General features: G+C 53.0%; 14 protein-coding genes, 2 long non-coding RNA genes and 3 other non-coding genes across 34 annotated transcripts; 8 read left to right on the top strand and 11 right to left on the bottom strand.

The window, feature by feature from the left end:
- Window positions 1-39,424: 39,424 nt before the first annotated feature.
- LOC131556272 (uncharacterized) lies at window positions 39,425-41,973 on the bottom strand. Its single transcript, XR_009274589.1, has 4 exons — window positions 41,915-41,973; window positions 41,165-41,240; window positions 40,738-41,047; window positions 39,425-40,397 (listed from the first exon to the last, which is right to left on the bottom strand). It is a non-coding gene; the product is annotated as an uncharacterized LOC131556272 (long non-coding RNA).
- A 5,909-nt stretch (window positions 41,974-47,882) lies between these two features.
- LOC131556162 (uncharacterized) lies at window positions 47,883-54,088 on the bottom strand. Of its 2 annotated transcripts, XR_009274576.1 has the most exons (7): window positions 54,038-54,088; window positions 53,442-53,506; window positions 52,757-52,820; window positions 50,677-50,752; window positions 50,250-50,559; window positions 48,486-49,908; window positions 47,883-48,257 (listed from the first exon to the last, which is right to left on the bottom strand). It is a non-coding gene; the product is annotated as an uncharacterized LOC131556162 (long non-coding RNA). The 2 variants fall into 2 exon arrangements; XR_009274575.1 differs by having other exon boundaries at window positions 47,883-49,908.
- Window positions 54,089-54,498: 410 nt separating this feature from the next.
- On the bottom strand, window positions 54,499-72,530 carry LOC131555506 (uncharacterized). Its single transcript, XM_058801543.1, is given in 5 exon segments — window positions 54,499-54,602; window positions 66,222-67,838; window positions 67,841-68,920; window positions 69,476-71,384; window positions 71,795-72,530. Coding segments are annotated over 4 exon segments (3,867 nt in total). The 5' UTR covers window positions 70,542-71,384; window positions 71,795-72,530.
- A 939-nt stretch (window positions 72,531-73,469) lies between these two features.
- Window positions 73,470-86,439, bottom strand: GPN1 (GPN-loop GTPase 1). Of its 2 annotated transcripts, XM_058801173.1 has the most exons (15): window positions 86,176-86,439; window positions 85,798-85,891; window positions 85,052-85,091; window positions 83,868-83,934; window positions 83,125-83,162; window positions 82,521-82,599; window positions 82,326-82,420; window positions 80,635-80,680; window positions 78,515-78,661; window positions 76,452-76,534; window positions 75,872-75,911; window positions 75,073-75,163; window positions 74,635-74,745; window positions 73,936-74,045; window positions 73,470-73,833 (listed from the first exon to the last, which is right to left on the bottom strand). In XM_058801173.1, the coding sequence occupies exons 1-14, from the start codon at window positions 86,266-86,268 to the stop codon at window positions 73,954-73,956; spliced, it is 1,116 nt and encodes a 371-aa protein (XP_058657156.1). In that variant the 5' UTR covers window positions 86,269-86,439; the 3' UTR covers window positions 73,470-73,833; window positions 73,936-73,953. The 2 variants fall into 2 exon arrangements, with proteins under 2 accessions (XP_058657156.1, XP_058657155.1); XM_058801172.1 differs by having other exon boundaries at window positions 73,470-74,045.
- ZNF512 (zinc finger protein 512) lies at window positions 86,358-107,163 on the top strand. 3 transcript variants are annotated; one of them, XM_058801169.1, is made up of 14 exons: window positions 86,363-86,563; window positions 88,944-89,002; window positions 90,348-90,547; window positions 92,256-92,345; window positions 95,767-95,850; window positions 97,089-97,213; window positions 97,587-97,673; window positions 99,367-99,465; window positions 99,866-100,033; window positions 100,634-100,825; window positions 101,483-101,584; window positions 103,125-103,187; window positions 103,795-103,893; window positions 104,352-107,163. In XM_058801169.1, exons 1-14 carry the CDS (start codon window positions 86,534-86,536, stop codon window positions 104,670-104,672), a joined length of 1,719 nt encoding a protein of 572 aa, XP_058657152.1. In that variant the 5' UTR covers window positions 86,363-86,533; the 3' UTR covers window positions 104,673-107,163. The 3 variants fall into 3 exon arrangements, with proteins under 3 accessions (XP_058657153.1, XP_058657152.1, XP_058657154.1); XM_058801171.1 differs by lacking the exon at window positions 86,363-86,563 and adding an exon at window positions 87,787-87,955; XM_058801170.1 differs by lacking the exon at window positions 92,256-92,345 and having other exon boundaries at window positions 86,358-86,563.
- Window positions 107,164-118,841: 11,678 nt separating this feature from the next.
- FNDC4 (fibronectin type III domain containing 4) lies at window positions 118,842-129,835 on the top strand. 2 transcript variants are annotated; one of them, XM_058800874.1, is made up of 6 exons: window positions 118,842-118,965; window positions 124,601-124,716; window positions 125,215-125,419; window positions 126,255-126,344; window positions 127,549-127,682; window positions 128,630-129,835. In XM_058800874.1, the coding sequence occupies exons 1-6, from the start codon at window positions 118,893-118,895 to the stop codon at window positions 128,660-128,662; spliced, it is 651 nt and encodes a 216-aa protein (XP_058656857.1). In that variant the 5' UTR covers window positions 118,842-118,892; the 3' UTR covers window positions 128,663-129,835. The 2 variants fall into 2 exon arrangements, with proteins under 2 accessions (XP_058656857.1, XP_058656854.1); XM_058800871.1 differs by having other exon boundaries at window positions 128,627-129,835.
- Window positions 129,836-131,911: 2,076 nt separating this feature from the next.
- Window positions 131,912-138,561, bottom strand: LOC131555132 (low density lipoprotein receptor adapter protein 1-like). The gene is made up of 9 exons (XM_058800870.1): window positions 138,477-138,561; window positions 136,719-136,861; window positions 136,111-136,223; window positions 135,155-135,269; window positions 134,770-134,842; window positions 134,298-134,410; window positions 133,348-133,397; window positions 132,386-132,423; window positions 131,912-132,223 (listed from the first exon to the last, which is right to left on the bottom strand). The coding sequence occupies exons 1-9, from the start codon at window positions 138,559-138,561 to the stop codon at window positions 132,066-132,068; spliced, it is 888 nt and encodes a 295-aa protein (XP_058656853.1). The 3' UTR covers window positions 131,912-132,065.
- Window positions 138,562-138,907: 346 nt separating this feature from the next.
- IFT172 (intraflagellar transport 172) lies at window positions 138,908-177,127 on the top strand. Of its 2 annotated transcripts, none has more exons than XM_058800869.1 (48): window positions 138,908-139,019; window positions 139,536-139,679; window positions 139,794-139,906; window positions 140,383-140,422; window positions 142,974-143,039; window positions 143,425-143,504; window positions 144,721-144,808; window positions 145,641-145,855; window positions 145,950-146,073; window positions 147,288-147,383; window positions 147,974-148,135; window positions 149,895-149,948; window positions 150,461-150,564; window positions 151,185-151,270; window positions 151,851-151,963; window positions 154,453-154,554; window positions 154,872-155,008; window positions 155,802-155,909; window positions 156,419-156,503; window positions 156,808-156,900; window positions 157,215-157,292; window positions 157,664-157,912; window positions 159,580-159,658; window positions 160,045-160,165; window positions 160,501-160,645; window positions 160,718-160,807; window positions 161,204-161,301; window positions 161,529-161,664; window positions 163,011-163,127; window positions 164,039-164,181; window positions 164,624-164,717; window positions 164,935-164,999; window positions 165,124-165,304; window positions 165,801-165,910; window positions 166,328-166,457; window positions 167,015-167,113; window positions 167,467-167,576; window positions 168,068-168,131; window positions 168,714-168,800; window positions 169,879-169,995; window positions 170,445-170,555; window positions 171,468-171,587; window positions 173,122-173,217; window positions 174,227-174,286; window positions 174,837-174,935; window positions 175,806-175,959; window positions 176,636-176,724; window positions 177,038-177,127. In XM_058800869.1, the coding sequence occupies exons 1-48, from the start codon at window positions 138,981-138,983 to the stop codon at window positions 177,125-177,127; spliced, it is 5,181 nt and encodes a 1,726-aa protein (XP_058656852.1). In that variant the 5' UTR covers window positions 138,908-138,980. The 2 variants fall into 2 exon arrangements, with proteins under 2 accessions (XP_058656852.1, XP_058656851.1); XM_058800868.1 differs by having other exon boundaries at window positions 154,387-154,554.
- A 382-nt stretch (window positions 177,128-177,509) lies between these two features.
- KRTCAP3 (keratinocyte associated protein 3) lies at window positions 177,510-179,652 on the bottom strand. Its single transcript, XM_058801216.1, has 6 exons — window positions 179,443-179,652; window positions 179,307-179,366; window positions 178,608-178,808; window positions 178,287-178,421; window positions 177,928-178,019; window positions 177,510-177,796 (listed from the first exon to the last, which is right to left on the bottom strand). Exons 1-5 carry the CDS (start codon window positions 179,650-179,652, stop codon window positions 177,936-177,938), a joined length of 690 nt encoding a protein of 229 aa, XP_058657199.1. The 3' UTR covers window positions 177,510-177,796; window positions 177,928-177,935.
- A 240-nt stretch (window positions 179,653-179,892) lies between these two features.
- NRBP1 (nuclear receptor binding protein 1) lies at window positions 179,893-213,581 on the bottom strand. Of its 2 annotated transcripts, XM_058801213.1 has the most exons (19): window positions 213,505-213,581; window positions 213,111-213,330; window positions 199,116-199,238; window positions 198,645-198,746; window positions 198,473-198,562; window positions 197,898-197,938; window positions 196,792-196,886; window positions 193,091-193,114; window positions 185,395-185,478; window positions 185,081-185,139; window positions 183,821-183,919; window positions 183,615-183,747; window positions 183,272-183,374; window positions 181,642-181,692; window positions 181,416-181,551; window positions 181,267-181,320; window positions 180,862-180,925; window positions 180,725-180,780; window positions 179,893-180,552 (listed from the first exon to the last, which is right to left on the bottom strand). In XM_058801213.1, the coding sequence occupies exons 2-19, from the start codon at window positions 213,312-213,314 to the stop codon at window positions 180,454-180,456; spliced, it is 1,617 nt and encodes a 538-aa protein (XP_058657196.1). In that variant the 5' UTR covers window positions 213,315-213,330; window positions 213,505-213,581; the 3' UTR covers window positions 179,893-180,453. The 2 variants fall into 2 exon arrangements, with proteins under 2 accessions (XP_058657196.1, XP_058657197.1); XM_058801214.1 differs by lacking the exon at window positions 193,091-193,114.
- Window positions 213,582-213,887: 306 nt separating this feature from the next.
- On the top strand, window positions 213,888-229,850 carry PPM1G (protein phosphatase, Mg2+/Mn2+ dependent 1G). 3 transcript variants are annotated; one of them, XM_058801609.1, is made up of 10 exons: window positions 213,888-214,304; window positions 218,879-218,948; window positions 223,715-223,800; window positions 224,083-224,215; window positions 225,494-225,963; window positions 226,382-226,519; window positions 227,250-227,484; window positions 228,493-228,622; window positions 228,748-228,850; window positions 229,187-229,850. In XM_058801609.1, the coding sequence occupies exons 1-10, from the start codon at window positions 214,185-214,187 to the stop codon at window positions 229,379-229,381; spliced, it is 1,680 nt and encodes a 559-aa protein (XP_058657592.1). In that variant the 5' UTR covers window positions 213,888-214,184; the 3' UTR covers window positions 229,382-229,850. The 3 variants fall into 3 exon arrangements, with proteins under 3 accessions (XP_058657592.1, XP_058657593.1, XP_058657594.1); XM_058801611.1 differs by lacking the exon at window positions 213,888-214,304 and adding an exon at window positions 214,311-214,570; XM_058801610.1 differs by lacking the exon at window positions 226,382-226,519.
- A 2,514-nt stretch (window positions 229,851-232,364) lies between these two features.
- Window positions 232,365-237,893, bottom strand: LOC131556093 (E3 ubiquitin-protein ligase RNF19B-like). Of its 2 annotated transcripts, XM_058802506.1 has the most exons (10): window positions 237,691-237,822; window positions 237,337-237,424; window positions 236,062-236,636; window positions 235,501-235,676; window positions 234,782-234,932; window positions 234,288-234,450; window positions 233,305-233,419; window positions 233,100-233,234; window positions 232,816-233,008; window positions 232,365-232,700 (listed from the first exon to the last, which is right to left on the bottom strand). In XM_058802506.1, exons 3-10 carry the CDS (start codon window positions 236,487-236,489, stop codon window positions 232,541-232,543), a joined length of 1,521 nt encoding a protein of 506 aa, XP_058658489.1. In that variant the 5' UTR covers window positions 236,490-236,636; window positions 237,337-237,424; window positions 237,691-237,822; the 3' UTR covers window positions 232,365-232,540. The 2 variants fall into 2 exon arrangements, with proteins under 2 accessions (XP_058658489.1, XP_058658490.1); XM_058802507.1 differs by lacking the exon at window positions 233,100-233,234 and having other exon boundaries at window positions 237,337-237,893.
- A 246-nt stretch (window positions 237,894-238,139) lies between these two features.
- Window positions 238,140-242,545, top strand: ZNF513 (zinc finger protein 513). Of its 2 annotated transcripts, none has more exons than XM_058801117.1 (3): window positions 238,140-238,240; window positions 240,595-241,188; window positions 241,446-242,545. In XM_058801117.1, exons 1-3 carry the CDS (start codon window positions 238,201-238,203, stop codon window positions 242,195-242,197), a joined length of 1,386 nt encoding a protein of 461 aa, XP_058657100.1. In that variant the 5' UTR covers window positions 238,140-238,200; the 3' UTR covers window positions 242,198-242,545. The 2 variants fall into 2 exon arrangements, with proteins under 2 accessions (XP_058657100.1, XP_058657102.1); XM_058801119.1 differs by having other exon boundaries at window positions 238,186-238,414.
- On the bottom strand, window positions 242,514-249,006 carry SNX17 (sorting nexin 17). The gene is made up of 15 exons (XM_058801116.1): window positions 248,851-249,006; window positions 247,035-247,109; window positions 246,783-246,900; window positions 246,408-246,472; window positions 246,187-246,297; window positions 245,733-245,823; window positions 245,477-245,564; window positions 245,118-245,187; window positions 244,929-245,021; window positions 244,612-244,815; window positions 244,194-244,316; window positions 244,001-244,078; window positions 243,751-243,825; window positions 243,428-243,469; window positions 242,514-243,339 (listed from the first exon to the last, which is right to left on the bottom strand). The coding sequence occupies exons 1-15, from the start codon at window positions 248,911-248,913 to the stop codon at window positions 243,220-243,222; spliced, it is 1,416 nt and encodes a 471-aa protein (XP_058657099.1). The 5' UTR covers window positions 248,914-249,006; the 3' UTR covers window positions 242,514-243,219.
- Window positions 249,007-249,126: 120 nt separating this feature from the next.
- Window positions 249,127-255,099, top strand: EIF2B4 (eukaryotic translation initiation factor 2B subunit delta). Of its 5 annotated transcripts, none has more exons than XM_058802175.1 (13): window positions 249,127-249,330; window positions 249,403-249,446; window positions 249,554-249,662; window positions 250,073-250,282; window positions 250,479-250,561; window positions 250,745-250,836; window positions 251,174-251,288; window positions 251,557-251,633; window positions 251,822-251,924; window positions 252,108-252,235; window positions 253,440-253,620; window positions 254,479-254,659; window positions 254,859-255,099. In XM_058802175.1, exons 1-13 carry the CDS (start codon window positions 249,315-249,317, stop codon window positions 255,056-255,058), a joined length of 1,539 nt encoding a protein of 512 aa, XP_058658158.1. In that variant the 5' UTR covers window positions 249,127-249,314; the 3' UTR covers window positions 255,059-255,099. The 5 variants fall into 5 exon arrangements, with proteins under 5 accessions (XP_058658158.1, XP_058658157.1, XP_058658156.1 ...); XM_058802174.1 differs by having other exon boundaries at window positions 249,164-249,330; window positions 249,554-249,692; XM_058802173.1 differs by having other exon boundaries at window positions 249,307-249,446.
- Window positions 255,100-256,677: 1,578 nt separating this feature from the next.
- Window positions 256,678-256,841, bottom strand: LOC131556391 (U1 spliceosomal RNA). Its single transcript, XR_009274627.1, has one exon. It is a non-coding gene; the product is annotated as a U1 spliceosomal RNA (small nuclear RNA).
- Window positions 256,842-259,043: 2,202 nt separating this feature from the next.
- On the top strand, window positions 259,044-259,207 carry LOC131556389 (U1 spliceosomal RNA). The gene has a single exon (XR_009274626.1). It is a non-coding gene; the product is annotated as a U1 spliceosomal RNA (small nuclear RNA).
- A 1,420-nt stretch (window positions 259,208-260,627) lies between these two features.
- LOC131556388 (U1 spliceosomal RNA) lies at window positions 260,628-260,791 on the bottom strand. The gene has a single exon (XR_009274625.1). It is a non-coding gene; the product is annotated as a U1 spliceosomal RNA (small nuclear RNA).
- Window positions 260,792-261,110: 319 nt separating this feature from the next.
- On the top strand, window positions 261,111-271,008 carry GTF3C2 (general transcription factor IIIC subunit 2). Its single transcript, XM_058802202.1, has 18 exons — window positions 261,111-261,291; window positions 261,397-261,712; window positions 262,477-262,768; window positions 263,204-263,298; window positions 263,589-263,666; window positions 263,912-264,010; window positions 264,872-265,099; window positions 265,314-265,425; window positions 265,513-265,630; window positions 267,351-267,382; window positions 267,562-267,691; window positions 268,170-268,314; window positions 268,559-268,720; window positions 269,160-269,247; window positions 269,354-269,482; window positions 269,654-269,785; window positions 270,358-270,465; window positions 270,573-271,008. The coding sequence occupies exons 1-18, from the start codon at window positions 261,159-261,161 to the stop codon at window positions 270,774-270,776; spliced, it is 2,601 nt and encodes an 866-aa protein (XP_058658185.1). The 5' UTR covers window positions 261,111-261,158; the 3' UTR covers window positions 270,777-271,008.
- Window positions 271,009-275,403: the final 4,395 nt, after the last annotated feature.

Raw genomic sequence — 275,403 nt, 5'->3', positions numbered from 1 at the left:
CAAAACACACACAGAAACCTCTAGGCAAGGAAAATGGCTGCAAGGACTGAGAGGATGCAAAATGAGATGACCAAGGTGAGACTGATGGTGAGCTGATCAGGCTCAGAGATCCCTGGAAAAAGAAGATGCTAAACTCAATGATTCAGTCCAAGAACTGCAAAGATGAATGCCCAGGAGCCCTAGAGTCACAATGCTCTACCTGAGCTCACATTCTCACAAGTCCTAATCAGCCATAATGGAACCTTACAGGGTGCAGTTGTCCAGACAGCTGACAACAAGACCTGAAAAGACATCTGACGGGATGCTTCTAAAAACAGATGCAATTCTGATGCCTGTCTGGGCTCCCGGGTCAAGAGTTCCGTGGCACGGGTGCCAGGGCAAAGAACGCTCAGATCACGGATGCTAGGAAAGGTTTCTGAGAGGCCCCTCAGAGGGCTAAGATAACAGACATGACATATCCACATAACACACAACACACAAAAGACAAGTGACACGAGACACACCGGGACTGCTCTGCCCTGCTGCCCAGCTCAGCACCGTAACCAAAACTGAGACTTTGCTTTTATGAAGCCTAAGGGGCCACATCTTGCCTACCCTCATCTCCAGAGCCAATTCAAACCCCCCACCCTGGGAGTCTGACCTAGCACCCCACTTTCATCCCCTCTGTGGTTCATAGCCCTCTACTTATCTCTCAGACATCTGGTGATGCTGGTCCGTATCGGGTGCGAAGGAAGGCCGCCTCACCGGCTGGGGAGTTCCTGCTGCCACCGGGCTGTTGTCTCTCAGACAGCTAGATTAAAGAAAACCAAACATCGGTGCCTGATCTTGGCACCGCATCGGCCAAAACCCACAAGCCTGCTACTCACCATTCTCCTAACAATGGCCGATCTCCTGGAGTCACACACGTCAGCCATGCTCAGACACCGATGCCAGCATCGCAGAGTACACCTGCATGAAGAGGACAGGAGATGATGTGGGATTGCTGAAAACTGAGTGGACCCTCGCTCCTCATCCCTACTTGCCCGACTCACCGCAATTCCTCGGCGGTTCCCGACAGCTACCCAGAAGACAGGGCTGACGAGGGCAGCAAAACCGGTCCGTCTTCTGGTGGGGGATGGCAGCTTGATGTGCTCAGAGTGGCTTGACTAAGACACAAAAACCAGAATGGAGACTTAGACTTGCCCCAGGAACTGAGACCTCAGCAACAATGAAGGCTACTGGCCACTGCTCACCTTGCCTTCTTGAACTTGACTGCTGAGATCCAGCTATGCTTCCTAAAAATAAAGACAAAGAACAGACCTGTAACAGGGTCACACTTGCCACACACCCTGCACAGACAAATGGTGACTGACCTGATTTCGGGAACCCCCTCACACACGATAGGGTGCGCAGCCATGGATGCAATGCACCTGCACCTGAAAGAAAGTAAGAACATAGGTCAAACACCAGCAGTATAACTCAAAAGCTGCAAAAACCTTCTATCAACCTAGGAATATCATCTAGAGTCCAACTACACCCAACATTACAAATTCCAAGTCCCCAGGATTGGTCCTATTCCACCAGGCTAGGCAACAGGGCAGAGCAGCTCCGCTACCAATGTGTGCAGACACCCGTGACACAGGACAGACGGGACAGGACAAACAATGGGCACAACAAACGGACAGAAATCTCTTGGCAAGGAAAATGGCTGCAAGGACGGAGAGAATGCAAAAGGAGGTGACCGAGCTGACAGCAATGGTGAGCTGATGAGGCTCAAAGAGCCCTGGAAGAAGAAGATGCAAACTGAATGACTTATTCCAAGAACAGCACAGATGGATGCCTAAGAATCCTACAGTCAGAATCCTCTACCTAACCTCATATAATCACAAGTCCTAATCCACCACAATGGATCCAGGTGGGGCACAGCTGTCCGCACAGCTCACAACAAGACCTAAAAAGACATCAGATGGGATGCTTCCAAAGAGGGAAGAGAGTCTGATGCCTGTCTGAGCTCCCAGATCAGAAGTTCTATGGCCTGCGTGCCAGACCAGGGAATGCAGAGATCACAGATGCAAAGAATGATGCCAGGGTTTCTGACAGGACCCTCAAAGGGCTAAGGTACGAGACATGAGATACACAAACAACACACGAGGCACAACAGACAAGTGACCCAAGACACACCGGGACTGCTCTGCCATGCACACCTCAGCACCGTGATCAAAAGTGAGTTGGCTTTTATGAGGCCTAAGGGGCCACTTCATGAACACCCCCCACCTACAAAGCGGACTCAAAAACCCCTCCCGGTAATTCCCAAACCGGCACCCTGCTTTCATCCCCTCTGCGGGTCACATCCCTCTACTTATCTGAGACATCGGGGTATGCTGGTCCCTGTCAGGTGCAATAAAAAGCCACCTCGTTGGCTGGGAAGGTCCTGCTGGCACCGGGCTGGTGTCTCTCAGACATGTATTAAAGAAAACAAAACGTCACTGCCTGACCGTGGCACCCCATTGCCCAAAACCCCACCAGTCTGCTACTCACCATGCTCCTAGGAATGCCCGGCGGCTCAGGCTACACACTTCGCGCACGCTCAGAGACCGAGGCCATAGTCACAGGGGACACCTGGATTAAGAGAGAATAAGGTGATTTGGCACAGCTGAAACCTGAGCAAACCCTCGCTCCTCCTCCCTACTTCCACCGCTCACCAAAACATCTCGGCAGTTGCCGAAGGCCACGCAGATAGCGCCATTAAATAGAGGAGTTCAGGCCTTCATCACCGGGTCCTATAACACATGCGCAGGACTCGCATCTGCAGGAAACCCAGTGCATCGGCCGGATGGCGACAGGGGCTTGGCATGCTCCGAGTAGATTGCCTAAAGCACACCAATGAGAATGGAAACTTAGAACTGCATCAACAATTGAGAGCTGAACAATAACAACTACTTCTCTCTACTGCTCACCTTGACTGCTGGTATCCAGATTGACTTCCTAAAAAGAAAAACAAAGAACAGAGCTGTAACAGAGTCATCGGAACACTTCCGCTGCAGAGACAAATGATGCCTCACCTGCTTGTGGGAATCCCCTCACCCTGGATGGGGCCCTCAGGCACTGATTTAATCCATCTGAATCTGAAAAAAGTTAGGATAAGAGTCAAACTGCTGCAGGATAACTGATGAGCTCCAGACATCCTGTGTCCATCTACAAATCCCATCTAGGATCAAACTACACCCCACATTACACATCCCAAGCCCTCAGGACTTGTCCTATCGCACCAGGCTATGCAACAGGGCAGAGCAGCTCCGGCCCAAATGTGTGCTGACACCCGTGACACGGCACAGACAGGACGTGACAAACAAAGGGTACAACCCACAGGCAAAAATCTCTTGGCAAGGAAAATGGCTGCAAGGACTGAGAAAATGCAAAAGGAGATGACTGACTTGAAACTGAAGGTCAGCTGCTGATACTCAGAGAACCCTGGAAGAAGAAGCAGCTAACTCAATGATTTATTGCAAGAACAGCAAAGAGGGATGCCTAGAAATCTTATGGTCAGAATCCTCTACCTAACCTCATATTATTACAAGTCCTAATCCACCACAATGGATCCAGGTGGGGCATAGCTGTCCATACAGCTCAGAACAAGACCTAAAAAGAGACCACATGGAATGCTTCCAAAGAGAGAAGAGAGTCTGATGCCTGTCTGAGCTCCCCAGTCAGAAGTCCTATGGCCTGCGTGCCAGCCCAAGGAATGCACAGATCACAGATGCTACCAATGATGCCAAGGCTTCCGACAGGCCTGCCTAAAGTAAAAGACATGGCATACAAAAACAACACATAATGCACAACAGACAAGTGACCCGAGACACACCGAGACTGCTCTGCCCTGCGCACTTCAGCACTGTGACCAAATGTGAGACTTGGCTTTCATGGGGCCAAAGAAGCCGTTTAATGAACGCCCCACACCTCCAAACTGGACTCAAAAACCCCTCCCGGTAATTCCCAAACCAGCACCCCACTGTCATCCCCTCCCCAGGTCGCAGCCCTCTACTTATCTCTCAGACATCAGGGGATGCTGGTCCCTGTCAGGTGCAAAGAAAGGCCACCTCGTCAGCGGGGAAGGTCCTGCTGGCACCGCACTGGTGTCTCTCAGACACCTATAATTAAGAGAACCAAACATCAGTGCCTGATCTTAGCACCGCATGGGCGAAGAATTATGTGGGCCAGATACCTGCCAGGCAGCTACTTGCCCTCTCCTGAGTGTGCCTGGCTCCTTCAGGCTCCAGCTTCATCCCAATTCCCAGGCGGTGGCCTTCATTAGTGGTGGCACCTGGCTTAGAGAAAGGCAAAGTTAAACGGCATTCCTGTGAGTGCAGTGGAGGACCTTGTATGCTGTAAGACATGGGAACGCCTATGTTAGGCTTCTGAGAAGCCTTGTGTGGGGGGGGCCCTCAAATAAACACCCTTTCTCACCTGCTGCCTGCAAACCCCCTCCCAAGAACTCCTAAACTGGATACCTGCTCTCTCTCCCTCTCCCAGTCACAATCCTCAACTCACCTGAAGCCTCAATCTCAAACATCATCCTTGACACTGGGCAGATCCCTCTTGTGGCATGATGAATCTCCTGAAAAATCATTATACCTAAGAGCTGAGCACTACCAACTACTTCTCTCCGCTGCTCACCTTGGCTGCTGGTATCCAGATTGACTTCCTAAAAAGAAAGACAAAACACAGAGCTGTAACAGAGTCACCATACACACTTCTGCTGCAGAGACAAATGGGGCCTTACCTCCTTGGGGGAATCCCCTCACCTGGGATGGGGCCCTCTGGCACAGATTTAAGCCATCTGAACCTGAAAAAAAAAAAATTAGGACAAGAGTCAAAAAGTTGCATGATAACTGAAGAGCTCCAGAGATCCTATGTCCATCTACAAATCCCATCTAGAGTCCAGGTACACCCCACATTACACATACCAAGTCTCCAAGACTTCTACTATCGTACCAGGCTATGCAGCAGGGCAGAGCAGCCCCATCCCAAAAGTGTGCAGACACCCGTGACACAGGACAGACCAGACGTGACAAACAAAGGACACGACACAGACAGAAATCTCTTAGCAAGGAAAACAGCTGCAAGGACTGAGAGAATGCAAAACAAGATGACGGAGCTGAAACCGATGGTGAGCTGATGAGGCTCAGAGAACCCTGGAGGAAGAGGATGCTAAACTGAATTCTTTCTTCCAAGAACTGCAAAGATGGATGCCTAGGAATCCTACAATCAGAAGCCTCTACCTAACTTCGTATTATTACAAAGTCCTAATCCACCATAATGGATCCTGGTGGGGCATAGCTGTCCATACAGCTGAGAACAAGACCTGAAAAGACAACTGACTGGATGCTTCCAAACAGAGAACTTTTGACTGGGGAGCTCAGACAGGTATCAGAATTGCATCTATGGCCTGGGTGCCAGGCCAAGGAATGCAGAGATGACAGATGCTACCAATGATGCCAGGGTTTCTGACAGGACCCTCAAAGGGCTAAGGAAAAAGACATGAGATACACAAGCAACACATAATGCACAATAGACAAGTGACACGAGACACACCGGGACTGCTCTGCCCTCCTGCACACCTCAGCACTGTGATCAAAAGTGAGACTTGGCTTTTACGGGGCCTAAGGGGCCACTTCATGGACACCCCCAGCTCCAAGGGGACTCCAAAACCCCTCCCAGTAATTCCCAAACCAGCACTCTGCTTTCATCCCCTCTGTGGGTCATGGCCCTCTACTTATCTCTCAGACATCAGGGGATGCTGGTCTCAGGTGCAAAGAAAGGCCACCTCGTCAGCTGGGAAGGTCCTGCTGTGACCACACTGGTGTCTCTCAGACAGCTGTATTATAGACAAAACTAAACATCAGTGCCTGATCTTGGCACCACATCACCCAAAACCCCACCAGTGTGCTACTCACAGTGCTCCTAAGAAGGCCCGGCACCTCCTACTCCTAACCCTGACCCTCGGCCAGGGATGCAAGGCATCTGCACCTGAAAGAAAGTTAGAACATATGTCAAACACCTCCAGGACAACTCGCAAGCTGCAAACACCTTATGCCAACCTAGGAATAGCATCTACAGCCCAAGTACACCCCACATTACAAATTCCAACTTCCCAGGCTTGTCCTACTGCAGCATGCCACGCGGCAGGGCAGAACAGCTCCAGCACAAATATGTGCAGACACCTGTGACACAGAACGTGACAAACAGGGGGACATGAAACACGACACATCATGCTTGTGGTGAGGGGATTGAGGGGGGAAGGGAAAAGGGACCCCAAAGACACACTAGGGAACACGGCACACCGGACAACGTGACACAGACCGGAGCTGTTCTGCACTGCCCGCCTAAAAGCTGCCATCAAAAGTAAAGCCTCTCCCTTTAGCTATCCTAAGAGGCCCTTGCAGAAGATTGCTTTTCCATCTGGTAATTTTTAAATCTGGCCTAAGAACTCCCAACCTGCTACTCTCTCATCATCCTATCTCCAAGCTATAGCCCCCAACTTATCTTTTGTTTGATTGGTGATGTGGATCCACATTGCACCTGAAATGAGTCTGCCTTGGACGGGCCTCGTGGTGGCCTGTTAGCTTCTGGGTCAGCTACAATGAAAAAAACCAAAACCAAAGTATGAGTCCAGAGTTATGTGGGCCAAATCCCACCAAGGCAGCTACTTGCCCTCTCCTGAGTGTGCCTGGCGCCTTCAGGCTCCAGCTTCACCCTGATTACAAGGCTGTGGCCTTTATTAGCAGTGGCACCTGGGTTAGAGAAAGGCAAAATTGAATAGCATTCCTATGAGTGCAGTAGATAACCTTGTGTGCTGTAGGACATGGGAATACCTCTGCTAGGCTTCTGAGAAGCCTTAGGGGGGGTCCTCAAATAAACATCCTTTTCCACCCTGCTACCTTCAAACTCCCCCCACCCACAATAATTCCTAACTGTATACCTGCTCACCCTCCCTCTCCTAATCACAATCCTCAACTCACCTGAAGCCTCTGTCTCAAACATCATCCTTGACACTGGGCAGATCCCTCTTGTGACATGACGAATCTGCTGAAAAAAGCATGGTACTTGACACAACCAGGAATCTCTGGAAGCTGCACTCCTTCTAAAAAAAAATACAAAACAAAACAATACCTAAACCAGAAATTACAAATGCACTTTACCACCCCTAAACACAAAACCCAAAATCGTGAACCTAAATGCGCCTTCTATTCCACGCTGTTTACTTCACAGAATCTTCAAAGCTTCAGTTCTTTAGATGCCCAGAAACACCCGCTGAAAAGAAGCTGAGATAAGCTGAAAGAGCCTCTTCACTGAAATGAGAGGAGAGCTCTTACCCCAGCACATCCCAGAGAGGGAATGAAGCCCCTCAGCCAAGGCTGGGGTTAATATACCCCGATTGTGCCCGCCTCTCGTTCCCATGGCACCTGGGAAAAGGGAGGGGGCGACTCCCACCAGGTATAAAAGCCCTCAGAGCAGCTGCCGCTGTTTCGCCCCTCAGACTTGAATTGAAGGGGAGTGAAGGGCTTGTTATAGAAAAACACTCTTCAGAAAAATAACAGCGCTTTCTTTTTTACAACAACGACTTGGAGCACAAGTGAGGAAAACTGGTAAGAAATAAAACTTTCTGTTTAGGCAGCATAACTAGATAAATTGGGTAATTGGCTGTTAACTTACGTAACTATTCCTTAGTAACTACGTAACTAGTGGCTACTAAGTAGTATTTCCCATGTGATTAAACTGGGTGGAGAAGAATACTAATGATATGAATAGTCTAAGTCTCCTTGGGACCTCCAATTTTGGCCATCTACCTTATAAGTAAAAATAAGAAAGATAAAAGCCTCCCAGGCAGTGTTAGGGTTAAGTGCATGCCAGGCTCATCCTTCTCTGAGATACTTGGTCCTACAGCACAGAAAGAAGTGCCCTGAAATGTAGTTTTAAACCCTTAAAATGCTGAAAAAGGCAGAGCTTCCTTCAAGTGACCTCCTTAAAAAGAGGAAATGGGGCAGTTATCTCTACTGAAGGTAATGCAATAACAAATACCTAGTTTCTGCTATTTAATTTGCTCTCCTTAAGTATTGGGAAAAGAGGGGCTTTCCACACTTTAAAATCTCTCCAGTGATGAAAAGAGAAGGATTTTTCCCTCAGTTCAAACCCTTAGGATGGAGGGATAGCTGGGCTTCTCCCTCAATTTGGGCCTCAGGACAACAAAAAGGGGGTGGCTACTCTTACTTCAAACCCATAAGAAACATTGTCAAGATTTTCCCCTTTTTTTTAAACTGCCAAATAATAGAGAATGGGGACTCACTGTCAATTAACGCCCCTAACAGCATAGAAAAGGCAGGGATTCTTTCAACTGAGACCATTACAATTGCAGGGGAATCCAAGTCCCTACCAGTTTGAACACAAAAAGTAATGGAAAAGGAAGCTTTTCCCCTTTTCCCTAAACCCTTTTTCTCCTAATAACCCTTCTCCTTTCTGGGAGTGCTCTGGAGGGTCTGGGGCTTTGGAGAGGGACTGACACAGTAAAAGGGGACAGTTGCAAGCCCTCTCCTGGAACCCCACATGCTGCCTGGTCTGCTCAGATGCTGCCCCTTGGCAAAAGGGCTCTTCCCTTGGCGTTTTCCCAAAGTGATGCTCTGTGCCCGGGTGGGTCCGGCTGCTCCCTAGTCCGTGCTGGATGCTCTGACCATAGTTCATGGAGGGACACTTGGGATACCCCTGTTAGCCCCTCTGGCCGAGCAGCTCCCTGTGCACCTGTGCCCGGGTAACCCTCTGAAAGCAGCTGGTCACACGGGGCGCTGCTAGACCTTGGACTGGGGGTGGAGGTGAAGAAAGGTCCTGTGAGGAGCTCCTTCCCCTACACAGCCCTTCTTCTGCCCCTTAAACCATGGGGTGCCAGACTTTCCTTTCGAAGGAAATTAACAGCCTTTCCTCTCTGTGTGCCCATGCCTGAAACTGCGATTCGGCCTCCAAAACTGCAGAGAACAATTTCTCACAGCCCGCAGCTGCCGACACCGAGAACTCTCGCTGCCCTTGCAGTGCCACGTGCCTCCTGTGGACGGACGTCGACACGCAGCAGGGGTGAGTTTGGTTTTACAGGGAAGACGGCCGGCACAGGATTTCTCCAGGAGCAAAGATGCCCCCACTGAGAACTCGGGCTGCCCGGGCAGTGCCAAGCACCTCCTAGTGCAAACTGGCGTCAGGAAACTCAGGGAGTGAGTTTTTCTGTGCAGAAATTCTCCCAGACCAAACCTGAGAGCATCTAACCCTAACCACAACAACTTAACTAGGTCTAAAACTTACAACCTTTGGACTGGCAGTGTGGGACCCGACCCGCTGTGACACCGCTGGCCCCTTTCTAAAGCATTCCACTGCAGTCCTAAAACTCTGCCTTTTCAGAGGGTGTTTCCTCTGACCCTGACCATAATCTCGAAGATATGCTAAAGAATCATAGAATGGGTTGGAAAAAGCCCCAACAATACCCTGAAAAGTCCCTTCCAAAATCTTCTAAATACCTTTAAAAGTCCTAGAAAAAAAAACTCAAAAAGACGTGCTGAGTCTCCGAACTCCACCTCTTGCTGTCTAGCCCACAGACGTCACCCCTACCTTTTTGCAGTGGGTCTGTTGGTCTCTGAGGGTTCTGTCACTGACCCGGTGTGTGAAGGCTGCTGTCTGGTCTCGCTGTTAGGGTTGCTGTGTTGTGCTGCTGCTCTTGGGGGAAAAGGCTGTTTTTAGGGGGGCTGGTTAGGCTGAGGTTAGGGCTGTCTCGGTCTGGCCGCCTGGCCCGCGGCCGCTCCGCCGGCCGTGCCGGGGGAGGGAGGGGTCCTGCCGTGCGCACCGTGGTCACCGCACGGAGCGGGGTCCCGTCTGTCCTCGCTCTGCTCGGCTCCCTCCGCTGCAGCCGGCGTCAGTCCCGGCTTTGTCTCTGCCGGATCAGCCGCCGTGAGCCACGCGGGAGCCATGCACGCTCCAGCTCGGTCTGCACTGGAACGGTCCCTCCGCCGATCCCGGCTGCAGATCCCGCCTCTGGAGGACCGAAACCTGAGCTGTGCCCAGTTCCCCCGTCCCGCCCTGAGCTCCGTTCCCTTGGTAACCACAGCTCCGGCTGCTCAGGGGAACTTTCTAAAGGAATCACCTTCTCGAAACACTACAAGTTCAGTTAAAAGAAAGCCCTCTCCTGCTTCTTCCTAAAAATACGGGAAAAAAGCTATAGAGGATAAAAATAAAAAAAGAATGGGATAAAGGAATTGGTCTATTTCCATTAAAAGAAGTTCCCATAGGAGGGGGCGGACCAGGTAAGCAACACTCAGCCCCCCATGTGTGGAGAGATTTATTAACAATTGGTTAGCTGAGAAAGGCCATGCTGAAATAATGCCGCTGGTTAAGCTGAAAGAGAAAAGCCAGCAGTCAGCAAGCTAAAAGGAAAGGTCAGCAGTGACCTTGCTGCAACATGTGATTAACCATTTATGCATTTTTGGGGAAGATGATACCCCCCCTGCAATGAAACATCATCCGAGGTCAGGTCAGGAAAATACTAAGGAAACAGAGGTCTGGGTTAAGTATAAGAACCCGAGTACAGGACTATGGGAAAAACCTGCAAAAGTATTATATTGGGGTCGGGGGTATCTTTGTGTTTCCTCACCTACAGGGCCTTTGTGGGTGCCTGCTAAGTGGACTAAACCTGTTTTTGATGCAGCCTCTGGTGGATCGCCTCACGGAGGAGGACAGGGAGCGACTGGGGAAGAAACTGCTTCTAGTCCTACAACCACTACTGTTTCAATTGAAGGGGTACTCGGAAGCGTTAGACAGAGCACTGACACGTCACTATCGGACGGCCCAGGAGCTGATTGGTTTTATTGACTCATTATCAACTTTTCATTTAACGAATCCAGCGAAACTACATTGCCTTGACTGTCACAATCCACATTGTGCTGCCTGGATAGCTCTACGTTGTGGGGGTTGTGAAAGAACTTTTTGGATAGAACAATCACTATTGTGGGATTTGTGGTGTCATACTTGTGAACAAGAGCACACGTGGGGTAAAAGTTGGCAAGATGAATTAAGGAGACAAACAGGGCAAAACGCATATATAGCTTTAAATCTTTATGAGTCTCCTGAACAGAAAATTCTTGCTTATTATCGATGGGAAGTACAATGTATTGTGAATAGAATTAAGGTTCAAAGTAAATCACGTATAGTTTCTATAAGGTGTAGGAAATTAGTGCCTTTAACACAGCATTCAATTGTAGGACCCTTCAAAGGGGATCCTGATAGAGCATTAGATTGCTGCATTGACAAATTGCAAGTGGCAGGACCAGTGAGATCAGGAGCAGCAAGATTAAAGACAGATAAGAAAAAGAAGGCAAAAGGGGAAGGGTCTCATTTGAATAAGGGTATCAGTGATTGCTAATCAATTTTCTATGATTAGAACACTTTTACAGTTGTGGGACCCTCGGGAAGATATAGTTGTTGAGGAGGATAACGAACAAGAACTATGATTACGAAGTAAGATACGTCTTGTGTTAAAGAGAGACCTTGAGCTGTTAGCCTCATACAGTAAAAAGGCAGAAGAGGCTTTGCGATCACCGCCATTGAATTGGTTGCTTTGGATTGAAGAACCACAATTTCATACTGGTCCTTACTTATATTCACTTCCTTGTTATGTTTGCAAAAGGGATAATGATAAATGCTATGCATGGGTAGCTTTGCATTGTGCAGATTGTAATCAGGTTTATTGGTATTCACAGAGGTCAGTGGATTATTTATGGTGTAACCCTTGTTCTGAAAAGTGGATTCGAAATTATTTCTGGATTAGAGCTCTTGAACAAAGTACTGGCCTGCCAGGACGGACAGGATTACAGCTTTTTGAGAGTGCAGAACAAGTGATATCTTAGGTGGAAGTTGCAGGAAAACCTTAGAGTATTTGAAATTACTAAAGCTTCACGCATCATAGCAGCTCGCTGTAAAGCTGATTTGCCTTCAAACTTACCTCATGCTATACCTGTGAGCAAGGATGCTGACTTAGAATTAGATCAGTATATTCAAAAATTAACTCAGCCTTACAATAGACAATCTAACAAACCAGGGAAAAGACAGCGAAGAAAGGAAAAACAACGCAAGCTGAAGGAAGAAAGGGAGAAGCAAAGCAAGCAGAAAGAAAAATGAGGTTTGTTCTTGTTATACTGCTCAATGCTGTAGCAAGTGAAGCAGTAGGAATAACACACTTTAGTCAACCAAGGGAAAATTTATGGGTGACACTTGCTAATCAAACTAACCAATCATCACTTTGTCTTAGTCTTGGAGGAGTTACTAACCCATTTCGAACATGCCTGATGGGACTTCCGGTGTGGTCTCCTGGAGAATTTTGCAGTTTGATAAACAGCCAAACCTTATGTATGTCTAACATGTCAAACATCACATTGCCAGTACAACAAGGGTATACTGCAGGTCAGAGTGATGGCTATCGTCAATGCTTACTAATCCAATCACTTAACACCTCTTTGCATTCTCCTCCTGAGGAATTGGATCTTTTTGGAAGCACAAATGCCAGTATGTCTAACACTACAGCTGGTGGATGGTTTAGCTTCAGACTTTTGGGTGCTCAGAATTTAAACCAACCTAAAGAAACATGGGCTACCCTAGATTCATCCCTGAATGTGAGTGAATTCTCTCCACAGCATTACAGTCAATGTAACAGCACAAATATTACAGCACCAATGAAATTACCCACAGGAATATTTTTGATTTGTGGAGACAGGGCGTGGAATGGTATACCAGCTAAACCACAGGGTGGACCCTGTTATTTGGGAAAATTGTCACTGTTTCACCCTAATGTGTCCTTGCTAATGCAGTTGAATCAAAATTCAAACAGGAAAAAACGTAGCATACATGACTTAGACTGCAGCAAGATAGGAGATCCACGGTTTTGGGGCATATTCAAACAGGTGGTAGTTTCAACTATCTTGCCAGGAGGATCTGCCAATAAAGCTATGAATTTAGCAAAACAATTAGGATGCTGGGCAAGGGATGAGCTGAACAAGACATCACAAATTCTAGACATGTTAACTGCAGATGTGCAAAGTGTTAACCATGCTGTTTTGCAGAATAGAGCTGCTGTAGATTTTTTGCTCTTAGCACAAGGGCATGGATGTGAAGAGTTTGAGGGAATGTGTTGCATGAATCTGTCTGATCATTTGGTGTCCATTCACTCTAAGATAAAAGAATTGCAACAGGGACTTCACAAACTTAAGGAAGAAGACGGTTTAGGAATTGACGAATGGCTTAAAGGCCTAGGACTTGGACCGTGGCTGAGGAACCTTGTGATCTATGCTATAGGCCTGCTGGGTGTAATCTTACTGTTTTTGCTTATTTTGCCTTGTATCTTTAACTGTATTCAAAACATGCTTAGCCGTACAATAGCAAAAACATGGCAAACTAATCTCCTTGCGCAAGAAGAAAACGGGGGAAATGTGGAGAGATTTATTAATAATTGGTTAGCTGAGAAAGGCCACGCTGAAATAATGCCGCTGGTTAAGCTGAAAGAGAAAAGCCAGCAGTCAGCAAGCTAAAAGGAAAGGTCAGCAGTGACCTTGCTGCAACATGAGGAAAGGGAGTAGAGATATTCCTGAATATATCCTGAGAATATGTAGAAAGTATCAAAAGTAGAACCATAGGAATGTAGAAGTAGGCGTAGATGCTGATATGTAAGCTGACCAATCCTGAGCTCAACTTTTGCAATATGTATGAAGCTTATTATTAACTGTATTTAACCCGCCGTACTAATCAATAAAATTGGGCCTGTGATGATCAAACGGATGTCTGGGTCTCCTTCTGTCGACACCCATGTTCCTTGCTGCGATTTCTGGAGCCATTTGGGACCCTAAAACCAGACTGACTTTACGGTGGTGGCAGCTTGGGTCAGCGAGGCATCCTGCGCAGTGCAGAATTTTAGCAGGCTGATGGCCACTGGGCCCTGAACGTGAACACCAGCCCTTTTCTAAGGTAAGCCTGACTCAGCAGCCCAGGTTCCTGATGGGAGATAGCAGGAGACACGTGCCGAGGCCAAAGCAGCTGGAGTTGGGATAGGTGCCAACTGGGTCTGGGAGGCAGATTGGGAAATGCAGAATTTCAGAAGGCAAACAACTGGCCACTCCGGGCCACAGGCCCCTGAACACCAGTGCTGACCCTTTTCCCAGGTAAAGAAAACTCAGCAACCCCGGTTCCTGATTTCAAATTGCTGGAGGCGCTTGGGAGTCTGAAACCAGCTCAACTCGGCACAGGTGGCAACTTGGATGTGGGAGGCATCCTGCGCAATGGGGAATTTCAGGACCTAGCCGTCCACTAAGGGCCCCCTGCCCCTGAACATGAAGGCCAGCCCTTTTCTCAAGAAAGCGTACCTCGGACACCCTGGTTCCTGATGGCAGGTAGCAGGAGACACGTGGCGAGGCAAAAGCAGCTGGAGTTGGAACTGGTGCCAGCTTGGGTCTGGGAGGCACATTTGGCAATGCAGAAATATCACCAGGCAGCCAGCCAGTCCAGGCGAGGCCTCCTGAACACCAATGCCAGCCCTTTCCCAGAAGAAGAAAACTCAGCAGCCATGGCTCCTGATGGGAGATTGCTGGAGCCATTTGAGACCCTCAAACCTGCCTGACTTTGCAGTGGTGGCAGCTTGGGTCCGGGAGGCATCCTGTGCAATGCAGAATTTCAGATGGCAGACAGCCGGCCCCTCTGAGCCACAGGCTCCTGAACACTAGTGCTGACCCTTTTCCCAGATAAGCAAAACTCAGCAGCCCAAGTTCCTGGTAGCAGATTGCTTGAGGCGCTTGGGAATCTCAAACGAGATCAACTAGGCACAGATGGCAGCTTGGGGCTGGGAGGCATCCTGCACGATGCAGAATTTCACCAGACAGCGGACCACTACGGGCCACTAAGGGCCCTGGACACCAATGCTGCCCTTTACACAGGTAAGTATAACTCACCAGCTCAGTGTCCTGATGGCAGATTGCTAGAGCCACTTGAGACTCTGAAACCAGCCTGACTTTACAGTGTTGACACTAAGGGCCCCTGGGCCCTGGACACCAATGCTGCCTTTTAGACAGGTAAGTGTAACTCACCAGCTCAGGTTCCGAGGGCAGAGTGCTACAGCCACTTGGGACTCTCAAACCAGCCTGACTTTTACGGTGGTGGCAGCTTGAGTCTGGGAGGCATCCTGCGCAATGTTAAATTTCAGCAGACAGCTGGCCGCTCCGGGCCCCAAGCTCCCGAACGCTAATGCTGACCCTTTCCCCAGACAAGCAAAACTCAGCCCCCCAGGTTGCTTGTTGCAGATTGGTGGAGGCACTTGGGACTCTCAAATGAGCTCGACTCGGCTGAGGTGGCAGCTTCGGACTGGGAGGCATCCTGACCAAAGCGGAACTTCAGCAGCCAGATGGCCGGCCACTCCGGGCCACAGGCTCCTGAACACTAGTGCTGTCCCTTTTCCCACGTAAGCAAAACTCAGCCGCCCAAGTTCCTGGTGGCATATTGTTCAAGGCGCTTGGGACTCTCAAACAAGATCAACTAGGCACAGGTGGCAGCTTGGGGCTGGGAGGCATCCAGACCAATGCAGAATTTCAGGACACAGCAGGCCACTATGGGCCACTAAGGGCCCTGTGCACCAATGCCACCCTTTCCACAGGTAAATATAACTCAGCAGCACAGTTTCCTGATGGCAGATTGCTGGAGCCACTTGGGACTCTCAAATCAGCCTGACTTTATGCTGGTGGCAGCTGGGGTCTGGGAGGCATCCTGCACAATGCAGAATTTCAGAAGGCAAACACACAGCCACTCCGGGCCACATGCTCCTGAAAACTAATGCTGATCCTTTCCCCAGGCAAGCAAAACTCAGCCCCCCAGGTTCCTTGTTGCAGATAGCTGGAGGCGCCCGGGACTCTCAAACCTGCCTGACTTTACAGAGGTGGCAGCTTGGGTCTTGGAGGCATCCTGCACAATGCGGAATTTCTGCAGGCAGCCGTCCCCTAAGGGCCCTTGGGCCTGAAGACCAAGGCTAGTCCTTTAAAAAGGTAAGTGTAACTCAGCGGCCCAGGTTCCTGATGGCAGGTAGCAGGGGACACGTGCCGAGTACAAAGCAGCAGGAGTTTGAACTGGTGCCAGCTTGGGTCTGGGAGGCATCCTGCGCAATACAGAATTTCAGCAGGCAGCCAGCCACTCCAGGCGAGGCCTCCTGAACAAAAATGCCAGCCCTTTCCCAGAAGAAGAAAACTCAGCATGCCAGGTTCCTGATAGAAGATTGCTGGAGCCATTTGGGACCCTCAAACCAGCCTGACTTTGCAGTGGTGGCAGCTTGGGTCCGGAAGGCCTCCTGCGCAATGCAGAGTTTCAGCAGAGAGCCGGCCGCTCCGGGCCACAGGTTCCTGAACGCTAGTGCTGACCTTTTTACCAGGTAAGCAAAACTCAGCCACCCAGATTCCTTGTTGCAGATTGCTCAACTCAGCTGAGGTGGCAGCTTGGTTCTGAGAGGCATCCTGCACCAATGCAGACTTACAGATGGCAGACAGCCAGCCCCTCTTGGCCAGAGGCTCCTAAACACTAGTGCTGTCCCTTTTCCCAGGTAAGTAAAACTCAGCAGCCCAAGTTCCTGGTGGCATATTGCTCGAGGCGCTTGGGACTCTCAAACGAGCTCAACTCGGCTGAGGTGCCAGCTTGGATCCGGGAGCCATCCTGCGCAATGGAGAATTTCAGCAGGCGGCCGGCCACGAAGGGCCCCTGGGCTCTGAACAGAAATGCTGCCCTTGACACAGGTAAGTGTAACTCACCAGCTCAGGTTCGTGATGGAAGATTGCTGGGGCCATTTGGGACCCTCAAACCAGCCAGACACTGCGGTGGTGGCAGCTTGGGTCGGGGAGGCATCCTGCGCAATGCAGAATTTGAGCAGGCGGCTGGCCAGTAAGGGCCCCTGGGCCCTGGACACCAATGCTGCCCATGACACAGGGAAGTGTAACTCAGCAGCTGAGGTTCCTGATGACAGACGGCAGGAGACATGTGGCGAGGCAAAAGCAGCTGGAGTTGGAACTGGTGCCAGCTTGGGTCTGGGAGGCACATTTGGCAATGCAGAAATATCACCAGGCAGCCAGTCAGTCCAGGCGAGGCCTCCTGAACACCAATGCCAGCCCTTTCCCAGAAGAGGAAAGCTCAGCAGCCATGGCTCCTGATGGGAGATTGCTGGAGCCATTTGGGACCCTCAAACCAGCCTGACTTTGCACTGGTGGCAGCTTGGGTCCGCGAGGCATCCTGCGCAATGGAGAACTCCAGCAGGCAGACGGCCGGCTGCTCGGGCCACAGGCCCCTGAACATTAGGGCTGACCTTTTTCCCAGGTAAGCAAAACTCAGCAGCCCAAGTTCTTGGTGGCATATTGCTTGAGGCGCTTGGGACTCTCAAACGAGCTCGACTCGGCTGAGGTGGCAGCTTGGGTCTGGGAGGCATCCTGCGGAATTTCACCAGACAGCCTGCCACGAAGGGCCCCTATGTCCTGAACACCAATGCTGCCCTTTCCCAGAAGAAGAAAACTCAGCAGCCCAGGTTCCTGATGGGAGATTGCTGGACGCATTTGGGGACCCTCAAACCAGCCTGACTCTGCGGTGCTGGCAGCTTGGGTCTGGGAGGCATCCTGCGCAATGCAGAATTTCAGCAGGCAGACGGCCGCCCCCTTTTTGCCAGAGGCTCCTGAACATTAGTGCTGATGCTTTCCCCAGGTAAGCACAAGACTCAGCCCCCCAGATTCCTTGTTGCAGATTGCTTGAGTCGGCTGAGGTGGCAGCTTGGGTCTGGGAGGCATCCTCTAACCCAGTAAGAACCAAAAAAAACCTCAACCCTTTCTTTTAAAAAATATTTAAATATATATATCTTTATGTTTTCATATTTACATTCACATTAATATTCATTATAAATATAAACGTATATTGCTTACTTATACATTTATCTTTATCAATGTCAATTTATAAATAAATTTTTATTCTACATTACATCCACTCCAAGCACTTATTTATCTATTTTATACATATTTTTATATATTGATTATATATTCCCCTGTCAAGATTTTTACTTCTGTAACACTTAGATTTTATTTTAATTAACATCTGCCTCTACTTAAATAAAAGCCAAAAACATTCCTTTCCTTTGAAATATATTTACATATTTTTATATTTATATTCCTATTTATAATTTATAGTGCCGTATAATGTTATTTATATTCTATATTACAAATCTGCATTTTACTTACTTATGTTTATATTTAAATTTATATTCATAGTTTAGCAATTTCTCTTTATATAATTATTATATATTTCTACCTTAAGATTCACATTTTTATAAGACTTATGGTATTTAAAATAAAACTTCTGCCTCTATAAAAACCGAGGACACCCCTTGATTTAAACAATAGTTAAAATTCTATTCACACCTACCTTTAAAATTTTTATTTATTATATTTATAGATATATATTAGAGAGAATACCTTTTATTATAATAATAGATGTATTATTTTTATATTACATATTTCTTTTACTTGTATTTATTAATATTAAATATTTATAAATATCGGTATATAAATTATATATTTGTATATCTGGATTTCTACTTTTATATTGTTTCTATTTATATTATTTATTAAAAAAAAAACAGCCTATAACCTAAAAAAAACGAAAAAAACCTCCAATTTATTTTAACCTATTTTATATTTACATTCTATGTTTATATATCTTTCTTAATATATATAAATTATACTCCACTCTATAATGTTACAATTATATACCATATATTATACTTCTATGTATGTATCTATTATCTATATTTATGTCTACCACTCTAATTTCATATTTATTTTTCAATTTATATTTATTTCTATTTTCAAGTACATGTTAGACCATATAGGTTCATTAACCCGAAACATCAGAACCACAACAATACTGTACCTTTGTCAGCACCTGTACGCAGCCTGCGCTCATCCCATTGCAGCACATCAAAACAAAACCTATTTCTATTACTAACGGAACAAACATCCCACAACATTGAACCCTAATAAAAACTCCAATAAACCTAACTGTAAATAAATTTTACATCCCACTATAAGCAGCCCAAAGCCTCCACACATTCTCCTCATAAACTTCCTCCTAAACCAATATCTCAAACACCCAAAAAACTCAAATACACCTTGAAAATGACACAACTACTAATAAAAACAAACACCCATTAAAAATTAAATCAAACCAACTCACTACACTCAAAAGTGTACAACTGACCCAAAACAGTACTAACAAAAAAAAGCTCTACGTTTATGCACAAATAATAACCGATAATCTGGAAAAGTTATTTGAAAAAATTTTACAAATTAAGTAAAAGCATGAAAATAAAAAAATCTAAACTATTAAAATATTAAAAAATATCACTAACTAAATTTAAAAAATATTGCCTATAAAAACCCACCATATAAATGCCCCTCTCCCCAACAATACAACTAAAAACACCTAACGAACCAGAAAGAAATCAGAACTTAGGAACACCAAAACCATAGTGTTCAAGAAGTCACACCACATCCCTTATCATACACCAACTACAAACAACAGAAAACAATACAGTGAATTCTTAAAAACCACCTTAAAACCACTACATTGAAAAACATTTCAAAAATTAAAAACTGCATCTAACAAAAGCCATCTAATAAATTCACACCCAAAATTCCAGCAGCCCAGCTGGCCCTACCAAAGCTGTATGTTGATACATACATTAAACAAAACCAAAATGCCACTCATACCTATCAGAAGTCTATGAAAGAAACCTCTTGAAATTAATCCTAGCTCAAATACAAACCAAGCCATCCAGAAAGTCAGCTTCACTCAAAAAACAACTTACACAGAGTTAATAATACCAAGAAATACAACAACACACCATATGTCACCAATGAATATAATAGTGAAGGAAAAAAAATACTCCAGGTTTTTTTTCTTTTTTTTATTTAAAGTAACTTCTTTTATTAGCTAGAACAAAAGCTTTTGCCAAGACTGTAACAACAACTTCTTTTTCTTCTTCTCCTTCTGAAATATCCCTTCTCACTCCCAAATTCCTCACAACTTCTGAGTTTAAATCCAAGCAAAAAGCAAAATTCGTGCACTCGTGCGTTCGATGCTCCTGCCAGATTCTCTGTTTCCCTCCACATCTCCTTACACTTTCAGTCTTCTCGCTGTCCTGCCGTGATGAGTTTGTCGGAAGAATTGGTAAAGAGAGGATTTCCCTGCCTCCCTCCCCAGAGCTGGTTTCCTTAGTGCATTTCACTCAATCCCAAGCCGGCAATGATGCACGCTCACCTGAAGCAGGGAAATAAATCTCTAAATGTCACTAAATACATAAAATGTACATAAATAAAAATACATAAATGTCACTACATACATAACAGCGCATCCCCATTGTTCCAACACACAGCAGCCCCTGCGGCCAAGGTCAGAACTCTCTGCCCCCCGAGGACACGGCAACCAGCAGGGCCCTTTCTCCCACTGTCCAGCACGGACGTGCGAAGCCAGAGAGGAGTTTACAGAGACCGGGAGGCAGCGGGACGGGGCGGGCGCCCGGCCCGACCTTCCAAAGCTGGCGGCAGCGAGGGCGGGGAGCGCCACGGCCCCGCTCCGCCGCCTGCCCGCCGCCCCGGGGCCGCCCCGCCGGGATTGTCCGGCCCGCGGTCGCTCCCAGCGCCTGGAGCGGGGCGAGCGCGGCCTCGGGGGCTGCCGCCCTGTTCCGACGCCGCTCGCCCGCCCCCGCCCGCTGCCCCGGCCCACGGAGCGCTGCGACCGCACCTCCGCTGCCCGCCGAAACCGGCGCCGCCCGGCCGCCCCCGCCGCTCTTCTCGGCCATCGCATCCCTTTGCATGACCGAATGTCCTTCACCCGCCCCCGCCATTTACAGACCCCGGCCCGACCGCCGCTGGCTCCCGCCCCTCGCCCTTCCCTCGCTCGGCAGCCGCGTCCTTGCCCCGCCCCCGGCACTCAGCGGCGAGGGGCAGGGCGCTGGCTCGGGGGGGTGCGATCCCGCTCTGTGGCCACAGGGGGAGGAGATTTATCGGGGTGTGCGATTTCCCCGCCCATTTCGCCGCCATCTTGAGAAGGTCAAAGAAAGTCCGCGACATTTGCCACGCGCCCTTCCCAAGACGGAGGCCGAGGAGGACCCTCGGAAGAAATAGGGGTTCACGCAGATGCCTCTCAGCAACCCGCCTAAATACACCCGCCCACGGCGCCGCTGACCACATAGTCCGTGTCTTATACACTTAAAATGCCACATAAAAATCTATCGGGGACGCCATGGCGTCGGTGTTTCATGCAGGCAGCCGATTAGACCGACGCGGGCCCTCGACTTCCCCGCCCTCCTCTCTGCCATGTTGAGAAGGTCAAGGAAAAGTCCGCGATATCCGCGACTCGCCCCTCCCAACATGGCGGCCTCTCGGCTGCCGGTAGCGACAGAGCTGCAGAACCGCGCTCTGCCCACAAGGCGGCAGCACTGCCGCCCGCCCCAGCCCGGGGCCGCAGCAAGGTGGCAAAAAAGAACACGGCCGACCCCTACCAAAACCTGCTCTGAAATAAATGCCAAAAACCTGCCTCTTACCCCACCAGAACCAAACAAGCCCCCTTGATTTAAAGTCATGTTGAAATAAAATTTTCAATTCTATTTTTCGTATTTATATTCACATGCATATCTATAGTGGACATCGATGTGGCATGTAATTTATATAATATATTCTGTCTATTTCTATTACTTATATTTACTTATATTTTGTGCTTTTATAAATATCTTTCCACATTGATTGTAGATTTCTATGTTTAAATTACATTTCTATCATGCTTTCATTATTTAAAATAAAAGTCCCATCCTAACTAAATAAATACAAAACAGCTCTATTCTTTGAAACTGTATTGAAATATTTTTATATTTATAGCTAGCATTACTACATTCACATTTATAGTTATAGTTTATATTTAAGTATTATATTACTCATTATGTATAATATGTACCCTATTCAAATACTAGAGATAAATTATTTTTTAAATTACGTACCATATCTACTGCTACAACTTTTTCTTATATTTTTAATTTTTATATTAACCTTTAGCTATTTATGATCTATTTCTATTCTTAGATTTCTACCTTTATATTATTTGTATTTATAATTTTTATACTAAAACACCTGCTTTTGCCACATAAAAAAAAAAACCTCCCCTTTATTTTAAACTACTTAGAAAAACCTAGAGTACATCAATATGGTGTAACATATAACAAACGATAGATATGATAGATGTAAAATTGATATAAATATTGTAGTGCATTATATGAAATAAACATAAATCAATATGATCCATAATACAAGTAATACTGTATATATATTCTATTTATGTCATTTCATATTTTAAACAATTTAACAATTCTTTATATATCTGCATATACTTGAAAAACATTTCTATATTTATACTTTGGTTGCGATTTTTTTCTGGGTGGTTTCTGAGTCTTTTCTTGCCCTTCTTGGAATTTTTTCCTGGGTTATTTCTTGTCCATCTTGGGGTTTTTTTCCAAGTTTTTTCTTGCCAATCTGGGATTATTTTCTGGGGTTTTTTTCTCATTTCTTTCTTGCCCATCCTGGGCTTTTTCTGGGTTTTTTTCTTGTCCATCATGGGGTTTTTTTCTGGTTTTTTCCTGCTCATCTTCGTCTGTTTCTCTGGGTTTTAAGCCAACATAGGTACATACCATGTCAGTTCATGCAATACAACCCGGCTGGGGATTTTTTATTCTAAATTTAACAAGGAGTCACAAAACCTGGAAAGCAAAAGTCACACACACAAGGTTAAATCCAGTCAGCATGCACTCACACACGCAGAGACGAGCAGACACAGACAGACACAGCCACGTGCTCCCACACACGCTCACACAATCTTGCCACTTACACGCTCACTGCGGCCCTTACTCGAGATGCTGAAGAACGTGCTGTGACACATCTTGTGGCTGCCGCTCCTTGAGGTAAAAAGGCAGATCCTGGGGAAATCAGCAGCCTCGGGGACCTGCGAGACGACAGGAAGTGTCAACGAGTGCCTATCTGACAGCTAGGACTTGTCCCCACTCTGGACTGATAAATTTTCTACCCAAAATCCAATAAAAGACAGATGTATAGGTACATACAACATAAGCCACCATAGGCAGATACAATACAAGCCAGGACTTGCAAAAATTCTCTGGAACATGAATTCTTGAGCCCTATTCCCTTTCAGAAGAAGGAATCTACACAACTACTGCAGTCATCTGAGGAGGTGCATCTGAAAAAAAAGTTAGGGCAAGAGTCAAACTGTTGCATGATAACTGAAGAGCTCCAGATATCCTGTGTCCATCTACAAATCCCACCTAGAGTCCAACTACACCCCACATTACACATTCCAAATCCCCGGGCCCTCTCCTATTGCACCAGGCTATGCGGCAGGGCAGAGCAGCCCCGTCCCAAATGTGTGCTGACACCCGTGACACAGGACAAGACGTGACAAACAATGGGCACAAGACACAGACACAAATCTCTTGGCAAGGAAAATGGCTGCAAGGACTGAGAGAATGCAAAAGGAGATGACCGAGCTGAGAGCGATGGTGAGCTGATGAGGCTCAGAGAACACTGAAGGAAGAAGATGATAACTGAATGATTAATTCCAAGAACAGCAAAGATGGATGCCTAGGAGTCCTACTGTCAGAATGCTGCACCTAAACTCACATTCTTACAAGTCCTAATTTCCCACAATGGATCCAGGTGGGGCATAGCTGTCCCTACAGCTCAGAACAAGACCTGACAAGGCACCTGACTGGATGCTTCCAAAGAGAGCACTTTTGACTGGGGATCTCAGACAGGTATCAGAATCGCATCTATGGCCTGGGTGCCAGGCCAGACAATGCAGAGATCACGGATGCTACCAATGATGCCAAGGTTTCTGACAGGCCCCCCTAAGGTAAAACACATGGGATACACAAACAACACATAATGCACAACAGACAAGTGACACCAGACACACCGGGACTGCTCTGCCCTGCGCGCCGCAGCACTGGGATCAAAAGTGAGACTTGGATTTATGGGGCCTAAGGGGCCACCTCATGAACACCCCCCACCTCCAAAGCTGAATCAAAAACCCCTCTCAGTAATTCCTGAAACAGCACCATGCCTTCATCCCCTCTGTGGGTCACAGCCCTCTACTTATCTCTCAGACATCTGGGGATGTAGGTCTCTGGTGCAACGAAAGGCTACCTCGTCACCTGGGAAGGCCCGCTGGCACCGGGGCAGGGGTCCTTCAGACAGCTGTATTAAAGAAAACCAAACATCAGTGCCTGACCTTGGCACCGCATCGGCCAAAACCCCACCACTCTGCTACTCACCGCGCTCCTAAGAAGGCCCGGCACCTCCTAACCCTGACCCTCTGCCACACATGGAATGCATCTGCACCTGAAAGAAAGTTAGAACATATGTCAAACACCACCAGGGTAACTCACAAGCTGCAAACACCTTATGTCAATATAGGAATAGCATCTAGAGCCCAAGTACAGCCCACATTACAAATTCCCACTCCCTATGGTTTCTCCTACTGCAGCAGGCCATGCGGCAGGGCAGAACAGCTCCGGCACAAACGTGTGCACACACCCGTGACACAGAACGTGACAAACAGGGGGACATGAAACACGACACATCATGCTTGTGGTGAGAGCCTCGAGGGGAAAAGGCAAAAGGGACCCCAAAGACACAGTAGGGAACACAGTACACTGGACAACACGACACAGACCGGAGCTGTTCTGCACTGCCCGCCTGAAAGCTGCCATCAAAAGTAGAGCCTCTCCCTTTAGCTCTCCTAAGAGGCACTTGCAGAAGATTGCTTTTCCTCCTGCCAATTTTTACATCTGGCGCAAGAACTCCCAACCTGATACTCTCCCATCTCCAGGCTGTGGCCCCCGACTTATCTTTTGGATGATCGGTGAGGGGAATCCACGTTGCACCTGAAATGAGTCTGCCTTGGAGGGCTCTGTGATGGCCTGTGAGCCTCTCGGTCAGCTGCAATAAAGAAAACCAAAACCAAAGTGTGAGTCCAGAGTTTGTGGGCCAAATCCCACCAAGGCAGCTACTTGCCCTCTCCTGAGTGTGCCTGGCTCCTTCAGGCTCCAGCTTCATCCTGATTCCAAGGCTGTGGCCTTCATTAGGAGTGGCACCTGGCTTAGAGAAAGGCAAAGTTAAATGGCACTCCTGTGAGTGCAGTGGATCACCTTGTATGCTGTAAGCCATGGGAATGCCTCTGCTAGGCTTCTGAACAGCCTTGTGTGGGGGGTCCTCAAATAAATAAATAAACACCCTTACTCACCCTGCTGCCTGCAAACCCCCTCCCAAGAACTCCTAACTGGATACCTGATCACCCTCCCTCTCCCAGTCACCATCCTCAACTCGCCTGAAGCCTCAATCTCAAACATCATCCTTGACACTGGGCAGACCCCTCTTGTGACACGATGAATCTGCTGAGAAATTGTTGAGCTTGAGAGCTGAACAATAACAACCACTACTCTCCACTGCTCACCTTGGCTGCTGGTATCCAGATTTACTTCCTAAAAAGAACGACAAAGAACAGAGCTGTAACACAGTCACCACATACACTTCTGTTGCAGAGACAAATGGGGCCTCACCTGCTCGGGGGAATAACCTCACACGGCATGGGGCCCTCTGGCACAGATTTAATCCATCTCAATCTGAAAAAAAATTTAGGACAAGAGTCACACTGTTGCAGGATAACTGATGACCTCCAGATATCCTGTGTCCATCTACAAATCCCACCTAGAGTCCAACTACACCCCACATTACAAATTCCAAGTCCTGGGACTTCTCCTATTGCACCAGCCTGTGCAGCAGGGCAGAGCAGCTGTGGCACAAATGTGTGCTGAGATCTGTGACACACGACAGACAACGGGGACACAACAGGAACAGAAATCTCTTAGCAAGGAAAATGGCTGCAAGGACTGAGAAAATGCAAAAGGAGATGACCGACCTGAGACCGATGGTGAGCTGATGAGGCTCAGAGAACCCTGAAGGAAGAAGATCATAACTGAATGATTAATTCCAAGAACAGCAAAGATGGATGCCTAGGAATCCTACAGTCAGAATGCTGCACCTAACCTCATATTATTGCAAGTCCTAATCCACCACAATGGATCCAGGTGGTGCACAGCTGTCCATACAGCTCAGAACAAGACCTGACAAGACGTCGGACTGGATGCTTCCAAAGAGAGAAGAGAGTCTGATGCCTGTCTGAGCTCCCGAGTCAAAAGTTCTGTGGCTTGGGTGCCAGACCAGGGAATGCAGAGATCACAGAGGCTAACAATGATGCCAGGGGTACTGACAGGGCCCTCAAAGGCCTAAGCTAAAAGACAGGAGATACACAAACAACACACAACGCACAACAGAGAAGTGACACGAGACACACCGGGACTGCTCTGCCCTGCGCTCCTCAGCACTGTGATCAAAAGTGAGACTTTGTATTTATGGGGCCTAACGAGCCATTTAATGAACACCCCCCCCTCCAAACTGGACTCAAAAACCCCTCCCAGTAATTCCCAAAACAGCACCATGCCTTCATCCCCTCTGTGGGTCACAGCCCTCTACTTATCTCTCAGATATCTGGGGATGCTGGTCCCTGTCAGGTGCAAACAAAGGCCACCTCATCACCTGGGAAGGTCCTGCTGGCACCGGGCTGGGGTCTCTCAAACAGCTAGAGAAAAGAGAACCAAACATCAGTGCCTGATCTTGGCACTGCATCGGCCAAATCCCCACCACTCAGCTACTCACCGCGCTCCTAAGAAGGCCCGGCACCTCCTAACCCTGACCCTCTGCCACACATGGAATGCATCTGCACCTGAAAGAAAGTTAGAACATATGTCAAACACCACCAGGGTAACTCAAAAGCTGCAAACACCTTATGTCAATCTAGAAAAAGCATCTAGAGCCCAAGTACAGCCCACATTACAAATTTCAACGCCCCAAGGCTTGTCCTATTGCAGCAGGCCATGCGGCAGGGCAGAACAGCTCCAGCACAAATACCTGCACACACCCGTGACACAGAACGTGACAAACAGGGGGACATGAAACACGACACATCATGCTTGTGGTGAGGGCCTCGAGGGGAGAAGGCAAAAGGGACCCCAAAGACACACCAGGGAACACAGAACACGGGACAACACGACACAGACCGGAGCTGTTCTGCACTGCCCGCCTGAAAGCTGCCATCAAAAGTAGAGCCTCTCCCTTTAGCTCTCCTAACAGGCCCTTGCAGAAGATTGCTTTTCCCACTGCCAATTTTTACATCTGGCGCAAGAACTCCCAACCTGATACTCTCCCATCTCCAGGCTGTGGCCCCCGACTTATCTTTTGGATGATCGGTGATGGGAATCCACGTTGCACCTGAAATGAGTCTGCCTTGGAGGGCTCGGTGATGGCCTGTGAGCCTCTCGGTCAGCTGCAATAAAGAAAACCAAAACCAAAGTATGAGTCCAGAGTTATGTGGGCCAAATCCCACCAAGGCAGCTACTTGCCCTCTCCTGAGTGTGCCTGGCTCCTTCAGGCTCCAGCTTCATCCTGATTCCAAGGCTGTGGCCTTCATTAGGGGTGGCACCTGCGTTAGAGAAAGGCAAAGGTAAATGGCATTCCTGTGAGTGCAGTGGATGACCTTGTGTGCTCTAAGACATGGCATTGCCTCTGCTAGACTTCTGAACAGCCTTGTGGGGGGGAGGCCTCAAATAAACAAATAAAGACCCTTTCTCACCCTGCTGCCTGCAAACCCCCTCCCAAGAACTACTAACTGGATACCTGATCACCCTCCCTCTCCCAGTCACTATCCTCAACTCACCTGAAGCCTCAATCTCAAACATCATCCTTGACACTGGGCAGACCCCTCTTGTGACACGATGAATCTGCTGAAAAATTGTTGTGCTTGGGAGCCGAGCAATAACAACCACTTCTCTCCGCTGCTCACCTTGGCTGCTGGCATCCAGATTGACTTCCTAAAAGAAAGACAAAAAACAGAGCTGTAACACAGTCACCACATACACTACTGCTGCAGAGACAAATGGGGCCTCACCTGCTCGGGGGAATAACATCACACGGCATGGGGCCCTCTGGCACAGATTTAATCCATCTCAATCTGAAAAAAAATTTAGGACAAGAGTCACACTGTTGCAGGATAACTGATGAGCTCCAGATATCCTGTGTCCATCTACAAATCCCATCTAGAGTCCAACAACACCCCACAATACACATTCCAAGTCACCAAGACTTCTCCTATCGCGCCAGGCTATGCGGCAGGGCAGAGCAGCCCCGTCCCAAATGTGTGCTGACACCCGTGACACAGGACAGGACGTGACAAACAATGGGCACAAGACACAGACACAAATCTCTTGGCAAGGAAAATGGCTGCAAGGACTGAGAGAATGCAAAAGGAGATGACCGAGCTGAGACCGATGGTGAGCTGATGAGGCTCAGAGAACACTGAAGGAAGAAGATGATAACTGAATGATTAATTCCAAGAACAGCAAAGACGGATGCCTAGGAATCCTACAGTCAAAATCCTCTACCTAACCTCGTAAAATTACAAGTCCTAATCCACCATAATGGATCCAGGTGGGGCACAGCTGCCCATACAGCTCAGAACAAGACCTGACACAACATCTGACTGGATGCTTCCAAAGAGAGAAGAGAGTCTGATGCCTGTCTGAGCTCCCGAGTCAAAAGTTCTATGGCCTCGGCGCCATGTCTAGGAATGCAGAGATCACAGAGGCTAACAATGATGCCAGGGGTACTGACAGAGCCCTCAAAGGCCTAAGCTAAAAGACAGGAGATACACAAACAACACACAATGCACAACAGACAAGTGACACGATACATACCAGGACTGCTCTGCCCTGCACACCTCAGCACTGGGATCAAAAGTGAGACTTGGCTTTCATGGGGCCTAACGAGCCATTAAATGAACACCCCCCCGCCAAACTGGACTCAAAAACCCCTCCCAGTAATTCCTGAAACAGCACCATGCCTTCATCCCCTCTGTGGGTCACAGCCCTCTACTTATCTCTCAGATATCTGGGGATGCTGGTCCCTGTCAGGTGCAAACAAAGGCCACCTCATCACCTGGGAAGGTCCTGCTGGCACAGGGCTGGGGTCTCTCAGACAGCTAGAGTAAAGAGAACCAAACATCAGTGCCTGATCTTGGCACTGCATCGGCCAAAACCCCACCACACAGCAACTCACAGTGCTCCTAAGAAGGCCCGGCACCTCCTAACCCTGACCCTCTGCCACACGTGGAATGCATCTGCACCTGAAAGAAAGTTAGAACATATGTCAAACACCACCAGGGTAACTCAAAAGCTGCAAACACCTTATGTCAATCTAGGAACAGCATCTACAGCCCAAGTACAGCCCACATTACAAATTTCAACTCCCCAGGTTTGTCCTATTGCAGCAGGCCATGCGGCAGGGCAGAACAGCTCCGGCACAAACGTGTGCACACACCCGTGACACAGAACGTGACAAACAGGGGGACATGAAACACGACACATCATGCTTGTGGGGAGGGCCTCGAGGGGAGAAGGCAAAAGGGACCCCAAAGACACACTAGGGAACACAGAACACGGGACAACACGACACAGACCGGAGCTGTTCTGCACTGCCCGCCTGAAAGCTGCCATCAAAAGTAGAGCCTCTCCCTTTAGCTCTCCTAACAGGCCCTTGCAGAAGATTGCTTTTTCCTCTGCTCATTTTTGAATCTGCCCCAAGAACTCCCAACCTACTACTCCGTCATCTCCAGGCCGTGGCCCCCAACTTATCTTTTGGATGATCGGTGAGGGGAATCCACGTTGCACCTGAAATGAGTCTGCCTTGGAGGGCTCTGTGACGGCCTGTGAGCCTCTCGGTCAGCTGCAATAAAGAAAACCAAAACCAAAGTGTGAGTCCACAGATTGTGGGCCAAATCCCACCAAGGCAGCTACTTGCCCTTTCCTGAGTGTGCCTGGCTCCTTCAGGCTCCAGCTTCATCCTGATTCCAAGGCTGTGGCCTTCATTAGGAGTGGCACCTGGCTTAGAGAAAGGCAAAGTTAAATGGCATTCCTCTGAGTGCAGTGGATCACTTTGTATGCTGTAAGCCATGGGAATGCCTCTGCTAGGCTTCTGAACAGCCTTGTGGGGAGGGGGGGGCCCAAATAAACAAATAAAGACCCTTTCTCACCCTGCTGCCTGCAAACCCCCTCCCAAGAACTCCTAATTGGATACCTGATCACCCTCCCTCTCCCAGTCACAATCCTCAACTCACCTGAAGCCTCAGTCTCAAACATCATCCTTGACACTGGGCAGAACTCTGTTGTGACACGATGAATCTGCTGAGAAATTGTTGTGCTTGAGAGCTGAGCAATAACAACCACTTCTCTCCACTGCTCACCTTGGCTGCTGGTATCCAGATTTACTTCCTAAAAAGAAAGACAAAGAACAGTGCTGTAACACAGTCACCATACACACTTCTGCTGCAGAGACAAATGGGGACTCACCTGCTCGGGACAATCCCCTCACCTGGCATGGGGCCCTCTGGCGCAGATTTAATCCATCTGAATCTTGAAAAAAAAGTTAGGACAAGAGTCACACTGTTGCAGGATAACTGATGAGCTCCAGATATCCTGTGTCCATCTACAAATCCCATCTAGAGTCCAACTACACCCCACATTACACGTTACAAGGCCCGGGGCCCTCTCCTATCGCACCAGGCTATGCGGCAGGGCAGAGCAGCCCCGTCCCAAATGTGTGCTGACACCCGTGACACAGGACAGACAGGACAGGACAGGAGAGACAACGGGGACACAACAGGAACAGAAAACTCTTGGCAAGGAAAAGGGCTGCAAGGACTGAGAGAATGCAAAAGGAGATGACTGAGCTGAGACCGATGGTGAGCTGATGAGGCTCAGAGAACCCTGGAGGAAGAAGATGATAACTGAATGATTAATTCCAAGAACAGCAAAGATGGATGCCTAGGAATCCTACAGTCAGAATGCTGCACCTAACCTCATATTATTGCAAGTCCTAATCCCCCACAATGGATCCAGGTGGGGCATAGCTGTCCGTACAGCTAGGAAGAAGACCTGACAAGAAATCTGCCTGGATGCTTCCAAAGAGAGAACTTTTGACTGGGGATCTCAGACAGGTATCAGAATCGCATCTATGGCCTGGGTGCCAGGCCAGACAATGCAGAGATCACAGATACTAACGATGATGCCAGGGTTTCTGACAGGCCCCCCTAAGGTAAAAGACATGGGATACACAAACAACACATAATGCACAACACACAAGTGACACGAGACACACCAGGACTGCTCTGCCCTGCACACCTCAGCACTGGGATCAAAAGTGAGCCTTGGCTTTCATGGGGCCTAAGGGGCCATTTAATGAACACCCCCCCCTCCAAACTGGACTCAAAAACCCCTCCCAGTAATTCCCAAACCAGCACCATACCTTCATCCCCTCTGTGGGTCACAGCCCTCTACTTATCTCTCAGACATCTGGGGATGCTGGTCCCTGTCAGGTGCAAACAAAGGCCACCTCCTCACCTGGGAAGGTCCTGCTGGCACCGGGCTGGGGTCTCTCAGACAGCTAGAGTAAAGAGAACCAAACATCAGTGCCTGATCTTGGCACTGCATCGGCCAAAACCCCACCACTCTGCTACTCACCGCGCTCCTAAGAAGGCCCGGCACCTCCTAACTCTGACCCTCTGCCACACGTGGAATGCATCTGCACCTGAAAGAAAGTTAGAACATATGTCAAACACTACCAGGGTAACTCACAAGCTGCAAACACCTTATGTCAATCTAGGAATAGCATCTGGAGCCCAAGTACAGCCCTCATTACAAATTCCCACTCCCTATGTTTTGTCCTACTGCAGCAGGCCATGCGGCAGGGCAGAACAGCTCCGGCACAAATACCTGCACACACCCGTGACACAGAACGTGACAAACAGGGGGACATGAAACACGACACATCATGCTTGTGGGGAGGGCCTCGAGGGGAGAAGGCAAAAGGGACCCCAAAGACACACCAGGGAACACAGAACACGGGACAACACGACACAGACCGGAGCTGTTCTGCACTGCCCGCCTGAAAGATGCCATCAAAAGTAGAGCCTCTCCCTTTAGCTCTCCTAACAGGCCCTTGCAGAAGATTGCTTTTCCCACTGCCAATTTTTACATCTGGCGCAAGAACTCCCAACCTGATACTCTCCCATCTCCAGGCTGTGGCCCCCGACTTATCTTTTGGATGATCGGTGATGGGAATCCACGTTGCACCTGAAATGAGTCTGCCTTGGAGGGCTCTGTGATGGCCTGTGAGCCTCTCGGTCAGCTGCAATAAAGAAAACCAAAACCAAAGTGTGAGTCCACAGATTGTGGGCCAAATCCCACCAAGGCAGCTACTTGCCCTTTCCTGAGTGTGCCTGGCTCCTTCAGGCTCCAGCTTCATCCTGATTCCAAGGCTGTGGCCTTCATTAGGAGTGGCACCTGGCTTAGAGAAAGGCAAAGTTAAATGGCACTCCTGTGAGTGCAGTGGATCACCTTGTATGCTGTAAGCCATGGGAATGCCTCTGCTAGGCTTCTGAACAGCCTTGTGTGGGGGGTCCTCAAATAAATAAATAAACACCCTTACTCACCCTGCTGCCTGCAAACCCCCTCCCAAGAACTCCTAACTGGATACCTGCTCACCCTCCCTCTCCCAGTCACTATCCTCAACTCACCTGAAGCCTCAATCTCAAACATCATCCTTGACACTGGGCAGACCCCTCTTGTGACACGATGAATCTGCTGAAAAATTGTTGTGCTTGAGAGCTGAGCAATAACAACCACTTCTCCCCGCTGCTCACCTTGGCTGCTGGTATCCAGATTGACTCCCTAAAAGAAAGACAAAGACCAGAGCTGTAACACAGTCACCACATACACTACTGCTGTAGAGACAAATGGGGCCTCACCTGCTCGGGGGATTAACATCACACGGCATGGGGCCCTCTGGCACAGATTTAATCCATCTCAATCTGAAAAAAAAGTTAGGACAAGAGTCAAACTGTTGCAGGATAACTGATGAGCTCCAGATATCCTGTGTCCATCTACAAATCCCATCTAGAGTCCAACAACACCCCACAATACACATTCCAAGTCACCAAGACTTCTCCTATCGCGCCAGGCTATGCGGCAGGGCTGAGCAGCCCCGTCCCAAATGTGTGCTGACACCCGTGACACAGGACAGGACGTGACAAACAATGGGCACAAGACACAGACACAAATCTCTTGGCAAGGAAAATGGCTGCAAGGACTGAGAGAATGCAAAAGGAGATGACCGAGCTGAGACCGATGGTGAGCTGATGAGGCTCAGAGAACACTGAAGGAAGAAGATGATAACTGAATGATTAATTCCAAGAACAGCAAAGACGGATGCCTAGGAATCCTACAGTCAAAATCCTCTACCTAACCTCGTAAAATTACAAGTCCTAATCCACCATAATGGATCCAGGTGGGGCACAGCTGCCCATACAGCTCAGAACAAGACCTGACACAACATCTGACTGGATGCTTCCAAAGAGAGAAGAGAGTTTGATGCCTGTCTGAGCTCCCGATTCAAAAGTTCTATGGCCTCGGCGCCATGTCTAGGAATGCAGAGATCACAGAGGCTAACAATGATGCCAGGGGTACTGACAGGGCCCCCTAAGTGAAAGACATGGGATACACAAACAACACATAATGCACAATAGACAAGTGACACCAGACACACCGGGACTGCTCTGCCCTGCTGCACACCTCAGCACTGTGATCAAAAGTGAGACCTGGCTTTTATGGGGCCTAAGGGGCCACTTCATGAACACACCACCCCCCCCCCCCCCAAAATTTGGACTCAAAAACCCCTCCCAGTAATTCCCAAAACAGCACCATGCCTTCATCCCCTCTGTTGGTCACAGCCCTCTACTTATCTCTCAGACATCTGGGGATGCTGGTCCCTGTCAGGTGCAAACAAAGGCCACCTCATCACCTGGGAAGGTCCTGCTGGCACCGGGCTGGTGTCTCTCTGACAGCGAGAAAAAAGAGAACCAAACATCAGTGCCTGATCTTGGCACTGCATCGGCCAAAACCCCACCACTCTGCTACTCACCGCGCTCCTAAGAAGGCCCGGCACCTCCTAACCCTGACCCTCTGCCACACATGGAATGCATCTGCACCTGAAAGAAAATTAGAACATATGTCAAACACCACCAGGGTAACTCAAAAGCTGCAAACACCTTATGTCAATCTAGAAACAGCATCTACAGCCCAAGTACAGCCCACATTACAAATTTCAACTCCCCAAGGCTTGTCCTATTGCAGCAGGCCATGCGGCAGGGCAGAACAGCTGCGGCACAAATACCTGCACACACCCGTGACACAGAACGTGACAAACAGGGGGACATGAAACACGACACATCATGCTTGTTGTGAGGGGATTGAGGGGAGAAGGCAAAAGGGACCCCAAAGACACACCAGGGAACACAGAACACGGGACAACACGACACAGACCGGAGCTGTTCTGCACTGCCCGCCTGAAAGCTGCCATCAAAAGTAGAGCCTCTCCCTTTAGCTCTCCTAACAGGCCCTTGCAGAAGATTGCTTTTCCTCCTGCCAATTTTCAAATCTACCCCAAGAACTCCCAACCTGATACTCTCCCATCTCCAGGCCAAGGCCCCCGACTTATCTTTTGGATGATCGGTGATGGGAATCCACGTTGCACCTGAAATGAGTCTGCCTCGGAAGGCCTCGTGATGGCCTGTGAGCCTCTTGGTCAGCTGCAATAAAGAAAACCAAAACCAAAGTGTGAGTCCAGAGTTATGTGCGCCAAATCCCTGCAAGTCAGCTACTTGCCCTCTCCTGAGTGTGCCTGGCTCCTTCAGGCTCCAGCTTCATCCTGATTCCAAGGCTGTGGCCTTCATTAGGGGTGGCACCTAGAGAAAGGCAAAGCTAAATGGCATTCCTGTGATTGCAGTGGATCACCTTGTGTGCTCTAAGACATGGCAATGCCTCTGCTAGACTTCTGAACAACCTTGTGTGGGGGAGCCCTCAAATAAACAAATAAACACCCTTTCTCACCCTGCTGCCTGCAAACCCCCTCCCAAGAACTCCTAACTGGATACCTGATCACCCTCCCTCTCCCAGTCACAATCCTCAACTCACCTGAAGCCCCAATCTCAAACATCATCTTGGACACTGGGCAGATCCCTCTTGTGACATGATCGACCTGCTGAAAAAAATGTTGTGCTTGATACAGCTTGGAATTTCAGGGAGTTGCATTCCGCAATTTAAAAAGAAAATCCCAAAAAAAAAAAAAAAAGAAAAAAAGAAACAAACAAAACCCCACAAAAACAATAAAACCCAAAACAACTAACGCCCCACAGAAACAAAAAAAAAACACAGAAAACATCAAAAAATCCAAAAAGCCAACGAAAACCAACCTAAAACCCCCCAAAAAACCCCAAAAATTCCACCAAAAGAAATCCAACCAAAAAAACAATCAGAACAAAACTAAAAATTACAAAAGCCCCTTACCACTCCTAAACACAAAACCCAAAATCACAAACCTAAATACTCCCTGTATTCCATGTTGTTTTCTTCACAGAATCTTCCAAGCCTCTGTGCTTTAGATGCCCAGAAACACCCGCTGAAACGAAGCTGAGACGGGCTAAAAAAGCCTCTTCACTGAAATGAGGACAGCTCTTACCCCAGTACATCCCAGAGAAGGAATAAAGCCCCTCGGCCACGGCTGGGGTTAATATACCCGATTGTGCCCGCCTCTCGTTCCCATGGCACCCAGGAAAAGGGAGGGGGCAAATCCCACCAAGCCCTCAGGGCAGCTGCAGCTGTTTGGCTCCTCTGACTCACATTCAAGGGCAGTAAAGAGCTTGTTATAGAAGAAAACTCTTCAGAAAAGTAACAGCGCTTTCTTTTTTGCAACAACTACTTGGAGCAGAAGAACAGAAAACTGGTAAGATATAAAACTTTGTGGTAAGGTTACATAGCTAGATCAATTGGGTAATTGGGTAATTTGCTGTTACCTTACATAATTATTCTGTGTTTAACAAAAGCCATCTAATAAATTCACACCCAAAACTCCAGCAGCCCAGCTGGCCCTACCAAATCTCTATGTTTATGCATACAGTAAACAAAACCAAAATCCCAGTAATACCTATCAGAAGTCTATGAAAGAAACCTATTGAAATTGATCCTACCTCAAATACAAAACAACCCATGCAAAGTTAGCTTGACTCAAAAATCAATTTACACAGAGCTAATAACACCAGGAAATAAAACAACACACCATATACCACCAAAGAATATAATAGTGAAGAAAAAAGAAACCACTTTTTTTTTTTTTTTTTAATTTAAACTAACTTCTTTTATTAGCTAGAACAAAAGCTTTTCCCAGGACTGTAACAACTTCTTCTCCTTCTTCTCCTTCTGAAATGTCCCTTCTCCTTCCCAAATTCCTTACAACTTCTGAGTTTACATCCAAGCAAAAAGCAAAATTCGTGCACTTGTGTGTTCGATGCTTCTGTCAGATTCTCTGTTTCTCTCCACATCTTCTTACACTTTCAGTCCTCACGCTGTCCTGCCGTGACGAGTTTGACGGAAGAATTGGTAAACGTTAAGAGAGGATTTCCCTGCCTCCCTCCCCAGAGCTGGTTTCCTTAGTGCATTTCACTCAATCCCAAGCCGGCAATGATGCACGCTCACCTCAAGCGTGCAAGGCTCACAGCTGCTCGGCTAAACGCGGCTGTAATCGGCTAAACTCGGCCATTGTCATCTGCATTCGGCTGGACTCGACCCTTCGGCACGGCTCGGCTTCATTCGGCCGAACTCGGACCCGCTCAGTGCGCTCGGCGCGACTCGGCTCGCTTCGGCCGAACTCGGCGCGGCTCGGCTTCATTCGGCCGAACTCGGAGCCGCTCAGTGCGCTCGGCGCGACTCGGCTCGCTTCGGCCGAACTCGGAGCCGATCAGTGCGCTCGGCGCGCCTCGGCTCGCTTCGGCCGAACTCGGAGCCGATCAGTGCGCTCGGCGCGGCTCGGCTCTCTTCGGCCGAACTCGGAGCCGCTCAGTGCGCTCGGCGCGGCTCGGCTCTCTTCGGCCGAACTCGGAGCCGCTCAGTGCGCTCGGCGCGGCTCGGCTCTCTTCGGCCGAACTCGGAGCCGCTCAGTGCGCTCGGCGCGACTCGGCTCGCTTCGGCCGAACTCGGAGCCTCTCCGTGCGCTCGGCGCGGCTCGGCGCGACTCGGCTCGCTTCGGCCGAACTCGGAGCCGCTCACTGCGCTCGGCGCGGCTCGGCTCTCTTCGGCCGAACTCGGAGCCGCTCAGTGCGCTCGGCGCGACTCGGCTCGCTTCGGCCGAACTCGGAGCCTCTCCGTGCGCTCGGCGCGGCTCGGCGCGGCCCGGCTCGCTTCGGCCGAACTCGGAGCCGCTCTCTGCGCTCGGCGCGGCCCGGCTCGCTTCGGCCGAACTCGGAGCCGCTCTCTGCGCTCGGCGCGGCTCGGCTCGCTTCGGCCCAACTCGGAGCCGCTCTCTGTGCGTTCGGCGCGGGTCGGCTCGGCTCGGCTCTCTGAGGGCGGGCAAGCGGCGCCGTCTCACGTTAAACTCGCCCGACTCGGGGCTCTCCTGCTGCCGCGTCCCGCGGGCGGCTCGGCCATCGCACGGACACGATCGGGAGCGCGGCGTGGCACAGCACATTGGGCTGTGACCGCACTCGCGCTAATTAGCGCGCACGAGAGCAGCGGGCTCGGTTCGGCTGAGCTCGGCTCCGTTCAGGCAGCCTCGCAAGCCTGGCCTCGGTTCGCTCGAGGCCGTCAGGTTCGGCCGGTCTCGCCTGGGTTCGGCTGAGCTCGTTCCATTCGGCCGAAGGAGGCGTCGTTCGTTCGTGTTTTTACAAATATCTTTCTATATTGACTGTATATTTCTATATTTAGTTTTATACTTCTATAATACTTTCATTATTCCAAATAAAAACCCCGTCTCTAACCAAATAAATAAAAAAAACCCTTCTTTTAAAGGATATTGAAATGTTTTTTATTTATACTTTGTATAATTATACATTCATATTTTAATTTATCGTTTCTTTGGATGTATTACATTAATAATGATATAAAATTTTAAAATAGATTTAAATTATTATTTAAATTATGTATAATATCTACTGCTACAACTATTTTTTTCTTATATTTTTACTTTTTATATTTATCTGTATGTATTTATTATATATTTCTAAACTTAGATTTCTACCTTTATATTATTTGTATTTATAATTTTTACAATCAAAACCCTGCCTATTGACCAATAAAGAAAACCCGCTTTAAGTATTTTAAAAATATTTTCATGTTTATAATTTTCGTATTTATATTTATAATTTATAATTACATGAGAACACACCTGCTCCTGCACCCCAGTGGGGCTCCCTCTCCTGAGGACCGTGGGGTGCCCCAACGGCATCAGAGCCCCGAGTCTTCACCCCCTTCTCCTCTATTTAGAAACTACACTGGAACTTTTTTCTGGAAACAAAGACATTACCTAAATCCTCTCCCCGTGTCCCAGACAGATGGATATTCAGTTATTAGTTGGCTGGGCAGCAGTTTCTTAAATAGAATGATAAACAAGATGTGAACATTTTAGCTACAAGCAAATAGGCAAATCTGAACAAGGTACTGATGGCCAGCCACTGAAGTTATTTTGAAGGAATTTTTTAAACAATAAAATACTGATACCACAAAAATAAAGCAAAAAGCTAACTACTGGCTAAGAAAAAATTACCTTTTGACAGCAACAACATTCCAACCACACAGGCTTTTTCCCGATGTCATACCTTATAACTACCTCTCTTGGGAATTCTCATCATGTATCCCAAAAGGAATAAATACCTCAGAGCGTCCTAAAGCAAAAAGTAGCACACATGAGCTCCTCACACTCCCAGGAGGCCAGCACAGCGTGCACTGAGTCTGCAACAAATTCTGCTCACTGAGGGTCTGCACACAAAGGTTCAACTGATGAACTGAACTGATTGTAAAGGGAGGTTTTCTAAGCACTGAAGCACAACAAAGAACAAGCAACAACAATTCTTAAAAAAATCTGCAAGTTTTATTTAGCATATATGCGACTGATTTCCACCCTGTGGTTTCTCACTTGGATTCGTCTGTAGGTTCAGGAAGATGACAATGCACACTCTGCCTTCCCTGAGCCCCCCACAGCAGCTGAGCGCTGCTCCGTGTGCTCAGATCATCAGGAGCTGGATTACACGTGCCCGCATGGACTGGAACTGCTCTGCTGCAGATTCAGGAGACGATGGCAGAGAGGGGCTGGCGGGGGCGTCGTCCCAATTCCATTTCTGTGTGACAAGAAGCGGTTTCTTCCCAACAGCTGCGACAATCCCCAGCTCGCTTCCGTGGTGAGTACCGATGGCACGCAAATGGCAGCCCGAGGAAATCGTCTTCTGGGCTCTAAGTGGTTGGGACAGGGTCTGATTTTCTGTTTTGTACTTGTATGATGATCAGTACAACAGGGCTCTGATGGATGACATGGCAACACAGAATTAAAAACCCCTCGATAGGATTACATCGACTTCTAGGAAAAGACAAAAGCTTAGGACCCTTCTGAAATCTACTTTTAATCCAAAGCACGGGGATTGTCAGCATGCTGCACCTTCCAGCTTTTCAAAGCAGCTTACCTCTGAAGACCAGGAAACATTGATTTCTACAGAAACAATGGGCAACCCCCAGGCTAACCTCAGCACCACGGTTTAATAGGGGACCTGCCAGCGTGCCAGTCCAGCTTCAAGTGTGCTTTACTTCAGTCTAACATCCCCACAAAATTCTTCTCACATCTTCCAACCCTGAAATCTTATCTTCCCCTAAAGCTTCTCTCCATTAGCAATTTCCAAGTAACATGCTATTTTTACAACATTCAAAAACGTCACGCTGGACTGTGCTACAGAGTAATCTGCAAATATAAGCTTAGCAAAGTTTGAATTGACTTGTCCAGAGAAAAAACCTACAAGTGAACACCTACACCTGCCTACAAAGAGCTAACAAGCCCCTGGCAGCTGCCAGCATCAAAGCACAGCGGATGTTTCTAATACAGGGTAAGGATAACAAGATCACCTTCTGTTCTCTCCAGCTTCTTTTCCCTGCAGTCCTATTTTGCTTCTTATGATGTTTTTAGTCTCTGCATCTTCTTGGACAGCACCGAGCCCGACGACAAGGAGACGAGAGTCTTTCCCTGCCGGACGGAGAGAACCAGGAAAACAGTTAAAATAAGAACAGGGCAGTTTGAAATTCATACTTGCAACGAGAAGCAGCGCCTAACCAACAGAACAAAGGTAAACAAAGCATGATACCTCCCTGGGGACAGAAGACTTATAAACTCTCCAGGATTTACAATTCTAGCGACCAACCCCTTCAGGACAGCAGCCAAGTGTCCCATGGGGTGGTGCTGCACCAAAGAACCATCTGAGAGGTTCCAAAGAGTGAAATGCACAATATTTTGCAAAGACAAAAAATCTTGCAAAATAACAAAAATACAATAGATGTAAACTACAGGGGAAGAGTACAAGTGTTACCTTTGGGAGCTGGAACCATCCAGGTGAGCACCTGATAACTGGATCCTCACCAGAGTTTGAACCCTTCAGGACACAGAAGGGTTTTCCCCAGGAATTTCACAGACTGAGTTTGGACAGAAGCGCGCTCGCCGGATCCTCAGAAACGTCGCCCATTCTCCAGGTGTCTGGAGAGAACTGCAAATGGCTCTCACGTAGTTTGAGCTAGTTCTGTAAGGTCTCAGGGGGAATTTCACCAGATGCAACCAAATTGGGCAACTCCCAGTGGGACAGAAGGAACCCAAAGCTTGGGTAAGCAGAGCTGCAGCAAATACTGAGGAAACAAACAAAACAGCATCAAAAATAATAAACCATCCTTCTTTTTTCTCTTGCTTTTGTTTTTTTCTTATTCAAATCAGCACAGCAATTAAAGAGAAGGTGAAAAACTCACCATTACTGAACATTTCATCATCTGTAAGCTGAGCATCCTTAGCATAGAGGACTCCAAAGTTAAAATTCACCGATCCCTGGGAAATAAAACCAAATATCGTATGATAAACAGTCAAACAGCAGACATAAAAATTTGTTTCCTCTAAGGACTTTCAGGTACGTATGTATCTTTGCATTACACATGAGAACATACACTTTATACCATTACCTAATACATAATAATTTACCTTTAAATTTCGATAGTATAGCATGAATTTTTTACTTAAATTGGTGATCTATGATTATTCAGTTGGTGCCTAAAGGTATTTCTGCTGTCACGTTCAAAAAAACATGAATTTTTTTTTTACTGTAATGAGCAATTGATTTCAAAGTCATCACAAGCCCACCAAAACACAAAGCTGGGTTCACTGGACGGCTCTGTGAGCTAGAAGTAGTTAGGCTTCTACTTCCCTCTTGTTCTTCCAGAACCAATAAATCCTGTCAACAAAACCAGGATCTTTAGCCCACTGCTGTGAAAGATTCTACAAGGATGATGCTTTGATTTGTGTTTAGAAGTTTTGATTTGAAATGGCCAGGTCAAGTAGTATTACATTACTATTATTATTATGTCTATTATTAATTTTACTAGTACTACTACTATTATTATCACCTGCTACTGGAAGAAACAAACCAGTAGTACCTATACTTAATTACTTTTATTACCAGAAAATAATAAAGAAAAAGAACCAAACCAAAACAAGTCACTTCCTACCTTTTATATCAAGGGATGAAAACTTTCTCTTGGGCTCTTCTCCAATTTATCAAGACTCACAGCACTGAAAGGCAAACAAAACAGTGCTTTATAGAAGGGCAAGTGCACGTTTCAAGGCGGAGCCACCAACTGATTGCAGTGACACCAGTTACAACATGAATCATTCCCAGAGCCTCTGTTAAATGGAATGTTCAGTGGAACTGCCATATCTTTCCCAAAACACTAACTTCCAACACTTCCTAAACGTATTTGGTATTTTAAAACAATAGAAGTTAGTGAGACTCTGTGTGGAGGTCAGGTTTAAATTTATTTCCTTCTAAAGCACAGAGCTCTGTTCCATCACCCTTCCCTTCGGCTCTACGCTGCATCATGGTGAGCATTTGAGGAGGGCTCTAGAACCAATTCTATTTCTCTCTTTTTCTAGCTCTCTCTATTCTTAAATAATTCGAGACAAGTCCAATGAAAAATGACAAGTTCAGCATCAAAGTCACACTTTTTCCCTTTGTCTGCTCAAGAACTGGCTCTAAATCCACTTATTGCTGCCTTCAACGATTAAGACTTGCAAAACCATTTTTACATGTTTTACAGCTTTATCATAAAACCCACAGAACGCAAGCTCTCAATTACAGGAAAAGGGAATTCACAGGCAAATATCTAAAGGGATCACTTACTTGGAAATACATACCTTGACAGAGATCGCACTGAGAACGTTTCTGTGGGACTCTAAGGGAGACATATTTTCTGAGTACCCTGGAAACAAGAAAAGCTAGGATATATTACAGGACATCCCCACTTTTTCTACATATTCAAATAGGATTTTAAATAAAAACTACTCAGTTCAAAAAAAAAAAAGGAAGAAAACCACGGTGATTTTACTCAGCTATATTTACTCCTGATTTAGAGAAAAAAAAAAGTCACGGGTGCTGCAAAGAAAAAAAAAGTGAACCATAAACGCCTACAGTAGAATTTTAAAACAAGTGCTTGGATAAGAGAATCTTATGGAACGGGAAGTAGAGAAAAAGTGAAACCACTATCAGACCTGCCTATTTTCTCACCATTGTACAAGAAAATCCTAAAAGCAGTGTAAAGTCACTGCCTAAAACCGGTCATGGGATGTAACCAAGAACAATTTAGGCATTTGCTAATCTAGACAGAAACCTTTTCTGGACGCAAGTGTCAAATCACAAGTTTCGTCTTTCAGAAGCTCGACAATGCTGGAAAGCATTTTCCCTGGGGCTCGGGAGGGCAGGGGCGGAAACGGGGGTGAGTTTGCAGCTCGCACCTGTGCCATCCGAGGGGTACAGCCCGCCGGCTCCCCGCGCTGGGCATTCTCCCGGCCATCTCGGGCTTCGCCGCTCAGCGCCGCTCCGTCCGTTTCCACGGCGGAAAGAGCCACGAGCACTAACGCGGGCAGCAGCCCCGTCACGCCGCCGATATCGCAGCGCTCCCTGCTCGCAACGCCCGACACGCGGCGGAGCCGCCTCCGCCCGCAGCACCGGCAGCAGCCCGAGGGAGACGGCTGCGGCTCGGGGGCTCCTCCGGCGCCTCCGCCAGCCCGAGGGCGGCCGCCCCACCGGGACCGCGGGAGCGCCCGGCGCCGCTCGCCCGGGGCGGCTCCTGCACCTCCCGGCCCGCGGCAGCAAAGCACCGCCTCGCCCTCCGCCATCGGCGGGCGGCAGCGCCCCCGGCACCGCTGAGTGAGGCCGACGAACCGGGCGGACGCTCCTTCCGCGCTCCTCAGCTCCACGCGGGCGCCCACACGGAGGCTTCGCCCCTCCAGCGTCGCCGTCCCGCGCGGGAGAGGCGCCGCCAGCTGCCCGCGCACAGCCCCGCGCGGCCGCCTGGCACGCCAGCCACTCATGGGCCGCGTCAGCCGTTGCGTCACACGCCGCGCCGGCAGCACGGCCTGCCGGGAGTTGTAGTCTCGGGCTCACAGCCACGGCTCCGTCCCCCGCCACCGGGAGCTGCAGTCCCTCCCGGGCATCAAACGGCTCCTTCGCCCCAGGGCGGGGAAGGACCCGAGGCAGCACCGCTCCTCCCGAATGCCCTCTCTTTTTCCCTCCAACTCTTTTTTCTTTTTTCACTCTGGTTTTCAACCCTTCCCTTCCCTCTTGCTCTCCTGCTTCCTTTCCTTTCCTTTCCCTTTTCCTTTCTTGTATTTCTGATCTTGGTTTATCTTTCTAGCTTTAGAATAAAACAGCAGCAGTAGAAACTGTCAGGATACCTGGGAGTAAAAAAAAAAAAAAACTCCAAAACGAAAATGATTTAAAGAAAACGATTTATTCCCTGGGAGCCTGAAATTTTCTACTGCTGCACGTGACATAGAGCTTTTAATCCCTTCTTATAGATAGTTGATATTTGATACTTACTTTATACAGCGCCCCCTGCCGTGTGCACCGGCGCACTGCAGGCAGAGCGCTGCGGCGGCGTTCGGTTCTGTTTAATGAAACTCGGCTGAATTCGGCTTGGTTCGGCTCTTGGTCTAAACTCGTTTCGGTTCGGCTCTTCGGCCGAACTCGGCACGATTGGGCTAAACTCGGTCATATTCGGCACATTGTCTAAATGCGCCCAGTGTCGGCTACACTCGGCTATCATCGGCTCTTGGTGTAAACTCGGCTCTTTTCGGCCACACTCGGCTCTTCGGTTCAAGTCGGCTGTTTTCGGCTCCACTGGGCTCCTCGGGGAAACTCGGCTCTTTTCGGCCACACTCGACTCTTCGGCTCTTCGGAACTATTCGGCCCGGCTCGGCTCCCTCAGGGCGGGAAAGCGGCCGTGACAGGACCCCGGCACAGCGAGGCGTTTAACCCACATGCCTGTCACAAACCCGCCAAAATACGCTCGCCCGCGGCGCCGCTGAGACCACAGCGCCTTTCGGGTACATCTAAAACGCCACAAAAAATCCCACTGGGGCCGCGCCGGCTTCGGTCTTACACGCAGGCAGCCCTGAAGACGGACTGCGGCCTTCAATTTACGCGCCATTTCTGCCCCCATCTCGAGAAGGTCAGCCAAAAGTCCGCGACACCCGCGACTCGCCACTCCCAAGGTGGCGGCCCCTCGCTGCAGGGCTGCAGTACCGCGCTCTGCCCACAAGGCGGCAGCACTGCCGCCCGCCCCAGCCGGGGGCGCAGCGCGCCTCGGGGCTGCGGGCAGCGAAGGCGGCAAAAAACAACAGGGGCGACCCCCGACGAAAACTGCTCTGAAATAAATGCCCCAAAACAACCGGGAAGAGGGACAAAAAACCGTCTGCCTCTAATCTAATAGGATAAAAGACAAAACAAAACAAAACACAAAAAAAACAAACAAAAAAAAAAAAAAAACCAAAACCAAACCAATTTCTTTTAAGAAATATTTAAATATTTTTAAAAATATTTTTTCATATTAATAGTCACATTTCTATTTACAATGTATATTGATATACACTGTCCATTTATACATTTCTTTTTATAAATACATTTCTATTCCATATTGCATATATCCCTACAACTTAAATTTATTTGTATATTTTTATAAATATTTTTACATAATAAGTATATATTTCTTTTACGATTTTTACTTCTGTAACACTTGGATTATTCAAAATAAAACCCCTGCCTCTACCCACATTAAAGCCAAAAAGAACCTCAGTCTTCTCAACTGTATTTAAATATTTTTTTAAATTCTATTTCTCAGGTTCATATTCACTTTTACATTTAAAACGTATACTTATGTATACTGTTATTTGAATTCTTCATTACATCTCTTCCTATTATTTGTATTTATTTATATTTTGTGTTTATATATATATTTATATCTTGATTGTATATCTCAATATTTAGAAATATATAACAATAATATCTACATTCATATTATTTAAAATAAAAACCCTGCCTCTAACCAAGAAGAATAAAAAAAACCCCAACCCTTTCTTTTAAACAATATTTAAATAGATTTTATCCTCATGTTCAATTTTTATATTCATATTTGTATTTATAATGTATATTAATGTATATTGCTTACTTATACATTTATCTTTACCAATGTCAATCTATAAGTAAGTTTATATTCTATATTACATCCGATGCGAGTAGGTATTTATATTTTTTATATATTTTTATTCATATTTTTTATATTGATTAAATATTTCTGCTTCAAGATTTTTACTTCTGGAACACTTATAATATTCAAACTAAAAACCCTGCCTCTACTTAAATGAAAGCCAAAACATTCCCTTCCTCTTAAACTATATTTACATATTTTCATATTTATATTCCCATTTATAATCTATATTGCCACATAATGTTATTTATATTCTATACTACACCTCTTCATATTACTTACATATATTTATATTTAAATTTATAGTCATAGTTTAGCAATTTCTCTTTAGATATTTATTATATATTTCTATCTTAAGATCCACATTTCTATATTACTTATATTATTTAAAATAAAACTCCTGCCTTTAACCAAATAAAAACCAAGGACAGCCCTTTATTTAAACCAGATTTAAAATGCAGGAAGCAAATTTATTTTTCAAAATTATAATGATATTTATATGGATATTTTTATTTATTTTATTCATAGATATTATATATATTAGAGAGAATACCTTCTAATATAATCATAGATATATAGTTTCTGTATTATATATTTTTTACTTATATTTATTTAAATTAAATATGTATATTTGTATTTCTATATATATTTGTATATCTGAATTTATATTTCATTTCTATCATTTATTTAAAAACCCCAGCCTATAACCTAATAAAACCCCCCAATTTAACTCTATTTAAATATTTTTATATTTACAATCTATATTTATATATCTTTGTGTGTATATATATATATATATAAAATAGATTATCATTTACCGATGTGATAATATGTTCCAATTATATCCCATGTATTATAGTTTTATGTATGTATCTGTTATCTGTATTTATGTTTACCACTCTAATTTTAGATTTATTTTTAAATGTATATTTATTTCTATTTTCATCCCTATATTAAACCATAGAGGTTCACTAACCCGACGCACCGGAGCCACAGCGATACCGTACCTTTGTCAGCGCCAGCACGCAGCACACGCCCGTCCCGTCGCAGCACATCAAACCAAACCTGTTTCTATCACGAACGGAACAAACATCCCACTACGTCACTGAACCCTAATAAAAACTCAAATAAACCTAACTGTAAATCAATTTTAAATCCCACTATAAAGTAGCCCAAAACCTCCGCACATGCTCATCATAAACTTCCTCCTAAACCAGTATCTCAAAAACCCCAAAAAAACTCAAATACACCTTGAAAATGACACAACTGCTAATAAAAACAAACACCCATTAAAAATTAAATCAAACCAACTCACTAGACTCAAAACTGTACAACTGACCCTGAACATTACTAAAAAGAGTCCCCAAAGCTCTACCTTTATGCTAATGCACAAATAACAACCTATAATCTATACAAGTTATTTGAAAAAATGAAAAAAAAATAATTAAAACCATGAAAATAAAAAACCTAAACTATTAAAATACTAAAAAATATCACTACCTAAATTAAAAAACGTATTGCCTATAAAAACCAACCATATAAATGCCCCTGTCCCAAAAAATAAAAACAAAAAAAACTATCGAACCAGAAAGAAATCACAACTTAGGAACACCAAAACCATAGCGTTCAAGAAGTCACACCACATCCCTTATCATACACCAACTACAAACAACAGAAAACAATACAATGAATTCTTAAAAACCACCTTACAACCACTACATTGGAAAACATTTCAAAAATTAAAAACTGCATCTAACAAAAGCCATCTAATAAATTCACACCCAAAACTCCAGCAGCCCAGCTGGCCCTACCAAAGCTCTATGTTTATACATACAGTAAACAAAACCAAAATCCCGGTAATACCCTTCAGAAATCTATGAAAGAATCCTATTGAAATTAATCCTGCCTCAAATACAAACCAACCCAGCCAGAAAGTCAGCTTCACTCAGAAAACAATTTACACAGAGTTAATAATACCAAGAAATAAAACAACACACCATATACCACCAATGAATATCATAGCGAAGTAAAAAACAAACACTACATTTTTTCCTTTTTGTTTTTTAAACTAACTTCTTTTATTAGCTAGAACAAAAGCTTTTGCCAGGACTGTAACAACAACAACTTTTTTTTCTTCTCCTTGTGAAATGTCCCTTCCCACTCCCAAATTCCTTTCAACTCCTGAGTTTAGATCCAAGCAAAAAAGCAAAATTCGTGCACTCGTGCGTCCGATGCTCCTGTCAGGTTCTCTCTTTCCCTCCACATCTTCTCACACTTTCAGTCCTCACGCTGTCCCGCCGTGATGAGTCTGACAGAAGAATTGGCACAAGTTGACAGAGCATTTCCCTCCCTCCCTGCTTCTGCTTTCCTCAGCGCGTTTCAATCCATCCCAGGCCTGCAACGATGCACGCTCACCCCAAAGCTCACAGCAAGCACGCAGCAGCTCAGGCTCGCTCGGCTCTGGGGCTCTGTGCCTTGGATAGCCGAGGAAACTTCTGATGTGCCTCCGTTCCAATAAACTGGAATGCAAACTCACCCCCATCTCAGAGCCTCAGTGACCTCGGCCAGCGCCTTCCTCACTTCCCTGGGCCACAATGACTTGCAGGCACAAGGATGCAACGCAGCTTTTTGTCTTTTCTCTTGAGTGCCAACGGGTCAAATATGTAGGCTTTGACATCACTAATTACCCTCTCTTTGAACTCTCCCAAGGACACTTCTAAAGAAAAGACAGAAGACTGCTGGTACATCCACGTGGGATCAGGAGCAAAGCAGCGAGGATCCGAGGCCAGGGGAGCGGCCGGGCAGTGCCACGTCCCTGCCACCCTGTGACGAGGCACACGGCCGCAGAGCCCCAGAGCCCGCAGGCCCTGCAGCTGCCACACGGATGGACCTGGTTCCCTCCCCGGGTGCCCAGGGGGAAACCTGAGGGCAGGCGTCCTCCCCGAGGGTGCACCCGGAGCCCCGGGCAGGGACGGAGTCGCCGGCTGCTCTCTGGGGACGAGACCCTCCCTGCAGGCGACGCTGCCTCGTCCTCTCCCTCCCCGTGGGACAGGGACCTCCAGGCTCTGCGACCAGCCTCCTTCCGTCAGCGTCCCGGTGCTGTGTCACAGCCACAGGGGTCAATTCGTGGTGAGTACCGATGGCACGCAAATGGCAGCCCGAGGAAATCGTCTTCTGGGCTCTAAGTGGTTGGGACAGGGTCTGATTTTCTGTTTTGTATCTGTATGATGATTAGTACAACAGGGCTCTGATGGATGACGTGGCAACACAGAATTAAAAACCCCTCGATAGGATTACATCGACTTCTAGGAAAAGACAAAAGCTTAGGACCCTTCTGAAATCTACTTTTAATCCAAAGCACGGGGATTGTCAGCATGCTGCACCTTCCAGCTTTCCAAAGCAGCTTGCCTCTGAAGACCAGGAAACATTGATTTCTACAGAAACAATGGGCAACCCCCAGGCTAACCTCAGCACTACTGTTTAATAGGGGACCTGCCAGCGTGCCAGTCCAGCTTCAAGTGTGCTTTACTTCAGTCTAACATCCCCACAAAATTCTTCTCACATCTTCCAACCCTGAAATCTTATCTTCCCCTAAAGCTTCTCTCCATTAGCAATTTCCAAGTAACATGCTATTTTTACAACATTCAAAAACGTCACGCTGGACTGTGCTACAGAGTAATCTGCAAATATAAGCTTAGCAAAGTTTGAATTGACTTGTCCAGAGAAAAAACCTACAAGTGAACACCTACACCTGCCTACAAAGAGCTAACAAGCCCCTGGCAGCTGCCAGCATCAAAGCACAGCGGATGTTTCTAATACAGGGTAAGGATAACAATATCGCCTTCTGTTCTCTCCAGCTTCTTTTCCCTGCAGTCGTATTTTGCTTCTTATCATTTTTTTAGTCTCTGCATCTTCTTGGACAGCACCGAGCCCGACGACAAGGAGACGAGAGTCTTTCCCTGCCGGACGGAGAGAACCAGGAAAACAGTTAAAATAAGAACAGGGCAGTTTGAAATTCATACTTGCAACGAGAAGCAGCGCCTAACCAACAGAACAAAAGTAAACAAAGCATGATACCTCCCTGGGGACAGAAGACTCATGAACTCTCCAGGATTTACAATTCTAGCGACCAACCCCTTCAGGACAGCAGCCAAGTGTCCCATGGGGTGGTGCTGCACCAAAGAACCATCTGAGAGGTTCCAAAGAGTGAAATGCACAATATTTTGCAAAGACAAAAAAATCTTGCAAAATAGCAAAAATACAATAGATGTAAACTACAGGGCAAGAGTACAAGTGTTACCTTTGGGAGCTGGAACCATCCAGGTGAGCACCTGATAACTGGATCCTCACCAGAGTTTGAACCCTTCAGGACACAGAAGGCTTTTCCCCAGGAATTTCACAGACTGAGTTTTGATAGAAGCACGCTCGCCGGATCCTCAGAAACGTCGCCCATTCTCCAGGTGTCTGGAGAGAACTGCAAATGGCTCTCACGTAGTTTGAGCTAGTTCTGTAAGGTCTCAGGGGGAATTTCACCAGATGCAACCAAATTGGGCAACTCCCAGTGGGACAGAAGGAACCCAAAGCTTGGGTAAGCAGAGCTGCAGCAAATACTGAGGAAACAAACAAAACAGCATCAAAAATAATAAACCATCCTTCTTTTTTCTCTTGCTTTTGTTTTTTTCTTATTCAGATCAGCACAGCAATTAAAGAGAAGGTGAAAAACTCACCATTACTGAACATTTCATCATCTGTAAGCTGAGCATCCTTAGCATAGAGGACTCCAAAGTTAAAATTCACCGATCCCTGGGAAATAAAACCAAATATCGTACGATAAACAGTCAAACAGCAGACATAAAAATTTGTTTCCTCTAAGGACTTTCAGGTACGTATGTATCTTTGCATTACACATGAGAACATACACTTTATACCATCACCTAATACATAATAATTTACCTTTAAATTTTGATAGTATAGCATGAATTTTTTACTTAAATTGGTGATCTATTATTATTCAGTTGGTGCCTGTTATGGTTTGGGCCTGGCAAAGCCAGAGCCCCCATGAGTACACCTTCTCCCCGGTGTCTGCTGTGAGATGTGACCAGGAATAAGCAAAAGCAGGCTCCAAACTTAAACATAAAGAAAATTTTATTAACTAAGCTACACACAAACAATTACTAAACTACACACAAAAGAGGAAAGAAAGAGGAAAAAAAAACACGAGGAAAATGAAAACCTCACAAAAAACACTCTCCCCCTCCTTTCCCCCCTAAATTCCCAATACAATACATCCTCCAAAATCACCAATTCTAGGTCCAACACCACCCTTTAGATTGCTCAAACTTTCAACTCCTCAAGAGGAGAGGGAGTCCTTCCATGTGTCATGGTGGCCTCTTTCGTCCTTGTTCTGGTGCTCTCACCACCGAACAGGGATCAGGGCTGCTTCCAGGGTTGTCTTTTTTTTAAGGATGCTTTGTCCAGTTCCAGAAAAACACAGTATCTCACCTTCTCACCTTTGGGACATCCGTCCCCCCCATATTTTATATACCCCCTGAGGCCAAGGGGTACCCACACTGAATCTTCTCTGGCACTGGGACATTTCTCCCCCTGGACTCAGTCTCTGTATCTCACAGAAACATGGCTCTGTCCATGGCTACACAAAAGAGTCCAGCATAAAATGCCACTCCATCTTCTCCCTTCTTTCAACATCTCTCACTCTCTCTCTCTCTGGTCCAGGCCTTCATCACTCACTCATTTCCTTCGTCCTCCTCCACTGTTATCACACGTCTAGGAAGGGTTAATGTTCTGTAGGGTTTTCATTGTCCAAAAGGGGTTAAAAACTCCTCCAGGCGGCTGGACTCCTGGCTGCCCCCCCCCCATCTCCTCAGCTGGGCTGCCTGCTGCCAGCACATATTTACTGAATTTCAAGGTAACGACACAGGCTGCACTCTCTCTCTCTCTGTCTCCGGGGGGGGGGGGGGGGGGGGGAAGGCTGTCCGATGTCTCTTGGGGCTCTTCCTCCACCCTTCCATCTTCCAGGGCCTCCTCACTCCCATCTCTGTCCAGGCCCAGGCCTACCGCATGGCTGCCCCTCCCCCACCCAGCGGCAGCAGCTGGACGGGGGAGAGCTCCAACCTCGGGGGAGAGCTCCAACCTCGGTCCCTCGAAGTCCCAAGAGAGCCTCCCAGGGCCGAAGCTCTGCTTTTAACCCCTGGGTGTTCTTGGAGGTGTGTCCTAAAACCCACTGGCTACCACAGGTGCCAATATCAAAATCTAAGCACCCATTGGTTTGACCACAACATCCCAGAATTCCCCCTTCTTTCTGGTCAAACCACCACAGTGACTAAAGGTATTTCTGCTGTCACGTTCAAAAAAACATGAATTTTTTTTTTACTGTAATGAGCAATTGATTTCAAAGTCATCACAAGCCCACCAAAACACAAAGCTGGGTTCACTGGACGGCTCTGTGAGCTAGAAGTAGTTAGGCTTCTACTTCCCTCTTGTTCTTCCAGAACCAATAAATCCTGTCAACAAAACCAGGATCTTTAGCCCGCTGCTGTGAAAGATTCTACAAGGATGATGGTTTGATTTGTGTTTAGAAGTTTTGATTTGAAATGGCCAGGTCAATGGATAAAGACAGTTTAAGCAGTATTACATTACTATTATGTCTATTATTATTTTTACTAGTACTACTACTATTATTATCACCTGCTACTGGAAGAAACAAACCAGTAGTACCTATACGTAATTACTTTTATTTCCAGAAAATAATAAAGAAAAAGAACCAAGCCAAAAAAAATCACTTCCTACCTTTTATATCAAGGGATGAAAACTTTCTCTTGGGCTCTTCTCCAATTAATCAAGACTCATAGCACTGAAAGGCAAACAAAACAGTGCTTTATAGAAGGGCAAGTGCACGTTTCAAGGCTGAGCCACCAACTGATTGCAGTGACACCAGTTACAACATGAATCATTCCCAGAGCCTCTGTTCAATGGAATGTTCTGTGGAACTGCCATTTCTTTCCCAAAATACTAACTTCCAACACTTCCTAAACGTATTTGGTATTTTCAAACCACAGAAGTTAGTGAGACTCTGTGTGGAGGTCAGGTTTAAATTTATTTCCTTCTAAAGCACAGAGCTCTGTTCCATCACCCTTCCCTTCGGCTCTACGCTGCATCATGGTGAGCTTTTGAGGAGGGCTCAATAACCAATTCTATTTCTCTCTTTTTCTAGCTCTCTCTATTCTTAAATAATTCCAGACAAGTCCAATGAAAAATGACAAGATCAGCATCAAAGTCACACTTTTTCCCTTTGTCTGCTCAACAACAGGCTCTAAATCCACTTATTGCTGCCTTCAACGGTTAAGACTTGCAAAACCATTTTTACATGTTTTACAGCTTTATCATAAAACCCACAGAACGCAAGCTCTCAATTACAGGAAAAGGGAATTCACAGGCAAATATCTAAAGGGATCACTTACTTGGAAATACATACCTTGATAGAGATCGCACTGAGAACGTTTCTGTGGGACTCTAAGGGAGACATATTTTCTGAGTACCCTGGAAACAAGAAAAGCTAGGATATATTACAGGACATCCCCACTTTTTCTACATATTCAAATAGGATTTTAAATAAAAACTACTCAGTTCAAAAAAAAAAAAGGAAGAAAACCACGGTGATTTTACTCAGCTATATTTACTCCTGATTTAGAGAAAAAAAAAAGTCACGGGTGCTGCAAAGAAAAAAAAAGTGAACCATAAACGCCGACAGTAGAATTTTAAAACAAGTGCTTGGATAAGAGAATCTTATGGAACGTGAAGCAGAAAAAAGTGAAACCACTATCAGACCTGCCTCTTTTCTCACCATTGTACAAGAAAATCCTAAAAGCAGTATAAAGTCACTGCCTAAAACCGTTCATGGGATGTAACCAAGAACAATTTAGGCATTTGCTAATCTAGACAGAAACCTTTTCTGGACGCAAGTGTCAAATCACAAGTTTTGTCTTTCAGAAGCTCGACAATGCTGGAAAGCATTTTCCCTGGGGCTCGGGAGGGCAGGGGCGGAAGCGGGGATGAGTTTGCAGCACGCACCTGGGCCATCCGAAGGGTACAGCCCGCCGGCTCCCCGCGCTGGGCATTCTCCCGGCCATCTCGGGCTTTACCGCTCAGCGCCGCTCCGTCCGTTTCCACGGCGGAAAGAGCCACGAGCACTAACGCGGGCAGCAGCCCCGTCACGCCGCCGATGTCGCAGCGCTCCCTGCTCGCAACGCCCGACACGCGGCGGAGCCGCCTCCGCCCGCAGCACCGGCAGCAGCCCGAGGGAGACGGCTGCGGCTCGGGGGCTCCTCCGGCGCCTCCGCCAGCCCGAGGGCGGCCGCCCCACCGGGACCGCGGGAGCGCCCGGCGCCGCTCGCCCGCGGCGGCTCCCGCAGCTCCCGGCCCGCGGCAGCAAAGCACCGCCTCGCCCTCCGCCATCGGCGGGCGGCAGCGCCCCCGCCCCCGGCACCGCTGAGTGAGGCCGACGAACCGGGCGGACGCTCCTTCCGCGCTCCTCAGCTCCACGCGGGCGCCCACACGGAGGCTTCGCCCCTCCAGCGTCGCCGTCCCGCGCGGGAGAGGCGCCGCCAGCTGCCCGCGCACAGCCCCGCGCGGCCGCCTGGCACGCCAGCCACTCATGGGCCGCGTCAGCCGTTGCGTCACACGCCGCGCCGGCAGCACGGCCTGCCGGGAGTTGTAGTCTCGGGCTCACAGCCACGGCTCCGTCCCCCGCCACCGGGAGCTGCAGTCCCTCCCGGGCATCAAACGGCTCCTTCGCCCCAGGGCGGGGAAGGACCCGAGGCAGCACCGCTCCTCCCGAATGCCCTCTCTTTTTCCCTCCAACTCTTTTTTCTTTTTTCACTCTGGTTTTCAACCCTTCCCTTCCCTCTTGCTCTCCTGCTTCCTTTCCTTTCCTTTCCTATCCCTTTCCCTTTCTTCTATTTCTGATTTTGGTTTATCTTTCTAGCTTTAGAATAAAACAGCAGCAGTAGAAACTGTCAGGATACCTGGGAGTAAAAAAAAAAAACTCCAAAACGAAAATGATTTAAAGAAAACGATTTATTCCCTGGGAGCCTGAAATTTTCTACTGCTGCACGTGACATGAAGCTTTTAATCCCTTCTTATAGATAGTTGATATTTGATACTTACTTTATACAGCGCCCCCTGCCGTGTGCAACGGCGCACTGCAGCCCCAGCGCTCCCTGTCGTCTGTCCCGGCGCACTGCAGGCACAGCGCCTCCTGCCGTCTGCACAGGCGCACTGCAGGCAGAGCGCTGCGGCGGCGTTCGGTTCTGTTTAATGAAACTCGGCTGAATTCGGCTTGGTTCGGCTCTTGGTCTAAACTCGTTTCAGTTCGGCTCTTCGGCCGAACTCGTCACGATTGGGCTAAACTCGGTCATATTCGGCACATTGTCTAAATGCGCCCAGTGTCGGCTACACTCGGCTATCATCGGCTCTTGGTGTAAACTCGGCTTTTTTCGGCCACACTCGGCTCTTCGGTTCAAGTCGGCTGTTTTCGGCTCCACTGGGCTCCTCGGGGAAACTCGGCTCTTTTCGGCCACACTCGGCTCTTCCGTGAAACTCGGCTGTTTCCGGCCACACTCGGCTCTTCGGAACTATTCGGCCCGGCTCGGCTCCCTCAGGGCGGGAAAGCGGCCGTGACAGGACCCCGGCACAGCGAGGCGTTTAACCCACATGCCTGTCACAAACCCGCCAAAATACGCTCGCCCGCGGCGCCGCTGAGACCACAGCGCCTTTCGGGTACATCTAAAACGCCACAAAAAATCCCACTGGGGCCGCGCCGGCTTCGGTCTTACACGCAGGCAGCCCTGAAGACGGACTGCGGCCTTCAATTTACGCGCCATTTCTGCCCCCATCTCGAGAAGGTCAACCAAAAGTCCGCGACACCCGCGACTCGCCGCTCCCAAGATGGCGGCCCCTCGGTGCAGGGCTGCAGTACCGCGCTCTGCCCACAAGGCGGCAGCACTGCCGCCCGCCCCAGCCGGGGCCGCAGCGCGCCTCGGGGCTGCGGGCAGCGAAGGCGGCAAAAAACAACAGGGGCGACCCCCGACGAAAACTGCTCTGAAATAAATGCCAAAAACCCGCCTCTTACCCGACATGACCCAAACAAGCCCCGTTGTTTGAAATTATATTTAAATACATTTGATATTTCTATTTTTCGTATTTATATTCACATGCATATTTATAGTGGACATGGATGCAGTATGTCATTTATACACTATATTATGTCTATTCCTTATACTATATTATGTCTATTCCTACTAATAATATTTATTTATCTTTTGTGGTTCTATAAATATCTTTATGTATTGATTCTATATTTATATTTTTAAAATTCTATTTCTATAACACTTTTATTATTTAAAATTAAAATCCCTTTCTAACTCAATACATACAAAAAAACCCTTTCTTTTACACTATATTGAAATATTTTTATATTTATAGCTTGCATGACTATATTCAAATTTATATTTATAGTTTATATCGATGCATTACATTAATAACTATATATAATATGCACCTTATTCAAAACTATACGGGAATTATTTTTTAAATTATTTACCATATCTACTGCTACAACTTCTTTTTCCTTATATTTCTAATTTTTATATAAATCTTTAATGTGTTTACTATATATTTCTATACTTCTATTTCTGCCTTTATATTATTTCTATTTGTAATTTTTATACTAAAACCCCTGCTTTGGCAAAGAAAAAGCAAAACCATTCATTATTTTAAAGTACCTAAATTTTTTAAAATATTTATATGTATCATAATATACAACAAATGATAGATATATATAGATAGATAGATCACATCCGTATTTATATCTATTTTATATCCATTTCCTATAATATTTTAATAAGATATATACAGTATTACTTGTATTATATATTGTATCAATTTATGTTATTTTACATTTACAATTTATTATTAAAATTTTTATATATCTGCATATAGTTGCAATATATTTATATTATTGTATTTTTGTTTGGGTCGTATTTACATTTATATTCTCTATTCATATATCTATAAACATATATAATACTCTACTAAAATTAGAATAACTTATTGAAACATATAATGACTTAAGTTACATGTTAAATTTTAAAAATTGACCGAATATATAAAAATAAAATTGGCTCATTCCCATTGCTACACATCTACTTCTTTTGTTTCAATAGAGTTAGAGTCATAATTGTATATTTAAAATCCAATTCCTAAATGAAATGACAGAACAAACAGCACCAAATTCCCACCAATATCTTCCAAAAACATCAAGAAATCTCCAACAGCCAAACAAGTGTCAGCGAAAAAACAAAGAACACTCTTTACAATAACAATTCTCATCACGACAGAAAAATGGAACCAAAATAAAAGAAAATCCTATAGAAACACACACAGCAAATTACAAAAAGTACTTAAAAAAAGTCAAACCAATCTACTAAACTCAAGACAGTGCCACTCATCCTGAACGTTACTAAAAAAATAAAAAAACCAAATTCTACAAAATTCTACCTCTACACTAACTCAAAGAATAAACAATCCTCTGTAAAAATAACGTTAAAACCTGCACTAATTAAAAAAACGGAAAAACATCTCAACCACTAAAAACTAAGAAATTAACTACCCAAATAAATAAATACTTTAAAAACCCACCATATAAATACCCATGTTCCCAAAAAAACCCCTGATAAACAATACTCAAATACATTAAAAGACAACAACAACAACAAAAGAAAATAAAGAAACCAACAACAAGAATAATACCAAAAACCAAGTAAACTTAAATCTGCAACAAAAAAATTATTCCCAACAGAATAAACCCATAGTGCCTCAAGCTATCAAAATAAAAATACCACCTAGAAACAAACACAAAGACTAAAGACAAACGTAACCATAAACAATGTCCCCCAAATTACCCGTAACCATAAAACATACACTACAATCGAACAAACCAAACAAATAAAAGCCCTGGAAGACGATAAACACACATGCAATTATCGAGATTAAAAACCCGCGGCTATGAACGACACGACGCTACCCCAAGCCCCCCAAAACAAACACTACACACTCACGCTAATAAAAGCCGCCGCAACAGAATTAAAATGCGAACCGCTGCTTCGCGCTACGACCCGTAAAAACCATTGCGCGCTCTTCTAAACATAATACCCAGGAAAAAAAAAAAAATCCGACTACAAAACCCAATCCAAAACAAACCTTTACCATCGCTACCGGCACCGAGAACCGTGCCGCTCGGGAAGAACACCGCATCCCTTAGCGTACGCCCGCTGCAAACCGAACCCAGCCACGTAATCAACGCCTCCAAAGCGCCTCCGAGCCGCGGCACCGCCGAGCTTTGAGCGGCCGAACCCCGCGCTCGCTGCCGGCCCCGGACGGAGCGCGGCTCCCGGCAGGGAAGCGGCTCCTGCGGCGGCTGCTCCGGCACGCGGGGCCGGCACCGGGCCCGGGGCTCCCGGCGGCGCCCCGGCCCCGCGCCCGGAGCGGACGGAGCGGCCGGCACCGCCCGGGCCGGCGCAGCAGCGCCCGCGCCGCCTCCGCCGCCCTCGGCCGGCCCGGCCCGGCTCCCCTCGGCTCGCACCGGCGCGGCTCCGCCACCGCCGCCCTCGGCCGGCCCGGCCGCGCCGAATCCCCCGTGCGCCCCGGCAGCCGCCCGGGCCGTGCCGGCAGCGCTCCCGAGCGGGAACGTTCCGGGCCGGGCCGCGGGCACGACGAGCGCCCTCCGATGCAGCGGCACAGCCCCATTGCAGCCCTGCAAACGCTGCCGGAGCTGCGGCTCCCCGCAAGCCAACCCCGAAACCGACGCCGCAGACGGGGCGCACCTCACTCCAACAAGGGCAAAGAAATGTGTTCTCCCCTCCAATTTCACCCCCTACGACAGCAGAAAAGAAGGGGCGCTCCTCAAATGAAAGCCTTCGACTGATGGCAAAGGGCGATTTCGACCTCCGTTCAAACCCTTCAAAAGGAGGGACACCAGGGCTGCCTCCTCCATTTAAACCCGAGGGTGATGAAAATGTGGTGGCTGCCTTCAAATCAAACCCATAACACCACAAGAATACTTTTCCCATTCCCCTTAGAATAGAACGCAGGGATTCCCTGTCACCTGCGGGATACCCCTAACAGCCTGGAAAAGGCAGCTTTTCCCGCAATCAACACCCTTAAAACCACAAGTCAAGAGGGATCCCCTCAGTTCAAACGCAGACAATAAAAGAAGAGGAGCTGCTTCCTTCTCCGTAATTCGTTTTGTCTTCATAAGCTCCATTTTTGTTCCTGGGGAACCGGGGAGGGACTGGCAAGATGAAATTGCAAAGGGGAAGGAGAAAATTCCCCGCTCCAAACCCACACGGGCTCACCTGTTCGGCTGCTGCTCCCCGGCACAAAGATTCGTCCCTCGGCGCCTCCTTTAAGCGATGCTCCGCGTACCCAAACGCGGATCCAGGTGTCCCCCCGACCCTGTGAGAAGCTCCCGCAGCCCTTCCACGAGACAGCGCCGGGAGCGCCCCATAAACCCCTCCACTCAGCAGCTCCGTGCAAAAGGGAGCCGAGGCAAAGCCTCCCCCTAAAACAGTCCGGCCCCGGCAGGAGGCGGCCCCTCCTCATCCTCACACTCGCACCTGGGCTGCTCCGAGCCCCCATCATCCTCACACTCACACCTGGGCTGCTCCGAGCCTCATCATCCTCACACTCACACCTGGCGCCCATGCCGCTCTCCAACAGCGCCTCTCCCTGTCCAGTACACAGCCCGCTTCTCACAGACACAGAGCAAACAGAAATCTGCTACGGGTGTATTTTTATATATATATTTATATATTTGTGATATATTTCCGTACTTATATTTATATTTCTATAATATTTATAGTATTTAAAATAAAAACCCTGCCTCTAACCAAAATTGAAAAATACCTTTATTTAAATGGTGTTTAAATATTTTATATTTATATTTTTATAATTATATTAACTTTTTCATTTTTAGTTTATATTGATATATTTATATATAATATATATAAGAACATAGTAATATACTACAATAATCCTTATATATTATAACTAGTTCTAATACTTATATTTGTTTATATTTTATATTTTTATAGATATCTTTATGTATTTATCATATATTTCTATATTTAGATTTCTATCTTTATATTATTTATAATTATATTTTTATAATAAAATCCCAGCCTATAAAAAGACAAAAAAACACCTTTATTTTGAACTATATTTAAATATTTTACATTTTTCATATATTTTATCAATTTCTTTTTTTACATTTCAGATACAGAAATGTAATTTACTTAGGGTCATTGAATTTTTCTTGCATCTTGGTAATTTTCCATTATCTGCAAAATTATCTGAATTTGCAGCATAATTAATCTGAGATATTTATACCAATCTTCACACTCATAGTTTCAGCCCCACCCACAATAGCTATTTGCTTATAATCCTTTCCATTCTCAATCATTCTTCTTCAGGCTATTCACCAGAGTCAGAAATGTTTTATTTTGTTCATATTTTGGAGCTGCTTCTAAAAAGAAAACTGGGAGCAGCTCTCCAACTTCTCAAGGGGAAAAAGACAAACGAAGGGCAGAGGTGGCAACTGATAGTCCCAGGGTCTGAAACCTTGGGAAGCACAGTTTAGGTTCCTGGCAGCTAAAACAGTTTAATGTTGGTCGTGCTGCAAGCCCTGCGCAGACGTTTAAACCTGTGTGATTTACTGTCCAGTATCTTTCTAACTTGTTAGAAGGTTTAATTTGGGAATTCAATTTGGGCCCATTCACTATAAAATCTTGCAAAGGCTGAAGGATTGGTATGGTGACTGCCCTCAGCAAAGGTTATTCGTTCATATTTTGTCAAATTTCCCACAGCTGCAGGCAGGAAAGGCAAGGGTTAGGGCTAGGAATTCTGCAAGCAAGAATTCCTTGTTACTGTTGATTTATTGTGTGTGTGTCAGTGAACCAGGGCTGGGACAAGGATGTGTCCCTTACAGAGCTGCCACTGGAGCTGTTGTCCCTTGGAGCCATTCTGAAGGTCTGATTCTATCACATTTTGAGGCTATATCCAGAGTTCAGTTAGTAGCTGGGTCTCACTCAGGTGCAAGCAGCCAGGGGAGGGTCCTTACCTGTGCAGCCCAATGGCCCTGCTCAGCCTGGCTGCAGCTGCTGCTGGCACAGACTGGCACTGGGGCAGCTGTTCCAGGGCACTGGAGATCACTGAGGGTGGTGGTGGTGGCACAAGGCATGTAGGAACCTGTGGACAGGTGTCCAAACAGAAAGTTTGTTAACACCACCCTAAATCTGTCCTTCTGTCACGCTGGGATTCCTTAGGATTTGCTGGGTTTTCTCATGTGGTCAGTAAGGAAACAAAAGGTCAAAGCAGGGGCATTAAAAATCCTGATGGTGCTGAGTGAGAGGGCGGGAGGAGCTGCCATCCTGCCTGGAGCAGCATCCAGCTCTGCAGGCGCTGCCACATTGCCCTGGAGGCGTGAGCAGGGCTGGGAAGGGAGCAGAGCCTGACACCCCCTCGCACTGCCAGCTTTGGCCAGTGCCACACCTGATCCTGACCCGGTACGGAACGGATTGCTTGGGAAGGGAGGAGCTCTGCATCATCCACAGAGGTGCCTGGATCAGGGCATCCCACCCCCGGGAGAGCTGGAGCACATCTCACCTGCAGGAGGGATGGAGCACATCTCACCCCTGGGGGAGATGGAGCACATCTCACCCCTGGGAGATGGAGCACATCTCATTCCCAGGAGATGGAGCACATCTCACCTGCAGGAGGGATGGAGCACATCTCACCCCTGGGAGATGGAGCACATCTCACCCCTGGGAGATGGAGCACATCTCACCCACAGGAGAAGGAGCACATCTCACCCCTGGGAGATGGAGCACATCTCATTCCCAGGAGATGGAGCACATCTCACCTGCAGGAGGGATGGAGCACATCTCACCCCTGGGAGATGGAGCACATCTCACCCACAGGAGAAGGAGCACATCTCACCCCTGGGAGATGGAGCACATCTCACCCACAGGAGAAGGAGCACATCTCACCCCTGGGAGATGGAGCACATCTCACCCCTGGGAGATGGAGCACATCTCACCCACAGGAGGGATGGAGCACATCTCACCCCCGGGAGAGCTCATCAGCTGCTTGTTAAATGGTGAAATGACTCAAACAGGACAACCTGTCTCATAGCACCTTGGTTTGGTGCCACAGGATGAACGCTCCAGGCTGACAATGAACATCTTACTGCGAGAGTGAGACCTGGAAAGATAAGCTGGATTTCTCACTGACAGGCACCTCACTTTAATGTAAAAGCTACAAAAGTCACACCAAACTTTCCCAAAGCAGAAATGTTCTGTTCATCCCCTGTAAATGTGTGGAGTTTCTCTCCAGAGAAGTGAGCCTGCATTGCAGTTACTCCTCTGGACAGTGAGTGAAAGGACTCTGGGTACAACAATGGCATTTGGTGCCAAATTCCACTTGACCCCTAATCAATAATCTTTCTTTTGCTAGCTTTAAAATATGTAGATTACATAAAAGTGATATGCACTTTTATGTAATCTACTAGTAGTTCTTCCTTGTTTATACTGTGTAGTAAAGACCTTTTGTCTGTTATCTCCTGTCTGTTCAATAAATAACTGATTTTATGAATTGCCTTGATTTGCCATCCTTAGAACTTGCGGGCCAGAGCGCTTTCTTGAATTTAAGAGGTTGCCAAAAATCTGAGGCTAAGGCAGAGCTTGCCTGAAGCTCCCACTTGTTTCATGACATTTTTGGCATAGTTGAAGACAGGATGGCAAACAATTTAGAGAAACAGACAAAAGGCTTGGCCGATTACCTGCAAAGGCACAGTTTTCATATTGAAACTGATGAGCTTTGGCCAGTAGATAACTGGTACAAGTGCGAGAAAATGTAGGAGAAAATAGATGAAAAATGGGGACTGCTGAAAGATAAAAGGGAGAAAGTATTATTTGTAATGCACTGGCACTATGTTTAAAGTTTGCACGGCAATGGAGGGAACAGATGATAAAATGGTAATAAGAGAAATGAAATAAAGGAAATAAATTGAATTGGTATTGTAAAATTGTCTCTACGATACCAAAATGATAAATTGAAACAAGAGTTAAAAGGATCCAAGGGAAAGACAAAAACCTGGGAAGAAAATTTAAAATTGACAATACTAAAAAAACCCCAGAGATTATCATATCCCAGGAGATGGATTTTGGAATGTTTTATGGAATTGTCTGAGTGGCTCTTACCTCTTATATTTATATTGTCTGTTCATGACAGGTCCAGCCTCTGCTTCAACTTAGTGCCACTCTAAGCCCTCAGTCTGCAGGGAAATCAATGTTTTGGGAAGTTCTTACAGCTCTATTTAGTGCTTAAGGGTTAGGATGATTTTCTGGGAGCAGGCTGTCCGACCAGACCTGTTTCCTTCCCTCTCCCTCTCAGAGTGTCCCTTGGGAAGCTGAAGTGAGACAGGACCTGTAAAATGTGACTGTCTGTGTCCTCCAGGGTGATGCCGAATTTGCCCCAAAAGGCGAGAACAACTGCTTAAGAGACTCAGCCTAAGTCAGATAAGCAGGAGGTATTTTATTACGACGCGTCGGAGAAATCACGAAATGGATTTCTAAATTATGCACCGCAAAAGCGGGTTTTTATACAATTTTAAACAAGGATTACATCATTTATTACATGCATATTCATAGGCAGGCGGAGTCTTCTGGGAATTCTTGGTCTTCCTCAGTTAAATTTTAAGCTTTTCCTAATTTGGTCTTCTTCCTGTTATCCTTGGCATGTTTTTCCATGACTTAGCTGAAGTAACTGTTATACTTGGCTTGATCCTAACGGGTTGGCAGGTCACTTTAACTTATTGGCTTCCACTTCTTCTTCTTCAAATATTCTAATTCCAAAGTTTCTTCTGTGAGTGTATTTTAGATTACCTATCCAAATATTGTGAGTGTATTTTTACATTGCCTTACCTAAGTATCTGATCAAAGATCTTCCTGAAAGTGTATTTTAGGTTATTTATTAACTGCTGCAATTCCCTTAATATATTTTTGAGTGTCTTTAATTCTTTTATTTTTCAGAAGCTATTAACCATTATAATAAATGGCTTCATTTCCCCCCTTTTCTTATTACTTACGAATTCTTTCGTCAAATTCTAACCCTGTAGGGCGCTGATATGCTCGTACCATAGCCCAGATCATTTGGGTTCTTCTCATTATAATTCTCAGTCTCCACCACATGCAAATATTTGTAAGAGTTAATAGTAACAGAACTATGATTATTATTAGCGTTGGGTGCACCAGATAGTTAAAGACTTGTGTAGCTGTTGGGGAGTATCCTACAAAGATATCCCACCAATGATGCTGGCCTACTTGTTCTACTTTAGTCAGGACATTCTGTATTTTTCTGAATTATGTTCTACCTGCCATACCATTCGTTTGGTTGTTTGATTTACCTTTTGTATTAATTCCCTTACTTTAGGATGTGTGAGCATTGCTTTAAGGACTTCGACGTCCATCCCTATTTGTAATTTCGGTATCTCTTGATATAGGTCAAAATCTGCATTAATTAGCTGTTGAGTAGTTATTGGGACAGTATAATGAAAGTCACAACCTACTATCTTGGTGAAGTTGCATACACAAAAGTTAGTATTGTTAGTCTTTTCTTGGCAATTATCTATGGTGACGTTATCGCAAGCTGTCCTCACACAAGCGCACCCATTCCCTATATAATAAACTTGTGATCGTGTTCTATTATGCGGAAGCATTTCAAAGGTACATACACTATTTTCAGCATCTAAACATAGATCTTCCGCTTCTACTACAGCGTTTTCACAGACATAGCCTAATTGTCCTCTAGGAATACATGCTTCTGTGCTAACCGATTGCCACCTATTTTTGGTATTATCATAACTAGCCCAGACATTATGGTCTATGGGCTTGACAATAACATCTTGATGTATTGTCCCTAGAGTGAGGATAGGAAAGATAGCTCTTTCCTCTGCTGCACTAATGGTGAGGACATAGGCTTCAATGTGTTCTTGTTGAGGCTCATAAGTGAAATTTACTAATTGCCACCAGGCTTGGTGGTCCTTCTCAAATTGTGTAGTATGATTGTCCTTTAGTATTGTTTCTCTTATCTCTTGAGGTAATATACCTGACGTTCCTTCTCTCATTATTCCTGCCGCTACTGATTGTACCCATTGTTGTGTCTGAGGGCACTGGATAGCTAGTGCAATTTCTCTGCTAAGTTCCCCTGTATAGTTAGCGAACTTCAAAAAATCCTCTTCAGTATGGTTTGCTACCATGGTTAGTAATTTTACTACAAGTGATTATGTTTCTGCTAATGTGAGCATGGATGAACTGAGGGGCATTTTTAGCTTTCCTAAGTTCGACGTGACGGTACTTAATTTATTCACTAATACTTCTTGATCTATCGTGTTTAATATACCAAATCCAGTGCCAATCCATCCACCTAGATCTCTTTGTGCTCTTCTATGATGAGACCTTGTTGCTAGCCATGCATTCCATCCCTTAAGGCTTTGCTGTATCAATGGTTGGCAACCCTTTTGCAAATACGTAATATCGGTGTGAAGGTTAGTGCCCTATCACCACAGTAGCATTCTTATCAAACTGTTTCCCCACCGTAATTACATAATCATAAATATACTGATTACCGATTTGGTCTATAGCGTCCCCATTTACAACTTGCATAGCATAAGGTCTACCATACAAAATTTCAAATGGGCTTAACTTTTCTTTTGATCTTGGTTTGACTCTCAGCCTAAGCAGAGCAATAGGCAAAGCCTGATACCACTGCAAATTAGTCTCCTGGCATATTTTGGCAATTTGCTGTTTGATGAGATGATTCATCTTTTCCACTTGCCCACTGGCCTGTGGACGATAAGGTGTGTGTAGTTGCCATTTGATTTGTAATGCTTTGCTTATTGCTCTCACCACTTTTGCACAGAAGTGTGTACCTCTATCCGAAGAAATGCTCTTTGGTACCCCAAACCGTGGAATAATTTCATTCAACAGTACTTTAGTCACTTCTCTTTCCTTATTTGTCCTACAAGGGAATGCTTCAGGCCACCCAGAAAATGTATCAGTTATTACCAACAAATACCGAAACCCCCCTTTTCTTGGGAGTTCAGAAAAATCAATTTGCCATACTTCACCTGGGAATTTACCTCGATTTATGGCTCCTTGATGTACTTTGGTTCCTGTGTTCGGGTTATTTTTCAGACACCGCTCGCACTGGGACGTAACGTGTTTTACAGTAGTAAATAATTTCGGTCCTGCTATTCTGGTCTGCAAATATTGGTAAAGCGAATCTAGGCCCCAATGGGCCTTCTCATGTTCTGCCTTCACAAACTGCCACATCACGTTTCCTGGTATCACTAACTGTCCTGTTTCTAATCGACCCCAACCATTTTCTAGTATTTTGCCCTTATTCCTTTGAATCCATCTATGATCTGACTCTTGGTAATCTGGCTGGATATTGATATCCAGCTCCCCTGGTATTAGGGCCGCTATTTCCGCTTCCCTATTTCTTGTGGCCGCCAATTTAGCTTCTGTGTCTGCCTTCCTGTTCCCTATCTCTGGTATAGTGTTACCTTTCAGATGTCCCTTACAATGCATTATGGCCACTTGTGCTGGGAGTTGGACCGCCTCTAGCAATCGCAGAATCTCTTCTGCATGTTTGACTGTTTTTCCTTGTGTAGTCAATAGTCCTCTTTCTTTCCAGATGGCCCCATGAGCATGTACAACAGAGAAGGCATATTTAGAGTCTGTCCATATATTAATTTGCATGTTTTCTGCCAATTCCAAGGCTCGGGTCAGAGCTATCAGCTCTGCCTTTTGAGCTGAAGTCCCTGCAGGCAAGGGGTTTGACTCAATTACCCTTTCTGTAGTGGTGACTGCATAGCCAGCCATTCTTACTCCTTGCTTCACGAAGCTGCTGCCATCTGAGAACCAGTTGTCCGCACCTTCGAGCGGCTCTTCTTTGAGATCTGGGCGACTGGAATAGACGGCTTCAATTGTTTCCAGGCAGTCGTGTTCGATGGGTTCTGCTAGGGCTCTCCCTTCCAGAAATGAAGCTGGGTTCACAATGTTAGTTACCTGAATGGTTACGTCATCTGATTCAGCCAAGATGGCCTGGTATTTTAGGAATCTGGATGGGGACAACCAATGGTTGCCTTTCTGTTCCAGCACGGCTGACACAGTGTGAGATACTAACACAGTCATCTTTTGGCCCAGTGTGAGCTTTCTGGCCTCTTCTATGTTAATTATCACTGCAGCCACTGCCCTCAGACAGCCTGGCCATCCTTTACTTACTTCATCCAGTCGCTTGGAGAAGTAGGCCACAGCTCTCTTGTGTGTTCCCAACTGCTGTGCCAGGACTCCTAGGGCCATCCCTTGTCGTTCATGGGAGAACAGCCAGAATGGTTTTGATACATCTGGGAGACCTAAAGCCGGTGCCCTCATTAGCTCCAGCTTCAACTTCTTGAAGGCCTCTTCTGCCTCGGGAGTCCAAACTAGAACATCCTTAGTTTCTTTCAACAAATCGTACAGTGGTTTAGCGAGTATCCCGTACTGGTAGATCCACAGCCGACACCAACCTGTCATTCCCAGAAAGGCGCGCAGGTCTCTCACCGTCTCTGGTTTGGGCATTTGACAGATGGCCTCTTTCCTAGCTGCTCCCAGGGATCGCTGTCCTCTGGAGACTTCGTATCCCAGGTACACTACTTCTTTTTGCACCAGCTGTGCTTTCTGTTGAGAGACTCGGTATCCACTTAAACCCAGGAAATCAACAAGGAAATAGTCCATTCAATGCATTCTTCCTCTGTCACTGTTGCTATTAAAAGGTCATCTACGTATTGCAGAAGGGTGCCATCTCCCAGCGGCCTTTCCCACTGTTCTAATTCTTTGGCTAATTGATTCCCAAAAATCGTAGGGGAGTTTGTCCATCCTTGGGGCAATACCGTCCAGGTAAGTTGGGTCTTTCTTCCTTTATCTACAGATTCCCATTCAAAGGCAAAAATCTTTTGACTCTCGGGAGCTAAGGGAAGGCAGAAAAATGCATCTTTCAAGTCTAATACAGTGAACCAGGTCAAATTATCCTTGAGTCTAGTTAAAAGCGTGTATGGATTAGCAACTAAAGGATGTAATATCTTGGTTATTTCGTTTACTGCTCTCAAGTCCTGAACTAGTCTGTAAGCTCCATTAGGTTTCTTTACTGGCAAGATTGGTGTATTAAAATCCGATTCACATTCTACCAATAACCCCAGTTCCAAAAACCTTTTGATTATGGGCTCAATCCCCTTCCTGTCTTCTATTCTCAAAGGGTATTGTTTTCTTACCACCGGTCTTGCCCCATCTTTAAGTTCAACAACAATCGGTGCTGCTTGTTTTGATTTTCCAGGTATATCAGTAGCCCATACTAATGGGTATGCCTCGCTCAGGACTCGCTCAAAATTGTGATTCTCAGGTTTAGGTTTCACACAACTGATTGTTAGGCTTAGGGCTGTAATCAGTTGTTCTTCTTTTACTTGAAATTCAAATCTGTCCTTTTTGAACTTTATTATAGCTCCCAAGTTTTCTAATAAGTCTCTCCCTAGTAGAGGTTTTGGCGAATTTGGCAAATACAGAAACTGGTGTATTCCCATTTGTTTCCCAATTTTGTATTTGATAGGTTTCAAAAAGTAAGCCTTTTCTGGTTGGCCTGTTGCTCCCACAACTTGTACAAATTCATCACTTTTAGGTACCAATTCTTGATTTAAAACTGAAAAGGTTGCTCCCGTATCAATCAAAAAGTCCAATTCCTTTTTACCTTCCCCTAGCTCCATTTTAACCAGTGGGTCTGCTAGGGTATGGCCCACCGGTCCCCCTCATTCACTTTCTTGCTGTGTGGTGGTAGTGGTGACCATTAGCCTTCTCTTTAACTGGGGGCATTCCTGTTTCCAGTGTCCCGTCTGTAGGCAGTATGCACATTGATCTGGCCCTACTCTAGCTGGGTGGGGTTGGAACCTTCCTCCCCCTCTCACCGGGTAGCCTCTACCCCTACCCCTGGTTCCAGGTTCCGAGTAACCTGTCTTCTGAGCTGCCACTGCCACAGCCACTACTCGAGCTATCCTCCTGTCCTCCCTTTTCTTCTCCTCAACTTCTCTATTATTATATACCTTCCATGCCTCATTCAACAAGGCCTCCAGGTTTTTATTTTCTGGATGTTCAAGCTTTTGCAATTTCTTTCTGATGTCTGGGTTACTCTGTCCCATCATTAATCCTAACAGGTGTTGTTTCCCTTCTTCCGTTGCTGGGTCCAGGGGTGTGTATTGTCTCATGGCTGCCCTAAGTCTATCCAAAAACTCTGACGGGGTCTCATCCTTTCCCTGCCTAATGTCATATAACATCAACCAATTGATAGCCTTAGGGATCGCATTACGCAAGCCCATCGCTATCAGCTTTCTGTACTGTACCAATCGTCGATAGTGCTCTTCGTTGCCCGGATCCCATTCTGGTTTACTGCTGGGGAAATTATCTTCTAGTCTCCCTGATAATACTTGAGCATGTCGTTTTCCTGTTTCCAATACGAGTTCCCTTTCTGTATCTGTCAATTCTGACAACATCACCTCTATATCTTCCCAATCAATATCTAAATTCTTTGCCATTAATTCAAACCTCTTCGCTACTCCCTCTGGATTCCTCCTGAAGTTCCTTGCCTCATCCCTCCAATTGTTCAGATCACTTGTGGAGAACGGTACCTTTACCCTGGTCCTTTCTCCTACCATTGGCATAAGTTGTCGGAGAGGAGCTATTGTATGGTTCCGTTCCTCTTCTTGCTTTGCTTCCCTCCGTGCCACAGATCTGGTATAATACGAATGACTAGTCCCTTCCCCAGGATCTTCCTGTGCCTCAATGTCTTCCCTATTCTTTCTCTTCTCTTTTCTCTTTCCCTTTCCCTGTTCTTCATCTTCACCTTCTATTTCTGTTAACTCTTTTCCTACTACCCCCCTGGCATGGTTTACACAGTCCAGCCGCGCCTCGCTCTGCATCTGTCGCCTTTCTTCCCGCATCTGCCGGCGCCTATCCTGTTCCGGGCTACTGTCCTCATCTTCTGTTCCCCTTCCATCTCTCTTATCCTCTATCTGAATTATTATATTCAGCTTCTGTGAGTTGTTCTCTGCCTCCCTTTCGCATGTCTCAGTGTCATTCTTCTCACTATACCTTAGCTTAGAGACGTTGCCTCCCAGTGAGTTATCCCCAGTCCTCGGTGTGCTAGTTTCTATTCTACAGGTACCTGATTTCCCAAAACCTCCACTTCTGGGTGTACTACCATCCCCATATGGACTTAGTTCGGGGAGGCTGCGTGTCTCCCCTCGACTCTCTGTTCCATGTGGGCTGCCTTCTTCCCTCTCAACTTCTAATCTGGGTGGGTTGTCAGCATCCCTGTAGCTTCCCGACCCCTGTGGACTATCTGGTCCCTGCGGGCTGCTTTCCCTCTTGTCCATCCCCGATTTTAATGGACTATCCTCCTCCCAAGTGTTATCTAGTTTCTGAGGACTGTGCCCAAACTTAGATTTCCACCATCATTCCAGCTCCTTTAAGGGGCTAGGATCCCCTTGTTCCTCCTTTGGCCTGGGAAGAGGCCCTTCCCGTCCTGGGGCGAATGGATGGTATTCCCACAGGCTTATTTCGCTCTCCTTTCCACTATCCCTTGGGGTCCTGAGGTGCTACATTTACCCCGCACTCTTTTTGCCACTCCGGTTTATTTCTTAGGGTAAAGAACATGTCAGCATACATCACTTCGTCCCATTTGTTAAGTCGGCGAAGGAAAAGCATCAATTGCAAAATAGTATTATAATTAGTTGTTCCCTCCGGCGGCCATTTCTCATTGTCATCTAACTTGTACAACGGCCACCACTGCGTACAATATTTAAGGAGTGTCTTTTTACTTATGTTTCCCCCCGGGATCCCTCCCAAGTCCTTCCAGTGTTTTAGGATACATCCTAAGGGGGTTTTCATATTTACGTCCTTACTCTGTTGACTTCCCATAGTTATTCCCTGTGTTGGTTTAACACTTCACACACAATTTTCAGTCGCTTTTGTCCTGGCTTCTCGCGTCGCAGCGATGCTGCATCTTATTCACTCTCAACCATACACGCGCACCTTTATAAAGGAATTCCTACCTTATGGTCTATATCAGAACAGACTGTTACCGGGTTTGGTCACGCGAGGTCACCTACAGACCGTGAGACACCGGTTAGCCAGATTCGTGCAATCGCAACCGTAGACAGTGTAACAATTGCAGGAGGTCACAATTTTCTTCCGGATATCTATCAACTTATTCTCTTCTAAAAATTATAGAGAGAGCAGCAAAATATTTTTTTTTGTAAGATTTTGCAACAAACACATAGAACAGACACAAAAGATCACCGGCTGACAGACCTCTTCAGATAGCAGTTTCAGTTCTTAACCCTTAATTCACAGTATTACAACATCAAGCACAATGTTAAAACAGTTTCCCATACAGACCAAAAAATACCAAGATAAACAAACACTTCTTTCAGCAGGACTTTTGTCCTTTTCTTTACAAAAACAATGCCGGGAATCTCCTGGCAAACCAATGCTAGCAACAACCCTGGCAAACCAATGCTAGCAACCCAATGGGATTCGTTACCGGGGCGTCCCCCAGCTTTCCCTTCGGGCGGTCACGTCTGACCCCCGTTTCCTTACCAATAAAACCAATAAACAATTAAAATACCTCTTAATTGAAGCAGGAGATGCAGGGAACCCTCCGTCCACCAAGGCGCCAGTCCAGGGGGGGTCTCTTCTTGACAAAAATTCGTCAGGGGCGCCCAGAGAATCCCGACCCCGGACCCGGCCCGGGAGGACCTCAGGGCCCGGATCTCCTGTCTGGTCCCATCTGGGTCGCCAGAAAATGATGCCGAATTTGCCCCAAAAGGCGAGAACAACTGCTTAAGAGACTCAGCCTAAGTCAGATAAGCAGGAGGTATTTTATTACGACGCGTCGGAGAAATCACGAAATGGATTTCTAAATTATGCACCGCAAAAGCGGGTTTTTATACAATTTTAAACAAGGATTACATCATTTATTACATGCATATTCATAGGCAGGCGGAGTCTTCTGGGAATTCTTGGTCTTCCTCAGTTAAATTTTAAGCTTTTCCTAATTTGGTCTTCTTCCTGTTATCCTTGGCATGTTTTTCCATGACTTAGCTGAAGTAACTGTTATACTTGGCTTGATCCTAACGGGTTGGCAGGTCACTTTAACTTATTGGCTTCCACTTCTTCTTCTTCAAATATTCTAATTCCAAAGTTTCTTCTGTGAGTGTATTTTAGATTACCTATCCAAATATTGTGAGTGTATTTTTACATTGCCTTACCTAAGTATCTGATCAAAGATCTTCCTGAAAGTGTATTTTAGGTTATTTATTAACTGCTGCAATTCCCTTAATATATTTTTGAGTGTCTTTAATTCTTTTATTTCTCAGAAGCTATTAACCATTATAATAAATGGCTTCAAGGGGCTGGACTGTTTGCTAGCAGTGCTGATGGAGTGTGAGGTGCTGAAGACTGAAAAGCCCTTCTTTTCCCCTGAATCCCAGGACACTGTGCCCACAGGAGCTCCTCTCTTGGTGGCACTTTAGGGATGCTCCCCAGGGCAGCAGGCAGAGGAACCTGTGATGGGTCAGCATGGGCACAGTCAGGACTCACTGACACAGCTGGAGGTGTTGGGACGAGGTCACCCCTGGGCTACGGTCACAGGTTAGGGCAGAGTGGTTCCTTGTGAACATTCCATAGGACCATACACAGAATTGTTCCTTGGTAACATTCCCATAGGACCATACACAGAATTCCACCAGGGACACAGTGGCCACAGTTCAGAACTTGGTGAAATTGAAGTAAAGTTGAAGGGTTTATCCACTAAGAGAAGCAGTGATTTATAAATTAAAGCAGAGTGGTTATTCCACACTAGCCATTTGGGATTGGTGCTAGCCAACCTGTGCCAGACTTGCACTCAGAGACCTACCCAGTGAGGCCACCCCTTTGTGTGGAGGAGAAAACCCCAGAGATTCAGGGTCCAGACTGCTAAACTGCAAGTGCCTACCATGAAAAGTAAGTATTAGCCAGTCTCTAAGCACTTGTGTGTATTCCAGGTCAACACCCATCTATGGAAATGCCTCTGCTTTAAGTAACCTAGGGATAGATGCAGCCAGTACATAACCATGTGCACTTCTGTTCTCAGCCAAATCAAGCCAGAGACTTTTTATTACTTTCCTGGGAACTTTCTTTGCTCAGGATTTTCCTGGGAGGAATCTGTACCACGTCTGTACAATGTAATGAAGAAGCATTTGCTGCACATCCATACAGATGGGCTGCAAGGACAGGGAAAAAATCTCACTTTAGAACAGTGCTTAAAATGAAATTCCCGTCTGTTATTATCACACATTTGTTAGTACATAAAATATATTTAACAGAAACCAAACCATCAAACAGTGAGCAGATTGATAAAGTTCAGTACAGCATCACTTGTGCCCTGGCTGCAGCAGACACCTGGCTGCACACGTGAATGGAACACGTTCTAGGGACCAGTTAGTGCTGCAGATACTAATGCTGCCTGCCAGAGCTCACAATCTAAGCTCTCAACAGACAGATCTGAAGAATCTGGAGGAAAAGAAACTGCTATCCGATTCCCTCAGCTTCAGGAAGCCACAGTGCAGATGGCAAACTGTGCAGTCAGTTGGCTCCGAGATCTTTAACTCACATGACCAACAGTTACTGCAGAAAGAGAAATAAAAATCTATCAGAGGAAGCAAGTTCACAAATAAAAGTCTTCACTCATGGCTCCGTGCAAGTTTCTTTATGCTGTTCCTCCCAAACCTTCTGTCTGTGAAGGTCTCATTCATTCAGGTTGCTTTTTCTCTGGCATTTCATCCGCATGTCTTGCATGAAGTTTCTGAAGGCTGGTTCTTCATGACTCTCCTCAGTCACTGGGGGAAGAAATGACAGTTCAGCACTATTCTACCTCTGTTACTGACAAAAGGGAGTCAGGATAGTCATAATTAACACAAAACATCCGTTGGACCTTCACCTACACTACAGGGCAAAGGAAAGAAGTGATCCGAAACACCAACGGAAAAGAATGAAGATTAAATCTGTGAGCTATAGAAGAGAAAAATCACCCTCTAAGAACTTAGAAGATTGCTCCAAGACCATAGTCACAGCAAAAGCCACAGCCAGGGCAGAAACTGTAAGGTGAAGGAGATGATAGAACAGCTGGGCATGAGTCAGGTTCAGAGGTCACTGCATGCCTCAAGCCTAAGGAGCTCTCTGGTTTATGTGGGCCATACACCTATTAATTACTTACACAGAAAACTTACAATTGAACTCTCCCAGAGGCTGGAGAGTGATAGCACTGACCAAACACTGCAGCTGGGTTTCTGCTATGGATTCTGACACGTGTATTTAGGTGACTGAGTGTGTGCTTGTTTTCTAGGCTCTCTTTACAGTCCACCCAGGTAATGAAATGCAGAGGGCATTTCCTAACAGAATGGGCAGTTTCAGGCCTCATTCCCTTACCTTCATGGTCAATGTCGTCGGTATCACTGTCCCTCTCTTCTTCCTCTTCATCGAGAGTTCCTCGTGTGAGGATTAGCTCAGAGGGACCCATTGCAGAAGCATCACCAGATCCTTGAAGGGAAAAGAAATGGTTGTACACAAACCAGCTTGCTAAAGGTAAGGTATTGTTAACAGTGACAACTTTTATCTGCACATAAACACAGCAATTAACACCTACTCTGGGTCATGGATCCCAAAGACACAGGACAGACTCCATCATCACGTACAGCTCAGCTCTCCCATATTCTAATCTGTTTCATCTCTTCTACAGCCCCTCATTATTTTTAGTGTCTGTTGCCTTAGCTGCACAGCAGGGTTTCCTGCATGCCTGTGACTGACAGGAATACCTAAACTCTTCAGAAAACTCCTGCAGTGAACTGGATCTTCCTGGTGAGGTACCTGCCAGGGTGCTGCTCTGCATGCACACACTGCCCATGTCCTTCCACAAGTGCTCCAGCTGCTCTTTCTTCTGTTTCTCCTGAGCTTCCTCCTGTAGATCAAGTGTTACATGTGGATTCTGAGAACATTTTAAATATCAGTAGGAAAATAACCTCCCCCAAACCCAGCATCTGCCCCCCAGCCAGAGTGCAAGTCACTCAGCAGATCTCACATCACAACTAAGGTTACACAGAACTTTTGACAAACACAGACAGCACCCTCCAGTATGGCAGACTCGTAGAACATTTTCAGAAACATCAGGAAGCCAAACTCAGTGCAGCTGTGCCTGCAGAGAACTGTCCTTTGGACAGCCAGGACTCAAATGAGCAGAGCTACTGATTCTGGCACTGCAGATCAGTCTCTGTTACTGCTTAAGTCAAACCAGTACACTTCACTGGCACAGGAAGATACAAGAAAGCCTCAACAAATCACTTGAGAATTTATTTTCAAGAACTCTCTATCCTTCTGAATGGAAGATACAAAACTATTTCCCAATCATTTTCTCACAATTAGCTTAAATACTAGCACTAAAGCAGCAAACAATATGTGCTTTATAAAACATCTTTATTCTTGTAAAGATATGCTCCACCACATCTAGGGGAAAAAAGCAGAGAGCAGACTTCTTCAGGACAGGGGTTTTTCCCACACTGAGTATGACTACTAAATGAAATGTTAGACTCCCTCAGCATAAAGGCACTTGTGTGCATTAAAGTGACCTCAAGACACTCTGTCCAGGCACACAACAGCCAAAACCACTTACCAGTGTTTTTCTCAGGCGCTCATATTCTGGACGATACTCTCTGAAAAGACACAGTGCATTCAGTCTGAACCAACACATGATTTATATTAAATAAGGATCATCTCAGAGGCTTCCTTCTACCCCAAAAAAAGTTTTCTCGAGGCTTTCATGTTTGAGAGACATTTCAGAAGGACTAACAGTATTTTTTACCCAGATTTGGATTCTGAAACCAATGGATGCAAAATAAGTGAACATACTTCACTGAAACAGCAAGAGTTCAAACCTTGATCGCTGTACAGAATTAGAGAAAAAATATTCCTTCACATATTTAATGGCACAGATAGCTTTTGCTCTTTCACAGAACAGCAAACACAAAAATTCATCTCTGAATATTTCCTTTACACTGCCACTTTCTATGCTGATGCTTGAAATTTATCAGAAACCCTAAACTACCTTGGCTAAGGAAGGTGCAGAGTCCTTCAAACGAAAGGAGCTGCAGATCAGAACCTTCAGGAAATGTTCCCTGAAGTGTTCTCCTCAAACCAAAGGAGCTGCAGATCAGACCCTTCAGGAAGTGCTCATGGGCTGACTGTGGCCTTACCGCTCGTATTCATCCACAGCTTTAGAAAGCTGGGTAAAAAACTCCTCCAGTCCTGTGCCAAGCACTGCAGAAACACCGACCACCTGCAAGAGAAACCACACACAACTAGAGAAACTGAACCACTCTCTAACAAAAAACCACAAAAACTAACAAATTATTATCAGTCTAAACCCAACAATAGCTATTTAATCATGAGCGGCACAAGAATGTGCAGTACCACTTCTGCTTCTCTCCATCCTGCTTTCAAATTCCTTGCCCGCTTGCTGCTCATGTTTGTTGCCTCTGTCTTTTGGGTGGTGCTGGTTTTCTGTTTGGTGAGTTGTTGCAGTATTTTTGGGGGGTGTTTCTTTGGGGAAGGGAGTTTGATTTTTTTTGACAAGTTGGGCGTTTCAAGAGAAAGTCAGGTCTTTCTGTGACTTACTTGTTGACTGTTAATAATCCAATCTGCACCTAGGTTATAAGTAGTTAGTGTGTATCAGTGTACTAGAAGTAGCAAAATCAACAACTGACCCATATAATACTTTGTATTTAGCCACATCACACTTGGCCACGCAGTCCAACCCCAGAGTGTGGGGTGGAGAATTCAATCAGTTACTGCAGCAATACATTGAACATGCACAACTCCTTCCTAACTTGGGCTTGTCTATCATTACACATCTGGCCATTTGTTCTGTCTGTGGTAAATCAATTATCTAAAACCACATTTCATTAGCACTATTACTAGCCAGAATCGACCATCTTCTAACAAAAATTCTTCCTCTTTTTTGAAAGCAAGACAGTCTCAACTACTCCCTAACAAATGGAAGACTTTTTGCAATACAGCCTTGCACTTGGTCATTAATACAGCAAACGTGAGACAGCTCTCCAAAGGAGTTTAAGTATTACTATTTGCTGACATATGTTAATATTTCTACTTCCCCTGCACTGAAGTACAAGCTGCAGTCTATGCTACAATCACCACATGACCTGCTCTCCAGTCATGCAGAGAAAGAGGACCTAATTAACAAATAAGGAACACTTTAATTCTGTATATGGCACCACTACAATGCTCTCTGTATTTTGTTCCACATAGAACATGTACATTACGTCTGGCTACATTATTATTATTGTTGTTGTTGTTATTGTTATCTTTGTGAATAGAATCACTTATTTTCATTGTCTTTCTTTAAACACCCATAAAGCCAAGAAAGGTTGCTTTTTCTTTAGTAAAAGCTAATGACAAACACAATTAGCTGAAACCTTTTGCACAGACTATGGGAACAGTAACAGCCTACAATGCACAGGGTTTCCTGAGGAACTGGATTCCTTTGTCTTCTCAAAACCTGGTTAAGTGAGAAAAAAAACCCAACTTCTTTTTGGCCAAGCAAGTATGGGGGCGCAGGGGGGAGAGGGTGTTTGGGTTTGAGATTCTTTCCATTCTTCCTGTGTACTAAATCACTCAACTGCACGAGACACTTTCTAAACAAGGAAAATTACCTCAGACAGGAAATGCTGCAACAAAGAATGCTGCCTCTCACCAGCCTATCTTGGCTTTCTTCTCATGATTAATCACAATATTGAATTATTCAGGGCTGCCACTCAGCATGACAAGTTACTGCAGTAACTGTGTTCAAATCAGGAAATCCTAACATGGCTCATCAACAGACTACAGCTCAAAAGAGCCGTGCAAAGACCCTTTACAGAAGCACAGAATGGGCAGGATTGGGTGACACCTCTGGAGATAATCTAGTACAACTTCTCTGCCCAAAAAGCAGAATTACCTAGAACAGGTTGCCTCATAACTTGGTCTGTCTCCAAGGTTGGAGACTTCACAATTTCTCTGCACTGTCTGTTCCAGTGCTCAATCAGTAAAAATGAAGTCATTTTCTCCTCCTCTGCTCAAACACAGTTTCCTGTATTTCACTTTGTGTCTATTGCCTCTTTTCCTTTCCCTGAGCAGCAGTGAACAGTCTGCCTTTTGACTTCCTCACACTCTACTCCCACCTTACATCAAAAACACTATTCTTGAGCTTTCTCATCTCCAGGCTTTGATGAGAGGTAATAAACAAAACCAAGATTCTTACCTTCAGGGAGCTGTAAAATTCATCCAATACTAAACTCATGGAACGAGTCAGGTTACTGACATAGGAGGTCTCTTGGTTCAGGGCATCCTGAAAAGTCTCAAAGTCCTGCATCCATTCCACTGCGAAACTGTGGTCGATTATGTCAGTCTGGAAGGAGAAGGGAAAATGTTCACCAGTAATAATCTTAGCCATAGGCTGTTAAGTGGACAAATATTAAAAAGCCCATGTTAAGCTTATTTTCAAAATGTTAATATTTTCAAAATACTCAGCCCTGGTCTGGAGTTTCGCAAGTTCTGTTTTTATCAAATGAATATCTGGAGAGAAGACAAACAACTGCTCAGGTTTAAGAAGGCAATGACTGTTAAAGGGAACAATCACAGATCTAAAGCCTTCTACGACTTACTGCAAAGGAGCATTCAAACACTGCACATTCTACAATAAAGCTTACAGTGTAAATGGCAGACTGTATGACTGAGGCCAGGCAGGAGCAGCCCCACTGAAATCCCAAGCTTTCCTGATTGCCTGGGAGCTGGGGGAGCAGGTGGGCAGCAGCCCAGTGATGGGGGCTCTGTAAGTGCCAGCTGTGCTCCGACCCAAGGAGCTTACAACCCAAACTCAGTGCACAACAATAGACACAAACAGGTGAGATGGCCCCAGAATTCTACATGGACTCGTGTGCAAACAGTCTATTCAAAAGTTTCATCAACACCTTGCCTCAGGCATATCCACCCTCAGCACAATCTGAGGTGCCTAAAACTCTGGTATGCTTCATTTCCCTGCACCAATAGGAAGGAGAAAGATGAAGTATTGCCTAGCATTACTCACAAGATTCAAGACAGAACTGAATCCCCCAAGGGCCAAAGCCTGAGTACTTCAAATTCTATAAATAAAATAAAATAACCTCTACAAATTGTTTTTTTTTTCCCTTTGCACATCTTAAAATTCTAAAATCTGCACATCTATAAGTTGCCCAGGATTCTTCCATTCTAATCAAGAGTCAATTAAAAAAAACTAAACTTAATTACATTTTGTTAAAAATCCTTAAAATGCTGTTGCCTTTACTCTTTAGCAAAGGCAAACATTAAATTAAAATGAGGTTTGAAGTTATGAATCCTATGCCTCAGGCCTACCTTTCCTAATGATCAAGCCCAACTTTCAGTCTTTCAAAACATGTATTTTCTTAAGAGAGAATGATTTTCCTACCTTGTGCCTTTTTCTATGGAAAAAAAACCCCAAAATCTTAGAAGCTTATCTAAAATTACTGTCTAAAGTTAGAGAGAAAACAGATACAAAACCTTGCTCAGTAAGTAAGCAGGTCCCAAAAGAGGGTTTGGGTCACTGGGCAGAAGGTGGAGCTGGGGCACAGCAGACACTAAAATGGCACAGGAAAGGCACAGCTGTGGGAGCTGTGTGTGTGTGTGTGTGTGTGTGTGTGTGTGTGTGCAGAGAGCCTGTGTGTGTGTGTGTGTGTGTGTGTGTGTCTGTCTGTGTGTGTGCAGAGAGCCTGCCGTGCTGGGGATACAAACACAAGTACCGATGATGTCTGTGGGTAGCAGCACCCACACCAACAACCTACCGGGATCCTTTCAATATCTGAAATGATTGTGTTTGATTATGTTTTGAGCCGTTAAACTCAGAAGCACTCCTTTAAAAGTGCCCTACATGGCAGTGGATGTGTATCTCTAGACTGGCTTCTGCCTCCCAGCAAACACTGGATCAAACAAACGCCTTCTGCTGAGTTTTGCCTGGTGCAATACGTGGGACTCCTTCCTCAACCCACCCATGTGGGTCACAAGCCTGCTGCTGACAGTAACAAAGCCAAATTCCATGTGCAAAGAGGGTGTGTAAGAGCACCCTCTTACCTTACAGGGTTAAGTGTCCCTATAGCCCAGGCCTGAGGTCCCAAACGTGCTTCAAAGTGATGGTGCTCTGTTTTGGGTGCAACTGCCCATCCCTGGTTATACTTGTGCCTCTCTTAGATTTGGTTGTCAGCCTGCAGCCCCCTCCCAGTCTCTCTTTTCTAGAAAAACCCATTATTGTGATAAAACAAAGACACCACACCAAAGAAGCTGAGCAGAACAATGTCCCACTAGGAAATGGAAATCAGAGCTTTGACTTACTTTGTTCATAACCACGATGAAAGGTAGCTTTGTCTTGTACAGGATACTGGGCAGGGAGACACAAAATGAAAGTTTAACATCAATTTAAAACCCACTAGAATAGAAAGCATGTTAAGCATAAGGCAGACAAGACTTATGCAAGACTGAATACATTTGACATCAAAAGAAAATTATTTTCCTCTGCAGCAATCAGAATGTAATTTTCACCCAGGTCCTGCTTACCATCTTTGAACAAATAGGCTTCCCCAAGATGTAAGCACACATCTGTGAGACAGAAAACCTCTGACACACACAGTTGATTTTGGTTACCATTTTCTATGTCTCTCAGATCCCAGTTTTTAATTACATTTGCATTTTGCATTTGACTCAGACCTCAGGTTCTGAGAGATCGTGAACTGAGCAATGAATTCAAATAACACAGGACATCTAAAAAGAAAAACTACCTCAACAGAAGAGCTCACACACTTATTATACTGTATACGTGTTCACCTTTTGCTCAAACTAACGTCAGAAAATGCAGCATGCAGCAAGACATATTTTGCACACTATTATAGTGACACAGCTCCTGATCTTGATACAAAGATTGCAAGGGTTTTTGAAAACCTTTTACCAACATTTACCATGAATTATGACAGCTCTAGTTATGATGATCATTCTATAGATATTTAGTCCCTGATTTAACATGAAAGAAAAGAGATATATTAATGTATGAGAAAGAATACAATAAACCAAGATCTCGTTGCTATGCTGAACTCAAAACAAATCTTGAAAAATCTCTTGAAGTATCAATAACATTAAAAAACAGAATAAGAAAATATGTGTTTACAAGAAGAAACTTAAGCTAGACTATCTCGGTACATCTTAGATAAATGTGTTTATAAGCAACAGGCAATGTTAAACTTTTGTAACCAGCATTCACCACACTGAGGTCTCACAGATTATTTAATGCCTTCAGCGGGAGTTTTGAGCCAATGACCTCCATATGTCCATTGGCACCTAATTTATTCTGCTTTTTTAATGAGAAAATCACAAAGAGAATAACCAAGGCAATAGATGGAGTGGATCTGAGACACCCTGGCCTGCACCAGTAGCAGCATGGGCAGCAGGGTGAGTAAGGTAAGTCTCCCTTTTCCCTCTGTTGTCATCCCACCTGGAGCTCTGCATCCAGCTCTGGAAACCAGGGTACAACAAAGACATGGAGCAGTACCGTGGGCCCACAGGAGGCCATGGAGACCATCAGAGCAAACTCCTATGCAGGCAGGCCAGAGAGTTGGGATTGTTCAGCCTGGGAAAGGCTTCAGGGAAGCTTTATTGCAGCTTTGCAGTATACAAAGAGGTTTATAAGAAAAATGGAGAGTGAGTCTTTACCAAGGCTTCTAGGGACAGGACAAGGAATGATGATTTTCAGCTGAAAGAGACACACTGACAAAATTTTTCATGATGACAGCAGAGAGATATTGGAGCACACTGCACAGGAAGCTGTGGTTCCCCATCCCTGGAAGTGTCCAAGGCCAGGCTGGATGGACCAACGTGGTCCAGTGGAAGGTGTCCCTGCCCATGGAAGAGAGCATGGACTAGAGGGCCTTTGAAGGTCCCTTTGAACCCAAACTATTCCATGATTCCCCTCAAAAGTAACTATTAAAGAGAGACAGCAATTGAAGCAGATGGGCTGCATTTCCAGCCTTTCTTACCTGCAGGCATAGAGCATGTTGGACATGAAGGTGATGGGGTTGGTACTGCGAGAGGTGTCCATCACATAGACAACAACGGAAGGGAAAGAGGAGGCCTGGGAACACCAAGTCAGAGACAGTTTGATTAGAAACTCACTGCTCAACAGCCAGGTCATTCACACAGCTTCATTGTCCAGCCATGCCAAAAGCACTTACCAAAGCCTCCGTTATGATGGTTCCTGATGCTGACCAAGTGAATACCTCAATTTGCCCTGGTGTGTCAATAATAACATACCTGGTAAGAAGTTACCCCCAAACAACAATAAGGAAAAATTAGTTAAGCACAAGGTCCTGTTCTGACTAGATTATTACCAGCATACAATAGCAACTGACATGATTATTCTATAACAGATGAGAAAAGCTTCTCCCAAACAGTAATGAGATTTATGGGCATGCCTGAAAATCTCCTGTGTGAATTTTGTAACTAAGAAGCATGTAATCTCATGAGTTGAAGGCATCAATTTGCCAGACAGTTAGTAGTGCAAAATCTTTAAAAAATTAATACATTGCTGTGTATTTGAACAGTGTGTGAGAGAAAACAATAGTCTAATGGAAGACAAGAAAAGCAGGACTGTGATAAGCAGGCTTTATTTTTATGTATGTAAAGAAAATCTAGTTTATCCATTCTATGCCCTTTTCCACATAAAATTTGTAACAAGGCTGAAAAAACCAACTAGAAAGCATTCAGAGAAGCTTTTTAGAATTTTGCAATTTTCCCACAACGATCCCAGAAAAGCACAACTCAGTAGAATGTACTCACTTAGATGCATTTTGCCTTTTTTCAATAAACTTCATCACCTGATTGAAAAAGCAGAAGTACATTTTGTATTTCACAATAGGAAACTTTCACCTTCATTTCACAGCAGAAACTACATTAACTTGCACAGCTGCAGGTGAATATGAAAAGGTTAAAGTCTTTATGCTTTTCAGAGTGTGAAAATGCCTTAATAAGGAGGGGTGAAAAATGCTCAGATCCTGCATATGTCAAAGACAATCTTGATTTTGTGTGTGTTCTAGTACTTGACTAAAGGCAGTTGTTCTGTGCCTCTTCACCAAGAGATCATCTCAGTATCTGACACCAGCCCCCAGCCCAGAGCTGATTCAGTGAGTGGTATGATTTAGGAGGGCTGTTTTATCAAATGGCCCCAGGAAAATTTAATGGGTTTCCAGAAGTGAGCTGCCCTACTCCTAAACCAGAGCATCCACATGAAAGATTTTATAGGAAACACGCTGCAACAATAGTCCTATACAAACACTGAAGGATGTTCTGAACCTGTGGCCTCTTCATTTTACTTTAAAACAAGCTGAAATCCTGAAATCTCTCACATGAAAGCTAATGTGCTCTGACAGCATTGTAGAACACAGAGTTCAAACCTTGAGAATAACTGCCCAGAAATATGAGAAAGCTCACCAAACACAGTGCAGTGCCCCTGAGACTGGACACACACAAAACCCCTACATCCAGCACACATCATGGAGCAGCACACAGAAACCACCTCGCACCTGGTCAAACCTTGTGGCAAAGAGATTCAGAGAGGTCACTATGCCGCCGTTTGGGCCCAGCCCATATCTGATGCTCCATTCAGGAAAGCAGATGGTTACACAGAGCCCAGAGGTCATCTCTGTCACCTCTGACAACAGATGCACTCTGGATACCTTGGGATTGAGGGACAACATCCCCAATACATGATTGATACACGTCTATAAGTCACTCAGCAGGGTAACAAATGCTCTGTTACCCAAACATGTGCCATTGGCAGAAGGAAGAGGGGCTGCGTGGCTGCTCCTTGCCATTTGTGCTTTAACTGCACAAGAACCAGCATTGACTCATAACACACTGTTTTCTCTATCACTGCCCTCAACATCCACACATCCTCCTCAGGCCCTTATTAACAAGGCACAGCAACTCAGTGTTGGATAACAGATGCAGTGAAGCAAATAATGCACTTACATATTAATTTGAAACTTATATTTAGGATGTTCTGCTGGTAACCCCAAATCAAACAACAGCCAAAATCAAGAATCCTATCCCCCTTTATTCTTGTCTAAAATATTAAATTTAAGAGTCATACCTGCAAGTCAAAACCAAAGACTGTGTATTGTCTCCATCTGCACAAACTACTACATAAGAGACCAAGGATTTCCATGGGCCTCTGGAAGTGCAGCCACTTTAGCACAATGTTACTGCACTACAGTCAGCAGCACTGTGAGCAAGAGCAAACACTCCTGTGTCTCTGAGATTCAGAGAGACAACACTGCTTTGGTTATGGCCAAATGGAGAAATCGTTTTCTCCATCTACTACAGGCAAGTAGGAATTTTCATATTTGTTTATGACAAATAAAATTAGACTAGTTAAAATATGGGGAAAAGGCTGCTGGCTTCCCCAAAAACAAAATAAAACAAAACAAAAGGGCAGAGTCCCTGTTGCTTGTAAAAATTTACTGTTAGGTAAAATCATTTTTAGCACAGGAGTAAATCACCTAAGTGTCAAATCTTGTAGAACCCACATCCCTAATATCACGTGCAAGAAATACACAGTCAAAGCCTCTTGATCTTAATGCAACACTCTGCATTACTGCAATCCCCCCCAAACACTTCCTGCCCCTTTACCACAGTGTTCATGCAGCAGATTATTTTCAAAAACCTGAAATTTCAAATATCATTATTCAGACAAAAGAAAGGATACTGCTTCATGACCTCTTTGTACTTCACGGTGTCCCTGATATCTAGGGGAGAAAGAAAGACATGTAAGCAGTTTTCCACTCCCCAGCTGGTCACCATCAGCTAACAAAGTACATCCACCACAGCTCCATCTGTTTTCCTGGAGATCCAGCACTGGAACAGACACTCCTGCCATTCCTCTGACAGCAGTAAAACAACTCGTGCACCCATAGTGTCTTGCTTATCTTTGGGAAGGCTGACTGGCATCCTTCACAGAGGGTAGGAGACAGGATTGTCACAAAACTAAGGACTAGTATGTTTTTTGGAACAGCTAAAAGTAAGATCTGTTCCTACTGCTAAAATGTTTTCTCTAAAATTCATGTCTTTTAAAGCTCTTTGTTGACAGCATATTTGTATGTAGAGATCAAATCTGCTAATCCTTTCATTACTGACAAAAAAAAGCCTCCAGAACCCAAACACCTCCAATCAGACCAGATGACATAAAAAACGTACAAACGCATTGGAAAAATAGCTTTGGTTCTAAAAATACCCATATTAATCACTGTTTGGAGAAAAGACCTATAATTTTAACAAATAGTCCTCAAGTCCTTTTGTTAGACCTTGGGCTCTCTTAAGGGAACACAAGCAGCCCAGCTTGTATTCTCTCACGTATTCGCTCCCGGAACACATGAATGACTCTCCGCGAACGGGCTCGGGCTCTGTTGAAGGCCCCGCTCCCTCCCGGCGGATCCCCGGTCCCGCAGCGCTCACCGATGTTGGCGGGGAAGGGCAGGCTGTGCACGGCAGGGTCCAGGTTGATCACGTACGGAGGGCAGCGCTGCCCGTGCAGGTGGGCGGCCAGGCGCTGCGGAGACACGGGGAGGCGTCAGCCCCGGGGGGACGGCCAGCCCCGCTGGGCACGGGCAGATCCGGGGGAACGGTGAGGCGTCAGCCCCGCTGGGCACGGGCAGCCCTCGTGGGCATGGCCAGCCCCGCTGGGCACGGGCAGCCCCGCCGGGCACGGTCAGCCCCGGGGGCACGGGGAGGCGTCAGCCCCGCTGGGCGCGGGCAGCCCCGCTGGGCACGGGCAGCCCCCCACGGGCAGCCGACGACTCCCCGCGACCCCTCGCGACCCCCGCCGCCTCTCACCTGCACGAAGGTGGTTTTTCCGGAGCCGGCCATGCCCAGCACCAGCACGCACACCGGAGCGGCTCCCGCCGGAGCTCCCGCCGCCGCCGCCATGTTCCCAGAGCCCCCTTGTCCTTCCGGAGCGGGCGCGGCCGCGGCCCCGACGTGACGCGCGCGGGCCCGGTTGTGGCCCCGCTGCCGCCTGGACGCTCCGCGGGCCCGCGCGGCCTCCCGGCGCTGCTCGGCCTGGCACGGCTCCGGGCGCGCCACACCAGCAGCAGCAGCGCGGCGGGGCTGGGGCGCTGCCAGGGCCGGCCGGGAGCGGCGGGCGGGACCGCGCGGGCGGGCGTGACGCTGACGTGGCGGCGACACGGGCACCATGCGGGGCGGTAGTAGCGGCGGAGGCTCGGTGAGTGCCCGCGGTCTACTCAGCGATGCTACCGGCGGCTGCCCCGGAGAGCCTGGCTGCTCCGCGGGTCACTGCGAGATGGGTTCCGACGTCGGGATAGCGGGGGCGAGCCGGCTTCCCGGCCAGCCGGTGGGGCCGTGCGGCCTGTCCGGCGCCGTGAGCGGCTCTGCGCGGGCGAAGAGCGGGAGCGCTCCGGACTCCCGGGGAGCAGCGGCTGGAGCCGCCCCTCTGCGCCCGAAGCCGAGGCCTGGGGCCGGGCCCGGGCTCGGCTGTGTTCGGCCCGAGGCGGGCTGGGGCCCTGAGCGGGCACTGCTGGGGCCGGGGCTGCGCTTCGCCCGAAATGCCTTCGCTGCAGGAGGAGCTGGCTGATGGAGTGCGCGGGCAGGAACAGGGAGTTCCCCAGAGGATACCGAGCCCTCCCGCTCCTCGCAGGACGGTCGGGCCCTGAGGATGCCCGGTGTCCCCACTGGCACCTCCATCACCTCCAGTTTCCGTGCCAGCTCTCGCCGCGGGGAGTTGCGGTGCTGTGCTTGGGCACCGTCCTGCCGCCTGGATGCTGTCTCCAGCCCGCGCTCCGGGTCACCGGCATGGCCCGCAGAGCGCGGGCAGACAGAATCCACCGCTCCCCGCCCTTTCAGGCTCTGTTTCACTTTTTCTCACCCGTGCAAGGAACATGACTTTTCTGTTTTCTTTATGTCCAGCCGTTTGGCATTCCTACATACATTAGGTCTCTGGTTTCTAAGTAGGAAGTGTATAAATGAAAAAACACGCAGAACTTAAACACCAGATTCTATAGATGTTTCCTTCATAATTGCTGTTATTAACTTCTCTGAGAGGAAAGCCTGACAGATAATTTTCACTCTCCTTTTTTATTGCAGATCCTTAACTGCCACTGAAGTTCTTCATAGTAATCTTCACTCTTATGCAAAATTTTTTAGTTATGAAAACCCCATGAATCTTGATATACATGCCATGTTTGTAATTTTTTCTAATCCTAGATTAAGCCAGTGAATTGCGGCAGACTCTGCCTGCCTGTTTATTCGTTTTTATCATTATAACTTCATAGCTTCTGGCTGCTTGTCCACTCGTGTAGAAATTTCCCAGGCAATGCTGTTGACGCAGCTGTTTGGGTGTAAATAATGCAAATACAAACATCCAATTGACTTCACTTCCAAGGAGGCAAGATTTGATTGTGAAGTCTTTGATCAAGCAGTTGTGAATTTTCCCCTGCTGCTTCCCTAACGTTTCCATGAGGAGACTCTGGGGCTGGACCCATAGGCACAGTTTAATCATTCGTGTATTGATATTAGTACCTGCTTCTGAAATTCTTAACTGGTGCTTGGGGCGACTCATGTTTGATAGTGTGAATCACAGCTTCTATAAAGAAGATAGGTAATTAGCCATAATTTCTTTTTTTGTCTGTTTTCTTTTTTTTTCTGTAATTTTCTGTTTTGTTTCATTGGATTTTTTTGTTTTTTCAGGGTGGTTTTTTTTTGGTTTTGTTTTGGCTGTTGGTTTTTTTGTGGGTTTTTTTGGTTCTTCCAGTTCCTTAGCCAGTTTCTGTTTATGACAAAATACTACCTTTGTTCCCTGGGTTACAGTTTTGGTATTCTTCATGCTTCCACTGGGCAGTGATTTTTATTCTCTAGTCTGTATAACTATTGGTTTTTTCCTGAGTTTTCTAGTGAAGAATGGCATTCAGTCATTAGCATTTGGAAGAAGGTGGTGGTAAGTGTTTGTCCATGCACTAGGAGCAGCTTACAACAAATGGCATGTTCAGCTGACTTGTACACATACTTTTACAAAGATGTGTTAAATTGCATGTCTTAATAGCATAGCAATGGATAAGTGACAAAAAAAAATCTTTGTTAAATAAGAAAAAGAATTCTTTGATGTGGATAACGTGAACATCTGGGGGGCTGATGTGGTATAATAAAACGAGATAAAAAGGAGGGCATGAAGGAGACCAGAAACAAGGTTCTTGGCAGGGTAAATGGAAGAATTACTTCATTAAGGAAAAACAAGTACTGTGTAAAAGCTAGCAAATGAGTATCTAAAATATTTGTCATCAAGTGATAAAGTATAGGAAGAAAAAATATATGGGTGAATGTACTGGAGACAAAGAACACTCCGCCATTGCAGGTGAAAGATTTCATATGGGATGTGTGGAGGGGCTCATCCCTGATTTGATTCCAGTCCAGTTCTGCTGGAGTTGGAAAGGTTAAGCTCTTCTAGTTGCAGAAAACGGTGATTTGTTTTTCAAAGGGTGGTGAATGCACATCCTCAAAGTGATGTGCAGGTGGTTGTACTTGGCTGCATAGTGAAACATGCTAAAAGAAAACAAATGATGCTGCTAATGTGAATTGTTCTGCCTTTTTAGGACACCAGGACTGGACATCACAGACAGCAGAAGCTCAAGAAGTCCTTAGGAAATAAAAAGTATGTGAATGGGTTTTGTCTAGTTTGATTGAAGGCAAGAAAAAAGCTGAGAATATTCTGAATTTTAAGAGTTGCAACAATTTTAATTAATGTGTTGAGATTCTCAGCTGACTTCACTTACTGGTTTGTAGGAAAAGTGCCTTTCTGGCACTTCAGTGTGTATTAGCTTTCATTTATTTTTTTAAACGATTTTAGCATTGTGAAGATAAATATTTTGAGTCTAAAACCAAATGGTGCTCCGAAATGTATGCATTTTGGGTGTGATTGCAGCTTAAAGACTTTAATTTGAGCAAGCCTCTCCCCATGCTTCTGCAGTACCTCCTGAAACATAGTATGTAATGACCTGACCTGGTGCCCTCAGCATCTCCCCTTATCAATTCCTGGATTGATGTGTTGAAGGTGAGCTCCACAGCTCAGAGTATGGGCAGAATGGCCATCACAGTCATTACCCACTCGTCCCCCCCTTATCAGTTCCTAGATTTATGTGTTAAAGGTGAGCTCCACAGCTCAGAGTATGGGCACAGTGGCCATCACAGTCATCACTCACTCGAGTGATCTACTTATTTCAGTTGGGAATTGCAGTAGCAATGGGAGACATTGCAAACTGTTTGTGTTCCCTTTGTTTCTCCTTCGTGTAAGTGGTATTTGCCCAGAGAATAGATACTCTGTGTTTCTTGGACACCTCATTCAGTTTCCTGTCATGTACAGGAATGTAGATGTTCAGGCATTTCAAGGCCTGAGAGAAATACTTTGGAGCAGCGAAGCAAAGTTCCCTCTGATCTCTAGGAAAAAATTTCAGTGCTGCTGATTAGTCTAAAGTGTCTTAATGTAGTGTGATTTGTAGGTTGGAAGTTGTCTTAATTGCTGAAAGCCTCGCTAGTTAAAATTCTTACTGGCACAAAATCTTTATTGAGTAGTGCCACCCCTGATTCTGGGAGTAGAGGCTGAAGGAGATCTTGCCCTTTCTGGGATGGAAAATGTCTCTTTTATAATGATGGGCTACAGAAATATTCTTATATTCCAGGGATAAATGCATATTTTAAAATTAAGATTCACTTACTCCTGCTTCTGAAGTTGAAAGTTTGAGGTAGGAGGAATATTTTTTCTGTTCCTCTTGAGATCTCACTAATGTCATTATCAAAAAGATGTACTGAAAACCAGCACTGAGGACAGTGTTTTATCTTGCTGGCACTTTACAGGTCCCAAAACTCAGGAGATTCAGTGAATTGTGATATTAATTTTTAGAATACTTGGGAAGATGAGAAGGATGTTGTCTGTCAAGTTTATTGTGATTATGCACTAGTATGCATCCATACACGCAGGAATTTGACTGGATGTTTTCCAGGTCTAAGCCAGCTGAGGAGGTGGAAGCTGCTGTGGTGGGAGTGAACAGTGACTCTGAGGACACAGTCACCACCATCTCCCCGGCCTCCCCAGTGAACGGGAGCGCCGAGCCCAGGAGCAAGCGCACCATTCGCAGGCCTGCTTACTGGCTGGAAATGAGAGGGATGAAAAACAGCGTGAGCAAATCTTCAGAAAAAAAAGGTAATTATCACTGGTGGTCCAAGGCAAAACTGGTTTTCTCTCTGGTTTTTCAGTGAGAAATTCGTGTGCTCATGAAAGGCATGCTGCAATTCAGCCAAAAATTACAAGCTTGCTGGTGCTGCTCGTGTATTAGAAAAAATGAACTTTTGCCACTGCACAAATACCAGTACAGTTCTCTGATATTATACAGTTCCTTTTGAGTCCCTTGTCTATGAAAGTAATCATTCTGTGCCTGAACTCAGTTCTATCTGTAGAAGAGGAAGAGTTACACCAATCATACCAGAAATAAGCTTGAAGAGCTTTAAAAATAGAACCATCAACACTAAAGATGTGGCAAAGGGGACCATTCAGTAGTATTTGGGATTAGATACAGCTTTTGTGGTTGGTAGATTATTATTTTTCAAGGATGTCTTCATTTTCTCACATTTGTCAGTTAAAATTTTCTGATTTGAAATGGGTCTGGTTTGGGTTGTTGCAGGAACATTCAGATTTCCTGGCCTAGGAGCTGTTTTCCATACTTCTTGTGTGGCAGAGAGTCAAAACTTCAATCTTCTTTAATGCACTTCCTTCTTACCTCTAAGTCAGGATCTGTATTTTATTCTGTTGCGGGGAGAGGCAAATTTGGTAGCTTGATAGAAGTGAGATTGCTGTAGCTGCACAGCCCAGGTGCAGTCACTAGCCAGACTGAGTATTCCTGTGGGACCAACACAGACCTACAGCAGACATGGGCGGGAGCCACGCAGACCAGCATGCACACAAACAGCACCAGCAGCCTCCATCCTTGTACGCTCCATCTGCTCAGTGCCTGACCTTTGGATCCCAGGTTCCTCAGTTGCTGGGCCAGGGATGCACTGGCCCCTGTAGAGCCATGCCAGGGGCAGGTGAAGACCTCCTTACAGACAGGCTCGTACTCACAGACCCTACTTGCTGTCAGACATGACAAGATTTGTATACTGACCAGTCGCCTATTTACAAGCAGGTGTTCTTTGCTATCCTCTTACACCTCTATTTTCCCACACTTGATCAACTCCAAACTGGGTAATTCTGTCCCTTTCCCTCCCTTTGATACCACTCCTGATCATCCTAGTCCTGTGTAATCCTGAATTGTTCTCCACTCAGATCCCAGGTGCTGCATAACCCCAGGCAGTAACACCACGCTCTCCCTTCTCACTGTCCCCCTCCCAAAGGGGGCTGCAGAGAGGGGTTCCCACTGACTTATCCTTGTGGGTCTCCTGGAACAGGCTCAGGAGGAAGCTATCTGTTTCTTTAAGTCCCTAATTGATGTTCCCTGCCTACCATTGTGCTTCTGTGCTCATCTGTATTCGTGGAGACAAGATTTTGATAAGCTTGGAAAGGGCAGGCACGATTTGAGTTTCTGTATGCTCCTTTTTGTGTGAGTGCAGGTGAGGTTTCCATCACATAACCTAGTGCTTTCTGCCTCTTTTCCTGAGGATTATTTTTCCAGGCCCTGCTGCGGCACTGTTTCTTCCATACCTGCTGTATCACAGTACTGTGGGCCATGGGCTGCTTCAATGTTGCTGAGTGAGAAGGTGGTGTGCAGTTCACTGGTGCCCAGGTGCCTCACAAGAACTACTTTTTTTTGGTTGTTTTTTAATAAGTTTTGAATACAAGATGAGGCAGCAGTAGACTCAAGGCTGTTATCCAGACTGAATACTGAGACTGAAGCATATCTGTTCTTACTTATCAGGAGAAGTACTGTTGAAAGGCAAGAGGAAATCTGAGCAAAGGGAAGGCAAAGATGTTAAAGACTCTCCCAAGAAGAAGCAGAAGATTTCGGGTAATACAAATAACTTGTAATTCCTAATTAGATACTAATTAGGTGCTTTGACTTGCCTGCCCAAGTGACATCTTCTGGAGTCTTCAAACTCTGTTTTTGATTCTGAGTGTTTTGTTCTAGGAAGCGATTGACTAGTGTCTGCTTCATCAGTGGGAGGTGGTCTAATTTCAGTCTGTCTTAGAAGTCCAACAAAGGGAGCGAGGAAGGAAATGATGGGAAGTATAGGCCAGTCTGCATATTTCAGTTTCTCAAAGGATTACAGATTAAATAATCTGACACATTGCTTGTGAACATCTGGAGATTGGGTAGCTGATAACAGCAGTATGGGTTTGTTAAGAGGAACTCATACCAAACTTTTTTATTGCCACAAAGACCAAGGGGAGAAATGTGTGACACCAGAGGCCTTTCATTCCTCTAGAAGGTTTGTCAGTCAGTGGTTAGGTGCAAAGGAAGGTGTGCAAGTGGTGAAAGCAGGAGCAGGTGACACAGAAAGCCAGCCTGGAGTTCAATCTGGCAAGGGATGTGAACAGCAATAAGAAAGGATTCTACAAGTATATGAACAGCAAAGGGGAGACCAGGGAAGCTGTGGGTGCACTGCTCCTTAGAGCAGGGGAGCTTAAACTGGATTTACCCAATCATTTTTCTGTAGTCTTGGTTAGGTGGAAAGGTCTGAGAAGACTGGAGGTTAGCCTGGGTTACACCCATCTGCAGGAAGGCTCAGAAGGAGGATCTGGGAAACCACAGACACATTTGTGGCTCTGGCCTTGGTGCCATGGAAGGTCATGGAGCACATTATCTGGGGTGCTGTCATGGGGCATCTGCAGGACAGCATGGTGATCAGGCCAGGCAGAATGGCAGGTACTGCCTGACTCACCTGATGTTCTTGGATGACAAGGTGATGGATGAGAGAAGGGCTGTGGGGATGTTATTTACCTGGACTTTAGTGGAGCCTTTTGTCACCATTTCCCACATCATTCTTCGGGAGAAACTGGATGCTCATGACTTGGACAGGTGCTCTCTTGGCTGGGTGGAAAATTGGCTGGATGGCTGGGCCCAGAGAGCCATGGGGCAAGGGGTGACATCCATCTGGGGCTGGTCACCAGTTGTCTTCCCCAGGCCCAGTACTTGGCCAGTCCAGTTTAATATCTTTATTGATGGTCTAGATGAGGGGACTGAGTGCACCTTCAGTAAATTTGAGGATGACACCAAGTGGATTAGGATGTGGATCTGCTGGAGAGCAGGAAGGCTCTGCAGAGGAAACAGGACAGGCTGGAATGATGGGCCAACGCTAACAGTGTGAGAGCCAACAAGGCCAAGTGCCAGGCCCTGCCCTGGGGTCACTGTAACCCCATGAAGCACTCCAGGCTGGGGCAGAGGGGCTGAAAAAAGCCCTGTGAGTGTTGGTCAAGTGTGGCTCAACACAAGCCCAGTGGGCAAGAGGCAGCCACTGGCCCCTGGCCTGTGCCAGGTCTCAGTGGCAGCAGGGCCAGGGCAGTGCCCGTCCCCTGTGCTGGCACTGCTGGGGCACCTCCAGTGCTGGGGGCAGCTCTGGGCCCCTCCTGCCAGGAGAGACCTGGAGGGGCTGGAGCGTGTCCAGGGAAGGGAATGGAGCTGGGAAGGGAATGGAGCCCCAGGAGGGGCTGAGGGAGCTGGGAAGGGAATGGAGCCCCAGGAGAGGCTGAGGGAGCTGGGAAGGGAATGGAGCCCCAGGAGAGGCTGAGGGAGCTGGGAAGGGAATGGAGCCCCAGGAGAGGCTGAGGGAGCTGGGAAGGGGCTCAGCCTGGAGAAAAGGAGGCTCAGGGGGGCCCTTGTGGCTCTGCACAAGTCCCTGGCAGGAGGAGACAGGCTCTGCTTCCATGGAAGTGACAGGACAAGGGGAAATGGCCTCAAATTGCACCAGGCTTAGATGTGATACTGGGAGCAATGTTTTGCCCCAGAAGGACTGTCCAGCCTTGGCACAGCTGCCCAGAGCAGTGATGCAGTGCCCATCCCTGGAGGGGTTTGAAAGGCATGTGGATGTGGCACTTGGGGACATGGGTTAGCAGTGGCCTTGGCAGCACTAGGGGAACTGTTGGACTTGATGATCTTTGAGGGCTTTTCCAACCTAAACAATTTAAGATTCTAAGTCCTGGAGGGCCTGATGGGGTGCACTGAGTGCTGAGAGCTGGCTGATGTCATTGTGAGGCCACTCTTGATTATCTTTGAAAGGTGATGGCGACTGGCAGAGGTTCCTGGAGGCTGGAAGAGACAAAATACCAATTGTATCTTCAAGGACAGAAAGAAGGAAGATCTAGGGAACTACTGGCCAGTCTACCTCACCTCAATCCTTGGGAAGCTGATGGAGAGAATCATCCTGGGAAGCATTTCCAAACACATGAAGGACAAGATGGGGATTTGGAGTAATCAGCATGGATTCATGCAGGGCCAGTCATGCTTAAATCAGCTTGACAGCCTTCTACAATGAGGTCACTAGCCCGGTGAAATAGAAGTGTAGAAAGATGGTTCATGGAGTGTCCCTGTATTCAACTCTGGCTGTTGTTTCTGTCACCAAGGGTGGAAGTATGTAGACAGCACATAGCTGAAAGTGACAGCAAGTGTACTGGAGAAAAGGCTAAAAGTGAAAGTGGTCTCAACAACAATTAAAGAAGAAAGAGAAACAATTTAAAAATAGAACAGAGAACAGTGTAAAATTAAAGATGATATTGTTTGGGAGGAAACACTGTCACAGCTGAAAAACAACAAGCAGCCTCCCAGGAGCCAGTGCTGCAGAAGAGGATTCAAGATCCATAGCAGATCAAAAGCTCACTGGGGACTAGCAGTGTCAGAGTGGTTTTTTGAGAAGGCAGATGTTGGACTGAGAGCTTTGAGGAGGAATGTAGACTCTGTGAAGTAATTAGACGTTTGAAGTAATTCTTTTGCTCTAATGCAGGGCCACCATGGAGTGCTGTTTCCAGGAACAGGCACTGAGGTTCAGGAAATCTGTGTGACAGCTGAAGAGGACAGGGAGATGAGAGCAAACAGCATAACCCATGCTGAAACAATAAGAGTGTTTTAGTCTAAAGAAGACTGGAATGAGTAGAGCAATGAGACTCCCATGGTTATCATCAGATGGACTCAGTCAAACTGCACAAAGGATGTGTCAGTGTGGAGAGTTCACATCCCCTGAGCTTGGAGTGGGAACAACCATAGAACTCACAAGTGTTTGAGTGGGACTAATGCCTGCCACTAGAAATAGATCTTGAAAGGGAGTAGGAAACGTAACCTTGACATTGCTTTAAAAAAAAAAAAAAATTGAACATTTCTGAATAACTTTGAGACAGCAGACTTAAATAGCAGCCTTCTAGCAAAAAAAATCTGGTTTTTATTGTAAGAAAGCTAGCAGAACTGACTATTTTGGCTTGTCTTGTTTGTGTTATAACAGGGAAAAACCAACAAACTGGAACAAAACAAAACTCCAGAACGAAACACCACAGTGTTCGGAAAGAGCCAGAAACCTATGACGCAGGTAAGAAGAGGCAGTAGCTAGGAGTTGCTCTTGAAGCAGATAAAAGATAAATGTGATTCTAGGATTTGAATCTGAGCAGAGCTGTGCTTCTGGTGTTTCCATTCAGCAGTTCCCTGTACTGTTGGCAGGGAGGAGCTGGCTGCTGGCCTGGCACTGTGTCAGTACTGCACAGTAGGACTGAAAGGACTGCACACTGCCTGAGTGTAGCCCCACGTGCTTTGGCTATTGCAGAGTGTAACAGTGAAAGAGGAATCACTTTTTGAACTGAAAAAAAGCCTGTTAGAATAGTTGCATTATTAAACGCATTAAAACATTTATCGTTTTTACTCAGCAGAATATGTTTGCAGGAAAAACTCCATAGCTGTTGCTGCCAGATCACCTATCCTGGGAGCCAGAGACCCAAGCAATCTGTCCTAGAAAAATAAAATTAACCTTGATTCAGTGAGTGGAATAACTTGGTGTTTGTAAATTACAGCACTCATTAAACACCCCAGTTTTCTACCAAGTGCTGTTTGATTCACAAACTTTTCCCCAGGAGAGGGACAGCCTGGGCCTGTTATTATTGGGAAAAGAGGAGAGGATGTGGATCTTGTTATGGTAAGAATTCAGGCAGATGGCTGCTAAACCGCTTTCTTCCCAGAACCCATTTCAGTAATAATTCTTGTGGATTATGCCAGACTTCTGCTTGGGATTTCATAGAGAGGCCAGAAACTGAAAACCATGCCACACAGGGTGCTTTTCCCTGGCTGCTGAGTAACTTGCCCTGGTGGTCTGTGGCTGCTTTTACTGTGAAAACACTTTGGCCAAAAGAAAAAAAGAAAAGTTTGCTAAACTTTTGCTAACTCAGCATGCTAAACTAATTGTGTGACAGAAATTAGCAGAGGGAAATGTGCTGGCCCTCAGGATTAGGCCTTCTACTACTGGTCAGGTAGAAGAGCACACCTTACAAGGGAATGGTAGATCCAAGGGTGTTTGTAAAATGGTCCTTGACAGTGAGTGCTGTGTGCCTTGTGACAGATCCAAGGGTGTTTGTAAAATGGTCCTTGACAGTGAGTGCTGTGTGCCTTGTGACCGTCCATCCCTGGAGCTGTAAAGGAGCGGCACGTGTTGAGGTGCAGCTGGACACAGGTTTGGGAGCGTGTGACCTGTTTCTTTTTAGGGTTCACTGCGCACATCAAAGGAGGAAAAAGGAAAAATGTTGTGTTAGCACTTTTGTTCTAAACGTTGTGTTTTGACAGGTAGCATGGAAGAGCAGTGGTCTCTAGAGATTCAGGACAAAGGCCGAGTTACCTGTCCCACGTGCCGGGCTGTGGTGAGGAAGACTGTAGAAGGGCTGAAGAAACATATGCTGAATTGCAGGAAGGTAAGAACACAAGAGATGAGCAATCGTCTCTTTACTCCTCTTCAGCTTACTGATAGAAATACCTGCCTGTTTTGTGTTGCATTTAAAACCAGTTTCATCTCATCACTGTGTCCCTTAACAAGAGTCCCTTATGTATCTGTAAGAACAGTGATTGGTGCTTCTTGCCCAGCCTTTTGCAGGAGGTTTGGGTAGTGAACAAAGGTGTGGTTATTTCATTGTTCCACTAGATTTTAGACTCCGTAAAATCAGTTCTTTGAAGAGAGTTACCAGGCCCAAATAAATTGTTCTGCTCTCCTGCTCCTTTCCCCCAAAGAGTTATCCACTGCTTTGGTTAATTTACAGTTAAATGTACCACATCCTTGTTTGTTTCTAGGAAATGTTCACGTGTCAGCACTGCGGGAAGCAGCTGAAGTCTTCAGCAGGGATGAAATACCACGTCATGGCAGACCATAACAATCAGGTAACACAGCTGCTGTGCATCTGAAACTGCTGCAGGCAGAACAGGCTTTGGTCCTTTCCTCCAACACACAGACACAGGCAGAGCAGGCTTTGGTCCTTCCTGCTACACACAGACACAGAACATGGAGTGCTTTTTTCCATTGTTCTAGCTGCTCAAATCTAGTTGAACTGTTATTTTTCCAGTGAGACTTGACATGTGAAAAACAGTGGAATGTTACCAGAGATGCTAGGCATGCAACATCATAGAATGAGGGATCAATTTCTGTTTAGGAAACAAGTCACACATAAAAGGCATTCCCAATCAGAAGGAAAAATATTAGGCTGCAATTTTCAGTCCTTTGCTACAAAGGTGGAAGTTTTTCTTCATCCAGAGCAGACTAGATTTGAGGTAAAATAGCAGAAGCAGCAATTAGTTCTCATCTCTGTTTACTTTAAAAATAGTAGTCTAACACTAGATTAGTACTAATACTACAATCTGCTTTTCCTCTTTGCTCTTACTTTGAAGAAGGCAATGTCTCCTGTTGTAGCTGTGAAGAATTAGAACTTTTGAAAAGGTCATTTGGAAGTTTGTGTAAAGTTCAGATAATTCACTCTGAATTTTTTGCACGATTCCCAGTACTGCAGTTTCTGAACCTACAGCTGTATTAGTAAATGATGCGGGCCAGGGATCATGTTCTGGTCCTGAGGGTTAGGTCTGTCACTGAATTCTATCTTTTTACTCAATCTAGGTGTACTATTAGGTAAGGTAGGAAATAATATACAGTAACCATCAGAGAGAGAATAAGAGACTTGAGCTGTAGTTCTGCACAGATGAGTGATTGTTACAAGCAGTCTGCTTCACCTTAGTCAGCCTGAGTGGAAACAGTAGGACTATTAAATGTTTAAGATGCATAATTTTCTGTCAGTTTACTCCTTTTAAAGATAATTCCTCTTTGGTTTAACCTCAGTCAGCAGCCAAGCTCCCTGCTGCCCTTCACTCTCTCTCTCACCTACAGGATGGGGGAGAGAATCAAAGTGAGAAAACTCATGTGCTGGGATAAAGACAGCTCAATAGATAAAGCACACAGGCAAAGCAAAACAAGGAACTCATTCACCACTTTGGTAGGAAGGTCCAGGCATCTCCAGGACCACAGGGCTTCATCACACATAGTGGTAGCTTGGTACAGCAAATGCCATCATTTTGAATGTCTGCCCCTTCCTCCTCCTTCCCTCAGCTTTACATGCTGAGCATGGTGGTGCAGTATCCTCGTGGTCAGTTGGGGTTGGCAGTGTGCTCTGCAGTATCCTCATGGTCAGTTGGGGTTGGCAGTGTGTTCTGCAGTATCCTCGTGGTCAGTTGGGGTTGGCAGTGTGTTCTGCAGTATCCTCGTGGTCAGTTGGTCAGTTGGGGTAGGCAGTGTGCTCTGCAGTATCCTCAGGGGCTGCTCAGCAACAGCAAAACCATCTCTGAGCTCTCAGCAGTTCTCAGCACAGGTCCAAAACACAGCCCCACACCAGCTGCCACCCCAGCAAAACCAGCACAGATACAGAAAGTCAGCATTATAGTAAATACATGTCTGTAAAATCATTAAGTTGCAGAGATTTAATTATTTTAGAAGCTTTCCTGCCCCAGTGTGAGTAGTGAATTCCCTGTGAGGAGAACTGTGAATGCTGAGCATCCCGTGTTTTTCATTCATCTTTCTGCTGTGCTTTAGCCAATTATGAAGGAGGGAGAAGAAGTGGATGAGCAGCTTGAGCGAGAGCGCCTTCGGAAAGTTCTGAAGCGAATGGGAAAACTGAAGTGTGCAAGGGAGGTAAGCTGCATTGTGCAGAGTGTCAGTTAATCAGCAGTGTCAATTAATCAGCAGTGTTGTATGCATAGACATGAAATGTGAGTGTGCTGTTGAGTGTGCTGTGGTGCTGGCCAGAGCAAGATTTGCTTCAAGACCCCAGCTGTGCTTTTAAGGCAGAGTAGCATAGAGTCTTAGAATGGTTTGGGTTAAAAGAGACCTTTAATGGTCACTTCAATGCCAATTCTTTGTTGCAGATGTTGTCTGTCCGAATAGACAAACATTAAAGTTTTTACCTGCCTGTCTCTGCTCTGTCAGGATGAGTGCCAGTACTTTGGTCAGCAAACTGTGGATCCTGTTCACACTGGGGGTGGAATCCCTTGAAGAACGGTTTTCTTCCATGTATTTTCCTTTTGTTTGACAGGGCTGCACAGGCAGCTTCACCAGCATAATGGGATACCTATATCATATTAAAAAATGTGGGAAGGCTGCTTCTGAGCTGGAGAAAATGGCTATGAAGTGCCATCACTGTGGGAAAGCCTACAGATCAAAGGCAGGACTTGTCTACCACCTGCGATCGAAGCATGGGCCAGTGAGTGCACCAGCAGGAGTATCGGGGACTGGGGTGGGACTTTAGCCACTCAGGCTTGAGACAAGTGTAGGCTTTTGTCTACTCCTTTGTCGGGTAATTACAGACCACAAATGTTTGTATTTTTCCTGCCCCTGGATTATTTTGTCTTTGATAGTTTCCTTCTAGCAGTAGCTGTTGCTTCTGTATGACTAGGATGAAGTTTCTAATAGTAAATCAGCATGGCAGCAGAAAATGACCTGACTTTGGCTCCATGAAAGAGTGATGCTAACATAACTTGTGACATGCTTTCCTGGACTCACCATTGGAGCAGAACAGGCAGCCTTGTTGTCCATGAGGGTTTTACAGTGAATGATGGAATACCTTTCAAGACTAGCAACTGCATGAAGCTCTCTGCTTGAGCCTCACTGCTGTGATCCCTGTGAGCAGTTCTGGGGGTCTGTCTGACCAATGGGATGCACTTCTGTCCCGTGTCTGTGACAGTAAACCATAGCTGATGCAGCCTGTTTATGAGGAGTTTGGCAAAACATTTATTCCCTGTATTTAGTGTAACTGAAATAGGAAGCAGTGAAAGAGACTCACCTTTTTGGGCCTTCATTGCAGGTCACCTTCCTCCATGAGGAGAGAACAGAGAACCTGAAAGAAATGAAACGGGAGCAAAACAGCGCAGGCAGAGTGCAGAGGAGATCTGCAAAGGTGGCAATCTACTATCTCCATGAGCTGGCAGGAGAGGAGCTGGCCAAAGAGTGGCCCAAAAGAAAAGTTCTGCAGGACTTGATTCCTGATGACCGGAAGGTACAAAGCCTTAAAAATGCTACATAGGGTTCAAGTTTATACCTGCACATCTAATGCGTGTTGTACTGGCTCCTATGCCGTGTTTGTGGCACATGGAGAGCAGTGTGTTGTGTGGGGCCTGGCTTCTGCTCTCTCTCTCTCTCTCTCTCTCTCCCCCAGTATTTCTGTAGCAGCAGTTGTGTGGGGCAGTGTTTGTTCAGGCAGGCTGTGATCACTGTAGAGTCCTGTTGCTGGAATTCCCAGGGGGCACAAGGAACAGGGGCTGTCATGGATCGCTCCTGCCATGCTGTAAGGCCCCAGCAATCCTTCCAGTCTCTGATATTTGCTGTGCTGTTTCACAGTGCTTTAGACTTCAGAGTTTCCAGTAGTGTCCTTTAGGCTGTGAGTGAAAGCCAGAGGAAAACGATGGATCTCAGCAGGGTAAGGACATTTAGAGCAATCGCTGTAGTCAAGGCAATGGGAAGTTTCAGATTCTGATATTGTGGGGTTTTCCAGATTCACTTATGTTTCTAGAGCATTGGTGAGACAAGAGAACATTGATTATTGGGAGTTTGCCCGTTAGGGTAGGAGAAGAGATAGCACTTCTGTCTCGGCCTAGAGGAGGAAATTCTGCACAGGCAGCATTCCTTCCAGCTCTCGATTCCATCTTTGTCTCAGCTGAAATACACTCGTCCTGGACTGCCCACGTTCAGTCAAGATGTGCTGTGCAAATGGAAAACGGAGATAAAGATGTACCGAAGAGTCCACTGCCCAAATCAGGTAATCTTTAACTGTTTCTGAAGCCCCAGAGGGGATAGATTTCAATTCTGTATGAGCCAGCAGCTTCCCACAACCCTGGAACTGCAGTTGGTCTCTCTGTGGGAGACAAATCCTGCTCCATCTCAGTATGGTTGTTTAGTGTAATCAAGGCCCTGTTGAGTCTTGGGGATGTCTGGGGATGCTCCTTTTGTCTTTTGCATCAAAGTGCCCTGGGTTGATCCTTTTGGGAATGTGTGTGAATACCTGAGAGCCAGTAACTTGGTGTCAGGCTGGTACAGTTTTCTCATCCAGGTGGGCAGTTGGTCCATTTGGAGGTTTGAATAGTGGAAAATGACAGGCCTCTGCCTTTCTATCTAAATCTATTCACAGAAGGAAGGAGTAGAGTTGGAAATACAAGAGTGAAGAGACTTTGTGTGGGACAGCACTTCAGTTTTCTTCATTGTACTAGACCAGCTTTAAGGTCTTTTCAACCTGGCCTTGAGCATTTCCAGGCATGGGGCAGCCACAGCTTCTCTGGACAACCTGTGCCAGGGCCTCAGCCCCCTGACAGGGAAGGATTCCTTCCCAGTATCCCAGCCAGTCCTGCCCTCTGGCAGTGGGGAGCCATTGCCCCTTGTCCTGTCATTCCAGATCCTTGTCCAAAGTCCCTCTCTGGCTCTCTTGGACCCCTTGCACTGGAAAGCTTTGTTGTAAGGCATTGTGAAAAACTGTCACCAGTCAGATCCAGTGGGAACAAATGGCCCCACTGGTGGAGGTGGTGGACATCTCCATGTGGTGGTTGCTGTCAGAGAGCCAAGGGTCAGTGGCAGCTGCCCTCTGGGTTTGGTGTACCTGTGGTGCCTTCCCTGTGCCCTCCCCTCCCCTATACCCAGCACTTTCTCCCCAGTATTCAGCATCATTTAGCATGATCATTTAAAATTATAGCATCATTTTCAAGGTCAGAATTGCAGCCCTGTTGTCTGTGGAGAGTCTGCAGAGAGCAGCTGTGCAGTCACCACCAGTGACCCAGCAGCATGTCCTGCTCCTGCCCCCTGTTCTGGGCCCTGGGCTGGGGGCTGAGCACAGTGTGGTACCCCAGCACTGACGCCTGGAGCTGCCCATGGGCCAGGCCTCTGAAGCTGCTGAGATCAGCCTGTGGGGTGCTGTGCTCCTGCTCTGTGCCAGAGACATGAGCAGTGCAGGAGAAGTGTCTTGTACCTGCTCTGTGTGCTCTGCTTGAAATTGTTCTCCGTTGCACTTTAGGCAGAAAGCAAACTGTCATTGTAGTTAGGCTGTTGATAGAGTAGGAGAGTAACTGTTGCAGGAGTCTCTTTTTTATGTCCAAGTGTGCTCAGAAACTGGAAATATAAATACTAAGGTTACTCTTCTAATGGTCTTTTTGCCAGAAGCTTTCTGGCAGTGGAGGATTGGTATCTGCCTCCCTCTACCTCTCTTTTGCACTTTTGGGATTGGCCTCCAGACATAATAATGCTGTATTGTCCAGGAAGGAATGATTTCTTGCTAGCATGTAGTTCACATTTGTTTTTTTTTACTTTTTCAGGGTTGTGAATCTGTGTATGGCAGTGTCTCAGGACTCAAGTCTCACCTTGGCACATGTACCTTGGTTGGTAGCCTTCCTCTTCATAGCCCCACTCTCCATGTCCCTCAAGCTCTTATCCTGCCACCTGCTGATCTGAGATCCTCACAAGTTCATGGATTCATGGAATGGTTTGGGTCGGAGGGGCTCTTACGGATCACCTCATTCCAGCCCCCAGTTTGGGTGCTCCCCTGTGTGCTAAGGGTGTTGCCATTGTAAACAATGCCTGAGAGCAGGAGAAGGCCCCTTGCTGGCACTCCTTGTACTTACACAGGAGAAAGCACCTTGCTGGCATTCCTTGTAATGACACAGGAGAAAGAAAGCCCCTTCCTGCATTCCTTGTAATGGCACAGCAGTTCCACCCGTAGGCTCACAGCTTCAAGAGCAGCTTTTCCAGGTGCCCTGCTGGAGACCTTGTGGCATCTCAGAGAGCAGTTCTGTGCCTTGTGGGCACAGCTGCTCACTCATGGCAGTGCTGCTGTGGCTAAAACTGTCTGCTATGCTTGAGAGCTTCTAGTTTTTATTGCTGAATTCTATCTGAGCAAGATGTAAATGAAATCTATAGGGTTATCAGCCTCCTGCTCCAGCAACTCTTGATGGAATTTTGTTTGTTTTTGTTTTGTTTTGATGCCAGGGAGACTTTGTGGCTGGTAAATACAAGTGTCTCCTGTGTGAGAAGGAGTTCACTTCAGAGAGTGGGGTCAAATATCACATCAACTCTGTGCACGCTGAGGTAAGGCAGGCAGAGGGAACCTCAAACTCAGGATGCTGGAGGTGGGGAGAGTGTCTTAAGAAGAAAATGCTCGATGTGTGCCATGTTTTACTTTTTCCTTTACTTTTGACCCTGTTGGGAACAGGGTCATTAAACTTAGCTGGTCTATGTGTTAGTCTGGGGAGTAAATGTTGTGTCGTGTCACATGCCTTGTCCCAAGCTGCTGCTGCTTTGTTCAGCTCTGCAGCATTTCCTGTGCCTTAACTAAGCAAATGTCAAATTAAATCTGAATCCTCTGAGACACAGTGACACCTAAGGAGGCACATCAAAGAACAGAGTGTTGTTAGGCAGTTGTCTTTCCAGATCTTACCTTTCAGGGAAACCTTGTCCCACAAGGCAGCTATGTTGTAAGCCCTGATAGGCTTTATTTGGTATTTCCACCACGATCAGTACCAACCTGTTGCTTTCTGAACCTGCAGGACTGGTTTGATGTGAATACCACGACCACCAAAAGCTTTCAGAAGCTAATCAAAATTCGCCAAAGGGAAGAGCAGAAGAAGCAGCGGAAGAAACGTCCTTTGAGCAGGGGCAGAAAGAAGCGAGCCGGCAGCCTGGCTGCCAAGAAGCTCCCTGCTGTTGGAGCTGATAAAACGAGGAGTAAGAGAGGTCGCCCGCCACGAGCACACAACGAGAGCACGGGCAGTGAGGAAGGGGCACCCCAAGTTGCACAGAAAGCTGAAGTTCCAAAAACCAGCCGCAAGCGAGGCCGAAGTAAATCCCTAGAAGACGAAAAGGAGTAATCCTAAAGCTTTTCAGCTACAAGCCCCACTTCTGTCAGGCTCATAACCCACAGCACTAATATAAGCAGCTGAATGTCTTTGGGACTGTGACTCAGTTCTGCAGGGGACTTTGATACTGAAACATCTGGTCAGTTGTGAGGAGTTCAAGCCAAAGCTGCGGTGCAGTGGCTGCTTCTGCCAGTGGAGTTCCTTTAGACAGTGGCACTCACAGTGTGATTCCTGCTCTGGTTGCAGCCTCAGTTTGGTCATACTAGTTGCTTGTATAGTGGTTTCCAGTACAGCAAGTGTCTGTTTTGTCATCTTCCTCTGATGTGTGAGATCAGGGTTGTTTTTTACAGTTCTTCTCAAAAGGGACTGACTAGCACAATGTTTGGGTCTCTTCAGTGGGGAAATCCTTTCTTGCACAGAATGCACCCACACTGAACATGAGAACAGTGCTGTGCAGAATGCAAAGACTGCCTTGCCCTGTCACTCTCCTGTCTGTTGTCAGCAAGGCTGCTACAAAAGAGACCTTCTCAGTGCTTGCTGTATCCTGTTGCACAAAGCTCTATTTCATACCCCAGCGTTTCAGCTCAGCACCAGACAGCACCAGACTTGGAAGGGATGAAAGGTCATTATTACCCTTGTCAGGAACCCAGTGTTCCTCCTGCATCTGTCTCCTGTAATGTTGGACATTAAACGTGTGTAGAAAGTCTTCCAGTGCTGCAAAAGCTGAATGCTCTCAAGCCTTTGGAGATTCACCAGCCTTTTAGAGACCTTGGTACCTGATGTGCTGAGGTGGCCTTTGTGTGCCCATTGAAGCTGTTCCATGCTCACCTGGGAGACACACTGCAATTCAGTGCATCCCTCCATGAGCAGCCTGCTGGTGCTGGGACCAGGCTCCACGAGGCTGCCTTGCCAGCATGGGTTCCTTATCATGCCAGTGCTCCCACAGTGTCTTTTCCCCCTGCTCTGCAGATACCCCTTCACTGTCTTACATAACCAGTTTCTTTTCAACACTGCCTCTCTGTGCAAATGAGGCATAATAGCAGTGGCTTCCCTGTGTAGAAAAGGTTAAAAGAAGAGGGGTCACCATTTTAAGTCATGTTGTTGGCATTGTCTCTGGACCATAAGGAATAATATCTTTCTGTCTCTATAAATCATAGAATGTGAAGGGATTGGAATGGACCTTAAAGATCATTTAGTGTCACCCCCTGAGCAGGGACACGTCTCACTAGAGCAGGGGGCTCCAGGCCTTACCCAGCCTGGCTTTGAGCAGTGCCAGGGCTGGGGCATCCACAGCCTCCCTGGGCAGTGTCTGAATGCAGCAGATGTCACAGAAGCTGGCAGGAAGCAGCAGCACAGGCAGTCCTGGTTTTTAAAGAATGAGTTCTCCAGACTCTGTCATCCGAAGACCCACCATACCAGAAAATTGCAGAATTTGCACTGTGGGACAAAGTTGCTGGTGCTGAGATTGCCAGGGAAGGCCTGGCAGTGTGTGGGGAGCAGGCAGGTTTGTAGCTGTGTGTCAGTACCAGCACAATCCCATTGTTCTGACAGCAGGGGATAATGCAGGGCCAAGGGGGTCTCCAGAGCTGCCTTTGGAACAGGTTGTGCTGCGTTTGCAGGTGCTGTGCTGAAAGCAGACGTGGAGACTGTGCAGGGGTGGAGAGTCTGCAGTGAGATGGGCAAGAGCAGAAGACAACAAAATAAAATGTCACCAGTGCGAGAATGTGGTTTCTTGTCTGTTTGCTGTGTGGTGTTCTTGGTGCCATCCCTCCTCCCCCAGCACAGCCCAGCTGCTGCAGGGCTGTCTGTCCTGCTGCATGTTTGTCCTGCTGCAGGGCTGTCCCACCTGCAGGGCTGTCTGTCCCACCTGCAGGGCTGTCTGTCCTACCTGTAGGGCTGTCCCACCTGCAGGGCTGTCTGTCCTACCTGTAGGGCTGTCCCACCTGCAGGGCTGTCTGTCCTACCTGCAGGGTTGCCCTACATGCTTTGGTGCTGTTCAGCTGTCTTTGTGGTTTCTCTTCAGAACTCCACAGTGCTGTACTTGGAGCAAACGTTCACTGCATTCCCACTGAGTACAATAAAGCCAGGAATTAAAGAAGGTTTTTCATAGTGATTTTCAGTCTGGAGTCCTGGTTCCTGTCATTTATGAGTTACTGACTAGACCTGCTCTCTAGACATGGATACTTTGTGAGCACTTGGGTTTTGTAGTTACTTCAGTAGCATGGCACATGGAAAAAAGCATTCTCCAAGGATCCATCCGTGTCAACAGCGCAACAGCAGATTGTTTGTGGGACTGGCTCAAGCTGGTGTGAGCTGGTGGCACTGCTGCCAGTGCACAGTTTGTGAGGAGAGAGATCTGTCCTGGAGCTCCTGCATGCTGCTGCAGTGGGGCCAGGGCAGCTGTGCTGCTGTGCTCCTGCATGCTGCTGCAGTGGGGCCAGGGCAGCATTGCTGCATGCTGCAGTGGGGCCAGGGCAGCTGTGCTCCTGCATGCTGCTGCAGTGGGGCCAGGGCAGCTGTGCTGCTCTGCTCTGAGGGCAGGGGATCCAGCAGAGAGGCAGAACCGCCTCCCTCACCTCACCTGCTGCAGAGGCAGCCCCGGGCCCTGGTGGTTCCCGGGCTGGCAGTGCACAGCCAGGTTGTGTTAGCCCGGTTTTGTTACCCCTTGTCCCCGGGCTGCTCTCCATCCGTGGATTCCCCAGGTTTCTCTGGCTGCCGTCCCTCTCCTCCAGAAGATGAATTGCACCAACAGCTCAGATGGGCAGCAGGCCCTGGAGGAGCGCTGCCCCCTGCCCACAAACTGCTCCTTGCCGTTACCAATTTACTGAGCAAGTTCGTGTTAGGAGGAGGTCCGGTTCTGAAGGAACCAGAAGTAACAAAAGAGACCAGCTGGTCACTCAGTACTTGTTGCAGTGGTTCATTGTACTAAAAATGCTGTGTCTTCTCATTGGCACTTGTTTTATTTCAGCCTCTGTATCCCACACTGTTGAGTCCTGGTAGCAGAAGTAGCTTTAGGGTAGCAGAAATTTCTTCCTGCATATTTGATTTGTAGTCATCATTAACTCCACACATAATTTGCTGTATGAGCTAAAGAGGCTTGCTAGTGTCAGTCTAAACAGCTTTTTCTTTTTTTCTGTGGTGCGTTGTTCTTTGCTGACATGTTATGTGTCAATTGGTGCATTTTTCACTTTTGAAGTCCAGGGGGATGAACCAGGAACCAGTTGGGGTGTTCTGTAACAGTCTTGTTTATGTAAGATAGGAGAATGACCTTGCTCTGCTCTCACCTACTTCTTCTTGTCCTCAACTCCCTCACTACACTGTTAATATTCACTTTTACCCTCTTAAGCACATTTTTCAGTTGTTCTGCAAATGCCTCTGAGAACTCATTTCTTTTGTTTCTAGAAACTCAACGGGCTTTAAGGCCAGACAGCACACGATGAACATATTCTGAAACATTGTGGTGTATTTCACAGAACTACTCTAGCAGATACCTTAATAACTATGTTTTGTACAGTAACTTTTCCAGAAAGCTTGGGTTTAATATGCAGATTCTCTTTGCAATTGTTATGTAATTTCATTAACATTCTTGATAAAGATGTCAAATAGCTGCAGAGTATGGGATTCTCTAGGACAAATCCTTATTTACAATTATTTAATATCAAGCATTTAATGATTCCGCCAATGCTTGTATAACATGTGGGGCCAAAAACAAGGCCTTAGAGAAATTTATGATGTCAACAGCTACTTTTACCAAAATGGACTTGTAATTAATTAAAGAATAATATTTACAGAAAACTCTTCTCTGTGAAACCACATTGGCTGGGTCTTACTTATGATGCCCTTGGATGTCAGTTGTTGGTGTGTCTGGGAGACAGACTAAGTTGTGCTTACACTCATCACACAGTTTGTCTTTTTTTAAATATTGGCACACTTTAGTTTTGCTTTGGGGGCCTGGAGGGATTTTTTTGGAGGAGGAGAGAGAATATATTTTGGTTTGGGAGTTGTTCTGTTTTGGTTTTTCTTAATCCTTAAGGATTTCCCCATTGTTCCAAGATTTGTTAAATGTCGTTAATAATTCAGTAATTTTCATGAGATGACTTACCATCCTTCCTGCAAGTTATGCAATGCAGTAGCTTTAAGATTTAAGCTCATTTAATAATGTTGCAAAAAAATTGAGCTGTTCTGTAGAGAGGAAACTGTCACGGGGTGCACTTCCCACAGAGATAGCCGGTGCAGTTTGTCATTCCTGCCTGCATGGAACAGTGTGCTGCTGAGTGTGGCACACACAGATATCCAGTGCAGTTTGTCATTCCAGCCTGCGTGGAACAGTGTGCTGCTGAGTGTGGCACACACAGATATCCAGTGCAGTTTGTCATTCCTGCCTGCGTGGAACAGTCTGCTGCTGAGTGTGGTGTGTGAGGATGAAATCATTGCAGTCGTGCACTCAGCTCTCTCACTGTCAGCCTGGGGTGCATCCCATTAGTTCAACATTTCTCCATTGGTGAGGACTCCACACCTGTGCCAGGCCAGCTCTTCCTCTGCTTCACTGTCCTTGGAGTGACATTACCTATGAATCAAATGTGTCCCTGTGCCACTGCAGTGTTTGGGAGCAGAGCCATGGCCTGGGAGCAGCTTCTGGAGTGGCATTACCTGTAGATCAGATGCTTCCCTGTGCCGCTGCAGGTGTTTGGCAGCAGAGCCATGGCCGGGAGCAGCCTGGTCCTCGGGGCTTGCTGGGTGACCTGCCCTTGCTGGCCAGTGGAGGGTTAATGTCATCCTGGGGTGCTGTGGGACTGTTGCGGGTCATGAAACCAGCACTAAACATGACATTATTTCTCCAAGTGTTGCTTGGCTCTGAGAGCCAGCTGCTTTCAGAATTAAGTAGGTCAATCTTCTCATTAAAATATAGAGGAATGAGAGTGAGATTGGAGGGGCGGTGGCTATATTGGACAGCTCTGCTGAGACATTAATTAGCACAGTGTCCTCTTTTATACCTGCTGGATTGGGTCCAAAAACCCATCTGAGTTAGGCTCAAAGGTCTTCTAAATTGGAGGCTTCTGTTCTCAAAGAGTGCAGTTGCATTTCAGAAGCAAGCCTCTGTCTTTTTTCGGAGCAGGTAACGAAAGCCAGGCAGTTATTCGGACACTGGACCATGACCAGAACCAGAGACGGGGTCCCAGTGATTCCTGGGGAGGCAGACCCAAAGTAAAGCTTAGGAAAATCACAGCAAGTCCTGTCAGCTTTTTATCCAGTTCCTCCCCATGGCCAAGGAGGCTCTTGGTCCTCTGTGCCCCTGCAGCGTGGGCTGGTCCCTCGGCTGTCCCTGGGCACAGCCCAGGCAGGCAGAGCTGCCCCGGGCAGGACGGGTGGCACCCGTGGTGCCAGGGGGTGGTGGCCAGGACGGGTGGCACCTGTGGTGCCAGGGGGTGGTGGCCAGGACGGGTGGCACCCGTGGTGCTGTTTTTGTGGGCAGCTCCTTCACGTCACCTGAGCCCAGCCCGTGCTCAGTAAGGGCTGCAGGAAGGAGGAGGGCTCACATGCAGGGGAAGGATGTGAATGGGAGACAGACTTTGTCTGGTTCAGGTACTTGGTAAAGAGGTAAACCTCAAAGAAGATGTTTCCACACATGGAATCCTGGAACACTTGGGGTTGGAAGGTTTAAATGTCAACTTCAAATGTCACCTTTAAATATCAACCAGGCCAAGGCCCTGCCATGAGCAAGATTGTCTTCTACTAGATCAGGTTGCTCAGAACCCCATCCAACCTGACCTTGAATGCTTCCAGGGATGGGATGTTGCATACAGGTAAAGACAGTATAAAACAAAGACTTTATAAAATATCGTTTAGGCCCTACTAGTCTAGCTAAGCTAGCAGTTAGCTTGTAACTTCCCATATAAAAAATCATAAGAATGAAAGCAGTTAGCACAACAAACTATTCTAGTAAGAAAACTGTCTGCACCTGTAATAAACAAGAAATCTGTCCCATAAAAATCAAAAAACAAAATATGTGAACTAACCAAATATAGAGAGATTTAACAAACATACACCCCAGTCATTTACCAACCAATAAACTAAATATCAGTATATTGTTAGTCAATTAAGTCTAACATGGTACCTTCTAATATTTCCTACAAATATAAGCTTTGTAAATAGAGAATGGGCTTTTTCTGCATGAAGAAACTGGATCCTTCTGTTCCCAGACTGAGCCCCCCCAGCTCTCCCAGGCCTGCAGCAGCTCCGTGGCCTCCTCTGGTCCCACCCCAGCAGCTCCAGGTCCTGCCTGTGCTGGCAGCCTCAGAGCTGAATATCTTCAATCGGATTGTGCTGCAGCTGCAGCTGGAATTTCCAAAAACATTTGACAAGGCCCTGGACCTCTTTAAAAAGCAAGGCTGCCATGCATTGAGCAGGATGGTTGTCTTGTTAAGGGCCAGAGGAAGCATTTGGATGAGACATTTGGCATTTTCAGGGGAGTGAGGACACTGGGGGAACCCTACAGGGATCCACATAAACACTGGACTGTTCAAAATCTTTCCCTCATGGCACAGGAAGTAAACGGGCAGGGACTAAGGTCAGGTTTGAGGATTACATGGAGCAGTAAAAAAGAAAAGGTAACCATGAAGAAGGGCTAAAGCATCTTAGAATACTGAGTGGCTGGGAGATGAAATGGCAGATGAAATTCAGTATTACAAAATGAAAAGGGCCCAAATAGCATCTATATATTGTCCTTGCAGCCCCCCAAAGATGGTTTGCATTGGTGATCAAAATGGGGATATCCTGAAAGCCTACAGGATCTTACTGCTGATCTCCTTCCTCATCAAAACATCTTGCCATGCTACACCAAACACCATCATTCAGGACAGACTGCAGCCACCCTGGCCCTGGCCCCGGCCCCGGAGCTGCTGCAGAGCACAGGCAGAGCAGGAGGGCACCTCCACGGGCAGAGCAGGAGGGCACCTCCACAGGCAGAGCAGGGAGGGCACCTCCACAGGCAGAGCAGGAGGGAACCTCCACAGGCAGAGCAGGAGGGCACCTCCACGGGCAGAGCAGGGAGGGCACCTCCAGCCCCGTGCCCTGGCTCCACCTGCTGCCCCAGCCCCTGCCTGCTGCAGGGACAGGGCACACCCTGGCACAGGGGCTGGCTCAGAGCTCTGGGGCTGCTCTGCACCCGGGTGGGTGGCTGGGTCCAGTCTCTCCTGTCCCTGGCCACCTCCATCACCAGCCCCTGAGGCAAGGATTGCCCCGAGCAGCCCTTGAGCAGGACAGGGAGGTTCTGTGGCACCACACCCCTGCCAGGCCTGGTGCACACAGTGGCTCTCAGTCACAGGGGCTCCCAGTGCCCTGTGTCACTGTGCCAGTGCCCTGTGTCACTGTGCCCATGCCGTATCACTGTGCCAGTGCCCCGTGTCACTGTGCCAGTGCTGTGTCACTGTGCCACTGCCCCATGTCACTGTGTCAGTGCCCTGTGTCACTGTGTCAGTGCTGTGTCACTGTGCCACTGCCCCGTGTCACTGTGTCAGTGCCCCGTGTCACTGTGTCAGTGCTGTGTCACTGTGCCACTGCCCCATATCACTGTGTCAGTGCCCCGTGTCACTGTGTCAGTGCCCTGTGTCACTGTGCTAGTGCTGTGTCACTGTGTCAGTGCCCCGTGTCACTGTGCCACTGCCCCATGTCACTGTGCAGTGCCCTGTGTCACTGTGCCAGTGCTGTGTCACTGTGTCACTGCCCCGTGTCACTGTGCCAGTGCCCCGTGTCACTGTGTCAGTGCCCCGTGTCACTGTGCCAGTGCCTTGTCTCGCTGTCCCATGTCCCCGTCCCATGCCATGGAGGCACAGGCATCGCCCAGGGTTGCCCTCCTGCCCCCTTGGCTCTGCCCCAGGCTCGTGGAGCCCTGCACAGCAGGGCAGGTGGGCTCAGCACTGCATTGAGTACAAACAGGGGGCACAGCCAGGCTGGCTGCCAAGCACACGGTCTCCCCTTTCTCCAGAACCTCATCTCTGCTCCCAAATTACGGGAACAGTCAGCACAAGACAACACAAGGAGCAGATCCCAGTGCCAGTGATGCAGCTGGCAAATTACTTTGGCGCTGTCAGAAGCAATGCCAGGGAGAGGGTGTCAGGAGAATGGCAGCAAGAAAGAGGTGGAGGAGTGGCCGGAAATGAAATCCACATTCTGCAGTCTCATCCTGAGAGGACAATCAGCCCTGGACCCATGTGGGCCAAGCCAGCAGGGACTGAAGCTCTGCCCCTGACGTGGAACAGGCCATGCCAGCCTCTGCAGCAGCCACGGAGATGCTTGGCAGCTGTCAGGCATTGAAAGAGAAGCTGTCAGCACATCCCCCTCAGTTTCATAGTTTCTAGGCTAAACAACTCAGCCTAATTTAGGCTTTCACCATAAGCTGCTTTGCCCAAAACTCCCTCTTAAGGAAATTGTATTGGGTTTGCATGGCAGGGTTTTGGTAGAGGAGGGGGTTACAGGGATGGCTTCTGTGAGAAGCTTCTAGAAGCTTCCTCCACGTCCAGCAGAGCCAAAGCCAGCTGACCCCAAGACAGACCTGCTGTGTGCCAAGGGAGAGCCCATCAGCAGTGGTGGCAGTGCCTCTGGGATTTAAGAAAGGAAAAACTGTGCACAGCAGCAGCCAGAGAGAGGAGCCAGGGTATGTGAGAGCAGCAGCCCTGCAGTGCCCCAGGCCATGCAGCAGGAATGAGAGAAGGTGCCCCAGGCTCTGGATTCCCCTGCAGCCCATGGGGTCCAGGGGTAGCAGGGACCCACCCAGAGCCCAAAAAGATCCAGTCAGGAGCAGAGACCCACCTGCAGCCCATGGAGGAGCCCATGGGAGAGCGGAGGAAGAGTGTGAGGACCCTCCCCCTGAGAAGGAAGCAGTGCCAGAGACATGCTGCGATGAATTGATCCCATTCCCTGTCCCACTGCACTGCTAAGGGGCAGGAGGGAGAGAAATGGGGAGTGAAGCTAAGCTGGGCAAGACAGGAGGGTTAATGAGAATGTGGTTTTATTATTTGGTTTTATTCCTCATTGCCCTACTTTGGCTTGATTGGTAATATATTAAAGTAATTTCCCAAAATTGAGTCTGTTTTGCCCATGACAGTAACTGGTGAGTGAACTCTCCCTGTCCTTATCCCAATCCATGAGTGTATCATTATACTTTCTCTTCCCTGCCCAGCTGAGGGGGAGAGTGATGGGGCAGCTTTGATGGGCACTGGTGTCCAGGCAGGGTCAGCCCAGCTTTGATGGGCACTGGTGTCCAGGCAGGGTCAGCTTTGATGGGCACTGGTACCCAGGCAGGGTCACCTTTGATGGGCACTGGTGTCCAGGCAGGGTCAGCTTTGATGGGCACTGGTACCCAGGCAGGGTCAGCTTTGATGGGCACTGGTGTCCAGGCAGGGTCAGCTTTGATGGGCACTGGTACCCAGGCAGGGTCAGCTTTGATGGGCACTGGTGTCCAGGCAGGGTCAGCCCAGGGAGCTTCCCAGGCAGTGCCAGGTGAGTTTTCTCCCCCCTATAGCCCCAGCCCCTGACTGGACACTGAACCCAGAGGAGATCCCAGTACTAACAGGCAGGGAATGGGGCACGGAGCCAGAGCAGGGTCCTTGCAGGCTGTGCGTCCATTGCAGAGAGCCACAACCCCCCCGTTTGTATGGCAGCTGCTCACTGCAGAGCAGCCCTTGCCTTGGCAGAGGCTCAGTGTTTGCCCAGTGCTCCATTCTCTTGATGAAGAGGGCTAAGTGCCTCACATTCAGCGCTTTGTGCTTTTATCTGAGCAATAACAAATAAACTTTTTCCTAGGGGTGGGCTTTAACAGAGCTGCTCATCGACTTTAATCAGTTGTGTGCTCACTGACCATGACACTGCTGAGTGCTTTTGCTGTTGACAGACCTGTCAGATCACTTGGCTTTTCACCTTCACCAGGCTTTGGTGGCTTCATGTGCTGTAAATGAACTGGGAAAAGGCTGAGTAGTAACACTATTATGAATACATTGGCACACAGGAAACCCACATCTCAAACACCATATGCTGTCTAGTTGTCCCATACTAAAAGGGTAAAAAAGAAATTATCAGTTGTGAAAGATGACCGGGGTCTGCTGTGCTGCAAATGGTGCAGTGCAGATAGACAGCAAACTAATATTACTTGTTTCTTACAATAGAAGCTAGGAAGCACCAGAATAAGTAATTGGGCATCTGGTCTGAATGAAACAGAATAAATTACTTTTCACAGTGCACATAATTACACAGCAAAACTCTTGACTTCACAATACCCTGTGATAATAGAACGTATAAATGTCTGTTCTTGGGCAGTACTGAATTCCCCAAATCCAATTATGCAGCAGATGGTAAAAAGATGCCATCATAGGATATATAAACAAAGACAAAAGGAGGATCAGGAGTTATTAATGATCAGTGCGTATTAATGATTAGCAGATTGACTTTCCACATTTAATGAAGTTCATGAAGTGTTTATGAAGTGCTGATATCTATAGACTGGTGACAGGTCTGATCCTGTTCCTTGGCTGAGGACCATAGGGCACTTCCCTGCAGCAGCTTTATAGAAAATGTCTGTGGTTTGCTCTCCATTGTAATTATCCTCACAGGGAATCAGTGTGTTCATTCCCACTTCCATGGGAGAGAAATGGAGGACACAGCAGACAGCACACAGACTTGGCAAAGTGAGTGGGAATGAACCCTCACAGCAACTCTGGACATTTCCTTTCAGTGAACATGGAGACAGCAGCAAGGCAGCCCTGGAGAGAGGGAGGACAGGGTGGGCAGGCATGGGGCTGGTTGGGAGACAGGGTCTGGGGATGCAGGGGCAGGTCTGGCATCCACACCCTGCCCAGACCTCCTCCAGCCCAGGCAGGCACTGTTTGGGGGGCAATGCCCAGCAGGACAAGGCCAGGCAGGCACTGTTTGGGGGGCAATGCCCAGCAGGACAAGGCCACTGAGCCACTGTTTGGGGGGCAATGCCCAGCAGGACAAGGCCACTGAGCCACTGTTTGAGGGGCAATGCCCAGGCGGGACAAGGCCAGGCAGGCATTGTTTGTTTGAGGGGCAATGCTCAGCAGGACAAGGCCAGGCAGGCACTGTTTGGGGGGCAATGCCCAGCAGGACAAGGCCACCTGAGTCACAGCCACAGTTGCCAGTGACTCCCATAGGTACAGCTGGTTCACAATTGTCCATGGAAGGCTGTGGGGCAGGAAAAAAGGGCAGCCAGAATGTGGGGAAAGAGTTGCAGGAGTTTTGTGTCCCAGGAGGGGAACAGTCACAGAGCTCCAGGACCCCCCGATCAGGACCCAGATATTGCAGGTCACGTCGTGCTTTCCTAAATCTGTGAACACTCATCTCACACCAGTTAGCAGCTAACTAGAGGTTAGATTAGGGACAAAAACCCACACATCTCTTGTGGGTTTCATTTTATCAATAACATTTATACAGTACGAAGTATGGGCCAGATTCTGCACAGGCAGAATCAATCCGAACCTTTCCCAGCTGCAGACGTCAATTGCTGATGTGCTGGGAGTCCTGGCTGGTGTGTTCCTCTGGTGGGCAGAGGAAGGTGACAGCAGGGTGGTGTGATCCAGGTACAGGGGGCTCCGGCATCATGGGCAGGACGTTCTCCTGCTGCCAGCACCACCCCCAGAACCTCGGATTTGCTAGGGGCAGGCTGGGACTCCAGAGCCTGGAGGCCAGGCTATAGAGGTGAGGCTGAGATCTTGAGGCTGCTGCTGGATTTCCCCACTGAATTCTAAGTACAAGGCACTGCAAGGCATATAATACAATTTAGATGCATTAGTTCCTGATTTGTGATTGCAAATTGAATTTTGCCTGGCCAAAATCCCAAATACCCAAGTGATAATTAAATGTGTGTGGAGAATTTGCACTCTCAGTATTTATTATTTATAGACTGAACCCACAAATGCAAATGTCATCACTGCTCCCAAAGCAGACCATGCAGCCTGTGCACAGACAATCCGGAATTCCCAGGATTGTCCTAAGTGCCACAGCATGTCCTTTTCCATGGCCAGCACTGATCCAGAAGGTGTGTGAAGCCTGGAAATGCCAGCCAGCCAACAGTGATGCCTTGGGCGATCAGACACAAAATTCCCCAATCACAGCATAATTCTCACCCTGCACAAGCCATTGGGCTGCACCCTGGAGCACAGGAAAAGGACATAGAGCCTGAACCACTTTTAAGTAGTTTGGGGGGAAGGATGCAAAATAAACTGTCCCACAGTGATAATGGGCACCTGTTTCTGCTATCAAAAAAAATGGCATTGCTCACTGATACCTAACAGTGACAGCACTGAGCTTTCCAAATAACCTGTCTGAGCACTCCTGCACAGGCCAGAGCAGTGCTGGGCAAGCCAGGGATCCTTGCCTGGTGGCAAAGACAGGCAATGGAGCAGTCAACATTAACACCACAGCAAGCTCTGCAATAACCAAGTGCTTCTCACAGCAACCAAGTGAGAAGGGACCTTGCAGAGACCACATAACTGGCAAACTGTTCCTGTAAAACCACGTGCAGTCACAGTTTTACAGTTGCCAGCTCTACCCTTGGCTCGCCTGAAGTTCCTTCCCCATAATGCAGACAGAGGGAGAAGAAGCTTTGGAACAGGGCTCTGCTGGGAAAGCAGGATCAGGCTCACCCTCCTCCTCACCACTGTGGACTGCAGCACCAATGAAGCTCAGCACAGGAAAGAGGCAGTCCTGATCTGCCAAGAGCATCTGAAAAGCAGCATTGAACAACCCAGATGGGACCATTTTGATCACTTCACCTGCCATGCAGCTGCAGATAACGTAAATTCTGACAAGCTTCAGTTTTCACTTAGCTGGAACTTGCCTTTTGCACACAGGCACTGCAGATTAAATCCTTCACATGGCAACATCACTACCCTGGTCTTCCACAGCTCTCCCCAAAGTACAGACCAATTCTCCTGTAACTAGGAAAGGCCTTTTCAAGTGACCAGGTAAAGACTTTTAGGGGCCCCAGAGCACAGAACAATGGATGTCTGTGCCCATGTCTGCACACATGCCCGCACTGATGTACTTCTGCTGTGGGCTGATCCCATCCAGGGCATGGTCTAAACTGCCATCGGGGTCCAGCTATGCTACACAACAGGACAATGCAGCTGCAGCCAAGGACACCAGCTGGACGGAGAGGAGTTCCTCAGCAGTTCCCAAGTCTGCCCGAAACCACAGCTAGGCTGAGGCACTTTAGCAGCCCTTGGAACCATTAATTCCATCTTGGCTTGACTCCTCCTTCCAGTCTGCATTGCTCACAAAAAGTAGTAGGTTAGTGCTGCAAGGTAATGGAGGATGATTTGGGTTCATTTCCTTATTTCTGTACTGCTTCATTGGGCACACCCAGTGCTGCCTTTCCTGGGGGTGGGGCAGCCCCCATGCCTGTGTCCTCAGGCACACGGAGAGGAGGACCCCGGAGGGTCAGAGCGCCCGCAGGTGCAGAGGAGCTGTGGGAGAGTGCCGGGGGCACCAGCCCGAATGTCGGCATCTGCCGGTGGCCAGCAGCGGCGACACCGGTGCTGCTCGCTGCCCACGCCAGGACACGTGTGCTGTGAGCCCGCTGTGGAGCCTCCCGTGCTGGGGATGCCGGCGGTGCAGCACGGAAGGAGCTGGCACCGGGGCTGCCGGCGGTGCAGCACGGGAGGAGCTGGCACCGGGGGTTACCGGCGGTGCAGCACGGGGGGAGCTGGCACCGGGGGTTACCGGCGGTGCAGCACGGGGGGAGCTGGCACCGGGGATGCTGGCGGCGCAGCACGGGAGGAGCTGGCACCGGGGCTGCCGGCGGTGCAGCACGGGAGGAGCTGGCACCGGGGCTGCCGGCGGTGCAGCACGGGGAGAGCGGACGCTCGGGGCTGCCGGGGGTGCAGCCTGTGGCGGGGCGTTGGGGGTTACCGGAGAACGATACCGACAGCGGCGCTGGCGGTTCCGGGGCTCCGCTGATAGGGCGGGGGCGGTACCGGCGGTGCCGGGGTACGCCGGGGGGCTGGGGGCGGTGCCGGCCGCTCCGGGACACGGCCGAGAGGCGGCGCCGGAGCCGCCGCGGTGCCGGAGCCGCTGCGGTGCCGCTCGGGGGCGGGCCGGGCCCGGCGGCCGTTCCGCCCCCCCGTGCTGCGGCCGGGGCTCGGCCCCGCTCCGTCCCGCGGTGCAGGGAGCCGGGCCGGTGCCAGGGCCGCGCCCGGCCGGGCCGCAGCCCCCGCCGCCATGGCCCGCGTCTCGGCGATGATCAGCCCGGTGCTGGTGCTCTTCGGCTGCGACCTGTGCTTCGTGCGAGCCAGTAAGTACGGCCGGGCCGGGAGGGCACCGGGGCTGCCGGGCGGGGACAGCATGCCGGGCGGGGACACCGTGCCGGACACCCCGGGGGCTGCGGTCATCGCCGCACGCCCCCGCCGGCCTCTCTGCATTCCCGGCGTGGCCTTTGCCGCGATCCCCGAGGGCTCCTCGGGCGCCCCGCGGCCTCCGAGTCCCCTCCCCGGGGCACGGCCGCTGCCGCGCTGCCCTTCCCGGGGCTCCCGGGGCTGGAAACGGAAGCTCTGCCCCGAGGGAGCTCCTGCCCCGGGCACGGACACTCCGGGCTGCGGCGGGCTGGGGCCGGCCGGGTGGCGGGGATCCTGTCCCTTGCTGCCCGTGTTTGCTGGAACATCGAGCTCCGCGCACCCGAGGTACCGCTGTCCTTGTGTCCTTTGACTCGCCGGGGTGGCCTCTGTCAGCAGCCGCTTCCTGCTGTCTGTTTGCCCCTCGACAGGTCGCTGAGATATCAAATGGAATTGCGAGTACCGGACGTGTTCTGCTACATTCTGCCGTGTTGCAAAACACGTACTGACGGATTCAGGAAGAGATGCAGTCAGGGGTGTTAAAAAGGGGCCACTTATTTTTAGATGTGCAGTCTGGTGCTTACTCCCTGCTGCAGCAGTAAGTTGGGCAAACATCTGGGTGCCCTTGAGCGGCAGCCCCAAGGGCATGGGCCGGGGGGCAGGGTGGCCCTCTCTCCGGATCACAGCAGGATGGCGAGGGCACCGGTGGAGACATGCCCCATCCCTCATGCCTCTGCAGCACCACTTGTGCCAGCATCCCTCGGGAAGGGTATCTGTCCGGCCCCTTTGCTGACCCATGGAGCTGGGATGCATGGCATATCTGGTCCCATGTCCAGCTGCCCACCACCCATCCCTCCCAGTGGCCTCTGGCCATCCCTATCCAGCACAGGCTGCAGTGCTGCTAGCTCCTGTGCACAGCCCAGCTCTTCCCACCCCTTCATCAGGCCCAAAAGGAGCATGCTGCTGTACAGACAACACAAATCCTGTGCCAGGCCTTAAGTTAGTGACTGTGCTTTCTGTGGGGGTCCCCCTTTTGTAATATGGCTTCAATAAAAAGTGAAGCTGGATCATTTATCAGTGATGTAGAATTATTAGCCATTAATGCATTGAGATAAACAGTGGCACACTTTTCCCAGAGAGCCCAGCAGCATCTTGACTTTATAGCCAGGATGTGTTGGCTTCAGAGAGCATGCTTTTTGGTGCCCTTGCATTCACAGACCTTTATGGCAACAGCTTTGGCACAAAACTGCTCTGATCTCAGCTGCAGAACAGGCTAAACAGTATTAGATGCAATGTGGGGATTATACACAAAGCTTTGTCCTTTGGAGGCCCTAAAACAGCTTTGAGGTGTCATCTTGAATTTCATAGAATCCTGGGATGGTGTGGTTTGGTAGGGACCTTAAAGCCCGTCTCATTCCACCCCCTTGGTATGGGCAATAGCAGCTTCCACTACACCGAGGTGCTCCAAGCCCCATCCAGCCTGGCCTTGAGGACTTTCAGGGATCCAGGGGCAGCCGCAGCTTCTCTGGACAGCCTGTGCCAGGATCTCACCACCCTCACAGGGAACAATTTCTTTCCAATATCCCATCTAACCCTGGCCTCTGTCAGTGAAAAGCCATCCCCTTCTTGTCCTGTCACTTTGTCCAAAGTCCCTCTCCAGTTCTCTTGGAGCCCCTTTAGGCACTGGAAAGTGCTCCAATATCTTACCAGAGCATTCTCTCCGGGGTGAAAAACCTCAGTTCTCCCAGTCTCTCTCCAGAGCGGAGGTGATTTGGATTAGACATTGCTCTGTGTATCTAGGGTGAACTTCCCACGTTTTGACTTCTGAGGCTTCTTGTCTTATCTCTTCCTGACGGATGTGCAAATCCCGTGTGCTCAGAAGTGTATTTTCTGCAGTTCATTCAGCATCAAACTGATCAAGGCACGCTGGTTGTTGTAATGCAGAGCTGTAGCCTGGACACCAGATGTCCTGTCACACAGGCCCTGCTGGCCTGGGTGTGCACCAGGTGTGCTCAGGTGCGTGGGGTGTGGTGCATTGACAAGCCATGTGCGTGGTGGCTCCGCTATGCCCCCGAGTCCTCTCACCCTTCTGCTGCTGGTGAGTGACAGTCCCTGCACAGGGCCTGTGCAAACTCTGGCTAAATACAGCTGGAGCACTTGTCGCACCCATGTGGACTCGGCAGAATGGCTTGTGGATTGGTGCAGTACCGTTGTTCTCAAATCTTCAAGTGACTCAGTCCCTGGGCAGCAGCCCCAGTTTGAAAACCTCATCTGGGACAGGCTGAACACTTCACAGAAGCCTAGAAAATTCTTGAGCAGAGCTGGACAGCTGTGACAAACTCCATCCACAAACTCCTATGTCGCAGAGATGTCAGACCCCATCTTTAATTTCCTCACGTACACTTAGAGGTTGGTAGTCAAACTGCCCCCGTCACGGATATTCAGGACTTTTAAAATGTGTTTAAAAAAAAAACCAACCACCTACACCTAATTCATTACTATGGATGTATCCTGTGAAGCACAATGTCCTGTTCTTGTCCCGAGGCCAGCTGGCAGGGTCTGCTCATATCCATAGTATTAAACTCACAAGTTCCAAAGAGGGAAGCACATCCGTGCTACTGGTGAGGAATGGTTTTCTGGCTTGTCCATGCCCAAGAGTGCTTTGGGCACATACTGGCTGGTGCAGACCAAATCAGATCTTGGACCAGTCTCCACCCCTGGATTCTTGGGCTGTTCTGACCCCGTTATGTCTGCTAGCACAAACCTAGCTAGCAACCTAACTAGTGGTAACCTGGGACAAGTGTTGTTATTCTTGCAGAGAAGCAGAAATGTGCAGCCCCCCATAGAGCCCCCCTTGGAAATGCCTGTGTCTGGGACACAGCCCAGGCAGGGGGCAGCTGTTTGCACGCTGACAGGGTGCTCCTGAACTCAGCTGTGGGCTGAGCAGCTGACCCGACCTCAGCCTGACCCCAAAATCCAGACAATGATGGAAAATGGCCCAGCGAGAAAGAACCTAGGGGTGCTGGTTGACAGCAGTTAAACGTGATCTGGTCAAGAAAGCTGAGAGCATCCTCCTTGTGGCAACAATAGTGTGGCAGCAGGAGCAGGGCAGTGACTTTCCCCCCGTGCTGGACACTGCTGAGGCACCTCAAATCCTGGCCACTCACATCAAGAAAGACATTGAGGGTCTGGAGCGTGTCCAGGGAGGGGAACAGAGCTGGGGAAGGGACTGAGGCACAGGTCTCGTGGGTGGCTGAGGGAGCTGGGGGAACTCAAACTGGATAAAAGGAGGTTCAAGGGGGGGCCTTCTCATTCTCTGTAACTCCTTGACAGGATGGTGGAGACAGGGGGGAGGTTAGGCTGTGCTTCCAGAAAACAGGAACAGGACAAGGGGAAATGGCCTCAAGCTGTGCCAGGGCAGGTTCAGATTGGATATTGGGAACAATTCCTTCACTGAAAGAGTCGTTAAGCACTGGATAGGCAGTCCAGGACAGTGGTGGATTCATCGCCCCTGGAAGTGTTCAAGAAATGACACTTTGCAATATGGTTTTGTGGGCATGGGGTGATGCAGTCAAAGGTTGGAGTTGATGATCTTGGAGGTCTTTTCCGACCACAGTGATTCTCTAATTTAATCTACAGGAAGCTCAGCTCCTGTGCTGACAGAGTATCTACACCAGGCAATGGACAAGGCTGGGTCTGCAGCTTTGTTCAGCCCGTTCTGCTGTTGGCTCGTAGGCAAGCAAGGTGTGCATGCAGACAAGGCTTAGAGATTCCCTCCCTCTCATAGGTTATGTAGAGATTTCCTCCCTCTCATAGGTTAGTGATGAAGCAGATCCCCACGGGCAAAACTCTATACAGACACACTCTTTGTGGGATAAAGAATGTTTGAGTGTATCTTTGAATCCTTTCCAGTTTTCCAGACTCGTTTTCTGAAGGAGATAATCAGAACACTGTGGTGTCCTTATCTTTGGCAACCCTCTCTTCTGGTGGTGTGTCAAACTTCTGGAGACACACTGAGTCCCAAGGTCTCTCTTAGAACACGTTTTCTGGGCTCTCTTTTCTGTTTTAATTGCCCCTGGCAGACCACAAGCCTGAATTTCTCAGAGTGGGAACCAAGCCTTTCTCTGGTTTGATCCAAAGCTGGGTATATTCAGATGTGAATGAATGTACTTAAACAGCTGGCCTGCAAAAATTGCCTTTTTTGCAGTCACTGTAACTGGGGTTTTTGCTGGTGTCACAGTTGTCCTTTCTCTTGTTCTCAGGTGCCCCCTGGAACTCTTTTTCTATATAAATCACAGCACTGACCCTGTAGCCCTAGCTGCTATGCAGGCAGCTTGTAGAAGGGCACTGACTTGGATGTGGGGAGTTGGAACACACAAACAGCAGCTTCAGTGTCTTTCATGTGCTCCTGTGTCTAACTTCCAGACAAAGCTTGGCTTTGTGTGCAGGACTGTGTGGGATCCTGTTGTGCTCTCAGTGCTGTGAAATCTCAAAGTGGCCATGGTGCAGACCATGGGTCAGTCAGGTCAGCTTGCCATAGAACAGCAATGGCCAAGCATTGCTGCCAGCTTTGCAGCCAATGGTCCTGCACTGCTGGTGATGCCTATTATTGGGATTTTATATTTTTCATGTCTTTGTGGCTATGTAGATTGTTAATGCATGGTTGTAGCTTCTAGTACTTTTCCTATCTTTCTTCCCCACATTTAAGAACAATAAGCTAACCTTATAAATACATTCCTAAAAATATTGTTTAGTCTTATTCCAAGAAGAGAGATAGCTACAAGGACGTTGTGTTTTTCAACCACAATCTGGACCAGGCATAACAAAAGTGGGGCAAGAGAAACTTCTGGACTCCTTCCAGTGAGGCAGGACCCCAGGAATTACTACCTAACCAACTAACCTTTTAATTGGACAGTATATGATAAGTATACTAATTGACTAACCTTACAAAAATTGTAGCATTACTATACCACGTGCGATTTTCACAACACTGTGTGCCTGAAAGCCTTTAAGTAAAGGTTTGCTTATATATTCACTCTTAAAGTTGTTGGGAAGATCTATTTTCCAGGCATTACTGGGACAGCCAGCTCTGCCTTTGGCATTGGCGTTCTCCCATGCCCTGGAGCAAGGAGTAATTCTGGGCAGAGGAGATGCCTAGATTGAGTGTAGAGTGTGTCTATTCCAAGGTGCCCCATTTTTCTGTCGCAATCAATATATCATCCCTGTGTCTGGGCTGCTTCCTACGCAGTTCTGGGTGGTGCGCCAGGCATTTGTGGCATGCCCATCTGTGGGACAGCCCCAGAGCTCTGCACCTGCACACTCCTCATGCACAGAGTGGGCACTGCCTGCCAGCCCAGGAAGCACCGTGCTGTGCATGTGTTGCTGCTGGCAGGGCTCAGGCTTCCCCATCTGCTGTGCCACTCATCTCCTGGGGCCAGGTTCACCAGGGAAGGTCTCCCTGTAGCCCTAGCCAACGTGCTGCCATTGGCAGGTGTGGGAGAGGCCCCAGGGTGATGTGCAGGGCCGCATGCCTGTTCTGAGACATCTTATTTTGCCTCTTTCCTGTGCCTCACCACGGTCCATGCCTGGCTCACCCAGACAGGCCACCGTCCCCTGTCAACGTGACTGTGACACAGCTGAAGGCGAACTCTGCCACAGTCTCCTGGGATGTACCAGAAGGAGATGTGGTCATCGGCTACGCCATCCTACAGCAGGTATCCAGCATCTGTCCCAGGGGCCTGGGGACACTGATTACCAGCATGCTCCTATGTCAGTCCTTTTGCTGCACTCCGGGGTTCCTCTGGCATTTGCCCGAGGACAGCTCTGCTGCTGAGCAGCCCTTGCCAAGGTGCCCCACGTGAGCCATCCATCCTGGTGGAAGGCAGAAGACTGTGGGCTGCATTGGGTATAGTCCCTCCAATAGTTTCCCTGGGATTTCTCTAGGTAAGGATGGTGCTTTGGCCATGACATAACCCTTCTTTGCTTCCCTTGCTCCACCTATGCAGCCCTGGGTGATGGTGGCTTCTCCAGGGAGGTGCCTAGCTCTCAGGCCATGCAGGCATGCTGAATAGGCAGTGCTGGCCAGTGTGGCCCACCCTGGGCTGGATGGTTGCCTGGGAAGGGAGGAGTGAGGCACAGCCCTGCAGCTGGGGGCCTGTGCCTGGTGCAGCTGGCAGCAGCCTCCCGGGGGTGACAGCTTTTCCCTCTGGCAGAGGCAGGATGGGCAGATGCAGCGCTTCATCCGGGAGGTGAACACCACCAACCGTGCCTGTGTGCTGTGGGACCTGGCAGAGGATGCTGACTACATCATCCAGGTGCAGAGCATTGGCCTGTATGGGGAGAGCCAGGCTAGCAAGCGTGTCCACTTCCGCACCCTGAAGGAGACCGACCGCCTGCCTTCCAACAGCTCCAACCAAGGTGAGGCACCTCCTTCCAGCCTGACCAGGTGCTGCTGCTGGGGCCACACCTGGAGGCCTGTACAGCAGATGGGCAGGGATTCTGCAACCAATGAGGAAGGTGCTGCACTGAGCAGCAGGCTGCTGGGGACACACAGGGCTGTACAGGCTGCTGTCGTGTCGACTATGTGTCCATGCTAATGTCCCCAAGTAGTTTGCAGCCCTCCTGTCTCAGGTCTTGGCACCTGTTCAGCTAGGCAGACTGGCCAGGACAGCTGCTGGGGCCTGCCCAGCTTTTGCCTGTAGGAAACCAGTACTGAACAGACACTCAGATCTCCCAGTCTGCAGGCTGCCCAAGGACAAATGACAGAGTGTCATGGTCCCCTTTGCTACTCATGTCTGTGTTGCCTTGGGGTTGCCTGCATGCTGGTCCATGAGAGAGCATCAGGAATCCAAGACAGATGATGCCCCATGGAGGGCACGGCACTCTGTCTCCAGCACTAACCATGAGAGGGGTCCTGAGTATGGCAGGGCAAGCAGATGGCTGCCTTTCCTCAGAACTTCTGTGTTAAACTGACCTGACCTACCCTGTTTGCTGTGTAGAGAGAGACCTTAAGGCATTGCACAGTCCCTACATGAACCTAAACAAGCCTTGGAATCCCTGACTACCTTTGTAGCAAGGATGTTCTATTTGACCCAGGAAGGCCACAGGATGCATGTCTTCTCCCCATACAGGATGTCGTCCCACACCCTTCCTTGTTTGGGGGAGGTGGGCTTCTCTGCTTTGGGGTTTCTCAAATCCCACTAAAGTGGGAGGGTATCTGCTGCCAGCCCTGCTTGGGGTCTGTTCTCTGCAGGTGACATCACCATGGAGGGGCTGGACAAAGACCGGCAGCTGCAGACAGGCGAGATTATCATCATTGTGGCTGTGCTGCTCATGTGGGCAGGTGAGTGCCACAAGCAGCGTTCTGGCGGGCTGAGGCAAAGTTACAGTCCATGGTTCACAAAGAGGATGTGGCTCACGAGAGTGCAGAGGCACATTGCTGAGGGTCTGGCACCCTTCCTCATCAGTCCCTTGAGAATCTGTAGGTGCTGGGGTAAAAGGAGCAACCACAGGCACTGCTCAGCAGTAATGGCCTGGAGTATGTTGAAGAGCAGGAGACAGAATGGGACCTGGAATTACAGGGTGGGAGCATCCCAGCTGACAGTGACCATTGAGTTGCTTGGGCCTTAGATGTCGTGACTGATAACAGTACTTCACTAGCTAGTGGACGCTGTGCCTCAGTCTGCTAAAGCTGCAGAGTGGGTGCTTTGCTCCTGTATAGCACAGCAAGAGCCAGTGCAGGCAGGGGCTGCCCTGGGAGCCTAGGAGGTAAGTGAGCTCCTGACTTGTCACATACAGCTGCTGTGAATGGGAAGTCATTGATCCCCCACTCCCTCCCCAGTAAATGTGGATTTTGTAGTGGCATCTTGCAGAAATTTCTTGTTGCCCTGGCCTTGACACTTTCCTAGGGCACTGGGAAAAAAATGCAAGATAACTGCTGGTAGTTTACACCTGGCCCAGGTTGATGTGTACCAGCTGGGAGGAGTCAGGCCCAGTCTGTGTGTGCTTGTGTGTGTTACCACACACACACTGGGGGTGAGTGAGTCCAGCATGGTCACCCCTGGGGCCATTGCTCCAGACTCCTGTGCCCAGGGTTCCCAGGTGTGGGACATGCTACTTGGGATGCACGCTGTGAAAGCATTACAGAGGGACTGACCCCACAGCCAGTTTGCATAGACAAGGGCTGGCTTTTGTGAGGGTCACAAGCACCAGCTCAGTAACTTTAGTGAGGCACTCCAAAAGCCACACAGCTGCCCACCGACCTCACTGTCCCTGTTTGAGTGCCTCAGCATCTGCCTTTGGTGAGTGCTGAGCACCTCACGTGTGGCCCAATGGCCTTAGCCACATCCGTGCCCATCTGCACAAGGAAGCTGGCCTGGCCGCACGTGCAGAGGTACCTGGGGTGGTGCAGGCTGATGCAGGTGGGGGTGTGGGTTTGCAGCACCCCAAGGAGCCCTGGGCACACCTGCCCTGCAGCTGGGATGCTGTGGGGAGGGCAGACAGGCAGGCACTGCGAGGGATCCTTCATGCAGTGTGTCTTTGGGCAGCGGTGATCGCCCTGTTCTGCAGACAGTATGATATCATCAAGGATAATGACTCCAACAACAACAAGGAGAAGACAAAGCCCTCCTCAGAGCACAGCACGCCAGAGCGGCCGAGCGGAGGGCTGCTGCGGAGCAAGGTGAGTGGGGAGGGCTGCCAGCAGGGGTGGCACGGGGCTGCCTGTCTGCTGGGGCTTGCAGCCTGCACAGAGTCTGCCTCTCTCCAGGAATGGAAACGCCCCAGCTTGTGCTCTCACCCCAAAGACTGAGGACTTTTAGGGTTCAGTGAGCCCTGGTCTCTGGGGCACTGTGTGTACCCCATGGGTGATTGCAGGAGAAACACTGGAAGAGACAACAAGGTGTGTAACAGCTGGGATGGCTCTTGCACTGCAGGGTGGTACCTGACCTCTGACTGTAACAGAGCCTTCATCATGCCCCTCCAAGACTGCACCTCTCCTGCACACACGGACAAATGGGCACGCTAGGCAGCTGTTCTCATGGTTCCTGCACTGGTCTGTCACTGCTCCCTTTCTGCCTTCACTGCAGCTGGCTCTGAGTCATCAGCACACAAGTCATTGCAGAGCCCCTTCCTCACGCTAATGAAGTGCTGTGCCAGGCTGTGGATGGGGAGGGAGCAGTACCTTCGTCTGGCTGTTCCCTCAGCACCTGACATTTCTCCCTTTGTTACCTGCCAAAGACAGTGATTTATAGCCCAAATGCTCTAATGGGACCATATGTTAGGGTGTTGCTTGTGTTTCATCTGCTGCCTCTGTCAAGGGTGGGAACTCCCCTCACTGTGTTGACTGACTGCCCCACTGAATCCACATCTTGGTTTCCAGCAGATGTCAGGAGCAGAAACTTCCTGTTTGGACTTGAAATCCCCAGTTCCCCTCCTCCAGATTTTTCAGCTTGCTGATTACCCTTTGCTAGGAGATCTCTCCTCTTGGATCCCTACTCCAAACTGACCCTGCTCTGCTGAGGTCTGCTGGTCTTGATGCCTGCTGCAGGCTGAGGGGCTCTGACATTGGGTGTGATCCCAGGGGTGCAGCAAAGCAGGTTCTTAAAGCAGATTTTTCTCTCATAGAAGAAATCTCCCTCGGTCAATATCATTGAGGTGTAAGTGCAACACCAGCTCTGCCGTCTGGGATCTCGGGTGTCCTGCCAGAGCCACAGCAGGCCTTGGAAGAAGAGGCAGCGCCAGGCGCGCCGCCTGGAACTCAGCATGCGACGATCCACGTACCAGAACTCCCGCTTTCCTGAGGGCACCTGTCTGCGGATGAGCATGGAGCCGGCTCCCAGCCATGCATGCAGAGTGTGGCCCTGCCCGTCCCACCCGGCCCTCCTCCCCTCCGGGGGAAGCATGACCATGAGGATGGGTGGGAGGGAGCCAGGGGGAGCCGATGGGCTGAGGCAGGGGCCTGAGGGGAGCCCAGGGCCCTGTGCACCGCCTCGGCCAAGGCCCGGGCTGCAGCTGAGGCACTGCATGGCTGCCCAGCACAGGGGCAGACCTTGCTCTCAGCTGCCCGTTTGGCCTTGGGGCTGCTGCAGAGAGCAGGAGCTGCTCCCCTCAGGGCCGCGGGGCTGCAGGAGCAGGGCGGTGCAGGCACTGCCCAGCACTGCCGGGAGAGCTGCGGCCTCTAGGAGGGTTTGGTTTGTCTGTGGGGCCGGGCCCAGCCAGCTCCGAGGATGAGTGGATTGCTGCTGGAGAACAGGGCTCCGCTGTACCCTGTCACGGCTGTGCAGGGCCTTCAAATTCTCTGTCTACTGCAGAGGACAAATACACGAGGGACGATGAGGGGCTGGTGCTGTCACAGTGCCTGGCAGCCCGCAGAGCCCGCAGCAGGGCAGGCAGTGCAGGGCAGGGGGAGCGGGCACTGTCAGGGCATGGCTGTGGCTGCGCTGTGTCCCCACAAGGGCTCGGTACTGGCACATTCAGGCTGCTTGAGGGGAGCTGCAAAGAATTTTCTGAGCAGTATGGTGCCTGTGCTGCCTGGAGGAGACAAAGCGGTGAGGCCTGCAAGGTCTCAGTTGGAGGGAATGGGGTGAAACGAGGAAGCTCCCTGCTGCCCTGGCTGCTGCTCACCCTCCATGCTCTGCTTTGCAGCCTGCCACAGACAGGCTCTGCAGCCCTGGACTCAAGCATCACAGGATCCAGTGTCTTCCAGGAATAAATCTCCCAGTAAAAGCACTTTCAGGACTTTTCCTTCCAGGTGCTGCTCAGCTCCTGCTGCAGGACTAGGTGGGGAAGGGACAGGATAAGCAACTCCTGTGGCAGGGTCTTTTCAATAAAAGCATCCTGGCTCAAAGGCAGCATCAGAGCTTCAGGTCTCTGTGTGTGTCCATGCACGTACAAGTTCTTGAATGCACGTGTCCTAGCCCATAAGAGATCTGCTCCTGCATGCTGTGAAAGAGCTGGAGGTCCTCCATGGTCACCTCGCACCCCCCTGGCCCTTGAGGGAGAGCTGCTGCTGCTGCTGCTGCAGGCTGGGCCCTGTGGTGCTGCTGGAGCAGCCGCAGGCTGTCCCACTGAGGGGACATCGTGGCTGCTTCTCTGCAGAGAGCAGACACATCCCAGCAGCAGGGCTGAGAAGGGGGACAGGGTCTGAGCCCGACAGGCTGCTCCCTGCTCAGGTGAGGAGAGGGGTACCTGAGGAGCAACAGCACCATGGTAGTGGGATGCAGCTGCTGCTGGACTGTGACCTGGGCTGCAGGGAGCATGGCCACAGCTCCGGAGACACGAACACCTTGTTTTGCCTGCTAGCTTTTAGTAAGGAGGTACATTAGAAAAACTAGGGCTGTCAGGGAAATACAAGAGTTTTAAGAATGTTCTAGTGCCCTGGAAAATGTTTAGAAGTTCTATCTTGGAAAGTCATAGCGGACATGCCTGCTATCATGAGATTTTTTAGCCAGGCCAGAGGCACACACAAAGAATCACAAAGGGTCAGACTGTGTAGCAGAGGTGAGGAACTAGGGCAGGCACAAAAAACCATCAAAATGCAGAGGTTTTGACCAAATTAAAAAAGGAACACAATTCTGACATTAAATGTAAAATCAGGGTTTGTTGTTGAGGAAAAAGCTCTTTGCCTCTAAAAAACCCAAAAAACAAACAAACCAAAAAAAACCAACCCAACAAAAAAACCCCAAACCAAACCCCAACTCACCACTTCTTCTCAGACTATGGCTGTGCAGGAGGGCAGGGAAGTGCAGAAAGGAGGGCTGGAAGCTGAGGGCCTGACAATGACCTGCTCACCCTGACAAGTTACATGTTGCTCTGTACTACCAGGTGAGGAAGAAAGGCATGAAACCACATTCAATATGCAAAACCTCAAGTGAAACAAACCATGCACAGCTCCTGAGTGGACCATGGCACCCCAGGCCTCCCCAGTGCCTATGGCACTTGCTGGGAGCCTGGCCCTGCCACCCCAGCTGCAGCCAGCCAGCAGTGCCCAGCTGGGCTGAGCTCTCAGTGCCACCAGCCTGGGAGGGGCAGCTGTGCAGAGATGTGACAGGAACCCAGCAGTGATGGGCTTGGCCAGAACACAGCTGCAAGCTGGCACTTGCCAAAGAAACCAGACATGCTGCAGCCTCCCCTGCCCCATCTGGGAAGGAAACCAAGCCCATGGCTTGCCTCTGTAGAGCACAGCTCTACAGAGCAGGGCAGAGACACTTCAGAGCAGCTGGCACACAAGGGCTTGTGCCTGCCCTGACCTCAGTGTGGTCAGCATCAACTCCTGTCAGTACAGGTGACATTCACAGGTGCTCAAGACACCAGGGCAGCACAGCCTGAACCTGCTCTTCCCAAGTCACAAGGCACCCTGGGCCCTGGCAGCCCTCAGTACAAGGAGGAACTGCTCCCTCAGGGCTTGCAGCCAAGGAAGATGTGGGAGTTCAGGCTCCATGAGCTTGGGGCACAGCAACCCTCACCACAGAGTGCAGGAGACACAGTGCCCTGCATGCTTATGCATGGTGCCTATCCAGCACTCAAATCCAAATGACAACAGTAAAAAACTCAGTTTATTTATCTCTAAAGGCAGAGCAGCTTTCCTTTAAAAATCAGGTCATTTCACTTGTGAGAGGGTGTGGGGCTGAACTGCAGGGAAAAGGCCTTCATCACACACTGCTCCAGGCCAAGAGCTTTTGCTCCCTGAGGGTGTACACTGCCTGCATCAGGCAGGCTCAGAGCATGCAGGACGGCCTGCATGGCCTGGCAGTGAGCAGAGCCATGTGTACACTGCCTGCATCATGCAGGCTCAGAGCATGCAGGACAACCTGCACGGCCTGGCAGTGAGCAGAGCAAGGAGCATGGCTGCCCCGCCCCAGATGGGAGCAGCTGCAGCTCCAGGCGGTTCATGCAGGCGGCACAGGACGAGGAGCAGGTGCTGCAGGCTGTGCACTCCATGGCAGCAGTGCCAGCAGCCCCCGTGCCAGCAGGGCGGTGCCAGGGCGGCGGCAGGCACTGGCTGGCCCAGGTGCAGGCACAGAGTGAATCCTGAGTGGCTGGTCCATTGTTGCAGAGGTTTGGCTTAGCCCAGGGGAGCACTCGGGCCAGCAGTCCTGGTGCCGGTGCTGGGGGAGCCTCCAGCCCCTCCCAGCCCCGTCCAGCTGTGCGGGAGTGGCCCCAGGTGGCAGCACAGCAGCTGTGCCCGAGGAGAGCTCGATGGGGGCACAAGAGGTATTAATCCTGAAAAGGGAGAGAAAGGAAGACACGCACCATAAGGTGTACAGCTGGGAGCCCAGCACAGCCTGCAAAGGGAAGCAGATGTTCCCAGGCGAGCATCAGCCCCACCTTGCCTTACAGAGGACATGCTGGGGGATGAGCCAGTGCAGCACTGAAGAAACTTACCTGCTGGGCTGTGGAGTCCCCTCCCCAGCTCCTCCATGCTGCTTTGGAAGAGAACACAGCATCCATCATACCCCAAGCATGGCCTCCTGAGAGACACGGCATGCTCACAGCCCTGGCACGGCAGGAATGGCACAGCAGCAGCAGGCACTGGGGGTGCAGAAGGCCCTAAGCCCCCTTGCTACCAAACTCTCCTCCCAGGCCAGCCTGTCCCGAGATTGCAAAGCCATATCTCCTTCCCATCAGGAGCTCCATGTCCAAAGGGCTGTGTTTCATTGGGCTACACATACAGCTCCAGCCTGTGCACACACTGGCTCCCGGCTGACACTGGCTCAAGCCAAGCTCAGACATGCCAGACCCAGCTGGGTGCCCACTGCATGTACATGGAGAACAGCCATCATGGAATGAGCCTCACAGGCCCACCACCCACAGGTCTGCAGACCTGCAGGTTAATCCTCTGCTGCTGGACTGTTCCATCAGCTCCTCCCCAGCACAGCACACACACCATCAAGCTCAGCCCACAGCCCCAGTCCACGCAGAAGTCAGCATGACCCAGCCTCCATCCAGGTCCAACCCCCAGGGAAATCAGTGAGAGAAGAGGGACAAATGAGTCCCCTGTGAGAGGCATGTCTGGACAGGCTGGCCTCATCAAAGACTGGCAGAAACAGAGTAAGAAGCATCTCTGGGTGCATTCTGGGGGCCAGCATCTGTACCCCAAATCTCTGCTGCAAAAGCTGGACTGCGTGGTCTGTTCCTCCACCACTCAACCCTCTGTTCACTCGAGCTCTCAGCAGACAGAGGCACAGAAATACCAGGAAGCTTCCCCCTTAGTTCCATGCAGCTCTCCTCCATGATCCCACCATGCCCACGGCCCGAGCAGCTCCCCTTGCACGGGACACAGAGAAGGAGACAAGACAGGCTTCATCAGAGAGATCCCTGAATACAAGCAGCAGCTCACCACCTACCCAGACAAGGTTTCACTGACATTATCATCTTCCTCCTCCTCTTCCTCCTCCTGGCAAGCAAACAAACAAAAACCCACCATGACATCCCATTGCACGGGGAGGTCTCTGCCAGGAGTGAGGCTGGGCTCCTGCACAAGACAGTCACTACCAGGCACAGTACAAAGGTTTCCCACAAGCAGTGAGGGACAGACTGGAGTGCTGGGTTGCTAGAACCCTCTGGGCTCGGGCACACAAGGACAGACAGGCTACAGCTCATCCCACATCCCCTCCAGGTGCAAAGCCCCAAACACAAGGTGTGAGCATGGACCATGCTGACAGAGCTGCTGATACAGTGCACCTCTGCCCAGGGACAGTGGTGGGTGGTGGGTGGGCACACCCTGCAGCTGGAGGGGCAGGCAGAGACCACCAGGAGCAGGCTGTGCACAGCTACAACCCCAAGCACTGCCAGGCTGGACTCATACTGGAAGCATGAGGCCAAGGACCAAGCATCCAGAAGTTCCCAGATAGGGATGTAGTGAGATCAGTATGACAATGCTCCAAGTGCTGTGGCCATGCAGGAGGTGCAGTGCAGATGGGCTGGGCTGAGCCTTAGCCCAGGCTGGCAGGATGATGATCCAAGGGTCCTCTCCTTCAGAGGCAGCTCTTATCCCAGCCATGACACCAAGTGTGCAGCCCAGGTGCCAGGTCCCTGTGTGACAGGGCCAGCAGAGCAGGGCTGAGGCTGCAGCAGTGCTGGGCCTGACAGCAGAGCTCCTGGAGCACAGACACCAACCAAGGAACTGCCCCTGTGTGAGCACAGTGCACGTCCTCACATCAGACTGCCACGTGCGACAGGGACTGTGCAGGTATCAGCAGGGCTCTGGGAGGAGCAGGGAGCTGCAGAGGGGCACTCTGTCCCTGCCCTAATTGCAGACAGCCCTCAGCACGGGCCTGACTTGCACATACTGTACCCCAAAGTGGTGTGTGAAGGGAGCTCTCCCTGGGGGGGCCGGCTCACGGGCTCTGCCGGCCTCACTGCTCTCCGAGACACATGAAGGGTGAAGGGGCTGATCCTGCCTAGAGCCTGGCACGGGGCAAAAGCAGCAGAGTTAGTGCCTGCAACCTGCAGAAAGCCCAGCTGGGAATGTACAGGCAGGACTGTGGGTGAGGAACAAGGAATCCCTGCTGTGCTGGCAGGAGGGTACAAACAAAGGTGAGGGGGCACTGCTCAGGCCAGGTACCAGCAGCCCTGAGCTGGGCTACAGCTCAGGCCATGCACAGCAGCTCAGCATAGAGAGCAGCTACACCTCCCAGCCCAGCTGAAGATGGGGGAATGGCAGAGAACACCACCATAGGGACAACATTCTCCCTGCCTGGTGTGTTTCAACAGAGACACTGATTTCAGAGCTACGCAGTGAGATACATCTGAGAAATTCCTCCTACCTGCATGTGCTGCTTCCCAGAGATCCAGTGCCATCTGAAAGGCCTGGGCCACAGTCAGAGTCACAGCCTGGGCCTGTGTACATGAAAGAGAGGGAATGCCTGCTTCCACTGGGGCCATCAATGCAGGATAACATTCAGATGGAAGGCCAGAGCTCAGTTCTGTGTCTGTCTGCCCCTGGGGGCCAGCACCCCCAAGAGCAGACCCTCAGGAGCTGGGACAGGAAAGCCCTTTTGCTCACTGCCTGCCTGTGCAGCACATGAGCACACCTGATCCCTGGCTCCAAACCCAGCTGAGGCTCTCCCCTTCTCTCGCTGAAGCGGAAGAAAGCAGGACCTTGCTCCCACCCACACCTCATGGAGCCAAGAGCAGAAGGTGAGTGCTTACAATCTTCTTCTTGGGTGAGAGGAAGGCATGGCACTCCAGTGCCCCGCTCTCCTGGCTCTGGGCGACATAAGCAAAGACTTTGTTCTGCAGCTTGTCTGTTGTGCAGTAGGAGATCCTGTGGGCAGAAAGGAGCTGTCAGGACAATCCATGATGCTGGCACGGCACTTCTGCTGCCCTCCCAGGACTTCAGCAAGCACTGCTGACAACCTGAGGCTTTCACCTGCCCAAGCTGACAAGGCAGGCCAAGCCCCCAGCAAGGGCCAGAGGCTGCCTGGTGCCTGCAGTAGGTAGGACATCACTGCATCCACAGGCACTCCCTCCTGTGCCATCCCCGAGCGCCCTGCAGCTTTCTGATGGCCAGCTCCACCCAGTGTGTGAATTCAAGCACTGGGACAAGAGGAGCACAGAAGGGTGGGCGATTGCCTCCCAGGACACAGCTGGGGGCCAGGCAGAGAGATGTCCTGTCTCTGCTCCTCATTTGGCCACCAGACTGCACACTTGCTGCCCCTTACACCCAGCACCCACAGACACCCAACCCAGCCAAAGGACAAGTGGCAGCAGGAGAAATCAACATCAGTTCTCACAGCAACTGCCTTTAGCCTGTCTAATAAGCTGCAGCCAGAAGGGTGGAACCATGGCAGTGGAGGCAGACATGCAGTCCTGTCCTAACTGTGGGGCTTTCCAATCGCAAGCCTCACAATCCTGCTGAATGCCAGAATAGAGAGGCAGGGCACAGGAAGATGATGAACTCAAGAGCACCCAGGACCCTGCCTACACTCAGCCTCAGGCAGTGCTGGGAGCACAGCAGAGAGGGCACAGGCCTCAAGGAGCCAAGGAAAGACCTAAGCTTGAAGGTACTGCTGACACAAGGCCCAGCCCTCCCTGGCTTCTCAAATTTCCATCAGTCTTCAGCTGGCTGCTGGGGAACACCCAGCCCATACCCGTGACATGCCCACCTGTAGATGGAGATGTTCTCCACCATCTCCTTAGTGTCTGCATCCTGCAGTGAGATGCCCCTTGGAGACACTGTCAGAATCACCTTCTGAAACTTGCGAGCTCCAACCCGTGCCTGGCAGTGGAAAAACACCAGCAATCTCTGCAAACCTGGCAAGGGTCTTCACCTCACCCCCTTGCTGGAAGGAGCCCCACAGACTCTGCACAGGATCACTCACTTGGATATTTGCTGCAAAGGCTCCTGCTGTAGGACGGGACAGCAGAGCCTGGCAATCAGGCATGCCCTGCACAGAACACTCTTCAAACCTGTTCACCCTACTGCCACACACACAGGGAGGGACAGACCCCACTCCTCCCAGTCCTTCACCCTTCTGTCCGTGCTGTGGCAGGCACAGCTCTGCTCCCAGCCAGGTCCAGGTGTGGGAGCAGGTGGCTGTCCTGCAGGAGGACAGCTTCCCCACAGCACACAGGCAGACACCAGCAGCCTCCTGCATGCCACCCTCCTCTTGGGAAGGGCACAGCCCCTCACTGGAGCTCAGGGCTAGGTCACAGACACTTCCCTGTGCAGGGGCTGGGCTCTGACCCCACACACCAGGGCCCAGGGTCTCACCGTGGCCACGATCCTGCGGATGGCAGCAGCAGCCATGTCTTCTCCTTTTGGTTTTTCTACCAGCGTCATGCCCAGATACTTGAGGGTGAAGCACATCCCCTCAAGCAGTGGTTCCTGCATATCGGCCCAGCTCTCAGGAAGCTCTGCAAAGACAAAAGCCCTTAGATAGAAGCCATGTGCCAGCGGCCCCACAGCTAGTCCTGCCAGAGTCACCCCACCCATGGATCCAGCAGCAGTGTTGCTTTCTGCCCTCAGCAGGAGACTCTCCTGGCTCTGTGACACTCTTATAAGAGGAACAGAAGGAGTGGGCGGCTCACCCCTGAACCTTTAGTCCTCTAGCCCTGGAAGTCCAGGCTCTGTCAGCACTGACAGACAGCTCCTGCATATCTGCACAGGGCTGCTCTATGCAAAAACCTTGCGTTCCTGGGTCTCACCTGTTTCATTACAAACAAAATGTTCTCTGTAGTGCATTCATCTCAGCCACCTGAGTTGCTGGCACGCCTGAAGAGCAGCAGCATTCACTGCCACGCTCAGATCAAAATCCCCAGGTTGGCCCACTGTAAGCAAAGCCAAACCCCTTGGCATCTCATCTGCAGCAGCAGGGTGCCAGGGCAGGGGCAGCTCAGTCAGCACTTGTGGTCCCAGCTGGGGTGACTGGGGAGCAACTGCATCACAGATGCTTTGTTAAGAAAGAGATGGGAATTGCCAAAGTATGTACTGTTCACACTAAGCTAATACATTTCAGGGTTATTTTCACCTCTTCCCTGGGATTTGCTCCCTGAGAATTATTGGCACACTTGCAGAAGGGTCCAACTCATAATTGGAATAATCTGAACCCACAGGGAAATCAGGAGACCTTATTTGCACAGCATACTCTTCCGCAAGTGACAACTATCAGGGAGGCTGCCTGGTGCCATGCAGGCACCAGTGACCTCCACCCTGGGCACTAGGACCCTGTGTCACTCCAGACTCTGAGGACAGTCCATGTACACCAGGCCTGCCAGGGCAAGTGCTGGTGCTCCAGCAAAGCCTTGGGCAGCTGCTGAGAACAGCCAAACACAGCCCTGCTGTGCCACAGGGTACCTGCAGGGTCACAGGGTTATGGAATCATGGAACGGTTTGGGTGGGAAAGGACCTTAAAGGTTATCCAGTTTCACTCCCGCAGGCAGGACACCTTCCACTAGACCAGCTTGCTCCAAGTCCCGTCCCACCCAGCCTTGAACGCTTCCAGGCATGTGTCATGGGTCGGTCTCGGATCCTGCCAGGCCGCAGAGAGCAGGGGCTGGCCTGGCACGCTGGCAGAGAGCCAGGCGTGGCACACGGGCACAGAGGCAGGCGTGGCAGGCCGAGGGGCCCGAGGAGCTCCCCGGTGCAGTGCAGCGTGTTCCAGCGCCTGGCACGGCCGCCCAGGCCCGCCAGCCCCCGGCGCGGGCGGCCTCGATTCACAAGTGGGGCAGGAGGCGCCAGCGCAGGGAGCGGGGCAGGGAGAGCTCGGCCAGGAGCGGCAGCGCTCGGTGTCCCGGCCGGCAGCGCTCCGGCCCCTGCGGCCGGACCCCCGCTCCCCTAACCCGACTGACCCGACTAACCCGACTGCACCGACTGCCCCTACGGCCGCTCCGGCCCCCAGCCCTCCCGGCCCCTCCGACTGCCCGGCAGCAGGCAGGGGCCCCATTCCGAGCCCGACTGCGCCGAGCTGCGGGCTCCCCGCCCGGAGCGATGCCCGGCCCCGGCCCCGCGCCCGCACCCGTCCGCACTCACTGCGCCGCCGGCGGAGACCCAGACCGTGCCGGGCGAGGCGCGGGCTCCGCAGCACGGCGCGCCCCGCCGCCCGCAGTGCCTCCATGGCGGAGCCGGGATCGAGCCGAGCCGATCCCTGCCGGTGTGCGGGGGCCGGTCCCGCGGGTTCGAGCCGAGCCGAGCCGAGCCGAGCCCTGCCGGTGCGCGGGGGGCCGGTCCCACGGGTTCGAGCCGAGCCGAGCCGAGTCGAGCCCTGCCGGTGCGCGGGGGGCCGGTCCCGCGGGTTCGAGCCGAGCCGAGCCCTGCCGGTGCGCGGGGGGCCGGTCCCGCGGGTTCGAGCCGAGCCGATCCGAGCCCTGCCGGTGCGCGGGGGGCCGGTCCCGCGGGCTCGACGCGCTCGCGTCAGCGCGGCGGAGGCGGCGGCGTTGCCACGGCAGCGGGGGCGGGGCGAGGCGGGCTCCGCGGCGGCGGCGGAGCGGGCCCGTGGGACCCTGTGGGACCGGCCCGGGCCCGGCGGAGGGCGCGATGCAGCTGCGGCACGTGCGGACCCTGCTGGCCCCTCAGGTCGGACAGGGCCGGACTGGGGGGGATCGGGCCGCGGGGGAGCGGGTCGGGCCAGGCCGGGTCGGGGAGAGCGGCCCTGACCGCTCTGGGGCGCGTAGCGGCGACCCTGAGGCTGTAGTGTGACTGTTGAGCCGAGTGTGCCCGCTAAGCCCTGTGTGCTCGCTGGGGCTCGCTGTGTGCCCGCTAAGCCGAGTGTGCCCGCTGAGCTGTGTGTGCCCGCTGAGCCGTGCGTGCCCGCCGGGCTCGCTGTGTGCCCGCTGGGGCTCGGTGTGTGCCCGCTGAGCCGTGTGTGCCCACCGAGCCGTGTGTGCCCGCTGGGGCTCGCTGTATGCCCGCTGAGCCGTGTGTGCCCACCGAGCCGTGTGTGCCCGCTGGGGCTCGCTGTGTGCCCGCTGAGCCGTGTGTGCCGGCTGAGCCATCCTGTGTGTGCCCGCTGTGCTATGTGTGCCCGCTGGGGCTCGCTGTGTGCCCGCTGAGCCATCCTGTGTGTGCCCGTTGAGCCGTGTTTGCCCACAGGATGGGACGGCGCGGGTGACCTGCATGGCCTGGTCCGCCAGCAGTGCCCGCTTCGCCGTGTGCACTGCGGAGCGCGTGGTGCTGCTCTACGATGAGCAGGGCGAGCGGCGCGACAAGTTCTCCACCAAGCCGGCGGACGCCAAGGTGAGCGGGGCCGGGCCGCCCTGGGCATGGGCTGGGCATGGGCCGGGCATGGGCCGGGCAGCGCTGGGGCAGGCAGGGGCGGCCTCCCCACAGTCACACCGAGCCTCTCTGCAGTACGGCAGGAAGAGCTACGTGGTCAAAGGCATGGCCTTCTCCCCGGACTCCACTAAACTGGCCATCGGGCAGACGGACAACGTTGTCTATGTGTACAGGATCGGCGAGGAGTGGTGAGTGTGCAGTGGGGTCCAGCATGCTCTGTTCTTAGCCTGATCCTCACCCTGGCACACGCTGCAGTGCCCATCACCCGGCCCCTGGGAGCCACACAGGTGTCCGTGGGGAGCAGCAGGTGAGGTTTCCTCGGCAGGGCCCATGTGGAGCTCGGGCTGTGCATGCAGCTAGCTGGAGCCAGTGTTGCCATCATGTGTCGCAGCTGTGCAGCGATGGCACGCATCTGGCCCAGTGCAGCCTCATCTGCTGGCAGGAGTTGTGCTAACAGTACTCAGAAGGGCAGTTCATCAGCAGTTTGGAAGCTCCTGATGAACTCTAGGGGTCTTTTTTGTTTTTTTGCCTAAAGTTGTGATAGACTAGCAGCACACAAGATTTCAATGGACTGTGTTTGGCAATATCAAACGAGGGTATCAGAGTAGGGTGATCAGAATGTTTAGGGTTGCTGATAGTAATTTTTGTTTCTGTTTTTCTGTAGGGGTGACAAGAAGGTGATATGCAACAAGTTCATCCAAACGGTGAGACCCAGACTTCTGTTTGACTTCATTTTCTCCAGCATGTGTAGGAAAAGACAATGAGAGGTCTCTCTGCTCATAGTCACAGGTGTACTTGGCCAAACTGTACTTGGCCTTTAAAGAATCTCTAAATTCTGAGGCACATATTGCTCATCAAGCTCCAGAGGTGTCCTAATGCCTGGGTACAATGGGCTAAATTGTTGAACGATCAATGCAGTCAGTTACAAAACTTTGGGGACTACTTTAGGCATCAATGGACAGACTGTTTTAAGGGAGTTGAAAGGGAAAGATATGCGACACTCAGAGCCCAACTCTTTTTCCCAGGTTTGCAGTTCTAAACTCCAAGATGCCTTATTAAGCAAAATGTAAAGTGTGCAGAATTCAAACTGTGCAATTTCCACATGCTCAATTGCCTCAGGTTTATGATTTCCGTCTGGTTTGCTCCTTGGCCACCTCTGTGTTGTGCTGCTCTGGCCTGGCCTGCCTGTGTCACAGAGCAGCCTGCCCAGTAGGTGTTTGCCAAGGCTTGCCCTGAGATCTGGCTGGAAAAGGCAAAGGTGTTATGAATTCCTTGCACAGAAAGCCATCAGAGTGAGAAAATACAGTGCACTGACTGCTTCTGCCTTCAGAGGCAAAAGTCCAGCAGCTGCCCCAGGCTTTCCAGGGAAGTGCCATCACCACATAGTCTCTGTGTCACCAAGAAAGTTCTCTGCAGGGTAGAAGGTAGGAGGAATCATCCTTCATGTCCAAATCTCAGAAGACATAGACAGAGCTGCTCCAGGTGGAGTTGCTGGAGTCTGTGCCAGGCTTTCTCAAGCTGTCTCTCAGGTGAAGGGTGGCCTCAGCCTCTGGGTGGAAACCTTTCATCTCAGGGTTGGGTCATGGCCTGCCTCTGTGGCTGCTCTGGCTGCTGCAGGGAGCCTGGAGAGGTTTGTGTCTGTGGCAGGAAAGCTGCTTGCTGCTCAGCCTCTGTTTTGTCTGCAGTTGAGCTGCTGCACTGAGTGGTCATGAGAATAGTGTCATGAGGAAAAGATAGCAACAGGGCCTTGGTGTCCATTTGTCCCTTTGCTGAGCAGAGTGGCCATCCCAGGTGTGGGCACATTTAGCCTCCCTGCAGAGCTCTTTCCTTGTGTGCTGCTTGCTGCCTGCCCCTCCAGCTGCCAGCCCAGGGGCGTCTGCTCACCTCTCACAAGCTCAGATGCTGTGCAGGGCACATGTACAGGATTTTGTATTCTTAATGTAGAAATTCTGCATTTTTTTCTCTCATTTCTCATTTCCCCATGCCTTTTCTATCATTTGTAACACATTAAATCCTTTATTTTTTTTCTGATGCTGTTTGTCTGGGGGTTTACTACTGTGTCTGGTTTTCTCCTGTAACTAAGTACTGTTATTTACAAATTTTTGAAATGTTCAGTCAATATGAGAGGTCATTTATTGAGTTCTTTCCCTCTCCTGCCTCTGGGCCCTCTCACACACACAGTGATCCCAGTGTGTGCTCACACTGGCAAGCCAAGCCTCCTGCAGAGGGCCAGGAGGAAAAACAATGAGCACATCACCACTGTGTGAGGCTTGTTCCCAAGCTTCTCTTGTGTTAGAGTGGAAAATAAGCCTGACAGATAATGGGGAAAACACACAAATTCCTGGGAAACAGGGGTAATGAAAATGGGTCTTGGTCATTTAAATTGTGAACAGTTCGGTTACCTTGAGACGTTTTGTTGTCTGATTGTAGCTGTGTTTGCTGATGTGAATGATCAGAGCAGGGATGGAAGATGAGATAAATAAACGAGGAATGAACAAATGCTGAAATGTATCTTAAGCAGTCCCACGTGCTTAAAATGGACAGAGAGCCAGTGAGGCTGGTGCTGGTGGCAAACACCATCCTTCTTACTGACTGAAGTTCTGCAGGGTTGATGTGAAGGGCTTTCCTAAACTTTCTTGGCCCTCTCTTACAGTTGGGTTTTGTGGTCAGCTTTGTTCGTTCTGACTCCACCTCAGGTTTTGAGAATACCTTTGGTTTGGATTTAATGAGCCTGTTTCTACCTGGCCCGCTTGGAGCATCTAATAACCATCTTACTCGTCAATGAAAAAATAAACACTATTTCTTATTCATCAAATAAAGATCCAATGGACAAGTGTTCTCATAGCTATTACAGAAGTTGTCACAGTGAAATCATTTTTATATTTTATACTTGTTGCAAAAAACCTTTTAAAACAGACATGATTTTATACATTCACCAATAGCACGTGGCAAGCCAAGCACTGCTCACTAAGTAATACTCACAAAAGAGCTCCAAACTGGACACATCCCTGTAACTTTCTTGCCCTCCCATACTCCTCCTGTGCTCAGTTACTTTGCTCCAGCTCTCTTTTGTCTAGTTTGAGCTTCAGCATGAAGTAAGGTTTGTCCAGTATCTTCAGCTAGTGTAAGGCCTGTCCACATGCCCCATCTGTCCTGCCTGAACAGTGTCTGTTCATGAACTGTTTTAGGTGGCAGTGGGGCAGGGAGCTGGGTAGGGTGGAGCTCTCACCTCTCTTTTCACCTCCTCCTTTGCAGAGTGCTGTGACCTGCTTATTGTGGCCGGCAGAGAATATCATTGTCTTTGGTCTTGCTGAAGGAAAGGTAGAGAAACTTGTTGTTTGTGTAACTTTCTTTCCCTTGTGGGGGCTGTCAGGGTCTGACAGTGGCTGTGCTGGGGGGTAGGAGCCATCCCTGGGTGCCCCAGTAACAGCAACAGAGGGATTACACTGTGGACTTGAATTTTCTGGTTCACAGTTAGTCCCTGGAGGTTCTACTGGATCTCTTGGATCTTTTGGATCCAAACTTTTCTAGAAATGTAGAAATGTGACTCCAACTATTCCTCTTCTATAACATACTGGGAGTCAGTGAGCTTCCCGTGATTTCTTTCCCTGATAGTGAACAAGGAAACCTCTGGGAGCATCATTTACACTGGGGGAGATCCACATTCTACTGATGACAGCAGCACTGCTCATTTTCTCTTTCTCAGGTTCGTTTAGCAAATACAAAGAACAACAAGTCTTCCACCATCTATGGGACAGATTCCTACGTGGTCTCACTAACTTCCAAGTGAGTGTGGCATTGCTTTGGCCTGCCCTACTTCGGCTCAGTCTCTCCCCTGCTGCTGGCTCAGCATAACAGGGACCAGGGTGGGAGCTTGCCAGTGTTCTCTTGCTGTCACTTTGTTCTCAAGATAATAGCATACTGTGCTCTCCAGAAGAAATTCCTTCCTAAAAACCTGGTACCTGGCTGTGCCACACGGGCAGTGCCACTGACTGTGCCCACTGGCTGTGCCACATGGGCAGTCTGGTTGTTCTTCAAACACAGTAGAGGATGAAAGTCTCCACAAGCTTACTAATATTCATTGATGTATTTGAATCTGTGACTTTATAAGGATTACATTTGTCAGCTTCATCTAAGTAGTAACTAACATTAATCATGTTTAAGGGCTAAAAAAAAGTATCATCATTCTGCCAGATAAAACCTTTGACAAGACTGTAATTAGGAAAATAACCATAAAGTGCAATTTAAAATTATTTTCATTAATAAAATTTCATTTAAACTACTTTAGTATTCTTTACCTAAAAATTAAGATGTGTCACAGTCCTAGGAGTGGAATTTTCACTAAATGCTGTCATTCTGGTGACAGGTACATGATTGCTGAATTGCTACAGTGTCCATAGAATTTGTTTCTGTTCTTGAATCTTCTAATCATCACTAAAAAGTGTTTCTCTGAGTACAAAACCAACAGTTTTTTGGCCTGTTTCTTTTTCTTTGCTCTCTCCTCCCTGCTTGTGTCGAGAAGCACAAGACATCAATGCTATAAAAAATGGACTTGGGCCTGGAGTTTTTGCCCAGGTGTTTTTTGCCTACATTGTGTTTCTTTTAGGGATTCCCAGTATCATTATACCCAGCCTCACTTCTGGAGCAGTTCCAGTGCAAGAGCTGTTTGATGTGCATTGCTGTAAGCACTTGTGAGCACAGTCATTATTCCACTGAATAATTCCACTAGCTTCTGGGTTTTAGTGATACAGAAAGTTTTTTATTGTGATTTTACATGATAAAGACACTTAACTGGTCACTCTCCTTTCCACTCTGGGTTCTTTTGTCTGCTCTCTTTTTACAGGCACTGGCACAGGTACTTGATATTTGTCTTGTCTTTGGGGAAGGTTCCTTTGATGAGGAACATCAGCCATGACCCTGGGAGTGGCTGCTCTGGCCAGGCATATGAGTGTGAAAGTGCAAGTGTTCCTGTAACATTGCATCATTCTGTGTTTTTCTGCAGTGTGTCGGGGAGAGGAATCCTGTCTGGCCATGCAGATGGAACCATTGTGCGCTTCTTCTTTGATGATGAGGGCTCAGGTGAATCACAGGTACCAAAGATCCTTCCCAGTGAGCAGATTTCCTATTTGCACAGCCTGCTTCCCAGCTCCAGAGCTCTGGAAAGGGATCAGGCTGTGGAGAGAGTGCAAGTCTGGAGAGGAGCTGCAGGCTGTGCTTGCTAGCAAGGGTTTTGGGAAGCTCTGATGGAGGCAGAACAGTGATTAGATGCTTTGGAATACACCGAGGGCAGTGCTAAGGGGGGAATTCATGTTTTTGTGTATGAGGCATAAGGGTGTTCAGGTGTCTGGAAAGATCTGATGTTCAAGTGTCCAGGAGAATGATGCTTGAAGAGGTAGGGTTCCATGGAGTGGTTACTATTGCCCCACACTTAGTAGGGTGTAGTTACCACAGTTAATGTTGACTGTCACGCTCAGATTTTGTCCTTGGACACCCAGCATTTCTCCTGAGCCTCCCACTCCTCTATGCCAGGAGTCTCTCTGTGTTTCAGGCTGTGGTGAAGGGGATGCTGTTCTCAGATCTTTTGTCTCCAGCTGAAGCAGTTTGAGCATGGCTGCTCTCTGTCATGCTATCATGAAGATCCATCTATACTCTGTTGTGTGGGGAGTTCAGTCTCAGTCTAGTTAATGGTATCAGTGTTCTTACTGGCATTACAATTTTTCTCACACAGCTGATGAATGTAATAGTTGATAAATCTCTCAGTTCTGGTTTGTCTTCCTACAGACTAGGCAGGCAGACAGAGCTGCCCCCATGGACTGGGCTTTGCAGAAGGTGCCATACTGGTCCCCACTGGGACAGCTGAGCACAGAGGCCAGCTGGGAGCTGGGGCCGTTCAGGTGTTGAGGCTGTTCTTGTCTGTTGTAGGGTAAGCTGGCAGTGCATCCCTGTCCTCCTTACGCCCTCGCCTGGGCCTCCAGCAGCATTGTGGCTGCAGGCTGTGACAAGAAGATTGTCGCTTACGGGAGGGAGGGCAGCGTGATCCAAACCTTCGACTACAGCCGGGACTCGTCAGAGAAGGAGTTCACCACAGCAGCCACCAGTCCCAGCGGCCAGTCCATTGTCCTGGGCAGCTATGACAGGTACCATGGACCTGACAGAGAATTCTCTTTGTAGTCCTTCCTTTGGCAGCCATAGACAGTTTTTAAGGTCACTCTGATCTCCTCTCTCTCCCAGGTTACGGGTTCTGAACTGGAGCCCGCGCCGCAGTGCCTGGGAGGAAGGCAAGCCCAAAGAAATAGCTCATCTGTACACCATCACAGCTCTGGCATGGAAGAGGGATGGCTCACGGATCTGTGCGGTTTGTGTCGTCAGCCAGGAGGCCTGAGCCCTCCAGGGTCCCACCAGGGGGATGTTTGTGCATGGGAGCAACTTGGTGTGCTCAGAGGGGGGCTTTGGACATGGTCATCCTGTGTGGGCACAGCTCACCCAGGCTTTGGACATGGTCATCCTGGTTACCTTACCCAGGGGGAGGCTTTGGACATGGCCATCCTGTGTGGGCACAGCTCACCCACAGGGAGGCTTTGGACATGGTCATCCTGGTGTGGGCACACCTCACCTGGGTTGCAGGGCAGACACTGGGGCCGGGACCTTGTGCTGGGTTCCTGCTGCAGTCAGGTGTGCCAGTGTGGAGCTGCAGAATCTTCTGCATGCTGCTGTGGTGGCTCACTGGGTGCAGCAGCCCTTGTCTTTTCTCAGGAGCCTGATAAGGTCAGCACAGCTTCTGCAGAGCAGTCTCAGGAGCATTCATTCCTCTGGGCACTCATGAGAAGAAGTATACAAACTGACCTGCTCATCACATTCTGTGTTTCTGTGCTGTGTTTTCAGTTCAGCCTTCTCTTTCTTTGACCTTTAGCCATCAAGCCTTAATCTGCCTTTCTCTAAAGTTAGATTATTCCTTAAATCCCTTTAAATTGATCTTTCTGCATCTTTTCTGTAGTAAGTTGACTAACTTCAAACACTTAAATTATTTATGAATGATGTTATTTATGACTTTTCTTTATTAGTTTCTTGTGGTTTTCTGTTAAACAATCAAGAATCCTTGAAATATTTTCAGACCAAGAATTATTGATCATGTGAACAAATATTTTCAGAAAAGGGGAAGGGGCTAAAGAATAGGAGATCAGTGGAAAGAAGGGGGATGTTATAAAGAAAGAAAGAAAGGTGAAACGATTCTTCTGGAAGGAAGGCTGGGAGGCTGGGAGACGGAGAAGTGGGAAACTGAGACGAACAATGGGAAAGATGAGGATAAAGGTGGTTTTTAACCCCGCCTCCTCCCATCCCAGATTCATGCCAGCATTTGGTAATCTTCATTTTTCTAAGAATGGCTCAATCTTTCTGTTGTCCAAAGAAAGTCAAAATAGGGCTGGTCCTCCTGCATGTGGGTGCTTGTGCCTTGTTTTCCAGAGCAGCTGGGACTGGTGTGTTTGCGTCTGACCTCTGATCCCTTTCATGTAAGCAGGGTCTGGAATCGTCCTCCTTAACAGGGGTCACTGACTGTGTTTTCATCCCCAGGGTACGCTGTGTGGAGGAGTTGAACAGTTTGACTGCTGCCTTCGCAAAACCATTTACAAAAATAAATTTGAAATGACATATGTGGGACCAAGCCAGGTAAGAGACTATCTAATGAGGTATGAAAATGGGATGTTTGCCAGAACTGGGCATGTTTGGAGTTGTGCACCAATGGTTTGTTCATACCAACTTGTTGCATAGGGGATATGCCTGGAACAGGGCTAAGGTTGGGTGGGAATTGGATAGCATGAGAGACCATGGAGTTCATTTCCTGCCTTGTGAATTTTTGTGAGGTACCTCCATGTCAGGTGCAGACTTCTGAAGTGATTTCATTTCAGCCAAATTGACCTTGTTCAGAATGTGGCAGTAAGGGTGAACTGGCAGCCTGGGCAGCCCTGTGCAGTCAGGGGAGAGAGTACAGGACTCTGCAAAGGAGGCTCATCCTTGGGGGCCTGAATGGCTCTCTGGTAAGGCCAGTAACTTATGAATGGCAGAGGTAAGAATCCCACATGTCTACTACAGCTGTCATCCTATGCAAAACGAATGATAAGGATTGTAAAAAAAGCAGAGGGAAATGATGGGGATATCTAAATATCCTGGTATCATCTGTTGCCTGATCTTCCACAGGGCAAGAAGTCTGTGCTGTTCTCTGTGCATGGCCTCACATTGCCTTTCCTCCTTTTCACTAGGTCATTGTGAAGAACCTCTCCACAGGAACCCGAGTTGTGTTGAAATCCCAGTATGGTTATGAGATTGATGAGGTGAAGATCTTGGGGAAGGACAGGTACCTGGTGGCCTATACCTCAGACACGTTGCTGCTGGGTGATGTCAGCTCCAACAAGCTCAGTGAGGTACTGGAAAATGGGTGGCATTTCTGGAATGTCAGATACTTAACTTCATAACTCAGGGAATATGATTTCTGCATGGGAACAATCCCTCTTTCCAAAGAATCATAGAACAGTTCAGGATGGAAGGGGTCTGTTATCAAACTTACTGCCCAAAGGGAAGTCAATATTAAATTCAGATTTAATTGCTTTAGTCCTCTATTCCAGTGCTTTACTGTACTCATGGAGGAAAGCATTTTTCTAAGCTGTCTTGGTATTTTGACTGCTATTTTATCATCATTTTTCATCCTTTCACTCTGCATCTGCCAAAAAAAGCCTGGCATCACTGTATTAGAGGTTTCCTAAGCCCTCCCTTCTCCAGGCTAAAGAAGCCAAATTCCTTCAGCCTCTCTTCACAGTGTGAGTGCTTCTTGATGGGCAGTGTGCTGAACTTGCTCCAGTTTATCCGTCTTTCCTGTACATGGGGGCCCAAATCTGGATCTTTTACATGTATACATTCCAGATGTGAACGTACAAATCTTAGTGCGTTTGAAAGAAACAAAATAAAAAATCGTCAGAAAATAGTTCATGGCTGTTTTCCCACAGCTTATGCCAGTGCCATTTCTGGTAGCAGACAATTCACACAAAATTGTCCATCCCCTGATCCTCACAGTGCACTGACTGCTGAGGCTGGAGAATGTGGGCAATAGGCTTATGTCTAATAAAAGCATTAAACAGGCCTGAAGGACATATTTGCTTTGTTCACCAAGTTGAACACATACCTTTAATTAGACTGATGGTGAGCTAATTAATCTCTCTTGGAGCAGGAGCTCTGACTGGAGGTTTGTGCTGGAGAATGCTGATAACTTGGTAATACAACTGAGAATTTGGCCAGAATGAATCTCCCAGCTTTCTCTACATCTTACTGCACTGAGTTTTTCTTTCAATTACACAGCTATACTCAGAAAGAGCAAGGCTGTGAGATGTCCATTTGCTCTCTTGCTGTCTGACTGGAGTTCCTTTGAGGCAGTAAGTTGGAGTTTGCACTCAGTGAGGGAAGAGGACTGCTGTAGCCTTGGCTTTCAGTGTTCTGCTCCACTGGTCACTTGTCTGTTGTTACCACAGCAGCTGTTGTATTATCCAGTGCTCTATGCAAATTTCCAATCAGTTCTTCCCCCACTGGCACTGTGCTGATGAGCCATTGCTAGAATGACTCTAAAAAAAGGGAGCTCAGCTACATGTGGTGAGGAGATTCTGCTCCCACAAGTGTTAGCAGTGATTCTGTGGCTGTGATTAACAGAGGCAAAGGATCTGTTTGGGTGCTTTTGAAATAAAGCTGGTCTGGGGAAGGTGGAGAAGGGCTTGTGAAGGATAGGATAGGATAGGATAGGATAGGATAGGATAGGATAGGATAGGATAGGATAGGATAGGATAGGATAGGATAGGATGGGATAGGATGGAATAGAATGGAATAGGATGGAGTAGGATGGGATAGGATAGAGGGAGTACCTTGTTCCCATAAAGGCCTCTTGTTTGGAAGGCAGTAATGTACTATACAAAGAGAGCTGGAGTCTGAAGCTGAGTCTAAAGAGAGGAGAGGACCGTGTGGAATTTGCAAGCTGGGAATGGCTGAAAAGCAGTGCTGGCAGCTAAAGTGATGGGTTATGACCCATTGTGCAGTGTAAGTCATGCTGTCTGAGGGAGCCAGAAGCTGGACAGAGGAGCCCATCAGGTGCAGGCTGGTGCTGGTGGGGCTGTCAGCCTCACCCCTGGCATTGCTTTGCAGGTGGCCTGGCAAGGATCCGGGGGCAACGAGAAGTTCTTCTTCGACAATGAGAACGTGAGTAGGATGGGACAGAGTGCTCCCCATGAATGGTGTGTGGAGCTGTGTGTGCATCAGCAAGAAAAGTGTCACCTGCATTTGTGGAAAACCCTGTTTCTCAGCAGTTTCTGGATTTAGCTTCTTCATGCAGATCCCAATCTGCTTCTTCCCTTTTCCACATGCCAGGTACAGAATAAACTCGGTGTGTGGACTGATGAGTTATATAAGTGATAACCCTGAAGGAGAGAGAAGCAATAAAAGATCAGTGGCCAGAGAGGGTGTTAGAGATACAGAATACAGCTGTCATGGGGACAGCTTGACTCCTGCAGGACTGATAGGCCCACAATTAAAATCCCCAGCCTTAAGGGAAAGCTGTCAGTCACAACAAAAAGGCAAGAACAGCTCCTTAGTCATCACAGAGTATTCAAATTTAGATTTGTGTGCAGCAGAGTTCTTTCCTGCACCCTTCACTGGTAGGTGTGAGTGTTTCTGTCGTTCACTCTGTAAGTGAATTCCCCTCTCACCATCAGGTCTGCATGATTTTCAATGCTGGAGAGCTGACACTAGTGGAGTATGGAAGCAATGACATCCTGGGGTCTGTCCGCACGGAGTTTGTGAACCCTCATCTGGTCAGGTAAGGGTTACACCTGCCTGTGTGAGCAGCAGAGGCAGTTGGTAGAGTCAGATCAGATATATAACGCTGGAGGTGTCCCACAGTGCAGCATGCAGCCCCCAGACACCCACCTCTCACAGGGACCACTGATGGGTTTCGTGCCACCTTACTGGCTGTCAGGTGTTAGAAGCACAGGAGCCTCTTTTCCTCTGATCCTGGTGCAGCCTGCCATGGCTGTTGCTGAACCTCCTGTGCATATTCTCAGGCAACTCTGCATCCAGCTGCTCCTGGTACAGCATCATTAGGGACTCAGTTGCCAGCAGGACCTCCTCTGTCCCTCCAAAATTCTATACCTCATGTTCTGGTTCAGGAGAAGGGGTGATCATGGGCTGCTCAGAGCAATGTAACCAATGTGTTATTGGGGACCCCTGAACCAGAGGGGCAGCTTTGGGGGGAAGCCATGGATCAGAAAGCTTTGTTCTCTCTTGAGGCAGCTATAGCTACTGGGCAAGTGTCACAGATCAGAGAGCTGCCAGAGGCAACATGTGCTCAGGGAAACTGCAGGGGAGTCAGGGAGGGACTCTGATTCAAATGTGAATTTGGGAATAGTGAAGGTAATAGTCATTCCCTTCAAATCACAGTGTCCGTATCAATGAGAGACAGCAGCGAGGCGTGGATGAGAACAAGAGGCTGGCTTACCTGATAGACATCAAGACTATAGCAACAGGTGAGTGTGACCCTCCTTCCCCTTCCCTGTATTTTGCCAGCCTTCCTCATTCCTTTTCATTTTTTGTGCCAGGCAGCACATCCCTGAAGCTCCTCTGTGCATTCCTTGTACCAAGCAGCAGATTCTCAAGTTCCCCTTTGCATTCCTTGTATCAAGCAGCAGATTTTTGAAGTTCCCCTTTGCATTCCCTCTGCCTGGCAGCAGGTTTTGGATGTTCCCCTTTGCATCCCCTCTGCCTGGCAGCAGCCCACTGGAAGCCAGGCTGTCCTGCTTTGGGCAGGATGGTGCCTGTCCTGGACACAGCCATGGGTGGCTGGCAGTGTGTCCTGGACCCAGGCTCTGTGTTGCCTGCACTGCCCATGAGCTGTGCATGCTCACAGACAGTGGGAGAGAGCTGCTGCTGCTGAGAAGGTATCAGAATAAAATGTCACTGCTTTTTGGTGTCCATGTCACAGTGTCTGTGCTGAGGGTCTTGCCCTAAACAGGTCCCAGGCGCCTGATTCCCCTGGCACAGCTGTGGGTGCTGAGCACTTTGAGGTACATCAGGTACTGACACCGTTTCCTTTCTTTCCTTCCCCAGTGGACCTTGTTGGTGGCTACAACACTGGCACCATCAGTCATGACAGCAAGATCGACTGGCTGGAACTCAATGAAACAGGCCACAAACTGCTCTTCAGGGACAAGAAGATGAGGGTGAGGCAGCCACCTCAGGCCACGTGGCAGGATGGTGTGTGTGGGGAGAGGTGGGGACAGATATGCCTGAATGGAGGGAGGTGAGAAGCACATCTGAGACACTCCTGATTTTTTGCTTACTGCTCCTTTGGGGCAGATTGACCATGGCCAGATTGCATGAGCTGGCAGTGTTGCATTCTTGAGTCCTAGCTAATGCTGAACTTAGTTACTGGATGTCTTGCTTCATCTCATCACACCTGACAATGAAAATCATGGGTTCTCCTGCAGTACTTATGTCTGTGGTGTTCAAAATCATGTCAGTCAGGTGAAGCCCCTGTGACTGGGAAAAGGAGAACATTGTACCTATCTTTAAAAGGAGTAGGAAGGAGGACCCTGGCAGCTACTGGCCAGGTAGCCTCACCTCTGGGGCTTGGAAGGTCATGGAACAGATCCCCCTAGAAGCAGTGCTAGGGCAGATGGGGAATGGGAAGGGGATTCAGGACAAGCAGGGCAGGTCATTCAGGACAGCCAGCATGGCTTCACCAACAGAGAGTCCTGCCTGACCAGCCAAGTGGCCTTCTCTGATGGAGAGACTCCCTCAGTGAGCAAGGGAAGGACCATGGATGTCATTTATCTAGATATCTGTAAAGCCTTTCACACAGTCCCCCACAACATCCTTCTCTCTCAGCTGGAGAGGGATGGATTTGATGATGGACTGTCTGCTGGATAAGGAATTGGGTGAACATTCACATCCAGGGGGAAGTGGTCACAGCTCAGAGTCCTGGTGGACATCAGTGACAAGCAGTGCCCCTCAGGGGTCCATGTGGGCCAGTTCTATTTTATATCCTCATTGTGGTAGAGAGGGAGGGATTGAGTACACCCTCAGCAGCCTGCAGGTGACACCAGTACAGATTGAGTACACCCTCAGCAGCCTGCAGGTGACACCAGTACAGATTGAGTACACCCTCAGCAGCCTGCAGGTGACACCAGTACAGATTGAGTACACCCTCAGCAGCCTGCAGGTGATACCAAGTACAGATTGAGTACACGCTCAGCAGCCTGCAGGTGACACCAAGCTGAGGGTGCAGTGACACACCTGGAGGACAGGGCCATCCAGAGGAACCTGGACCAGCTCCCCAGCTGTGCCCATGGGAATCCCATGAGATGTAGCAAGGCCAAGCATAGGCTGTGTCCTGAACCAGTCCCACAGTGAGGGCAGCAGGGGAGGGTGGGCTCTGTTCCTCTGCCCTGTTTGGGTGAGACCCCCATCTGCTCCTTCCAGATGAAGGGTCCCAGCTCAGGACGGACATGGAGCTGCTGGAGCAAGTCCAGAGGAGGCCACAGAGATGGTCAGAGGCCTGGAACACCTCTGCTATGAGGAAAGGCTGAAAGAATTGGGGTTGTTCATCCTGGAGAAGAGAAGGCTCCAAGGAGACCTTAGAACCCCTTCCAGTGCCTAAATGGCTCCAAAGGAGCTGGAGAGGGGCTGTGGACAAGGGCCTGGAGTGAGGGGATAAGGGGGAATGGCTTCCCACTGCTGGAGGGCAGGGTTGGATGGGATACTGGGGAGAGATTCTCCCCTGTGAGGGTGCTGAGAGCCTGGCACAGGCTGTCCAGAGCAGCTGTGGCTGCCTCATCCCTGGAAGTGTTCAAGGCCAGGTTGGACAGGACCTGGAGCAACCTGGTCCACTGGTAGGTGTCCCTGCCTATCCTATGGCAGGGGGTTGGAACAAGATGATTTTTAAGGTTCCTTCCAACCCAAACCATTCTGGGGTTCTATGGTTTCTCCAGCCATTTTGGTACAGACTGAAACAGGGACATTCTTGTTCTCTTTTGATAGGTGTTTCATGAGACTAGCACTGTTCTCTCTTCTGTTTCTCATCTTCTCTAGGTGAGGACAAGGAATAGAGACAGTCTGGGACTTTTCAGTCACAAGACATCATATACATAGCAAAGTTATGCCATATGTCAGGTTACACCTTCCAAAGTGTTGTGTTTGGTTTGGGGCAGTGTGTTCCACAAACAACTGACCTCTCACCTTATTGGTAGTAGTCATTGCAACAGGGCTGTGCCTGGGATGGACAGTTCAGCCCAAAATTGCAGAGGAAGGCCCTTCTTGGTCCCTTAGCTTGTTTCCATTAAGGATTTCAGAGCCCATTTTCCTGTTCCAGCTCTGCAGCTGAGAGGCAGCTGAAGTAGCATGAGGCATATTCTGGCTGATATGTGTCTGTGCCGAGCTCTAAGGGAGGCAAGAGTTTGAAATGCTGCAAGGGTTTAGAAAGGTCTTATAGGAGTGTGTAAATAAGTATGAGATTTTAGGATGTGTGTCTTGGAAAAGGTCTCTTTCCTAGTGGGTGATGTCTGTTTCCAAGATGCCTGCTCAGCTCAGGTCCTGTGGTGAGCCTGCCAGAGCCCAGCTGAGCCTGTGCTCCCTCCCTCTGCAGCTGCAGCTCTATGACATCGAGAGCAGCACCAAGACCACCATCCTGAGCTACTGCTCCTACGTGCAGTGGGTGCCGGGCAGCGACGTGGTGGTGGCTCAGAACAGGAACAGCCTCTGCATCTGGTACAACATCGACGCTCCAGAGCGGGTCACCATGTTTCCTCTGAAGGTAAAACTGCAGGCTTTGATTGCCTCCTGCAGTTCCTTCTTCTTCTTCCTCACGTGTGTGGGAGTAGCAAGGGTGGTATGGCAGAAGGGAGACAGAAGGGAACTGTTAGTTTCTTCTGGACAAAATACAAGCTCATTTGTCAGCTTTGTGGCAGATATTTCTGGCAGAAGATGGAGCAAGGAGCTGCTTCATGGCTCAGTGCTCACTCATTCAGAAGAGCCATGACTGGCAGAGCTGTTGCAGTGCTGCCCTCACACCCTGAGACCCCCCACACTTCAGACGAGCAGGGGAGTATTGACAGCTGGTCCTCTTTCTAGGGGGATATCGTAGGCTTGGAAAGGAATGATGGAAAGACTGAAGTGATAGTGTCTGAAGGGGTGAACACTGTGCCCTACACCCTGGATGAAGGCCTTATAGAGTTTGGAACTGCCGTTGATGATGGGGACTATCACAGGTGAGTGCTGGATGTGCCGGTGGGGATGGCAGGTGGCTCATGGCACATGCCAGGCACCTGGGAATCAATGACCCATGAATGGCAGCAGCACAGCTTTCCAGAGCTGAACTTCAGACTCTCAGCATGATGTTGCTGCCACATCTGGCTATAACGAACACCAGAGTCCTTCAGGAGAGATTCCTCAGCTTTTGCCTCTTTGCAACTTTGTGGTTTCAAACTCAGGGAGAGACTGGCCAGTCTGGTCTCACAGACATCAGCAGGGCTTTGCTGAAGGTAGCTGTCAATTAATTGCAGTGAATAAGAGTCTCCAGAGCAGCCAGATGTGCAATGGTGCTTGGGTGCTTTTACTGCTGCCCCTCCAGGGGTGCTGGCAGTACCATGGAAACATCTAGGAGCTGTGCAGAGTGAAAATTGACTGCCTCAAGTGCTCATGGCAGCTGCCTGGATACTGCTGACACTCTTAGAGGGCTTTTAAAAGCAACCAGGGAAGAAAACTTCACCTGTTCATAGCACTGTTGTGTCTTCAGAGACTTTCTCAGTGGGGACTTGTATCAGACAGAACACCTTAGATTTGTCTCACACTGCTGCAGCCTTCTGCTGATAATCTGCCTCTAGGTACCTTAGCCCAGGTAGGAATAACCTGGATGTCTGAATTTCCCCCTGCTCTGTCAGGTTCTGTGTTACACTCTGCAGAGCTGGGCACCCTACTCTGGTTAGGAAGCTCCTGTCTCAGTCTGGGATTTTCTTCAGAGAGCTCTTCTGTCACTGAAAGTCTGCAAATCTCTGTCTCAAGGGCTGCTGCATTTTTGGAGACGCTGGAGATGTCCACAGAGACTGAAGCCATGTGGAAGACCCTCAGCAGACTGGCTTTGGAAGCGAGACAGCTGCACATTGCAGAGAGGTACATCACACCTTCATGGCTTCAACGTGCTCTTTGCTGAACTGCAGAAACCAGGGTCCAGCTGAAGATGTGACTCTGTGTATGGTCTGGAGTATTCCCTGCATTGGAGACTTAGCTGTTCTCTGTGCCAGGCCATGGCTTTGCCTTTTCACCCCAGCTGGTAGTGCCAGGAACTGGGAACACCTCTGTAGCATAAATGTTTGTTGATGTTGGCCCAAAGCTGTGTGTAGCAAGGACTCACAGAGCTGATAGACATCAACAAGCTTGAGGCACTGCTGAAGCCTGGGGAGGTGAAACATGAGCCTTGGTCATGCTCCTGGATTCCCCCATGGAGCAGGGCCAGAAGGCACATCTGAGCATAAGTCTTGGCAAAATTCTTCTCTTGAGCCAGGGCCGCCCCACCTCTCCCACTGCTGAGCTGAGTCTGCTGCCTGGTTTCTATTTTCTTATCTTGGACCAAAAGTGGGCAACAAAGCCTGGATATTGACTAACTGCTTTGCATTTTCCAGGTGCTTTGCAGCTCTGGGAAACATGGCAAAGGCTCGATTTCTGCATGAAACCAATGTCATTGCTGACCAGGCAGCTCAGGAGCATGTAAGTGAAACGTTTCCTGCTCCTCAGAGCAGCAGTTTCCCTGTAAACACTCACATGCACAAGATCTTGTGTGTCCTTGCTCACCAGTGTCATGCTGCAGACCAGTATCTGTTCATGTAGAAAGTGCTAACATTGTCTTCTGTCCAAGGCTGGCCATTTTATACTGTCCTGGCTTGTCACTGCTGGGATTCTCAATGTCTTTGTTTCTGTAGTGAGCCAGCCTCCAGCTGCAGTGCCCTCTAGAGTGTTCCATTCCAGAGCTGTTCTTTCCCTCAGCACACTGAGCTTGCTGTGTTGTCTGCAGGGTGGGGATGGCACAGACCATTACCTGGTGCGGGCCCGCCTGGCCATGCTGGACAAGAACTACAAGCTGGCAGAGATGATCTTTCTGGAGCAAGTGAGTAAAGGATCAAGGGATGGAAGAGGTTCTGTTTAATGCTGGGTGGGGAGGTGTGTGCCCTCTGCTGGAAGAGGAGAGGAAGACGTTGCTTGTTCCTAGCAGAAGAATTTTCCCCATGAAGTAGAAAAGGTATTCCTTGTTCTGAGGTGTGCAATTACCCTGAGGTGTAGGAAGAGTGTGAGGGAGGATGTATATCCAAATAATGGAGACAGTACACTTTTCCAAGTGTTTTCTGCACATCTCACCCTGCCTGCTGTGAGAGCTCCTTGGCAGTGTGTCTGCTGGGGTTAACACTTTGCTTTCCAATGCAGAACGCCCCAGAGGAGGCCATGGACATGTACCAGGAGCTGCACATGTGGGATGAATGCATTGTGGTGGCCAAGGCCAAGGTACAGAGTGCTGCTGCACTGGCTGTAGGCTGGTCTTGCTTGGTAAATCTTCTGGTTGGGAGCTATTCAGGGATTCAGGGTCTGTGTTCTTTTCACCTGCCCTACCTTGCTTCTGCTCAGAAGGGCTCCAAGTAGAAGGGAAGGTTGCACTGGTGTAAGTACAGACCTAGCTGAAGCTACTGAAATTGGTTTAGGAGTATCTGTGCTTCAGAAAAGAATGGATAGTGCCCACTGGTACACAGGGCTGGCATTGTAGTTTCTGATAACTGGGCAACAAGAGGCGTGGTGCTGTGAGCAGCTGCTCAGAGCCTGCAGGATGAGCTGGACAATATCTCATCCTCCCCAGGACTCCCAGTTCTGTTTCTCCACAGGGACACCCAATGCTGGAGAAGCTGCGTCGGGGCTACTACCAGTGGCTGCTGGACACCCAGCAGGAGGAGAAGGCTGGGGAGGTGCAGGAGGGCCAGGGTGACTACCTGGCAGCCATCAGCTTGTACCTGCGGGCAGGGCTGCCAGCCAAAGCAGCACGGCTGGCCATGAGCAGGGACGAGCTGCTCACCAACGGGGACATCATCGACAGGATCTCCTCAGCCCTGATCAGAGGGGAGCTCTATGAGCAGGTGAGTGCCCTTCCCTCTGGGCTTCCAGCTTAGGGGCATCATTACCCCATCCTGTCACCTGTGAGACTGTATGAGCAGGTGAGTGCCTTCCCTCTGGGCTTCCAGCTTAGGGGCATCATTACCACATCCTGTCACCTGTGAGAGAACAGGTGAGTGCCCTTCCCACTGGGCTTCCAGCTAAGGTGCATCACGACCTTCCCCATCCTGTCACCTGTGACGCACAGGGCCACTGAGCTGGAAAGTAGCAGAGGTAATTCTGGGTCAATGAGGTTGCAGTTAACATTTATGAGGAAATCCTCACTGTACCCATTGTATGTGGGTGAGGTCTAGAATTACTCAATAATCAGGAAAAAGATCACATCTGATTGGTAACGTGTCCAGAATATAGAGTGTCAGTAATAGTTAAGGAGACCTTAGGAAGATTTGGAACAGAACAGAATTGTGAATCAAATGGAAAACTTGATATCAGTGTGGAAATGTCAGTGCTTCCTCATATCAGAATAAAATATGGTGTAAGGATGGTCTAAATGGAAGAGTTAAGGAAGGAAAACAAAGAGTTGAAGACTGTCTGTAAAGCCATGAATATCATAAAGAAGGGATGTGATTATTCTCTGTGTCTAATGACACCAAAAATGGATAACTTATTGTGAGGTGGCAGTTTTAAAACCAAAGGGTGTTTTTTTCCATAGCACATCATGTTAATGCAGGAAAGCAGTGCTGAGTCTGCTCAGCATTCTGGCCAACAGAGGCTTCTGGCAGGGGCTTAAGAAAAAAGCACCTGCTAGAGGCACTGATTTAAAATAAGCATAAAAAATAAAGAACAGGGCAAGCAAATACAGAGTGGCACTTCCTCTAGTGTGTTTTCACTGAACTGAACTAGGGGTTCAGCAGTTTGAAGCCTGTAATGTACCTGAACAGCTCTACTTCTGTGTTTGAGAGCTCTTGATAGACTTTACTTTTATGAGCTTGTCAAATTATTGCTTGAACCACATGTAGATTTTAAGTTACAATTTTGGCTATGAGTTACCCAGTTCAGTTAGATGTTATGTGAAAAAAAAACACTGCTTTTTGTTAGCTTGTTTTATGTTTCCTTTATAAATTATGTTTCTTTAGTCTCAATTTATCTTCAGCATTTTCTGGCCATTTCAACACAAGACAACTTTGTACTTTCTCAAACCTGTCATCTTTTCTTAAGCTTTCAGTTGAAAGACTAACTGGAGCTCCCAGCTGCTGGATGTTGTTACCAAAAGTATAAATAGTCCAAGAATTTTTAGACAAATCATGGAGGTAGAGTCTGTCCAAAGGCATTAAATACAATGATGTGAGAGCATCACAACAGTCAGGCAGCTTCTGCTGTGCAGGTTGTCAGAGATGGACAGAGAGGGGAAAGGCTGGTATATGCTTGCTCTGTTTTTACAGTTCTTTGGATGTGTGGTGTTGGCACTGTTCAAATGCTGAAGGGGATGAGCCTTTGGTCTTGCAGGATGGCTGTGCTGGGGTCAGGAGCAGGAAGGACAGTGGTCTGGGCTGTCTTTCCTGGTAGTTCATCAATCCCCGTGCACTTGGTTAGCTGGGAGGGCAGAGCTGGTGCAGGAGGGCATGGAGCTGGTGGGGTGTGATTATGTGGGGTTGGTGGCTCTGGAAACTGGTTCTTGTCTCTGTCCTAGGCTGGAGACCTGTTGGAGAAGGTTGGCAACACACGAAAGGCTCTGGAGTGCTATGGCAAGGGCAGTGCCTTCCTGAAAGGTACTGTGCTCAATGTGTTCCTCCACTCATCTCCAGCAGGAGCCTGGCTACTCTGGCCTGGTGGCAGCTTGAAATATTGCCCTGGAGCCTGGAGATGCCTGGGTGCTCTGCAGCTCCCACCTATCCTGTCATTCAGTGTATTTTCACATAGCTGTACTTGCACATGCAGTGCCAGGAGAGTGTCTTGTTCCCAAGCCCGTGGCCATGCTGACTGCAGCAGCAGGGCTTTGACCCAGCTCTCCACAGGGTCTGGGCTGCTGGGGAGCCCATGGGAGCTGGAGTGGCTCAGGCAGCAGCATTGCCCTCCTCCTGTGCCAGCTCCAAGCCATGTTTGCCCCACAGCTCCCTGCTGGCCTCAGCATTACAGCTGCTGTGTCCCCTTGCAGCCGTGGAGCTGGCTCGCCTGGCGTTTCCTGCAGAGGTGGTGAAGCTGGAGGAGGCCTGGGGAGACCATCTGGTGCAGCAGAAACAGCTGGATGCTGCTATCAACCACTACATCGAGGCCAGGTGGGAGCAGGGCAAGGCTGGGTAAGCTGCAGGGTGCTGCCAGGGCAGGGAGTTGGTACCTGCAGGGGCTTTGCCTGAGTGAGCCCCACTACACTGCTTAGCAATGCCCCACTTGCTTGTGTGCAGCAGCCATTGATGGCTCCCACATCTCTCACAAGGTCTCACAGTGCTGATTGCTCTTCCCTGCTGTCCCAGTCCTTTCATCCCCCTCAGCACTGCCAGTTCCTCAGCTGCTTTATGCTGAATCAGGCAGCAGAGCACTCTAGTCTCCCTGGCACGGTGCAGCTGGAGGAGATGCTGCTGCCTGGCTCTAAAGGCTGATGGTTTGGTGCCAGGTGCTCAATTAAGGCCCTCGAGGCAGCTTTGGGAGCCCGGCAGTGGAAGAAGGCCATCTACATTTTGGACTTGCAGGACAGACAGACAGCAGCCAAATATTACCTGAAGATTGCCCAGCATTATGCAGCTTTGCAGGAGTATCAGGTGAGGCACAGACACAGTCACCTCTGCTCTGTGTGTCCCTGGGCTGTACTGAGTGTGGTGCTTTCCTGGCAGGTTGCAGAGGAGCTGTACATCAAGGGAGGCCAGACCAAGGATGCCATCGACATGTACACGCAGGCTGGGCTCTGGGAGCAGGCTCACAAGGTGAGGCAGCAGCCAGAGCTTCTGTGCACCTCACCCCGCTTGGTGAGATCTTCCATCAGCAGGTGGTTGTGCCTTGTGCACCAGTACCTGATCAGCCAGGACTCTTCCCAAATGCGTGTGCAGGGACGTCCAGTAGCCAGACAAAATCCAGTGTTCCCATCCTGACCCGTCCTGGCCTTGTCCCTCTCACGGCCCTGTGTGGGTGCACCCCTGGCACAAATGGCCTTCTCCAAGAGCTGGTCCTGTGTGCTTGGCGACAGTGACAAATGACTGCCTGTTCTTTGCAGAGCATACAGCACAGATATCTGTCAGATGGGAAGGAAATATGTTTTCCCTTCTCCTGTCACATGTCAGGAAATTGCTGTGCATTTCTCCCCTGTGCATTCCTTTTGGCAGCTGGCACTCAAATGCATGAGCCAGGAGGAGGTGACAGTGCTGTACATAACCCAGGCCCAGGAGATGGAGAGACAGGGCAAGTACAAAGAAGCAGAGAGGTGAGTTTCCCCCAGTACTGCTGTCAGCCCAAGAGCCCTGGAAAATCAGCTGCAGTGAGGAGAAGCCCTGTGCTGGGTTAGAGGGAGAATTTGGGACTGGGGTTTGGAATGGTCAGAGGAGCTTTCTCCACACACGGGGAGCTGAAGCTGATATTTCAGGATGTGGAAAGGTTTCAGGGACTAGTCTTGTCCTTGACTGAGCTGTGTGGATGTGCTCGTGTTGCCAGGCTGTACATCACTGTGAATGAACCCGATCTGGCCATCACCATGTACAAGAAGTGCAAGATGTATGATGAGATGGTTTGCCTGGTGGCCAAGTACCACAAGGACTTACTTGGAGATACTCACCTGCACCTGGGCAAGGTGAGTGCATCTCATGGCAGGGGATCAGCTCAACCAAGCAGGGGCAAGATTGTTGTTATGGACGAGGTTTTCAGATTGCTTAAAAAATCAGTGGCAAGGGTATGAGCAAACGTCAGGTTTAATATTAAGTATCAAAGCAGAACAAGTTTGTTGTTGAGATTCACTCTACTACTTAGAGGACAGCTAAGGCACAACAAGGAAAAACTAGCAACAACAAAACCAAACAAAGTGCAGGCAATCAAAGAAGAAATTAACTAAGAACTGTCTGTGGGGATGGGTGGGTGTGACAAAAGACAGTGTGGGCAAAGATAAAAAAGAGCACAGCCTAAAAGCCTAACAGCACTCAAACATAAGAGTACTTTAATTTAAATTACACCTTAAGACAAACAATTTTAACATAGGAAAACATTTAACTTACATCTAATTAAACTTATGGCTTAACTGTAACAATCTAACAGAGGAATAACACTTAACAGCATTTAGCCTAACTTATAACTTTGAAGTTATACTTAGCAAGTCAGCAGAAGAGTAACACTTGGCAACACTTAGCTTATAACTTATGTTTAACAACTTTGCAAAAGAACAACACTTAGCAGCATTCAAATAAGTTTGTAACTATAATTTAACCTTACTTACAGGCTAACTTACTTAGATATCCAAGATACTGAAACATTTAAGAAATCCACATTTCCCACAGATTTGCCATAGCATACGTGCATCTTTATGCACCCAGACAGAAACAGTCAGTGCCTTCAAGGTACCTGTGAAGAATTCCCCCCAGAAGTCAGTGAAATCCTCACTTTGGAGGCCTTTGCATCTCCCAGTGGGTGAAGGATCAGGCCCCAGGGAGTGACCTATTGGCCCAGCACACATTGTGTTTGGCAATCCTCCAACAGCAAACCTGAGGGTTTGCTGGCTCTGACAGGTGCCCCCCAGAGGGAGGTTGCTGTGGTGCCCACTGTGGTGCCAGGACAGCTCCAAAGGGTCTCATTTTGGACTGCTGTTTATAGGATCACCAAGGGCTTCAGTCATAGCAGTGCTTCAGCCTGGCCAGAGTTTGGGTTGGCATTTTCTTTGAAAGTGTGAGAGCAGGAATGTTGTGCTATTCAGGCAAGAGGAATATTTTCCAAGGCTGGTCATAAGGGAAACAGAAGCTCATTAAACAGCAGCAGTTCCTTGGAGCAAGGCAGTGTTTCTGATAAGCTCAGGAAGAGCTGAGCCCAGGTGGTGCTGTCAAGGCCAAGGGCTAACAAGCATTTCTCAGCTCCCACTGCAGCCTGTGAAGGAGAAGGGGGGAATGCACAGGTGTCCACACGAGTGTCACTGCCTCATTGCTCTGCCTGCAGGAGCTGGAGGCAGAGGGGCGCCTGCAGGAGGCTGAGTATCATTACCTGGAAGCCAAAGACTGGAAGACCACGGTGAACATGTACAGAATGAATGACATGTGGGAAGAGGCATACAGGGTAATAATCACTCACAGGGGTCAGCTTCTGGCTGTGGGATCCTGGTGGAAGCTGCTTTGTCTGTGTTCTCTGCAAGATCAGAACACTTGGTGTGCCCTGCCCAGCCTCAGAACTGTCCCAGCCCTGGAGCCCTATGTGCCTCCCAGCCAGCAGGGTTTGAGCCTTTCTGCTGGGCTCCTTCCTCGAGGCTCTGCCCTGATCACTCATCCTGTGGTACCTCAGGGGTGTTGCTGTGGCCACAGCGCCCAGCACTGCTCTGCTCAGTGCGCCCATGGAGTGCTGGGCTCCTCCTGCAGTCCCAGCAGGGATGTGGCTCTGCTGAGCAATGCTGGGCTCCCTTTGCTGTCCCAGCAGGGATGTGGCTCTGCTGAGCAATGCTGGGCTCCCTTTGCTGTCCCAGCAGGGATGTGGCTCTGCTGAGCAATGCTGGGCTCCCTTTGCTGTCCCAGCAGGGATGTGGCTCTGCTGAGCAATGCTGGGCTCCCTTTGCTGTCCCAGCAGGGATGTGGCTCTGCTGAGCAATGCTGGGCTCCCTTTGCTGTCCCAGCAGGGATGTGGCTCTGCTGAGCAATGCTGGGCTCCCTCCTTGTGTCCCAGCAGGGATGTGGCTCTGCTGAGCAATGCTGGGCTCCCTCCTTGTGTCCCAGCAGGGATGTGGCTCTGCTGAGGAATCTGGGCTCCCTCCTTGTGTCCCAGCAGGGATGTGGCTCTGCTGAGGCTGCTCTGCTGCACCCTGTGTGCCTTTGCCTCACTGTCCCCTCACCAGGGCAGTGGTGCTTGCAGAAGCATTTGTTGGGAGGGAACAGATGGTCTTGGGGCTCCCTCCTGCTGGCAGGCAGCACGTTAGAGGGGCTCAGTCTGCTGAAGGTGGAACATACTCTGGGTTTTTCCATTTCCTTTCCTTTGGACAGGTGGCCAAGGCATACGGGGGTGCAAACTCCCACAAGCATGTGGCCTATCTGTGGGCAAAGAGCCTGGGTGGAGAGGCAGCTGTGAAACTCCTCAGCAAATTTGGACTTCTGGAGATGGCCATTGACCATGCAACAGACAGCGGGTATGCAGGTGCCCAGCACCTCCCTCCCCTCTGCCAGCAGAGAAAAACGTGTGGGCCAAGATAACCTGTGCACATGGCACTGCAGGTCCAGAAAATGACATGTCTTCCATCCCACCGTGCTTTACACAGCCTTCCACACCCTTGGCACATCCCACTTCTCTTCTTTGTGTCAGTCTCTCAAATGCCACGTCTGAGCTGGCAGGCAAATGCAGTTTGTCCTCTGCAGGGGAAGGCTTGTGAGAGCCTCTGAGCATGAGAGGGTTGCTCCTCATGTCACCATGAGTAACTGTCTGCCACAAGAGCTCTGGCCCTGCTCTGCAGCTGGCCAGGTGTCTGCCTGCATGGCCACTCATTGCTGCTCTTCCCGAGGCTCCCACATCTCTTGGCTCCTGCCTTGGGCTCTAACAGCATGTGGGAAGGAGCCAAATTTCCTTCATTGCAGGGTCTTTGAATTTGCTTTTGAGCTGGCCCGCCTCTCCATGAAGCAGAAGATGCCAGACATCCACCTGAAGTATGCCATGTTCCTAGAAGATGAGGTAATTTTCCCCCTGGAACAGGTGCAAGCCCTCCAGTCCCTCAGGTAACTGAGCAGTTGTCCCTGGGCTGCTGCAGCAGTCCCTGCATTCCCAGAGGGCTCCAGTGCCAAGCTCCACACACCTGTGTTCCATAAACGCTGCCTTGGATGAGTAGAGGAGGTCGTGTGGTGATGCCAGAGCAGGAAGGTGTGCAAACAAATCCCTTCTTCTCCTCTAGGGCAAGTTTGAAGAGGCTGAAGGAGAGTTCATTAAAGCTGGGAAGCCCAAGGAAGCTGTGCTGATGTGTGTGTCCTCCCCATCCTGCTGTGTGTGCTCTCTCCATGCAGTGCTAGCCCGGTTGCCTCTCCAGCACTGGGCTGCTGCTTGTTATCCCTGTTGTTCCACCTGGTCTCCCTCTCATCCCCAGGTTTGTGCACAACCAGAACTGGGATGCTGCCCAACGTGTGGCTGAGGCTCATGACCCAGACAGCGTGGCTGACGTGCTGGTTGGGCAGGCACAGTTTGCCTTTGAGCAGAGAGAGTTCCAGAAGGCAGAGGCCTTCCTCCTGCGAGCACAGAGACCTGAGCTGGCCATCAAGTACTATAAGGTGAGTGCAGCCTGTAGCGGCATCGTTGCCTTCCTCACTGGACAAGAACCCAATTTAGATGAAGGAGTGAAATTCACCTCCCAGCTCCCCCTGTCAGCTGAGTAGCCAAAGAGGTTTAAACCATTTACTCAGGCTTTCTGGAGGAACTGAATTCTGGCCTGAGGACTGAGCCAGTGGATTTCATGTCATAGCTTTGCTCTCTCACCGTTCTGGAGGATGGGTGGTCCTTGGGGTAGCACAAGTGGGTGCATTTGGAGGCTGAAGTGCCCATTCCAGTGAGGTGGCTGAAATGGATGAGCATGTTCCCCTGAGGTGGTTAGGGCAGGTGGACAGACACAGGTGCCATTCTCGGGGAGGGAAGAATTGGGTGGTGCTACTGTGGTTATTTCTTCTAGTCAGTTCTCTGGCAAGATGAGGATGAGGGGATGGGTGTGTTGTGTGATAGCAGGAGCGTGGGGGATCCTGGTGAGAGTTTCTCCCCTCTGTGCCTGTGCAGGAGGCTGGCATGTGGAGCGAGGCCCTGCGGATCTGCAAGGAATACCTGCCCGGGCGGCTGGCAGAGCTGCAGGAGGAGTGTGGCAGGGAGGCTGGCAAGAAAGGCTCCAGGTAAGGAGAGCTGTGGTCAGGCTGCAGGAAATAGCCTGGAAGCTCTTCCCCATGGCCATTTTGCTGATGCCTTACAGAGACAGCCCGATGGGACCCCTGAGATCCACTTGTTTCCTTTTTGAGGACTCCGGACTTCTTACTGCATAGGTTTCCTATCATCCTTCCTTATTTCTCTGGGAGTCTTATTTCTGCCATCCAAGATTTTCCAGATGGCATTTTGTCCCACTTACAAATCTCCATGGTCTCCTGTACTGCCATTGCATCTCCCCAGGGTCCTTGGTCAGTTCTTTCCTCAGCCCTGCGCATGTTCTCTGTCTGAGCTCCCTGCTTGCCTGCCGTGTGCACCCCTGCCCACCCCTGTCTGCAGGATCTCTGGCAGCATGTCCATGCTGCTCACAGCCTGCCTTCCTCCTGCAGTGGGCCTGAGGGGCTGCTGGAGCAGGCCCGCGAGTGGGAGCAGGCTGGGGAGCACGCCAGGGCCGTGGACTGCTACCTGAAGGTGCGGGACCCCAGCAACAGTGTCCTGGTGGAGAAGTGCTTGCTGAAGGTACTGTCAGGGGCTGGGGTTCCCTTCACTGCCCTTCTGCCTGGGAGCTCTTCCACATCCTGAGTGCCCTCAGGGATGTGTGTCACTGCAGGGCTCAGGAGAGCCTGCAGGGCAGAGAGCCTTTACAGCTGTTCTCTTGAGCCATGACAGGCTGTGTTTATCCTGCTTGGTGCTACCTTCCTTGCTCTGGCACCTGTGCCTGTGCCAGGCCCTGTGCCCGTCTGTGTGCCCACAGCTCCCTGCACTGCAGAGCTGCTGCACTCTGTGATTCAGCCCTTCCTGTGCTCCCTGCCACCAGCCTTTGTGCTGTGCTCTAGCTCATGCTTCTCACCACACCCATGTCCTTGTACCACCTTCAGCTAAGTTATGTCCTTGTCTGATCTTCTCCCGTGGGTGAAAGTGGCTGGGCCTTGCTCCTCTGACTTGCCATTGCTCCCCTTCCTCTATCACTCAAGTGCTTCCAACTGTCAGTCTTGTAGTGGGACTGAGCACTTCCAGCTTCATCCCACCCTCCCACCATTTCCATCAGTTGAGCTGTTGACAGTTTCTCCTCACAGGCTGCTGAGTTGGCTGTGAAGTTCTTGGATCAGTCACAGAGCATGGAGGTGACACGGACCGTGGCTCCTCAGCTGGTGGCCATGAAGAAATACAGCTTGGTGAGCAGTGGCTGCTGCCCCAGGGCTGCTCAAGGAGCAGTGACATGGGAAGGGAGAGCTCTGTCCCAGGGCAGGAGGTCAGGTCACATCCTGGGGTGATGGGTGGATGGGTGGCCTTCTCCTGAGGTAGGCTGTGCAGAATCTTCAAGGAGGATGAAAGAGGGGAATGAATCAAGTCCTGGAAGAGTGTGAGAGAGCCAGGCCTTGGGAGAAGGCAGGAAGTAGAGGAGAGGCTTATCTTTTGGGGAGAGATTTTCTGTGGTGTCTGTGTGCTGGTCCAGCACCAGCTTCAGCCTGGGACACAGGGAACCCGTGGGGTTTTGCCTCCCATGGGAGTGTCTCTGGCCCTGCAGGCAGCTGAGCTCTACCTGAACTTGGACCTCGTCCGAGAAGCCATTGATGCCTTAATTGAGGGGGAGGAGTGGAGCAAAGCCAAGCACACAGCCAAGGACTTTGACCCCAGGTATGCCCTGAGCTTTGCAAACTACACCCTTCCTGTTCCCCCTGCCAGCCCCAGCTGCTCCCCTGTCCTGTCCTGCACTGTCCTGTACTGTCCTGTCCTGGATTCTCCCCACAGTGGCTTTCTTTCCCATGTTCAACAGGGTCCTTTCTCCACCCTTCCCAAGCCATTTCACATTCTGGCACTTTCCTATTGCCACACATCCCTCAGAAAGTGTTTTCCTCTTTAGTTTCACCCCCATCCCTACCTCCCTTTCCCTTGCCATGACTCTGTGCATGCACTTCCTTCTGGAAGCCCTGTGATCCCTTGTTCTCCTCACATATTCTGCTGTGAAGAGCTGCTTGGACCCTTTCCTTCCCCGTCCATCTGTGCTCCAGCAGTCTGCTAGCCTGCTAGAACCAGCTGCAAGTGTGCTGGTTCCAAAGCTGAACCCAGCCCCTGCACTGCTGCAAGCCATGAGTCTTGCTGCCTTTTGGGGTTCTTTGTGCCCGCAGGTCGGAGGAGTACGTGGACCAGCGTTACAAGGAGTATTTAAAGAAACAAGGAAAGGTGGATTCGGTATGTGGGATGCCTGCAGGCTGGGCAGGGGTGTCAGGGCCTGTGCAGATCCTTTTGCCTGACTGTGGGCACGAGTGAGGAGTCTGTGTGTGCCTGTGAGCCATGGCTGCTGCATGCCAGAGCACAGAAGCACAGAAGGGTTTGCTGGGAAAGGACCTTACAGCTCACCTCAAGCTCATCTCAGTGCACCTCCTGCCTTGGCAGGACACCTGGCACTAGAGTGGGTTGCTCCAAGCACACACTGCTAGCTCATGTCCAGTTTGTTGCCCACCAACACCCCCAAGTCCTTCTCCTCTGTGCTGCCCTCCATTCTCCCCCTGGGCTGCCTCTGTGTTTGGGGCTGCTCTGACCCAGGTGCAGCACCTGTCACTTGCTGACCTCCATAAGGTTCACTTGGGCCAACCTCCTGAGCCTGGGTAGGTCCCTCTGGTGGCAGATGGGTCACACAGGCTCTGTGGTTTCCTGCTGTGGAGGGGAAGAGATTGTGTCTGGGAAAAAAGGACATGGCTGACCTGGTGCTTGTGTGCATGTGAGTAGGAGGCCTGGCCTGCACAATGAATTCATGGCTGTTTCCATCCTCAGCTGGTGGGAATTGATGTCATGGCAGCTCTGGATATATATGCAAAGCAGGGGCAGTGGGAGAAGTGCCTGGAGGTGGCAGCCAAGCAGGTGAGTGCCCGTGTGAGCCCTAGGGACACACCTGGGCTGCTGGAGCCTGCATGGGTGGGCAGCACTGCACCTGGGGTGCTCCATACCTCTGTCCCACCGTGGCCAGGGAGGCTGGGTGGGGAAGTGCTAGAACCTGCAAGCATATTGTGTTTAAATTTTGTGATTAATGGAGCACTAGAAGAAGCTAAATGAGTTGTTTGGGCTGGAAGTAATTGGTGCCATGGAAACAGGGATCTGTAGAAGAAAGCCTTCTTTCTCTGTGTTCTTGGGAGCAGTGGTGTCAGTCAGAATGAGACATCCTAGTCAGGAAAGCAAATCTGACATTTTTTTCAGTTTTACTGACCTGAAACTAACAAAATTTCCTCAGCAGAGTAATAAAATGGAGAAAAGCAAAATGAAACTGTTTTACAGTGCTCTTTCAAGGGAGTAGCAGGAGAAGACAGCTCTCTATTACCAGGATGTACTTTGAGGGATGGTTATTGATTGGTGATTGGCTGTTTAACAGTTATTGGTTAAATGATTGTTGATCATGGAGGTAACCAAGGGCAAGCAGTTCTTTGGAGTGAGACATTGGTTCACATTGAATAACAGGGCAGCCTTGGCAACAGCACCTGCAGTTAGTAGGGACATCACAGCCTGTCACCCAGGCCAGCTGGAGCCTTGGAAAAGCTCTGGGAATGTCTGGGACTGTGGTTTATAACTTTGGTTCCAATAACCTACCTTTGGATTCTATAGAGTGGACTTGGTGTCTCTGTGATGCAGATGGTCTCTGTTGAATCCTTGTTCTTTGGGAGGCTCCCCTATTGATGCTCTGCTCATCAGGAGCCAGAGAATAACTGCACACTCCATTTAATGGGGAAGGCTCAGTTTATTGTGTTGGGCACCACAAGGCCACGCTGAGTCTGAGAACATCTTGGTGTCTGCTCGTGCCTCCAGGAGAGCCTTGGCATGGTCCTTTTCCATAGCCAGGACAGAATATAATCACTGTGACTCAGCTGCTCTCCAGTGATTATACAGCAGGAATGGTACATCCATACCCACCATGAGCCTCATGTGCTGCTTTCTGTGTCTCCTCCAGAGCTACCAGGTGCTGCACAAGTACGTGGCTCTGTATGCAACACACCTGATCTGTGAGGGCTGCTGGGACAGAGCCCTGCACCTGTACAGCCAGCACGGAGCCCCTGCCAACCCCCAGGTGAGGAGGGCGCCCAGCAGGGCTGTCCCTGTGCTGCAGGAGCTGCTGCAGGGTCAGGCTGCAGGATCTGCTGCAGGGTCAGGCTGCAGGATCTGCTGCAGGGTCAGGCTCCCACCTGGGCTGGGATTGCCTCGAGTTCAGCATGCCCAGCCCTGCAGGAGATTCTTCAGAGGGCTGACGGAATCTCCCAGCTTGTTCTCCATGGGAAGGAGCAGGGAAAGTTGAGTGTTTGTGCTTGTTTTGAGCACCAAGTTCAAAACAAAAGGAACCATTTGCCTCTCTGAGAGCATTGGCGGCAGGAAGCATCCCTGCATCCCTCTCTGTTTGCCTGCCTTGTCCCCAGCCCCCTTCCTGCAGCACTGCCCCTCTGCAGCCCTTTTCTTGGCAGCAGGAGAGCTCTGCTGGCCCCTCACCTTTCTCCTTCCACACTTGTGTCCTTTTTGTGGCAGAATTTCAACATCTACAAGCGGCTGTTTGTGGAGATGGTGAACGCTCCTGGCAGGAACTGTGCCGAGGCGTACGCGGGCTGGGCTGAGCTGCGGGACGTGCTCCTGGCTCTGGTGAGTGTGCCCTGCCTCCCCTGCCTGCCCAGCCCCTTGGGAGAGGAGCCAGCCTCTCCACAGGTGACAGGGACAGTGTTTGTAGGGCACAAGCTAAGGGCAGAGAGCTGGCAGTGTGGACAGTAGGAAAACAGGATCCTGGCAAGTGGATGTGGCTGAGCTGGAGAAAGCAGAAAGGAGACCTGTGCTCCAGGCCAGATCCTGGGAGTGAGGAGTGGGTCTGGCCCCTGGCCCTTGCTCCAGGCCAGATCCTGGGAGCGGGTCTGGCCCCTGGCCCTTGCTCCAGGTCAGATCTGAGGAGTGGGTCTGGCCCCTGGCCCTTGCTCCAGGCCAGATCCTGGGAGCGGGTCTGGCCCCTGGCCCTTGCTCCAGGTCAGATCTGAGGAATGGGTCTGGACCCTGGCCCTTGCTCCAGGCCAGATCTGAGGAGTGGGTCTGGACTCCAGCTCTTGCAGAGCTCCAGGTGTCACTGTGACATGGGAGCTGTCGTGACATCTCTTCTGATCCTACCCCAAAATCAGCAGCCTGCATGGGGAAAGCACAGAGCTGCTGAGCCTGGAAAATATGAATTCTCCCCATGGAGGCTGAGAGCTTTCTCCTCACTCCTCTCCAGAACACTTCAGCCAGAACCACAATTGCCTTATCTCTGTTTCTGCCCTTACTGCAAACATAAGCAAAATCAGAAAACCCTCCCTTTGTCCGTGCAGGCTCACCCCTGCTCGCAGTGCTGGCTGTTGTTGCAGTGCTGGTGACTCCCCCTGGCTCCCACAGCCTCCTTCCTTCAGCATGCTCCCAGAGTCCCAGAGGTGTCTGCATATTCCAGATCCTTCTCTCCACTGACTGCCCCATCTCACGTGCAGTAAGTGCCCTTGTGCTTTCCTGCCCTCAGTGCCTCTCATTTTCTCTTCTCAGTGTGAGAACCTAGCGAAGAGCAGCGAGGCAGAGCCTGCAGCCCAGGAGGAGTTTGAGAGGATGCTGCTCATCTGCCACTACTGTGCCGCCCGCGCCGCCGCGCAGGGCCTGCCGCAGCTGGTGAGGCTGGGGCTGCTCTGCCAGGGCCTCACAGAGGGGGAGCCCATGGGTGTCTGCAGGTTTGGGTCACTATTGCCATAAATCACCTGCTCACCTCACAGAGAGGGGAACCTATGGGTGTCTGCAGGTTTGGGTCACTATTGCCATAAAGCACCAGGAGAGGGGAGCCCCATGGGCACCTGCAGCTTTGGGGCTGTTCACGGGTCACTATTGCCATAAATCACCAGGCACCTCCCAGAGCAGGGAACCCCATGAGTATCTGCAGGTTATGAGTCACTATTGCCATAAATCACCCATCATGGATGCATAGAATGGGGCTGCAGTAACCTGGCACCCACCACGACAGGTGGAACTGCAGGTGGTGTTTTCTGCTTACCATGGGTACCATCCCAGCCTCTGTGGCTGAGCTGTAAACCAGGGCAGGAGCTCATCCTTGTGCTTGGCATGACTTGTGAGAGCAGAGGCGGTAATAGAAAATTAGGAATCACAAAATCTCTGATGTTCCCAAGAGAGGGATGGCTTCCTCTCTGCTCTCCTGGGCTCTGAGAGCTGCTGGGCTTCACACGTGGGCTGCAGAGCAGATCCTCTGCCCAGGGCTGCAGCAGGCCCGGTGCTGTGTGCTGGGCCTCCTGTGGGGCTTTGGGAGCTCATGGGCCTCTCTGGGGGCATCACAAGGCCCTGTGATCTCGTGTGTGCTGGGATTTGTTCTTGGCCTCCCTGCTGAAGTCTTGATCCCTGTGGGATTGTGGAATTGTCCTAGAGCTCTGGATGGATGTGGCACTAGACTTGTGATGGAGAAGGCTGGGAAAGGGAAAAGAACCCCAGTGAAAGCCACAGGGACGACTGGGATTCCCCATGGCTGTGTGTGTGGATGCTGGGTGTCCAGAGACATCAGACAGCAAGAGCCAAGTCTGATGTCTTGGAGACCTGTACAGATCTCCACAGCTGTGCAGTGTTGGGCTGGGCAATCTGTTTGGGACCATGAAGAAGGGGTGGCCTTGACAGTTCTTGTGTGACAATGGGTGTCTGGCAGCAGAAAAGTGAAAATACCCTTCAGTTCCTCACCCCTGCTCCAAAATTCTTACCTAATTGCATACAAGAAAAAATGCATTGAGACTGTGGCTGGAATGTTTTGTGGAGGGGCTGGAGAGTCTCCATTCCTTGAGATGGTCAAAAGCTGAGCAGGCATGTTCCTGAACCAGGCCTGCAGCTGCCTCTGCTTTGGCTGGGGGCAGCATTGGGAACTGCCAGCAATGTCAAGCCACCAGTGCCTTCCAAACTCACCTGTTCTGTGACTTAGATGGGGGTGTTTGGGTGGAAAATAGCAAGACTTCTAAAGCAGAGGAATTTCACCCTCAGGTGACAGTCTCATGTGGGCTGTAGTGAGGGAACTCAGGGTCAGGACTGAGCGGTTTGACCGTTTTTACCTGTGAGGCCTGTGTGGGTGCAGAGCCCTTGCTGTGAGTGAGGGGAATCGCCTGAGATCCCCTCCAGGCTGTTTTCTCTTTGCTGAGTTCTGTGTCTCTGTGCCCAGGACACCATGGCTGCCCAGCTGTCCATCTCCCTGCTGCGCCACACGGATCTGCTCCCTGCAGACAAGGCTTTCTACGAGGCTGGCATGGCTGCCAAGGTAAGGGCTGCCTCTGCAGACAAGGCTTTCTACGAGGCTGGCATGGCTGCCAGGGTAGGAGCTGCCTCTGCAGACAAGGCTTTCTACGAGGCTGGCATGGCTGCCAGGGTAGGAGCTGCCTCTGCACCAGGGAACAACACAGGACCCCTCAGCTTTACCTGCCCCAATCCTGGGCTCTCTCTGGAGGCTGCTCCTCAGGCAGCTGGCCAGACCCCAGGCAGTGAGCAGATGGACCTACAGGCCCAGGGCTGGACAGAGGCCATGCTGTGGCTCTGTCAGTGGGGATGTGAGGCTGCTCTGCATCACCCCAGTGTCTGACAGTCTGCATGGCACCTGTGACACGTGGCAGGGACAGCAGCATGTCCTCACTGCCTGCAGGGATAGAATCATGGAATGCTTAGGGTGGGAAGGGACCTTAAAGCTCTTCTTGTTCCATCCCCTGCCATGGGCAAGGCCCTTCCACGATCCCAGGCTGCTCCAGGCCCCATCCAGCCTGGCCATGATGCCTGTCTGCACTCTGTGGTGATGGGCTGGGCTGGGTGGGCACTGTGGCACAAACAGAGCCACATCCTTCCCAGCCCTGGCTCTGGGAGAAAAGCTGCCTGTGAGGATGTGTGCCAAGGTTGCATTTAAAGGGAGGTGCAAACCCAAAGCAGATAACATTTTACTGACCAATAAGTGACCCTAAGGGATGGGTGTTGGGGGACGGACATTTAGGACAGCGTATGGGGCAAGGCTTGGGGGACTGACCCCTGGCCTCTGGCTGATCACTCGACATCCTGGACTGAAGCTTCTAGATGGAGGGGATGGGACAGAGAGCCAGGGTGGGGATTTGGTGGTGATCTCATCCAGGGAGAGGGATAACACAGGTAAAGGGAGGGGAGTACAGTCTGGGATAAACCATTTGGGAAAAATATTGGGATACAAAACAAAACTACTTCAAAGTATTACAAAAAACTACTTCAAGGATGAGCTGCCCACTCTCACCCAGGGCTCCTCTCCATACCAGGCAGTCAGCTGGGAGAACATGGCATTTGTGTTCCTGAACCGCTTCCTGGACCTGTCAGATGTGAGTATGCTCTGTGGGGCAGGACCCCACTGCCTGTGGGGGGCCTTGCCATGCCCTGCCCAGGTCACCTGGGCGTGCCAGTGCCACCGGGCACGTGACAGCAAAGAGCACGTTGGCAATCTAGGCCTGAAATCCTCATGGCTGCAGATGCCATTACAGCGTTCAGGGTGATCACTCAAGTTGTTCCAAGGGAAGAAAAGCTCCTGGGAGGTGGAGGCCATGGCCCAGTGCTTTGTCCCCTGTGATGCAGGACTCAGGAGTCCCTTACTTGTGCAGCAGGCTGGCCACCAGAAACCCCAAATCCAAGGGGCTGACACCTCAGTGTGCCCCACTCTGAGGTGCTGTCAGCAGCAGCTGGGGCAAAACAAAAGCACCCAATTACAACTTTCCCTTCTCCAAGGCACCTGCACAGGGCAGAGTCTGAGACACTGCAGAGTGTGCTCATGGGGGGCAGGAGGGCCTGGTCACCAACGGGCAGGGCCATGCTGGCCATGAGCTGTGCTGTGGGCGCTGCAGCTGGCACTGCCCACTGCTCTGCCCTTCTCTGCAGGCCATCGAGGAAGGGAACCTGGACTCCCTGGACCACTCTGATTTTCAGCAGACAGACATTCCCTTCGAGGTGCCCCTTCCAGCCCATCAGCACGTGCCTGTGAGTGTCACCTGTCCCTTTCAGCAGTGCTGCACTGCAGGGCTCTGAATGGGGACTGGGGTAAGGCTGGCACTGCAGAGGCTGCAGGGATGGAAACGGACCCAGAACTGGCCCCTGCTGCCTGTCCCTCCAGTGTGAGCACACAGACAGACAGACAGACAGACACACACACACACACACACACACACACAGAGACACAGACACACAGAGACACAGGAACCTGCTGCCTGTCCCTCCAGTGTGAGCGCACACACACACACACACACACACACACACACACACGTGCACACAGCTGTGAACACAAACACGTGTGCACAGACGTGTTGCACACACAATGTACCTGTACACACACCCACACACACAAAAAACTAACACACCTGTGTGCACACACACACCTATTGTACACACACATACCTGTACACACACAGATGTGTGCACACAGCTGTGAACACAAACACGTGTGCACAGACTTGTTGCACACACCCACACAAACACACACACACAAAAATACACCTGTGTGCCCACCCACAGACACACATACCTGTACACACAGACATATACCTGTACACACACCTGTGTGCATGCACACACACCCCTGTGTACACACTCACACACAACTGTACACACACACACCTGTACACACACAAACATACACACATACCTGTACACAAATACACACACACACTCTCCCTCTCTCTCTCCTCAGCACACACATCCCCCCACTCAAGCCCTGCCGTGCACCATGCAGTGTGTGCTGTGTGCACATCACGCACGCCCGTCCTGCTCTCCCCTGTGCTGCCGTGGGACAGCAGCAGCAGCAGCCCGGTTCAGCCTGGCACCGGTTGAGCCCGGCCCTGGCTTTGTCCCCAGGAGGAGCAGCGGGAGGAGGTGCGGGACTGGGTGCTCACGGTGTCCATGGACCAGCGGCTGCAGCAGGCGCTGCCCCAGGACGAGCGCGGCACCTTCGAGGCCTCGCTGGTGGCAGCGGGGACAGGGGTGGCCTCCCTGCCCTGCCTGCTCACAGGTGAGCTCCGGGACAGCTCCTCAGACAGGATGACACAGTGCAGGGAGTGGGAGCTGCAGGGTGGGCCTGGGCTGTGCTCCGAGAGCAGTGCAGGGACTGTGTGTCTGTGGGGAGCCAGCTCTGCTGCAGGACATGGGGCATTTTTACTGTGGGGCGGGTGAGCACTGGAACAGGTTGCACAGAAATTGTGAGAGTGCCATCCTTGGAGACAGTCAGAAGCTGTCTGGACACAGCCCTGGGCTGTGTGGCCCTGCCTGGACAGGAGGTTGAACCATACAGAGCAGTTCTGAGCTCAGACACTGTGGTTCAGGGATGGCTCAGGCTGGCACAGCACAGCCAAGAATGGGCAGCACCTGGCCCTGCTCTCTAGTGCAGGACTAAAAAAGGGTCAGAGAAGGGGGAGCAGGAGAGGGCCACCAGGAACAGGACTGTGGCTTGAGAGTCAGAAGCTGGGTGCCATTGTTGGACCTACACACTTGGGTGTCATTGCCCAAGGGCAGTTCAGCCTTAATCTTCATTTGATCTCCCCACTTTGAACAGCCCTTCTCCCTTTTGGTCTCCTAGAGAGCAAGGCAGCATTATTCCCCCTACACTCTGTGCTGTGGGGCAGTGCACCAAGTGGGGGGATGCTTGCTGTGGGGCTCAGCTGGTTCTGAATGTGTCGCTTTGTGCCCAGGGTACCCAGTGCTGGGAAACAAGATTGAGCTGAGGCCGGGCCGGGAAGTGAGGAAGGATGCGTGGTACAAATTCGTGATGGCTGTCAAGGTGAGCCAGAGCCCCCAGGCAGGGACAGGCTGTGGGTGGGTTCAGCCCTTTGTGCTGGCAGGGCAGCATCCTTGGGTGAGTGATGGTCCCAGGGCATTCACTGCAGTGGCAGGATCACCAGACCCACAGGGGACAGGCTGTGGGTGGGTTCAGCAGCATCCTTGGGGGAGTGATGGTCCCAGGGCACTCACTGCACTGGCAGTGCTGCTTGCTGGGCATCACCAGACCCAGCCCTGCCAGCCCACAGGGTGCCTTCAGCCAGGGGCACAGGGGTGCAGTCCCTTCCAGTGCCAAGGGCTGTCTCTCTCTGCAGACATCCCACAGCCCAGCAGGCCAGGATGTGATCGAGTTCCTCCGACGGTGGTGTGGGGGACTCCCAAGCACCAGCTTCTCCTTCCAGTGAGCAGGACTAGGGCAGCTTTCAGGCCTGTTCCTCAGCACCTTCCACATGCAATAAATGTGTTATCTCAGCCCTGCAGTGCTCCTGTTTGCCAGGGGATGCTGGGCCCAGAACCCTGCAGCTGCTGGGCACAGAGCTGTAATCCCCATGTCCGTGGGTGAGTGCCACACTGGGGCCACAGCTCTGCCACCATCCCTGTGCTTGGGCAGTGGCAGACACAGGGACAGGCTCACAGAGCAGCTGCCCTTCCCTTCCCTTGGCATGCCTTGTTCCCAACCAACTCACCTGGCAGAGCCACTTAGAACAGCCAGTGTAGAAAGGAAAAGTTTATTTATTCAAGAAAGCTAGAGACCTACATCAAAGGGATTCTTCCCTTTCTGTTCCCTGAGACATCTGGGCACAGGCACAGCCAGCTGCCATGCCTGCAGTGGCACCAGGACTGCCCACCTCCATCACTGCAGCCAGAAACCAAGAACTGCAGCACACCAGGACAGGCCCAGCAGCTTGGGGCGAGCATGGGAGAGCATCAGCACCTGCTGACCTGCAGGGTCTGTGCCAGGTGGGCTGGTGGAGCTGGGGACAGGGGGCAGGGCACATCCTGAGCCCCCTGCAGGAGCTGTGACACCACCCTGGCCCCGACCTGGCTGGGTCACAGCGCTCCTGCAGCACCACCTGGGAGCAGAGGAGCAGTGTCAGTGCCAGGCTGTGCTGCAGGGCCCAGCATCACTGAGCCCTCTGCCCATGTTCCTGGACAAAGGTGTTCTGGGGGCTGCTGTGGGCATGGGCCCACGTGGGGCACTCACCTCTCCAGCTACACTGCAGAGTCAGAAATTCCTGCCAGGAGCTGCTGCCTCTCACGGAGTGGCTTCTCCATTGCTGTACTTGGCCTGACCAGCTAGAGAGGAAAAAAAAAAAGACAAAAAGAAGTTAGGGTGGCAAGGACACACGATGGGCAGTGTTCTCACAAAGAACAGGCCTGGCTACCGGGGGATGAAGAAGAGGGTCCCTCTGCAGCTCCCCGTGAAGGGGTGCTGGTCTGGCACTGAGGCTGGCTAGAAGAGGTTCCAACTCAGCATTCCCCCTGCTCCTGCACAGCCTCCTCGTTCCCAGCACCTCACAAAGGCAGCAGCCATGGGGGAGGGAGATCCAGGGAGAGCTGTACCTGCTCTCTGCCATAGCCGTGTGCGCAGGGCCCGATGCCCCGGAACACCAGAGCCACCAAGCAGCTCCTGCCCGAGAGCACGGCTTCCGCAGCTGCCAGCAGCAGGGAGAGGAACCAGAGCGCCAGGGCCGTGTCCTGTGGGACAGGGGGTCACAGAACGTGGGCACCGCACCAGGCTGGCTGAACACACCCAGCAGAGACTGTGCGGACAGCGGGGGAAAGAGGGGGGAGAGGGAGAGAGAAGGGCAGCGGGAGGGAGAGTGAAAAGACGAGAAGCAGCAGAAAGGAGCTGCCGGGAGGAGCGGGGCTGCGCAGACTCACGTAGATGCGCGTGGTGTTGAAGGGACAGTCGTTGGTCGCGATGTTTTCACGGGCGTCCAGGGGCAGCGCGGAGCTGTCGCAGCCCCGCACCAGGTGCGTGCCCCGGCTGTGCACCGTGAGGGCGAAGGCGAGCGCCAGCCCCACGCTGCACGCCGTGGACAGCAGGCAGTTGAGCAGAGAGACGCCCAGCAGGGTCCAGTGCTGCAGGCGGCAAGAATGCGAGCGGGATGGCAGGAGCTCGGGCAAGCGCTGGGGCCGGGCACCCGGGTCTGCGCAGAGCCGCTGCCCCGAGGGGCACCCGGGATCTCCCGCCTCGGCCAGGAGGGCTCAGCCGCGCCCTCGGGTGAGGCTCTCGCACCTTTCGCATCCCTCCACCCCTGTGAGCTCGGTACCGCCGGCCGCCCCTTGGCTCGGGCTCCGTGGGGACGGACCCCAGGCAGGCTGGGCCGGGGTCCGGGAGCCCCCAGCCCGACGCCCGCCCCGTGCCCGCCCTGCGAGCCCCCCGGGACCCCCGGCCCGGCCGCAGCCTCGGCTCCAAGCGCTCCAAGCGCCGAGAACGGCGCTGCCGCCCTCCGGGAGCGGCCGAGCGGGGACAGGCGGCACCGAGCGCCGGCAGCCGAGGCGGAAGGAGCCGCGGGGCCAAGGTCCAGGGCAGCGGCTGCCGGCAGCGCCCGGGCCCCCCCACAGCCCCGCACTCACCAGGACCGCCCGGGACAGGTTGTGCGACACCAGGATGGCCACGATGCCCGCGGCGATGCTCTGCGGGGAGAGCAGCGCTCAGCGGGGCCCGGGCCGGGCCCGCCGCCCCCCGCCCGCCCCGCCCCGCGGCGCTCACCAGGAGCCCCGAGCACACCGACACCACGTTGGCCGCCGCGTACTCGGGGGTGACGGCGCGGCGGGCGCCCGCCACGTGCCGCAGCACCGAGCCGTGCACGATGGCGCCCAGCACGAGGCTGCCGTGGCCCAGCACGATCAGCCCCAGCCCGGTGCGCATGAGGCGCCGCGGCTCCCCCAGCGCTCCCGCCGCCCGCCGCCCCCCGGCCATGGCCGCCGCCAGCGCCGCCGCCGCTCGCACCGCCCCGGGGCAGGCACGGGCGGCTCGGCCCGGCCCCCGCCCCGCCCCGGCCCGCAAGAGGCGGCACTCGCGTCTGTACAAAACAGTTTATTAAAAATAGGAAATGATAGAAATGAGATGCAGGAGCCGCGGCTCGGCCCCGCCGCGCGCCAGGACGACACCGAGCCCGGGGCCGCTGCAGCCCCGGGAGCCCCGGTAAGGAGCGGGGGCTGCGGGGGCCGCGGCCAGCACACGCCTGACCCCGGCGGTGCGAACAGTAAACAAAGTGCAGCCGGCGGCGGGAGCGAAGCGCCGGGCGGGGAGCGGGGACGAGCTCGGCCGCCCCTGGGCCCGTGGCGCGGCAATGGGGGGGAGTGACCGGGGGTGCAGGGCTTAGGGGCTCACCCCTGATTACCTTTAAATTAAAAAAAAAAAAAAAAAAGGAAAAAAAAAGGAAAGAAAAAACCCATTTCTGTGCTGTGCAAAAGACACTTTGTACAATTCAAACAGAACAAACTCCATGCACATGAGTGGGGCTGCAGAACGCCCCAAGCCAGGCCTCAGCTCCGCAGCACAACCTGGCAAATCCCAACAAAAACAGGGCTGGAAATAATACTGATGCACAAAGTCCCCTTGAGGAGGCGGGCAGGGAGGACTGTCATGAGCCCAGCCACGGCACATGCAGGATGAGCTTCCAAGCACTGCAGCTGGGGCCTTGCGGCGCCCGACAGCGAGGGCAGACACACATGGTCGCAGGCAGCGAGGCCACGCTGGCTGCCCGGAGCCACGGGGCTAAGATGACACAGTCACGGCCGTCAGGGCTCCGTTCCGAGTGTAGTAGAACTTGCTAAACGCCTCTTCAAGTAAACAGGTGAGTCTGCTCTGGTCAGCCTGGGCAGAACAAGGACAGTGAGGGGTCAGCCCCGTCCACTCAGAGCTGAGAGCGTGGCTGGAGACCCCCAGGGCAGGGACCTGGCTTATTCCTCCTGCCCGAAAAGCGCACAAACCACTGAACTCTGAGGAAGGAACGCAGGCCCATGGCCCTACCTGAGTCCCTGCTTACCTCGCTGATGAACCCAAGCTGGACCAGTTCAGCTGCCAGCTCCTGGATGTTGTCATCTGCAACACAAGGAAAGGAGTCAGTCCTTGCTGCAGCGTGCTGCTGGCCCAGTGCCCCTGGCAGGGGCAGAAGGTACTCACTGGGCTGAAGGTCACAGCTCAAGTGTCGATTCAACTTGTCTTCCAGTTTCAGCAGCAGTGTCAGCTGCAGGGCAAAGAAATGCTCATGAGGAATTGCAGTCCTGCAAGCTGCCATGGCAAGCCCAAAGCAGCCCCAGCAATGCCCTTGGGATGGCAACCAGCCCTGCAGAGCCCCTCGGGGATCTGACAGAACAGCCACAGCCAGCTCCACCCTGAGCTGCAGCTGCCAGCCCCATGCAGAGCCTGGGGTGGGCCGGGTGCCAGGGCAGCAGCAGGCACAGGCCTGGCACAGGCTCTCTGGTGGCAGCTGCAGCCCTGCAGGGTTACCCCAGGCCCCAGCAGCACATCAGAGCCACGAGCCCTGCACAGAGCTGTGACTCCCCCTGCCCAGCCACAGAAACCTACGTGGTGCTTCACGCCCTCCTCCACGGACTCGATGTTGCACTGCATCAGCACCACCTGGAACAGAGGCACAGAGCCCTCAGCAGCTGCCCCACAGCCCTGCCCGGCCACGGCAGCGGGGCTGAGCCCCCTCAGCCAGGCTGAGCCCTCACCTTGCGGGTCTCCACCTCGGCGGGCTCTGGAGTCGGGGTTTTCACCGACGGGGGAGCAATGGGAGATTTCACCACCACCTGCTGGGGCTGCTGGGGCCGGGGCATCCCAAAGGCCGTGAGGGGATAGATGCCATTCCTGCAAGGAAGGAGCAGCATCTGAGTTATACCTCTCCAGAACTTTTCATCTCACACACGATGGAAGGTGTCTTTAAAAAATCCCTCTTACCTCACATCCTCCAGGAACTTGTCCAGCTCCAGCGCTGGAGATTGTGAGAAGCTGGAAAACAAAATGTCCTGACATGAGAAATCGTCTCACAGTACCATCCACTGGGGTCTGTTGGGGTGCAGTTTCACATCCCCATGTCCTGGGCTGTGTCCGCAGGCAGGATGGGCACGGACAGGCAGCCACTGGTGTGACAAGCTCTTCTCTTCCCTCACGGACATAACCAGCTGTGTGAGCTGAGGGTGAGGCAGCAGCTGTGGCAGAGGCAGCCCCACAGCCCTCACACCTGTGCAATGCAGTCATCTGGAGGGTGGCCCAGTGACACTGCCCCAGTGAGCTGTTTCACAAATACCTGCCATGCCAGGTCCCTGGCTGCAGCAAACACTGGGGACAGCCAAACCCCTGTCTCAAGGCTGCTCTGAAGCATTCCAGAGATGAGGTAAGGACTACACAACTGCTGGAAGCCTGACAGGATGTCCTCAAGTGCTTTATGGGCTGCACACCTGCCCCAGCTCCCAGACCACCCTCCAGCCCCTGCCACAGCCCCAGCAGCTGGGATCATCCTATCCTCTGACACAGCAGTCGGTTCTAACAAAAACTTCCAATTTTTCTCTAGCAGCTTGGTTTGCATGGCAGTCTGATGAACCATCCAGAAACGATGCTGACATTTCAAGTGATTGCTGCTTTCTCTCGCTTGTCCAGCACCTCTGAGGTATGGCACCACCAAAAGGAAAGTTCCAGGCTGGCACCCCTGGACAGCCACACCTGCAGAGGCTGACATCCCGTGTGTGTGTGAGGATCTCTCCTTACAGCTCTGGTCCTTCACTTGTTGTCCTCCATTTTGAAACTCTATCCAAAACATTCCAAAGGGAATTTCACACCACATTTCCTAGCACCAGGACAACTGGAATGCCAGCTTTTGGAAGGGTCTCTGTGGCTCAGAGAGCTGCTTATACAGACTGAGCTGTTCTTGTCATCTTACTCTTGTTCAGCAGCCTGGGCACCCCAGAACTCTGGGCTCCCTGGAAGCACCCTAGGCTTCCTGGGAACACAGGATTCACATCTTAGTCTTCAGCTAATCCCTTGACTGGCCAAGGCTTTGTTATCCAAAATGTACACCACTTTTTTGGCACTCTGCTTGCTCCCTTAGGGGCCACCCCTCCAGTGCAAGCAGTGCTGTGTGTCACTGCCAGCTGCCTCTCCCTGTGCACAGTGTGGAATAAGGTGCTCCATTAGGAGAACACTGAGGAACCCTTTCTCTGAAGTGAGAAAGTGACTCCATCTGGCCAGTCTGTGATTGGTCAGAACACTTTCCCAAACTGTTCAGCCACGTTTTGCTGGTGTCTGCTCCAACTACAGCGTGTTCGTTTAATCTGCCCATTTGGGGAACAATTCATCTCAGCTGCACAGAATCTACTCGCAGGAAACAGGTGCAAGGTCTCCTCCCACCCAGGAACAGCCCCCCCCCAGAAGTGTGTGTGCCCAGACAGGGACTGCTCCTTCCCCTCCTGCTCCAGCAGCTCCCACTGGCGCCCAGTCAGGGGGAAACACCAACTCTGAGGTGATGGGCAGCGTCCCAGTGCCCACACCAGTGCCCCAGCACCGCTCCCCTCAGCACACCACGGGGACTCACATCATCTTGACTCCTTCCCTGTCCTCGTGGTTGATCTCTGCCAACACTGCGTTCATGTCAAGGTTTTTGGTCATTTCTTCTAAAGCATTTTCAGGAATCATATCTATTAAAAAGAAAAGGAGTAACTTGAAGCAATTGCAGTTCCTCTCCAGCCTTAGAAAAGCAATGAAAAGCGCAGAGATGCTCTCACAGGAGGTGGGACACCACAGCCCTCCCAGCCCTGTGTCCGACAGGCAGGAACCTGCAGGGCATGGGGAGGGCGTTCCCAGGGTGCCAGCTCACCGAGGGGCACTGCCAGCCCAGCAAGGCTCTGCAGAGCCCTGGCCACGTGTCTGGTACTCACGCTGGTGCCCGACGATGCAGTGAGCAGCCAGCAGCTTCAGCGAGGGCACCTCGAACAGCGCCGGGTGGAACAGCAGCTCCCGCGCCGTGGGGCGCCGGCCCGGGTCCTGCTCCAGACACTTCTGGATGAACTCCTGCAGAGGAAACCTGCGTGAGACCACGAGCAGCAGCAGCAGCAGAGCATGCAGAGCCCGAGGCCACGCTCACCCGCTGCAGGGGATCCTCCAGCAGCTGGATGGCACTGTTGATGGCTTCCTGCGGCACGTAGGAGGACTCCCCGTTCCCCTGGATCTCCAGCACTGCCATCTGCAAACACAGGGCACAGCCTCAGACTCCCCTGGCAGTGACAGACTGCAGGGCACACAGGCACAAAGAGACCACTGCCAAGCATGAGATCAGCACAGCCAAGCTGCCTGGGGGAACTTAAGGTCACATTGGGAGAGACAGAGAGAATGGCTGCCTCATTACAACAGCTTGCTCCTGGTACCCGAGACTGCCAGGGAGCCCTGGGAGCTCTGCCAGCAACAACCTGGACAGCAAGTGTCTCCATTCTGAACCTCACGATCCATTGGGCTGTTACTCTGTTTGGCAATTCCATAATGAAGCATGACTGGATCACTGCCAGGACCTGACAGGGTCCCTTCTGGCGGTGTGAATAGCTCTGCATCGCACAACAAGAGCAAGCACACAACACATCAAGAGTGGGCCCCAGCAAACCACACAGACACTCATTCTCAGCTAGGAAAGGCTGGAAAATATTGCAGAGAGTGTCTCTGCATTCAGCTTCAAAACTTCAGTTTTGTTCCCTACAAGTTTTGTCTTTCCACAGTTCTCTTCCTGCTGCACTAATGGAAGGTGCAGCACAGGTTGAGGGTTCCTGTGCTGGCACTTTCTGACAATTCTTCTCAGAAAATACTCCTAACAACAGCGCCCATTACCTGGACTTGGACCTACTGACTGCAAGGACAGAGGAAGCACAAAGCTGCTATGACCAGGTGTGTCAGACTCACACTGACTGCAACCTCCCTCAGATGGGCACAGGCTGGCCCAGACAAGTGACAGATTACAGACTCTGCTCTACACAGGCTGGCCCAGACAAAGTGACAGCATGCAGCTGTCCCCTGCCCCAAACAGCCCAGGCACTGTCACACACATGGACATTACATAAGAGTCTGCAGCAGGGACTGTTCCCTCCAGCCAGGGAGTCTGACCTCAGGACAGGCCAAGACCCACTAATTCATTACCCATTAGGAATTTGGGAAGAACTGCAAATCCCTGAGCCATTTCCTCCTTAGTGAGGCACTTGGGGGAGCCTCCATAGGGATCCCTCCAAGGCAAAGTGCACTTGGCTCTGAGAACAAAACACATTTGTCACTGAGCAAACCCACCCATGGCCACGGCCCTTGCAGAGCTCTCTCTCTCCTCAGATTCATCATCTCTGTCCCAAAGCCCATGTCTGACACTCACCTCCAGTGCACACATCCCAAAGGAGTAGATGTCCACAGCAGTGGTGACATTGGCAACTTCTGTAACACAGAAACAGCATTGTTATCAGTCAGCTCTGCACGCAGCAGCACCACCCTGCACCAGGCTGGGACAGTCCTGCAGCTTCTCCCTCCTCTGCTACCAAACAACAGAGGAGCTGAAGCATTTCAGCAGGCAAATGGCTTAGGACTGTTAATGTTGCATCTGTCAGGAGCCTGGAACTGACAACAAGGTGCAGGACAGCTTGGAAGCATCAGTAAGGCCAAAAAATGCCCAGGCTTGCAGGCACAGCATACCTCCATACTCTGGGGCAAAGAAGTGCAGGTTCTTCTGCTCCTCACGACAGGTCTTCACGTGGTTGTTAATGGTGTCTGGCGCCACTGGAAGAGAACCAGGAATGCTCAGGATACAGAAACCACACCCCATCCCTGATGGGATCCCAGGGAACGCCTGCAGCTCCAGGCCCGTGGCACCCAAGGGGGCAGAGTGGTGGCATTAAGGTACAGCATTCATCTCCTGTCACCTGCCCCGACCCAACACATCCCTGCACTGTTTCCTTGGCAGCTTGGCACCACTCTCCAAGGGCAAACCCAGAGACCACAACTGCTGCTGCCAGCAGGACAAGGTGGGAACAACTCCCAGCAGAAATGCCCGACTTCAAACAGATCCACAGCTTTTGTCACCAGCAAGTCACTCATTCAGAGCAGCAGCCAGAGGTGCCACTGCAGTTGGTCACAGCTCAGGGAGGATGGACCTACCACACAACTCTTGCACGTTTCAGGAGGATGCTGGTGCCAAAGCACCTCCAGACAAGAATCAGGGCAAGCTGCTGAGGGAAGGGAGGTGACCACCCAGACAGCAGAACCTCCCAGCAGCCAGCAGCTCCACAAACCACTCCCAGCTGTGGGGAGGAAATAACTTGCAGCCAGAGAACAGTGAGCAGGGCATAATTATGGACCCCCATGAAAGATAACCTTTTGGGACAGCCACCTCTGCAGAGACTGCAAACAACTCCCTGAAACTAAGCAGCTGTCTGCCAGGGAGAAACACTGAGGAGAGCAGGGAGCACAGAGCCACCAGCCATTACAAGCTCTGCTGTCACACTGGAATGTGCCCAGTGCCAGTCCCATGTCCCACCTGGTCACCCCCTGGATAATCACCATCAGAGATGAATTTTAGAAAAAGGTTCAGCCAAATCCAGTGTCTGAGCAGGACAGGTGATAGGAAGAGGTGTGAAGCACAGCAGAGGGTGGGGCAAGCAACCTGTCCTTTTTACCAGCTGAACTCAATCTGGGCACTCAACAGGCACTCCTACAGGAACATGCTGTAGCTGGTCAGGCTTCTCAAACCCCCAGGAATGTGCAAAAGGAGGTGGCCAGAGTAAGTGGGCAGCCTGTGTGCCCCCTGGGTGCTAGCAGTGCCAGCCCAGGTGGCACTCCTCACTCCTTCCTGGCTGTGCCCTTGGCAGGTTCAGCAGGGCTGCCTGGGCACCCAGCCCTGCTCTGGAACCTTCCATGCTGCAGAGGACACTTCCCTCCTGTTCAGTGTCCATCTCACAGCCCATCTCTGCCTTTATCCTGCACTCAGAACTTCCCCTTGCAGGCACCCAAGATCTCCAGTCCCACAGCCCTGCTCGCCTCCTGCAGCAGCCCCTGGGCTGTTTGGGTTCTTGTGAGCATGCAGAGAGAACAGCACTGCCCTCCTCAGCCAAGGGCAGTGCCCTGGCCAGCAGAAAGCAGGGGAAGCAGTGCCAGTGAAAGGATCAACAGCTGATCTCTGAGATTGTCCCAGGCTCGCTGTGCAACCCAGCAATGGGATTGTTCCACCAGGGACCTAAAAATTATCAACTGACCCCAGACCACCCTCTGCAGCTGTGAAGGGGCGAGCACGGGGCCAGGAGAGCTGTGAGGCCACATTATCATCCCCTGCACTCATACCCCCAGGCACTTCCACTCCTGCAAAAGGGTACACGGCTGCACAAACCCACAGCGTTAGAGTTTCCTTTCTCTGCACACAGCCATGACAAAAGCTCTTTTATTAGGGAGAGCAAGGCCTAGAAAATAAGGAACTAGGAAGTTATTTGGCATAAAAAGAAGCATACAGCCATTAAACAAGGAGTCAAACAGGAAGAAGTGTCATATTTATGCTGATCACAGAGTAAAAGCTCCCTACAGCCCTCAGATCTGTATCAGGGACTGCAAACAGTATTTGCAAAATGTTTGCAACACTGAGTCACCAGAAGGAACAGGATTTTATTATTTCTGGCAGTTGAGTATCATTAACTGAGGGAGCAAACAGATTCAGAGTATGAAAAGTTCACCACACACTGTTCCCAGTGCAGGTGAAGCTTACACACATATGCACACATCTACTGACATGGCTTCCAGCAGGAAACCAGCCTCTGCCAAAGCACTGCCCATGGCTCCCTCCAGAGAAAACACTGCTGGAGCAGCACCCGTGGCACTGGTGAGGGAGAGCTAATGTCACACAAAACTGGAGAAGGCAATCTCCAAAGAAATCAACATAGAATCAAAGTCATGGCATGGCTCTTGTGGGAAGAGACCTGCCCAGGTCACCCTGTCCAACAGCCCTGTTCCAGCAGGGACACCCAGAGCTGGCTGCCCAGTACTGTGTCTGGGTGGGAAACTCCAGAATGGAGACTCCATCCCAGCCTTGGGCAACCTGTGCTTGTGCCACCTCCACACTGAGAATGCCCAGGTCCAGAGGGACCACCTGGGCTCCAGCCTGTGCTGTGGCCTGTGCTCCTGTGCCCTGGCTCACCTGCACAGCCCTCCCTGGAGGTGTCACACCAGGGCTCACCTGCACAGCCCTCCCTGGAGGTGTCACACCAGGGCTCACCTGCACAGCCCTCCCTGGAGGTGATCCCCACCCCGGGGGGCTGCTGGGGGCTGTCCCCAGCCTGTCCCTGTCCCTCATGTCCTGGGCACCCAGCAATGAGCCTGATCTATGGGGGCTGCACTGAGCACAGGGCCAGGACCATCCCCTCCCTCCTCTGGCAAAGTTTTGCCTAATGCAGCCCAGGGCATCATCAGCTACTGACTCCCAGGGCCATGGCACACGCTGCTGTCCGTGAGCCACAGAGGGACAGGATCACACTGTGTCACACTGCTCATGAAGCAGCAAGTGGTATTTTTACATTTAAAAGATTGCTTAAGAGCTCTAAGCTGACGTGTCTGACCACATGCATTACATGGAAGCAGAAAGTAGAAGTAGGCAGAGCAGGAAGAACAAGAACAGATAAAAAAGAGCTGTGGGATTAGTACCTGTCAATCCTGTCTGCATGCAGGCTCTTAAACTGTGACTTAGGGGCTTATTGGCACTTCAGCTGGAAGAATTCATTATACAAACAACTTCATCCCTAACAAAGTGTGTTGGGAGATCTGCAATCTGCACCCAAAACCAAGTTCCACATTCTAGACCAGAAGAATGGAGGCTTCACTGACCATGCAAACAAACCCCTGCTTGGGCTGCACCAATGCAATATTGCTATGAAATAGATATACATGTTCACATCACAGTGCAAGAATTGCATGCAATCAGAAAAACCAAGAACAGACACTCACTGAATGCTACAGACTGAGCTACTCTGGAGCAGCCATCTGCTCCCAGAGGACACATGTGCACTGGAAAACAAGCCCTCAGAAACACCACTGTGAGGATCATCTTCTGCTGTGAGCAGCTCTGCCTAACAGAAGCAGGGACTGAACCAGTATAAATGCACACTCTAAAATGCAATTGGGGCCCACAAGATCAAGAATTTCAAGTACAACTTTCCCAGATTTCAAGCTCCACATCTCTGATTATCATTGTTCCACAACGTGCCAAGGGACCTGGGGAGGTTTAACCCACAGCAAAGCTCACCCTGGGAGCAGTGCCCGAGTGCCCACACAGCTGCAGACCCAACTCACAGAGCTGTCCAGGCTGGGAGGGAGCTCTGCAGAGCACAGCTCAGCCTGCTCAGGCACAGCCAGCACCACAGGCTGCCCCTGCCTGTTGGTGCCTCAGTGATCCTTTCACAATGGCACAAAGGAGCTCCCTGAACTGCTGAGGCTCACAAAGCCTTCAACCCAAGGGCCCTGGAAGGAACAGACACCTGCAGCTGCTGTGCTAATGTGAGAATGGGTGAATGGAGACCTGGATGACTACAGTTCACATCCCCATGCCCACGGGGAAAGTCACATAAAAGCAGAGAAAAAACAGAGCTGAACAAAACTGAAGCAGCAGTGCCTTCAGTGCAACATAGAAATAACAATGACCTCAGAAAATGGATGTTCCACAACCTGAAGCACTAAACAGAGACATTCAAACCTTTTAAAATATTTTACTTAACTGAAAACAACAACCAGTCTAGGTGGCTTTCTGGTGTTTTCATGGATGAGGTCAGCCCCAGCAGCACACAGAGGCTACTCTGAGCTACGGAAATTGGAACTAGGAGCAAGAGCTGGCTTTTAAACCTTCTGCAAAACAAAATGAGTTTATTACTATCACAGCATAGAAGGAGGAGAATCTTGGCCACAAGGCCACCAAGGTGACCAGTTCCTCCCACTAAAGTGGACTGTAAAAATGCCACCAGCCTCCCCAGACACAGACCCTGAACACGGGGCCAGCAGGAGTGAGTGCTGGAGCCTCCAGCAGGACAGAGCCCATGGATGGCACTCCCCATGGCTGCTGCTCCTGCTCTAACTCTGTGCTCACAGGAAAACCCAGGGCAGCTCTCTGGAGCTCTTTCTGCCCCTCTGGTCACCACAGCAGCAGCCACAGCACTGCAGCATTACATTGTACCAGCACCATTAAAATCAACCTCACGCTGTTCAACCCGGCCTGTCCAACAGCTTCTCATGAACAAGCCAAATGAGAAGTGCCTTCACTTGGAGACAGGCTCTTACACCAAGAGTTTCACACACAACACAGACCCATGGCAGTCAAACCTCTAAAAGGAAATCCAGCCCTCTCAAAAAACTAGCCTGGATCCAACCTTGAACTTTCTGCTATATAAAAGTTCCACTCAAAACTATTTCCTTGCCCAGTCTCTTTCCCAGCAGCACCTGTAGTCACAGAAAAATCTCATTATGAATTTCTGCCTTAGTTTTGCCAAGTTTCTAAGGAACCAAAAATGTTTGGCTTGATAGACAATGTGCTTGACTCACACATAAAACTGTACAGTTAGAAAAGCTAAACTATATCTATTCAAGTTACATTTTCCTAAATCAATGCTAACATACCATTTTTATGGCAGATTTTTTTAATGTCTGATGACTTAAATTACCCATTATTTTCCTTTTAAAACTACACCTACCATAGTTGAAAAAACAAAAAAGCCAGATCCAAGATATCCTACTAACCTCTTATTTCTGCATCACCTCAGGTGCCTGTTAAGAATGTGGAAACCAGCATGGCATTTAAAGATCAGGCAACAAGATCCAAGGGAGTGAAGTGATGACTAAAATAAGATTAGTTATGAAAGCATGTCACTCACAGCCTCACCAGCTCAATGCTCAAGCAAAACAGCAGCCTTCCACCCTAGATTCAGTGTTTTCAAACCCAAATCACTGCTCAAGATTTAGTGTTTTCAAACCCAAATCAATGCTCAAGCAAAACAGGAGCCTTACACCCTACATTCAGTGTTTTCAAACCCAAATCACTGCTCAAGATGCCCAGCTCTCATATCAACAGCATCTCCTGGTACAACAGAGTGTTGGAACAAGTTCAGAGTCCAGGAAAGCTCAGTGTTCCAAGGCCATCTGATGCTGTTCCAGCACAGCTGAGGCACCACAGCATCTCCTTGTGCCTGCAGAGTGCTGTTCCAGGCTTCTCCTGCCCTTCTAGAACCAGGGCCCTTGGCTCTGCTCACAGGGGTGCCCGATTCTGGAGGAGGGGCTGGCCAGCCCTCAGCCTTGCTGCCCTCAGCCTCAGGGCCCAGGCTCAGCCCCAGCCCCGGGCCTCAGAATCACAGAATCACAGAAATTCGAGGTTGGAAGAGACCTTTAAGATCATTGAGTCCAACCCATGTTCTAACACCTCAACTAGATCATGCCACCAAGTGCCACATCCAGTCTTTTTTTAAACTCTTCGAGGGATGGTGACTCTACCACCTCCCTGGGTAGATGATTCCAGTGTTTGACCACTCTTTCTGTAAAATACTTCCTCCTTAATTCTAGCCTGTATCTCCCTTGGCGCAGCTTGAGACTGTGTCCTCTTGTTCTGTCTGTTGTTGCCCGGAGAAAGAGGCCGACCCCCAGCTCATCACAGCCACCCTTCAGGAAGCTGAAGAGAGTGATAAGGTCACCCCTTAGTCTCCTTTTCTCCAGGCTGAACAACCCCAGCTCCCTCAGTCGTTCTTCATATGGCTTGTGCTCCAAGCCCCTCACCAGCCTCGTTGCTCTCCTCTGGACACGCTCAAGCATCTCAACATCCCTCCTAAGGTGAGGGGCCCAGAACTGGATGCAATACTCCAGGTGAGGCCTCACCAGTGCTGAGTACAGGGGAAGAATGACCTCTCTGCTCCTGCTGGCCACACCGTTCCTGATACTGGCCAGGATGCCATTGGCCTTCTTGGCCACCTGGGCACACTGCTGGCTCATGTTCAGCCGACTGTCAACCCGCACCCCCAGGTCCCTTTCCACCTGAACACTGTCCAGCCACACCGTCCCCAGCTTGTATCAGTGCAGGGGGTTATTGTGGCCAAAGTGCAGGACTTGGCACTTGGACTTATTGAACTTCATCCCATTAGAGCCCCAGCCCCGGGCCCCAGGCTCAGCCCCAGGGCCCCAGGCTCAGCCCCAGGGCGGTCCCCACTCTGTGGGCTCATTCCTGGGCCAGTTCTCTGGCTGCTGCTCTGCCACCCTGCAGCCATCACCCTGACACCTGCCCTGCTCTTCAGGCCTCCAGCCCTGACCACATCCCCATCCATCCCCTCAGCCACTCCAGACTCCAGCCCTGACCACATCCCCATGCCCTCAGCCACTCCAGATCCCAGGCTGAGCTTCCAGGAGCCTCTGCCCCGCTGGCAATGCAGGGTGGCACAGCACATCCTCCTGCCAGCCTGGAAGGCACAGAGCCCATCTGGTCAGGCCCTTGCCCTTTCCACCACTTCAGCTGATGGTTGGTAGGTTCCCAACTCAGTAGAAACAAACTCTAACCATCGAGAATAACCCTGATGGTAAAAAATAAAATAAATAATTATTTTAAATGTAAACACGGTGTTCTACGCAATAGCGTTACAAATTGCAGCACTCGAATCCTTCTCTGGCTCCCACCAGCCCAACTCCCTCCTCATATGCACACATCTCCCCAAAACCAGAGATTTATCTGGGGAAACATCAATAGCCAAGCTTACTTCAATCCAGGGACTCATTTGGGGCAGGAGGGATCTGGCCATCAGGAGCCAGATACATTCACTGAAACATTCATCTTAAAACCAACACATCTAAGGAGTTCAAACTACAAGCAAGCAATTGGATAGCCAAGCACACAGTGGGGGCTAGTCCAGGGCTGGGCCCCAGCCAAGGGCAGCAGAGCAGCAGCAGGGAAGAGCCTGATGGACGTGGGAAGTTCAGCTGGGAAGAGCTCAGAACAAGGCATGGCTTGTTGACATGCAGGAGCTGGCATGCACGGGGTCCGTGGACTAGCACACGCTAAGAACACGGAGAGGGAGAAAACTAACAACCAGGAGACTTCACAAAGGGCAGTGCTCCCTCTCTGTAAGGCTCTGGCCAAGAGCACGAGGAACTGTTGGCATCCCAGCACACAACAAGAGCTCTCCAAGCAGGATGCACCTAAGCCAAACAGTTTTACACACAGCCTTATAGCAAGGGAACACTGTAAATACATCAGTGTGTATGTCTGTGTGTTACAAATATAGATACACACACATATATATATATAAATATATATATACAGATACACACAGAGGTAAAATCATGTACATGACATAAGTGGAGTCACATCACAGGAGCGGAGAAGTTTGCTCACCATTAGCAAATATCCTATGAAAGACTGTTGTAACAGAGCAGCCCGTGAGCGGGAAGTAAAACGAGATAAAGTCAATGAGTTGGTGAACAGCAAAGCACTTACATCCATAGAGACAGCTGGGTCAGAGTCAGGGCACACAGGGACAGGACTGAGCACCGGGCCCTGCCTCAGCCACCTCTTCAAAGAAATCTACCTAGGGAACATCAGGGCTTCTACCTGAGAACCAGGCTGGGCAGGGGACACAAGGCAGCTCTGACCAAGCAGAAGATCATGGCAGACTGAGACCAAGAAGCCAGAAATTCTGTTCTTCTGTGAGTGTCCTACAGTCCCACCCACCCCACCCTTCAGCAGAGAATTCCCTTTCTCTAATCCCAGCAGCTTCTGGCCACAGATCTCAGCAGGAGTACCCACACTTACACACCTGGCCACACGATAAACAGCAGAGCTAATACCCATAGAGTCCTGCCCCATGGCCTGGGACTGAGGGCAGAGCCTGAGCAGACACAATTAAACAGACTGAGGCTCAGTCAGGGGTGGTGCAGCCAGGACAGACACACAGCAGCAATGCCTGGGGGCACAATCTGCACTGCACTCCCCGAGCCTCCTCTGGGCTCCATCGAGGTCTCACTCAGCAGATGCTGACACATTGCCACATCTCAGGAGCACCAGAAGACACTGAGACCCCCCAGCCCGAAGCCTCCCTTCTGCTGGGGCACTCCCAGAGCTGCCCAAGAGGAATTTCATTCAAACACATCACTTCTTTCCACCTGTGGATGGTTCTTAGGCTGCCAGTGGGAGTTCCAGGAACAGCTGCCAGTAATGCCACCAGGAGCAGGCAGCAGCACCAGGCACCCAGTGTGAGTGTACACCCTGCTGTACACACTGTGTGTACACACTGTGTACACACTGTTCTTCCCACACTGAGAGCAGCTGCAGCCCCAGAACACCCGTGTTCTGCAGCACATCCCCGTCAGCAGCACAGACACCCACAGAGGCAGCACTGTGCTGCCCCTGGGCTCCGGGAACAGTGCACAGGGCACAGCTTGGGCTTATCACAAGGAATTTCATCTGACCCCAGCCCCACAGAGCAGGTGGGACATTCCAGTCTCTGAGTGGCAAGGTTAAGAGCTGTAAGTGTCTTTCCTATCCTCATCACGAGTTCTCTGAAGCTCTCCACTCACTTGAAACATTCTCCTTAAATCTATAACCTCTGCACTTTATGGAACTGGGGAATAAAACATAAGCAAATGAATGGATTATGGATGGCTTTTGCATTTAAACATTATGCAAAATCTTTCCTCCTTCCCAGTCCCTTTTTCTCCCACAGCTGACCCCAGCACACAGATTCACAGGCTGAACAGAGAACCAGTGCCCAGTGCAGCCAGGGCAGGTGCTCCTGCCTCTGAGGGAGCAGCAGGGAGCACAGGGCTGTTCCCACCCTGAACGAGTGTCACAGGGACCCCATCAGGCATTTCCAGGGTGCTGCTGCTCCCTGGCACACCCAGCAGACAGCAGGATGTCCTGCAGTGCACCCAGCAGCTGCCCTAGCCAGGCTTTTGCCCCACATTCAGCAAGTATTCTCTTTGCCAAAGCCACAGGGAGAGGAGCTTGGGGAGCAGCATCCAGCACAGCACTGGGGACACAGACAGCACCAAAGCACAGCTCACAGTGCACTGAATCCTTGTTCCCCATAAATCCACAGGAATTGCTGTCCTGCTGCTTTAAGTAGACACGGGGAAGTGCTCAGACACCAGCCAGCTGTACAGAACAAGGACAGGAGCAGCAAACATGGGCCTGGCATTGTCAGTGATCCTGGAGAGCTGCTGTTCCAGGCACAGAACTCAAACCCAGCCCATGTGGCACTGCAGAGGCAGCAGGGCCAGGGAGAAAGGCTCCAGCTCCAACACAACCAGCAGTCCTGGGGATGCAGCTTTGCCTTTTCTGGTTGGCATTGCAGGAACAGGAATACATCCTGCAACACTGCCAACTCCAATTCCAGCCTGCACTGGAGCCACAGCTTTCCCATCTGGGGGATTCCTCTTCTGACCACAAGTCCACTTGCAATCACTTCCTTTTTTATTTAGGAAAGGACCAGAATCTTTTAGATGAATTACTTGACTCCTGAATGTGAGGTGAGGCAGGCAGCCCACAGCTGTGGAGCAGAGAGGTCAGGAACAGCTACACACGAGCACTGCAGCTGCAGCACATCCTGCAGCTGGAAAGCACAGACACCCACCTCTCCTGGCATGAGCACACACACGTCCCTGTGCTGCACCTGACAGCAGCAAAGCTGTGTGAAACTGAGGGGAGCCAAGGTGTGAGGCTGAGGCCACCACTCACCCACAGCTGAAGAGCCTGTGAGCAGCGGCCCTGGAGCTACACTCTCTGGGAATGGCAGGGCTGAGGAGCTGCAGCATCTCCCTGGGGTGAAAGCAATGCCAGCTCCATGGGTTTACTTTTACAGACAGCACTGGCTGCCCTGCAGAAACATGGCAGCTGCATGGTACCTTGAAACTGAACTGAAAAAGGGAATTTCTGGAGTACTCAAGTCTTCCCATCAGTCTGAGCTGAATGCCAGGGAGTTTGCCAGCATACAGGTACTAGATGTGCTCACTCTTGGAAATCTGTCCCACTTGGAGAAAGTCAGGAAAACACAAAGTCTGTGTGATGACATGGTGACATCAGCTTGTGTGAAGTCCCCAAGTTTACAGGCAGGTCAGGAGCAGTGAAGTGGCTCCTTCTGCCACAATCCTGTCTCCCTGGTACAAGCACAAACCTGCTACCCCAGCTCTGGGACAACACAACAACACAGGAGTTCTTTGATGGGAAGAAAAGCCACAGGTCTGCAGCTGATGGAGAGGCTATTTCTAGATGACAGGTGATGCAGAGCATCCTCCCTGTACACTCCACATCAAAGCAGAACTCACACAGACAACAGCTCCAGGAAAGCAGAGACCTATTCCCAGATTGAGAATACTTGCCGAAGTTGAACAACAGGTAGCAAAGCTGTCCCTTGAAAGGTTGTGTCAAGGAGTGAAATAATGCATCCTGACTGCAGACAGATCTTTAGAGACATGGGAACAGCAGGAAAAGCCAGAGCATGCAAGGATGCTCTGCACTGCCAGGAGCATCACTGCTCACTTATGAAATAAACCATTCTGGCACAGGGTGGCTGCTCCAGCAGGGCACGTGGGTGCCAAGCAGGCTGAGGGCAGCTCAGCAGCCTGAGGCAGCTCCATTGTCCCATGGGATAATGGCATGCTGGATAAGCCACTGGCTGCTGCCAGTCTGTCCACTTTATAATAAACATGGGCTGCTACCAGCAGCACTCCTGTGGCTGCACGAACACAGCTCCCAAAGCTCCACAGTGCTGGGAGAAGAACTCTGTGCATCAACATGAAAACCTGCAGAGCAGATGAACCCACAGATTATGTGCTTACAAAACCTCCAGGTTTCAGCATCATTTCCTGTGCCATCCCCTTGAGACAAGAAGCTAAAGAAGAGGCTAGAGAAGAGCCACTCCTGCACTGACAAGGGTCCAATCACCAGTGAATCCTGCTCCCAGTGTCTGGCACACCTGATGTGGAGGTGGAGAAGCACCTGTACACACACGCCTCTGGTGCCAGGGAGCTGGAAAGGAGCAGTGCCTCTCTCTGTGTGGGCAGTCTCTGGCAAGGCAGGGGCACCCCAGCAAGCATTACCTGACCCGATTTTGATCAGCCCGTTGTGCTGGATGAAGATGGTGTCACAGGTCAGGTTGCCATGGATGATGGGAGGATCACAGGAGTGGAGGTAGCTGCAGATGCAGAACACAGCACTGGTCAAGGCCTTGAACCCCTCCCTTCACACCCTCCCACACCAGGAAACCTCAGAAGAGAACAGGAGAGCAAAGGGCACATGCCAGGGATTTACAGCAGCTGGGAGATACAATTCCATGAGTGTACATCAGCCTCTGGCTGAGAACCAAACAGCAATTGCCTCTAATGAATCTCCAGAACATGGCAGAAGGGAAGAGAAAGATTTCTCCTATCAGTTCCCAAGAAACTCAGGGTACCAGAGGTAAAGACACAATTTCATCCAACCCAGTACTGCTGAGTGCATTCTAAAAGGGTTACAATTTTATTTTTATACCAAAAATACCAGAGCCTTAGTCTGCCCCTACTCAAAGGGGCACTTAGTGCTATACACACACAACTGGGCATGTTTGTCAGCAGGCACAAATAAGGCTTTTCAGTGCTGGGTCCCAGGTACACTCTGGTTTTGCATCTCACTCTGCTGGGGTTAGCAGCTAGCACAAAGGAGGACAGTCAGCTCCCAGAGGCTTATTAGAACCCAAACTATTCACCAATAGTTGTAATTTAGCCAAGTGGCACCAGAGTTTCCTCTATGGAGTGCAAGCCATGCTCTGTCATCCAGGCTGTTGTTTTCCTAAGGTTCTAATTAGATACTCACCAACTCTAGCCCAGGTGGAAAAGAGTTTTTAAAACCCATACCACATGCTACCCAGCTGTATTGCACAAAGATGGCTGCAGAAAGGCTGCACCATCAAAAAATGTACACACACACCTAACAACACCATGCCTCAATATCCCTGAATCCACTGCCTGCAACAGGCCTGCAGCCTGCCAACACTGTGGAAGTTTTCCTAAGCCCCCTCACATGGAACTTGAATTCCCTGTCATCTTTGCAACATCCTCCCGACCAAGGAGAAACTCAGATTATAAAGCTGGATACTCTGGAGACCTCCCTAATACTTAACTGCCATCAGTCCCAAAGGCTGGGACCTCAAGGTCAGCACCCCACGTACCTGAGAGCAGAGAGGATCTGGGTACACCACCGCTTCCATGCCTGCAGGTACAAGAGGAAAAGGAGAAAATCATCCACAAGGAGCTAATCAGCTAATCTGTAGTTCTGTGATTCACAGCCCACTCGCAGGAAGCAATACCTGCCCCAGCTTTTACTCAGTGCAGGTGTAAGGAATCAGTACTCCTATGGTCAGCTTGTTTCTATATACTCCCATGGGTCCAGGAACACACCTGGGCTCCAGTCTCCCGTGTTACAGACACCTTCCCCCTCCCTGTGAGGCCCCTGGACAGGGCCATACCAGTCACACCTGGACAGGAACACACGCGCGGCACACTGTCACACCTGGACAGGGCCACGCCTGCCACACCACACCTGAGGAGCTGCAGAGCTGCTGGCAGTACAGCAGCCAGCACAGAGCTGCTGTCCCAGAGAGCCTGCAGCTGACCTCAGTCACAGGGACACAGGGCAGCTGCAGCAATGTGTTATCACCAGTTCTCTCTGGGATCCTCTGCTGAAAGGGATTTCCAGGGGCTGATGGCTCAAAAGAGTTATGGTCACACAGAAAACAAGAGTTACCTTTTCATTCATGGTTTTGTGGTTTTTCTTTGTCTTCTTCAGGAACTGTTTCAAGCTCCCTGAAGACATATACTCAGTGATGAAGATCACCTGTGGGGCAGCAGGACACGTTACCCTCCACCTTGTTAATTACCCAACAATGAGAACCCAACAGCCTGATGGCTGCACTCACCCTGGCCTTGTTCTCTTTGACATCAGCCCAGTATTTGTGGAACTTCACAATGTTGAGATGATCCAGCTGAATCAAGTTGTCAAACACTGCTTTAACTTTTTCCTTAACATCAGAAAGACAAAAACATGTCATATCAGAGACCACACAAAATATCCTTCTCTCTTCTGGGCTCTTGGTCCCCTCAAACACTAACATACATGTGCTAAGAACAGGGAAGATCCCATTTCCTTCTGCACTGCATCTCACAGAGTGTGGTTTGATGGCCAAGTCAAACTGAACACAAGGGCTCATGGAAATAGCCCAACAGTCTTCCAGGACATTTCCTATACAGGCCAGGCTTAAGCCAAATTTGCTACATTTGGACAGCACAGCCTTCCAAACCCAGGCAATAATCAGCACAAAAAGCATCCACAGTCCCACCCCAGGGCAGGGTGTGCTCCTCACATCCGGTTGGGAGACACATCAACTCACTTCCTGAAGCTTGAAGTTCTTCCTCTCAGAGAACTGCACTTCATTCCAGACAACCTCCACGCCCTCCTCGGTGTCCATGGCCAGGTAGGCGCTGTCAATGCCCGGGACATTGCGCTGGTTCACCTGCAGGGAAGGGTGGAGACACCTGTGAGCCACACCTGACCACTGCCATGCAGCACCACTGGAAAATCATCAACTCTGCTCATTAACTTTAAATAATGAGGATTCCAGGACAGGATCTGCACATGGAGCAGGGCATATCCCCAACATGAGTCACTGCAGAGCATGTGAGCAGCCAGTCCTGAGCACACTGCTGGGGAAACCTTGTGCGCACAAACGCTGTGCTGCAGCAAAGCTGCCTTCCACCAACAATATATTAGAGTCTCATGGTTCAGGACACCTGCAGCTCATTCCACCACAAAAAAACACTCCAACAATACAAGAGGGATATAGAAATGTCTCAGTAACTCAGATACAACTTTGTGAAGGAATCCCCTGAAAGGTGATGACACCTGAAACTCAACCAAAGCACAGAGGAACAAGGGGAAAGCTGAAGCTTCAGAGGGGGAACCGATGACACAAGGGAAACCACAAGAGTAATTTCTTTAGTTAATAATTGTAAACATTGACCCAGCACAAGTACATCCACACTGAATGTTAAAGACACAGATGAGCACTCAGACAGCAGCAAGATAAGGGGAGGGGATTGAGAGTTTGGAGCCCAGCACGAGGATGGCAAGGGCTGTGGGAGGACATAAGGCGGAAACAGCTGCAGAGATCAGAGGTGAACCCTGCTCCCAGCACCAAAGCTTTCTTCAACATTGTTCTTCAGATATCTAGCAGCATTCCAGATGAACATGGTCTCTTTGATCCAGCATCCATGGCATTTACTGCAATGCCTTTGCAGGCAACCTCACAGGCACACAGCAGCCACCGTGGATATCCCTCTGCACTGGATTCAAAGCACTTAGAGAGGACAAGAAGGCAGAATCCACCTTTTAATTGTCAACCAGCAGTCATTGCTGCTCCCATCTGCTGCCCACACACCAAGAATCACTTCACAGATCCACAGGACAACCTGAATTGGAAGAGATCCCCAAGGATCACTGCAGCCCAGGTTCTGTTCCTGCACAGGACAGCCCCAGGAATCCCCCCTCTGTCTAAAGCACTGTCCCAGCACCCCTGAACTCAGGCAGGGCTGGTGCTGCTCTGATCACCAGGCCTGGCAGCTTCCAGCTGATCCAGCTTCCCCCTGAGGTAACTGATAACACAGATTTGCCTGGAAAATCCAGACTCATCTTCTATCACCTCCAAACACTTCAGAGCTCCTCCTCCTTCTCATATTGTGTCACCTTCTCTTCCCTCACTAAGGACCCCATCAGCATCTCATTGCTGGAAACTTCTCACCTTATAGAAGAGCTCCCTCAAAAATCCCTTCTCCCTGGGCAGCCACTTTCACATGACCAAATGTACCCAATTCCATCATTCCAGCTGAGTTACTCCATTCCATTCTGCTCCCTCCATAGCCTGACCACAGAGGGACAGGCCACCAACACAGGTGGGGTTCTTTATCATCTCCCAAGGGACTCTGAGCAGGCCCAATGACATTTAACACTCTGGCACTGCAGGTGACACTGCAGCTCAAAGGGTGCCAGGCACAGTGAAAGCAGAGTGATACAGAGTTCTCTGGCAGTAAACTCAGCAGTAAAGGAGAATGACACAGCAGCAAGGTGTGGCACGGGCACGAATAGGGGTACAGGCCATAATTACACCATAATTACTGCCTGAATACAGAGGACAGCTATGGAAAATCATCACAGGAGGTGACAGCCCAGCATGAACCATCCCACCTCCTTCCACCTGAGCTGCCTACACAACTGAGGGGTGAAAGGACTGATGTTTGGTTTAGGAAGGCGTTCATATTGATCCTAAAAACTTGATTTTTTAAATGTATATATATGTATATAAACATACTGATACCAACAGGCCAGGCCTCTTATGTTTCATCATTAAAGAAAGCTGAAGGAATAAAAGTAATTAAGGATAGAAGATTTATTCCTTCAAATTTTAGAATAACAAATATCTTGGGGATGGCAACTGCATAAGATCACCCAGCACAATTACTAAAGCTGAATGGCAAAAGGCTTTAGCTTCAGGGAAGGTTAAAGAAGCCCAAGGCAGCAGAAATGTCTCAATAACTCAGATACAACTTTGTGAAGGAATCCTCTGAAAGGTGATGACACCTGGAATTCAATCAAAGCAGAGAGGAACAAGGGGAAAGCTGAGGTGTGTGCGCAGTGCAAGGACAAGGTGACAGCCACCACACTGACACTCAGTGCATCCCTTGGATTCTCCTTCTGCACCCCACCTGCTGCCTGCTCACAGCAACATCTAAATAAACGATGGAGTCCAACAGCTAAAGGCCCTCTGCTCAAAGGCATCCAGCTTTACTGCATTGAGTAAATCCTCAGGAACCAGAAACTGCTGAAATTCTGCCCCAGTGATGCAGCTGGGGCCGTGGACCTGCCACATCTCCCACTTGTGGCCCAGCTGCCCGACATGAATGATTTCCATGACTCATAGGCAATATCCCAGAGCTCCAGATATGACTCAGGACACCAAGCCCAGCTGACATCACCCATGGCAATTCTGTTCCTCGGGAGATTCAACAGCCTGGGGAGAAGAGCAAAGGGGAAAATGCAGACAGACAACTGAAAGGCAACAGCAGACTCCTCCTGCTGCCTGCCAAATCCCTGCTGCACATCCCTTCCCGTGCTCGGCAAGGCAGAATCCTGAGCCCTCGTGAAAGCATTGGGATAATTTATCACTCTGGTGTTTGTCCCAGAGCAGGCAGCTTCTGCACCCTGAGGGAGGAAGTGATCTGAGCCCAGCTTAGCCCAATTTCTGCAGCACAGGAAGCAGCTCTGCACTACAGAAGAGCAAACACAGCTCTGAGTCCACGTAAGCAAAAGGCAAGGAAACTCAACGGGAATATTAAATACTTAAAGGAGTATGGGAGGAGTGGCACAGTAGCTCTAAGGGGGAAAAAGCCTGGAAGTTAAATTTCCCTTTGGAAAGCTATTCCATTGTCCAGAGCATATTTTTTGTATAGCTCTCAAACATCTGTGTATCTGTAGCTGAAAGAGCATAGACCTTTGGAGAGACATTCTGCAGTTCACATGATCTGTCAATTGAACAAAAAACAAAAACAGCCTAAATCACAAGTCACAGTGATGATTTACAATCTAGGGATAAAAGGTATAAAAACTGGGGAGAAGAACACAATAACTAGAGTGTCAGTACAGAATGGAGTTGCACATTGAAAAAGAGCTGGGGAGAGGCAGCACACCAGGCCACAGCCTCACAAGAAGCCCCAGACCTGGTTCAGAGCAGCATGAATGTGTTACCCAGTTTTCCTGGCCACCTGTTTAAGCCAGAGAAAGGTGAAAGCTCTGTCCAACCACCTGGGAAATGGTTGGGACTAGAGATAAGAGACCCCCAGAGCCAGCAGCTGGGCCATGAGCAGCTCAGCTTCTCTCTGAGCTGTGGGGAAACTAAAAACAGCAAATTTACCCACAGAAATTGAACAAAAAGGGCTCTCTGGCATCTGAGGCTAATCCAGAATGTAACACAATAAAGAATGTCAGGTCCACTGCAGGCAAAGGCAAAAGAAATCCAACAAAGCAAAGAAACAATGCTACTTCATGTTTTAAATAAACTGACACATTTGCCTTGGCAATTACAGTCATGGTAGTGAAAAGCTGAAAGGCTTTAATTCAACAAGAAAATTAAAATAACCAGTGTAATTGAACAGCAGCAAGGAAAGAGTGGTATTGATTATTACCATGGCTGTGCAGACACCTCATGCAGCAACTAAACTGTAAGGAGTAGACAACCTGATCATCAGCACTACAGTAATTGGTTCTTCCAGACATGCTGCAACAAGTAACAGGATCAAACACATCACCAGGAGTTGGTCTGTTAACCCAAGGCACACATCTGGACCGTTTAAAGACAGAGCTGAAAGCCCTCCATGCGCTGAGATTGCTCTCCCTCGCTCCTGCCTTCAGCGCTCCAGCCCAGGAGCTGCTGTGCTCAAAGCCAGGCCAAAGCTGGGTCCCTGTCTCCTGCCACGGGTCCTGCCCTGTGCTGCCGAGCCCTGCTGGGAGCCGGGACGCCCTGCCCGGAGCCCTCCTGCCAGCCAGGGCTGCAGCTGCTCCCCAGCAAAGGGACAGCTTTGGAATCCCTGCACGGTGTCACTGCTGTCTTATACATCACAACATTCTATTATCATTATGGTGCAAGGATCTCATATCCTCAGTTTCATACCTCCTCTAGGACTGTTCTTGGTCCTTGCAGCAGCCATCTGACTTCTCCTCCCACCAATCCACTCTTTTATACCACCAGCTTTATTTGCTACAGGTGTTGCCTGTTATCATCCTACTCTTTTGTAATAGGGTCCAGCTGCAACTCGTTGGGGGATAATTACATTCTACATTACCTTCATTTACCCATACTGTGTCCCCCTACATGTCACACCACCGTTCTACAGCCTGTCACCCAGTGGCCATCCAGCCTCTCCAGAAGCACTCTGACAGTTCTGGCTTACACCACACTGCAGGACAGACCTAACCACAAACTCCCACCAGGAAACTCCCCAGGCAGCACATCAGCAGTTTACAAAAGCACAGAACTATGACAGGAGTCAAGATACTCTGAATAGAAACTAGCCTCCTCTGGATACAGTCACTGAGATTGGAAAAGCAGCCTCAGATCATCGAGTCCAGGCACTCCCCCAGCACTGCCAAGGCCACCACTAACCCATCCTGCACAGTGTCACATCCACACTGCTTTTAAATCCCTGCAGGGATGGGGAACACCGCTTTAAATTCCTGCAGGGATGCGGACTGCACCCTGCCCTGCTCAGCCTGGGCCAAGGCTGGACATGGCTTAAAGGAAGGAGTTTTCCTTAATACCCACCCTGAGCCTGCCCTGGCCCAGCCCGAGGCCATTTCCCCTTGTCCTGTCCCTGTCCCCTGGCTGTCCCCTCCTGTCAGGGACCTGTGCAGAGCCACAAGGTCCCCCCTGAGCCTCCTTTTCTCCAGGCTGAGCCCCTTCCCAGCTCCCTCAGCCTCTCCTGGGGCTCCATTCCCTTCCCAGCTCCCTCAGCCTCTCCTGGGGCTCCATTCCCTTCCCAGCTCCCTCAGCCTCTCCTGGGGCTCCATTCCCTTCCCAGCTCCCTCAGCCCCTCCTGGGGCTCCATTCCCTTCCCAGCTCCCTCAGCCCCTCCTGGGGCTCCATTCCCTTCCCAGCTCCATCCCCTTCTCTGGACACTCCCCAGCCCCTCAGTGCTCCCTCCTCTGGAAATTCTCCAGCCCCATTCCCTTCTCTAGACACTCTCCAGCCCCTCACTGTCCCATTCTCTGGACACTCTCCAGCCCCATTCCCTCCTCTGGGCACTCTCCAGCCTCATTCCCTCCTCTGGACACTCTCCAGCCCCATTCCCTTCTCTGGACACTCTCCAGCCCCTCACTGTCCCATTCTCTGGGCACTCTCCAGCCCCATTCCCTTCCCTGGAAATTCTCCAGCCCCTCGCTATCTCTCTTGCTGGGAGAGGCCCAGGATTTGAGGTGCATTCCCACCAGTGCCAAGTATCCCAGAGGGAAAGAAGCATCATTCCACCTATTTAATGGATACCAGAAATTAATACAAACTGCAAGACCAAAGGGAGGAGTGCTCAGTTTCACTCAGTGCTTCACAACAAACAAGGAATCCAGTGGAGTCCGAGAGCTCAGCCACACTGAGCTGGTCTGTGGCAGGAGGAAGAGGCAATGATTCCTCATCCCTAACTCCCAAGAGGAAACAAACATCAAAATAAACAAGGCAGTGTGGAAGAAACCCCAATATCTGTGAATGAGCCCATTCAGATAGCTCATCAGGAAGGTTCTGTAACTGCACTGGGAAAGAGTGCCAGCAGAGTGACACTCAAGGAGAGAGGGAAAACCAGACAGGACAAACTCCATGTGATAAACCCCCAGTCTGCTACAGCCCATCCTGTTCTTCTGTGACACTTTCATTGGCAGAGAGACCTTGAAATCACTGCAGGTAACTGAACAGCATCAGTCACGCAGGAGGGGCTCAAAGATCAGTACTCTGAACAGAAAATGCCGTAAATATTGGTATGCTGTGGAAGCACCACTCTTGGAAACAATCCCTGAAGTCACATAAAACACTAAAGAAAAGCTATTATTTCATGTTTTCTGATAATACTGGAGAAAGCGGGCAATGAGGGGAGCAAACAGCATATTTTAAACAGGACCATGACCACCTGATCTTGACACACATCTCTAAATGGCAAAGCTGACTGCCATAAGGTGTCAGAAGTAAAAACGGCTGCAAGGTGAGATTATCAGTAATTCTGATATGGAATAATTGTACTTGTGTACACTGTTCATGGGACGTTTGAGGGAACTTCCAAAGGTACACAACAAGAACGATCAAGACAAGTGTCAAGCCAAGTCCTCAGCCTTGTCACCATCACCTGTACTGTCCTTATGTTAAACTATTTTTCAAACCATTTTCCATGCCAATGTGCTTCTCAGTCTGTGCGTGTGTGCACAGGCAAGCACACATCTGCAAGCAACCTTCACACCAGATGAGCCAGAGCTGGGACGAGCTCTTGGGGTTGGGTTCTGCAGAGAATGAGGGCCTGGGAGAGAGGTACCACACACCTGAGATGGGATTTCTCCTGAGCACTGGTCAAGAGAAACAGGGGGCAGCTGTCCTGCCATCCATGTCACTGTGGGATGCTTGAGGAGCACCACAGGATGCTGAAGATCACCGTGGGATGCCTGAAGATGCCCGTGCTTTCAGGCTACCCCAGGTCTGGCTGTGCCTGTGTCCACCAGGATTTGCCAGGCCCCTCCCTGCAGGCAGGACCCGCAGCCAGAGCCCCACACAGCCTCTCTCTGTCCCCTGTGCTCTCCCCAGCCAGTCCAAGCTCCCCCAAAGCTGTGGCAGCTGTCAGGACACCACTGTGGCTGCCTGGGCACCCAACACAGAGGGCTGACCCGCAAGGCTTTGGTGCTGCTGCAGACCAGGGACACCAGGGCAGTGTCAGGACACCATGGGATGTGTCCTTGCCAAGACAGAGGGCTGGCCAGGGCAGGCTTTGGCGCTGCTGCAGACCAGGGCATTTTTAGAACAGCTCTGTGAGGAATGCAGAGGAGCTCCGTGGCTCAGCCCAGCCCCTGCAGCCTCCCAGGAGCAGCCAGCCCTGCTGCAGGCACTGCTGCAAGGATGAGTGCCAGCTGTTCGTCACAGCCTGTGAGCACGGACACAACGGGGCTGTGACAAATGCTCTGCACCCCCAAGTGCCCCTCAGCCATTTCTGGCACTTCCCATTTCTGTCAGGAAGCCCCACATGAGCCAATAAAAGTGTTAAAAGGCTTCACAAACTCCCTTCTTCTTAATACCTTCCCTGTGGTCAAGGAATGCTATAAAAACTACAGCATGGCATTGGTTTTCTGCACCAACAGGAAAAAAACCAAACCCATTGTCAAAGCCTGTCAGGGAGCTGGCAGCCCTCTAAGTGCCAGCCTGCTTGGAGGACTGGTGCTTATCTTTTACTGCCTCAGCAAGTTTCCTTCCAGTCACAACAGAGGCTGAGAAAATCAGGCTCCAGCATCCCACAATCCAAACACTCAGTATGTTAGCATTTTTTCTCCAAGAATCCTGCACTCTGTCCCCTTGAAGAAATCCAGGGGTACAAAAGTCACCAACTGCCTTCAAATGAAAAATTATTCAAGCAACTGAGACTCCCCCTAGAAGCGAGAAGACAACAAAGAGATAAAGATGCAGCAGACCCAGTGTTTCAGTTCCTGTCTCTCTGAGCTCAGGTCCTCATCAGTCACAGCTCTTTTCTTAACATGGTTCTTAACATGGTTTCAGCATAGATTGAGAGCATCTGTAAGCCTGAAATCCAGCTGTAACATCCAGCCATCAGCAGCTGAGGAGTACCAATCCAAACGACAGACAGGTCTTCCATAGAAAAAAGAGAACCAAACTCACAGCAGTGTGCTGCCTAAATGAATTTTTTTAACTTCCAGCATCCACTGAAGAACGGCAAGACAGGATTCATGTGCACAGGTGCACAGTGTCTCAAACTTTGCTCCCTGAGCTCTGCTCCTGAGCTGACAGCCAGGCCCACAGGGAACTCCACCCATCACAATCCAAACGACAGACAGATCTTCCACAGAAAAAAGAGAACCAAACTCATGGCAGTGTGCTGCCTAAATGAATGTTTTAACTTGCAGCATCCACTGAAGGACAGCAAGACTGGAGTCACGTGCACAGGTGCACAGTGTCTCCAGCTCTGCTCCTGAGCTGGCAGCCAGGCCCGCAGGGATCTCAGCCCATCGCGCTGTCACAGTCTGCACGCCACCCTAAGGGAAGCTGTGGAGGGCTGCAGCTTCCATCCCAGGGTGAAAAACCCCACACAGAAAACAAGAACTACTCAACGTGGCAACCACTGCATGCACAGCCCCACTGACACGAGGCGTGTGCCCAGAGGTAAGGCAGAGAGGAACATCTCAATCTCAGCAGTCACTGAAGTGGGGCAGAGCACGGAGAGTGCAGCAGGGGAAAGTCCAGCAGCTGATCCAGTGCTGAGTGAGTAACACACGAGCCACAGAGCAACAATCAGCCACAAGGTCACCCTTGGCTACCAGGAACTGAAACGTCCCTTCAGCCAGCCCAAAAACCCCCTCAACACTCCAGAGGCCGTGGGACAGGTGCCCAAACCCTGTGCAGGACAGCACAGGACAAGTTTCCAGAGGATGGGCAGGACACAAGCAGGGCTGCAAGAACTGCACAGTTGTTGCAGACATCTTTTCATGAAACATCTCTTCTTTGGGATTTTTCCTCCTGAGAGGCTGGGAGGCCTCAGGAACAAAAGGTAAACAATGGTTATCTGCTGCTGTGGAGTGCAACAGGTGCATCTGTGATTGGCCCACGTTGGTTTGTTTGTTTGTAATTAATGGCCAATCACAGCCAGCTGGCTCAGACCCTCTGTCCGAGACAGAAGCTTTGTTATCATTCTTGCTAATGCTATTCTTAGCTTAGCTAGCCTTCTGGTGAAACCTTTTCTGCTATTCTTTTAGTATAGTCTTAATATAATATATATCATAAAATAATAAATCAGCCTTCTGAAACATGGAGTCAACATTCTTGTCTCTCCCCTCATCCAAGAACCCCTGTGAACACCGTCACACCCAGTGTTCTCCCACTGCCCGAGCAGCCTGGCACATTCTCTGGGAAAACGCAAAGGTATTTAAGCACAGATCAGTGCTCAGTCTCCCATTTTCTGCCTCTTCTGCTCCAAGTGCCAGGCTGAGGAGTGCAGCAGCACTGGATGAGAGCAGCACCACCCTGAGCAGGCTGTGCCTCCTCTGTGAGGAGCCCCCAGAACAGCCAGGCCCAGGCTCTGCCCTCCTCACCCTGACAGACACACCCACACACCCCAAAAGGGGACCCGCTTGTGCCCACACACACGTGGCACGGACTCCTTCTCTCCAAAGCACACCACAAAGATGCCAACAAAGTACTTCTCATAAAGCCTTGGCTCACACAGTCACACGGCGTTCTCCTCCCCAGAACACGTACAGACAGAAACTTGCTCGAGAGGCAGCCCTGACACACAGCAAACCCAAGGACAGGGCCATCGAGGAGGGGCTGAGCCTCTCCCACTCACACGAGCTTGCCAAGCCCAACACCATTAACGCTGGGCTGGAAATGAAGGCTGTGCTGCAGCGGTGCCCAGCTCTTCCTGCAGCCATGTGTCAGCCACGGAGCTGCCAGCAGGGACAGCAGGCACCCAGCTCTGTGCCAGGAGGCTAAACCTGACCTGCCAACGTGGTGCTGCACGCCTGCTCCATTAGGCAGTTTCTATTCCTAGGAGGCACAGCAGATGATTCTCGAGATACTCGGACAACCCAAGAAAAGCAAGCTATGATCATGCTGACTGCAAGGAGGAAATGGAAATGGAAATATCCTGGAACAGCAGGGCAGCACCAACAGCGGTTTTCAGGGACAGCAAGCACAAGAGAGCCAGGTGAGCACAGGCTGGAGACCCCACCAGCCCTGTGACCACCCTGCCCTCACGCTGTGGGGCCTGCCCTGTGCTCCAGCCACAGCACAAGACACTCTGTAAAGCATCACCCGTGTGCTGGTCAGGAGAGAAACCAGGGATGTGGCACTATCCCAGAGCCAGATTCAGCTCTGGGAGGAAAGCAGCACAGTCCACAACACTGCAGGAACCACAGGTGCTTCCCCATGTTCCACAAAAAATGGAATGTGGGGAACACAAGCATTTTCTATCTTGTTAAAAAGGGTTTCTAATTAAAAATGTCACAGAAGCATTTGATTTTATTAAAACTACTCTGAACTTTCATGGGAATTACACTCTTTGCACTACAGAGCTCCCTGTTTATAGGAAGAATTACAATCAATGAACTCAACACTCAATCCTTTTTTATATCTGAAATTTAAGCAGGAATAGAATACAGAATAGCCAGCTGGAAGGGACCTCCACAGATTTCCTGGTTCCACTGTTGAACCCAATCAGGGCTGGCCCATGTCACAGCATGTTGGGCATTGTCCAAATGCCTCAACCACGGACAAGCCTGGGGCAGGTGTGACCCCCTCGTAAGGAAATGCTCCCACTTGTCCAGCCTGAGCCTCCCCAGATGAAAGCTTGGAGCTGTTCCCTGGTCCTGCCCTGGATCCCGGGGAGAAGATCTATACAGGGAGCATCCCCTCTCATCAACACCTGGCTCTGCCCCAGGATGGGGTTCCATGCCGTCCCACGAGGTTTGCCCTCTCGATGCCAGGGAACACGCTCGCTCCAGCCGAGCTGCTGCCACCCAGGACCAATCCCTGTGGTTCCTTTCTGCAGGGCTGCGCTCCGTCCGCTCCTGCCCCGCTCAGCCCCGTTCCCCGCAGCATACCCCCTTGTGAGCCGGTGTGTTTCCATTAGCGGGCACGGTTCGGTCCCGCTCAGCCCCGTTCCCCGCAGCATTTCCCCTTGTGTGTTTCCGTTAGCGGGCACGGTTCGGTTCGGCTCAGCCCCGTTCCCCGCAGCATTTCCCCTTGTGTGTTTCCATTAGCGGGCACGGTTCGGTTCGGCTCAGCCCCGTTCCCCGCAGCATCTCCCCTTGTGTGTTTCCGTTAGCGGGCACGGTTCGGTTCGGCTCAGCCCCGTTCCCCGCAGCATCTCCCCTTGTGTGTTTCCGTTAGCGGGCACGGTTCGGTTCGGCTCAGCCCCGTTCCCCGCAGCATCTCCCCTTGTGTGTTTCCGTTAGCGGGCACGGTTCGGTTCGATTCGGCTCCGCTCGGTCCCGCTCCCCTCCCCGAGGCCGGCGCAGCCCCGAGGGTGCGGCCGCCTCGGGGCGTGGCCAGAGCGAGCCGCAGCCAATGGAAGCGGCCGGCGGTGATGTAAGGCTCCGCACCGCCTGCCATTGGCTGGCGAAGCCGACCCGCCGGCCCCGCCCTGGCCCCCGGCCCCGCCCCGCGGTGCCCCGGGACCGGCCCTGATCCCGGTACCGGTCCCAATCCCGGTGCCTGTCCCGGTTCCGGACGGGCCGCGGGCGCTAGCGAGGGCCCGAGGCCGCTTTCCCCGAACCGGGAGCGGCAGCCCGGGCGCGCGGGGCCGGCACGGCCAGCGCGGGCCGTCCTGGCCCCGCCACCGTGCCGGGACCGGCGGCGCGGGCACCGTCCCGCCCAGCGCTGCGCGTTCCGGTAAGCTGGCACCGACAGCCCCGGCGCACAGCCAGCCTGCCCCTCCCTGCACTGTCTGCACAGCTCCACCTCTGCTGCAGCGAGCGCATCGCATCGCTCATGGATGGTAAAACTATCTTTTAAAAAATAAATAAATATAAAGGCGAGGCCATTACATTTCAAAACCTATAGCCGGAACACGGCACTCGGAGCAAGCAGGAAAGGATGTCACACATAGGAAGTACCAGAGCAGAGGCAGAACACGCTGTCTCAATCCTGTGTGTGCACCCATTCCTCTCCAGATTATCATGTCTCATTGTTTCCACGGTGCCAGCTCATCCCACATCCAGCAGACACTGCCACAATAAAAGATCGGGATTGCATCACTGGGAAAAGGTCGGCAAACACTTTTTCCACAGTGACACCATCTCCCTGAGAGCGGCAGTGAGTAAGAGCCTGCCCGCACACTGCACAGACAGGGACAACCAGTGTGGACGGGGGAACAAGGGCACTCTGCTCTGGGACAGGCAGCAAAGCTGCTACACCAAATAAACCCAGGTCAGGACAGCTGCAGTGCCACAGTTTGCTCCAGAGAGCAGAGCAGCCCAATGATTGTGACAGCAAAGAGAGTCTGCTGTCATGCAGCCCAGGCAACAAAAGCCTCTCCACAAGCTGGGGGCTGACTGAGACACGAATTCACAGCAGGATTTCACTGCAGGGTCAGCTGCAGCTGAGGCTGCTCCCAGTCTGAGCTGAGTGAAGGCTCCGGCAGCAGCAGCAGCCCCGAGCTCACCCACATCACCCAACAATGATGAGTTCTGCAGCCCTGACACCCACTCCTCAGCCTCTGGGGGTACAGCAGAGCTCTGGCCTCCACAGTGGCAACCTGAAGCCGTAAGACAATCATTTAACCACGCCGAAATGTCAATGAATTTCATTTGCCTGCTGAGGGCCTACTGAAAACCAAAGAAAACACTAGAGCCTCCCAGATGTTACTTGAGGTGTAGGAGAGCACAGAAAACCCTGTGTCTCTTTGCGTCAAAACGATCAGTACTAAATAAAACACATTGAAAAGACAACACAAACAAGCCAGCTTTGTTCACCAGGACGTGCCCCTTCAGTGCAAAGCAAGAGATAAAGCACTTCAGGTATGGAATATACTGTGAAGGACACAGCCAGACATTCACGCTTCTCTAAAAAAAGAGAAAAAGGAAACTTTTTTTTTTTCCTGTTAAAGCTACATTTGTAACCAATCTGCAGAGCCACACCAGAACAGGCACATCCTGAGCACACCAAGCCAGCGTTTGGCTCACGTTAAACCAAACCATGACAGCCCTCAGCAAGCAAAGGTGAAGAACTGCAGGGAATCCCTGACCTTACTCTGACCTCCAAATTTACATCAGAACAAACGCCTCTCTCGCCACCCCCGGGGTTCGCACTGCCCTTTTCGAAGTGCTGGACAAAGCAGACAAACGCCTGTGCTCAGCCCGAGCCGGCTGAGAAAAGCCCCATCAGCACTTGGTTGTGTGGCTGTCAGCACCTGCCAGGGCTGCACAGCCTGCCCAGCCAGGGAGAGGCACCGTGCCAGCACAGAGCAGAACCAGTCCGTACAGACAGCCCCCAGGAAGTAAAACAGCGCCCAGCGAGGAGCGGAAAACAGGAGAGGTCCCAAGCACCACGATGTGATCTCCCTGTGCCCTGACACAGCACGCTGCCAGCACACGCACCGGGGCGGGCAGGGCAGCACAGGCCGAGGAACGAGGCTGTGAGAGCTCACTGTGCGGCATCCTGGCTGCACACCACACAGCAAAGCCAGCTCACAAAGCTGAGGAGCCGGCTCGAGAACCGGCAGCAGGTACACCCACTGCCCAGAGAACACCCAGAGCTGTCCAGCCACCGCTCCTCGCCGCTCCCGGAGAGATAGATCGGTGAATCTCGCACCGGGAGGGCCGGAGCCACTCCCCGCTCCCAGCAACTGGCCGTGACAGCGGCCTGCGGCAGGGCACGCATCCCTGGCCGCGCTCCAGCCGCACGCTCCGCGCCGAGGAACGGCAGGAGCTGGGCCCCGCATCCCCTCCCCGCCTCCCGGGAGCGCGGCGGGCCCGCTGCGGGGCCGGGCTGTCCGGGAACAGGCGGCAGGAGGACCGGGGATCGGGGGGAGCGCCCGCCGGGCGCCGCCCGGGCTCCCCGCAGCTCCGGGAACCGGCTGCCGGTACTGACCTCCTCGCGCCGCTTCTGCCAGCGGCCGCACGGCGACTCCTCCAGGATCTCGGACTCGTCCTCGCTCTCCTCCTCCTCCTCCTCTGGGGGCGCCGCGGAAGTCACCGGCGCAGACACCGAGGTCATCCCCGGGCCAGACGAGGCGGGCTCCGGCTTGGGGTCGGAGCCGCTGCTGGGCACCTGCTTGGACTCGCCTTCCGACATGCTGCGGTCGCACACCCTGCGGGAGAGCCGCGCTCCGTGAGGCGCCGGGCCGGGCCGGGCCCACCGGGCCGGACCGGGCCGCGCCCGCCGGGCCTATCAGCCGGGGTCGCGCCCCGGGCCTGCCAGCAGCGGCCAACCCGGCCGGTCCCGGGGCGAGGCGGGGCCCGAGGGGTGGGAGCCGCGCACTTACCGGGCCCGCAGCGCCTCCCGGTCCCGAGCACGGCCCCGCCGCAACCGCCGCGCTGCGTAACGCGCCGAGCGGGGTGGGGCCTCCGCCGCAGCCAATCAGCGCCGCGAGCGGCGCGTCAGCACCCGCCAATGGCCGGCGGGCGGGGCCCCGCGCTGCGTCACGACAGGGGGCGTCCTGCGCGAAGGGCCGTGAAGGATCGTGAATGGGACGGGGCAGCCCCGTGAAACAGCCAATGAGATAGCGAGAGCGGGGCTTCAGGGTCGCTGATTGGCCGGGGGGGCGTGACTCAGCCTATATAAGGCGCTGTGTGCGCAAAGGCCTCTCATATAGAGGGGCTGGGCAATTATTCTGCTAGTTGTGAGTCCGCGCGGTTTTATCTGTGCGAGCGGCCGCCCGCGGCACCGGCTGGCGGCGGCATCGCCGGTCCCGAGTGAACTGTTCCCCCGGAGGAGCCTCAGGGCAGGCCGAAGCCGCCTGCGGGCCGTGTAGGTAGTCCCGGGGCGGAGCGGGCCGCGGTGCCGCTCTAGCCGCGCCTCTATGGTCGGCGCTTCCGGCCGCCGAGCTTCCGGCCGCGCGACTTCCGGTCGCCGCCCGCCGGTGCGAGGTCCCGCCGCCTCCGCAGTCCGCCCGCGCCCCCCGGTCCGGTCCGGTCGCCGCCGACCGAGGCCGCCGCGGCCGCAATGGGCGCCTACTTGTCGCAGCCCAACACGGTGAAGAGCTCCGGGGACGGCGCCGGGCTCGGGCCGCGCCCGCTGCACTTCGGGTTCAGCGCCATGCAGGGATGGCGCGTCTCCATGGAGGTGAGGGGGTGAGGCTGCCGGGGCGGCGGCGTCCGCGCCCGGCGTTCCTCGGGCTCCTGCCCCCACCGGCGCCCGGTCCGGGGCTCTCGGTCACGCCGTGCCTCCCTCACGGGGCCGGCGGGGGCACTTCGGCGCTCCCGGGACCGCCCCTGCCCTTCCCGAATCCCGCACGGCGGCCGCGTGTCCCGGCTCCTGCCCGGAGAGTCCCCCGAGTGCTGCGGGACACGTGCGGCGGGTGAATCCCTGCGAGAAACGAGGAATGCGGGGTAAAAAGCGAAGGGAGGGAGCGATTGAGTGAAAGCAGTGGGAAATTCTCAGGGGAAATGCCTGGTTTTGTCCTCTGAAATGAAACCTTGCTGTGCTTCCTCCCTGCTTTTATTTATTTATAGATAAATCTCTAGGTAGGATTCTCATGGCTGCTCTCAGCCTCCTGGCTTTGCTGGGCTCGTTGTGGGCAGAGGAGCTGCCCCAGACCCGCATCTGGCTGAGGTTCCAGGTGCTTGCCTGCATTCCCCAGTGCAGGAGGCTGCAGGAACTGCTCTTAGTTGTTGCGAGGGCAGTGTGGGGCTGCTGGCCCTGCAGCTCTGTGAGTACCAGTAATGTGCTGCTTTGTTTTCCCTTTGGGGCAGTCAGCTCACAACTGAGTTCAGTCAGGATTACTCCCTGCAGCCACCCCAGGGGCATCTCTGTGTTTGCTTCTTAGCCCTGTGGCTGGTTTGGAGAGGATGTCCCATTCAGGCTGTCAGACATTGAATTTTTGCTGATCTAGGTCCATAAGCCATTTGGTCAGACACTTCTCTGCCTCTTGGAGTGCCAGAGCAGCCACACAGGTGACAAATCAGTGACCAGAGGTGCTCCCTCCTCTGTGTGTGCAGCCCTGGGCTCTGGTTTTTGGGTAGAAGATGCAGAACTGGTGCTGAGATGCACGCTCAGGTGCCTGTGCTCCTGAGATTGCCTCAGAGGGTGTGTGTGGGGCTGGCTGGGAGGGTCTGAGTGTGTCCAGTGGCACAGGGACATTGCTGGGGCACTGAGCGTGACCTCCAAGGGGTAAATATGTGTGTGTGAGCAGCTCTGGCATCCCTGTTCACAGAGCTGGGGGACCCAGCACCCCTGTGCTCAGAGCTGGGGTGTCAGTGGGGACCCAGCACCCCTGTGCTCAGAGCTGGGGTGTCAGTGGGGACCCAGCACCCCTGTGCTCAGAGCTGGGGTGTCAGTAGGGACCCAGCACCCCTGTGCTCAGAGCTGGGGTGTCAGTAGGGACCCAGCACCCCTGTGCTCAGAGCTGGGGTGTCCCAGGGACCCAGCACCCCTGTGCTCAGAGCTGGGGTGTTTGTGATGGGGACCCAGCACCCCTGTGCTCAGAGCTGGGTGTGTGTGAGGGACCCAGCACCCCTGTGCTCAGAGCTGGGGTGTTTGTGATGGGGACCCAGCACCCCTGTGCTCAGAGCTGGGGTGTCAGTGGGGACCCAGCACCCCTGTGCTCAGAGCTGGGGTGTCAGTGGGGACCCAGCACCCCTGTGCTCAGAGCTGGGGTGTCAGGGGGGACCCAGCACCCCTGTGCTCAGAGCTGGGTGTGTGTGAGGGACCCAGCACCCCTGTGTTTAGAGCTGGGGTGTGTGATGGGCACCCAGCACCCCTGTGCTCAGAGCTGGGGTGTGTGAGGGACCCAGCACCCCTGTGCTCAGAGCTGGGGTGTCAGGGGGGACCCAGCACCCCTGTGCTCAGAGCTGGGTGTGTGTGAGGGACCCAGCACCCCTGTGCTCAGAGCTGGGGTGTGTGATGGGCACCCAGCACCCCTGTGCTCAGAGCTGGGGTGTGTGAGGGACCCAGCACCCCTGTGCTCAGAGCTGGGGTGTCAGGGGCCAGGCTGGGATGCGGGGGAGCAGACTGACCCCGGTTTATGGTGTGGTCACCCTGACCTCCCCCAGCTGGGCCAGGGCTCTCCCTGGTCCCTGAGCAGAGCCTGGGCACGGCCCCTGCTGCAGGGGGGGTTCTGCACTCCCCAGCACCTCTGGGTTATCCCTGCTGGCACAGGCAGCTCTGAGGCCATCACTGTGGATGTGGTTTAGTTGAGTTATCCCAAGAAGGAAGCAGATGGCCGGAGCTGAACGTGCTGCCGATTGCTTCTGAGCCTGAGAGAAATGGGAATTTCTGGGAGAGAAATGTGTGTTGTACATACAGGTGAACAATCAGTTTTCTTGCATTCCAGCACTCTGTCTTACCTTGTTTTGTTTTGTCATTCTCTTCCTGTTCTGTTTTGCTCTTTACCAGGCTTGGAGAAAGCCCTGAGCTGATGTTTGTGCTCATTGCTGTGGTTCTGTGTGTGTTGGTGAGGCCAGTCAGTGTGCACCTGGTGAGACACAGGTGTTTGGGTGTAAAGGAGCTTTTTGTCACCTTGTCCTTGGGTTTTAGGAGCCTTTGAGTGAGGTGGGTGCGCAGGGCTCTGAGGAAACACTCTAGCTGAGTCCAGAGAGGTTCCTTTGGGAGTGAGGAAATGTTTGGGGCAGGCGAGGGACCCCAAGGATAAGGATACACAAACAAGTGGTAATAGGTACTAGGGGCAACAGAGAAAAGGGCTGAAGTGAGGTTTATGGTGCAGAGGAGTGCTCTGGGATACAGTGGGAGGCACAGGGTGTGCTTGGCTGGGGCTTCTCCAAACTCTGCCCCTGCTTTGCCTGTACCCCCAGTGAGACACCAGCGGCCCCAGTTTGCAGCTTCACTCCTGTCCCAGGCTCAGGGCAAAAACTGACAGAGTTTGGTTCAAAACGTGGAGATTTGTTAAATGAGTGCTCAGGTTAATTTATTAATTTGCTTGCTCATTTCAGCTGAATTGGGTGTTTGATGTTTCAGTTTTTCACCAGTGTCACAGTAACCACTCAGGCGGCTGGGGAGAGCGGGGGATCCCAGGGTGCAGGAGCTGCCTTTGGAGCCTCTGTGAGCTCTTCCAGCACACGAGGTGACAGTGAGAGGGCAGTCAGTGCCTGCAGCTCCCTGGGCAGCACCTGGAGCCTTCAGAGCCCTGCTGGTGGCCTTGGCAGTCCAGGAGACCTGGCTGTGCCCCCGGGCAGGGCCCGCAGTGCCGGGAGTGGGGCAGAGCCAGTCCCAGGGCTCTGTGACCTGAGCCTTGCCCGTGTGCCAGCCCTGCCCGCGTGCCCTCGGTGGTGCTCGCTGAGGGGACCCATCAGGACAGGCCCGAGGGGCGCAGCAAGGGCAGCACGGTCTGGTTTTGCTGCCAGTGCTGGGTTTCCTCTGCAGCAGCAGCATTTGCATCTCTTTAATTACACTGCTGTTTGGTCACCTGGGGCTTATCCCAGTTATTGTGTTGGCGGTCACCCTCTGTCTCAGTGGCTTCTGTGAGTGCTCAGGAAAGTGAGCACTGAAATGCTGCTGCTTGGTTTGTCTCTGTTTCCATTTGTTCTCCAGTGAGGGTTGGGGACATTTCATGCACTGCCTTTCAGTCATTGCTCATTTTGAGCTCAGGTGGTCACTGGCTTGTTCAGAAGCTCCATTGCAAAGAGTGCTGCACAAACCCAGAACCTCGCTGTTCCTGTTTCCTGAGCAAGGAACAAAGTTCTCTTTTTACAGAAAACTGCAACTCTGGGGAGTGAGGAGACCTTGTCCAAGGAGTCGTACCTAAAAAAGCAGTAGAGGTCGGTGGTTGCTGGGCTGTGATCTAGTTCTCTGTGTGTGTGTGTGTGTGTGTGTAAATTTTGGAATATTTCTGGCAGCATGGACATGTCCAGATATTTCAGACTGGTGTCTCGGTGCAAGCCCAGTGTTTTGGGGCAGTTGGAGCACATTGAGGGTGATGAAGCACAGAAAAGATCACATTGTTGAACATATTACAGGATCCGTGTTCTCCCTGACCAGGAGTGTGGGGTGTGTCAGGTGGGGAGGGAGTGAAGGAATGTCTGGGGTTAGCTGGGCAGGGGAAGGGCCTGGGAGGAGGTTCAGCCTGGCCATCTGTTCCAGGCTCTGCATTGCAATAGCCAATAGCCTAGGTGGGTTTGCCTGCCCATAGGGGAAGGGGTTCAGGCTGTAAAAATCACAGGGTGCCTCCCTCAAAGCTGGCTGCTCCTCAGAGCCCTTGTGGAGAAAAGGGCTGTGCACTCCATGGCCTTTGGGGGTGTTGAGCCTTGAGCTTTGCCCAGAGATGGGAATGGAGCTGGGGAAGGTTTGGAGCATGTGGCTGAGGGAGCTGGGGAAGGTTCAGCCTGGAGAAAAGGAGGATCAGGGGGACCTTCCTACTCTCTGCAACTGTGATGGGAGGGTGCAGCCAGGTGGGGATCATGGACAGGAGAAGAGGAAGCAGTCTCAAGCTGTGCCAGGGCACTTTCAGGTTGACTGCTGTGAGCAATTCCTTCATGGAGAGGTTTGTCCAGCCCTGGCACAGGCTGGCCAGGGCAGGGATGGAGTCCCCATCCCTAGAGGGGTTTAAAAGCAGTGTGGATGTGGCACTTTGGATTGGCAGTGCTGGAGCAATGGTTGGGCTCAGAGGGCCTTTCCAACCCAAACAAATCTGTGTTGTATGATTTCCTGTGGGTCTAACGCAATCCCCTTGCTCTCTCTTTCAGGATGCCCACAACTGCATTCCTGAGCTGGACAGTGAGACAGCCATGTTCTCTGTCTACGATGGACACGGAGGTAACTGCACCACTCTGTCTGTCTGTCCTTCTGTGGGACCCCCTGGGACATCCAGTTGTTGTTGGGAATTCTGCTCCTCAATGGAAGCATCTTCTTCCATGGATACCATCAGCAGAGGTTCTGAACTCTTAGGGGTCCTGGGAGGAAGGGTTTGATCTGAAATTGAAATCAGATTTGTATTCCATCTTTATACCTTTTGAGAATGGCTGGTTCTATTGTGGATAAGCTGGGCAGGAGAGTCACAGAAGAAAAAGAGATAAGAAAAATCACCTGAGATTGACTCTAGGCAGTGTGTTCTAGTGGATGCCCAAGGAAAGAGTGAAAATCAAAACAGGCAGATCCATTCCTGTAAGGGTTCCTTAAACTGGAGATTGCAGCCATTCCATCCTGGAGACATGGTGGAGTCTTCTGGATGAGCTAACTCTTCACAAATTTGTCTGATTGCATTTTAAGAAGGTTTCTGTGTTTGGTGATTGTTTACACTGTGCATTTTGCATAGAATCATTATTTGAAAAAGATATGGTTAAATCTGCTACCTGATAATTTCACTGCACTATCCATGACACAAGGAATGACTGAATACTTTTGCTTTTGAACTCCATATCTTTTTTTTTCCAGTCAAGAGGAGTCCAAAGCTTCTCTCTGCTTGTATGACTGAATATTGGTATTAAATATTATTGCTAATATTATTACAGAATTTGCTCTGCCAGTATAATGTAAGAGCTCAAGATGCTGCTGTTAAATCTTGCAACTTATTTTAATTTTGATCATCCTGAGTGATCCATCATGGTTTCCTGACCTCTTTTCCTGCTAGTTTATGTAGATGTTGAACACCATAGCTTTCCAAGGAGCTCTCCCAGTGGCCATCCCCCATTGTGAAAACAGCTCCTATCTATCCTCCCTGCTTTTCTTGTGGCAGCTTAGTTTGTAAAATGTTTGATGGTTTATTTGAAGGCTCTTTGGAAATCTGTGTGCAGAACTGAGCTGCCTGTTTCCTCCTGTTCAATGGCTCTGTGGCAGTGTCCAGTTTGTGACTGTCACTGCTGGGATGTAGCAAACAGCTCTTCCAAAGAGGTCATTCCACTCTGAAGAGTGTATTTCATATCCTGAAATTACTTTTTTCCTGAACTTCGCCTTAGAGTGTGCAGAGACCCTTGTGGAGCAGTCACTGGTGTCCTGAAGGGTCTCTTTGAGAGCCTGGGGATGATGAGTTGGTGCTGAGAGGCAGGGAGTGACAATGGGACGTAGGGATCAGGAGCCACCCACCTCAGAAACTGTGTGTGTGTCAGGCAGAACTAAAGACAAGGAGCATCTGCCAGAGATGGGTCAAGAATGAGGAGTGTGAAACCATCTGCTCTCCTCTGAGCTCAGTGTTGGTTTCTCAGCTGCCAAGGTCTTACACCATGTGCTGGGTTTTACAGAGGCTTTGCACACTCGTGACATTCCTGCTAGTACAGGACATTAACTATTGTGTTTGGGGTTCTTAAATACAGTAGGGAAGATCTGAGATAGCCATGGGATGGCAAAGCACTGGCATGAGTTTCTAACTCATATTTTAGATTTCTAGTGATTGAATCTCTACATGTCTCCCTGGACAAGCTGTATCAGGAAGGACATGGATAGATATATGTAGATAGATTCATTATATTCATAGATAGATGTATATAGATTCAACTATGTCATGGATACAGTTGAATCTGAATTAGAAGAGCGGCTTTTGCCCACCCCCTACTACTGTGTGATTTTATTGATGCATTAGTTCTTAAGTTTGAAGCAATTTCTCAGGTCTGTCCCATGTAAGAGTAGGGTTTTGGGTGGGAACCTTGCTAAGCTTTATTAGCTGGCAGTACAGAAACTGAATTTAGCTTCTCTTATACCTTGCTCGTCTCTCAGCCTGGAACATTCCAGTGAGCTTCCTGCTCCAGATAGGTTGGGAAAAGTTTTTATTACTGTCTTATTTGAAAAAGAGTGAGTTTGGGGTTTTTTTTACATATTAGCATTTTCCATTTGATTGATCAGTTTTTCTCTCATGTTCGCCTCTTGTGGACAAGGCTTTGAAAAATGCTGCTGGGCAGGTTTTTTGCCTTCCCCAGCTCCTTTTTGATGTGCTCTGGCCTCCCTGCCCCCAGATTGTGGAGGGTGATATTTGGGCACTGTGCTCCTTGGGTGGGAGGCAGGCAGTGTTGTGTCTGTCAGCAGCTGCAGGTCACTGTGCTGGTTTGGTGTTCCCAGGGGCCAGAGGGGTTTGTGTCTGTCAGCAGCTGCAGGTCACTGTGCTGGTTCTGTGTTCCCAAGGGCCAGAGGGGTTTGTGTCTGTCAGCAGCTGCAGGTCACTGTGCTGGTTTGGTGTTCCCAGGGGCCAGAGGGGTTTGTGTCTGTCAGCAGCTGCAGGTCACTGTGCTGGTTCTGTGTTCCCAAGGGCCAGAGGGGTTTGTGTCTGTCAGCAGCTGCAGGTCACCGTGCTGGTTCCGTGTTCCCAAGATCACTTTACCTGACCCACACCACACTCTGTTCTGTGCTCTGCCGGTCACAGGCTGCCTGGTTCCTGCTCTTTGCTGGGCCCTGCAGTGATTAGTGGTGTTTGACCAAGTTACCATTGTTATCTGTTATTCACGATCTGTTATTCAAACACTGACCTTGAGCCTCAGCTGGCACCTGGGCTCTGCACTGAGGACATCACTGTCCTTCAGCTTCCATCTCATGGAGACAGCTAACATTTTTTCACCTCCCTCCAAGAGGTGTTTTTGGAGAAAATAAGGAATGGCCAAGGCCTTGCAACCCTCACAGGCAAGAGTTTCTGCCTAGTATCCCATCTAGCACTGCCCTCTGTCAATGTGGAGCCATTCCCCTTGTCTCTCCAGTGTCCCCAGGTCAGAGCCAGTCTCTCTGTTCCCTGCACCATGGAATGCTTTGCAGCACTGGGTAGCAGCAGCCACTGGGCTGTTTCTGTTCTCTGTCAATGGCCACTTGATCCCTTCTCTGCAGGTGCATTGGGAAAGTCCCTTGTCTTTCTCCCAAGTCTCCCCACTTCTCTGCTTCCCACTATGTTCCCTTTTTGCTGAACTGATGGCTGGTTGCTGCTTTCCTCTCATTCCCTTGCTCCCCATTCCCTCACAGAGCCTTGCTCCTGCCTGCACAGCTCCTCCCAATGCCTAGCTGCCCATGCAGTCCCTGCTGGGCTCAGAGAAGGGCAGGGAGGTGGGGATGTGCAGCAGGGAGATCAGGAGCTGTGTGACTGGTCCATCCTGTGAAAAACCCCCTGTAGCCCAAAGGAGAGGAGCCCACAGGCTCTGGTGGCACCTGCAGGAAAGGCCCAGGTGCAGGCAGGCTCTGCCCTGCTGTGCCCTGCCACCCACCCTGCTGCTTCTTTGCACTGTCACAGGGAATGGTTGGTCCAGCACAGCCTCAGGATGTTCCTGGACCCTGCACTGGGACCCTCCACCTGCCTGCAGCTTGCCCTGCTCCTCTCCCTCTCTCTGTGCAGTCGTTTCATTTGTTTCTCAGTTTCTGCCTCTAATTTTCCTCTTTGTGAGGTGTGAGCCACGTCCACATTCCTGTGTCCTGCACTGTTCTTTGCTCATGTAAAAACCTCAATGAAGTGTGATCTCTTACAACTCACACTACTCTTTCTTGCCCTGTTCAAGATAAACCACAGAAATTCATCATCCCTCAATGTTTACTCTTCCTTCTCTCTTAATAGCACCTTCAGGATCTGAACAAATGCCCCCCATGCCCTATTCCACACCTGACACCATTTCTTACCAAGCTAGGGGAGCTTCTGGCTTTTCAGAATCTCTCGGCTGCTCTAGGATGAGCCCTGGAGCTGTCTCTCAGCACGGTTATCCCTGTGCTCTCAGCACAGAGTTCTGGCTGCTGTTTGTCTTGCTGTGCTCTCTCCTGTACCAAGTGACTGCCCTGTCTCCTGAGAGGTTCATCTCAGTCTCTGGGATCTCACTGCCCATGCTCTGGAACACACACTAGGAGACATGTGGCAGTGGTCACAAGGGTCTTCAGGGTGAGAGAGAGATGAGAATGTTGACTTCATGTTCAGAAGGTTTGATTTATTATTTTATGATATATATATATATATATTACATTATAACTATACTAAAAAGAAATATAAGGAAAGTTCTCAGAAGGCTAGCTAAGCTAAGAATAGAAAAGAAAGGATAACAAAGTTCTGTCTCAGCAGAGAGCGAGAGCAGCTCTGCCATGAGTGGTCAGTAAATCCAAACATCCACAGGAGACCAATCACGGATCCACCTGTGGCATTCCACAGCAGCAGATAACCATTGCTTACATTTTGTTGCTGTGGCCACAGCTTCTCATAAGGGAGAAAAATCCTAAAGAAAGGATTTTTATGAAAAGATGTCTGTGACAGAGACAGAACATTTTTATGTGCTCACTGCACACTGGTAATGCTCCAATAGAGTCTACAGTGAGCAAAAGCTTCCCTTTCCTTCTGCTTCCACTGACACGTGCAATTAAAGATTTCTAGGTAGGCTGGACATAAAGAGTCAGCCTAAGCTCCCTCTCAGGAAGTCACAGCATTGGCCACACCTGGTGTTTTGGATGTGTGTGCCAGGGCCATCTGCCCATCCCACTAGGGAGGTGTCCCCTGATCCCCACACTCAGCTGCTGTGTCACTGCTGTGTCTGGAGCAGCTCTGCCTTCTGTCCCAGGATTTACCTCAGCAATTCAGCTGCTCAAGGGCAGGTTCTGTCGGGAAGGAGCAGCCTCTTTAAATAGTTTCTGCTCTTTTTCAGGAGAAGAAGTTGCCCTGTACTGTGCCAAGTACCTCCCTGAGATCATCAAAGACCAGAAGGCCTACAAGGAAGGCAAATTGCAAAAGGTGAGGAGCCAGCTCTGCCCTGCACTGAGTGCCAGCACAGAGGAAATACTGGATACTGTGTCAGTATCCAGCTGGGTGTGGGTTCTCCAGGGAGTTATGGAGTCTCCATTCCTGGAGCTGGGCAGGGTCCTGGGTGTCCCTGCTGGAGCAGAAGCCCTGGGTCCCTGCCGGCTGCAGCAGTGCTGTGGTTAGTTAGAGTGTGCAAGCTGAAGAGACTGGATTGCACACATGGCATCCTGTGGGGAAGGGCAGCTGCCCACTCATGTCTTTGCCCATACACAGGCCCTGGAAGATGCATTCTTGGCCATTGATGCCAAGCTGACCACAGAGGAAGTGATTAAGGAGCTCTCTCAAATGGCTGGGCGGCCGCAGGACGATGAAGATGAGAAGGAGAAGGTTGCTGATGAAGATGATGGTAAGTCAGATGCCACTGCACAGACAAGGCTGCAGCTCCAGGACAGGGATGTAGAGCAGCAGGGTCAAGCCTCCTTGGGCACAAGGTTTTCTGTCCCAGTTTCTCAGTTAAATTTTGGCTGACTTGAGCTACTGCCCCTTAGCATTGTCTGTGGCAGAGGGGGAAACCTTTATCCATTTCCAAGCTTGATGCTATGAATAACAAAACAGCCTGTCCCCATTTTCTACAGAGCTTCCTCCATGGGTTGCAGGGTTCCAGGGTATGTCAGGAATTCTGAGCTGGCCTCAGATGTGGAAGGGGAGTGATGTGGTGTGCAGTGCTCAGCTCCCCCTGGCTGGTGGCAGCCACCAAGTGCAGATAGGATTGAAGCAGAGCCTGGCCTTTTCAGCAGTTCTTCTTCCCACAAAGAAGCAAGTGTTCCACCAGCAAGTGGCTGCCAGCCCAGGAGGTGTTTCCTGGGGTGGAATCCTGTGCTGCTCCCACTGGGTACCTTGTGACCAGCCTTGAGACAGATGCAAGGTGATCCTGTCACCTGGAACAATATGTCAGTCTGGAAATGCTGGATTTGTTGTTTTGTTGTTTCTCCAGCTGACAGGGATGAAGTGGGTGGTTGGGTTTTCTTTTTTTTTGTTCTGTATTTTCAGGAGCATTTGGGATATCTGTATTTGTTTTCCTTTTGGGATTAAATAGCAAAGCAGACTATATGCAAGGGGATGTCAGTAGGGAGCAGTGGTGTTTGGCCCAAGGTCACTGGGGAAAGTCATCCCACTCTCTGTCCAGTCCCACCTGGGAGATGGCCAAAGCTCTGCTCTCACCTCTTGTACCTGTCCAAATGACAGCTGGTGGGGATCCCTGGGTGTTTCAGCTGTTCTCTTGTTCCTAGCTGCAGCATTAATGACCAAACCTGCACAGGGCAGTGGTGGCTCTGCTTCCCTGCAGCTCCCAAGAGCTTGGGCTTGGGCAAGTGAGGCTGTGCCCCCTGGGCACTCACCTGATGTGCACGCTGTGCTCCCACCAGCCCCATGATGGCTGATGTAAATGCTCTGTGGTGCTGTCAGTGGGCCAGGGAGCACAGCTCTGGGGCTCTGGCAGGCTGTGCTGTGCTCAGAACTGTTCCATCCTGCTCACCTGGAGCTGTGGGAGGGCACAGCCTGGCTGTGTGCTCAGAGCCAGCCTGGGCAGCAGCCTCAGCTGGGGCAGCTCAGCACAGCACCCAGCGTGCTGGGGTCCTGCTCTCTCACCCTCTCTGTCCTTGTCCCTTCCCTCCTCCATTTGCAGTGGACAATGAGGAAGCTGCTCTCCTGCACGAAGAAGCCACAATGACCATCGAGGAGCTTCTCACACGCTATGGACAAAACTGCAGCAAGAACCTCAAAGCCAAGTCTGTAGCTGCAGCTGGGGATGGCGCTGTGGAGGGGACAGGCAAGCAGCATGATGGGGAGTCAAGTATGAATGGAGAGGCTGACCCAGGGGAGCTTCCCGACCACAAGGAGAGGAAGAACGGGAAGCCAGACGAAGAAGTCACGGGTATTTCCTCCACCTCAGACAAAGCCAGCGCTGGAGGCAACAGCCCTGCTCTGCAGAAGCCTGACCTAGGCAAAGGTGACGAGGCCGTCACCTCTTCCACTGGGGAGGCCGGGCCCTCCTGCTCCTCCACGGGAAAGCCCCAGCGCACAACCAAATCCAAATTTTTTGAGGACAGTGAGGATGAGTCAGATGAGGTTGAGGAAGAGGAGGAAGACAGTGAGGTAGGAAACAGCACTGGAACAGAGTGGCCTTGTGGCTGGGCAGAATGCATTGCTTATGGTGGTACTTGAGACGAGCCTCTGGCTCTTCCTAGGTGTGTTCCTAGGAGCAGGTGTTTCAGGCTGATCCCTTGAGGCCATCCCATGGGAATGTTTGGGATTTTTGAGCTAACCCCGAAGGACGCACCCTCATCCTGCAGCAGCCATAGCTGATAGCCCCTGGTCCTGCTGCATGCACCATCCCTTCATCCACTGCTCTAGTGGTACCAGCTGCCCTGGTTGTAGCCATCAGTGTGGGGGACACATGGCAGGTCGCCTCACACCTCTGGGGGACTGACCATTGGTCCCCAGGATGGAGGGACCGGGGGGGACAGCACCAAGGGGCCTGTGTGACTCCTGTGGTGTCTCTCCTTTCTTGTAGGAATGTAGTGAGGATGAGGACGGTTACAGCAGCGAAGAGGCAGAGAATGAAGATGATGAAGATGACACTGAAGAAGCAGAGGAGGATGAGGATGAAGAGGAGGAAATGTTGTTACCGGGCATGGAGGGGAAAGAGGAGGTGCAGAGCCTGGTTTTGTGTTCTGCATCTTAGCGTGGAGCCAGGGGCACTTGGGAGACTCAGCTAGGGGTTGTTGCTGTTCATGTGGGGACAGAACACCCTGTGCACTCTCCTGGGGCTGGGGGAGCTGCTGACAGCCTGGGTTTGTGCAGAAGCTGAGGGATGGGCCTGGGTCTGGACGGCAGGTTGAGACCAGAGGCTGATCCTGCTGCTGGGTGTGAGGTGCTTGGAAAGCACTGTGGAGGGGGAGCGTGGGCAAGAGCAGGAGGGCTCTGCTGGCACCTCTGCTCCAGGGCACAGCACAGCTCCTCACCGGGCAGGGCTGTGGCTCTTCAGCCCATGATGGTGCAGGCAGGCAGGCCAGGGACCCAGGGCTCAGCAAAAGGGGACGTGGCTTCCAAAGGTGCCAATTTCTCCCTTTGGGGAAATGTCCTGACCTGATGTGAGGATGTGCTCAAGCTGGGCTGAGGTTGGAATTGGCACATCAGAGCCGAGGGTACAGACCTGTGGAACGCCACAGAATCCTGACCCAGCACCCTGCACAGGACTGGGATGGAGGTGCTGCCTGCCCCTCAGTGAACACACTCCTGGTGTTTCCCAATCCCTTGGGCCTTCTCCATTGCTTACCCTGGGATCTGGGACACTGCTGGGGCTGTGCAGCTGCTGCTGGTGTCTATAATGACCTGGCATGGAGCTAGAGAAATAAACCTGACCAGAACTCTCTGTGCAGCCTGGCTCAGACAGCGGGACCACGGCGGTGGTGGCGCTGATCCGCGGCAAGCAGCTGATCGTGGCCAACGCGGGCGACTCGCGCTGCGTCGTGTCCGAGGGCGGCAAGGCCGTGGACATGTCCTATGACCACAAGCCGGAGGACGAGGTGGAGCTGGCCAGGATAAAGAACGCTGGTGGCAAGGTCACCATGGACGGGAGGGTGAACGGCGGCCTCAACCTCTCCAGGGCCATTGGTGAGCAGGGAGGGGGTGCTGGCAGGGCTGGCCTCGGCAGAGCCACAGTGCTGGCAGCACTGCCAGCCTCTGAGGCTGTGGGACAGTATTTAATGAGATAGTGAAACCTCTTCAGTGTTTGATGGGAGATTTAGTCTAATTGGAGAAAACAGCCGTGAAGCAGTTGGACACCAGTGGAAAGCAGCATCTGACACATCCCAGGCTGCTGTGCCAGCAGCTGGGTTGTCAGAAACTGCCTCATGTAAATTGTCCCAAAACCAAACTGCTGCCTCTGGAACAGGACTTTTCCTGCCCACTGGGTTATTGAGGAATCTTGGTGTGTTGCTTCCTGGGGACCTGCCTTCATGGCAGTTTGAGCCCATTTATTTGTCTGAGTGTGTACAGAAGGACCCAAACCACTGAAATCATTCTGTCAGTGTAAAAGATATAAAACATACCTCTAGGATGGAAATAAGGAGTTTATCTAGGGAGACACTGGCACTCCCACCTGCTATTTTGTGGTGGCCCTGGAAGTCCCTTCATAGGATGATTCCTGATCAACTGCTAGTCAGAGCTGAGGGCCAGTTTTCTCAAGGGAACTTTGTATCATACAATGAACCCTGGAATGGTTTGGGTGGGAACAGGGACCTTAAAGCTCAACCAGTTCCAGCCACAGCCATGGGCAGGGACACCTTCACTAGATCAGGTTGTTCCAGGCCCCATCCAGGCTGGCCTTACAGGCCTGCAGGGATGGGGCAGCCCCAGCCTCTCCAGAGGTGACAGGGGCTGTGTGCTCTTGGCCCCAGGAGGTGGGGAAGGGACACTTGGTTTGGAGTAAAGACAGGCTGAGCTGGCCATGACCCCTCTTCCCTGGGCTTGCCAGAGCCTACACCTGGAACCTGCAATGGTTCCTCTGCTTGGTGGCCCACAGCCTGATGCCAGGTTGTGGGAGCACCTCTGATCCCACTGGGAATGCCCTGTGGCAGGGCACACACTGCCTGTGCCCAGACATCTTCCTCCCCACCACAGGGGATCACTTCTACAAGCGGAACAAGAACCTGCCTCCAGAGGAGCAGATGATCTCTGCCTTGCCTGACATCAAAGTGCTGACAATAAACGATGACCACGACTTCATGGTCATTGCCTGTGATGGAATCTGGTGAGTGGGGCCTCTGGGGCATCACTGCTCCAGCCTTCGTGCAGAGCTGAGCCTGAGGAAGGCCTGTGGGCCACTGGGGCACGTGTGCTCCCTTTGCCTGCCTTCCTGACCCCTCTGCTCTGCAGGAACGTGATGAGCAGCCAGGAGGTGGTGGATTTCATCCAGTCCAAGATCACCCAGAAGGATGAGAATGGAGTCCTGCGGCCACTCTCCTCCATTGTAGAAGAGGTAAGGGGGGAGCAATGTGGCATTCCTGCATTCCTGCATCGCTGCTCTGTGCTGGCTCTGCCCTACCACTCCCTCAGAGGGTTCCCTGGGCACTCCAGCCAGTGTCTGACCCAGGGGTGCTGTGCAGCCCCAGGAGTTTGTGCCCACATTCACAACCCCGGGGCTGCCAAGCCCATCTCTGCCCCTTGTCTGGTGGGAACAGCGTTTGGCTCCTCCTGCACAGGTGTGACCTGGCAGCCCCTGGCCACTGTCAGGTGCTGGAGCGGGCCCAGTGCCTCAGGGCGGTGTCCCAGTGTGTTTCTGCTCTCTGTCCTCACTTGCCCTGTCCCTCCCCAGCTGCTGGATCAGTGCTTGGCTCCGGACACCTCGGGGGACGGCACCGGCTGCGATAACATGACGTGCATCATTATCAGCTTCAAGCCCCGCAACACACACCCGCCTGCTGAGAGTGGGAAGCGGAAACTGGGCGAGGCAGCAGCACCAGCGGAGGAGAACGGTGGGGACAGCACCAAGAAGGCCAAACTGGAGTAGCAGGGCCCGCCTGGGGACTGGGCTGTGCTCACCAGACTCTCGTTTCTTACCCATGCTGAACTCAAGACTGCAGGTCTTGTCCCTTTTTTAGCCTTAGCAGAGGCCTTGTTTGTCCGTGTCCTGGTGGGGGGTGGGCGGGTCTGGTTAGCGAGGGCATGTCCACTGTTCATCCGTAACCATTCCAAAGAGGGAGCCGGGATGAGCCGCGCCCGGGAGCGCCGCGCCGAGGAGCAGGAGGAGATGTCCCCCCATTGTCTCCATGTGGTTGTTGCCATTTCTGTGCCTGTGAATTTCTGTTTGGAGGGAAGAACTTTTTCACTGTTGAGGTTTTTTTAATCTGCACCCAATTATTTAAGGCCCTTTCTGGTTTTTTTTGTGAAACAATCTGGCGGTGGTGCTGCGGCCACGCCGTGTTCAGTTGTACACTTTCAATCAATACTTTTTTCAAACTAAAAGACCAGAAAATACAGGTGTGGTCTTGGTCCTTGGTTCTTTCCTGGAGGGGGCGGTGAGGTGGGGAGGAGAACTTTTGTCCCTGTGGTCTTGGATCAGTGCAGGGGTTTGGCCTGTGGCTCTCAGTTTCCCCAGACTGGCTCTTCTGAGGTGTCTCACAGAGTGGACATTGAGCCTCTGGAGAAAGTCTGTGTCTGCTCAAGGGATGGGGCACCAGACCTGCCCCTGAGCTCCCCTGCCCACAGCACCTACAGAGCTGCACCTTCTGTCAAGGTGTGTCAGGAGGCAGCTCCTCCCTGATGCACAGCTCGGACAAGGGGGGTCAGTACCTGTGGCTGCTCCAGCAGGAGTGGAGCCCGTGGGCTGTGAAACACTGATGGAAGGGTGTGGGCCATACAGGTGGGCTCTCCCTGTGTGCCAGACACAGCCCACTGGAAAAGAAGAGCACTCTGTGATGGTGCATTATTTCTTTCCTTGTCACACACACACAGCTGGTGCCTTTCATGTGCATTTCCCACCCTTGTTCTTTCCCTCACAGCCTGGAGCTTGGAGCTGTCTCATGTGCCCCAGGATTGCAGGGAGCCAGGAGCTCTGTGGGCAGCACAGGGGCGCCCCTGGACCTCAGGGACTCCTGTCTGACCATCCTGGGCCCCTGTGCCAGCCAGAGTCACACTGGAGGTGACCAGGGCACCTCCCTGCCCAGCCCCAGGACCCGGTGCTCCTCTGTTCCTGGTCAGCTGCCAGCACTGAGCCTGCCAGGAAGGCACAGCCCCCCTGCACCTGTGCCCTGATCAGCTGCAGCAAGGCAAGGCAAACACCTGCAGCTCTGAGGGCCTTTGCTGTGGCACAGGACACACGTTCTGAGTAAAATCAGCACCATAAAACATCAACAGAGCACACAGGAAATGGTCATCATGGTGACTAATGTGAGGTCACCACGAATCAGAGCCATTCTGGAGACTCCACAGAGACTGGAGACTGCATCACAAACCTTGATGACCAGGAACAAAGTTAAAAACCAAACCCTCTGGAGATGGATGCCTGGCAGCAGGAACGGGATGACAGCACATGGCAATTGAGGCAAAGTGGTTTTAATGTCACCAAGCAAAGCTGCCTCAGCTCAGGCTCTCAGGGACTGCAGAAATAACTAATACTTTAGGGCTGCTTGTCCCTGTGACTGTTCATTCTGTTTATTCAGAATCTGGAGTAGCCTTGAGCAGGATGTTGATAGCAGGGAGGAAGTGTGAGGTACTGAGCAGTCCCTTCCCAGTGACCCCGAGATAAACCCAGCATCAGCAAGTGGAAGTTGTGCTGAGAACAAAGCCATTTTGCAAAGGAGAAAAGTGTTCCTGAGAGGTGTCCTCAGGCAGCCCCATTCCAGGGGAAGGTGGGCACAGCCCGAGCAGCACATCCAGCTGCAGCACCGGGGTGTGTGAGGCTCTCGGGGGGCTCACACAGGGCTGCAGGGCCCCGCTGGACACTGCAGACACCAGAGCATGTCAGGGCTGGACAATTCCCTGCAGAGCCACCAGGAGCTGAGGCTTGGGCTGCCAGGGAAGGGTGAAATGTGCCAGGAGAGGCAGCACCTGGGCTGGGGCAGGACAGGCTGAACTGCAGAAGCCAAGACAACAGCCCAGGACCTGAAGAGTTCATCCTGGGAAAGGGAAGATCTGTAGTGCAAGCACTGCCAAAGGCACAGCCCCATCACATGGGAGTCCCAGAGCAGCTGGAGGAGGCTGCACAGGTGGGACAACTCACAAACCTCACCTGCTGTGGGGACAGGCTGGGACAGCTGGGGATGTTCAGCCTGGAGAAGAGAAGGAACCAGGGAGAGCTGAGTCACAGGGCCTAAAGGGGCTCCAAGAAACATGGAGGGACGGGCAAGGGGAAATGGCTTCCCACTGCCAGGGAGCAGGGTTAGATGGAGTATTGGGAAGAAATCCTTCCCTAGTGAGGCCCTGGCACAGAGAACCTGTAGCTGCCCCATCCCTGGAAGTGCTCAAGGCCAGGTTGGACAAGCCTGGACCAACCTGGTCTAGTGGAAGATGTCCCTGCCCATGGCAAAGGACAGCAATGAGCTTTAAGTTCCCTGCCAAGCCAAATCCTTTACTCACTCTGTGACTGCCCACCTCTGAGCAGCAAACCATTCAGGAGCAGCTTTTTTTCCCCAGGATGCTGCAGTGGAGTCAGTGACAAGGATCCCAGGGCCTGTGGCCATGCATCCCATCTGGCACTGGTCCCCTTCAGCCCATGCTGCCCCCTGCACACTGGCCTGGCTGCAGGATGGATCCCTGAGGGGACCAGAGCAGAGATGGGAGCTGGGGGGGCTGCTGCCCTCCCCTAACCCTGCAGCCTGCTCTGGGGCAGATCAGCTGGTACAGGCAGGGCAGAGGCCACACAGATAACCCAGCATGGCCTGGGTGGCCTCTTCCTCACCCAGGTCAGAGGTGATGCCTCTTGTGCACACCAGCGGGCTGCCAGGGGGGAGTTTTGGCACAGGAGACAGAGCAGCTTTATTTCCTAGTGAAAAGAAAGCAGAGCAGCTTTATTTCCTAGTGGTGCCTCTGGGAAGGGTGGACAGGGCTAGTGCAGGGTGCAGCAGTGCTGGGTGCAGCTGGCACCCGCCCAGGACCAGCTCCCAGGGCTGGGTGTGCTGGCAGAGGGCACAGGGCCCGTGTGTGGATCAGGACCCCCCTCGGGCCCCCATCACTCCACAGGGACACCCACGGAGCTGCCCCTGTCACTGGTGGCACCCAGGGAGTCCCCAGAGAGGCTCTGCCCACTCAGGGCACTGCTGAGGCTCTGCTGCCGGGCAGAACGTGGCACCGCCTCCACCGACACCTCCACCTCGATGGTGACACCTTCCCTGCAGACAGACAGACAGACACGGGCCTGAGGGCAGCGGCCCCAAGGGGAACAGCCCATCCCTGCCGAGCAGAGCTGCTTGAAGGGATGTGCCAGCCCCTCGGCACCCTGCCTACCTGTCAGAGGCGTCCTGGCCCTCGCTCAGCATGCTGCCAGCCAGGGCCACCGTGCTGGCAGACTGGCTGTCCCCCTGCGGCCGTGCCGGGCGCTGGCTGCGGCCGCTGCTGGGCAGGGACAGGGAGGCGGCGCCGTCCGGAGCTCCGTCCTCGGCCGCTCTGGGGCTGGGCAGCGCCGACCACAGCTCGTTCACTGCAGAGACACAGAGAGAGAACACGCCGTTCCACGGACTGCCCCCTGCACACGGGGCACAGCCCAGCCCTGCCAGCTCCCAGGCACCCACGCTTGGCCAGGTTGTCCAGCTCCACCACGCCGAGCTCGCCGGGGGCACGGCCGCCCCTGCAGCCCCAGCGGCTCCGGCACAGCGACAGCACCACGGTCCCGTACACGTAGGTGAGCACCAGGGGCACGCCGACACCTGCGGGCACACCGAGGGTCACCGCCAGCCCCAGACACGTCCTCGGTGCCACCCACCCCTCGGCACTCACCCACAGTGAGAGCTGTGATGATGGGGGACACGAAGAGGGACAGGAGGACGCTGCTGGTGACAGAGAGGCACTGCTGGCACCCGGACAGGCTGCTCCGCCGGCTCTGGCCCAGCACCTCGGGGACAAACACAAAGGTGAAGGCTCTGCCCGGGCCTCGGCACAGCCCCGGGGACTCAGCCCCTTCCAGCCTGGCAGAGCTCCAGCCACAGGCACACAGACACCCTCCCTGTCCACACAGCCCTACCAGTGCCACCAAGCAATGCCACCCCAGGGACAGTGCCCCACAGCACTGCCACCAAACACTGCCACCACAGGGACAGTGCCCCACAGCACTGCCCCACAGCACTGCCATCACAGGGACAGTGCCACCACAGGGACAGTGCCACCACAGGGACAGTGCCACCACAGCACTGCCACCATAGGGACAGTGCCACCCCAGCACTGCCACCAAACACTGCCACCACAGGGACAGTGCCCCCACAGCACAGGTGTCCCTGGAGAGCCCCCCTAGGACCCTTCCTCCTTTCCCCCACCCTGACCCCACTCCCCAGGCTGGGCACACCTGCACTGGCAGGGGCTGCTGGGGGCAGCAGCAGGTCCTGGCAAGGCAGGATTGGGCAGTCAGGGTGGCACAGGGATGTGCTGAGGATAGCCATGGGTGGCACAGGGATGTGCTGAGGGTAACCTGGGTGGCACAGGGATGTGCTGAGGGTACCCAGGCTGGCACAGGGATGTGCTGAGGGCAGTCAGGTGTGGCACAGGAATGTGCTGAGGGTACCCAGGCTGGCACAGGGATGTGCTGAGGAGAGGCAGGGTGGCACAGGGATGTGCTGAGGATAGCCATGGGTGGCACAGGGATGTGCTGAGGGTACCCAGGGTGGCACAGGGATGTGCTGTGGGCAGCAGGAGCACTGCAGGTCTGTCCAGGCCAAGGGCCAAAGGGTACCAGGCTCAGCAGGGAGCAGGACCACAGCTGCCAGTACCTTCCTACCCATGTAGATGGGGATCCCAATGGTGATGACAGGGACAGCAACGCCTGCAGCAAGGGAGATGACCATGGGCGCTCCCAGCACCATGCCCAGCTGCCACAGGATCCTGCGGGTCCGGGACCACGGCCTCTTCCCCCAGAAGGTGCAGCCAGAGGGGCTGTGGGCACAGAGCCAAGGTGGCAGCAGAGACCAGCAGAGCCTGGCCCCATGTCAGGGACACCCACGAGCCCACCTGAGAGCAGGCAGCCAGGCTCCCCAACCCTGAGCTCCAGCTGCCTCCCATGGGGTGCCAGCAGCAGCCCCAGCCCTGCCAGAGCCAGCAGCACAGAGCACCCTGCTCCCCCTGGCTAACCCCAAACCTGGGGCAGGGCCTGCCTGCCCCCATGCCAGCTCCCGATCCTGTGAGAGCCCCCAGCTCCAGCCCAGTGCAGTCCCACAGACCCCCCAGCTCCTGTCAGAGCCCCCAGCCCCCAAGGCCCCACACTGACCTCAGGAAGTGCACGTCAGAGATCTCCTGCAGGCAGAGCCAGCAGAAGAGGCAGCCACACACCGTGCAGTTCATGCGGTTGCAGCTGCCATCGTTGATCTTCATGATGAAGGCGCTGCAGCGAGGACAGACCTTGATGTCCTCGGCCTCAGCTGGGGGGAGACAAGATGGGATGGGGGAGCAGGACAGAGCAGCGTGCACCCATGCCAGCCTGTCCAGTGTGCACCCATGCCAGCCTGTCCCTGTCCCAGTGTGCACCCATCCCAGCCTGTCCCAGCCTGTCCCTGTCCCAGTGTGCACGCATGCCAGCCTGTCCAGTGTGCACCCATCCCAGCCTGTCCCAGCTTGTCCCTATCCCAGTGTGCATCCATCCCAGTCTGTCCCTGTCCCAGTGTGCACCCATCCCAGCCTGTCCCAGCCTGTCCCTGTCCCAGTGTGCACCCATCCCAGCTGTCCAGTGTGCACCCATGCCAGCCTGTCCCAGCCTGTCCCTGTCCCAGTGTGCATCCATGCCAGCCTTCCCCACCCCACAGGAACCATGGGGGGAGCTGAGGTCCCTCTACACACCCCAGCCCAAGTGGCACAGGGGCTGTGAGATGCAGCAGAGGAAGCTCTGGCTGGCTGCTGGCTGCAGCAGCCCCCCAGGCAGCAGGCACAGGGGCACAGGGCTGTGCCAAGCCCCAGCCCCACAGCTCCCACCCCTGCCCAGGTTTGCCTTACCGTGGGCGGGCTCCTCGGGCTGTGCTGAGGGCGTGGCCAGGCCGGGGGCCGGCGGAGCACAGGGGCCCTCGGGGTGCCAGGGCTGCCGGCAGTGGTAGCAGAACTCGGTGCCACAGCCCTCGCGGCCGCAGGTGAGGCGGGGACACTCGGCACAGCCATGGGCGAGGACGGCGTAGCTGTGGGGAGAGGGCAGCAGGGGCTGGGGCAGCAGCAGGGGCTGGGCACAGCAGGGCACCCTCCCCACACAGCCAGGCCAGCCCTGGTCCTGCACTGAGCTGGAGCCACAGCCCTGGCCCAGGAGAGCTGGGACCCACCCTCAGCTGGGATCCCCCCCTGTCCAGCAGCCCTGGGGCTCACAGAGCTGCACAGACAGAGCTGCACAGGCTGTACAGGCAGACCAGGACCGGACAGTGCCCTGGGCACAGCCAGCCCAAGGCAGGACACAGGGATGGGAGCCCAGCCTGGGAAGGGCTCACGGGACACGGGCACACCCTGCTGCTGCTGCTGCTGCTGCTGCTGCCGGAGGGGGCCCGCCCCGCATTGCCGCCCGTGCCGCGGTACCTGCAGTCAGGAGCAGGGCACCAGCGGGTGCCGGGGTCCGCCACCAGCAGCCGCCGCAGCAGGAACTCCTCGTACTTGTCGCGGAGGGCGGGCTCGGGGAGCAGGCCGTGCACGTCGTGCGGCGGGATGGCGGCGGGGCAGTGCGGGCAGGCCACGGGCACGCGGCTCTCGGTGACGGCCAGGCGCAGGTACTGCTGCAGGCAGCCGCGGCACGAGCGGTGCGAGCAGCAGCCCAGCGCGGGGAACGCCTCGGGGGGCTGCGGCAGCAGGCACAGCGGACACTCCTGCAGCGCCTCGCCCGGGGCCGGCACCGCGCGGGGCTCCGCGGGCTCCGGTCCCGGCGGTGTCTCCCCCCCGGCGGGCCGAGGCTTCCTCCCGAAGCAGCCCAGGAGGCGGCGGGGCCCGGGCACACGCGCGGGCTGCTCCATGGCGCCCCGGGGCGCTGCCGTGAGCTACCGAGGGCGGCGGGGAGCAGCTGGCCCGGCTGCGGCCCCCATGGCCCGGCTCCTACCGGGCCTCACCGCGGGCGGTAACGGAGCCATCCCCGGGGGCAGGGGCGGGCGGTGCCGCTCGGCCTGCGGAGAGCAGAGAGAGAGAAATGAGAGCCGGCCTGTGCCCTGGAACAGCGTCTGTGCCCTGGGAGAGCCCCTGAGAGCCAGCCTGTGCCTGGGACAGCCCCCGAGCGTGTCCTGCCCCAGCCTGCCTCCTTCATCTCCGCATGACATCTCCGGGAACCGCAGAGCACCCAAATCCCCAGCGTGGGGAAGAGAGTGGCAACACCGAGACAGCTAGCCCAGGCACAGGCACGGTGACACTCCCGGCCCAGCAGCCGTGTCACCCAGCCCCTGCCCAGGGTGACACAAGGCTAAAGCTCCTTTCACTGCAGTTCACTGCCAAGGGACCCCAGACCCCGTTCATTCAGTGCCCAGGAGCCAGGCGATTCCTGCAGTGGGGTCAATCTGTTCATTTCCCCTCACTTAGAGCTCACCAATCCACGGCCACAGCACACTCTGTCCCCCCAGAGCTGCCCCTGCCCTCCTGCACCGCCACAGCCCACAGAGCTCTCCCGTGCCAGGGCCAGGACCAGCGACACTCGGGTCAGGCTGAGGAGCCCCAGCACAGCTGCTCTGCTGGGCCGGGCGCTGCGGGCTCGGCATCCCACAGGGAACAGGGCAATCCCGGGGGACACGGCGATTCCCAGGCAGAGGGCAGGGGCAACCGGGCAGCAGGGAATTTCCGCGGTGACCGGGGACGGGCACGCGGCCCGGGCCGTACCTGTCAGCGGGGAATCATCGCCGGCAGCACGGCACGGCCACGGCTCCCCCGGGCCGGCCCAGCCCGGCACCCGCAGCGCCCGCGGCACCTGCGGAGGGACAGCGGCGATCGTGACGGGCCGAGCGCGGCTCACGCAGCCCGGACACGGAGCGGAGCCACCGGGAGAGCCCCGCGAGGGAGCGGGTGGGGCCGGCACGGCCCGGGGACACGGCCGGGCTGCACCGGCCACCTGCGGGCCCGGCCGGGCAGCGGCGGCACCGGCCAGAGCCCGGCGGGACCGGTCGGGCAGCGGCGCTCGGGCCCAGCCCCGGGTGTGCCCGGTGTGACCGCGCGGAGACACCGGCGGGGACTCACCGGGGCCTGCCCTCCGCGCCGCTGCTCGGCGAGGCCGGACCCGGAGGGCACCGGAGGAGGAGCCGCAGCCGGCCCTGACGGGGCACAGAGACCGGTAGCGACCGGCAGCGGCCCCGGTGCCGCCGGTGCCACCGCCTCCCGCCGGCCGGAAGGGGCGGAGCCGCTGCTGTCCCGCCCCGCCCGAGCCCCGGGCGCTGCCCGCCTGTCCCGAGCGCCGTGCTCGGTCCCGTCCCGTTCCGGCCGCGCGCCCCCGCCGGGCCCGGGCCCGCTCCCCTCATGCCGCGGCCGCGGGAGGGCGGGGCCGGGGGCGGCACCGCCTCTGCGCACGCGCCCGCTCCGCTTCCGGGTCGCGCGGGCGCTTCCGGGCCAGCCCCCGCGCGCCCGGGGGAAGCGGAAGCGGAAGTGTCCGGTCGAGGCGGGGCGGCGGCGGCCGCCCCGGGCTGGCGGGGGCGGCTGGCGGGCCGCGGGCGGGCGGGCGGCGGGGCCGGGCCGGCGCCGGGGCCCGCCACGATGCCCCGGCGGAAGCAGAGCCACCCGCAGCCGGTGAAGGGTGAGTGCGCGGCGGGCCCGGGGGGCGGCGGCGGCGGCCCGGCGGGGACCCGCGGCGCTCGGAGCGCTGCAGCGGACGCCGAGGATGGCACCGAGGAGACGGCAAGAGCGGCGGTGGTGCTGCCCGGGGACCTGCTGCTGGGCCGTGGCCCGGCCTCCGAGAAGGGACCGCCAGGTGCGTGCGGCCCCGCGGGGACGCCGCCCCTCTCCGGCAGCCCCGCCGGCGGCGACGCGGCACGGCCGGGCCGTACCGGGCCCGTGCTCGGCGCATCCGGCCGGGCCCGCCCTGCCACGGGCCCGCCCGGCGCGGGCTCCGGCCGAGCTTCCTCTCGCGGGGGAGGCCCGGCCCCCGACGGGGCCCCGGAGTGGGTTCCGCCCGCCCGGCATCGACCCCCGGCACCGATCCCCGAACGCCCCTTCCCGCCGGGGGCCCGGGCACGACGCGTCCCCGCGGTGGGTTCGGGGCCGCGCCCCGCGGCCGGGCTCATCCCAGAGCCAGTGCAGCGCTCAGCCCCGGGTCCCGTTCCACCGGGGTCCCGTTCCACCGCTCCCCTCGGCGCTGCGGGCCGAACCGAGCGCGCTCAGCCCCGGTGCCACGGGCAGCGCCTGTCCCGCCGCGGCTGCCGAGCCCGGGTCAGCAGCGAGCGCTGCTCAGCTCCGGGAGCTGCTCACGGGACCGGCGGGAGGCGCTCCCCGCCCCGAGCAACGCGGGAACAGAACGGCCAGAGAGGAGGGCACGGACTGTGCGGCCCCGTGCCCGTCCCCCGCTGCCCCCGGGGCCGCCCCCTGCTCCGTGTGCTCGCCTGGGCTGTGCCGTGTCCTGCTCTGGCACCGAGGGATGGATGGATGGGGCTGCTCGAGGGCTCTGCTTCCCTGCCCCGGAACGGCTGCTGGGAGCCTGCCCGGGGTCTGGGGGCACATTCCACTGGGAATTCCTCTCTATCCTTCCCAAATTCTACCGGGAATACCTGCCCTTCCCAAATTCTACAATTCCTGTCCTTCCCAAATTCTACAATACCTGTCTTCCCTAAATTCCACTGGAAATTCCTGTCCTTCCCAAATTCCATCAGCAATTCTTGTCCTTCCTAAATTCCACCAGAAATACCTGTCCTTCCCAAATTCCACCAGGAATTTCTCTCATTCCCAAATTCCACCAGGAATTCCTGTCCTTCCCAAATTCTTTCCCAAATTCCACCAGCAAATCCTGTCCTTCCCAAATTCCACCAGGAATTCCTGTCCTCCCATTCAGCCCCACCTGGGAGCAGGACCAGGAGCTCAGCCCACTGGCCCAGGCAGGACAGACACGCTGTGCCACGTGGGCACTGCTGGCCCTTCAGGGGACGGTGCTCTGGGGGTGCTGGGCACTGCTGGCCCGAGGGCACAGGGGTTCCCTTGGTGTGGCTGGGGCTGAGCTGAGGAGAAAGGGGGGCCCTTGGCAGAGGGCTGGGGCAGGGTCAGGAGCTCCCCCGTAAGAGCCAGGCCTTGGCAGGACGCCCTTTTCTGGTGCCTGTGTTTCCAGCAGCGCTCGTGGAAGAGGCTGGAGGGGCTGCCCCGTCCCACAGCACGGGTCAGGCTCATCAGCTGGACACAGCCCAGGTGGCAGCAGCAGGGGGACAGTCCAGGGGGCTGCCAGGAGGGTGGGCAGCTGCTGAGCCTGGCAGAGCCCAGGAGTGCAGGGCAGGCACACAACAACGGGGCCAGCAGGGCACGGCTCTCGGCTGCTCCTGGTGAGCTGCCCTGGCACAGAACGGGGCCCGGCTCTCAGCTGCTCCTGCTGAGGTGCCCCTGCAGCCCCGAGCACCAGCCTGGGGCACCTGTGGAGCCCAGGGGCTGCAGCAGGATGAGTCTGTGCCCAGCTGGGAAGTTCCCTTTGAGAGCCTGGCACAGGGTTCCCTGCTGCCACTGGGCAGAGCTCTGTGGGGGCAGGGGAATGTTTCCTGCAGGGTGGAAAGGGCTGGTGTTGGAGCTCCCTGTGCCAGCCATGCCAGTGTGACCAGCTGCCACCCCGGGGCTGGGGCAGTGCCACAGTGAGAGGGGCACAGAGCAGCTTTAAGGGCAGCCCTTTCTCCAGCCTGGGCCGGGCTGTGCCCACTTCCCTCTACCCCCCAGGCCCAGCAGTGGCAGTGTGGATGATGCACCCAGCCGTCCTCCCACCCTTGCTGGTGCCGGGGTCCTGCCCAGCCATGCACAAGTGTCAGGGTTTCCTGAGACACCCAGAGCAGGCCTCAGCAGGGCGTTGGGGCAGGCTGTGGCTATGGGGCTGCTCCCTGCAGTGCACGGGGTGGGGGGCGCAGGCACAGGGGCAGTGCCCCGGCCAGCCGGGCTGACGCCGCCCTGTGCCCACCGTGTTCTCAGCAGACACCCTGGTGGGGAAGATCGCCATCCCAGCGTACGCCCTGAGCGACGACGACTGCTCGTCCGGGTACCAGCAGCTGAGCGTGGAGAGCGACCCCGAGGAGGGCGGCGAGCCGGGCCCCGCGGCGCTGCCCTGCCGCCAGTGCGGGCTGCAGCTGGCTGCCAGCCTGGGCCAGAGCTGCCTGCAGTGCGCCGGCGCCGAGGGCAGCCGCAGCCAGCGCATCGTCTACTCCTGCCAGCTCTGCCCCTTCGCCTCGCACTACTCCAGCCACCTCAAGCGCCACATGAAGACACACAACGGGGAGAAGCCCTTCGCCTGCCCGCAGTGCGCCTACGCCTCCGCCCAGCTGGTGAACCTGACGCGGCACCTGCGCACGCACACCGGCGAGAAGCCGTACCGCTGCACGGGCTGCAGCTTCGCCTGCAGCAGCCTGGGCAACCTCAAACGCCACGAGCGCGTCCACAGCCAGGACAAGCCCTTCCAGTGCGCCGCCTGCGACTACCGCTGCAACCAGAGCCGCAACCTGAAGCGGCACATGCTCAGCCACCGCCTGCCCGAGGGCGAGGGGCCGCACCGGCGGGACAAGGACCCAGGTAAAGGTGGGAGGGTGTGGGGATGTGGGAGAGCTACCGTGGGGGCTCTGGGGCTGGTGCAGGGCACGGATCCTGCTGCTGACCCAAAGTCATGTTACTGCCAGGCTCACCGGAGCACTGAGGCTCGTCACTGAGCCTGTCCTCGCTGGCACTGGGGCTCGTCACACAGCCAGTCCTCACTGGCGCTGTGGCTCATAGAGCCAGTCCTCGCTGGCACTGTGCCACCCAGCTCACAGCCCCATCTCTTTGTCCTGCAGAGCCGCTGCTGCCAGAGCTGAGCCTGCACGTGGGCAGCGGCAGCGGCCCCTTCCTGCCCGGCTGTGCCCGGCTGCGGGGCGAGGAGGCGGCCGCGCTGCCCGAGCTGCTCTTCCCCTTCACGTGCCGCATGTGCGGGCTGGTGCTGGACGACGGCTTCGCGCAGGACGAGGGCCTGGCCGAGCAGGTGTGCGGGCGCTGCAGCCTGGCGGTGCTGGGCACCGAGCCGGGTGCCAGCCCCCGCAAGGGCGCCGGGGACAAGGGCTTCGCCTGCAGCCTGTGCCCCTTCGTCACGCACTACCCCAACCACCTGGCGCGGCACATGAAGACGCACAGCGGGGAGAAGCCCTTCGCCTGCCCGCTCTGCCCCTACGCCTCCGCCCACCTGGACAACCTGAAGCGGCACCAGCGCGTGCACACAGGCGAGAAGCCCTACAAGTGCCAGCTCTGCGACTACGCCTGCGGCAACCTGGCCAACCTCAAGCGTCACGGGCGCATCCACTCAGGCGACAAGCCCTTCCAGTGCAGCCTCTGCAGCTACAGCTGCAACCAGAGCATGAACCTGAAGCGGCACATGCTGCGGCACACGGGCGAGAAGCCCTTCCAGTGCCGGGACTGCTCCTACACCACCGGGCACTGGGACAACTACAAGCGCCACCAGAAGATCCACGGCCACACGGCCGAGAGCTGGGTGAACCCACGCAATGCCAAAGCCCTCCTGGCCCCCCCAGCCGTGGGCACGGCCCTGCCCTGAGACAGCACTTAGCCCGGCAGGGGCCCGGGGTGCCTGCCCTCCCTGGGGGAGGGAGGACAGGCGGGCACCTCCAGGGGGCTCAGGGCTGCCTTACAGCAGGCCCAGAGGCACACTGGGCCTCGGCAGCCCCGTCCTGCCTGGGCAGGGTGAAGTGACGACCGGCGGCTCTGAGCCCTGCCCGTGTGGCAGCACGGCCACGTCTCCAGCCACCCCAGCTGCCTGATTCTGCCTGCCGGAGCCTTCCTCTGCCGGCGTTTGGGGACAAGGGGGGAGGGGGGAACAGGACTGGTTCCATGGCGGTCGCCGTGATGGTCGGTGTAATTTATATTGTGTATAAAAGCATTAAACAGTCGGTTTTGTTATCTGCTCTTCACCCTGGGGGCCTTGTTCTGCTACTGAGGACTGCACGGGGCTGGCACGGAGAGGGGAGGGACAGCAGCCACCCCCCAACAGACAGCCTGGTACCAATCAGGATCCGTTTTAATCATTGTTGCAGTGTGTAAACATCAGTTACTGTCCATTAATGCTCTGTCGGGCGGAGCAGCAGGAGATACGTGGTTACAAGCCTAGATTATGCTGGCGTCTATGAGCGGGTTAGAGGGGACTCTGCGCGGAGCCCCCGAGACAGCTTACTGCACTCTGCCTCGGAGCACGAACCTAAATGCTAATTTGGCATTATGGAGCCTGCCTGGCTCTGCCCCCAGGCTGGGCCAGGCCTTCCCAGCTGGGACAGGAGCAGCTCTGCCCCCAGGCCGGGCCGGGCCCTGCACTGCAGCTCCAGGGCTCTGCCCGGGCCAACTGTTCAGGTCAAACGAGCCCTCTCCCAGCTGGAGCCAGCAGCGGGAGGAGTTCAGCTGCCCCCGCCCCAAGGCAGTGGCGGGCTGGGGGGAGCTCCCAGCCCCGGGGAGCAGGGAAAGGTGGATGGAGCAGGTGAGAGGCACGTCGATTGCAACCTGGCTGCAGGTCGTACATTCCTCAGCGAAGGCCCTCGCTCAGGCCGGGGCTGTCCTGGGCAGGGGGCACTACAGATCCTCATCGCCAATGCCCTCAAAGGCGTAATTGCCGTGGAAGTCGTTAGCGCCCACGTCGTTAGCAGAGCTGGAGTGGCTGATCCCACGCAGGCTGACAGAAGTGAGCTTGCTCTGTGGAGAAGGCAGATGTTAGGGAGGACAGCCCTAGCTCCCCTACCTGCTTAGCCTGAGGTGTCTGGTGCACCCACACACAACTCACCGAGAGTTTGGCCATGGGCTCCCAGGAGGCGTCAGGCGAGTCCTGTGAGGGCAGCACAGTTGGGCGGCACAGGGTCATGGGACACAACACCCACCCCTCCTTCCACCTGCCCCCTCCGTCCCCAGGGAGTCTGGCTCGCTGCAGGACCTCTTTCCCTTCGCAGGGCTCTGGAAGCAGGGCACCACCGCCCTGCTGTCCTCTGGACGTGCCCCAGCCCTGCCCCGGGGCAGTGCCTCCTCTGGAGGCAATGAGTTCTGATTCACAACCCGTCAGAGCCTGTGATTGCCCGTGTCCCTCACCCAGGGCTGCAGGGTCGCACTCACCAGCAGCGGGGGTGACTTCACGGCTTGCTGGCTGTCCGAGCGCCGCAGGGCCCCGTTCACCCGCCGCCGGAACATCTGCAGAGCAGCTCAGCTCAGCCACAGCGCCCAGCGTCAGCCCTGGGCTTATAACCAGCCCTGGGATGCTGGCCCCATCCCGAGGGGAGCGCTCAGGACCCAGCCCAGGCCCTAGGAAGTCACAGGGCCAGGCTGGGATCCCTCTCCAGAGCCATCATCCAGCCCCAGCCCTCACCTTGCGGATGCTGCCTCCAGATTTTTTCACCATCAGCTCATCCACCATGGACTGCAAGCAGATGCTCAGCATGATGGCCTGCAAGGGAGAAGTGTCACAGGGCTCTGTGCACCCCACAGCCTTCCCACACCCTGTGCAGGGCCCAGCCCTTCCCCTGACAGCCACCCCCAGCCCGCCATGCAGGCAGCTCTACCTGTGGGCTGGTGATGGTGACCCACTGCAGCCGGTCCTTGCTCATCAGGTACTCAAAAGCCAGCTCCAGCTTCACCTCGGACTTGCCTGGGCTGCTCCCCGAAGGGCCATTGTTCATGGGCACCTGCAGGGACACACACCAAGGCTGGGAGCCTCCAGAGGGGAAGGAGCAGCTCCCCAGACACCAGTGCAGCTCGAGGGCAGCACCGAGCCAAGTGTGGGACACCTGCCCAGTGCCCACCAGTCCTCTGCCACTGTCAGGTCCCCTCCAGTGTCCTCACACCAATGATCCCCTCAGCCCCAAGGCATGACTCAGACCCTCTCCAGGCCTGCTGGGCCAGAGGCTGGAGTCAGAGCCAGCACCTTTCCTAGGAAGAGGTGTCCCCCCAGCCCCTCCCTGCTCCCTAGGCGTCACTTACCGAGGATGTGACCCGCCAGCACCGCATGCGAGTGACCTTGAAGCTGCCCTCCTTGATCTGCTCGTTGGGCAGCCGCACCTGGAAGTTGAGCTCGTTGTTGCCTGCGCTGACCACGACGTGGCAGCCCTTCTCAGGGAAATCCGTGACACAGGGGTCGAACTTGAGATAGCCGTAGTACTTGAGGGTCTGCGCCAGGCGGATGAACTGCAGGCAGGGCAGGGGTGCTCAGCAACAGGACACCACCCGGTACCACACAGGAGAGGGCTGGTGCAGAGCCAGAGCTGCCCCGGTCGTGGTGGCACTGTTCCCTGTCCTACCTCCTTCTTGGAGACCTTCTCCTGCAGGGACTTCAGCTGCCGGTGCTGCTCCTTGTTGACAAGGATCCACCCGTGTTCGATGTCTGACACCGTCTGCAGGCAGCAGAGGCTGGTGAGTGCCTGGGACCGGAGCCCCCCAGCCCCTGCACAGTGTCTGTCCTCACCTGGCTGTGCCACACCAACCCTCACCTGTGCATACAGCAGGTTCAGCCCCACACGGTGCTCCATCACATCGTCGTCATAGGCTGAGTCCCAGTAGCTGGAAGGGAACCACAGGGGTTAGCCTGCTCCAGCAGTGAGGAGAAAATCACCCTCCTGTGGGCTGGTAACCATCAGTCATCATGCCCTGCTCCCCATCTAAACCAGCTGCCATGGGAAGGCAGGAATGAGCTGAGCACAGCAGGGCAGCCCCTGCTCCAGTGTCATGGTCAGGGATGCTCAGGTGCATTCCTGGGGGCCAAAGCATCAGTGGGCAGCAATGGCAGGAGGGGAGGGTCCCTGTGTGGAACCAGGAGCCCTGGGCACCACCCCAGTGCTGCCCCGCTCACCTCTTGCGCAGGATGATCTGGAACTCGGGGTTGTGCAGGCTGGTCACTGACACATAGGGCAGCTCAAACTCCTGCAGCTTCCTCACAACTGCAGGGAAACAGCAGCTCAGCAGCCCCTCTGGGCAGCAGGATCCCCATGGCCCCACACCAGGGTGCCCCCAGGAGCACAGCTGTGCCCCCAGCCAGGGCAGGGGCACACAGCCCTCACTCCAGGCAGGGGCACAGCACGTGTGCCACCGCAGCGGGCTCTACTCACAGGAGAAAGCTCCATCCTTGGTCTCCCTCACTAGGAAGAGGCTGAAGTAGCCAACCAGGTCATCTGGCAGGTCCAGCTTGGAGGCCACAGCCTGGGAGGAAGAGCAGGATAGTCCCAATATAGTACCAGCATGGTGGCCAGACCCAGCCCATGTGCATTCTGAGGCCTCCCAACAGCAGGAAGGCAGCACCTCTGCTGCCCTGAGCCAGGCCTGGGCTCCTGGCAACCAGGAAACAGCGAGGGAACCCCAAACACCAGCCTGGACCCAGACACACCCTGCAGCACACCCATTCCAGCTCCCAGCTCTCAGCCCCACCAGGGCAGCCCTGCTCCAGGGTGGGCAGGTTGCAGGGGAGGGCAGGGGGGCTACCAGGCTGAGAGAGCCCCAGCCGTGAGGGAAAGCCCAGGAGGCAGCAGGAGGGGCTGGTCCCAGCCAGCAGGACAGCTGTGGCACCTCGAGGACATCCTCTGTCTGGTCCGACGTCAGGATGGTGACCTTGACCTTCTGCCCGTTGGAGAGCAGCACCTCCAGCAGCACCTCCTCCGTGGGGATCTGCTGCGTCTCCTGCACAGAGAACAGCGCTGGCACCCATCCCCTCCTGCACAGAGAACAGCGCTGGCACCCAGCCCCTCACACAGCCCAGGGGCACAGAGCTGGCACAGGTGTGCCCTCACCTGCTGGGCCTTGCGCAGGAAGCTGTTGAAGGTCTCGCTGCCGCCCAGCGTCGGGTCCTGCCGCACTGCAGGAGGGGCACGAGCGGTCAGGAGTCCCGTGGGAAGGGACAGGGACACAGAGCCCTTCCTGGCACTTGTGCTGCCCTGGGCCAGCCAGGGAACCCCCGCACCCCCACTGTGCCAGGGCAGGGCAGGGGCTGGCACAGGAGCTGGCACCCGGGGGACAAGGCCATCAAACGCCAGGGCTGGCACAGGAGCTGGCACCCGGGGGACAAGGCCATCAAACGCCAGGGCTGCCCTGGCAGGTGCAAGAGGGACCACAGGGAACGGAGCAGGGCAGGGAGGAAGGCATGGGCCGTGCCCTGCCCAGCTTACCGGCCTGCATGTACTTCTCCAGCTGCTCCCGGCGCTGCTCTACCTCTGCTGGGGTGAGCGTGAAGATCTTCTTTGGGGGGAAGGCTGGGACCACGTTGGCGCCATACTCCTTCCTCAGCTGGGACAAGAACAGAGCGCTGCTGCAGGACCCCCACCCTCGCTGACCCCCAGGGACCGGGCAAGGGGAGCAGAGAGCTCCCAGAGCCCCGCTGGAAGGTGAGGAGCAGGAGCTCTGCCCCCGTGTCCCCGTACCTGCTCGTGCAGGCCCAGGAGCTGGCTGTAGCGCACCCGGCAGTGCAGCACCCCGTTCACGTGGATGTTGTAGGCCTGCAGGGAGACAGGCCGCTCAGAGCCAGCACTGTCAGCTGCAGGAGCCCCCCAGGAGATGCCCAGGGAGCCCCCAGGAGAAGGCAACATCCCTGAGCACCCTGCCCAAGGGCAGAATGGTTCAGGAATATGAGCACACCCAGGAGATGTGCCACTGGACAGCAGAAGGTCTGACCCTGTGTGCCCAGCCCTGGGGAGCACAGAGCCACGCTGCAGCCCCACGGACAGCCCTCCCCACTGCCAGGGCTTCACAAGGAACAGGTCCCTGGATGAGCTCTGGCTCAGCCCCTGCCGATGCCACAGGCTGGGCACAGCTGGGAGTGCAGAGCACAGGGAACATCTGGCAGAGCCCAGCTGTGAGTACAGAGCACAGAGGAACACCTGGCAGAGCACAGCTAGGAGTGCAGAGCACACAGGGAACACCTGGCTGAGCACAGAGCACACAGGGAACACCTGGCTGAGCACAGAGCACACAGGGAACACCTGGAACACCTGGCAGAGCACAGCTGTGAGTGCAGAGCACACAGGGAACACCTGACTGAGCACAGAGCACACAGGGAACACCTCGCAACCCCATGGTCCAGCTCCCAGCACCTCACCCTACACACAGAATCCCTTCAAGGACAGCAGTGTCCTGCCACCCCCACAGCACCGTTTGGGAGGGCATGAGGATGGCCATGAGCCCGCAGCCAGCCACGGCAGCCCAGCCCAGCCTCCAGGCATGGCCCGGTGCCCTCCTGCTCCTGGGCACTGCCCAGCCAGGCCGGGGCTCACACGGGCACCTCCCCCCCCAAGCCAGCCCGGTGCCTCGGGGCTGCTGCGGGACACCGGGAGGGACGGGCAGCCCCCACACCCGCCCACATCAGGGCTCCGCATCAGCCGCGGCCCCTGCCCAGCGCCGGGCTCTGCCCCAGGCCCGAGGAGCCTCGGCAGCGGCGGAGGGCAAAGGGCAGGGGGGTCACAAGGACGAAATGCCCCGAGGGCTGCCCGCTCCTGCGGCCCGTGAGCGACTGCAGCTCCCGCGGATGGCCAGGGCTCTGCATCGCCGCTCACACCGGCACCGGGCTGCCCCACCGGGACCGTGCCCCACCGTGACCGTGCCCCACCGCGGGGTCCCGGGGCATCCCCAGAGAGCGATCTCGGCACCGGGGGCCAGCGCGGGTGTTGGAGCGCAGGGCTGCCCAGCCTCCCCCCGAGAGGGAGCAGCGATCCGGACCCTCCGCCAGCCTGCGGGCTCTGCCGGCCCCGGGAAGGGCTCCGGGCACTCGGAGTCCCGGCCCCGCTCCGGAGGCGCTCACGGCGCAGGGACCAAAACAGGAAGCCGGGACAAACGGACGGACGGGCGGGCCAGGATGAGCCGGGGCTGGGATGGGACCGGACGGGGCCCCCGCGGGCTGCCCGCCCCCGGCCGCGGCACCGGGCAGGGCAAGGTCCCGACACCCGGGGCTGCTCCGGGACCTCCCGCGCCCGATCCGGAGCCGCGGGGGCGGCGGGGCCCGATCCCTGCTCGGCCCTGGCACAGGGCGCCGGCCGGGGATGGCGGCGGGCCGGGACCTGCCCGCCTCGCCCGGCCCCGGTCCCGGTCCCGATCCCGACCCGCCACCGCGCCGGGGCTGCGGATCCGCACGGCCCCAGCGGGGCCGCACCGCGCCCGGGCCGAGGAGCCGCGCCACCCACTCGGCTCCGTTCTGCGGGGCGGCTCCGTGCTGCGGGACAGCTCCGCTCCCTCGGCCCCGCTCACCACGTAGGCGGGGGCGCCGCCGTCCCCGGCGCGGGTCTCGGTCTCGGGAATGGAGAAGTGCATGGCCGGGCCGAGTGCGCCCCCGCTACCCGCCTCCCACCGCCGCCATCTCGGGCCAGCACTCCCCGCGATGGCGCGGCCGGCAGCACCGCCCGCCCCAGGGCCGCCCCGCTCCGCCCCGCCCGGGGCCGTCGCTCTCCGCCCGCCCCGCTTGGCCCCGCTCCGCCCGCCCCGGGGCCGCCCCGCCGTGCCGTGCCCGCCCCGCCCCGAGCGGCCCCGCCGGGGCTGCAGGCGCGCCCGCGGCGCGTGCCCGCGGCGGGACGGGACCGGGGGGCGGGGCCCGGAGGGAGCCCCGGGAACGGACCGGCCCGCACCGGGGGTGACGTCACCGCGTCACGGAGAGCGGCGGACGTGCGCGGTCACGTGGCGCCGCCTGGCCGGCAGGGGGCGCTGAGGGCGGCGCCATGGCGGAGCGTGAGGGTGAGTGCGGGACCGGACACGGGGAACGGCTCCGGGACGAGACCCGGCCGCTTCACGCTCCCGTCATTCTAGGTGCGAACTCCGAGGGAGCTGCGCCAGTGGCGGCGGGACCGCAGGTGAGCGGGGCCGGGGCCGGTGTGAGGCCGGGCTGCGGAGCGGGGCCGGGGCCGGTGTGAGGCCGGGATGCGGAGCGGGCCAGCCGCCTGACGGTGTGTGCCCACAGGCGCCGGAGCTCTCCCGGGAGGAGAAGCTGCAGCTGCGGAAGGAGAAGAAGCAGCAGAAGAAGAAGAAGAGGAGCGAGAAGGGGCCGTCGGCCGAGCCCGCGGAGCTGGGTGCGCCTCCCGAGGCGGGGCAGCCGCGGGGTGAGCGCCGCCGTCCCCGCGAGCCCCGAGCGGGGCAGCGCCGGGCTGGCAGCGCCCGGAGCCTGCAGGGTCTTACAGCGGGACCGACCCCTGGGGTGTAGCCCCGGTCCGGGCCCTCGGCCCTCGGGCGGCCGCGTTACCGTGGGGACTTCAGTAGAGAGAGCGCAGTCCCCAGACCCGGGAGCGCGGGGCTGCCCCGGCGTGCCGTGCCGTGCCGTGCCCCCGGCGTGCCATGTCCTCGGCGTGCCGAGTCAGCTGCACCGTGCCGAGGGCCTGGAGCCCCTTAGGGCCCGGAGGGCTCTCCCTGCCGCGGGCTGCCCCTCACACTGGGCTGCATCTCCCGGCCAGACTGGGCACAGATTCTCCTTTCCTCCCCGCAGCAGCTGCTCAGCCCACGTCCCCCCCTGCCCCCGCTGATGGCCCCGGTGACGGCGAGAAACCCGCGGGGGGCAAGAGCAAAGCGGAGCTGCGAGCGGAGCGCCGGGCTAAGCAGGAGGCTGAGCGGGCCCAGAAGCTGGCCAGGAAGGCAGAGCTGAGCCAGGCAGCCACGGCGGCCAAGCCCCGGCAGAGCCCCACCGAGCCGCAGTCCAGTAAGGCTGTCAGCACCACGGGGTGGGGAGCAGAGGGCGGGCGAGCAGGATGGGAGGCTCTGCTGTGGGCTCGGGCCAGGGATGACTGTGTCATCCATCCATGCTCCGGGTTCTGCCTGTCCCTGGGTGCTGCCCTGCCTTCCCTGAATTTGGGGGGCACCAAAGCAGCTCGGTCTCATCCCAGCCATCCTTGCAGTGGTGAAGCGGCTGCCAGAGCATGTGCAGGTGGATGACCCTGCTGCCCAGAGGAAACTGGCCAAGAAGCTGGAGAGGCAGCAGGTAGGAGGAGGACTGGGTGACAGGCTGCACACCTGGGGCAGCTGTGCTGCAGAGGGCCTGGGGGGCACATGGTGGGACAGAGGGCAGAGGGAAACTTTGCGTGCCCTGAGCAAGTGCTGGGTGTGACTGGTGGCCCTGGAACGAGCAGAGCACAGGATGAGCCATCACCACACTTGGCTGCAGGTACCTCTGAGGCAGGACTATGGCACCAAGGTGAACCTGTTCTCCCACCTCCGCCAGTACAGCCGCAAGAAGCCACTGACGCAGCAGATGAGGTACAGGGCCTCCCCAGCCCAGGGCTCTGCTCTGGCTGGCCTGGCTGCAGAATGGCTCTGCAGGAGGGCTGTCATAGTCCTGCACGTGGGATACACCTGATGGAGTGGTGCGGGACGTTTTGCTTGCTTTGGGGACTGGCAGTAGGGGCAGCCTAGTATCTTTGTTATGAGGAGAGTGCAGGGCCACAGGAGAAGGGGCTGTGGGGTAAGCCTGGCTCCTCAGGTTACTGCCAGCCCCCTTCCTAGGCTGTTCCTTGGGTTGTTGGGCTGGGGCTCATAAATGTTGGGTGCTCTGGGCCGCAGAGGTGCTGACAGCTCCCTCCCCTGGTCCCTGCAGCATCCCCTCCACAGTGATCCACCCCGCAGTGATGCGCCTGGGCCTGCAGTACTCACAGGGCATCATCAACGGCTCCAATGCCCGCTGCATCGCGCTGCTCGAGGTCTTCAAACAGGTACCTGAGCAGCCACCTGGCAGCAGGGGCTCTGTGCTGCGTGCAGGAGTGTGTTCTGTACCCTCCCTGCTGGGGCTGTTGTCTGTGCTCAGTCATCCTCAGCCGCTTCCTTTGGGTCGTGCACGGCAGGGTCCTTGTGTGGCGCTGCCACTGCTGTTTGTGTCCCTGGAGCACCCTTTGCCCCTCCAGGCAGCGTGTCAGGCTGTGCAGGACGTGTGTGCCCCAACACCTGTGCCCTGAGATCACCCTCCCTTTCTTCTTGTCCCAGCTGATCCGGGATTACTCCACTCCCCCCAACGAGGAGCTGTCACGGGACCTGGTGGCCAAGCTGAAGCCACACATCAGGTGAGGGCTCCCAGTGCCAGAGCAGAGGGACCAAAGCTCCACAGAGTGTGGTCCATTGTTCACGTCTCTGGGTTGGTGTCCACCCAAACTTTGGCTGACTTTCCTAGGCTGCTGCCTTCCTGCCCACCGTCCCTCTCCCTGCCTTGGCCCTCCAGGCTGCTTTGGAGCTAAGCCCCTTTCTTCTGCAGCTTCCTGAACCAGTGCCGGCCTCTCTCAGCCAGCATGGGCAATGCCATCAAGTTCCTCAAGAAGGAGATATCGTGCTTGCCTGACACCCTGAGAGAGGATGAGGTGAGTGGCCTTGCTCCGTGGCAGGCTCCAGGCCCTGGGTGAAGGAGCTGAGCAGGGATGGGATGCAGACTCACAACAGTGGAATTGAAAGCTTGTTACTAGGGGGAAGAGCCTGATCCCGACCTGGCTCAAATCAGGGAGCTGCTGAGAGCAGGAAAGTCTGTATGTGATGTCTCTCCCCAGGCAAAGGAGAAGCTCCAGGACGTGATCGACAAATACCTGCGAGAGAAGATTGTCCTGGCAGCTGAGGCCATCTCAAGGTCTGCCTTTGAGAAGATCAATGACCACGACGTGATCCTGGTGTATGGATGGTGAGCACGGAGCACAGGCAGCTGATCCCACGGGTAGGAGGAGGGAATGGAGCAGCGTGGGAGGGGAGGCTGTGCTGGTCCTGCACAGGGCTCAGCACTGTCCTACCTGGTGTGAAGTTGGATTCCAAGAGCCCCAGAGCCACAGCTCCCTCCACCCAGGGCACTTACAGAGCAGCCAGGGCTGTTCACTGGATTTTAAACAAACTGCAACAAAGCCAAATGTCGGGAAGCAAAAATACAGCAGTTTGCATCCCAAGAAGTAGAGGTGGGGAAAAGAACCAGAGATTGCTGCAGCAGGAGTCTGGGTATGCTGTGTGTGCTGGGCAGAGCAAGGAGCAGGGGCAGGAGGCCAGTGCAGGGCAGGAGTGTGGTGAGAGGCTGTGGAGTGGCAGAGTCCCTTGTGCTGTCACAGACAGGGAGGTCAGTGCTGCTTCCAGGGAAGGCTGAGACCTTTCCCAGGGTGTGTCCTTGTGCAAGGACAGGGAGACATTGTGCCCTGGGAGCCATCGTGGCAGGAGGGCTCTGGAGGGGCAGCACTCACCAGGATGAGGGTGGGCGTTGAGCATGAGGGTGGGCGTTGAGCATGAGGGTGGTTATTGAGGATGAGGGTGGGTATTTAGGATGAGGGTGGGCATTGAGGATGAGGGTGGGCGTTGAGCATGAGGGTGGGCGTTGAGCATGAGGGTGGTTATTGAGGATGAGGGTGGGTATTTAGGATGAGGGTGGATATTGAGGATGAGGGTGGGCATTGAGGATGAGGGTGGGCGTTGAGCATGAGGGTGGGCGTTGAGCATGAGGGTGGTTATTGAGGATGAGGGTGGTTATTGAGGATGAGGGTGGGTATTTAGGATGAGGGTGGGCATTGAGGATGAGGGTGGGCGTTGGGGATGAGGGTGGGCGTTGGGGATGAGGGTGGGTATTTAGGGTGGGCATGGAGGATGAGGGTGGGTGTTGAGGATGAGGGTGGGTATTTAGGATGAGGGTGGGCATTGAGGATGAGGGTGGGCGTTGGGGATGAGGGTGGGCGTTGGGGATGAGGGTGGGTATTTACGGTGGGCATGGAGGATGAGGGTGGGTGTTGAGGATGAGGGTGGGCATTGAGGATGAGGGGGATGAGGGTGGGCATTGAGCACGAGGATGGCGTCGTGGCCCGGCGGGAGCCTGCTCCGGAGGAGGGCAGCCCCTGACAGGCGGCACTGTGCAGCTCGTCGCTGGTGAACCGCACGCTGTGCGATGCCCACGCCAAGCAGGGCCGCGCGTTCCGCGTGATCGTGGTGGACAGCCGGCCGCGCCTGGAGGGCCGCGAGACGCTGCGGCGCCTGGTGCGGCACGGCATCCACTGCACCTACGTCATGATCAACGCCATCTCCTACGTGCTGCCCGAGGTGAGGGGCTGCCGTGTGCTGGGGAGTGGGGGGTCTGTCAGGGCCCCAGTGTCACAGACATATTTTATGAAAAATCCTTTCTTCAGGAGTTTTCCTCCTGAGAAGCTGAGAGGCCTCAGGAACAAAATGTAAACAATGATTATCTGCTGCTGTGGAATGCAACAGGTGCATCTGTGATTGGCCCATGTTAGTTGTTTCTAATTAATGGCCAATCACAGTCAGCTTTTGTTATTGTTCTTTCTTTTTCTATTCTTTCTTTCTATTCTTTCTTTCTATTCTTTTCTATTCTTATCTTAAGGATTTCTTAGAAGAAATCCTTTGTTCTATTCTTTGAGTATAGTTTTAATATAATATATATCATAAAATAATAAATCAAGCCTTCTGAAACACAGAGTCAGATCTTCATCTCTTCCCTCATCCTAATACCCTTGTGAACATGGTCACACCCCAGGACAAGGTGAGAGATGAGAATCTGACTCCAAGTTCTCAGAAGGCTCATATCATATCATATCATATCATATCATATCATATCATATATCATCTTATGCTATACTAAAACTGTACTGAAGAAAGAGAAAGGATACATCAGAAGGCATACCAAGAATGAATAATAAAACCCCGTGACTCCTCAGAGCCTCGACATAGCTGGGCCATGATTGGTCATTAAATCAAAACAATTTGCATGCTGGATGAACAGTCTCCAAATCACATTCCAAACAGCAAAACAGGGAGGAGCTGAAGCTTCCCAGCTTCCCAGGAGAAGAAATCCTGGCAAAGGGATTTTTCAGTTAATACCATGGTGAGAGGGGAGGCTGCAGCGTGACCAAAGGTGTGAGAGAGGCTGTGTTTCCCCGGCAGGTGTCCAAGGTGCTGCTGGGAGCCCACGCCCTGCTGGCCAATGGCTCTGTCATGTCCCGCGTGGGGACCTCGCAGATCGCGCTGGTCTCCAAGGCCTACAACGTGCCCGTCCTTGTCTGCTGCGAGACGTACAAGTTCTGTGAGCGGGTGCAGACAGATTCCTTTGTCTCCAACGAGCTGGGTACGCCTTCTGTCCCTTTCCCCCCAGCTGGCACCTTCTCTCCCAGTCCCTGCCATACCATGACAGGCTGCTCGGCCCTGCCATGCCCCCTCCTGGGCAGGGGGTCCCTTGCAGGCAGGGGTGGTATGTGCTGCTGCAGGGGCAGGATGGAGAGGTGCTGTCCCCCCCAGGATCCTGATTGCTTCTCCACTCTCTGCAGATGACCCTGATGACCTGATTGTGCTCCGGAAGGGCCAGGCCCAGCTTGGGGGCTGGGCAGAGAACAAGTCCCTGCGCCTGCTTAATCTGGTCTATGATGTGACGCCCCCAGACCTGGTGGATTTGGTCATCACAGACTTGGGCATGATCCCCTGCACCTCAGTGCCTGTGGTCCTGCGCGTGAAGAACGTGGATCAGTAGTTGGAGCAGCTGCATGGACACTAATAAACCAGGCCCCAGTACTCTGTGTGTGCCATCTGTGGTGTGGCAGAGCCCTGGCACCCGTGTCATCCATGTCATCCAGAGCTGGCACAGCTCTGCACCTTCCTTGGGGCCTCTCCTCCCACTCCATGCTGCAGCATAGACGGGTCTTCCCTGTCCCCAGGCCGTCCTCTGGGGAATCCATGACAGTGTGGCGATGGCCTCTGGCTTACCCTCCGCGGAGATCTGGTGGCTCTCGGGCAGTGCCGAGCTGGGCTGCTGGGGGACAGCCAGGGTCCCTCTGGAACCAGCCCCGGAGAGGGCCCGTACCCCGCGGCCCGGCCGCTCGGCGGGCGGTGCTCCGGAGCCCGAGCGGCACCGGCACCGGCACGCGGCTCCCGGACCGCCGGGGGCGGAGCCTGCCGCCGGGGGCGGGGCCATGCAAATCTCACTGCTGCTCTGGCAGGGCCAGCCGAGCCCTCACGGGGCGTGTCCATGCAAATTGACTCCACCGCGCGGCATGACGGGACACAGCCCGGTCCGGAACCCCTCTGCCCTCCCGTGTGCGGGCCGGGCCGGGCCAGGCCGTGCCGTGCGGGAGCTGCGGGCTCACAGCGCACGGAAGGAACTACACCGGGCAGATAGCTGCAGTCCGGGTGTGCTGGCCCGTGCGACATCGCCACTGCAGCGTGACTGCATAATTTGTGTTAGGGGAGATGGTGCTGGTGTTCTCTGATATCCTTGTTTGGAGGGAGAGTTGTGATCAGGGCTGGCTAGCTACAGGTAGTGTGCACACGTTGTTTGTAGCAGTCTGTACAGCAGCAGTGTTGCAAGCGCGACTCCACGGGGCCTCGGCGCCCATCCCTGCCCCATCTCCATCTCTGCTTAAACGCCCCAGGCTCTCTCCAGGCTCCGGCCCGCGGGTCCAGAAGCGCCTCCGGCCCCACAGAGCGCTCGGTGGGACGGCAAGACTCGGGTTAGCGTGCCGGCCAGCCCTCCGACCTCGCGGGAGGGACAAACGGGCAGAGAGACTTGGTCCGACTCGGGGTGCACCAAATTCCCACTCTCTGTAAGTCCGGCTGAACTGGCAGACTCGGCCGGGTGTGACCCAGACGGTGCTCACCGAGGACCCCGTTCACCGGGGTGTTTCCCTGCTCCTGCAGACACGGCGTGGGACAGGCCGGGATCATCCCCCCTTCGATGGCAGCACTCCATGGGCCCCCTTTAGGGATCTACTGCCAATTACTGCAGGGAATGGGATCTGTCTCCTGGGCACCGGCACGGCCTGTTCGGAGAGAGCGCCCTGGGATGCCCCTGAACCCACGGCTATCCTCGAACCGCACACCGAGAGCACCACCGGACCGGGCTGCCCTCGCTGCTTGCCCGACCTGCCGGAGAATCCCAGACCCCGCGCGGGTCACCTTCAGCACCCGCGGGTCCCAGATCCCGCGGCTCCCGCGGCCTTCGCTCCATCACCAACGCAGCCGCCGGCTGTCCACCGCCCGGTCATCAACCACGGAGAGCAGAACTCGCGGCTCGGGTCCCGTCCGTAAACGAGCATTAGCGGGAGCACATACTTCTCCTGGGTATCACTCAGATCTGTCCTTAACCAGGAAAACCAGGGGAGAGCGCGAACGCAGTCCCCCACTACCACAAATTATGCAGTCGAGTTTCCCGCATTTGGGGAAATCGCAGGGGTCAGCACACCCGGAGTGCAAGGGATGAGCCTCGCCCTGGGAAAACCACCTGCCTGATCATGGTGTCTCCCCTGCCAGGTAAGTATGCCCCACCCGCCCCGCCGCCCGCCTGCCCCGCCCAACGCACGCCCGCCCAGCGCACGCCCGCCCCGGCCCGGCCCCGACCCCGCCCGGCCCTGCCGCGCTGCGGCCCGGCCCGCACGGCCCGGCACGGCCCGGCCCGCGCCAAGCCCGCGGACGCGCCGGGACAGCGCGGGCTTGGCGCGGGATCGGGCCCGGCATGCCGCGCGGCGGGCATCTCATTTGCATGGACACGCCCCCAGCCGCGGCAGCGCCGGCACCGGCCCCGGGCTCTGCTCCCGCCGCCCGTGCCGGGGCTGCGGGGTCCCCTCCCCGCCCGCGCCGGCTCCGTGCCAGCCCCCCGGCACCGGGACAGGAGCTGGGACAGGAGCTGGACTGACCCGGGCCAGTCCCCCCGGCACCGGGACAGGAGCTGGGACAGGAGCTGGACTGACCCGGGCCAGTCCCCCCGGCACGGGGACAGGAGCTGGGACAGGAGCTGGACTGACCCGGGCCAGCCCCCCGGCACCGGGACAGGAGCTGGGACAGGAGCTGGACCGACCCGAAACGTCAGCGCTCGGCAGGGCTGAGCAAACGAGGGACCGGCCCCGGCAAGGAGTGTAAAAATGTTTTTTTGTGATTCGTGTCGATGGGCAATGGAATCAGCAAATGCTTGTGTCTGCTGCTGCAAAAGTGAACCCAGTCCCCTGGGATAACTGCAAAGAACGGTTTTGAAACTTTCTGACCAAATAAAGCATAGAACAAAAAAACAAAAATAAATAGAAGAAGTATAGTAAAGTAAAGAGATGAGGAAGCAAAAACGATTGATGCTTAGAATAAAATAGAGGAAGCGGTGGTTAAGCTAAAGGATATTGCAACAAAGCAATGAAATGCTTATGTATAATAAAAAGCTTGGTGCGCTGGTACCAGACAAAAATCATGTAGCAGATGCTGGTGAAATGCCTCCCTTCAGCTGACCACAAGAAGGACAGTGTGAAAAACGCCAATCACTTGTTTTTAAATTTTTTAAAAGTTTAATAGTAATAAAATAGTTATAAAAATAGTAACACATTTAGAGTAATAACAATTTGGACAAATTGAATTAAGACAATATGAGACAATAAAAACAAAGAGTTACGGACGTCCGGGTACCTTTTCTGGGCAGCACGAGCCCGAAAAAGGACACCCGTTAACAAAGGATTGACCCTTAAGAACAGTAGCCCGTTGCATATTCATACACCTCATCCGTGATGCATAAATTCCATTCAAACACAGGATTCTGTCTGGTCTTCATCAACTTCTCCCCTCTAATCCTAATAGCTCCTTCGAGGCGGGAAGAAGTCAGTTTCTTCCGATAAGAAGGCCATAAATTCTTTTTCTCTGAACGAACTAGGTGTCCTGTGGCTGTTATCTCGCTGCCAGTCCTTTCTTTAAAAAAAAAAATCTTCCATAGCACAGTTTCTATTTTAACAACCTATTTTTATAACCTAAAACTATATTTAACGCAGTACTTAAGAAAATTAATGCAGCATTGCTTTCTAACACAACACATATTATATTCATTTTAATATTTGCGAAAACCAATCATAAAATACATGCATTTTTCACAACAGGAAGCCGACAACTACTTGGAAAGATTATGAAATGTATGAAATGGCTGATCCCAGCTCATTGATGTTTGCTGATTCGGACTAACCAAGCACACTGGAAAATGCATCGTAGCCTTAAAAACAGTTCATACCCGCTGGTGAACTTGTAAGCGGTGTGTGCGAGGGGAGCGGTGACTGCCCGGCCACCCAGCGCTGCTTGCCTGCTCTCTTTAAAATAAAGAAACATAGAAATAAAATTCGGTTTGGATGTTAAGTTTTGTATCAGGAGGCAGCGCTGGAGCTGTCCGGGTGCCCCTCCCGCGGGTCCGGCGGGCGCGGAGCGGCGCAGCCCCGGCACGGGCGGCGGGAGCAGAGCCCGGGGCCGGTGCCGGCGCTGCCGCGGCTGGGGCGTGTCCATGCAAATGAGATACCCGCCGCGCGGCATGCCGGGCCCGATCCCGCGCCGAGCCCGCGCTGTCCCGGCGCGTCCGCGGGCTTGGCGCGGGCCGGACCGTGCCGGGCCGTGCGGGCCGGGCCGCAGCGCGGCAGGGCCGGGCGGGGTCGGGGCCGGGCCGGGGCGGGCGTGCGCTGGGCGGGCGTGCGTTGGGCGGGGCAGGCGGGCGGCGGGGCGGGTAGGGCATACTTACCTGGCAGGGGAGACACCATGATCAGGCAGGTGGTTTTCCCAGGGCGAGGCTCATCCCTTGCACTCCGGGTGTGCTGACCCCTGCGATTTCCCCAAATGCGGGAAACTCGACTGCATAATTTGTGGTAGTGGGGGACTGCGTTCGCGCTCTCCCCTGGTTTTCCTGGTTAAGGACAGAATGGATGGAACTTCTGGAAGCGTACGGAATTTCGTTACCTTGTGTCCTTGGCAGTTACTTTGTTCTCATTAGCTCTTCCGCTCGTCCTCTTCAGAGCGGGTTTTTCTGTATTTGCAGCTGAAAGCCTCCTTTGCTGCGCATTTCGTTTGTTACGGTTCAGCACTCTCGGAGGTCTCTGTGGTCATGATGACCCCGAGATGTCTTAGGGAGCCTCTCTTCCCAGCCCGGCAGCCGAAGAAGGAGCCAGGATTCTTCTGTTCTCGTTCTCAAGGTTGTTTATTATTTCTTATCTATAACATTCTTTCTCTGACCCCCGAGGTGTGTCTGGCAGGTCGGGTTCAGGCACAGTGACCACCTTCAGAGGCGGCTTTATCTTTTATACAATAAACTACGTGCACATTATTTACAATAATTTCCCCATACCTATCACCTATGTTAGACAGTCTGTCTCTGCCCTGAACCAGCCGAAAAGTGCCACCATCACGGCAGAAGATGGAGGCCAAGAAGAAGGAGAAAGACTGGACATGCCCAGATTCTCCATCTTGCCTCCTGAGCCTCCATTCTAAAAACCCCAAAATCCCACCTTTCACCCTGTGATAAACTATCATTCTACTTAAACTTTCGTAAAAGCTTGTGAATCCTCATACAAGGTTGGCAATTGGTTTTTCCAAGAGCTAAAATCGAAAGCACAGGTGTTTTTGACTCCGTGTCAAGGTCTCCGAGCCCCCTGCCAGGGTCTCGATTCCTCCAGGTTAGCCAGAGGAATTTCTTGCGTTCCGACAAAGCACAACATTGTACGCAGTTTGTTCTATTCAGCAAGAAAGGGGATGAATTCCCTTTTATATCAACTCTAATGGTTCAAAAGGACCGTGAGTTCCCGTCGCTGGAAGTGCAGTAGCACTCGCGGACCCGATCGGTGTGACCGGGACAGCGATCACCGAGCGGGACCGGCATCTCTGCGCCTCCTGCACGGCTCGGACCTGCTCGGAGCCGCTCGGAACTGCTCGGGACAGTTCGGAACAGCTCAGAACCGCTCTCCGCCACGTGTTCCCCTGGGCCCGCAGGTCGGGGTGGGACCGGCCAGGATCATCCCGGCTCCAGACGCGGCATTCCTGACCCCCCTCGGGAGCCGCTCTCCAATTCCAGCGGGGAATAACCGGGGCACCGGCAGCGCTCGTTTGCGGAGGGCACGGCGGGAGCCCCTTCAGGACCCGAGGCTATCCCTGAGCCACCTACCGGGGACGGGACGGGGAAGCTGCGATCGAGCTGCGCGCCGTCTGCTGAACGCATCTGCGCGCGGGACCGCGGCCGCTGAGGCGCCTACATTGGCAGCCTTGACGAACTCGTAACCGTTCTGAATGACCCAACGCGAGTTATCTCTGCTTTTAACCAGGAACACCAGGGGAGAGCGCGAACGCAGTCCCCCACTACCACAAATTATGCAGTCGAGTTTCCCGCATTTGGGGAAATCGCAGGGGTCAGCACACCCGGAGTGCAAGGGATGAGCCTCGCCCTGGGAAAACCACCTGCCTGATCATGGTGTCTCCCCTGCCAGGTAAGTATGCCCCACCCGCCCCGCCGCCCGCCTGCCCCGCCCAACGCACGCCCGCCCAGCGCACGCCCGCCCCGGCCCGGCCCCGACCCCGCCCGGCCCTGCCGCGCTGCGGCCCGGCCCGCACGGCCCGGCACGGCCCGGCCCGCGCCAAGCCCGCGGACGCGCCGGGACAGCGCGGGCTCGGCGCGGGATCGGGCCCGGCATGCCGCGCGGCGGGTATCTCATTTGCATGAACACGCCCTTTAAGTGCTGGCTCATTGACCGGCTCAGCCCACACTCGTCGCGTCCTTTTGACGTCATCCATTGGCCGTCCCCGGTTCCGGTTCGGTGCTGGCGGCGCGGCCCGCACCGGGGCCGTGGCTCTGGGAGCCCCCGATGGCGTCAGGCGCCGCCCGCGGGCCGCCGTGCCGGGAGCGGAGCGGCCGGGAGCGGCCGGGACGACGATCGGATTCTGCCGGGCGGAGTCGGAGCCGTATTGGGGAGCGGGAGGGTGAACAGAGAGCGCTCCGTATGTACCGGGGGCGGGCGGAGCGAGGCGGGGCCGCTCCCCGGGTCGAGGGGGTGCCGCCGGGCCCGGTGCTGCGTGCTGCGCTAACGGCGGTGTTTTGGGCAGGGGAGGAGCTGCCGGCGGGAGCTCTGCACGGTGAAGATGGAGCAGCGGCCGCCAAATCCCCGAGGAAACCGGGGCGGCCCCGAGCCGGTGCCCACGCCGCGGCGGAGCGGCGCGGCGAGAGCTCCGCCAACGGGGCAGCGGCGGCGCCGCGGGCCGGCGGGCGGCGCGGCAGGAAGGGCAAGGCCGAGGTGCTGCTGCTGGAGCTGTCCCGGGCACCGGAGCCCCTCCGGGCCGACAAGGCGCTGGGCGGCGGCGAGGACGGGAACGGCACCGAGAGCCCGCGGGGCGGGCGGCCCAAGAGGAAAGCGGCCAAAGTGTGAGTGCGGGTGGCCCGGGGGCAGCTGTGCTCTGGTGAGAGAGCAGGGAGTGCTCAGGCTGGATAAGGAAAGGCTCCAGGGAGAGCTCAGAGCCTCTGACGGTGCCCAGAGGGCACAGAATAATTGGAGAGAGGCTTTGGACAAGGGCTGTAGGGACAGAACACAGGGAATGGCTCCCCACTGCCAGGGTTAGGTGGGACATTGGGAATAAATCCCTCCTTTTGGGGTGGGTGGGCAGGCCCTGGCACGGGCTGTCCAGAGAAGCTGTGGTGCCCCATCCCTGGAAGTGTTCAAGGCCAGGTTGGATGGGCCTTGGAGCAGCCTGGGCTAGTGGGAGATGTCCCGGCCCATGGCAGGGGGTGGAACAGGATGAGCTTTAGGGTGTCTCCCACCCCAAGCCATTCCCTGATTCAAGGATCTGTGTCCCCAGAGGGTCTCAGTGTCTGCCCTGTAGCACTTTGTCCCCTGCTGGTGGGATGTGCTGATTCCTCACAGACCAATCCTTCCCCACTTTAGGGAATGTGTTTGGATCCGGGAGCCCCTGGCAGGGCGCGGCAGCTGCCTGTGGCAGGAGGAATTTCCTTGCTTCCTGACAGAGCAGGAGAGTTGTTGGTGGTAGCAGGGCGAGCTCAGGGAGGGGGAGGCCGGTGCTCAGAGCAGGCTCATTGCTCATTGCCCCGAGCACGGCCCGGGGGGAGGCAGGGCTGGCCCGCCCGTGCCGAGCCGGGCCGTGCTCACCTGCAGGCGCTGCCCTGGCATGCAGGGCCCTGCTGTACCTGCAGGAGCTGGCCGAGGAGCTGATGCCGGCGTGCCAGCCCCCTGCCCCCGCCGAGGAGGAGCCCGAGCGCGGCCCGGGGAAACGCCGCAGGAGGAGGAGGAAGGAGGAGGACGCGGACAGCGACGACCCCGCCCGGGACGCTGACTTCGTGCCCTCGCAGGAGGGGCTGCAGGCCGAGGAGGAGGAGGAGGAGGGCAGCGACGCGCTCAACAGCGAGGCCTCGGAGCCAGAGCTGGAGGCACCCCGAGGGCACGGCGGGAGGACGGCGGCCACGGGGGTGAGGGCAGGGCTGGGTCCCTGTTTGTGTCCCTGCACCCACAGCTCCAATGTCCCTGCTGTCCCACAGGGTCCCTGTTTGTGTCCCTGCACCCACAGCTGCACATGGCCCTGCTGTCCCTGTTTGTGTCCCTGCACCCACAGCTCCAGTGTCCCTGTTGTCCCACAGGGTCCCTGCTGCCAGGGACAGGGTGGCACAGGGGCAGCCCCAGGTGGTGGGAGCAGGGACAGGAGCTCTGGGAGAGGGAGCAGGGGAGGTGGAGGCAGGTCCTGAGGGCTCCAGGCCTCCTGGGAGTCCCCACAGGTGCTGTGTGTCTGCAGCCCAGTGTGGCATGCTGGCAGTGGCTGGGGAGGGCTCTGTTCCCGGGGGCTGTGGTGGTTCCCTCTGGGACAGGTGGTCCCCCAGGGCTTGCTCTGAGTGTGCTCTTGTGCCCAGAGATCCAAGCCCCAGTGCCGAGGCCTCGCCCCCAACGGCTTCCACAACTCCATCATGGCCCCCGTGGAGAAGAGCTCCAGCCTTACCTGCAGCCTGTGAGTGGGAACTCGGGGAACTCAGGGTGCTCGAGGCTCAGGGGGGCTGCAGGGGCAGTGTGTGTGCCCTGGTGCCACCCTGGCACAGGTACAAGGCTGAAGGAGCACCTGCCTCGGGAATGTCGCTGTTCTGCTGGGGTGGGAGGGCTGCCAAGGGCAGGGGCTGTGCTGCAGGCGGGGAGGCTGTGCCCAGCATGCAGGCAGGGGTGCTGCTCGTGCTTGGGGAGGGCTGTGAGGAGGGGCTGGACATGCCCATGCAGACCATGGCTGAGCTCTGCTGTGCCCTGCAGGCGGGAGCAGAAGCACTCGCAGTGGGAGTTCCCTGACTGGATCCCAGTGGCACACAGGTGGACGTGTCTCTCTGACAGGTACCCTGGGAGCAGGGAGGGAGCAGGCCAAAGGAAAAGTGGCTGGGGTGAGCAAGGGGATGGGTGGCCTGTGCTCCCACACCCCTCTGTGTATCTGCTGTGGGCTTTGGGGGTCTCTGGGGTTTGGCTGAGGAGGAGCACGGCCAGCAGCGGGCCTGTGTGGGGGCTGGCGTGGTGCTGGGGCCCGGGGCTGTGCTGGGTGGCTGGCAGGGGTGGCAGAGCTGCTCTCGCTTGTGCCTGCACAGCGAGGCTGCCCCGTACCTGCCCGCAGAGGAGGAGTCTCCCCTGTTCTCCATCCAGCGCGAGGGCATCAAGGACGACGGTGCCTTGTACAGGCTGAACAGGTGTGTGACGGGGTGTCCCAGGACAGCAGGCTGTCTGTGGCCTGGCAGGCTGTCCCCTGCCTGGCATGGCAGTGCCTGTCAGGTGTCCCCAGGCCCAAAGGGATGGTGCCTGTCAGGTGTCCCCAGGCCCAGCAGTACAGTGCCTGTCAGGTGTCCCCATGCCCAGCAGGACAGTGCCTGTCAGGCTGTCCCCAGACTTGTCTGCACCATGGGTTACCCTAGGGCTGCCCCCATGGGTTGGGCAGCCAGCCCGTTCTGTGCCCTGGGGTGCCACCAGCCCCAGCTCTCTGCAGCCCTCACCCCTGTGCCCCCAGGTTCAGCTCCCTGCAGCTTTCCCCCCTGTGCCCCCCAGGTTCAGCTCTCAGAAGCTTTTCCCTCTCTGTGCCCCCCGGGTTCAGCCCCCTGCTGCCCTCACCCCTGTGCCCCCAGGTTCAGCTCTCAGCTCCTTTCCCCCTGTGTCCCCAGGTTCAGCTCTCAGCTCCTTTCCCCCTGTGCCCCCAGGTTCAGCTCTCAGCTCCTTTCCCCCTGTGCCCCCAGGTTCAGCTCTCAGCTCCTTTCCCCCTGTGCCCCCAGGTTCAGCTCTCAGCTCCTTTCCCCCCGTGCCCCCAGGTTCAGCTCTCAGCTCCTTTCCCCCTGTGCCCCCAGGTTCAGCTCTCAGCTCCTTTCCCCCTGTGCCCCCAGGTTCAGCTCTCAGCTCCTTTCCCCCTGTGCCCCCAGGTTCAGCTCTCAGCTCCTTTCCCCCCGTGCCCCCAGGTTCAGCTCTCGGCTCCCTCATCCCTGTGCCCCGAGGTTCAGCTCTCAGCTCCTTTCCCCCTGTGCCCCCAGGTTCAGCTCTCAGCTCCTTTCCCCCTGTGCCCCCAGGTTCAGCTCCCTGCAGCCCCACCCCGAGCGCCGCGATGTCTCGTTCTTCGTGGGCGGCCCGGTGTGGGCCATGGCGTGGTGCCCGACGCCCGAGGGCTCCGCAGCCCCGCAGCTCGTGGCCGTGTCCTGCCACAGGAGCATGGAGGAGACCCACAGCGTGTCTGGGCTGCACTCAGGGCCTGCCCTCCTGCAGCTCTGGGACCTGGGCACGCTGCAGACGGAGCAGGGGTGAGTGGCCAGGCCCATGGCTGGGCCCTGCCTCGGTTTGTGTCCCCATGGCTGTATGGGTGGTGAGGCTGGTCCTCTCCGGAGCCACCAGCGCCAGCCTGAACCCTGAGGGGGCTGTGCTGCTGGCCAGCCCTGCTGGTGGTGTACCCTGGAGGGTATTGGAGCTGCTGGGCACCAGCTGCCGTGTTGCTCATGGCCAAACTCGCGCCCACAGCTCTCCCAGCAAGGCCAGGCTGGCCTATGCCATCGCTGCTGACCACGGCTGTGTGTGGGACATGAAGTTCTGCCCCAGCGGGGCCTGGGAGCCACCCACTGCAGCCCGCGTGGTGAGTGCTGCTCAGGGCTGCCCCTGGGCTCCCCAGGGATCCTGGGAGGTGCCCCCATCCATGTCTGAGCCATCTGTCCATCCCCAGCACCCGGAGATGAGCCGGCTGGGCCTGCTGGCCGCTGCCTTCTCGGACGGCAGGGTGGTGGTGTACGCCCTGCCCCACCCCGAGGCCCTGCTCCGCGCCAAGGCAACCCAGGTAAAAGGTAGGAAGAGCCACACTGCTGAGCAGGGCGTCCTGGCCCTCCTCCACCCGTGCCAGGGTGGTACTGCCAGCCCCGGGCTGGGCACCTCTGCCCAGAGGAGCCTACTGTGCCAGGGGGCTGTGCCCAGCCTGGGGGCTGCATGGTGGGGAATGGGCCCACCTGATCCCCGGGACTGGGACCCTGCTGCCCCCAGCCTGGCATCTGCCACAGGCATAGTGTGGGATCCCAGGCTGCTTTTTGGTGCTGGGGGCTGTTTTGAGTACCCTTGTGCCCAGAGATCCAAGCTCCAGTGCCAAAGCCTTGCTTCCAGCAGCTTCCACAATTCCACTGTGGAATTCCAGGGGAGCAGGGCTCCAGCCTCACCTGGGGCTCATCCAGAAAGGCTCACAGCCTGTGTGAGAGGAGGCCACGTGCAGAGTGCTGCTCTGGTTCTGTCTGAGGGGCACTGCAGCGGCCTGGCTGGGATGTAGCTGGGCACTGGCAGGGGGCTCTCAGCAGCGTCACTGTGGGTGCAGGGTGTGGCAGTGCAGCCACAAAGCGTGTCCCTAGCCATTCCCCATCTCCCTGCTGCTCCCTCCAGCCTGCTCCGTGTGTGAGGACAGGACAGGGAGTGCTGGGCCAGCTCAGGCTAATGGTGTCTGTAATGACTGCGCCGGGCTGAGCGGGATTGATGGCCGGCGCGTGCTGGCGGTGGGCACTGAGCTGTGACCGGCACACGGCACTCCCCCCGGCAGTGGGAACGGCTCCCTGTGCCCCCCCTGTGCCCCCCGTGCTGGCTGTGCCCGCGCTGCTGCGGGTGCCAGGCGCTGCCGCAGCCCCCGGGGCACGTCGTGCAGGGCCCCCCATCACTGGCTGCGGCTGCACGCACACTCCTTGTGCTCAGGGCTGGGCTGGAGCTGCTCTCCAGCCACAGCAGCAGCGCCAGGCTGTGCTGACAGGCCCTGCTGGGGGCTCCCAGACTGTGCTGGCTGTCCCTGGGGCACTGGGGATCACATCCCTGTGTTCCTGTGGGGCAGAGCTGGGGCTGGCACTGCATTCTGGCTGTCACGGCTGTGCCCAGGAGCATGCACAGCTCCTCTGTGTCTCCCCCCGTGGCTGCCAGGTTCCAGACTGTGACGTGCCTGTCACTGTGCTGGGGACAGCCCCACGCTGGGGGTCAGGGACCCCAGGCCCGATGGATGTGGGACAGGACAGGTCCCCGCAGCTCCCCTCTCACTGGGGGGGAGGATTCTCTGGTAGACAGGTGCGTGGTGCTCCTGTGGGTGTCCTGCCCTGAGCTGTTGTGTGTGGGGTCTCTGCAGCCTGCCCTGCACAGGAGTCCTGCCTGGCTGCTGCAGTCCTGTCAGCCATGGACCCTGCACAGCTGCTTCCTGCTGCCTCCCTGCAGTGCCCAGAGTCAGGTCTGGCCCCTGTGTGTCACCGTGTCACCTCAGCTTTGGTGCTGGTCATGGTGGGGCAGGAGCCCATCATCTCTGCCTGAGGGTGTTTCAGGGGCTGCTTCCTCCAGCACAGAGGCAGGCCTGGCTCCTGGGGGTCCCGTGCCACCCGTTTGCTCCTCCCTGTGCTTCAGCTCCTGCTGTGCTGGGGCACTGCTCCAGGGAATGGTGGGACAGGGGCTGGGAGCCCTGGCCAGGGCCGTGAGGAGCTGCCATCCAGGCTCCAGGCAGGGAGCTCCCAGGACAGCCAAAGCCTGCCCTGACCCCCTTCTGCTCTCTTCTAGATGGGTCCCTCCACAAGCACCTTATCTGCAAGGTCAGTGTTCCTGCCATGGTGATCCCTGCCAGCTTCCCCAGCGTGCAGGTGGCAGAGCCTGGGGAGCCGAGGCACCTGCACAGCGTTGGAGGGGCACAGCAGTGCCGTGCCCACCCCAGGCCCCGGGGCATGGGTGGCACCGTGCAGGGCTGTGACCCAGGGCTCTCCTTGGCCCCCAGGTGCAGTGCATCGCCACGTTGCAGGTGGGCTCCGTCCAGGCAGGTCATGCCCCTGAGTGCGGGCAGTGCTTCAGCCTCTCCTGGATGCCTTCCAAGCCCCACCATCACCTGGCAGCAGGCTTTTATGACGGTGAGTCTCTCTCTGTGCCCTGCAGCAGCGCTGGGCGAGCAGCCCTCGCCCTGGCACAGGCACTGCAGCCCCAGCTGCTGCTGGAACCTCTGCCCAGCCCTGCTCAGGGGGAGGCTCCTCTGGGCTGGCTGTTGTCATTCTGACACACCTCCAGGCTGTCACTGGGCATCCCTGTCTGTGGCTCTGGGCTTGTCCACATCTGTTGAACTTGCCTGCGTGGAATTTTGTGCTGGGCTTGCAGTGATCCACAGCTCTGTGCTGTGTTGCCAGGACCTGTTGCCATGCTCTGCTTGGAGCCCCAGCTCCAGCCTGGCCCCTGTGTCCTGTGGCCCTGCCTGTGCCCTGTGCCGCTCTCAGCCCCAGCTCCAGCCTGGCCCCTGTGCTCTGCAGCTCCCACAGCCCTGCCTGTGCTGCTGCTGGTGCCCTGCTGAAGCACCCGTGCCGCTGGCAGTGCCTCATGGACACAGTCTCTCCACAGGCACCGTGGCAGTGTGGAACCTGCTCACCAAATCCCTGCTGCAGTGCGTGCACCAGCCCGACGCCTCCCTCAAGCTCTACCCTTTCCGCTGCTTCCTGGCCCATGACCAGGCAGTCCGGAGCATTGAGTGGTGCAAGGCTGACAGGTGAGGGCAGGAGCAGCCACAGGTGCTGCCAGGAGAGGAGCTTCCTCCTGCAGGAGCAGCTCTTTTGTCAACAAGGGCTTGAGAGGCCGTGGTGCCAATGGCAGCACCGGAGGGGTTGGGTTGGGCTTTCCAGGGTGAGGGCACTGGAGCCACTGCAAGGCTGAGGCCACCTGGGCCCTGTGCTGGGCCAGAGCACAGCTCCATGCTGGGCTCTCAGCGCTGCCTTCGTGCTGCTGCTCCTCAGCAACTTCCTGGTGACGGTGGGCAGCGACCGCAAGATCAAGTTCTGGGACCTGCGGCGGCTCTACGAGCCCATCAACAGCATCAAGCGCTTCCTGAGCACCGAGGTGGCCTGGCTGCTGCCCTACAACGGCATCACCGTGGCCCAGGACAACTGCTACGCCCCGTGAGTGCTGCCAGGCCTGCTCCAGCTTCCCCCTCCCTGGGACTGTGCAGCTGTGCCGCGGCAGGGGCAGGCTCTGCCTGTCTTGTGTCACACTGCAGCAGCAAAGCGTGGCATCCCTTCTGCCATGCCACCCTAGGCAGAGGCAGGGTGGGCAGGGCATGGCCTACCCCTGGAGTGAGCAAGAGGTGTGCTGCTAAAGGGGTTTGGGAGCTCAGTGAGTCCTTGGCCTCTGGGAGCTGCCTTGCCTGTGCTTGCTCTTGGCCCTGTGCCATGCTGCTGGAGCAGGAACAGCCCCCTCACCCTGGGCCAGTTCTGTGGAGGTGGCTGTGCCTGGCTCTCACACCCTGGGCCAGTTCTGTGGAGGTGGCTGTGCCTGGCTCTCACACCTCTGGTGGCAGCAGAGTCAGGCACCCAGGCCTCATTCTGTGCCTTCCCACAGGTACGGGCTCTGTGGGATCCACTACATCGACGCCGGGTACCTGGGCTTCAAGGCCTATTTTGTGGCCCCTCGCAAGGGCACCGTGTGGGTAAGGGCCAGGGCAGGGCCCCTCGGTGCCCGTGGCCAGGTCAGGCCCAGCCGGGCCCAGGGCTGGTGGCGGGAGCCCCGTGCCCTCCAGCCCTCTGTCCCTGCAGAGCATCTCTGGCTCGGACTGGCTGAACACGGTGGCTGCGGGTGACATCACCGGCGAGCTGGTGGCAGCCGTGCTGCCTGACCTGGCTGTCAACCCCCTCAACGTCAAGCGCTCCTCGGACCGCAGATTTGTAAGAGACCATCACTCCCGGGGGGCCCAGCCCAGCACACAGAGCCAGCGGGGACAGGGGACCACAGGAGAGTGTCCTGAGCCCCCACCCCACCGGAGCCTGGGGGTGCCTGTGTGCAGAGCAGCAGCAGGATCTGTGCCTGCCCTGCCCTGAGCCGCCTCTCGCCCGCAGCCCGTGTACAAAGCTGACCTGCTGCCGTGCAGCCCTGAGGGGCCCCAGGGCAGCGAGCAGAGCCTGCCCCGCACCCATCGCTACAGCGAGATGGCAGCCAGGAGCTACCTGCGCTTCCAGGACACCGACCTGGTACGGGAGGATGGGGCAGCCGGCGTCTGGGCATGAGCAGGAATGGGGGCTGTGGCTGGGCAGGAGGGTGGCAGGGTGGGAGATGCTGCTGAGGGGCTGTGGCTGGGCAGGAGGTGGCAGGGAATGACCCTGAGCAGGGCTGGGGGCTGTGGCTGGGCTGGGGGGTGGCAGGGTGGGAGATGCTGCTGAGGGGCTGTGGCTGGGCAGGAGGTGGCAGGGAATGACCCTGAGCAGGGCTGGGGGCTGTGGCTGGGCAGGAGGTGGCAGGGTGGGAGATGCTGCTGAGGGGCTGTGGCTGGGCAGGAGGTGGCAGGGTGGGTCCAGCCCTGAGCAGGAATGGGCGGCTGTGGCTGGGCAGGGGAATGGCAGAGTCTGACCCTGAGCAGGGCTGGTGGGGCTGTGCCTGGGCCCTGAGTGGCAGGCTGGGAGATGCTGCTGGGGCAGGGCTGCGGGGGCTGTGCCTGGGCAGGGGCTGGCAGGCTGGGAGATGCTGCTGGGGCAGGGCTGGGGCCACGCTGCATGCCCTGCTCCTGCCCCGGGCCCGCAGCCCAAGGTGGTGCCTCCCCTTGCAGCGCAGCTTCCAGAACCTGCCGAGCCGGGAGCCCATGCGGCGCATGCACGTGCAGGAGCTGAAGGCAGAGCTGAGCCTCGACCGCCTGCAGCTGGAGGCCCTCCACAAGGTGGGTGGCACGGTGTGAGCCCAGCCCAGCGCTCAGGTGGCTCTGCTGTGCCCTGGGGCCGAGTCCCAGCAGCCAGCCCTGTCCCTCAGGGGCTCCTCTCTCCACAGGTGCGCTTCAGCCCCAACCTGGACTCGCAGGGCTGGCTGCTGTCAGGCGGGCAGGCGGGCATCGTGCGGGCACACTGCCTGGCAGGGCTGGCCTCCGTGGGCTGCCAGCTGCTCCCAGAGTGCCAGGCCCGCTTCAGCGTCCTCTATGGGGACACACCCGGCAGCCCTGGCCCCTGTGAGCCCTCCCTGCTGCCAGGGGAGTAGGGCATCAGTGCCTCACCATGCTGCTGCCAATGTGCTCACCCTGGGCAGGGCTTGGGGCTTGGGGCTGGGCCAGCTGTGCTGGCATGGGGCTGTGGGCCCTCTCTGGTGGTGCTGCTTTCCTGATGGGTGTCTGCTGCAGGGGGACAGCTGCTCCCAGCCGTGCCCTGGGATGCTCTGGGCCTGGAAGGGTCTGTCTGCACCGTTTGGTCTGAGCTGGGCTGGTGGGGCTGGAGTGGCCAGGGCTGAGCTGTGGGTGTGACCCTGTGAAGCCCAATGGGCTCCACCAGCTGGAGCTGTGCTTGTGCTCGCCTCCATCCCCAGGGAGTGCCCAGTGAGGGCGGGGAGGGCCGGGAGCCGTGGAGTCGCTCACATTGAGCTGTGTTCAGCTGTGCACAATAAACGTGGTTGGTTTTGTATGGCTGTGCTGGTGCTGGCACCAGGGCAGGTGTGGCTGTAGGGGCCCACCCCCAACTCCATTTCCCTCCTCGTGCCCCTCTGTCTGCTGCACTGCTGCTGCTGCTCCAACACATTTATTGGCAGGGCTGGCACCGCTGCTGGCACAGATGGACAGATGGACACCAGGGGCACAGGCACGACTCAGCAGAGGGAATGGGTCAGGGCCAGGCACAGGAGGGTTCAGACAGAGCCCAGGCAGCAGCACGGGGAGCTGGGGCCAAGGCCGGGTCTGAGGGCCCCCATGGGGGATGTCCCTTCCTGCCAGGACAGACGGGCTCCTTGGGGACCGCGTGGTGGGGCAGGATTCCACCTCCTCGGGAGCTGTGGCACAGCAGGGAGTGAAGATTCCAGGGGGCCCCTGTGCTCCACAGGCCAGGCCTTGTGTCTGTCTCCCCAGGACACCATACTGGAGTCACTGTCCCACCCCAGGACTCTGCAGCAGCAGTGGGGTGGGTAGAGGGGAGATGGGATCTCAAGCGCTGCCCTGCTCTAGCACAAGGAGCTGGGGCCAGGCCCACATCTGGCCCAGCGTAGCAGCAGGCGGGGGTCTCAGGTTCGGGGGTCCTGGCAGTGGGCACAGCCTGCTGACTCCTCCTGGTGCTGCTCCACTTGTACCGTGCACAGGGCAAAGCCAAACCTGCTCTGGAGCCGGGCAGTGACCTCCTGCAGCACCATCTCCGTGTCAGCGCCGGCATCTAGGAGCAGCAGGGCAGGGGCTCATTCCTGGCACGGCCATGAGACCCCAGCAGGGCAGGGGCTCGTTCCTGGCACAGCCATGGGACCCTGGCAGGGCAGGGGCTGGTTCCTGGCACGGCCATGGGACCCCGGCCATGAGACCCCAGCAGGGCAGGGGCTCGTTCCTGGCACGGCCATGGGACCCCCCAGCCATGCCCCGTGCAGGTCACTCACCCACTGCCACGTGCACCGACACGGCGGCGTGGTTCAGCGTCAGCGCCCAGAGGTGCAGGTCGTGGACACCCCGCACGCCGCGGGCTCCCAGCAGCACCTCCTTCACCGCATCGAAGTGCAGCCCTCGTGGAGCCCCTGCCAGCAGCACCCCCAGTCACACGGGCCCCTCTCGGCCCCCAGACACAGCACCCACCTGGCTGGGGCTGGGGGCTCCCCCAGGGCAGCCAGGCTGGGCACAGTGGCTTTGGGGTGACACAGGCCTCACCTTGGGGCCAATGCACCTGGCTGGCTGGAGAGGAAGAACTGGGGGGGGTTCAGGGAGGGCAGGGGAGGCACAGAAGAGGGGAGCTGCCTCACGGCAGAGTGCTGCGGCAGATGGAGCTCCAAGAGCTCCTGTGCCCACCCTGTGCCCGGGTCTCGCACCCCTCTCAACCAGTGCTCACCTTCCATGAGGACCGTGAAGACGTCTCTGAGGATGGTGATGGTGGAGCCGAGGACGAAGACGGAGAAGAAGAGGGTGCTGATGGGGTCTGCGATCTTGCACTGGGGCTGCAGAGAGGGGGTCTCTGTGAGGCTGGGGGCAGAGCCCACGTGGGACCCTGTGTGGCACCACTGCTCCCACGGGCAGCGCTGGGGCAGCCCAGCCCGGGCACCTTGAAGTAGATGATGGTGGCAGCCACGAGGACGCTGACACTCTGCAGCAGGTCACCCACCACGTGGACGAAGGCTGCCCGCACGCTGGTGCTGCCAGGCACGGGGCTGGGCTGGCAGCACACTGAGCTCTCCAGCCGCTCGTAGGCTCCTGTGCCATGGCCGTGGCCAGCAGGGGACTGGTGCAGGATGTAGGCCATGCTGCAAGGAGCAGGATGGCTCAGTGCCACACTGACAGGGCGTGTGTGGGGGCCCTGCTTGGGCAAAGGGGGCACAGGTATCACACCTGGGGCTGGGGACAGTGGGAGGAGTGGGGCTGGAGGTGTACAAGGCTGGAAGGTGTGCAGGAGCAGGGCAGGGGTTTTGTCCTGGGGCTCATGACAGGGCTTGGGAGGTGCTGCAGGGCTGGAAGGTGTGCAGGAACAGGGCAGGGGTTTGGTCCTGGGACTCATCACGGCCTGGGAGGCGCTGCTTGAGGGACCCGGGAGTGTGGGGAGTGGAGACATGGGCACATGGACTGGAAGCCCTGAGCATGTGGGGGACAGGGAAGTGGCGGTGCCTGGGGACACAAGGCTGGTGCACAGGGACACAAAGTGACCTGGGGTCACAGCTGGGGTCACAGAGGGGCAGGACTCAGCTGATGGGGAGCACGGCTGCACACGTGGCACATACACCAGATTGACACCAACAGCACAGGCAGACGTGGCCAGCATGGCTCGCGCCTCGATCTCGTAGTCGTTGCTGATGATGCGGGCGGCCGCCAGGTAGACCAGGGCCGCGGTCACAACCCAGATGGAGAGCACAGAGGCCAGCGCACCCAGCGTCTCTGTGGGGTGACACCCATCAGCGCCCACCCGGCCTGGGGTCCCCGGAGCCCGCAGGGCCGCGTCCCTGGGCTCACCCGAGCGGTGCCAGCCGAAGGTCATGGTCTTGGTGGGCGGGCGGCTGGACACCCAGAGGGAGAAGAGGCTGACGGACATGCTGCCCACGTCCGTCAGCAGGTGGGCTGCGTCCGTCATGATGGCCAGGCTGTGTGCCAGGTATCCGCCTGCAGGCACAGAGCAGCTGGCACCCCGCGCCCTGCTGGCACCCCGGGGCCCGCCTGGGGGACAGGTGTTACCTATCACCTCCCCGACCATGAAGAGGCAGCAGACGGCGCAGGCGACGCTCAGCTGCCGGCGGGCCTGGAGCCGGCCCTGCCCGGGGCTGGGGCTCGGGGGGCTGCAGCGGCAGCGCGGATCTGGGGCCGTCGGTGCTGAGGGATCTCCAGAGCCTGTGAAGAGACTGGGGCCGGGGGTCACTGCCGGCAGCGCCGGCTCCGGGCTCCTGCCTAGGCCCCCCGAGAGCCCTGCTGCCCCCCCCTGCTATGCGGCCGCGTCGGGCACCGGCGGAACCCCCGCTCCCAGCGGGACGAGCAGCCACGGACCGGCGGCAGCAGCAGGCGGTGGCACGGGTCTCCCGCCGGAACCGAAAACTGGCGGGGGTACCACGGAGAGGTGCAGCCGGGAGCGAGGTGTTGCTCCCGGGGCCAGGCTGCGGGACCGGCCAGCGGTGCGGAGACGCGGGGTGTGGGGAAGGGGCGGCGGGGGCCGGGTCCCGTCCCGGTGCGTGGGGCAGCAGTGCGGGAGCGGGGACGGGCAGCCCACCGGGACGGGGGCTAACGGATGAACGGCGCCGGTGTGGGTGGGTGATGGATGGATGGATGGATGGATGGATGGATGGATGGATGGATGGATGGATGGATGGATGATGGATGGATGGTACCGGTGTGCGTGGGTGACGTTGGACGCCGATAGGTGCGGGATGGACACCCGAGCGGTGAGCGGGGCTGGCGCACGGCGGGGCCGGTTCCGCTCGAGCGGAGGTGCCGGCGGCGGCTGAGCGTGCCGGTGGCGGGGTGGCGGCGCAGGCGGCGGGCGGGCAGCGCTGGCGCGGGGACTGCGGAGGTGCCGGTGTCCGCTCGGATGGATGAAGGCACGATGAAGGCACGGGGGCGGCCGGGGAGGGACGTGCCGGGGGTGCCGGTGTCGGCGGTGAGAGCTGCGCGACGTGCCGGGGGCTTGCGGGGGTGCCCGAGGAGCCGAGGGCGATGGGGGCGATGGAGGTGCCGGGGATGATGGGCGAGCGGGTGCGGGAGGACCGCGGGTTGCAGATGCGGGAGATAATGGGGGTGACGGTGCGAGGAATTGCCGGGGAGCCTGGGGGTGACGGAGTGATCGGGGTGCCGGTGACGGACGTGCTAGCGCCGGTAATGGGGCTGTCGGGACGATGGTGTGCCGGTGCTGATGGAGGTGCCGGTGGTGACCGGAGTGTCGGGGGTGCCGGTGGCGGGAGCGCCGTCGGTGCCGGAGGCGCCAGTGATGGAGTTGTGCTGGCGGTGGTGGGGATGCCGGGGAGATGGGTGCCGGGGAGATGGGTGCCGGGGTGATGGGTGCCGGGGAGATGGGTGCCGGTGATGGGACGCCGGTGATGGGTGCCGGGGTGATGGGTGCCGGGGTGATGGGTGCCGGTGGTGGGTGCCGGGGAGGATGATTGCTGCCAGTGATGGGTGCCGGGGTGATGGGTGCCGGGGTGATGGGTGCCGGTGATGGGTGCCGGGGTGATGATTGGC

The sequence above is a fragment of the Ammospiza caudacuta genome, chromosome 3 (genome assembly GCF_027887145.1).
Source record: "Ammospiza caudacuta isolate bAmmCau1 chromosome 3, bAmmCau1.pri, whole genome shotgun sequence".
Classification (NCBI taxonomy): Eukaryota; Metazoa; Chordata; class Aves; order Passeriformes; family Passerellidae; genus Ammospiza; species Ammospiza caudacuta.
This window is presented reverse-complemented; position numbering and strand designations above follow the sequence as displayed.

Bases quoted from the DNA above. Each gene is read 5' to 3' on its own strand.
- GPN1 (XM_058801172.1), bottom strand. From the start codon at position 86,268: ATGGCGGCGGCGGCGGGAGCTCCGGCGGGAGCCGCTCCGGTGTGCGTG. The intron at 82,421-82,520 runs GTAAGTGCTTTT...TGGTGTTCCCAG, and splicing joins CCATCATAACGGAGGCTTTG to GCCTCCTCTTTCCCTTCCGT. The intron at 75,912-76,451 runs GTAAGGCCACAG...GTGTCTTTTCAG, and splicing joins GCTGTGGATGAATACGAGCG to AGAGTATCGTCCAGAATATG.
- ZNF512 (XM_058801169.1), top strand. From the start codon at position 86,534: ATGCGGGGCGGTAGTAGCGGCGGAGGCTCG. The intron at 99,466-99,865 runs GTAAGCTGCATT...TTTGTTTGACAG, and splicing joins AACTGAAGTGTGCAAGGGAG to GGCTGCACAGGCAGCTTCAC. The intron at 103,188-103,794 runs GTTGGTAGCCTT...TTTTGATGCCAG, and splicing joins ACCTTGGCACATGTACCTTG to GGAGACTTTGTGGCTGGTAA.
- FNDC4 (XM_058800871.1), top strand. From the start codon at position 118,893: ATGGCCCGCGTCTCGGCGATGATCAGCCCGGTGCTGGTGCTCTTCGGC. The intron at 118,966-124,600 runs GTAAGTACGGCC...TGGCTCACCCAG, and splicing joins CCTGTGCTTCGTGCGAGCCA to ACAGGCCACCGTCCCCTGTC. The intron at 126,345-127,548 runs GTGAGTGCCACA...GTCTTTGGGCAG, and splicing joins TGTGCTGCTCATGTGGGCAG to CGGTGATCGCCCTGTTCTGC.
- LOC131555132 (XM_058800870.1), bottom strand. From the start codon at position 138,561: ATGGAGGCACTGCGGGCGGCGGGGCGCGCCGTGCTGCGGAGCCCGCGC. The intron at 132,424-133,347 runs GTAGGTGGTGAG...CTTCCAAAGCAG, and splicing joins GTCAGTGAAACCTTGTCTGG to CATGGAGGAGCTGGGGAGGG. The intron at 132,224-132,385 runs GTAAGTTTCTTC...CTCCCTTTTCAG, and splicing joins GGGACTCCACAGCCCAGCAG to GATTAATACCTCTTGTGCCC.
- IFT172 (XM_058800868.1), top strand. From the start codon at position 138,981: ATGCAGCTGCGGCACGTGCGGACCCTGCTGGCCCCTCAG. The intron at 160,166-160,500 runs GTGGGAGCAGGG...GTTTGGTGCCAG, and splicing joins AACCACTACATCGAGGCCAG to GTGCTCAATTAAGGCCCTCG. The intron at 160,808-161,203 runs GTGAGGCAGCAG...TCCTTTTGGCAG, and splicing joins TCTGGGAGCAGGCTCACAAG to CTGGCACTCAAATGCATGAG.
- KRTCAP3 (XM_058801216.1), bottom strand. From the start codon at position 179,652: ATGGCCGGGGGGCGGCGGGCGGCGGGAGCGCTGGGGGAGCCGCGGCGC. The intron at 179,367-179,442 runs GTGAGCGCCGCG...CTCTCCCCGCAG, and splicing joins CGGTGTGCTCGGGGCTCCTG to AGCATCGCCGCGGGCATCGT. The intron at 178,809-179,306 runs GTGAGTGCGGGG...TGCCGCCTGCAG, and splicing joins ACCTGTCCCGGGCGGTCCTG to CACTGGACCCTGCTGGGCGT.
- NRBP1 (XM_058801213.1), bottom strand. From the start codon at position 213,314: ATGTCGGAAGGCGAGTCCAAGCAGGTGCCCAGCAGCGGCTCCGACCCC. The intron at 185,140-185,394 runs GTATGCTGTGCC...TCTGTGTTACAG, and splicing joins CTTTGCCCCAGAGTATGGAG to AAGTTGCCAATGTCACCACT. The intron at 181,321-181,415 runs GTGAGGGCTCAG...CCTCTGTTCCAG, and splicing joins CCGAGGTGGAGACCCGCAAG to GTGGTGCTGATGCAGTGCAA.
- PPM1G (XM_058801609.1), top strand. From the start codon at position 214,185: ATGGGCGCCTACTTGTCGCAGCCCAACACGGTGAAGAGCTCCGGGGAC. The intron at 214,305-218,878 runs GTGAGGGGGTGA...TCTCTCTTTCAG, and splicing joins GATGGCGCGTCTCCATGGAG to GATGCCCACAACTGCATTCC. The intron at 226,520-227,249 runs GTGCAGAGCCTG...CTCTCTGTGCAG, and splicing joins GCATGGAGGGGAAAGAGGAG to CCTGGCTCAGACAGCGGGAC.
- LOC131556093 (XM_058802506.1), bottom strand. From the start codon at position 236,489: ATGGAGCAGCCCGCGCGTGTGCCCGGGCCCCGCCGCCTCCTGGGCTGC. The intron at 234,933-235,500 runs GTAAGGCAAACC...GTCTCCCCCCAG, and splicing joins GCCCGAGGAGCCCGCCCACG to CTGAGGCCGAGGACATCAAG. The intron at 233,235-233,304 runs GTGAGTGCCGAG...GTGTGCCCGCAG, and splicing joins CATCACAGCTCTCACTGTGG to GTGTCGGCGTGCCCCTGGTG.
- ZNF513 (XM_058801119.1), top strand. From the start codon at position 238,201: ATGCCCCGGCGGAAGCAGAGCCACCCGCAGCCGGTGAAGGGTGAGTGC. The intron at 238,415-240,594 runs GTGCGTGCGGCC...CCGTGTTCTCAG, and splicing joins CTCCGAGAAGGGACCGCCAG to CAGACACCCTGGTGGGGAAG. The intron at 241,189-241,445 runs GTAAAGGTGGGA...TTTGTCCTGCAG, and splicing joins CCGGCGGGACAAGGACCCAG to AGCCGCTGCTGCCAGAGCTG.
- SNX17 (XM_058801116.1), bottom strand. From the start codon at position 248,913: ATGCACTTCTCCATTCCCGAGACCGAGACCCGCGCCGGGGACGGCGGC. The intron at 246,473-246,782 runs GTAAGCTGGGCA...CCCCTCCTGCAG, and splicing joins GGAGAAGTACATGCAGGCCG to TGCGGCAGGACCCGACGCTG. The intron at 245,188-245,476 runs GTGAGCGGGGCA...GTTCCCTTCCAG, and splicing joins CAGATCATCCTGCGCAAGAG to CTACTGGGACTCAGCCTATG.
- EIF2B4 (XM_058802171.1), top strand. From the start codon at position 249,315: ATGGCGGAGCGTGAGGGTGAGTGCGGGACCGGACACGGGGAACGGCTC. The intron at 249,693-250,072 runs GTGAGCGCCGCC...TCCTCCCCGCAG, and splicing joins CGAGGCGGGGCAGCCGCGGG to CAGCTGCTCAGCCCACGTCC. The intron at 251,634-251,821 runs GTGAGGGCTCCC...TTTCTTCTGCAG, and splicing joins AAGCTGAAGCCACACATCAG to CTTCCTGAACCAGTGCCGGC.
- GTF3C2 (XM_058802202.1), top strand. From the start codon at position 261,159: ATGGCGTCAGGCGCCGCCCGCGGGCCGCCGTGCCGGGAGCGGAGCGGC. The intron at 263,299-263,588 runs GTGAGTGGGAAC...TGTGCCCTGCAG, and splicing joins TCCAGCCTTACCTGCAGCCT to GCGGGAGCAGAAGCACTCGC. The intron at 268,315-268,558 runs GTGAGGGCAGGA...GCTGCTCCTCAG, and splicing joins GAGTGGTGCAAGGCTGACAG to CAACTTCCTGGTGACGGTGG.